The sequence below is a fragment of the Dermacentor silvarum genome, chromosome 3, assembly GCF_013339745.2.
Source record: "Dermacentor silvarum isolate Dsil-2018 chromosome 3, BIME_Dsil_1.4, whole genome shotgun sequence".
Lineage (NCBI taxonomy): Eukaryota > Metazoa > Arthropoda > Arachnida > Ixodida > Ixodidae > Dermacentor > Dermacentor silvarum.
In genome coordinates, this window is record NC_051156.1 from 224,020,968 (window position 1) to 224,309,325 (window position 288,358).

Sequence of the window (288,358 nt, forward strand, 5' to 3'; positions counted from 1 at the left end):
CCTTTCAACGTTCGTAAATTTAAACGGGTGCAAAACTCGCAGTCGCACGCTTCGATTCTCGGATACGCGCGGCTGCTTGGTCTACATTTTTTGCACACGTGCAGGGCTTGAAAATCGTTGTTTTGGTTATAGTGCGGTACCGCTTATAGTGCAGATAATCACGACTCCGGCGACTTACGTTATAAGCTGTCTACACTGTAGTTGTTTTTTTATGTGCATGTGGGTAATTACAGTTTGGTTGGTGACATGATAGGCATATGGCCCAGGGGTGAGTGTACCTAACATATTGATGATCCACCTTACGTAGCTAAGAAATTTAGACGCACACACAGTAACTTTTCAGTAGCATTGAGTTTGCTCTGTGTTGACATAAAACCTACATGTGCATCTGTGGAAAGCTTCTTTGTGATCAACCTTCTTCTTTATATTTGTAGGTGAGGTGACCATTACATGAGTAAATGGGCAAATCGCATGTGTGATGTTGTGATGTGTGTGTTTTAATAATGGTGTGTGCCAAAAATTTGGCTGAAAAAAATTATACAAATGTTATACAAGAAAGAAGTTAAAGGGTTACTGTGTCCCCAAGGCAGTGTGTAATTAGGTGTGCAGGTGGTATGCATTTGGAGGAGCTTTGGGAAGTGGACAACAGTCCTTTCTTGACAGGCCATGTTGAATCGACGAGATGCCCGAGGATGGTAATTTGGCGGCGACCGAAGTGGCATTTTGAAGAATTAAGCCGCACAAAACACCGACAGGATGGATGAAAGACGTGTGAGGAGAGTGGCAAATGTCGGGGAGAACACGATCACGTCGTCCAGGTACCACAGGCAGATAGGCCATTTAAAGCTGTGCAACAGCGTGTCCATCATTCGCTCGAGTGTGGCCGGGGCATTGCACAAGCCAAATGGCATAACTTTTAACTGATAGAGGCCGTCAGCTGTAACAAATGCTGTCTTTTCACGGTCCCTGTCATCCACAGTGATCTGCCAGTAACCAGAGCGCAGGTCGATGGATGAAAAATAGGTCGCACTGTGAGGGCAATCCAGAGCGTCATCAATTCGTGGAAAAGGATATACATCCTTCTTGGTGATCTTATTGAGATGCTGATAATCAACGCAAAATCGCCAACTGTTGTCTTTCTGTTTAACTAAGACAACAGGAGAAGCCCATGGACTCGCGGACGGCTCAATAATGCCTTTTGAAAGCATCTTGTCAACCTCTTGTTGAATAACTTGGCGCTCAGATGGTGACACGCGATAAGGTCGCCGGTGAATCGGAGGCGCATCGCCAGTATGTATGCGATGTTTGACGAGAGAGGTTTGACCTAAGGGACGGCTGTCAAAGTCGAAGATGTCGGAGTATGTGACGAGCAAATGACGGAGGTCGTCTACTTGGGAGGGCAGAAGGTCCGGGGCAATCATCTTTGTGATAGCGCTCTGTACCGATGGAGAAGTGGGCGTGTCGGCAGACAAAATTGCTGACGGTAGGATCAGGTGACAGTGATGAAATCTGGCACTCATCCGACGACACTGTACGACTGGACGATGTACGATACTGCAGCAAATGCGAGCATTGACAAACATGAAATGGACACTACTTATTAGCATGCACAAATGACATGTCAAAAGACCCTTCACTTTTGTTAGCTCGTCAATTCTCTGATCGATTATATAGGAAGGTTAATTGGCATCCTCTTTTAAAAATGGCTAACGATGTGACCTTACTTATCTTGGGTCATCCAATTTCTGTTTGTTCAGTTCGATGAAGCCGAGCTCCTTGTTTTGCCGGCCCACAAAAGAGGCCTTCGTGCATAGCGTTCAGCGCCAGCGTTGATAGGCTGGGTGATTTGTCCGGAGGTAGTGGGTATCTCGGTTGGCACGGGGAGTTTTGTGCAAGTACTTCACCACACCAAAACCCATTGCGGCTTGCCGTCAATTTCCGGAAATCCGAACTTCAAGAAACTATCTTTGTACCTTCGTAACTTGGAACTGGACACTGCGATGGCACGCAGCATGCGTCATGCCAGACATTAGCGTAACAATATCGTCCACACTACCAAGAGGAAGGGGTCTCGGTATGCGCCGAGTGCTGTATGGTTGGTCAGTATAGTGTTGTAGTAGCAGCAGCAGCCATGCAAGGCTTTCACCTTGCATGGTTCTGCAAAACATATGACATGCTGCACAATCTGCTATTGAACTCGACGGGAGCGCAATTTGTGGCACGGGCTTCGGGGACACCTATTTGAGAACCTCTGCACTAAAGGGATGGTATTGCCCATTACCTGAAGGCGCATTCTTTGACTCGTCTTCAACCCCTAGCTACTAGCTGGCAAGCAACCTCTGCAGTGCTCAATGAGAAATGACTGTGCTTGCATTTGGCTCCTTTTAATTCAACATATGGGGTTGCCATTTTTAATAAGTATCTGTCTTCCCTGTGGTTTATTGTTCTCATTTCTTGCTAGACTTGTAATTCACTCTCAGGAAAAATTACTTGTCTTGTGTCTGTCCTGTGTCATTGTATTCCTCAATCCAACTGTTTAGTACTGTGTGTGCGTGAATAGTTGAAACTTTTGCATAAAGAATCAAATATTCATACATATGAATATTTTTCTAATAGTTTATAAATATTTCAAAACGTCAACATTTTGTAACCAGACTATATATTAGGGCAAAAGTACATATTTCATCCCTGTAGGCATAGCATAAAACACGAGAGCTTGCGTACATATTGGAAGGATGCTAAATCACTCAGGGAGCCAGACTTTATCAGCTATACTGCGATCATCCGTACTCTCTGAAAACTCCTGTGCATGCGAACAAACTGCTTGTTTGTTCCCAATTCTCTGTTTGTGCTTTAATATACTACGCTTCATAATGTGCAATGTAATGACAAACTGGCTAATGTTATGAATACTAAGATGTGAACATCATTCTAGGTTATGGAAACAACTGTTCATTATTCGAAAAGTATTTGATTTGCTTCTGGTACTACAGTGTAACTCAGTTTATATGTTCCTTGCTGTTGCATTTCCTAGCTGCTACATAGTGTTTTCATGGTCTCGACCTACATGCCATTGACTCCCATGTATTATGTTCCCCTCTGATGCGTTGCCATTCTGTAATGTGGGGGGGGGGGGTCCGTTCTGTGTGAGGCTAAGGCTGAAGGCAAGATATGGATCTAGCCACACACAGTCGTTCCGACGTACTCCCCACCCGTAGCGCATGCAATCGCAGCTACGTAGGGTTCAGGCGAATAAATGGCAACAAGCGAGACAATTCAACAACATTGATTGCTGTGAGCAATAAGACAAACTTGCAGAGGGAAGTCCACTCTAATAAGGAATAGGCTTGCCTCGTTGCGTGTGGAAGTCACGCAAGCGAGGTCACTCACGGGTTGCAGCAGGTATATCCGTAGGGGCAGGTCAGGTGTAGCGAGGTCAGAGAGCCCCGGAGGTCTCTCGGTCGCGCTCTTTTATACCTTTTTACCTTTTCGCGAGGGGAATATCCTCTTTGTCCATCGGATACTTCCCCTCTTCCTGCGTGGGTATGCGCATCGCGAGAAGCGAGCGAGAACTGGGAGAGAGCAAAGTGCCTCTCTCTCGTGTCCACCTGAGTGCACACGGGAGAGAATGGCAGCGTACGCTCCCCACAAATGTTCCTGCAACTTATGTTGCGTTTGAATGTGGCGGTCATGTAAATTTAGCGGTGCAGCCAGCTGGTATGTTGCAGCCAGTGACCAGCACATGCAGCAAGCGTCCAAAGTTCTCAATAAGTGACTGAAGTTGCACAGGCCAGGTGCTGCACAAGCATATCGAGAGGAAATGTGCACAGAGCTGTTAGCAAAGCTGTCAAGAAGTGTGCATCGGTTAAAACCTACTGGGAACCATGCACACCGGGCCAGATCTGCCGAGCACAAAGGTACATTTATTTGGGGCCGGCATGGATCTTATATGCATAGCATAATTGTCGGTTCTCTTTAACCATCGGTTTTCTTTAGGTAGGCATTTCTACATTATCCATGCTTGAATAGGCAAGAAATCTGGAAATGTCTTTTATTTAGTACTGGCGGTACAGTATTTAGGCAAATGGATCATTTTGTAGTGGCACATGCTGTTTTAAGACCACACCTTGCAAACGTACACATAACACATGATCTTTATGCAGAGCGAGAGCTGAGCCCACCAAGGTCTCCCACCAGTGACCCGGAAAGTGACGAGCCGGAAGGAATGCGAGGCCTTCCACGAGTAGTGATCTTGACACCCAAGCGAGTCTACCCATCAATTTCACCTCCCTCATTGAGGGCAGATGCCCAGGAAGCACCGAGCCAAGAGCCAAAGCCAGAGCCTGAATGCAAACCCCCAGAGCAAGAGAAAGATGCCAACGAAGGCACACAGGAGAACGACACCACAACGGGTAGCCACAAACGGCGACTGCCCTTGGACGATGCTGAGACTGAGGAAGTAGCACAAAAGCGGCCCCACAACAACAGTGAAAGTGGGGCAACAGATGCAGCTGCTGATAATCTCAAAATGCGTGCATGCAAAACGAGACTTTGATTTTAGTAGCTGCTGTGTACTTCAAACCAGTCTGTGCGTGTGGATATACAATCACGTGTTTGTGTGTGTGTGGGAAGTGCCTCTCTCGTGGCCACTTCGTGTGTGCCCAGCAATTCGTCCACCTGCTAGAACACCTGTACGGTGGCTAGCAATGTGTCACATCTGACATTGTCGTTGTGGCACAAACTGTCGACTTCAGAGCTCTCCTGCTCTTTTCAAGTCTTCACATCAGTATTTATAGCCATTTTCATGACGCTAGTGTGTGTGCAGGGAGAAAAACTGAGAAATCTGGTGAACACTCCTTTGAGAAGATGCAAGGCTGAGACATGTGTCGCCGGAGTGCATTGCTTTGTGGCTGATCAGCTCATTTTGTCTTGCAGTGCAGGGATACAAGCCAAGTTCCACTGCCAAGGACCTCTCTCATTGGTTGGCTGAAGTGAGGAGTGGCAGTGACAATAGTGACATGTGATGCACCCTTGTATTGGTTTTTGTAGACCACCTGCCCCTGTGCTGCAAATACAGTATAGACCACGTGTAACGTAACCGCTTATGGTGCAGGGCCGGATATAGTACGGTCTTTTCAGACTCCCGTTAATTTTCCCATAGCACTCATGTATACGCATACCGCTTACAGTGCAGCCACGTGAGACGAAATACCGGTTATAATGCGGCTTCCGTGGGAAAATCTCGCCGACAAGGGCGGTAGCGAGCACGCTTCTCGACGAGGTGTGCCCACCGATGGGAGAGGAGATCAGCGAGGGCGATGCGGAGGAGGAGCATGAGTCCAAGGGCGATAAAATCATCGCTGCGCGCCGTATATGCGAGTGAAAGCGCGCGGGGGATGCGCACCTTCACGGAGAGCGAACACGAAGCGGAGAGATACGCGATTTCCATCGCGCGAAAGGCCGGGGGGGGGGGGGGGGGGGGGGGTATGGTAGGGAGGGGGGGGCGACACTGTGCTGCGGCACCAAATGCGTATCTTGCAACCGGGCGCAAGGGGAACTGGCGACGCAACCTCCCACGCGAAAGGAGCAAAGCGGAAAGGCAGCACAGGAGGGAGGGCGGCTTTTTCTCTGCCAACAAATGCGTTCGCGCCTGTGCCGGTTGTCGGTGTTGTCACGCGCACTGTATCTTGCAAGCGATCTCCACACGGCTCTGACCTTTGTATGCGCTGTGCTTACGCCGCTCAGTTTCTGTTGAAGCGATAGACCGCACGAACCTTCGCTCGCTGCGGCGGCCGCGTTTCCCCACGCCCGCGTTTTGACAGTGGTTGTTTGCAGTCATCGAGTCTATTCATGTTTGCTTGTGCGCGTTGACACCACGCTTGTTATTTCAGTTAGTAAGCGAATGTGTCACGTTTATGCAGCCGATAAAACTACTATCCCTACTCCTTATAGCTCTCTACTAATTTGCTATTGCAATTGATGCTTCGCCTTTCGGGGGAAACTGAGATATTTCTTTAAATTATTACTTTGTCTGCTTCATGCGAAGATCGTGCGTACTTGGCCATTAGCCTTTGAACGTTCGTAAATTTAAACGGATGCGAAACTCCCAGTCGCACGCTCCGATTCTCGGATACGCGCGGCTGCTTGGTCTACATGTTTCGCATATGTGCAGGGCTTGAAAATCGTTATTTTGATTATAGTGCGGTACCGCTTACAGTGCAGATATTCCCGACTCTGGCGACTTACGTTATAAGCGGTCTACACTGTATTACTTTGCAAGAGAACCCAGTGAGCCAGCCGCGTTTCCAACACCATAATTGTGGTTGTGCATTGCAGAATAGTATAGTTACTCTTGACATGCATTTTGCAGCACTTGTTCCTAAATTTGGGACACAAATTGTCCCCACGGACAATGCAGTGTTCCGTTGAGGCATTGTGTGGCACCTGTCTTGACCACTGCCCTTTTGGAAGTCACCGTTACCGTATCTTTGTGTATTTTTGTTTATGTTGAATTCAAGCATGCTGTGCACGCATACCATTTTTATCCTGCCATCGTTCCAGAATTTTTATCATTGAACATTTCTGTGAAACGAACATTGCAATCTTCTGTTCAGCTTGCCTATGACATAGGGAGTAGAAAACGTGACGTGGTGCACGTGTGTGTTGCCCGTTTTTAATGGTGACGTAAGGCAACTCATGATTATGTGCTGTCTTTTTTTGTACATTTACAGGTTTACAATTCACCAATTCAACTGTTTTTCTCATTCTATTCAATGAGTTTAGAAGAGATCACTGCCATTAACAGTAGTGCATTTGGATGAAGCAAAGTTGTACAACTTGTCCAGATTTGTCCCTTGCACCCGCTGTCCACATAATGTGAATAAGGGTGCCACAGGCTCTTCTGTAAGATAGGTTTTTTACCTCATTTTAATTTTTTACCTTCATATGTATTGTGGTATATTTATGTATGTGTCTTGTGGGGGCACCCTACTCTCTACCATGGCATATTAACTTCAAGGCATTGTATGCTATGGCAATGTCACTCAGGGTGTTCACACCAGTTTTGTCTTCCCGGTTAATGTAGCTCAGGGCATTCTCAATTACCGTATTCACTGGAATCTAACGCGCACTTTTTAGGGGCGAAGCTCCTTAGGGTGTGGGTCTGTCCCTCCTCTGTAGTATGTAGTAGTAGTAGGTAGCCACGTCTACTTTTATGAAAAAAAAAAAAAAAACATCCGAAAGTTGTGTCTGTAGCGCGGAATCGAACCAGGGACCCCTCGCTTCCGAACGCGCGGCGCTAACCACTACGCCACGAAGCGCACATGGACACACGCACCACGATGACAATAAATACCCAACATTAACGAAAGACTGCGCGTTTCTAACGCGTTTGTGCTAGCGCGTTGCGGCCCGTGTAAGAAGCTGGTGTAAGACGCTGTGGCCTCTCCGCCTTACCCCCGTATTCATAAACGCTCCTCGACTTGAACTTGACTTGCCACCGCCTTGGGCAGCGCGTTCGAAACGCGTTGAAGGCGGTGGCAAGTCAAGGTTCAAGTCGAGGAGCGTTTATGAATACGGGGGTTATACTCTCTCAGCAGTCATGTGATGGCGTCGGCAAACGCGGTGCACGTTCCGGCATGTGTAAACGGCTGCGTAAGACGCTGTGGCCTCTCCCCCTTACTAGAGAGTACTGCACGTTTCTAACGCGTTTGTGCTAGCGTCCCCTTAAGCGGGAGATGGTGCAATTATAATGAAGGGCGCTGTTATAAAATAGGAATGACGTCACATATGGCGCGTGTCATTGGTGGAAGTCAATCGTTCGATTTAGTGCGGCGAGACTGGGCGAATTACACGGAAGATTCACGGTTTACCGATGATTCCCTCCGGAGCTTCGCCCACTAATCATCATTCACCCCGTGGATATGCGGTGTTTTTTTTTCCAATAAAACAGGTCCAAAAATTGCGTGCCCGTTAGAATCGAGTACGACCCTAAATCTGCGTTACCATATAGCCATCGGCATTTCAAAATGGCCGCCTCATATGCCCTTCGAACCTTACTGCCGTAGCTTCTTACGTGCGCTGCAGTACACGTGCTTAAGCATTAGTTTACCATCTGTCTTCTCGTTTTCTGCGTTTGCTCTATCAGCATAAAGTGTTGAGTTCATCATGATGCTGCATTTAAAAGGAAAGTGATCACGTGCGCGGAGACGGACGGATAACGGTTGTTCGGAGAATACGAAACTTGCGTGCAAGACGGCCGCAAACAGGAGGAGAGGATTTTTGCCAGCAAAGCAAAGCGGAAGGGTTTCAGTGGATCGAAGCAGGATGTACTCTGCGACGATCCACTTCGGCGATACGATCTCCTTGGCCCTATCTTGAAAGCGATCTGCGACGGGGAGAGTCTGCCGCGCGCTGTGTTTCTGCTGCTTATAGCTCGCGTTGAAGTGAGAGGCGTACTAGCACGAAGGTCAATTCACTCTCCGTGCTTCGTCACTCCAGCGTTTTGATGGAGAGTTTCCACGGTCATCGAGCAAGATGTGTTCATGTTTGCTTGTGCGCACGTGACACCATGCTTGTTAATTTAGTTAGTAAGCGAATGTTTGCAAGTTTATACGGCCGATAAAGCTGCTATCCTTACTTCGCCTTTTGGGCGCAACTTTTTATAATCATCGCAACTTTAGTGCATCGGGAGTAAATATGTTTTTCTAAATGAGAGAAAATTTTATTACTGTATGAAAGCATGAGGTGCACGGTACTGTAAAGGATTTCTTTTTTCCGGTCACGGAAAATAGGCGCGTGTTACAATCGAGGGCGCGTTAGAATCGAGTAAATACGGTAGCACATTTTTGCGACGCGTGACTGAAGAAAGGTTAATTTTATCAGTTTGACCTTGGCAAGGGCACTCAAAACTGGTTTGACTTATACAAAGTTAGACTTAAAGGATACATAAAATAAAACGTTTTATATACTGGAACTGATTGTTATGTCTACCCCGTTCTTGCTTGGGGATGCTGTACAAGTGTGTCAAGATCTATATACACTGTGGATGATGATCTATGGATTTTATTGGCGCAAGGGTCAAAGAGCGCCAAGCAAATGATATACACACTGTGGAACCAATTCAAAATTTGTCTGCAAGAATGTTTTGCCAGGTGAAATGCAGTTCATACTTCTGTTGCTGCACACTTAAGTGTTGTTGCTTCAGGTGTTGCATAGGTAATATTATGCACTGCCTGATTGATCAGTGGCTAAAACACTTCTACTCGGCATCATGCCCATGTAGTAATGAAGTTTTTATGTCGGCATGGCCTAGAGATGGCTTGATTTAAGCGGGCAACAATCAAGCTGGCTTTCCACACTTTTGCTGCCAAACAGTGGTGTGAAAATGCACTTCCTGGAATAATTTGACTGTCAGTTGCTTGGCAATACTTTCATGCTTGTTTGAGCATGATCAGTGGGCTGGTGTAACCACTAATGCTAGCGCTCCAACTGCCGTTGATTTGATCTGGTTGGGATTATTCAATAATGATCATTTTAAAGTAAGCTATAAGTATAGCCACATTTCAGAACTCCAACGTCTAATAAATAAGTCAACTGATTTTGCTTGTGAGAAACAACTGCATGCGAAAATCTGTCCTTGAGATACCTGGCCTAATCAAACTTGCAAAAACTACATAGGTTAAGTGACTTGCACAGTAAGGAATTTTGTTCGAAACTGCAAAGTACAGAATGTTGGAGCCCTCACCCATGTTCGCTAGGCTTATAAGGTGTCAGTGTGATGTATTATGTTTAAATCTAAGGCTGTGCATTACATATTTACTTTTATGTGTCTAACTAGGACGACTATGTGTGTGCTTTGCAGGGCCTCAAGAAAAGCCGTCAGACATGAAATCTTTCGAGGGCTCTTGGGTAATTTATTATTTGGTGAGGTTTAAAGTCTCAGAACTATGCGCTGGCATAGTTCTGCAACAGTTCTCCATAGTGGAGGCATCCAGATTAATTTTGGCCACCTGTGTTAAAAAAAAAAAAAAAAAAACCTTTCCATACCCACTTTTCTACTAACCAATTTGTTGTGGACAGCTTTTATTAGTGGAATATCAGCAGTTCATTTGTTATTTCCAATTGTCTTTTACTCTCAGTGTCTCTCTTTTCATGTTTTTTGCAGATAGGCAAGGCCCCAAAAACTGTCTACAGCTGAACCCACTTATAACAATATTCAAGTGCCAAGAAAATCCCATTGTTATAACCGTGCTCCTCGAAAAAAGCAGAGGGGAGAAACGTCCAAACATTTTAATTGAACAGAAAGACGTACAGTTGAACCCGTTTATAGTATTACTGGTTTTAACAATGCTCGGATGTAACAATGAGTAGATGCTGCACCATGAACTTTAGTGTGTTCTGTGGTAAAATTAGCCCCTTGCTACAATGTTTCCATGCTGCATTATTGGCTATAACAATCAAGTCTGGCTACTGGGTGTCTGCGTCGAAAAGGAAAGGAACACCTGCCTTTGGGCTGCACACCCCTCACATAACGCCTTCGCTGCCCCTCTCTCTCCGACATTGGCGAGAGGAAAAGGAGAGAGGCATGCGAGGTGGGCAATCCGACAAGAACGTGCCTTGCAAAATGCGCTGCACAAAGACAAGTGCGGCAAAGCGGCTGGCATTTTTTCTTCCAGCATTTTGTTTTTTTTTTCCTTTCAGCACACACACTCAGTAGCCATATTTAATTGTTATAACCGAAAATTCAGCATGGGGGAGTAGTGCAGTAAGTGGTTTAGGACACATACAAAAGTTGACGGTGCATCGGCTTGCTCATTGTTATATTCGATACATTTTTGAAACTGGTACCATTATAAGTGGGTTCAACTGTATATGAACCTCGATATTTCTTGGAACAGAAGTCAAGCATGCTTTTGTTATGCTCCATGCGATGCGTTACTCCTTGCGTGGCAAGGCAAGAAAATCACTGAGGTACCGGCCGCAAAGCATTTTCGTTAAGTCGCGTCCATGCGAGAGAGGACGAAAGGGGCTTTACATCTTCCTCACAATCGTCAGTACTAAGTTGAAGCTCCTGACATGACTCGCTACAGTTTTCTAGATCTAAATGTTTACTTGAGGAGAGAAAATGTCCAAGAACACCATAGTTTCGGCATTGAAGAAGGCCACTGTTTTTGCTGCAGCTGCCTCCTCTTTGGGCCATCATTTTCAAAACTTGGGGGGAGCCAGACTTTTGTGCCGTTTCCATCAACTGCACCCTCAATAAATCGGTTTTCTGGGAAGCTGGTGTCGGCATTCACACCAAAACGATAAAACGACTGCCACTTGTCTCTGGCACTCGATAGAAGAAATGGAAATCCCTGGATGAGCGAGATTCATCGTTAGGATGGAAAGTGTACACAAGCATATGATTTCTTTCCACTTGCATTGGAAGAGTGGGCCATTGCGCGACCCTGCTCCAAAACGGCATTTCAGCAAAAAGTTTACCAAATGAAGTGTAAGAGACAACTTCATTCTGTTGATGCTGCATTGTTAATAAAACAAACTGGAACCCAAAGCACGCCATCATTATTATGGAGCAGCCATATTCATGGATATAACCAATGCCATTGGTCCTTTATTCACTGTTCTTATGCTTTTGTTGCATTTCTTTCCTGCAGCCAGCCGTTCCAGTGTAGCGTTTGTGTGCGATAATTTACTACTCGTACCAGCGTGGCACTCGGCTCATTAATTGAAAAAGAAGCTTGCATTAGGTTCATTTGCACATTTAGTATAGTTATTGTCAGTACCACTTTAGAAATACCTTTCAATATGCATACTAAACCACTGACATATAATTTGCTTATTAGTGGCAATCTTCCTTGCAATCCTGCACACCAGGAGAAAGCAAAAAAGTAAAATTAATTTGTGGACGTCTTCACTGTAGCTTTGGTTAATTCAGGCACATTCTAGAAGATGGCCTTGTTGACATGCCCTAACTCGGCAAATTTTTTTTTGCGAGCTTGAAGCACGCTGGAAGTGAAATGACTATTGCAAGTAGAAATGGCTTTACACTCCAATTTGAGCACAGGGAAGCCATTCTATTAAAAAGTTAATGAATTTAGTTTGGCAATTTTTATCCAAAATGCCTTGTGATGTGCATCAAGCCGGTTCTGCTATATTTGATGGCTGTTAACACTGTGCCAAACCAGCATTTTGCCTATTCCAAAAGGTCAAATGGCTGTTCCATCACCGAGTTCAGCACATCATGCAATCTGATTTTCACCAATTTTTTTTATTGAAACCAATATTGTATTGAAATTTATTATGTTTTTTTTTTTCGCAGATAAAGCTTTGAACTTCCTGCAAATGTGAAGATCTCCTTCATGCCATGTTGACAAAAAAAGCCCTTAAGTTGCATCATATTTTTGAACCTGCTCTGCTCGCTGTGATATGTATTGTGCTGTTGACAGGTAAAAAAAAAAAAAGAAAATGCTGGCCTAAGTGAAAACGGGTGACATTGTGATCCTAGTTTTGGAGCAGACAGAAAGAGTGAATTATATTTTTGGGTAAGCTGAAGCAAAGGTGTTTACAGCATCTTGCCAGTATGGAGTGGCTAAATTCTGTCAACTCTACTACAAGTGTGCTGCCAGTGATTGTACTATAGCTGTATATGGGGTCTCCGCATCAGATGCAGAAGAAATGTACTTGAATTTGTTCAGCATGAAAGTTGCCTTTCAGTGTGTGTGTCATCTGAATAAACAAACTGATGCAGGAGTGAAAAACTGAATGCATCCTTTTCCTCGCACATGCAGAGTTGGCATGCTGTGCTCGTTTAATACCGAGATGCAGCCAGGAGTGAGTGCTGTGCACCTCTGCAAATGTGTTTACCAAAATGTGCCGCAAGTTATACTCTTCACCCATTTCCTGTTGGAATAACATAATGCTGTGTGTAAAAGTTGCATTATGACTGTGTTAGTACCAAACCTTCCTAGTTGGCAGGTAAGCAGAACACATTTCAGTAAGTGTTTTTAACAATAGGGGTGTTATATAGTGAAATTTTTGAATCACATAGAATGCAAATATTCAAGAAAAATGATTTTTGAATATTCAATATTTTCTCATTTCTAAATATACAGACAGTGAAATGAAAAGCTTTGTGGAGTTTCTATGGTAAAAGATAAGGTTTATGTTATTTGATATATGCATGTACAATACTGTTTGCAACTGGACATTGAATCAACAGAGGATCTTATGAGAAACTGCTTTACGTTTCTCATTTACAAGCTCAACTGTAAATTATTGAGCACAGGTTATCTTCCCCATGCAGTTGCTTGAGGAATGGTGCCTCTATGCAATAACAGGTTATCCAGCAGTAGAATAATTTGTAACACACTTTAATTGGATCGATTTTTCCCTCAAGACTCTAAACAGTGTTATCCCTTAATTTTGAACAGAAAATGATATTCAACAATTTCGAATAGTGAATTCTCAAATCTAACACTGTCCTTGCTATTCAATTCATATCCAAAATTTTGATTAACACGCCCCTAGTTAAATATAGGAACAACAATATTGCCGCGGGTATGTGCCAGTGGGGACGAGGTTGAAGTAGCGTGGGTGTTTAGGTTAAGTGTGAAGATGAAGATATTGGTTAAAAAAAAAAAAAAAAACGTCTTCGTTTTCACGCTACTTCAACCTCATCCCCATTGGCACATACATGCCATGCCTGACTATTGCATCTTTACATGACGGTTCAGTCAAGAGTGAAACACTTAACCCCTTAATATATATATATATTTTTAATTTCCTAACCAAAAGTGCCTATTTTACTTATTGCTGGTTTCGAATCGTATTGTACTAAAAAGCAACTACCCGATGTTGAAAAAATATTTGCACCACATACTAAGTCATTATCAGGAACCAGATACCGGGCATCACTTCTCCGAAAATAGGCGTGAACTTGTTCTTGGACCAGTACCACTGCTGCCGGGGCTTGTGAACTATTTCCTGCAAGAGCAGGAGTGCAAGGAACACGCACATCTCTTTCTTTGTCACTTGTACCCATTTTTTGAGGCGGGAATGTTCACTGGGACTAGAGCATTTGAGCTTTTCAGCCGCTTTGAGATTTGTTTCATGGACCACTAGTGTAATCAGTTCGTCGACAAACTGCTGTATGTACTCCAGACGGTCATCTGGCGATATCAAATTGAAATTCTTGCCTGGAACGGCCAAAAATGGAAATCGAGGAGGCTTCGCGCATCAGGATTGTCGACATCAAGCTGCACCCACTGACGAGCACTCGCAATGTTCGCTTCAGAGATGTTATCACTAGAAGAACTGCTCAATTCAGCGTCATCGCCGTCTTCTTCACTTCTGGACACAATAGAAACATCGGTATCCGAATCATCTTCATTGGAAGAAGAAGATGAAAAGCTTCTTTTTCAGGTTGACGGGCCAGCTATGCATATGTCGCCGCCACCGAACGCCACGTAAAAAAAAAAAAAAGCGCTCCTGCCGCAGGAAAAACCGAAATCGTCAAGTAAGTGCTTCCATCTGGAGGGTGACACGCGATCTAAGCCGTAGACAAGCGCTTCTTGTCCTGAACACTCAAGAGGAGAACCTATTCTGGTAGGACGAGCTCTGATCGTCCAAAACAGTTTGGGGACGCTTTGGCTAGGACGAGTCGTACTCGTCCGAAACATCTAAGGGGTTAAGGGCATTTTTAAAAATTTGTTGGTGAGGCACAAGCACAGAAAAATATAACAGTACCCCACAAGAAGCCAAGCAGATAAAATGTGTGGTGAAGCTGTGAAGCCTACTAGAAAATTTCAAAGCATCAAACCTTGAAAACCACAATCAGTTCTTTTTTGTTTTTATTACATAGAAACTTCAGCACTGATCTTTTATCGAACGCTGGTGTGCCGAGAAAAAGGTCAGCACCAATAGTTTGTTTGCATACCTGAAGCCAACCTAATTAGTTTAGAGGGCACAGGAAAAGCAACAGGTAAACAGAACATTACAATGCTGTCTCTATTGTGATACAGCATTCTTAACCAATGTGCCGCGATGTCATGTTCTTTTCACACTCACTGCCAACTGGTTTCTGTCGATGCCTGCTTGATGTTCTATGCATTTTCATGTCCTGAAAATTTTTTATCTTCCAGGTTGGCAGACAACTTGCCAAGTATGATGACTATCATAAATTTGTAGTGCAAGAACAAAACTACATATAGAAAAAAGGCACGCAAATACTTTCTGTCCTAGTGTTACTGTTCTTCGTTTTTCTGAAATGTTGCACCAACAAGACCAGGTATCCATAAGTCATGAATGCTGCTGGAATCTCACCCAGCACATTCCACAACAATTTCTGAAGATGTGACCTAAGGAACTCCACAAAACTAGGAGTAAATTGAGGAAGTAACACCTCATTTCACAGCTCTACAGAATGTGCGCAACATTAAACCAAAGAAGCATTTCTGGATGTGTTCAGTTTTAATCAACAAATTATTCCTTGGGGACTAATTACAAAACCAGTGCTAGATTACTTAATGAATCAAAGTTCTGTGGTGTGTTCGGAATTACATACACATTTAGACAAGGTCTGATAATGGGAGTTATGCCTGTTATTGGTAAGCATGACCAAACCCGGACAGACTCTTGTCCATGAATTTCCTCTTGGCAAAGCACAGCCACCACTGCAAAGATAAAAGGACCGTTACCTTTAGGAAATAGTTAATCTTTATATAGTAAGTTGAAAAGAGCAAATAATATGTCACCCAGAATTGCAATACTATAACTTACAATCACACAAATTTTTGTGTCAGTTATCAAAAACTTGATTTCTCTCAAATGTGATCAAAAGATGAGCATGACAAAAGATGAAACACGAGTATATGAAGAAATATATGACAGATGATCCCTTCATGAGACCCCATATAAACATTGTGAAACCTTAACAAAAAATCTCTCATACATACAGCAGCTGCTGCATCCTCCAAAATCTTTACTTCAATGCACACTACTGTGAAGACATGAACACTTATGACAAATTATTCTATGCAAGCCATATCTTGATTATTTGATGCCATACAAATGTCTGCTTTTTCATCCCATTTTGGACTCCGAGAGAACCACTTTAACTTCAATAGTGCAGTGGCACTGGAGGCAAGAAAAAGTTAAAACTATGTTTACACGTTTGAATTAGGTGGGCTTGAAAGTGCCCCAAAAACAAAGGAGGCCAATTAAAATCCTCAGGTTTATTTCTGCATTATTCAGGTGTCAACTCTGAATTCACTAAACATTTCACAAACACATTCGCGCCAATTTCAGTGGAAAAATATTTATTTCACCCACCTTGCTTGGCTTCCCAGTCTCACTATCGAAAACCTTGTCGCATAGACGTTGCCCACATTCTTGTCGTAGCTGTGTAAGGTAAGCCCTCATTGTCTCTGAAATAAAATGTGGCAACATGAAGCACGAAGCATGCCATTCTTCTGTTTCAACTAGTACTACTGCACCCAAATGCAGAAATTAGCTGGACATGCAGAGTGAGTAAAGCTTATCGCAGCTCAAGCCAGAAGCCAGGATTCAAAATAAAGTGTGGTAAATCAGACTGCATGCACTACACAAGGACTCTGACCTGAGATGTTTGGATCTAAGACAGTAACACACACTTTGCTCTCGTTAGCAACAACTAAATTTATCTCATCATTTTCTATTGCCTGTCCCACTTGTTAGGCCCTGTCTCGGAGCAGTTTCCACTTGGAGCGATGCACCAACCATGTGCATGATTTTTTTCAAGTGCAAAGTCAGCAAACCATTCTTAAGCCTAAATATCTCTTTGCTATTATGGTCTGGAAACTTGCCAAAAGCAATAATGTGATGTAACAGAGGAGTAACACAACAGTTAGGCCCCGCTTTCCATTGAAGGAGGCTGTACTTACATAAAACGGCAAAAATACTAAATCTGACATCAACATTTCTTCATGTCAAAAGGTTCAAGACAGCAAGATGGCCCCTAAGAACGGAAGTCTCAGCCTGGATCCACTATTTTGGCAAGGGGATTTATCAAGGCAACTGTTACTTGGCTATGTGTATATAGAGTTTTTGTTTTTATTAGCTTGTTTTTCAACTGCGCAAAGCCCATCTCTGCTTGCTTCCCATTTTCTGGATAAACTAAACCCACCAGATTACGTGCAATAGGTTTTTCCCATCCATCTCAGCCCATACTCCTTAGAAGAACCTGCAGCGCTCCTCCCCACCTCACTAGTCCCTCCTTTTGAACATTTCCGATTCCCTTACCCTCACCTCGTTCTTTTGTATCTATCCTTGCCTACAGGGAAAATAGGGGAGCGGGTCTGCTATATAAACACTGCCAAGAAAAATGGTATTTGAAGACAAGTCCCCCTGTGAGAATGTTGCCTGAAGCTTCTCTTGTTTGGCTGTTGCTGCTTACATCAACATTTCTCGCAATAAAACAGAAAAAAACACACAGTCTGTCCTGCTCTGAGCAAGTTTGCTCACATGCAAAAAACTAAAGAGTGTATACAAAACGCACTACAAAAAATGCAGCTTTAGCAAGACAAGGCACTTACCTGCTTCAGATGGAGATGAAGGCTTTGCGTAGACTGGATTTAAAGGAAATCCTGCTTCTCCTGGAATGTCAAATTTGGAGATGGCCAGTGCCTTCATGTCCTGGACACCCTGGTTTTTGCTCGAGCACTGTTATGTGGGAAAACAGAAACAAAATTAAAAACGAGACTGGATGTTTTTGCAAGTTAAAAAATGGGTAATAAAGAATGTGGCAGCAGAAAACATAGGCAAAAACACTATGCACTGCGCTTCCTCAGAATCATCAGAAAGGCGGAGATGTGCAAGGGAACATAGCTATGACTGTGAGTAGTGATGCCCTGTCCACTTGGATCTGCCAGTGCCTTTCCATTCCAAACTGATTTTGTGTTTCAAATGACAATGTGCTGTCAATGTTCTGTAAAATACTGGGCGTCATTTGGAAACTGAGCTAACATCAACAGCTTAAAAGTCCTATCACATAAAATGTCTAACGAACATGTAACTTAAGCAAAAAATTGAAACTGCCCTATGCAGACATGTCATTTTTTTATTAATTGATAAATATCACTGTAAAAGCATCACTTTATATGTGGGTGGTCAACTGAATCTAAGGTGTTTTCTAAGTATGCAACACAAATTGTTACAGGCACTGGCCAGGATGACTGTGTTTCAATTCTTCAAAAACTTTTGACTTGGCGTTGCATCCAGTTATCACACAGGAGCTCATGCTATATGACATTAGCAATGTTTTGTGTTTGCTATTATGCACATCCCAGCAAAAACTTTGTTAATATATGAGGTTACTCATCTGAATCACATCTTGCAAGCTAAAGTTTATCCGAATGACCCGTTCTCAGACTTATCTTTTTCATGGGTTTTATTATTCCAGTATTTCAGCATGCCACCAACCTTCAATTGTTTGCTCCTGTTGATGACAATGGTTACTACTACGTTCACCAATGCTAAGTAGAATAGATTTCCTTGTTTTCGCCTCTACATTTGATGATACAAACTTGAAGAAACCAAATGTATATGATTTAGGTGTTTATTTCAATATTCACCCAAAAGTTAATAGGCATGCCAACCATATAAAATGCACTTTACTACTCTTGGTTTTGTATGTTATACCACATGTGATTTCAATGGCCCCCAGTGATTTGCTACAGTTTCAATCTTTGGTGATTAGCAAGTTCAAATACTACTTGGTATGTAAAACCTGAGCACAAAAACAAGACAGGACAAGAGAGACTGGAAAAGTGCTTGCTAATTCACAGGCCTTGTTCTGCAGGGGCACTATCAACAGGAACACTGCTCTACAGTTGCAGCAAGAATAATGTGTGCCACAAATGCTTATGAGGGTAATCATGAAATATTCACATGAATAACTAGCTGAAATTTTGGTTACAATTATAAATTGGTTCAATGTGTTGGTGCAGCTGCTATGTGGGTAAGTTCGTATAATTGATAGGTAAAAAAAATCAAGCTACAAAAAAAAAATCTGTGAGTCGGTGTGTATTTTTTCAGAACAAGCTCTGCCCTAGACTACGTACAAATGAAAAATTAAAATTGTAGAATTATTGGCGTCAATACAGCAATTGTAAACAAGTTCTAAATACAGTTAAACCTGCTTATAACGAACCTCCATAGAACATATTCCTGGATATAATGAAGTTTTTCTATTCCCCGCCATAGAAGCACACGTATTTGAGACCTCTACGTAACGAAGTGGCAGCGGGAGACCCCCTCGAAATAACAAATTTTCCCCGCCGACAACCTAGAGGTTTCGCCCCAAATTTTGTGATTTTTGTGCGAGCAGCAACCGGAAGCACCTTCTCGGCCGCGACAGAATGCGAAGCGGCCGCGCTCGAATTCACGGCGACGGCGAGGCGAGAGCGAGCGCACGTGTGCGTGCGTGTGAGCGTGCACGAGACAGGCCTGCATCCCTCGACCCGGCGATCTTGATGCCGTGGGCGTGACCTTTCCCCCTCTCTTCATTCAAACCTGATCCCGCCACTTGCTGCAGCTGGCCTAGCCCGCCAAGCCGGCACTCTCCTTTTCCAGTTGATGTTGCCAAAGAAAAAAAAAAAGTTTTTTCTATTTTTTTTCAATGCGCTGGCAGCGCGCGCCACTCTTTGGTTACTATTATCCTAAAACTACTATCCTTACTTCGTATAGCTGTCTGCTAATTTGCTGTCGCAATCGATGCTTCGCCTTTCGGGCGAAACTGGGACTTTTTTGTTCATCGCAACTTTAGTGTATTGGGAGTAAATCTTGAGCGCTAAAACTTTAGTGTATTGGGAGTAAATATTAAGCAATAATTGTATTTCTGTATGAAAGCATGAGGTGTGCAGTACTGTAAAGGATTTTTTCCCCCCTCTCTTCTGGTCGCGACAAATGGGTGCGCGTTACAATCGAGGGCGCGTTAGAATCGAGTAAATACAGTAAGCGTTTCTTTTTCGAATTTTCGTTCTGAACCTGCATATAACAAAATCTTCTTTATAACGAAGTTTTTGGGGAATTTGTCAATTTCGTTATGTCCAGGTTTAACTCTATTGGGCATTTTGCAATGAAGCTGTAAAAGTTCGCAGGCATGCTTAAAGCTTGTGATCTGACATTTTTTTACACAAATGCACACACATTCATACTGATTGTTGGAACCATGTCTGCTGGACCCTTTTATATTTTTGCCAAGGTATGTTTCAGATGAAAGAAGTTTAAAATAAGTGCTTTTGAATTTATCCACATTGCTTATTTATATGTGAGTGATTGTTTAGCTGTTGACATTTTCATGCCAACTGCTTGGGACTTCAAAGGTTTGCTGGAATATGTACTTTGATTTTACGCATTTGCTGCATTCTTTGTGGACCAGTTAAGAAGGCTTTAGAGTGTTTTTGGGCACAGCAATAACATCAATGTATGATACACTTAAAGTGTGCTTCCCACATTCTTTCTTTAAACAGATGCATTTCTTCAGCTTCAGTCTCCAAAAAGAATTCTCAAGTGCTAGAGCTATAAATACTGCTCGTAATCTTCCAGTCTCGTGGCACTACTTCCTGTCACTTTTAAACAGTGAAAGGCACAAGTGGTGCACCAACAATAAAAGCAGTTCACGCTTGCCTTTTGAAGTTTCTTCAAGCACTCAGAAATGTACAACGTCAAGTATATCAGCACACGATCAGCTTCACTCTGAAAATTAGGGGAAAAATATATATATTATTCATGATATGATTGATAAGACTAACATAATATGACTAAAAATCGAACAGAGATGTGAATGTTCCTAACTTCCCACCCAGACCAAATGTACACTAAAGGCCCTTTACTGTTCCATTTAAGGGGCCTACAACATATATTAAAAAGGAATAAATTTACTCAGTTGCTAGACAATACTGTCGTAAACATCTGAGCTAAGCATTATGCCTGAGCTAAGCAGGGTGTCAATCTTACTAGTAAGATTGCCTGAGATCTTGATATTTGTGACAGACTTAAAAACATGATGACCACTAGTCAAATTTCTTTGGATGAATGAACAATGCATCCGCTCTGAAAGAGGCTTGTGTTGGATGTGAACAAGCTCTATTTTTACCTTTATTCTGGGCTTATTATTGGCCATTGGGACCAATGGTTTGTGTTAAGAAACCATCAAACCTGATAAGAATGTATTACCCTAAAATCTATTATGTTCATTGCTTTTGCACCACCAGTACTCCAGCCACCTTTCACTATTTCCACTGCAGATTCATTAACATTTCCTAAATAACCCTTAAAGCCAAAGGCCACAGTCAGGGTAACTTCATCCTCATTGACTTATGGCAGATACTGCAACAGGCTAACAAAATACGCTAACAAATACTAGGGTTTCTGCACCATTTCCACATCCTATGCATGTATTGCTGGCAATGTCAAATTTTTGATGTCAGCACTATGCAGTTCCATCTGGAAGAGATTTTTATCAGTTATAGGGCAGTGGTGCTGTCTGGTGTTGGACACTGATACTCTATGGCCTTCAAGACTGGGTGGTGCGGCTGGTGCTAAAGCTCAGCGCGATGATGGGTGGAGCATGAAGCACATCATTCCATGTTGACACAGCAGTGTACTTTCAAGCACAGTTGGAACAACGAAAAGGAAGAAAAGGTCATGACAGCGTGGAAGGGGCTATTCGATTGCCAATAGTTCTACTCGTACAGGTCATATGTGACGAGACGACTTTTAATACATGGTAGACCGATTCCACACATTCCATAACAAGCATTGCAGGGTCTTTCAATCTCACTCAATGTTATAAAGACATGCCAGAACTTCTTCATACTTGATACACATATTCAACTGCCACACTGCACTTCCTACTACATAACGTTTTTCAGAAAGAGGAAATCACAATGCAGCTCATAAGCTACAATGGGCTAAATTAAATGTATTTAAATGTTTCTCTTCAATTCAATTGAAAGAGTAATTGCTAGCTGCGAAAAGAAGCATGAATCTATGAAATGAAATCTCCATATGCAGTTTGGAAGCAGAGATACTATAAGAGTTGTGGCAGATTCTTTACAGATGTCTGATAATAGAATTGTGCCTAGCGTAGAGCAATCTACGTACTCACCTTTATTTCATATGTTCGAAAGAAAACATTGGCTTTGAAATAATAGAGTGCTTCATCAATAATGTCTGTCTCATCAGCTGGAAAAAAAAAAAAAAAGAAAGAAAAAGGACATAACTTATGTAAGCATTTTTCTTTCGTGAGAAGTAACGAAAGAAAAACCTACAGAAACATTTACAGGTTAAATAAATAATTTATTTTGTATAGAAGACAGTACTGATAAGTTGTGAATAAATAAGCATTACTAGACAGTATGGTATAAGGTGGTTGAGGCCTGGCTCAGCTTTCAGTAACATCACAAAAGCATAAGTAATGGTCAATTCTTGCATGCATCATATGCTGTTGCTGCAAGTCTTTAAAGCTGAGGACAGTATTTTTCGTGAACCTTAGGGGCTTTTGCTTTCCACTTCCCCGTACTATACACAATGATGCTTTAGCAGAGCACCAAACTTATCAACAAAAAACACAGTATGGCAGATATACCTCCAGCTGCACATTAAGACTTTTAAACACTGGACATTACCTAACAATGACAATTGAGCTTGCACAACACTGCAGTCCCTCTGTGACTTTGCACACGAGGTGGGAACTGACAGTTATTAGCGATTTCCTCCTTTCCCTTTTCTTTACCCCACTCCCCTGCATAGGCCTTCGAGTCAGTCCTTTTCTATGTAAATATTTATCAATGAATACATAAAACATGCTTGGATGCAAGAGTCAGGACAGCACAAAAGACCAGCAGAAAATTACAACACCCCCCCCCCCAATTGGGAATAAACCACAAACTGAATCAGTACAGAAACTTATCTGAAACAGAAAAGCTTGAACCACTCTTATATCACGTTTCACCAACTAGCCCAACGCCACGCACTCTTAATGACAAACAGCTATGCAAAATCCAGGCCAAATTTGGCAAATTAGAGAAAAGCTGAACACATAACACAACTGTGCTGGGTGCAGGCAAGGGTTGCCTTAAAAGTTCCTGAAACAATTTTAGTTGTATGTAAAAGAATCGCTCAGAGTGTCAGACATAAAGAGTACTTTTCACGGAAAGCTGTTGCACAAAAATTTTATGATGGCACATTGAATTGAAAGAGTGGCAAGTGGTTAAAAATTACCCTGTCCCAAGCCGACGTGTTACTCAACCCATATTCCACATGGCCATTGCTATTCCCTACATCCTCAGGCAGAATTTTGTCCAGCGACAAGTGTTATCTATTTCAGGTTGCTTTGAGCTGCGTGTTCCCGCATCTTTTATCAGTGCATTATTTCTCATTACAGTTGTGATGGTGGCCTCAAAATAATGTTTACCGCAAAGTTTTCTACAGCATGCTCTCACACCAATGACCCGGCACACATTTGTGCCATTTACAAAGAGACTACTGATTGTTCACCACCATCCTTGAGCAATAATAAAGTGTACAATCCAGGTAAGCCACAGTGCAGCAGGTGCACATAATAGCCAACCTATGAACACTCCGCATTCATAAAAATCCTGCGGATACGACACCAGAATTTTGACCTGAGCACACACCTTTTGTGGGATACATACACACTTATATAAACAACGATTTACCTACAGACATAGCACACTAGCAGCACCAAACTTTGTTTAGCAGAGACTGACAGGCAACAGATTGTTTTTAGATGACAGTGACGTCTTCAGCGATTCTGATGCTGCCAAATTTTTCTACTATAGCAACTTGTCTGAATAACTTACTCGAACCAGGTACTCTTTTGGTGTCCTTTCACAATGGGACTTTTAAGGGTATGGTTGTACACCCACAAGTGACTTCTTTACGAACAGAATTTTTTCAAAATGTTTAAGCAGCATTGGTAAAGTAGTAAACTTTCTTTACAGAAAATTTCGGAGTTGGCAGGTATGGGTGCATGTGAATACCAAGCATGTTTTTTTTTTCTCCTGCCAAAAGAAGATACTGCTGCAACTAAATGTGTCGGAGCACAAGTTCATGCAAGTCCTCTGCATCCGACCAGCATCTGTTGCCACTGCACTGTAACCTTTCAAGCATTTTTTCACACTCTTAGCCCTCTATGCAGTTTACAGGTCTCCTGCTGAGCCTAGCTTTTTTTGTTGGAATTCCTTATACCACTCCTATCTTCGCACATGTGCACAAATGCATGCATATAGACAGTAGCTACAGCACACAATCTGCATTCCCAGGAACAAGTGTGTATTTGCTTTGAATAACCATTCACAATTATTTTTTTTTTACACATTGCCATTAAACTGAACATTAGTGCAATGACACAATCAAGGTATTCCCAATGATGCACCAATGAAAACTAATGAAACTATTTGCCTAAGTGATATCGCTCGCCCATTCTACATGGAATTGGCAAGAGCGGGAGAAAACATGAGGCATTGCTCTGAACAGTAAGGACTAAGGACGCAGGACATTTAAAATCTATTTATAAATTACATGGCTTACATAGGACATTTAATTGTGACCCTTGATGTTCACAAGGACCTCACCCACCAAATTATTTTGTTCATGCACAGACATCAATATCGTTTGATGGTCCCTTTAAAATTCCCCAGCAGTGAATGATGATTAGGATAGTACTTACTGCTCTTTGGAGCTGGGCCCCTGTACTGAGACTTGATAGGAAGAATGACCATATTGCCCACTGATCCTGCTGACCCATTTGTGAATTGGGAGTGGTACGCCTGCAATAGTAAGGGCGGTGGTGGTGATGAAATGACGCTGACAACAATATAAGCAAATAATCAGCAGCTTAACTATTCCTACAGCCGCACAAATGGCAGCTAAATGCACAACTATAAGTTCAAAGATCCAAGACGACGAATTAAGCGTTCAGATACATTTACGCCTAGATGTAATATGATGTGCGGAATGAGTGAGCTTGAGAACACACCAGTCAATCTCAGAAAAAGATGCTTCCATTGAAGTAGCACACTTCAGTTCTTTACCATGCAAAGGTCATACAGATGTAAAATGAACGCAAGACTACTTGTTGGCCTAGCCATGTGTAATCAACCATCAGCAGCGAATAAGAACATGCTTGACAATTGTCAAGCGAACCCTCCAAGGGTAGCTTCCTCGCTAAAGCGACTATTTCAAGCGCTCCTGAACAGAAATCGGACAGGCAGTGAGGCAAGTAGTACACACCGTGCAATTCTTCAGCCACCCTTCAATATCCATCTCTTCAAACGTCTAAGACAAAAATGCCGCCCGCGATGGAACTGCACTGACTGTAATACTTGCTTCCAAGTGCTCAGTCACGGCCAGAGTGTTTGCGACGGAGACGCGCAACGCTAGCACGCAGCCCCACGGAGAATGAGTAATCGCTTATTCAGTCAACCGCGCCCCAGCTTTGTCCTTCGCACGGGTCACTTGATCCGATGTTTATATCACGCCTCAGTGGCAAAGCCAACTTTGAAAACACTTCGCGAAGGCATCATCTTGCAGCACTTGTTAATACAGACGGCCGATGAGGGCTGGCAGTCCGGCAGCGCACAACGGTGACACGCCAAGATGCGCTTTCTAAACTGACGAATACGACGTGTCAGATAAGATAATATACTAGTTCTCCCTCAACAAATTGTAACGAACTACGGCGCGAAATATGTGCAGCACACAATATCAATCAAGGTAGAAAACGACTCCTACGTCTCCTACTTAACACTATGGATGTCAGCGATTTTTTTGCGTGGAAGAAGGCTCACTCAGCGCAGTACTTCAACGTAAAACAACTTTTTCACTCACCGGCATGAGGAGAGTTTTGAGCAAATAAGTGGAAAGCAACAAGATGCGTGCAGGCACAAAATATTACCGCTCCCACCCACGAACCGGCCCACTGACGGGAAGTGAATATCCGCTTGATAACAATTTCGGTTTGCTAGTCGGCTATAATTGGCTTGTATTGGTTCCATGCGCTAGTTCTGGCTTGCCTTTTTGTTTTTGTTGCGACGTACTGCCGCTAGGGACACAACGTACGAGCGTAGTGGCGCTAGTTAAAACCTGTTCACTGTCGTCTGCTTCCGCGATCGCTTCAGTCGCTCGTGCTGCTATTTCGGCAGGCACAAAGTGCTTGTATTGGTACAGTGTACACTGTAGTATTGGTGGTGAATGCATGAATTCACAAATATAAAAAGAATGTTTGGCGTTTGAATAGTGAGCCTAGAGTAGGAGGAGCGGTGCAAGAAAGGTAAACAACGAGTACAGGCCCCATAACTGTTCCTTTCTTTGCCTCCGTGGAAAAAAAAAACAAAAAAAAAAAACAAAGTTTTAAAAGATTCATAGGACAAAATAGCTTTTTTGGGTTGATTGTAGATAGCCTAATGTCAGAGATGACATTATGATTTACTGCTGTGTTCCGTAATGAAATAAGGCAGATGATCTGGCACAAGTTTTCACAAGTAATTTCTGCGCCCGATGTGTGCAAGAAGTACACTGAGTCTGTTTCAAGGAAAGGTGAGCACACTTTTTTGTATTGTTTGACGTCTAGATGAGTTGAAAGCTTGCAAAAGGCATCCCAGTGCTTTAGAACGTGCTGCACTGCAGGCCTCGCTTGTGTTATGGAACTCTTTCCAAACTGCAAAGCCAGCTTTTCTGTGTGGTACGGCGGCAGCATAACGGTGCTGCGAAAGATACGTACGCAGTGAAGCTGTATGCGTAATTCTCTTTTTGAACTCACGACGCCCTCTCAGGCAACTTTTAAGAGTTAAACTACGTGGTAATTGTTCTGTCCACGCGAACGTTACGGTGATTTCCAGTTTCTAAAAGCGCAGAAATTAACTTTACAAATCAAACAGTGAGACTGCTGTGAACTTCACGAACTCTATAAGCACTGTGACTTAATGTGCAAGAGGTGTGCGGTTTGCTACTGCGCGCAAAAAGGCAATATAGGAGCGGCTATTTCACGCTATTTTAGAGATCAGCGGACTACACGCACCGACACTTTACACGTTTGGGCAGTCAACTTTTGGAGCCAAGTGACAGATTAAAGCCTTATAATTGTGACATCATTATCACGGTGTTCGCAAAAATCATCAACTGTGCAAGCAGTTCGTCACAACACATTAACACGCCGCCCCAGTCAACCACAAAATTGACTGGAACGCCAATGCATTTCTCCACAAAGTTCGGGAATTATTATCTCGAAACTGGTGCCATCCTGAGAATTAATTCCAAGTGGATCCGCCTTGTGAACTCCACGGCTACAATTTGTAAATTGCAATATGGGCCATCAGATAATTAGTTAAAAACCTAATTAGTAAATTTTTGTTGATTAGTCGATTATGCATTTTAATTTTTTGTGCAAGTAATGTCCGCCTCTTCGAGTAAACCGGCTCATTAACTAGAATTGGGCTCTCTGCCACAGGCAACCTTAAATAAATTTTGACAGTGTTCGCTGAAACACCCTGTATATATAAACAGGTAAATTCACGAGGGACAACATAAAATAAACGCACTAGTAGAAAGACACAACCCTTGCGTTAGCGCTAAAACAATATAGTATATAGTGTCAAGAGTGGTAATAAATTGCTATCGCGAAAACGGAAACAGGGAAATGGTTTGAAGAGCGGTTTCTTGTATAATTTATTTTTCCTGACGCGGAAACAATGTTAGTGTTTGTGGAAAAGGAAAAAAATTGAACTTCATCTGTTTTCCTATTTTCTGTCCCAAGGTAGTATACTAAGCGCCAGCTTTTTGCACGTGTCACTTCAGCTTGGCACAGAATGCCTTGAATCATGCAATGCATAACGTTCGCATGTGGTCGAAGGCCCAACTTAGGCCCTTTAATGAGCGGGCCCGAGTCCGGCCCGGGTCCGCTGCCTCATGCCCAAGCCCGGCCCGGGCCCTCGGCTTCAAGCCCAGGCCCGGCCCGAGCCCGCCGAAAAACGCTTCGGGTCGACCCGAGCCCGTGCAGTGCTCTAACATTGCCTATGCTTATCATACACCTGTAAGTATCTAGTAGGGCTGCTTCCGAATACGTGAATATAATAAAATTTCTTGATAGCTGCCGAAGAACGAACAGAAAGACCTCTTTCACTATATAGATTATCGCTGTGATAACGTCGCTCCTTCAAAATGGAACGACAGTCGCTGGCCTGCAGTGGGCACTGAGACCGTACTAAAGCCCAGATGACATTTAGAGCCATCTGTGAAAATATGGGTCAAGGCTGAGTAGTAAGTACACTTTGTGATTATATTAAAGAGCAGTTTAGTGAGTCGCTAACTGCGTTTTCTTGTTCTTTCTTTCTGATTCCAGCGAAGTACGGTATAAGTTAGGGGTGCGGCATTGTTCAGGAAGAAATAATTCATGGCACAATCTGCGACACATGAGCAGGAATCGAGCTAAGAGTCTTCTGGCGGCGACTGCCCAAAGCTAAGCCATGTAACGATTTCTCATAGTATGCATTAAACACGCCTTAAAAAAAGTGCGAAGTCGCAAGAGGGACGCGCCGGAGATGAATCCGAAGAGTCTCGTGCGAATACAGCACGTCGAGAGGCAGGCAGCGAACTTCTGCTACATTCCCAAGAAGATAGCCTCTTGGGAAACCTAACCCACATAGTTTCGTGCTGCCTTAAATTTGCTCTTGCCCGTATACAGGAGACAACTTGAGGTGGATCGACAGGCAGTATATACTGTAGAGCGTAACATTCGATCAATGTAAGCGTTATGAAGGAGATAGAGAAAAATTCAGAGGCTCATCCACTACTGTGAAGACGGAAGCCAGCGAAGCTGTGACTATGGTGGATCTGCTGTAGTGAATATTACTATAGTGAATTTATATATTATCATTATTGATTATATTGAGTGTCTTCGGCATGTTCGTCCGTGGAGGCAGTTGTTGCTGTCTATATGGATAACACGGAAGGGTGCTCGCGATCTCGTTCGTGCATGCTTGCATTGACGGCAGGTGGCCGTCCCGTGCAGGGTAACGTTGGCATCGGGGTTCCAAGGGAAAGCGGCCAATAGGAGCCGCTACTCTACGCCGTGTGTTCCCGTGAACCACGATATATAGCAACTGTGACGTGTAATAGGCCGCGGCGCCAACTCCATGTTGCGTGCAATATAGAAGACGGTGCGGCCGCCTAGCCTTGTACGCGAGAGATTATACACGGATGATGGATAGCTCGTACACCGTGTCATTATTTATTATATTGAGCGTCTTCGGCATGTTCATCAAAGAGCAAGGACACCGGCGTCTTGTTTTCGCTCGGCGGATGGCCAAGTAGTGCGCTTGCTGCGCCAAGTCCACCCCATCGTCATAGACTATACATAGCGTATGAGCCACATGCGCTCATAGCCGCGGCACACTGCACGGCAGCGTCAGGATCCTGTGTGATCGCTCCAGCTCCTGCTCTCGGCGGCTCATACCGACATATCCAACGCGTGTATGAGCCATACGTGATTTCTTTCTTTCTTTCTCTCTTTCTTTATTTATTTGCTTCCTTCCTTCCTTCTTTTTTCTTCCTTTCTTGTCCCTGGCTCATACCAGGAGAGGGGGGGAGGAGGATGCGCATGCGCAGTGTGGGTGTGGACGCCGCACGGCGGATGGAGGGACGGACAGAGCCGCCGGCAAGAAATGCTTCGCATTTAAAAGCAGGTGTCTTCCTGCTTGTGTTGGGAGGCGCCCTCAGTCCAGGGCCCCCGCGGCTCTTGCTGTCTCCCGGGCCCGCCGCACCACTTGTTGCTGGTCACGAGGGTCCGAGCTAGTCAGCACAGCCTCCCTTTGGTCGTGTGTGGGGTTCGGTGTTTGCGGGGCTACCTGTATGTTGGGGCACGCCCATGTGGGTAGCCCATGCGGGGCTACCTGTATGGGGCACGCCCAAATGTCACCAACGCGTTCGGCGTCGGCAAGCGACAGCGTTCTTGGCATGCTACAAACGCAGGCAGGCTAACCAAGGTTGGCACAGTGCCAAGAACGCTGCTGCTTGCCAACGCCGAACGCGTTGGAGGCTAGCCGCTCGATATCAATCGGCCAGCTTGGTTGTGTCTTGAGGTTTGCGCGTCCTAGTGCAAGCTTTCGCCTTTTTCTCTCGCTCCTACTCCTGGAGGCACTCATCCTTGTGGCTGGAGGATCTCGGCCCAAACGCTACCCTGAGTCCCAACAGTGTACAGCGCTACCGAGAAGGAGTCCGCCTGCCTTGTATGGGAATATATTACACATAAAGTATCATGCGACCTTGCGCGCTCCGGTTCACAATTGAGATTGATCGTTGCCTTCTCAAATGGCTGTCAACAGCTGCCTCCAAAAATAGCCGCCTCCTGCCTTGGAGTCTCACATTGCCGGAATATTCGTTCGAAGTGGGTTACAAAGGAAAGGGGAGTCTCAACGGTAACGCATGGCTACTAGCTAAATTGATACAGCTCGGCTAAGCTAGAACCAGTTAGTGCTGCTTCAAGCTACAGTTTAGGGTTGGGCTCCATGGGGTTAGGTAACTTCTAGACGGCTAGCACATCATGTCTCAATGCAATATGCTTCTAGCCAATGTGAGAACGTTACGTTAGGGATAATCTTTCAATAATTTCGAAGTCATTACAGGGACGGATACAGAACAGCTTCAAGAAAGAGGTGGATTGTGGTAGGCTCATCAGAACGCACACTGCACGCGGGGGTGGAGGCTTCACTAACTGCCAGCATGTTCCCAGAGGGGAAAAAAAAAGGGGGGGGGGGGGGGCTGGGACACGATAACATGCATAAAAAAAGAAAGGTGGGATATTATTTTGAAATATCTTGGGTCTTTCAAGATCGTTTCAATACCAGCGCGGCTTCCGATTCGGCGGCGATACTCCTGAAGCAAGGCAGGAGCTAGCGGCACTAGAGTGCCTCGATGCGCGCGCCCCCGGCGCGCGGGCATCAAGGCACCCTAGGCGGCACGGAGTAGCGTGTCCGCGCCCCCAAGGAGCAGGCGCTCGAGACTCGCGTGCCCGGTAAGGCTTTGGTAGGTACACACAGGAGGAGAGGTGGGGAAAACAAGTTGGGTCGCGGACAAAAGTCTACAGTCGTCATTCTTGTATACCTAAAGAAAACGGTTTCTTGGCTAATTGCGCCTCTGTGAGCGCTGATGTTTGAAGATTATGGTACGTACCTACGAGAGAATATTGACCATGTTTTGAAGCAAGAAAACAAAGCCTTTCAAGTGTAATATCAAAATTAATAACAAAAAAGAAGAGAAATTAACCTACTGACGAAACAGAATTACACTCGATCAGTTCGAAGGTAAAAGCATGCCGCTTCGGTTAGTTCGACTCCCAGCGGCGCCCCCTCATTGGCGCAGCGGGACCTAAAAGCTTGAAACACAATTAAGAATTCAGCATACAGCGTTACTGCTTCACTAGGTGTGAATCTGTTTTATTTTTATTGCGATAGCAATTATATGGACACTCCAGGCGCATTTCTGCCATTGCCGTCAGCGTCGCCGTGATGTTACGTATAAAGTCCAAGGGCGATAACATTGTCGTTGTATGTGCGAGTGAAGGCGGGTGAGGACGATGGTGACTCGATCTCGCACACGCAAGGGAGGAGGGAGAGGAGGAAGCGCGCCGTCTTCCATCGCGCGCAAGGCTCCGGGGAGCGTGGGGGAAGGCGGGGCGTTGAACTCCCGCGGCTGCCGCCCGCGCCCCGCCGGCCCTGTCTTGAAAACACGGTTGCTTGAAAGCTATCTGTGGTGGGGACAGAGTGTATGCGCCGAGTGCTGATAGCTTCGTGTGTGCTGTGTTCTCGCCGCTTAGTTGACACAATGCCGAAGGTCAATTCACTTGCTGCTGTTGTCACGCTTTCTCCAGCGTTTTGATAGCGAGTGTGCGCGGTCATCGAGTGAGATGTGAACAGGTTTGCTTGTGCGCGCATGACACAATGCTTGTTAATTTACTTCTTTACCGGGGTTTTACGTGCCAAAACCAGTTCTGATTATGAGGCACGTCGTAGTAGAGGGCTCTGGATTAATTTTGACCATCTGGGGTTCTTTAACGTGCACAACAACGCAAGCACACGGGCGTTTTTGCATTTCGCCTCCATGGAGATGCGGCCGCCGCGGCAGGGATTCGATCCCGCGACCTCGTGCTCAGCAGCGCAACGCCTTATAGCTAACTGAGCCACCGCGGCGGGTGCTTGTTAATTTAGTTAGTAGGCGAATGTTTTCATGTTCATATGGCCGATAAAACTATATTGTCCTTCGCATAGCTATCTACTAAATTGCTATCGCAATCGATGCTTCGCCTTTCGGGCGAAACTGCATGACTTTTTAATGGCTAGCGAACCTATGTGCACATACCATGCAATGGAAAAGGGACCCTCACTGTCCTGATCCATTGATCTGCGGCGACTAAAGCGACATCTAACCCACCCCCCTTAGCTTCGATATAGCCGCATTATCAAACGGCGACATGCCTAGAGGCGCTGCCTCAACTCTGCCCGCGATCGAAATCGGAGGCGAGTCAAGCCTGAACATTGTTGTAACGGACGTGCAACGTGTTATTACCTTGAACTCTATTACGGCATCACTCGGGTGACAACAATCAGAAGTGTCTCCGTGTGCCATGCGGTGTGCTGCACGCACCAGTGCGTACACCCAAATAAAGGTAACTTCGAAGCTCTTTGCAGGAAACACGATTTGCTAGCCTTCGTGCTCCTAAAATTTTCGCGGTACGATATTCTAAGCATTGTTTACCTGGAACCCTGGCACCAAGCTTTATAAAATAAAGAACTGTAAAATAACTCGACTACAAGGGCTGTTAAGATGGATAAAACGACCTGATGACAGTGGTCGCGAATATGCCAAAATCAACCAGACGCACGCGCGTGTTGAAAAGAACATGCGCACTCTTAAGTCTCGAATGGTACCTGTGCAAGGGCACCTCGCCGACTCGAGAGAGCTGAAAAACGAACTACTCTTTGCAACAGCAACTTTATTTTCTGAAGTAATGCGGCGCGCGATGCGCGGCGTTGGCCAGACAGCTTGCCGGCGAGATTCGGATGCACGGGAGAACCCATGTGAACTATAGGGGCGGCCGGCACCCGTTAGAGAACGAGAAAGAACACACCTTCATTTTCTTAGTCGGCATGTTTACTGCTCTCATGATACGTTATCGGTCAACTATCAGCAGAATGTTAGTTACCAAGCATGATAGAACACACTTGAACATAAATTTAATGTTCGTGCACGAAGAAATGGTTGGCTTCGGCCATTCGCAATAGTTGACCGATTCGAATACGCACCTTTCGTTCATATCCCAGTTTGATCATGGATGCCGAGTTCGTAGCCACTGGAAACAAAATCGTCTGTATCTACACGCGACGAAGCTGATGGCGTGAAGTCCTTTCTGTTTATGCTGGCAATCCAAAAGCGGACGCTTGTCTGCAACCGCAGCGGTGGAGTTTACGAAGTCGCCACGGCTGGAGAAGCACTTCACGTTCGCTTTCGAAAGTTACTTTTGCAGGCGAATATACAGCACAGTGGTATCCTGTTGACCTTGAGTGATCTGCACATACCAGTGCGAGGAGGAGACCGGCGAGTCGCGCTGGTTCGAGGCTACGTTCCTCCTCGCCGATGAAATGGCCTATATGTTATGGTATAGTGCCTTCAGTATATACGTATATTCTAGGCACTGTAGTTCCGGCTATAGTCAAGGGCCCCCGCACTACAGTCAGTTCCTAAAGGAATATTTGAATTCGATCATTTTGCCTTTTGTTAATTCGACCTTTCGGATAATTCGACGCAATTTTGCGGTCCCGCAAGTGTCGGTGTAATGTTAGTTAACTGTATTATATCGTTGAAATACAAATAAACTGCTAACAGCAAAGGGGAATGGGACACAGAAACCTTCCAGTGGCAAGAACGTATCCGAGGCAGATGCTCATCTCTTGCCGCACATGTTTACGTCGAATGATCCGGAACAGAGAAACATTCCCATTTCGAGCGATATCGAAATTATTGTTTGCGCCACTTCCACTTTCCCGTTCTTTTTTACTTGCGGCTCGGGCTACTGTTCTCTCTCCTCAGGACCTAAATAAAGTTCTCACTCACTCACTCACTCACTCACTCACTCACTCACTCACTCACTCACTCACTCACTCACTCACTCACTCAATAACCTGGCGCAATCCAATCTGGGGTTGTGCGCAGCTTTAGGTGTAGAAAGAAGAAGAAGAAGAAGAAGAAGAAGAAGAAGAAGACCGCTCTTCCCTGTTCAAGCCATTTTCTCGGGGCCACTACAAGAGTAACAACGACAGCTCTTATCGTCGCAGGCCAACATGGCGCGGTACGAAGGATACACTACAAACCTGGACTTTACTGCAATAAAGGTAAATGAGCTTTTATGTTCATTTCTTTCCGGAACGGGATTGTTGCTTTAACATGGTCGGGAGTTGCTCTCACCGAATGTTTTTCGTTGCTTTGCATTTGCTTGCGACAGGAACAAAACAGTCGGACTGTATAATCTCCACCCTATTCTTATAGATCCTTCAGGCACGAGCAGCGGTTTAGCGCAGCTGTATGCCTACTGTTCGCACACACAAGTTAGAACTGTGCTCTACCTGTCCCGTTTTGACCTGCACGCACGTTCACATTGTTCGAGTCGCGTTGGCACAGGCTGCAGATAGACCTCGTACGGACCCTACTTGGGCCTTCCCGTCAGATGCTCTGCAAGTGCTTAGAGGTCTTGGAGTTGCTTGATCGTTCATTGAATGCGCTGGGCCTAATACCTGACTTATTTAGCTTTGCGCTTTGGCCTCGTCTAGGGTGCCTCGATGTCAACGCCGCATCTCGCCGTTCTGTATACGTAGAAGCGTATCGAGGCACCCTAGGCCACGTCGGTACCCAGGGCTAGATAAAGAAACGCAACCTTAGAGTTGTATCTCTCGCAGGCGCTCACTTGATGTTCACTCTCTCGCTTTTAACAGCGAAGCTGTTTAAGCCAGCCGTAATTTGTGGTTCGTATCAAGATACTGCCGCGCCGTAGCCATTGCAACCCGCAGGGCGGAGGAGGGTGGCGCAGCACATGCGCACGCAGTCTCCTCCTCGCCAGCTCCCTCCCTTCCCGACCCCCGCCTCCCTCCTCTCCGCGGCGCGCTGAGCCAGGAGAAAAAAAAAAAAAAAAAAGCCGATACATTGACTGCGATAGCAAATTAGTAGAGAGCTATACGAAGCGAGAATAGGTAGTTTAATAGGCCTTATAAAGTTGTAAACATTTGCTTACTAACTAAATAGACAAGCATGGTGTCACGCGCGCACCGTTAAACATTAGGGAGCCTACATGCAAGCGCTTGCATGTAGGCTCCCTAGTAAACATGAACACATCTCGCTCGATGACCGCGGGAACTCGCTGTGAAAATGTCGGAGTGAGAAAACGCGCAAGCAGCAGTGGGCTAATTGACCTTCGCGTTGTCTCTCGTCTGGCTTCAACGCGAACTAAACGTCGAAAGCACAGCGCATACGAAGCTACCGGCACTCGGCGGATGCACTTTGTCCCCATCGCAGATCGCTTTGAAGATGAGGCCAGCGCCGGGGCGCTGTGAGCAGCAGCCGACGGAGCAAAACGCACTCCACCCTCTCCCTCTCCGTCGCCTCGCCCCCGTGCCTCGCCAACCTCGCGCGCGAATGACCACCCCTCGGGCTGCACATCAAGTCACGCGAGGCTCTACCGTGCCCTCCTGAGCTTCGTTGACGACACCGGCCTCACTGACCGGGTCTAAACCTTGACCTGCCCTTTCGCGCGCCTCCGGCGCGTCGGATGCTGCTGCTGCTGCGATCTTTCTCTCCTCTATTCTAACTCTCAACCCCCATCCCCCCTGTGCAACGCGGTTAAAGTGTCCTCTATTGAGAGACAGTTATCGCGTTGCACTTAACCCAACTTTTCACCCCTTTCTACACAATCTCGAGACCGCGCGCTTCCGCCCTGCCTTCCTCCCTCGCGTGCGCTCCATTGAGCCGCGATTGCCGGCCCACCCTCGTACGCTTTCACTCGCACACACAGCGTACGGCGCGCGGCGATGATTTTAGACAGTAGACAGTTTTAGTTTAGCGTGGTTACCGGAATAGCGGGCGTACCGGAATAGCGGGATCGAAGTGCGCATGCGCAGAACGCTAACCGACCCATACCGTTTACCGTGCGCACGCTATTTCTCAGAGTTAACGTTACCGTGTTAGCGTAGTGTACGTAGTGTACGTAAAACATGGCGGCTGTCCCGGTCGCCCGCTTCGAACTGAATTTGGCGTTGTTTTTGTAGAATTCACTTCGTTCGTAGCAAATGACTGCGTAAACGGCTTTTGCTTAGTCTCATGCCGCTTCGCCGAGAGAGTGTTATGGCTAATCTTGCGAAATTTTCGAGATCGCTTCTCGTTTCAAACGCGCCTAAGCCTAACCAGAGAAATTTTTTTCTGAGATGCGAGCGCCATCTGTTGCTAAAGTCGGGAGATAAGCGCGACGACGGCATATGGCCTCTGAGACGTGAGAATTTCGGAGGCTATGGTAGACAGCTTGTACTGCTTGTCTGTTTCGTTGCAGATCGACGGACATGTGAAGTAAAAATACAACGCGCTCCTGGCTTCCATTGCGCTGCCTATCGCACTTTCCGGACGCACACACACATAGAATTAGGTGCCCTGTGTATGCGAAATTCAAAGCGTAATGGAATAGCGTCCCGCACGTAAACTACGCTATCACGCTATACTAAAACTCTCTTTCTGCAAAGTTCGTTTGCGGAACGGTAACGCTATTTCCCGTAACCCCGCTATTACGCTAACGCTAAACTAAAACTGTCTAGTTTTAGTTTAGCGTGGTTACCGGAATAGCGGGCGTACCGGAATAGCGGGATCGAAGTGCGCATGCGCAGAACGCTAACCGACCCATACCGTTTACCGTGCGCACGCTATTTCTCAGAGTTAACGTTACCGTATTAGCGTGTTTACGTAGTGTACGTAAAACATGGCGGCGGTCCCGGCCGCCCGCTTCGAACTGAATTTGGCGTTGTTTTTGTAGAATTCACTTCGTTCGTAGCAAATGACTGCGTAAACGGCTTTTGCTTAGTCTCATGTCGCTTCGCCGAGAGAGTGTTATGGCTAATCTTGAGGAATTTTCGAGATCGCTTCTCGTTTCGAACGCGCCTAAGCCTAACGAGAGAAATTTTTTTTCTGAGATCTGAGCGCCATCTGTCGCTAAAGTCGGGAGATAGGCGCGACGACTGCATATGGCCTCTGAGATTGGAGGATTTCGGAGGCTATGGTAGACAGCTTGTACTGCTTGTCTGTTTCGCTGCAGATCGGCGGACATGGCAAGTAAAAATACAACGCGCTCCTGGCTTCCATTGCGCTAGGGTGGCTAGAATGGGGAGGTGTGAAAAGCGCGGCGCTTTTCGCGTGCCGGAGAGGGTCCCTCGGTGCGCCGATGCCTCTAGGAGCGCTGATGGCAGTGCCGCGGGTAGCGAGCGGCACGGTCCGCTTTGTTTGGTTCAGGTGTGCTGTGATTCTCGTCGCTAACAGTCGCTGCATTACTAGTATGTCGTGAATCGCTGCTTGCGCTAGGTCCCTCTGAAATTCCTGAAGATGCCACCAAGAAAAAAGACCCAGAGATGGTGCTTTGTGCCTGGGTGCAACACCGGATATTATAAATCGTCAGCAGCAGAGAAGGTTTCACTTTTTCGAGCTCCCACGTGTAGGGAGCTGTTCGACAAATGGACCCGCGCTATTCCAAGAGCGGACAAACAGCTTGACGAGTACTCCCATGTATGAAAATAAAGTTGTTTTAGTAAAAAAAAAAAAAAAAAAAATGTGTGCTCAATTTCTGTTGCTGGGGGCAATTGTCAAGTCACAAGCTTCATGACAAATGCAAGTTTTTATGCTCTTAATGCGTGACTAGTCTACGTTAATGAGTGACTGTAGGCCGCTGAAACTGCTACGTTTGGAAACCGATAATTGAACGCCAAGCGATAATTTAAGCTGCCACTCGCAAAAGATTATGCGTTCGGAGCAGCGAAACGAGGCTCTTGTACCGACGTTTCTGCTCGTTAATGAAGGAATTTGGCATGCTAAAAGTAATAAGCCTTCCAGTAATCCCAACGTGTCGTAACAAGCCTGCAGTTCTGCCGTGAGTAACCGCAATATACAGTTGGCGTCGAGTGTCGCTCGTATGCCTTCTCGAGAATTGTTTTCAGAAGTGAGACTATATGCCGATGTTAAATGGCTTAGGTGCCATGTCCTTTACATTGGTTCAATATAAAAAGGTTTTCACCGAAAATGGGCGACCGCCACACAGCCTGAGAGACTTTTGCGGTGAGCAGCGCGCGCTCGTTCGTATGCCGCCAGCGCGAGGTTACCCGCGCCTGTGCGTGAAGCGCCCCAAGCGGCATCGGCGCGCTTTGGGAACCGGTTTCGGCGGCCGCTTTTCACACCTCCTACATTCTAGCCACCCTAATTGCGCTGCTTCTCGCACTTTCCGGACGCACACAAACATATCTTAGGTGCCCTATGTATGGGAAATTCGAAGCGTAATGGAATAGCGTCCCGCACGTAAACTACGCTATCACGCTATACTAAAACTCTCTTTCTGCAAAGTTCGTTTGCGGAACGGTAACGCTATTTCCCGTAACACCGCTATTACGCTAACGCTAAACTAAAACTGTCTTTTGTCGCCGTTGGGCTTTATACGGAAGCGCACGGCGACGACGACGGCAGAAATGCCCTTGGAGGGTCCATATAATTGCTATCGCAATAATAAGGCGAAAGCTTGCACTAGGCCGCGCAAAGCTCAAGACACAGCGAAGCTGGCCGCTTGATATTGAGCGGCTAGCCTCTAACGCGTTCGGCGTCGGCAAGCAACAGCGTTCTTGGCACTGTGCCAACCTTGGTTAGCAGGCCTGCGTTTGCGGCATGCCAGGAACGCTGTCGCTCGTATGCCCCGACGCGCCCAGCGCAAGTCACGCGAAATGTCGCCAACGCGTTGGGCGTCGACAAGCAACAGCGTTCTTGACACTGTGCCAACCTTGGTTAGCCTGCCTGCGCTTGTGGCATGCCAGGAACGCTGTCGCTCGTAGGCGCCGACGCGTCCAGCGCTAGTCACGCGAAATGTCGCGAAAGGGAAGGTAGCTCCAAAAATGATCGCTCGAGAATACCTTCCTACATGCTTAGTAAAGTTAAACCAAGATAAGACCTAGCAGTAGCAGCCAGTAAGACTTGAGGATCGAAAGTTTCGCTATGCCTAAGCCTTGCACGACCGACTGCAAACTTGCCATTATTTTATTGCGATAGCAATTATATGAACACTCCAAAGCGGATTTCTGCCGTCGGCGTTGCCGTCGCCGTGAGGTTCCGTATGACGTCAACGGCGATGAAATCGTCGCCGCGCTTCGGACGCTGTATGTGCGAGTGAAAGGGCGCGAGGGACGCGCGCTTTCACGGGGAGCGAACGCACGTCGGAAAGCAAACGCGCATTCTGCGCCGTGCTCCCTGAAGGGCTGCAGAATTAAGCGTCTCTTTCCTCCTTTATAATCACCATATATAGAGAGCAAACGCGACTTCTTCCGTCGCGCGAAAGATTGTGGGGGTACGGGAGGGAGGGAGGGAGGGAGGCGACGTTTACCTGCGGCACTAAATGCGTATATATATAAAAACGTTGCGAGGCGAGAAGGTGGGTAAGATTTCCGACGCTGCTGGACGAGTGTCCCATTCTGATCTCATCGAAAACCGCCGAACCGCCCCCAGAGGCACTGGCAACAGTCACCTACGCCGCGCGCGTTCGGTGCGAACGTGGGCAAAACGCCGATGGCGTCGACAACAGTTCTGCGCGTTGCTGGTGCTGCTGCATGTCCAAGTTTTTATACAGCTGATAAAACTACTATCCTTACCCCGTATAGCTCTCTACTAATTTGCTATCGCAATTAATGCTTCGCCTTTCGGGTGAAACTGCGACATTTATCAAAAAGCCTGTGAACTTGTCAAACTGTCGGCGGACAATTTTCTCTTTCTCTTTCACAGACCATCCTGTCTGTAATCCGTATAGATGAAATATTTCCTGTATAAGCTTGCTCTTATTGCGCGTCGAATCCGACGTGTGGCCCAGCAAGCACGTCTATATGGTGCGGTCACAGTGGCGTCACGCGTAGTTCTTTTCTCAAGGCGCAGTCGACGACGATGGTCGTGCCGACGACGATGCACGCGACCGTGACGGCTCACACCATGGTGAACGGCGACATGATGGGCTCGCGCGCCCGCGCCTTCGAGTGGAACGAGTCGTACCCGCTGCTGTGCCTGGCGCTCGTCGTGCTCGCCGTGCTCGCCATGCTGGTGTACATGCTCAGCTCTGCGCGTCAGCACCAGCCCTCGCGGCCGGACCGGTCCGCGCATCAAGTGTGTCGCACCGAGGAGTGCCTGCGCTACGCGCACCTCCTCAACGCCTCGACGGTGCACGACCCCTGCGACGATTTCTACCTGCACGTCTGCCACGGTGCCATGGTCGCCGCGCAGAAGCAAGCCGTCCGGCCGCCACCTGCCGCCAGGAACGCGCCGGTGAGTCTCGCGAGGCATGCGCACACGACGCCGCCTTTCAGTGACAGCAAGTTGGTTACAATCGCAGATGTGGTACATTGGCCACGTGATTTAACGGCAGGTGTCCAGAGGGCCGTGTAACATAAAATTATTCCATTGCGATTTTATTCCCAACTCCTGACGTCAAATTTACGTAACTACCGAGGCAAGCATCGCGTGGTGATCCGCAGTGTTTGGACATCCCAATCAAATGCTGTCCTCGTTTACAGGAGGTAACTATAGTTTCTTTGAAAGCAAATAGAATTGCCTACCTTGACAGATCATTCTTATCTTAACTGGCTGGCTAGAGGAGAGGAACACGCAGAAGTGGAGAGAGTTTTGGTGGATCCAAACAAAACTTGCTCTAGGTGTAATTGATCCGAGCGCAGTGAAAGTAGATAACCGGCCGAGGACGGTGGTGCCGGCGTCTGCGAATAGTCCTCTTGCTTAGCTTGCGTTAACTGGTCGAGAATTGCAGCGCATGCAACGAAAGGTTAGCAATACATTCTTCCTGGCAGCTCCGAGTAGCCAGCGCCAGAGCGATCAATGGGCAACCAACTTCTATTCCGTTTGGAACGGGGCAGTCTCGGGCTATATTCCGAAAAATAGAATTCAGGTTTGCTCGGCATATTATTGCATCTTTGATGGGCACACGTAACTTTTACATGGTGAGTTTTCGCAGTTTTGTGACGTCGCCTGACAGACAGGCGAAATGGGCGCAGCCCGAAAAATTTTGACCAGCAGTGGAGGGCTAATGAGAAAGAAAAGGAAAGGATGCTTTTGCTTTTGTTTGGCCTAATCATGCATAACCAGTGTGTACACGTCATGCCATATGGGAAGTATACGCAGTTTTTGTGACGTCGTGTGACAGAGAGGCGATGTGGGGGTGACCTAAATATTGTTTGACCAATCGTGGAGGGCTAGTGGAATAAATGGAATAGAAACATATTGGAATAGATTGACAGTATAGCGCCCCTACACCCTTTTGGGCTTATCTAGCTTGTCCGCAAACTATAAACTTTCCAAACATTACATGGAACACTGACCAACACTCGCTATCGCCTTTTCCCCAAACAATCTTTTTAGACGCATGCGCTGCCTTCTCGCTTTCGCAACGCGTTACCGATCCTACGCGATCCTCTGCCAATGTGGCAAATACCCTTGTCTTAATCCCGACCACATATCTTCAATCACACATTTACCTGGCATAAGCGGTCGTTGTCTTCTTCATTTCACTTTCAACTCAACAATTCCCAAAACCACTAAACAACGGAAGATTATACACGATTACAAAAAGGCCGACTTTGACGCAATTAACAGAGAATTAATCTAATTTCTAGACGACTTCCTCCCTGATTTTGACAACTGTTCATTACAAACTAACTGGGACTTTTTTGTGTCTAAAAGTAAACGAACTAACCAACAAACACATACCGACTCGCAAAATTGTTGTAAATCCACAAGCCCCCTGGTATGGTGCGCATATCAGGCGGCTTGCCAATCGAAAGAAACACTTTTTTCGCTTGGCTAAAAGCGCACCCACCGAATCGAGGTGGGCTACTTATAAATTAGCATTTGATGCTTACATAACTGCATTGAAGGTCGCTATAAACATAAATTTTTGGCTACCACTCTTCCATCAATGCTAACAAATAATGTTAAAAAATTTTGGAGAACTATCAGTCCACCATCTAGTGACCACATGGCCTTGCACGACTCTTCAGGTTCCCGTCTTCCACGCGACCATGGTCTCTTGGACGAAACCTTTGTCAAAAACTTTTTCACCAAGTGTAAAAGTGCTCTGCCTGCCACACGTAAATATGACAATATACAAATGCCTCCAATAATTGTTGAAACGTCTGGTGTCCTAAAACTAATAAATTCTCTCTTTATTAATTCTTCTCCCGGCTATGATTCAATTAACACAAAATTCTTAAAAAGTACTCATGCTGTTAGTTCACTTATTCTTACAAAGCTTTTTCAGCAGTAGGTGGGGGGGGGGGGGGGTCACCTCGGTGGTCAGACACCGAGGTGTCTGACCTCGCATTTGCCGCAGCACTTAAGAGACGCATTCTAAAAGCCTTGACGAAGCGAGAGAATGGAGGTCGGCAGGGATGGTGGCGTCAATATATGCGCACTGACGCCTTATTCCCAAATTTGGTTCAAGGCCCGCTGTGTTCCGACTTCAGGGAAGACGAGGCTAGCCAAGCAGCACTGTGAGGCTGCTTTCCTTAAAGCGAAGCTTTCAGTGCCGAGTTTCGACTCACCTTTTCGTACGTAACGCCGCACGTCAAGGACGCACGCTTCGATTAAGCGGCACCCTTTCTCGCGGGCAAGCCAGCGCGTTGAGACTCTTGGCGCGTTTCGATCCGCAATTGTACTAGCAGAAATCGACTCTTCAGAAACACGAGTGCAACACGACACTATGAATCTACCACTGAAAATTTAAACAAATACTGTATGTATGATGTACTGCATGTAAATGTGTATATGACCCATTTTATATTCGACTCATGGGCGCCGCCATCTTGGGCTGTTACACAAACAATTTCTTAGTTTTATGAGAAGTCACGTAACATGGTCATGAAACGCTGAACGCATTTATACAGCTGTTTTCATGCTTGCGAATCGACTGTAGTAACGTAAACTTCGTGGTTAAAGACTGAAAACAGAAGCGTTATCAGCCCAATATGGCGGCACCTAAACGCTTCCGTAAAATGGTGCATATAATATCCAGCCTGACTATAATTCACTACACGTAAAATAATATATTTTCCAAAAATGTTACTCTTTAATACTAATATTTATATCTCGAAAACCGCGCTTCATATATATATCACACTCGTATGGTTCATGAGCCAATCACACCAAGACTGCTTCGCTTTACGTAGATAGTTGAATTTGGCTTTCTTTTTCCACGTCGCTCTCAGTTTTTGTAAAAGAACTGGAATAAATTGATTGATATCTCATATATGCGATTTAGGGTATTATGCGAAATTTCATGACTTCGGTAAACAGAGGCGCGCTTATTATTTGCTCGACAAATGCGGCGACCAGAAGTTGTTGTCACCATTGTCTGTGAAAGTGATGGGACTTGGTTCAGTGGCCGTTCCAACGGCGCAGGACCGAGTGTCTCTGCTGCTGCCCCTGCTGGAGAAGACGATCTCCGAGAAGGCGCCCCGCGAGGGCGAGGCCCAGAGTGCCTTACAAAAGGCAGCCGCCTACTTCGTCTCATGCCACGAGTTCGCCGACAGCAACATCAGCGCCGCCGGTCTCGAACAGCTCAGGTGACCCTGCACTCGACTGGTCGGCATTTGGCGCCGGGGGTAATGCCCCAGTCAAACGGGGCGCTTGCGATCGCGCTCGAGTCCTATCGGGGATTGAATTTCTCGATCGCGTTTGGCTCCCTTGCGCAAGCGGCGAAAGAGAGCCAATCGCAATCGAGGAATTTGATCCCGATCGGGCTTGTTCGCGATCGAAAGTGACCCGTGTGACAAAGGTATAACTTTATGATTTATTCCGCTGAAGTGTGACGCACGCCGCACCTTTCCTCATAGAAACGGTTATTGCTGAGCTTGCTGTATAATAACGAGCTACACCTTGCTTGGCCGAACGCAACAAATTTTTTAGGCTCTCTCTTTATTTATTTAGTAATACTACGGATGTCCCAGCAGGAGAGGTTACATAAGGTGCAACACTAGGACATCTTCAAATGCAGAAACATTACTGCAGTTAATAACTAATTCAGGCAGACAATTCTATTGCTCCATTGTGAATGGAAAGAAGGATTTATGAAGTTGCTTCGTCTTAGCAAAGTATGGACACACAACATTAGTGTGGTTTAGACGTTCGACCTTTTCGACGGAAGAATCAAATACTTATCACGTGGTATACAAGTTTCGCCGTTGTAGAGCAAATACAAAAAAAAAAAATGTCGCAGTTTCGCCCGAAAGGCGAAGCATCAATTGCGATAGCAAATTGGTAGAGAGCTATTCGGAGTAGGGATAGTAGAGTAGTTTTATCGGCCGCATAAACTTGGACACATTCGCTTTCTAACTGAATTGACAAGCGTGGTGTCATCGCGCACAAGCAAACATGAATAGATCACACTGAATGACCGCAGACAACGACTGTCAAAACGCTGGCGCGGCCGCTGCAGCGGGCGAAGAATCGTGCGGTCTATCGCTTCAATGGAAACTGAGCGGCGAATGGACAGCGCATAAAGGTCAGAGCCGTGTGGAGACACGGCCGGGCTCGACTGGCGCGCTTGCTTGCTCGCTTCTTAAGAAGCGAGTGCGCGCGCCAGTCTAGCCCGGCCGTGGTGGAGATAAAGAGATGGTGCAGCCAGTGCAAGCGTATTTGTTGGCAGAGTAGAAGCTGCTCCCCCCGTCCCTCCCGCGCTGCCTCCCCGCTTTTTATTGCGATAGCAATTATATGGACACTTCAACGGGATTTCTGCCGTCGGCGTCGCTGTCATCGTCGCCGTCGTCGTCGCCGTTGCCGTCGCCGTCAAAATAAAAAGCCGTTGCCGTCAAAAAAAAAAAAAAAAGCGGTGCAACCCAGCTCACGATATCGCCGACGGTAATGCTTAAGTTTAAGCATTGAATCGATATAGCGACGCAACGTATTGCCACCGTCGAAATGAGTTATGTGGTATACGGCGTGTACTGCAGCGGGGCTCCTGTTTCACGCTTCCTTGAAACACTCGGCGCCATCTAGCGCTGCCGCCACGAACCCTGCGTCTTGCTGCCGAAATGCATGGCGCGCAGGTGCGTGCAAAGGCTGAGTCATGCGGCAACCGAACTCCTCTCTCCGTTTGTTTTTAGACACGCTGCGCCATCTTGTGGTACTGCCGAGAAGTCCGCACGTGACCTCAGACACGAGAAGTGTGGCGCACCGGTGCCTGCGAACGCCGAGAATTGTTTCCTCGCTTGCCGCACACCCAGTGGCACATACTCAGTGACCCAAGTTGGCAAGAGGTGACCCATGTCGCAGCTCGCTAAAGCGTTGGCGTGAAAGACGTTTGCTGGACAGCGGCACTTACCCAGTGCATTTGTGGCGCAGCCTGCTAAAGTGTCGGGTTGCTGTCCTTGAGGAACCCTTGTGACGTGGGCTCGATTCCGCTCAGCCTCGGGTAAATTGAAGGGATCGTTTTCGTAATTGTAGAGTGGCACACTCCCCGTGACACATGCCTAGCTTACCAAGTTGGCGTCAAATACGTTCATTGAAGAGCGGCACACACCTACTGGCCCAGTGACCCAAGTAATGTCAAAGCGGTTCATTGAAGACCAGCACAGACAGATTGGCGCATACCAAGTGCCCCAAGTCGGTGGGTGCCAAAAAGTTTAATTGAAGAGTGGTGCCCAGCCAGTTCTACAGTGACCCATGTCGGCGTGAAAGAGGTTCGTCGAAGAGCTGCACGTATGTACACATTGCCACATACTCAGTAGCCCAAGTTGGACCGACGGTTGGTTTCGGACCCTGTTCCCTCAGCACAGCTGCCCGATGCGCTACCCATTCGACCATGGACGACCCAGTGACCAGGCGGGAAAGCGGTTAGAGACATAGATAGACAGTTCGCCCCAGGAAAGCGCGGAGGTATACCCTAAGAATGCGAACGCAATAAAAGTGACAAGAAGAGCGTATTTGGCACACGGAGTACATTGCAGACGCGGAGTACGTTTCTTTCACTCGCAATCTTAGCAACAACAATAACAAAAAAAGAGTTTAGAAGCGGCAAAGAGAAATACGTATTTCAACTGAATAGCGGCAATGTCTTCGCAAATAAGAATGGGCCACAGGGCACCGTGTCCCACAGCACGCCGCAGTGGTCGGGACCCAACTTAACTGCAAGCGGTGATTCGCAGTATTGTTCTTTTGCCGGGTTTCAGGCAGTTATGCAGTTTCCGTTTGTGGGGATGCATGACCTTGGCCGGTATTTTGTAGCGATGCCTTATGACTTATTCTATACTAGTCTTATCATACACCGCTCACGGCCGGCTGATCCCGTTGATAAAGCGAGCGGACCGTCGCTCTGACCACTGACAAAGCCCGATAAGCGCGAAAAGGCATTAGCACCGGAAAGGCATCGCTACAAAATACCGGCCGTTGTCTGGTTCTGGTCATTCCCACATGACAGTCGGACATGGTTGGTCACAGTGGCTTCAACTATAGAGAGTAAATGGGACTGGGGCCCCTATAACGCTCTGCCGCTTCACGGCGAGGGTGAAATGGGCAAGTGAGGAACTGTGCCCTTTTGTTTCGGAATGCCAACGCGCGCGGTCTTACCCGCTGCTCTTTGGTAAGCTTTTTAGGACCATTGCGCTAAAGATTTCCGGTTAGGCCTCAAAGCACGGTACTGGCTTTCGCGATAAGCTTTCTTGGTGCTGAGACAAGTTACTTGAATTTCTCGGCGTAATGTCTGTGAGTAAGCATTTCCTGCGGCTTCTTCCAACCCAGCATTTTGTTTGCAGCAGTGATAAGTAAATGCTTTTCGGTGTGTCGTCACTGTCGTCTTTGGCTTCCGCGAGTGCATCACCAGGCATGGTCGGCTATGGGGCGACAGGTGCGGTTTGCCACTTCGGTCCACATCCCATCAGTGTGCGGGGCGCAGGTCCTTGCTGGATCGGGGCGGCTTCACGTGGCCTTACCGGGGCGACGTGGCTGACGCCGGCGCCCTGTTCGCGCAACTGCTGGCTGCCTCCAACCGTGTGGGCCTCCCCGCGCTCGTCAGCGTCGAGACTTCGCCGCTTCGCCTGGCCCCTTCCACGCTACTCGGGGAGCACAGACTTCGGCTCAAGTTCATGGGACGGTGGCGCTTCCGCGACTACTACCGCCTGCTCGCCAGCATGCTGGCCCGCCCCTCGGTGCGTCTCTGGTCCGACCGCAGAACTGGAGTCCCTCTACGTCTGAGATTACGGTGCTTTCAGCACGAATAGCAACATAAAATTTGCTCACGTGCAGTAGTTATAGCGTTATTTCTCCGCAGAGTGGCTTCTCAAACTGCCTGACCTTATACGTCACCTCTACACCCCAAATAAGACCGCAAGTGTTCTAATGGACACGCAATAACGCGCTGATGCGGACAGTATACACGAAGTCCCGACCGAACAAAGGAAGCAGCTGACTTGCGAAGGGGAGCAGCATGATGTCATGCTGCCTCCTATAGATCCTAGTTATTTTTTGTCCCCGGCATAGAGAAGTGAGGAGTCCGTCTTTCTTGAGACCACATGTATATAGCGCCAGATCGTTCGCCATTACTGCTCAATTTCTGTTTAAAGTTGGTAACACCACAATGAACACGGGAGTTTCAGAAAACTGCAGACGCCATGCCGGCGTTTCTGCTGGTCGCCTGCGCATCTTTGTTTTGCTTCTCGCCTCGCAAGGCAAATCACGGTGGCCAGCTCGTGGACCGTGGCCCAGCTCTTGTACCTACGTTGGCCCAGCACGCAATCATATAATAACGGTATAGGCATTATTATATTTCCCCAAGCCGCGCTCTGCACGCGCTGTTCTTATACGCGCAAGAAGTCAGAACGGGCTCGGCAGCAGCATGCAGCTGCCGCACTCGGACGTTTCAACGAAGGTACGCGTAAATGTGTACGTTGCAAGAAACGACCAAGTTTAAATGAGCACAGGGCGATTGGCAGATAGCACTTGAATAAGCTCGGATCGATAAAAAAAGAAAGAAAAAGAAAAGAAAAAAAAAAAGCTTTTGGGAAAGCTTCTGGGAACCAAATATTTTTGGGCGAGTCCACTGAGACTCAGAAGACACGCGATGGGCTTACCTTTGGAGCCACGGGAGAGTTAAAAAGAGAATTGAACGGCTTCATGGAGAGTTGGCTTGCGAAGGGTGGATGCGTGACGTCATGCTCCTTCCTAGTTTCCTTGCTTCTTCTATGCTTTCGCGGCCTTTCCTTTTATCACGTGACGCTCCTTCCTGGAGTTTTTCTTTCCGCCATGACTCACCTCACGTGCGTTATAGTTCCATTCAGCCCAGCCCCGTAGCCCAGCTATAGAGGCCCAGCCATGGAGCACGGAAATAGGGAGATAACGTTACGGGCACCCAGCCAGCCTCGGCAAACAATCTCTCCGTGAAGCCATTCACTTCGCTTTTTACCTCGCAGTATCTTCCCAACACGTGGTCTCTGAGACTCAGCGCATTGGTCAGGAATGTTTGGTTCCCCATAGTAGTTAATCGATTCGCGCTTGTTCGGCTGCCTTGCCGTAGCTCTGTCTGCACAGTGGGAACACTAAAACCTACCGCGTACTCTGACGTGTTGGATCGGTACATTTGGCCTCAATCATGTTGCACAATGCTTCCTCCTCGTTATTACCTTCCTCAATGAGCCCAGCTGCATGAGCGCTGTCCAATGTTGCAGAACACCTCTCCTGAAACCACTGAACTTACCCTTCCAAATTTTACTTCATTTATAGCGCTCCAAATGGAGCCTGCTCACCGGATCGCTGCTGCCGTGATTCCTTCACATGTATGACAGCGCTTCCATTTCCTCTCCAGAGTGGCTCCAGTCCCGAGTCATTCAGCGACTTCGAGGAGATGTACAGCGTGGCCGACCTGCACCTCGAGCCTTATCTCGAGACCGGATCGCCCGAAGGCCTGTTGGAGGAGGTGATCACGTGGAACAGCACGGCGGACGACGCCGAACGGCGCCTGTCGGAGTCCTGGAAGCGAGCGTTGGCCGCCTACCTGCTCAGCACCGAGCATCGGTTAGTTCACGCGCGTACAGATCTATCGCTTGGCGAGAACCGCTTCTACCATCTCGTCCTTGCTCGGCAAAGCACCACTTGCTCCAATTTCACGCCGTAAACAGCGCAGGCGTGCAACCCTCCTCAAACTTGTGTAAAATCTCTCCAGTCACGTTTGGCGAATGAGCTCCATGCTAGCTTTAAAATTCAGATTCCGGAGTATAATGTCATCTCTACTGAGCCTTCAACGTAACGGTGGTGTTCTACTCGAGTGGAAACGAACCTGGTATCGAGTGACGCATCAGCAAGAGGCATTTCCAGTGGCTGACAGGCGAAGATTTTACAGAAAGAGCAAGCAGTGGCTTAGCAACGGTCGACCGAGAAATGAGCGAAACGATGCGATCCGTTGTGTCCCCGTATATTTTTATTTATTTCTTTCTACATACTGCAGCCCTGTTAGGGCTATATGGCAGGAGTGGGGAATTGTACAGTCGTAGAGCGTACACAAAGTGCAAATATAAGTAGCACGAGAGCAAAAAACATTAACCACACAAAAGATAGATCAATAACATTCAAGTTTAAGCAAGAAATCGTGCAACGGAAGGGAACGAATGGCACCAGTCAGAGAGGTCCAATATTCAATGGTTAAAGGGAAAAAAAATCTATATTTAAACGCATCGGTTCGTGACCGGTATGGTGCAATATTAAGATGGTGATACCTCCCAGGTGAGGAAGGTTCCACAAATTTTATGTATGTGCTAAGGCAAGAAGTGTTCGATGAGTTTATTAGTGAGTGCAATAGCTTTAGGTATTCCATGTTGCGACGGATGCTGACCGTTGTCAGATTTAACTCTGAAAGTTTGGAAGACGGAGAAAAGTTGCTGTCATATCTACGGCAGATAAACCGGATAGCCTTTTTCTGGGCCATTTCCAACTTCATTGTGTCTGATTTCTTATGTGGATTCCATACCACACAGGCATATTGCAGAAGTGGCCGGATAATTCTGATTTGTAAGTGACTGCTTTAGTATTTAAAGGAGCTGCGCGCAAAGTACGCGGTGAAGTAGCCCAGCTTTTAAGTGCTTTGTTGCAAATATAATTTATATGATGAGACCATGACATATGTTATTAGTAAAAGAAATACCCAGGTATTTATATGTCGACACTCTTTCCAGTGCGCAACCGTTAAATGCACAAGGAAACGTGGACGGAAGTAAACGCCTACAAAATGACATTTGCACGGTTTTCTTGAAATTTATAGTCATTTCCCAGGTTTTACACCACTGGCAGAAATTGTCAAAAGAATCATTAAGAAGAATATGATCTTTAGGTGAGTTCATAGTTTGATAAAGCACGCAGTCGTCCGCGTATAAACGTATGTTGACAGGTATGAAGGTAAATGATTAATATCCAGCAACAAGAGTAATGGTCCCAGGACAGAACCCTGCGGCACACCTGAAGTTACGTCATACATATGCTCCATAAGGCTTCAAAAGGGAGCAGAGTTGCACAAATGTCCACAATTTTATTCCAAAGCTATGTGGCAAAGCCACTCCTCGCGTGCGCAGGAGCAAAGCTCGGCCCGGCGGCAGAAGCGAGCGATAGACGCTGTTGGATTTTTTTTATCATGTTATTCGTGTCATGCCATGCATTAGCTTGGGTCACTAACTATGGTGTCATGGTCATGAATGTCATGCATGTCATGTCATTCATGTTCATGATATATGCTCATGTCTGCGTGCCTATTAAAAACCACAGAAAGAAGAAGAATTGGTTATTTTGTTACCCACATTGCCTACATGACATTACAGTGGAGAAGGGGGGGGGGGGGATACAAAAATACAAAACATAGTAGCAGACGTAAGTAGCGCAAGCAACACACAATATGTCACAACGCAGAAATGTAGAATGGAATAAAGAAAAGAAGAAGAAAAATGAAGGTAATCGCAAGAGGCGCGAAGAGGCAACGTCAGAAATGCGGCATCAAGAATCACGGTAATCTTGGCTACTTCTTACCAAAAAAAAAAATACTCAGATGAAAAAACACCTGAACATATGAATCGCAAGTTCACGCATGCATGCCTACAGAGCCCCCAAAAGAAAGATGAAAACGTAGTCGCATATTTCAGTGTGATGGAGAACAGCTGTTACAAGTGCCCATCAACATAAAGGGCTGTGGAACACTACTAGCCATCACAGCGTATTTTGCGTCAATACGTTGCCTGCATTTTCAAAGAAAAGAAAAATGTGCCAGGGCGTTCAATGGCTACAATCGTTGAAGGCGTTCGATTTCACTGACAAATTGCGTTCGGAAAGAAAGCGCTACTGAAGGCGGCAGTCTTACATTTTATTCCCTTACCTTATTACAATGATCAACACGTGTGGGGTACAGAAATATAGTGGGGTACAGAAAAATAAGATTCAGAAGAAATGCTGATTACTTTGTAATATATTCCATGCAATAGCTCTAAATGAAAGCGCTGTTCTGCGGTTCTCTAGTATCTGCTAACCCAACATTGCCCTCGAGTTACTGGCACGTGTCTTTATAGGAAACACGCCTGAAGCGTAACGTCCTGCCATGGACTGCACTTTCTCGAGCTTATCTTTGTCTACGGCGGTAGGAGGGTCCCGAATGGCACAAGCGTAATCCAGGATCGATCTTGCGTTCAATTGAAGATTATCTTGAAAAACGAGCGCATGTTTCGACGTAGAAAACCTAGGAATTCACACTCTTTAGCAACAGCTAGTATAGTCGACGTGTCGATGCCATGATAAAGAGGAAGTATAATAGACGCCCAGATACTTGTATTTCGAAACTTCTATGGGAACACCATTTAAACTTAAGTAGGAGAGCTCGGTGACTTTTTGTTTCTTAGATAACCTAGCACATACGTTTTCAAGTTTGTTAATTTAGTGTCATCCTTCATTTTTTACACCATGTTTGTATCATGTTCAGATCATTTTGAATTTCGCAATAGTCATTACCAGTATTTATTTTATTATATAGTATACAATCATCGGCAAAGATACTTATTTGCGAGGCTACATTTACCTTGATAATAATATTAATATAAAATAAAAAAAGTTGAGAACCCAATACCGATCCCTGCGGCACTCCTGATGTTACCTTCGAAATATTTGATTGAGCTCCGTCTACACCATACTGGCGTCTTGCGCGCAAGTGGGCGATTCATGTACATATCTGAGGATAGATGTTATAAACTGATAATTTCTGCACTAAAATTGTGAGTCCGTACACAGTCAACTAAACATCGTTTATCCAGAGCAAGAGCCAAATCATGCGTGAACTCTGTCAACTGCGTCACACAGGATAGTCCCTTCGGAAATCCATGCTGAAAAGGGTTCAATAACGAATGAGTCTCTACTTGCTGGATTATCGATGAATATAAGATATGCTCTAAGATCTCACAGCATACACTAATTAAGGAAACAGGGAGGCAATTAGTAACAAGCCTTAAAAGATCCGATTTATGAATGGGGACAACGGATACCATCTACCAGTCCTCAGGTACAAAGCCTTCATTCAATTATTTTTTCGAAAATTGCTTTTAAGTAGAGTGACACGAGATCAAAACAAGATTTCAGGATTGCACTAGGCAAACTACCAAACCGGCCGCCTTTGAAGTCTTTAAGCCGCGTAAGAGCACTTCTATGCCACGTACTGTAATTACAATATCATCCATGGGTGTTTTGGGACTTCTTTCTAGCTCCTCAACTTCATCAGGAATAATTGGCGGAGAAAATACCAAATAAATATACGAATTGAAACACCCGGCTTTCTATTTGGCATCATTATAATAATGTCGCAGGATGCAAGAGCAGGACTCGAAATATTATCTTTCTTGTTTCTTTTTACGTATTTCCAGAATTGCGTAGGGCTTCCTTTTATTTTTATTTTAATTTTTTTACTTTTATTTTTTATTTATTGTTTAAAGTTTTTCCACAGTTATGTAAATTCACCACGTTGTTAATTCTTCTCAAGATTACATTTCATTTTAAGCCCCCTCGAATACTCGACAATATCATGCTCCAAATATTGTTCCCTATGGTTCTCGTTCAGACTTGTTTTTGTATAGTTTTTCTCCTCACACAATTCAGCCGCTGGAATGCTTTGCCCGGAAATGTACGCGAGTGCCCTTTAGATGAATTTCTCACTGCTATTTCACAGTTGTAATGTATATGTATAATTCATTGTTCTTTTCCTACTCCTGCTATAGCCAAAGTTTGGCTGCAGTATGAATAAATAAATAAATAAATAAATAAATAAATAAATAAATAAATAAATAAATAAATAAATAAATAAATAAATAAATAAATAAATGAATGAATGAATGAATGAATGAATGAATGAATGAATGAATGAATGAATGAATGAATAAAATTATGGACTCCAGGGACTTAGGTAGGCTGATTTTGTGCACTCTGTAGCCGCACTTACATCGTTTATTATCGTCTCAAGCACTCTCTACGATTTATTTCTGTTTTACACAATTTATAAGAGCGGTGAGTTATTTGCCTCTTTCGAGTAAGTCTCGAAGTCACTTGTGAACCACGCCTTGCTTTTATTTCTTCGAGTAGTTAGCGTCCAGGAGGGAACAAAGTGGTCTCTCAGTTCAAGGAATTTCTTTTTCAAAATGCACCATAGATCCGCCATCGGGTACGATTCTGCAGGTCTCAGAAACAAAAAAAAGTAACACTTTAACGCAAGACTAATTTCAGGTAAATTAGCTTTAGAGTAGTTATAAACGCGTCGGTGGTTTGTGCTGTAAGTTCTTTCGTGCGTTAATTATATTCATTTCGGAGCGGACGGCACAAGGATCGCTTACTGGTATGACCGCCGTCGAGAGAACAGAGGTTGGTGTGTTTATCAGAAAAAGGTCGATAATGTGGTCTCCTCTTGTAGGCATCACCACTATCTGGGTCAGATATACATAATACACAAAATTGACCATGATTGTATATAATTCACGCGTTTCCCTGTAAGATAAAGGCCATTGATCACAAGTATATTGGTTCATAGTGAAATCACCACCTACGGTGATAAAGTCAGACGTTATCCCTTCAGCGGTGGCCACAAGATCCGGTAAAAACATCAGCTGAACTAACGTAATGGCGGTAAAAAGAACAAACGGACAGTGATTTGTCATTTTTCAAATTAAGCTTGCACCATGCAGCTTCGCACGAACCTACAAGCAATTCTAACCTACCAAAAAGAATGTTCTTGTCAAGTAAGACAAATACGCCTCCCCCTGACAGTTAGGGTCACCTCGATAGCGCGTAAAGTGCGCTGGAAATTTCACTATCAGTTATATCATCCAGCCATCATTCAGTGCCGATAACTACGGAAGGCTTGACCGTGTGAACAAGATTGTAACATGCGTCAACTTTGTTTTTATGCCATAATTCATGTCATGACATGGCATGTAATTATGTCATGCATGACGTGCATGTATTCGATGTTATTAATGCCATGCATGCCATGCAATTTATATCATGTCATGCTACCACGTCATTCATGACATAACATCGCATGATGCATGTCATGCAATGCATATGTAATGAGCAGCAGTCGAACAAAGAATGTCGGTGAAGCCAACGTTTCGACAACGGGACTTGTGTTCGTCAGAGTCCCCTTGTCGAAACGTTGGCTTCAGCGACAGTTCTTGTTCAACTACTGCTCATCACTTCAAGTCTGCGTCTTTCTCTAAACTTCTTCCTATAGTTTGGATGTCATGCATATATCATTCCTATCATGTCTTTTCTGTCATATCATTCCTGTCATTCATGTCATGTCATGCATGTTAGGAAACTGGCGGATTGCGGTGTTGATGGCATTGAAAGAAACGAAAAGTCAACGTCACGTCCGTAAAGTTGGCTTCTTCGCAGCGCGGTGGACCATTTGACGTCCTTTTAAGATCACCCGATGGCGCTTGGCGAGTAGGGGCGTGAGCTACGCTTCGAAAAGAAAAGCGCAACTCTGCTCCCTTTGGGAACACATACGAGGACACTAGTGATGATGATGTTGATCATTTATCCCTTTCAGACGCCACTTTATCCTGTTCATTGAAGACTTACTTTCACCACATTTCGTGCATTTTCAGAATCATAGAAAGTGCACAGCTGCAGAAAAGATTAAGAATTTGCAATTCCTTAGGGAATTTTGTTAAGTTTATGAATGTGGACTCCACGCGATAATTCATTACAGGAAGATCAAATACGAGAACATGAACTATTTCGTGTATTGAAAAGCTTGACAAGCACTTATCCGGCGCTTGAAAATTATGCCTAACGAATGTCATTGTGAAAAACAATGAAACAAGTGAACCCGCTACAACATACTGACACCAAGCAAAAACACCCAACCGTCTACCTTCCCACTCATTTTACTTAAACTTGTCGCACGTGTTATCTAGAATTGCAGCACTGTTCCAATACTGCTGACCGGTTGATGCTTCCGTCCACTATAAAGCCAAGCGCTTCTGGAAGGTGTACATTACCTACGGGTCTCACTGGGTGAATCCCTTCGCATTCCATTAGGATGTGTTGAATGGACTCTGGGTTTTTGCTGCAACATACACATGCCTAATCTTGTTGCGAATATTTGCTCCGGTATGGTTTGGTCCTTAGGCACCCAGCTCGAGCCTCAAATAGCAAGGCACTGTCCTTTGTGTTATCGTAAAAATTTTCCCTTCTAATTTCTTTCTTCCCAGTCTTGTAAATAAATCTCCGTGGTCTTTTTTGTTTCCAATCTTTGCATCCAATTCGCTGTCTCTGTTTCTCTCGCTTTCTTTCTGATGACTCCTGGTTGTCTATTTACACTTTCAATTACCCTGTACTTGGTTGCCGACTTTCTTAGCCTCTTCTTCCGTTCTGTGTCCACGTTTTTCAGGTACAGATACTTGCGCACTTTAGCCACCCATTTATTTTCATCCATCTTCCTCAGTATCTCTTCAAAACTAATATTTCTCTGAGCCTCTCTTACTTAAAAGAGGCCCAACCCATGTCACCCTGCGCTGCCTCATTTGTGGTTTTACCGTGGGCTCCCAAAGCAAACCAGCCTACCGATTTTTGGCGCTTCGCACCCTCTACCGGAGGTCACGGCTTGCTTCTGGGCATGCACTGCCACATAGCTGCCGATACTCGCACTTTTTGCTCTGCAGTGCTTTTCACCGCTCATTGGAAGTTGTAAGCGCCGTCAGCTTTATACCGCAAGAATTTTCTTAAAATGTATGTATACTTTTTCAATAGGTTATATAGAAGCAAGTGAAATGCTGTACGAGGAGACACGGGGGCGCTCTTCGTCGCTAAAGGAGAGCTGAACGGCTCTCATTTAGCGGAGGAGCAGTACAAGAGCCAATGGTTATTCGACCTGGTAGCACGTACACAGTCCCTCCATATTCACCGCATGACGACCGAATCATTTAGGGTCACAACAGAATACAAAGAAATATTACAAAAACAAGTAACGAGGTTATTAAAAACACATACTTCGGTTCTTCCAGTTGAAGAACCATTCGTTATTGATAGGCCACAGAAGGTAATAAAATTTTTCAAGAAAATTTCGCCGGTAACGTGTTCGTCACTTGATGTGAAGGAAATGTTTTGTAATTTCTGCAATTTGCAGCGATCATAGCGGTACAAGACAGCATCGACGCATTTGGCAATACAAAGTTCATCAACCAATGTCTGTCTCGAATGTACAAGCTTCTGGACTTGCTACGAACCCACGTTCGGTCGTTATATGTGGAATATGAAAGGACTGTGCACGTGCAGGGGAAATTTGTTCATGGCGAAAGGGTACCGTGTGTTAAGACAGAAAATAAAAGTAATGGGCGCAGTAGCATGTTTTCGGTATGTGGATGATTTTCTGCTCCGTTTCTCCGTTGGGAACAACAAACAATTTAATATTGGTTATGTTTTGTACACTTTTCGGGAAGTATTCAAGGACTAGATTTTACGTTTGAGCAATAAAAAATGATGGTTATGAAACTCCTTGACAGAAATGTACACGAATCTCCGCCATATGAGCTGGGCGTATGTGACAAAGGACGAAAGAGGGCTGATTCGTTATTGAAGTGGCCACTTAAAACTTTTGAAAAAGAGTGTTGCGCAGTCGTGTTTATTTCAATGTATTAAGAAATCATGTGATCCCATGATGTCAGAAAGCTTGCACATGCAGGTGGCAAGGTTTAAAGGAAGCGGGTTTCCGGATTAACTCGTTGCTATGAATACATTTATTTAACCGCTCTTATGTAAATGTGTAAATGGTTCTCGTTTGCTGTATCCCCTCTGCTATCCTATCTCCTCGTCTTTCGACCATGGCCGCGTCTGCATGCCAGGCCATAAGTACGACGATGAGACGGCGTCAAGGGGCAACGAGAAGAGGACGGCGTTGTGTTTTCCTTTCAGAAAAAGCGCTATTATATGGGCTGCACCCCGGGACCCACATATATTCTACTACGTCGCGGCAGTATATGCCTCATCATTATAGAAAAGTCACTATACCATCAGCCGGTGCGCACTCGATGCTTTTCAGCTGCTCTGAAGTTGAGGAAATCGCGCGTCCCTTTTCCCCAGCGACACCTCGTCGACGGGCCATGCCGAAGCAGGTGTGGACGTTGGTGGTGCGGCCGCCGGGCTACCTGTCCGCCCTGACGTCCCTCGTCGAGGCTGTTGGCGCGCAGAGGGCGCAGCTGTACGCAGGCTGGATGCTGGTGCAGCACGTGGCGCCGCTGCTCAGCGGCCAGCTGGCCGACCTGCTCTTCAGCGGCTGGGAGATGGGCGACGAGCTCGTGCACAGGCTCTGCCTCGAGCACCTCGACATCACCATGGGCTGGGCCATCTTGGCACACGACGCGCACACGCTCGCCGCGCCCGCCGTGCGCCAAGGACGTACGGCAGTTGGCAGAGCACGTGACGAATGTCACCGAGGAGCTGCTTGGACGACAGGTATACATGCGAAGCGCACATTCGACTTGTGGTCCATTCGACTGGTTAAAAGTGAGCGCTCGGATCACAAAATTGACTGGCTCAGTCAGAGCGCCGTGCTCCAGCTCAGGATGTTCGACGGCGCTGGGAGTGTGACCCAGATACGACAAAAGCTCGATCACGAGGCTACTTAGGCGGGAGTAGCTCAACGCTCGGCATGGGCAGGCTCCAGTCTCGATAGCTAGAGTTCCGCATCCCTGTACAGTGTAAACCGAACGCATTATGAACTAGTCGAACGTACAGTCACGTTTGCTGCATGCTGTGTAGAACGCACGAGCAGTTAGCTTAATTCGGTTACACGGTCGACAACTGGCCGCGGCTACTGAGTTTTATATAGCCCATGTTTACCCTGCCTAGATGCATGCGTGGCGGCACACACGTGCAAGACTGCGAATGTTGCTTTTCGTGGGCGGCGATGCTTGATCAGCGCCTTCGTTATGCCGGAGCGCGAGGGTGTGGCCCGAGCGCTCTGCACAACAGTGAATGGGACTGTACCATTATTACCCGCTATAACACAGCTATGCCAGGCAATCTTATTGGTAGCATTGTAATCAGCAACATGATGTCCCAGGCACTCGGTGACACCATTTGCTGTTACGAACGAAAGAAATGGCATAATAATAGCTTTTGATTCATTGTTTGTATATAAAAGAAAGTCACAATTTCGTCCAAAAGGCGAATCATTGATAACGATACCAAATTATTAGACACATATACAAATTAAGGATAGTAGTTTTATCGTCCATGTAAATGGCTGGGAATATTCGCTTACTAACTAAATTAGCAAGCAAAGTGTCACGTGCGCACAAGCAAACATACATTATGAGATTTTACGCGCCAAAACGACCATCCGGAGTCCCCCACTACGCACGCCGTAGTAGGGGACTCCGGATTAATTTGGACCACCTGGGATTCTTTAACGTGCACCTATAAATCTATAAGCACACGGGTGTTTTCTGCATTCCGCCACTATCGAAAATGCGGCCGCCCTGGCCGGAATTAGATCCCGTGACCTCGTGCTCAGCAGCCTAACACCATAACCACTGAGCACCCACGGTGGGTCCACGGGCAAACATCAACACATCTCACTCGGTGACCGCGGACAATCGATGTCATGGCGCTCGCGTGAATGTGATGAAGAGCGGCAGCAGCAGCGTGTGAATTTCCCTTTGTCTGCCTCTGCCTTCAACGCGAACTAGGCGCGCGATAACACAGTGCACACCATTGCTTTACTTTGCACCCACCGCAGACTACCTTCAAGATAGGGCGCGCGTGGCCGCGCTCAGCTGTGCCATGCTCCACTGCGGCCGGAGTAGAAGAGGCGATAACGCGCTAACCTGCTCCTGTCTCACTAAACAGAAAGCATGAAAACTCGAAGTAGGCAATTATGGAGCCTTGAATCGCAGGAAGCTTCACAAATTCGTCAGCACGGATGACAGCTCTTGACGGGCTGGCACGGCGGCTCCAAAAGGAATTCTCAGTTAGTGGGTACCTAGCCTGGCCATTCAAAAAACTTGGAGGACGCTTTAGCTTCGCCTTTAAGAGTGGAAAGCGATAGCATTCAAAGACCCCGACCGCTTCTCGCGCTGCCTGGCAACCTACACCTCATGTACCATAATGTTTACCGGGGAAACGCTGGCGGGGAACGCTATATATGCACGAATGCGAGCTTTCTGTTCTTCTTTCCCCGATCAACTTCAGAAACATTTTCAGAGCTAATTGCGGAGGCCACGCTCCGCTGTGCTGAGTACGGTGAACGCCACCTAGTCAAGCACGTTGGTAGTGCTTCTTGATGCCAGCGTCCCTTCGAATGCTGGCATCGAGGCGTCGTAGTGCTGAGACCACCAAAGCGTTCACTGTCGGTGCGCGTTAGTGTCATAATGCAGTACTTCTCTTTTCTGCTCGTAGGCGGCGGCACCGCGCCGAGCAAGAGCGCGGGTACACGGAGGAGTGTTAGATATATAAGGCGCGTCTGTGTAGCTCTCTGCAAATGCGTTTGTGGCGCAATGGGTTAAACGCTCGGCGATCTATCGTCGCGGACCGAGAGGTCGTGGGTTCGATTTCCAAATTTTCCATGTTTGTGGAACTTTTTCTTCTGGTTTCTTTCTTTGTATTATGTTCGTGTACATTGTAAGCTGACGTATTTCCGTGACGGAAATACGTCAGTGAAGTCTTGGTGGACCCCGGCATAAAACACTTTCGTGTTAAAAACTTGGAGGACGCTTAAGCTTCGCCTTTAAGAGTGGAAAGCGATAGCATTCAAAGACTCCCGACCGCTTCTCGCGCTGCCTGGCAACTTCACCTCATGTAACCGTAATGTTTACCGGGAAACGCTGGCGGTGAACGCTATATATGCACGAAGGCGAGCTTTCTGGTTCTTTCTTTCCCCCGCACGGCGGGCGCCGCCGCTGCCGCGGATGCGCGTAGGCGAGCGCCATCTGGATGGTGTTGCAAGGAAGCGAGCGGCGCGCGCCGCTCTGTGATTGGTAGAAACGCGGCCCCTTTTGTGGGCCGATCCCGGAGATTGTGCACAGCCGTGCCAAAAACACTCAGACCTCAAACGGCAGCTGGAAAAGGGGTTTGTGTTTGAGTTTCTGCGTAACACAATGATGTTTTCTCGTGTATTCAAATTATTTTCTCGTATATTCAAATTACAATCCGACGCTATCATGTCTGTAGGTTGTGTATAAGTCGTACTTTAGGAATTTCTTGACGCATTCTACTTTGAGTAATTCAATTAGTTCAGTAACGCCTATGCACCCCGCGGAGAGCCTGCGTATGGGATGCGTGGTTCGGGATGCTTTTTCTCAGGCGGACAACGCCGCCGACGCCAACACCGGATTTTCTGCGACACGGAGCCCTTAATGCTATCGCGTTAATGTGGCAAGCGTCCAGGAGCAGGACAGACGAAATGAGCAACCATCGCCCTGTGCGTGCATTTGCGCTTTGTTCCGGTTGTGAGCATCGCTTCTCGTGCAACACTTTTGACCATCCTAGTGCAACGCTAATACGCAAGAAATAAAGGAACACGCCACGCGCACTCCAGCTTCCAGGACAGTTGGAAGTCAGCGCCTGCGTACGTGATTTATGCACATGTCTTGGCTATTCGCGCTGCCCAAATTAAGTTTTCGGGAACAACGTACGAACTAGCCCATGCACGAAATCTATTGGTCAACCCAGGCGCTCTGTATTTGCGGAAAGGTATAATCTTGGAATGTCGGTGCATGCAGGAGGGTTCCCTGAGCGACGTCGTGTCGGAGCAACTGTTCGGCCTGGCGGACCTGCTGCCCACCGAGGAGGCCCTGAACGCGGCCTACGCCCCGTACGCCGACATGCGCCCGGACGCCTTCCTCGACAACTGGCTGCTCGCGATCGACGGCCGACGGCGACAACAGCGGGCCGCACTGGCGGCCGCCACGGGCGCCTCGCACCTGGCGCGGCTCGTCGAGGCGCCCTACTTCGACCTGGGACTCGAGTGGCTGTCGCACGTCGGAGGCAGCAACGACAGCTCTTCCGGCTGGCGGAGGGGGCTCGTGGTGCGGGTACACCACATCGTGTTTCCCATGTACAGCGTCAACGTCACCGACGCCCTCAGGTGGTGTATATACTTATCGCGAAACTGAACTATACCAGCAGTCGATAACATAAGCAGCACACAGAACCATGTACCATCTATACAAGGAAGCAAGCACTCTAGTGGACCGAGTGATTTCACCATCAGCGTCCGGTTAGCGGCTCGCTTTGACTTGATCGCAGTAGGAATGGTCGATTATTTTTTAATCGTATAACAATTAAGCATTGATCATTTTAGTATTTAATCGAATAATGGCTTTCGGTGCAGGTTTCTTCATTGATTAATTGGTGAATCAATTTTGGCTGGACACTTTACAAAGGTTGAAACACAGTTTTCTACTTTTGTACGACCTTATTTTAATGTTTTAGAGGTGGAACCAAGTTATAAATACAAGTGTATAAAGCTTGATAGAGAGTAATCTTTAATTTGTTAAAGACTAAATAGAGTTGGCCCTAGTGAACTTTGAAAATATAAACAATATATGTAATAAAATGACACTTGGAACAACATTAAACAAGATAAATGGCACTGTAGTGAATCCCTGTACAGTAAAGTTAAACAAGACCTGCCGTGGTGGCTCAGCGGCTATGGTGTTTCGCTGCTCGCGGGATCAAATCCTCCTGGCAGCGGTGGCTGCATTTCGATGGGGGCGAAATGCAAAAACGCCCGTGTCCCGTGCATTGGGGACGCATTAAAGAACCCCTGGTGGTCAAAATTAATCCGGAGCCCCAACTATACGGCGTGCCTCATAATCAAATCGTAGTTCTGGCACGTAATACCCCAGAATTCAATTCAATTCAACTATTAGAGTTAGAGAATCAGTGCCAAGGGAAGGGAAGCGCGGTAGAGGGCGGCATAACATTAGATGATGTGATGAAATTAGTGAATTAGCAGGCGCAAATTGAAATCGGCTATAGCGCAATACAGGGGCAATTGATCGCAGGGAGAAGCCTTCGTCCTGCAGTAGACATAGAAATAGGCTGAAGATGATGCTGAAGATGGAGATGATTGATGAGGATGATGATGCTGATACTTATTTATTTGTTACAAACCGGGAATATAACATCGCACAGAGAACAAGAACTCTCTGATTGAATTCAAACTCATTCGCATGCATCTGACACCCAATTGAAACTACGCTTTCGGGGTGGCATAATGTCTAGTACGCCTCATAGTGGAACCCTAAATTCTTTATGATCATTAACAAACGTTTCACACTTTCCTTGTCATGTATGTTTTATGTACACTTATATATTATGACACAAATGACATCTAGCTGACATACAGAGAAGTAAACTTGTGAAGGAGCATTAAACTTATATTAAATATTTATTTGCAGCTGTGGTCCGTCTTTCTGTTGATAGCTTCGGTTTTCATGCACTAGACAAACGCAAGATGTCCAACAGTTGGCGAAAGATCAGCAACAGGACGAAACGACAGCCACAGATGAGGGTCCAAGCTCAACTTCACATATGGCATTTTATTCGGCGATGTGACAGCGTATACGCTTGCAGGTAGTTTAGGAGGTATAATATTATTGCGATAGCAATTATATGGACACTTCAACCGGATTTCTGCCGTCGCCGTCGCCGTGAGGTTCCCTATAGATAAAATCTTCGCCGCGCGCCGTATGCCCGAGCGGAAGCGTGCGGGGACGCGCGCTATCACGGAGAGCGAACGCACTCGATCATCTCCCACGCGCAAGCAAGGAAGCAGGAAGCCAGCGCCGGAGTGAGCGGGGGGCGGGGGGGGGGGGGGGGCGCACTTCTACTCTGCCAACAACCGCGCTCGTCGCTCGTCCGCACCGTCTCTTATCTCCACACGGCTCTGACCTTTATGCGCCGTGCATTCGACGCTCAATTTCCGTTGAAGCGATAGACCGCACGTATACTTCGCTCGCGGCGGCGTATGCTTGCTGCCAGCGTTTTGACAGTCGTTGTCTGCAGTCATTCAGTGTGATCTATTCGTGTTTGTTTGTGCGCGCTCACACCACGCTTGTTCATTCAGTTAGTAATAGTCGGGCGACATTTTCCAACGCACGCTACACATGCAATGCTGCCCGGATCGGCAGTGCAGCGCTACAGGGGTGTCTCTTCGCACGCGCTGCCCACGGGAAGCGCTTCTCATCAACACCACCGTTTCACACGCGCCTTCTCGTGGTCATCGAGTCTCTCTTCATGTCGGTCTACTTACGCCGCAGCACAGCTGCTTACTTAATCAGCTCATGTTTACTACAATTCATATTGCTACCAAAGCCGCTCACCTTACTTCGTATGACATTGCTGTGTTGCTATCGCATTCATTGCTTCGCCCTTAGGGCGAAACTGTGACATTTTTTTACAGCGAAGTTGCTAAGGGCTCACTCTTCGATGGTCGCGTCCGGCAATAGAAAAGAACGCTCATTGGCCGTATGCTGTATGTGCGAGGGAAAGCGCGCGAGGGCGAGGGACGCGCGCTTTCCCTCGAACTTTCACATAGAAATAGGCGTCATTTTCCTTAATAAACCACCACTACTACTTCTCCCACTGCGGCGCATGCGCGCAGCCCTGCCGGCCTCTGCCGCCTGTGTCGCCGACTCTCTCTGGGCTCTCGTCCGCCTCTCCCAACGGCGTTTAGCCGTTGGGAGAGGCGGGCACCTGCTCAAGGGCATAGCATGCAAGAGGATGTGTACAATTTCCTTATCGGCAAGGACAATGTCTCTTCAGTGTCTGATATCATGAAGCACTGGGCCTCTTCGATTATCAGTCCGTGACAGTCCCGGACTGCTTGGGACTGCTGTGCCGCATTCGATTTTGCTCGGACAGCTACCGAAGCTCCGCCCACTAGTCCGAGTGTTGTCAGAAGCGCGTTCGTTTTTTCACGGACCGGCTGTTGCGGACTGCCCGCGGACTGATGGAGCTGTCAGCAGATGTTTGCTCGGACAAGCGCAAGTAGCTAGCAGACGACGGCTGTCTTAAAAAGATGCGTGCGGTGTTTGAAGCCATGTTGTGAAAGATTCCGTGTGCTTCTGCGTACTTTGCGCGTTCCAGACGGCAACTACTGTGCATTGAGTTATCGCTTCATTTACATCGGTGCTTTGTGTGCCATCATGCAAGTTTTTTACGAGCGGTCTAATTGCTGTAGCAATTAGATGGCTCGTCATCGTGTTTTTTTAAAGTAAGAAGCACAGCGATCAGGCGCACCTGCTTGCTTTTCTTAATGTGTTTCACGAAATCTGTCATGCTGATTTCAATATACGTACTCAGTAAGCAGGTAAATTTTGCTTTTCAGGTAAGTGAAACTACCGTACCTACAAGGAATCATATATTGCATGCGGCTATTTCACGCCGGTAGCTTGGGTGGTATATACAATAGGAGCTTCGCGGATTGCTGTTGACATATATGTTGATCCCTTCTGCTACCAAGTTCGAGGGTTTTATTTTTGACGTGCAGGATTAGTGATGGTGTACACGCGCTCTCTCACGCGTCGGGCATTTAATTAGCAGACGGTCTCGCGAGCTTTGAGTATGTAGGCGGGTGCTTTCTGCATGAACAGCGACGTGGCACGACCATAATATCGGAGTCTCTCCACAGCAATTTTAGGGCCACCACGATTTTGTTTACGTCCGTGTGGGAATTCAACTTCAATTTCTCAGGCAATGAGCTGGCTAGCGCGACGTAATAAACTGCGCTTTGCGAAAACGTTCTACGCGCTCAGGCTAAGATTACACTGTGCTAGCTTATGGTTGTGTAGGCGACGTACGCCTCTGAGACTGCACCATTTCGGAGGCCACGCTAATAAACACGCTGGGTAGGGGGCTATCTACGAGTAGCAAAGAGCAGACGACGGCAGCCAGGAGAGTGACTTCCGGTCGCGGTGCTTCGACCGAAATCTCGGACAGTATCCCCGACAGCTGGATCACGTGACTGGGACGCGCTCTCCTGTCAGGGCTAGTCAGACCGGAAGCCGCGGACGGTTTGCGGACAGTCCGGGATTGCATAATCGAAGAGGCCCACTGCCGTACGTTCGAGGCATTGAACATGCGGCGAATAACACCAAAGTTTGGCCTGTTGGCCAATGTTACCACTGTGGCCAGTATCGATATGAGCTCTTCATTTAACCTGGCGACGACCATAAGACAGATCGTCCGCGAAGAGCTGCACAAGCACAACGAGACGGCACGTCGCCTGTCTGATGTCTCTGATATGCCTCCTTTTCGCAAGCCCCGACTACATTGACTGTTATATATATATATATATATATATATATATATATATATATATATTGTATGATTTCGTCAGCAAAATAGTGCCGTGGTTGAGACGCCATACTTTTGTTGTAAAGCATGCGCGCCTCTTCGTCGTCAACCTCTCTGACTATTGTGTAAATGCGCGCTCCATCGCGCTGTTCAGCCGTCACACATACATATCTACAGACCATTTCGCTGTTTACAAACAGAGACCTGCATGGTGAGCTTTCGGTTTTCCTCACAGATATAGCAGCGGGCCAGAGACCATGGCGATGCCTCAGTAGTGCGACAATACAGAAGCCCGTAGATTTTAGAGCGTAGCCCATTCCTGCGGCGAGCGTCGGCGTAACCGAGTGAACGAGCGCAGCGGGGGATGAAAGACGCGAGGAGGAAAGTGGAGGAGGAGGGCACGGCGGAACCATGAGGCGGAAAGCGGAGGAGGAGGGTATGGCGAAAGCTTGAGAAGAAAAGCGTAGTGCGGCGACGGTGGCTACGAGATGGCGCCAGCGTAGCGCGCGTCGTCTGGGACGTCTGTCTACGGCGGCTGCTGCGAGTCGCGCCCACGCGTCAACCCACGCGCTCTCTCTCTCGCGACCTCCAGATTAGCGAGGCAGTCGCGCTACACTTCGCTCCGTTTGCAAGGTGCCGCATGAGACAGATTGTCCGCGCCAGTGAATATGTCGCGAAATGAAAACACGTATAGAGCGTCGCTCAAATTTCGCATTAGGGAGTATCGTAAGCGTCGGCAAACTTTTCTAAAGCATATTCAACAGTTTTTCTCTGCAGCTAATTACAAATTCACGAATCAATTTCGCCGTATATTATACAAAAATGATAAAGACCTGCAGTGCTTGAGGCATGATACGGTTTTCTTTTATTTGAAAACGCAGCAAGGGCCGTGTCGTATACGTAGAACCAACTTGAACACACTTTCTTTTTCGGCACAGTAACCGGACAGGACACGGTACAGTAAGTTTTTTGGAGTTGCAGGCGGCCAAGGCGCGTGCGAAACTGTCTGTAGACGACCGACGACTCTCTCCCGCGCAGATACGGCACCCTCGGCGCCCAGTTTGCCTGGACCCTGCTCTATCGCGTCTCGGCCGACGAGCTGGCCAGTGCCGTGCCGTCAGAAGCCGGTTGCCGCAGCAGTTGGGCTAGCAAGGGCTGGCTGCACCGGATACGCCTGGTGCACGAGCTGCAGCTTCGAGCTCTCGCCGACGCTCGAGGTTCGCGACTCGAGCAACGGCTCGTGGGCCTCGAGCACCTCTCCGAGCAGGCGCTGCTGTTCGCCGTCGGCTGCCTGCTGCTGTGCGACGGAGACCCCTCGGAGCAGCTGGTGGCGCTCTGCAACGAGCCGCTCGCCGGAGACGCGCGCTTCGTCGAGGCGTTCGATTGCCCGCAGGGAAGCGCCATGGCGCGACCGCCCCAGCACCCGTGCTCGGACAGCCACGCCTGAGAACGACGACATATGTGACTGGCCGCTGTATGCGTTCTGCGCACATCTTTCGATGAGCGCATACCTTATTCTACCCGGCTGCAACGTAATAGTATCCTATTTCTGCACCTGAAGAGGATGGTTAGCATTGGGGGGTATAAATATGTCGTTTCTTCTTTTTCTTTTTTTTGCTAATGATATACTTTACATGGACAGCACGAACTGGGATGCTGTAGTAAGCAGTGAGCTCTTGCTGATGATGCAAGTAAGAACATGGACATAGCCGCGCGCGCGTGGGAGGACATTTGCTATGAATGCCGACACTGTGTATCGTGTATAGAGAGTACGACTGGATCGAGCTGTCGTCCCAGTTATTTGAGCCAGAGGGAGTGATATATTTCAATATACTCAGGATTCATGGAGTTTGCATTTGTTTTATTTTGGAGGAAGATAGCAATGCGGCGGCACAAAATTGAAAGAAAAATGATTACACACACACACACACACACACACACACACACACACACACACACACACACACACACACACACACACACACACACACACGCACACGCACACGCACACGCGCACGCACGCACGCACGCACGCACGCGCACACGCACGCACGCACACACACATTGTTACGCTGCGCGGCGGAGCCGAAGAGGAGATGGAAGAAGTGCGCGCGGTGTAGAGCAATGCCTGACTGCGTGCGATCTCGTCTCTACGCCCCTTCGATCATCTTGTAAATAAACCCATCTCACCCGTAACAACTTTGGTGAACGGTGCTGGGTAATTACTCTGGACAATCTTCTTCTCCGCACCCCTCGACGAAGCCGGCGCTTGGTCGGACTACCACCTGAAGACACGGACATGAACGAACCGCAAGCAGCTGGCGGCAGCCATCACACAAGCATGCAAGATGATAGTGAGCGCCCCAGGCAAGTCATCTATGGATCCCTCAGAAAGAACCGCGCAGCGTAGCAGTATATATATATAGCTTTGCATCTGCAAGCAACGCAGGGCCCGTGTGAGACTTGCCATGAGGCCTGCGGGTTAATTTTGTCCAGCTTTAATTTTTTTTTCTTTTGACGTCTTTTATATGTTTCCCAAACGTTTTCTATAAAGTGTCTTACGCACTAAAATTAAATGTTTTCCAGTTCAGATGCCAGATTTCTAAGCTGGAAAATGTAAAAGCACAAGACTGGTGAAAACATCTTCTATTTCCGAGACCAACTCGTTCAAACGCACAGTTCTCATGAAATGAATCAGCTTCGGGGCTTTGAGAATATGTTGTGCCTTGTGCCGTGTACTGGGAGGTTTTGCAATGGGGGCGACACGGGGACGTATCGTTGAGCTTACCTTAAGTTTTTCATTACCTCGTGAAGTAGGTTTGCCGGGTTCGTTGCTTCGTAATGTGTGCCGGAGGTCAAAAGGTCAGGGCCCGTATTCACGAACCCTTTCGTTCGTCTCTGCCATTGGCTGGTCGTCGGAGTGCCATGGGATGGACTGATAAGTACGCACAATAGTGTTCCATGTGTTCAGAGCCTGTCTCTCTCATAACGACTGTGTGCATGCAGCAGGCAAAGATGCACGAGTCAGAGCTGAGCGCCGTAGACGTCATGTGCTTGAGCAAGGAAACTGACTCCTGCAATTGGGTGTGCATTTGGGCGAGTTCATACACTTCCAGCAACGCGTTTATAACGGAAGCGTATATAGCGAAAGGAACCTCTTGTACGCATGTCCTTTTTGCTACAGTCCCGTCCCTCATATAGGACCGTTGGCCCAAGTTTGAGCGTGATTCCCCCAATATTGTGAAACTAGCTTTCGTGGGAAAGTTATGACGCTCGAAAAAAAAAAAAAGATTTGATCAAACTTTATTGACAGGTCCATGGCACAGGCAGCACATAAATAAATAAACCTTGCAGCATATCGTGATCATTTACACCAACAAGGATGAAACACATTTCTCCGACTTGACGCGCGCTACACAAAACGTCGGCAAGAAGTTCTGTGCCGATGGGTGAAACGCTAAGTTAATTGTCCCTTTAACAAATCAGGAATGCGAATGACGCCGTTCTTCACAGAAATAACAGGCAATGGAAATATGTATACTTGAAGACTGGCACATTGTTAGAGACGAGAACAAGCAACAACAATGAATTTTCTTTGTTTTCGATGACTTATTGACGATAGGATGTTTCTGCAAACTGCTATACGCTGACCCTTCTAATAGTGGTGGAAGAAGAACATAAATCGTGACGCAAAAGGTTGTTACCTTTTGTTGTCATCGTTGCCTCGCTCACATCAGTGTTAAATATCAAAGATGCCTCGTTCTATAAAAGTCATACTTTGAGGACTTCGCACGAGGGATCAGGGAGGGTTTTCCGAGGAAGATAAGCCGCATTCTTGAGCGTGCGCGTTCACCCATACTCTCACCAATACTCTAGTATACACGACGCCATCAATGTAGTCACAGAAAATCGATCGCTTACGTCGTGATGTTCCTGTCCCTATGAAAACTCCAAGTTGAGCAGATAACTACTCGACGACATGAGAATGCTGGCGGGGACGTGCGTCCGCGCGCAAGTTTATTTCGTCATCACTGCTAGGGTTGAAGCTCTAAGAACTGCTTAGTCAATATTAAATGCTTCGCAATTCGCACTGCCCTAGATTCTGAAGGGGGTGCGTCGAAATCAAGTGCCTTGATTAGAGCTAGCTTTTCTGATACTCCACTCTTGCAACACCTGAACTGAGGGTGGCGGAAGCTATTCTCGTCTGGAAGCTGGCTGGACCCCGGGTCTGTGTTCTGCTTGCTACTCGAATCAATTTGTTGTCAACATTACTTTGATTTTCATCTTTGCAGAAGTGCGAAGAAATTCGGAAGCCACGGTGCTCTCAATATACAAACTCGGAGCATGCGGCAATTTGTTTTTTCAGCGCGTATCAAGGTCAGGCTTAGCCCGAAATAAATAACGGTGAAGACTGGGCGCTCGACCAGCTTGATGGCGGCCCGCGTGACAACGTGACAATCGAGCACGATGTAAAACGACGCTGCTGTGGGCACATTTATGCGGCCCACGTATTGCACCGCGGCCGTGGTCACGTGTCGTTCCGACTTGCCGCAAGTTCAAATACGCGCAATGATTTCACGCTGTACGCGTTAGAGGTGGCGGGGTTATCGTATGTAACAGTCAAAGCAAAGAGAGCGGGGGAGCGGTGCGGAATTTCAGGGCTCCGTAAAAACAAGAAAGTCTGGCGACTTAGCAGTAAATGCGAGAGAAATGCGTTAGCATTACGTCGCACCTCTTTGAGGTTCCGGATCCGTGATTTTAAAGCGCGTTCACCACATTGCAAAGGCCTGTTCACTCGACACTCGTGCTGCCTCTAGGAGCGAAGTATATGTCCTCCCATCCTCTCTCTACCACGTGACCGGCTTCCCACACTTCACACACATATACACTTGCTTTTTCCACTTTGACACTCCTTATGCTAACGCAGAAGACTCCTGTAGGCAGTTGCTTTCAAGTACACCGTCACATGCACTCGACATGGCGTCGCCGAGGGCAATTGTCGCACCACGTGCGAGCTTGCTGTCTACGGGGCCCGCAAGAGAAGCGCGCCGATTGCGAGTACGACACCAAGGACTTGGCTCCCGGCGGCGCTAACGAGTCGCGATCGGCTCGAGCCGTTGGCTGCAGGGATGGTGGTGTTGGCGGCAGTGGTGGTGTTGTTGGGGGCAGGGGTGGTGTTGTTGCCGGCAGGGGTGTTGTTGTTGGCGTCTGGTGTGCCCGTAGAACTTGGCGCAACGGTGGTCGGCAGTGTCGTCATGGCACTGCTGACACCCGTGACCGTCACCTTGGTGGTAACATCTGACTGGTTGCCTTTAGGAGTGGTCGTGGGTTTGGCAACAGAGACCACTTGATTGATTGAATTTAGGCTTTTGTCGGCAATGGGAATGCTTACATTGCTATTTTGCCCAACAGTTGCACAAGTGTGGTTCTGGCAGTTCCCGTAAGGTTCCCTTTTGTCTTGCGGCGTCTTGTCCTCAGTACCGTCTTTCTGTAAATGCAGAAGATAGTTACATTTGTAAGTTGCACTGTCTGTATCGGGCATGCAGTGAATGAGCTAGGTAGGGACAGCTACTTCGTCCGCCTATTTAGTTTAGTTTAGAGTCATAATTTACAATTATCCGTAACTTTGTCATGTGCGACTGATAAATACGTTCATCAATTGAACTCATAAGATCGGCACAGCCTTTGGATTGGGTCGCATTCGATTTTATTAGTGGTCTACACGTGGCAATCTTGTCATGTTCCGCTTGGCTCTTAGTAAAAAGAAATGTTACTTGTCAAGTTACGAGACCATGTTTACTCATTTGTAAGTTTCGGTGACTTGCCCGGACTTGTTTACGATGCTACTTTTGATTAAAAAAAAACAATGTAATCGACAACCCCCTTGTAGTGTCATCGCTGCATTGAATCGGCACCGTTGTAAATTTAATAATTGAAAAACAAAAATAATGAACAATCTATAACAGATGCAATGGCGCAGAATAATTGAGAACGTAAGGACGAAAATAATGTGTTCTCGAGAAATTACGCAACAAAGCTAATTTTCTTCTCCGTCTACGAATCTAACTTCAAATAGAAGACTGCAGTGCCAACCTGGCATTGCGAACTTTTCAGTGCACTCCTCAACTACAGTGCGTCTGAATTAGGAATAATTTCAGTTTTTTTTTTCCGGCGAGCCTATGGTGTGTATGCTTTGCCCACGTATGTACACCAAAGCGCCAACGTCCAACTGAGTTAGTCAAGTTTTTTCAACTTCCAAATCAGGTTTTATATATGTCTATGTGGGACTATATATAAGGGACCAATTTGATGGAAGAACCGCGTAACTGCACCAAAACAGCCTCAGCGTCCTCAGATAAGAAAAGCATGCATACACCAAGTTGCGTGTTCGCATGAACATCTTTCGTTGATTTAATTAAATTATGGGATTTAATTTCTAACGCCACAATTAGGTTATGGGAAATATCGTCCACCCGGGGTTCTGTCAGCATCAATCAACCTATTTATGTTCACAGCTAGACGAAAGCCTGTTCCAGTGATGTCCAGTTACTGCAGTCTCTCATCAGCTGACCCAACCTCAAACCTGCCAATTTCTCAATTTAATCGCACCACGTAGTTCTCTGCCGTCCTCGACTGCGCTTCCCTTCTCTTGGCACCCATTCGGTGACTATAATAGCCCACCGGTTACCTGACTCACACATTACACATGACCTGCTCAGCTACATTTTCCCCTTTTAATCTCCACTACAATATCGACTACTCGCGCTTGATCTCTAATCCACACCGCCGTCTTCTTGTCCCTTAAAGTTACGTCTAACATTTTTCATTCCATCGCTCGTTGTGCGGTTCCTAAGTTTATTCCAAGCTTCTCTGGTATCCTCGTAGTTTCTGCCCCACATGTTGGTACCGGTAGAATGCAATGATTGTACACTTTCTTTTTTTTTTTCCAAGGTTGCGGTAAGCTGCCGGTCATGATTTGGCAATGTTTGCCGTATGCGCTCCAACCCATTTATATTCTTCGATAAATTTCCAGGCTATTACACATTACTTTTGCCTTCTTCATATTAATCTTCAATCCTACTCTTACACTTTATCGGTTAAGGTCCCCAATCATTTGTTGCAATTCATCTCCAGCGTTGCTGAAGAGGACACGGTCATCTGCAGACTACAGGTTGCCGAGATGTTAGCCGTTGATCCACACTCCTAATTGCTCCCGGTCTAACAGCTTGAATACTTCTGAGCATGCCGTTTCGAACTCAATATCCCCTCCAACTTTGATTAAATCAACTGTTATTCCATCTTCTCCTGCCGCTTTCCTCCAGGACATGTCTTGCAAGGCCTTTCTAACTTCATCGCTAATTATGAATGGAACTTCTGTATTCCTGTTCGCTACTGCCAATCAAGGTTATGTGGCTACTTAGAGTACTGTACAGTTCAGTATGGAATTCCTCTGCTGCATCTACTATATAACCGAAATTGTTGATGACATTACCATGCTTACCTTTCATTGCATACGTCTTGCTATTTCCTATGTCAAGGTTCCTTCTTATTGATTTCATGCTGCGACTTTCTTGCTGCTTCCTCAATCTTTTCAATGTTAAAATTTCGCATATCACTTATTTTCTTTTCGTTTATCAGCTTTTACAGTTCAGCCAATTATTCATGATCTCTTCAGTTCGACGCTTTCGTTCTGTGTCAATTTTTATGAAGTCTTTTGTTACTTGGGCGAGCTTACCTATATGTGTTGGCGTCTTACCACCAACTTCACTAGCGGCCTCAGAAATTAGTCCATACGATCTAACTCATTATCTCTATACATATTAGCTTCATTTTCCTGTTCTGAAGCCGCATCTTCGTTCGCGAGCACTACCCTGAACTCATCTGGGGCCGAATTCACGAATCATTTCGTTCGTAAGAGCTCTTTGCCATTGGTCGGCCGCTTTCGCTAATATGTCCAGCACCAGGACGGTTTAAAATTTTGTCTTACGAAAAGTTCTGGCGTAAAAACGCTGTGTAACTACAGGCCCTGCTTGTCTCCTGACTGCTTTAGTTGGCCTGTTTCCTCTGGACTAATTTTGCTTTTTATCTCTTCAAACGGAGAGTAATCAATAACCTATGATCACTGTCGTGTACCATACCTAACACTTCTACGCTGTTATTTAACGTGCACCTAATGTGCATTCTGCCGCCATCGAAATGCGGCCGCCGTGGCCGGGAATCGAACCCGCGATCTCATGCTCAGCAGCAGGAGATTGTACTCGCAACTTCGTTTCTTTTTAATAAACAAGCGAGTGGCTGTACAGTGCCTGTTACCACGACCAACTCTGTCGGCGGTGTGTGTGTATGGCTGCCCTCCGCCCCTTAATATTGTTACGTAGGAAGACGCACACGATAAGTTATATACAAGTATATTTACAAGCAAATACGCCGCACTTCGCCAAGAGGCAACAGCCCGCGCTAGCCTCTAATCGTCGTCGTCTTCCCACTGCTCGCCTCTTCGTCATCGCAAATACTGTTCCCTAGCAATATAAACAAATTTTCTCGATTATCTGATCTTGTGACTGTTATCCTGGTTTCACTCATACCGTTGCTGAGGCCGAGTCCAAAAACCTTGTCGTTCGTAAGAACGATTCATGACTTGCCGGTCGCATCCGCTTATACGTCCACAATCACGATTCACCCGCGTCTGTCCCTGCTCTTGTGAATGCGATTCTGCAGTCCCGTGAACAACGCACTTGTATATGCTAGAACGCTTCTCAAAGACAGACTCTGGTCTATCGAGATAGCGAAGATATTATTAATAAAGGCGACAGGCCAATGAGAAATAGTTCTTACGAACTGCGAGCGTGTGGGCTTATGGATCAGGGCCCATATTCGCAAAAAGCTATTACGCTAAAATTCTTCGTAAGTGAAACTTCCAGCCAACCCTAACGCTGAACATAGTATTAGAAAATGCGACCAGCGAATGGTAAAGAGCACCTATACGAATAAAAAGCTTTGTGAATTAGGCCCCAGGGTCGGTATTCGCAAAACTGGGGCCGATTTTACGTAGCTTTTCGTATCTTTAACAGGGGCGATAAATATAATCACGTATCACCGTATATGAGGTGATGGCGCGCGCAGGAAACGAGACTCGAGCCCACATTTTGCCTCAGCAGGGTTGGGGCACGACGGTGTGCTCCCTTCACTCTGCGGGGGCTGTGGAGCAGTGTTCTATGATGAAAAGGAAAGCGACGTGTACTCACGACAGCAATCAGGCACTTGGTTCCGTCTGCGGCAGGGCTCTGCTTCACACTCATGGTGCCATTGCATATCAACATGCAGTTGTCGTCCGCCTAGTGTTGTTGAAAAAGAATAAATAGGGAAGTGAGCAGAAAAGACTGCTAGGGGGTCGCTATACAACGTCAGTGTGCTGCCGCCACGCAATATTGCTGGAATGTACAAAGTAACGAGCTTCGTGCTGCGGTCGGGTGGATGACTATTTCTCGTCTTTCACGAACCACTTTGCGAGATTCCGCAGAACTGATCTGCCATTTTCAGTGTCCATCTGCTTCGAGTTGTCGATTCATTCGTTCTCGTGCTACGGTCTGCTAGCCTCCTGGTTAGCTCAAATGGTAGAGCGACCGCCCTGGGAAGGCGTTGGTACTGGGTTCAAACGCCGGACCAGTACAAACTTTTTTTAACAGTGAATCACGTTTTCTGAGAAACCCGTGTGGTTAGATCCTTTGTAGCTTCCCATTTACCCGTTTTATATGGTGGTTTAGCCTTTATACTCATCAGCTTGGGGTTGTCAGCTCTGCGTGAAGAGGTAAGCAAGTAGTCTTGCGTATTGTCAAGTTTATGCTATCCCGGTACCTGTCAGGCGGTCAGAACTAAGAGTATTTATGCGCCCTAGATGTTTTGTTTACAAGAAAAGTGCTGCCTATTTGATTTATCGTAATCATCTACCTGCGCTTGAGGTCGTTTGCCGGGGGCTTATGCATTAAAGCAAGAGATTATTGAACAAAAAACAAGCTGTCCAACACAGAAACACTTACCCGAAAAGCAAATAACAAGACACAAAGGTATCCGGCACCCCGGCGGGCCGCAAGATACTCGATGAGATGGACCTCTACCCTGTCGACCACTGCCCCGACGCCGTGCGGATTCCCAGCGACATCAGATCTCAACTACACATCGCGCCGATTCCCCGCAATATGCACCCCGCACACAACGTCGGCAGACGTCGGGCCAGGGGTAGAGATCTACTCGAACATGTCCCTAACAACCACATTGAGGCAAGCTTCGTGGATGCCGCGGCATATGTCCAACAAGAGGCGTTCGCCGTCTCCATCGTCGACTCTAATTCCAGGATCACTTGCTGCGCTACAGTACGCATTTCGAAGCCATTAGTAGCCGAACAGGTTGCAATCGCGCTGGCTGTGCTCGATGGTCGCAGAGAGGTAATATATAGCGATTCTAAGGCGGCCTACCAAACCGGGATGGTCTCCCCTCAGGCCCTTCGCATTCTCCGAAGCTTGAAAAGTATTTCTCCGCATTCTCTCATTTGGTTTCCCGCTCACTTGGGGTCGACTGAGGGCTCTCCCTCTAACCCCAACGAGAGCGCGCACGAGGCCGCAAGCATTATTATCTGTCAAGACGGGTATTCCCCCTCCCGCACCCTGCCTTATGCAGGGCGCGGGCGGTGACCCTTCGACTTTTCCAAGCTCGTGCGTATCCTAAACTTGCGGTTCTTCACGCTATATACCCTGAAAGGTATCCCAGTGCGGACTGCCCTGCCTGTGGACTAACGGCAACATTTAACCATGTGTTGTGGGAGTGTGAAGCCATCGGCTCCGCCTTCAGCGAGGATAGGTGGGCTGCGCTTTCGGGCAGCCCCGAACTCAACGACCAAACCCTGGCCGTCCAGAGTGCCCGCAATCGGGCCGTCAAGCTCGGCTTGCCGGTCCCTACGTGGGACTAGCCGGGTGGCGCGGGGTGTCCCCTGCGTCTTCTCTGGACCTCAATAAAGTTATTTCACTCACTCACTCACTCACTCACAAAGGTATCAGTCTTAATTATGGTGAAAATAGAAAGCGGAGGTGAGTCGGCTGTTTGATAGGGCTCGGTTCAGTTTTTCGTCGCTGTCATTCTGGCTACCGCTTCAACCTTTTAGGGTTAGTTGAGTTTTACAATGAATTCTGCCCAATTTCTAACCGAAAAGCGCGACTGAACTGCCGAAGAGCGTAACTCTCACGTCCTATAAGTAGACGCCCATAAGTGACGACTGCTTACGCTTTACTGTCGGGCGAGCTCAAATATGGGTTCAATAGTTGCCACTATGGCCAACGTTGTACGGTCAACGAAGGGAGATTTTCTCTCTGTTGGCGTCAATACTTTGCTGAAGTAGGCCAGCATGCTACAGCTTTCGTCTTTCAGATTTTCCTCAGTAAGCGCTCCTGCTGTCCCTTCTGGTCCATTATCAGTGATGTCACGAGTCTATCCTGTCACTAAATCATGCTACAGTGCGCATGTGAGACATTTCTTTTTTTGTATTATCCAAGACCTTCTGGGGCTGTTTTTTTTTTCAGCAGAATTCTGCATCAGCATGCGTGAGCTTCCTTGGTGGATCCACCATCTGGGCCAAATGAGGATTGAATCGGCTGCAGTATTTTACCGTGCCGAGGAGGCTTTTGACCTCGGTTGAGTTTCTCGGCGGTGTCATTCTGGCTACCGCTTCAACCTTTTCGGGGCCTGCACTGACTCCTGCAGATGAAAACACGTGCCCAAAGAATTTCAGTTTGTTGGTGCCCAGGAAACACGTTTCCGTTCATAGTCAGCCCTGCGTCTTCCAGGTGCTTCAACACAAGCCGCAGTCTTCGGTCGTGTTCTGTCATGGCGCGCCCATAGATGAAGATGCCATCACTGACATTAATTATTCTCTCCTCATTTGGAAGAACTTTTCTTACAGCGTCTTGGAAAGTCTCGGTGGCAGGGTTGTTGACACCAAACAGCAGCCTCTTGTACCTCGTCAAACCGCAATGTGTAGAGAATGCTGTTATCACCCTAGATTCTTCATTTAGCTCGAGCTCCTAGTAGCCCACCTTCAGATCCAACTTTGAAAAGCAGGCAGCATCATTCAGAATGCTGATAACATCCTCTCCCGTGGGCATGATGTGCGTTTCTGTAGCAATGGCCATGGTGGCCTCTCGCTTGTCAACACACACTCTGACCGCGTTACGGTCATGAAGTTTGTGAGCCATGACGATCGCCGGCAGCCAAGGTGTCGGTCCGGTTACTTTTCTAGCCCCTCCAGGCGTGTGAGCTCGGTCTCCAGCGCTTTTCATATTTGGAAATAAATGCGATGGTGCTGTGGAGCTACTGGCGGGACATCCTGTCAGATCTTCAGCTTAACTTGAAAGTTCTTCAGCTGACCTACCCTGCCAAGCAGCTTTAGAAACTCTCTTTGCGTCGACACTAGTGTGTCATGTAACAAGCCGAAGGATTGTGATGAGCTTTAGATCTAATGTGGTGTTGTAACTCAGGAGTGATCGGTGTGCCCTTTTTACGACTTACAGGGTGTTTCTGCTAAGTCAGGCCAAACATTAAGTTACCACGTGTGAGTTACGACAATGCAAAAAACTTAGTATCGTTAGCTGTCTTCTTGACCAACTAAAAGTACTTTTTACTATGAGCTGAAGTAATTAATTAACAATAATTAATTAGCCAACTTTTAAAGCCTTGATATAAACGCAATATCTTCAGTGTACAACTCAACTTGTAGAGCCTATTGAGAAATGACCAAATAATTTCTTTCCGTGCTGATAGCTGCTGCGGTTAAAATTTTTTCTGGGCTACAAAGAAAGTGCGCGATATCTGAAAAAAAAAAAGTAGCACGTGACTACGCGCTTGTGCGCGGTAACATTAGTGCCTTCAAAAATTCCGCCAACGATTCTACCAACACACAGCCGAAACGCATGAATAGGCTGCAAGAAAACATTATAGACGATGGCCACACCTATCATCTCCGATACTTCGCCATCTGCCGCCAAAATCTCCTCGCTGTTTACGATGTCAACATCAAGAACACTGCCCGAGCTTCAAGAATGGCCATGCCTTATTTAACGCATATCCTATCGCTTCGACCGACAAGATATCTCGGCAAGAGTGGAAGCCGAGACCATTGTATTCGATCCATCTCAGTTTGCTCAAAGCCTGTTCGTGGCTTCTGTCTTCGCACGAAGTCTGCACGAAGTCTGTAGACTTCGTGCGAAGCTTCAAATGTGCGCGAAACTGTGCTTTATTTCCTTTCTCTCTCTCTTTTCATCCCTATACCACATTTCCCCAGTGCAGGGTAGCAAACCGGACGTGCGTCTTGTTAACCTCCCTGCCTTTCTTCTATTTCTCTCTCTCTCTCTCTCTCTCTCTGTCTGCGTGCAGCATCGATCATTTTCGTTCGTGGCATGTTTGAGGACAATAATGTCGCTGCGCGTTAGCGCCTATTTACGGGCAACATTTTCAAATCTTGCGTGCTTTTTTTTTTTTTTTTTGACAGTGCGGGAAAAGTAATACCACAGCAGCTACCGGCCATCACGGAAAAAAATATTTGGACATTTCTCGTTAGGCTCTACAACTTCTACATTGAAGATTTTGCGTTTAGATTATTATTTGAGGTTGCCTAATAATTATCACTAATTAATTAACTAAGCTCATGGTAAATAATACTTTGAGTTGCTCAAGAGGGCAGCCAACAATACTAAGTTGCATTCTCGTAACTCATACGTATATATATATATATATATATATATATATATATATATATATATATTTAAAGTTTGGCCCGATTTAGCTGAAACACCCTGTATATCATGACGCTTTGGTGGTCTGGCCTTGGGCACACAACGTTGCACAGAACTTTCCCGTGAATGGGATTTCTTGGGTGACTCATAGCTTACCTGCCTTGTGGTCGTGTGCTCTAGCAGCACCTGTTTCTCCACGTGGTTTCCCCGATGGCGTTGACACCTGCTCCTCAGTCAACACAAAACTTAGGTGTTGTGTCGTTGATTGAAACTGTTACCTCTGGCAACTCCTGACTGTGGCCGTGCACGTGGAGAACGCAATTCTCCGTGCTTGTGTCCTGCTTGCCCGCGTGTGGAACTACTTACAGTGGCGTCAATGGGGTATCTTTGTCTGCAGAACTTGGCGAAATGGTGTCTCTCTTGAAACTTGGGGTATGTGGCTCACCGTGAAGGGCAGCTCGTTTTCCCTCCTTTGTGAGGCCACGCTCTTCCGCAGCTGCTTCAGCTTGCTTGCGCTCTGGATGATTGCTCGACGGCCGGCGCTGCTACGCTATCGCTGCTACCTCGGGATTTTCTGCACAGGTTCGACCTGCTCGCGGCGTTCCATGCTAGCTGCTTGAACTTCTGCAATCTCAATGCTACGGTGTATTTTTATGAGTTTCTCTAGTGTGACATCTTGCTACGGTAGTGAGCTACCGGGCAGCTTAGCGGAATTAGTGCCTTCTATGATCTGTGAGGTGATTTCTGGTTCTTCGCTCTCGAACTCGCATTTCGCAGCCAACTTTTTGAATGTAACTTGATATTGGCCCACGGTTCTGAGCTTTGCTTTGCTTGGCGAAAGATGTGCCTTTCGTGGACCGCGTTCCCGTTTGGAGAGAAATGTGCGTTCAGCTTGGCGACTGCGGTTTCATAGTCCGCCTCTCGGTCCAGAAGCGTCAGCAAAAAATGTCATGCACCGCATCCTCTGCCTACCGGCATGGCGCGTTTGTGGACCAAATTTGATATCTTTACAGCTAGTATAAAGTTCAAAAAACGGGCATGCCATTTGGTCCACCGCTGGGCCACCGACGTACGGTCCGAGCACGGGTCAAAGAACGGGAAGGCAGGCAGCTTGGCTTCCATGTCGCGCGGCTTTTGTCTTGATCTACGTCCACCAGTTTCAACTTGTTCTCTTTTTCGGGTGAGCTCTTCAATCCTCATCGCCCGTTTGCAGTGTCGGCTACCAGTGCGGGAGTTGCGTCTGTTACATAGGACAAGGACTGAATTGGACGGACGGTTGTTGCAACGAGCCGACCGCCTTGTTCTTCGCTGCCCACCGTGTGTATCAGTCCAGCCGTAGTGCTCTGCCACGGTGCACGTATATGGGGTCGTTGCCTTTTGACAGTGCCATCGGGCGCTATAGCGTAAAACTATTCCAATCTGTTTCTGTTCCATTATCGCCATACACGATTAGTCAAATATTTTTCCGGTCACCTCCACTTAGCCTGTCTGTCACGCGACGTCAAGAGAACCGCGAACTCCCCATCTGGTATCAAGTGTGTGCACTAATTATGCATGATTAGGCCAGCTGTATCGAACAAAAGAAAAAGAAAAGGTTATTTACGTTTCTACGCCTCTTTCGCCATCAGCCCTACTCTATTGGTCTAAAAATTTTCGGGCTGCGCCCACTTCGCCTATCTGTCACGCGACGTCACAAAACCGCGATTACTCACCGCGTCAAAGTGACGTGTGCGTACTAAAGATGCATTAATATGCCGAACAAAGCTGAATTTCTTTCGGACTTTTTTTCGGAGCTGAATTCCTTTCGGAGAAGGTAGTGAAAATTAGGATCCGACAAGCTCAGCACAATATATATGTGTTGCGCGTTCATAAAATTAGTTTTGTTTGCATTGTATAACAGTGCCATCGATTAAGAGCTTGCCACTTGTGCGTGTCCTAAATACGTAAACGAGATAATCCTTCTTCATGTACGCAGCTAGGCCTACGTGCCATTTCTGTGTGTCTCTTCAACTTTATGAACTAATAGTCAGAAAGTGAGGGGTCGTGTCAAAAAACTGGCGGTATGCCTGCATTATTCTTTCATACATGCATAATAATGTGTCCTGATAGAATCTATTCGTTTTACATGGTTCATGTGTATGCGTCGAACACAGCAGTATACTAGCCAGAGCGCACGTTTCTTTTTCGGGCTCGATTTTATTCTCTCGGGCGCAGGGTCATCCATAGCACAGCCAAAGCACTAACTTGAAAGAATGTAAGTTCTTTCTACATCGCGCTTGTCTATGTCGTTTATTTTTGTGCACTAAAATGTAAATACAAGGTGTTAAGCTTGTTTTGTTGTTATTTTTTTCTCGCTTTCAAGTGACCCGAATCAGTATCGAGTGTGTGATCGTACATGCTTGCTGTTTTGTTGTGTTTAATCTTTTTTCTCGGTGCAAAGTCACCCCAACTACAGCTGAAGTCTTAAGATTGGTTTGTTAATGCGTTTATCTCCCGGCTTCACAATGATTGCCGCGCAGAACTTATATGGGGCGGACGTGCTTGCTGTTGTGCGTGTATATGTGGGTGCCGTCCGAACCACACTCGGTCCCTGAGGCAGTGGGTGTGAGTGTCTGTGAGCCCCCCCGAAGCCCGGTCGGCCCACGATAGCTTAAAAGGGAGGCCCCTGCCGAGCAGTTCATCCTCCCGACACAACTGTCACCGGCCCCGGAAGCAGCACCGTCTTCGAGTATCCGGTATCGCTCTTCGTGCGGCGTCATGGTGACTGAACTGTCGCTGCTCAACCGTTAACCGTATGCTTGTTTCGTTCTGAATTCCCTTTGGCTAATTGTAACAAGACACACTGTAAGTTCCACATTCTCAAGGCTAATTTTTCAATTATAAAACACGTTAGTTTGCTTGGCCTTTTTATGTTTTCGAAATTGTCATCTATCTGTGTTCTACTGATTGTAAACATTGCACGTAGAATTGTCAAAACGGGTTTTAACTGACTGGTAAACTGAATTTGTTTCTGTTCACGTGACTTCTATCCACTCACTGCGTTTGCTACCGACTACGCCGAGCATCAAATCCTCTGTCATTTCTCGGTGGTGACCTTATGTCCACACCGAGCTCGTTTCAAGATCATATGATCAAAATTTGCTTTCCACGTGATAACACCGTTACGTATTCTGAGAGCTTTGTTTATAAAACATGCAATAACTGGAATCATTTGTTTGCCTCATTATTAACGCTACAGACATTGATAGTTTCCACAGATCACTCGTCAGCAATCTGAATCGCAGTGCCGTTTTTTGTACTCACATTTGTCCCCGATTTGAAGTATTCTTTTGTTTTGTTTGTTTTGTATGTGCATTGAATTATCCCAGTTGCGATGAAATTAATTGAAATTATTGTTTACTTGCTCGTTGTGTTCTCCTGTGCTATTTTGCATTTATTTTTTTGCTTGTTTTATTTTTTGTTATTTTATCTTTTGCTCCAACCCTTCTCTGATGCATTATACACCCTTATGGTAAAATAAATAAATAAATAAATAAATAAATAAATAAATAAATAAATAAATAAATAAATAAATAAATAAATAAATAAATAAATAAATAAATAAATAAATAAATAAATAAATAAATAAATAAATAAATAAATAAATAAATAAATAAATAAATAAATAAATAAATAAATAAGGTATAAATCCTGGGGATGGCAATCAAACCTGTGCTGTCAAAGACGGTGAAATGCCTATTTAGCGCGAAGGCCACATCAGTGTAGACCGTACAGATTTCATCCGAACTATCACGTCAGCGCTCGTTGTCTGTACGGCGCTTCGAGCGCAATGATGTTGTGACAGTGGGAACTTACCAGAAGGCCTGTATTCTTATTGTCTTGGCAGTCCGATGCGTCATTTTTGGCATCGCCATTTGCGCCATCGCCATTTGGGCCATCGCCATTTGCGCCATCGCTTTTGGAAGCTGCGAATACAAAGAGAGAACAGAAGGACGCTTTTAACCGCCCCCGTGCTGTATAAGCAGACGTGTTAAATCACACCTCCTTCACTCCCTTCTAACACCCCTCCCCCTCTGTCATTTTAGCCCCAAAATCACTTATCCGTCGCAAGAAATGCGCCTTAATCCCCCCCCCCCCCCCCCCGTCCCCCCATTTGTCATAAGGCATAATAAATGATACGTGTTATACGTGTGATGTTATGCGGCCTATTTATTTATTTATTTATTTATTTATTTATTTATTTATTTATTTATTTATTTATTTATTTATTTATTTATTTATTTATTATTTATTTATTTATTTATTTATTTATTTATTTATTTATTTATTTATTTATTTATTTATTTATTTATTTATTTATTTATGCATTCATTTTTCTTATCTACAGCGCCTTTAGGGTATTATTATTATTATAGGGAGATACAGCAGTGTAACACATTCCTGTAGACATATAAAGCAATGCAGACAAATACGTACAAACACTTAACTATATTCTGCTTAGCGATGACTGAGTAAAACAAGGAAATCACCTGAAATATAGAAAATGCCGATCAACCATACAAAACAAGCATTCGAAAGATCATCGATTAGAGCAGGAAGTTCTAGAGGACAACGAAAAAAAAAAATGCTCATTAGGCGTAAAAACAACACAGTGCGTCAGGCTGTCACAGTCGTGTATGGTGCGCGGACTGAAGGCATATTCGCTCTCGTTTAACGGGTGATCTGTGCGGGGAGGCACTCTACACGGTTCTTTGATACTTTGCTTTTGAAATTACATTTTGCGAGTGATACACCTCATGAAATAATGAAAGGCGTAAATACTTTTTTTTCTCGGATAGCGTGGGAGGACCAACCTAACTTTCTTTGTATTTCGGACGTCTTCTTCGCAAAATTAAGATCATTTTCGAGCTGCTCTTAGCTACGTGCGCCCCAGCTTCTCGACATTAGAATTAGTGAAGGGGCCTCAGGCAATCCATGCATATTGCGGATTCGAGGAGTATTTTGTGGTATCTGTCGTGTACAGCTCTTGAGCTCATGGACGATAAGTACTATAAGCCAGTACCACAATTTTTGTATGTGTAGGCGTCTCTACGCTTTCATTTATATACAAGGCAACCTGTCCGAATGAAAAAAAAAAAAAACAACAACTAATGGTGTCGAGAGTGTGACGCGGATGGATGGATATGAATGGATGGATGAATGGATGGATGGATGGATGGATGGATGGATGGATGGATGGTTACCTGAACACCCTGTTGCACCCCATCTACTTTTTTCCATATTCCTCAGTCGTTCTTCAAAAGCAATTTTACTATGAGCCTCCCTTACTTCAAAATATGTCCAGCCCATATCACCCTGTACAGCTTCATTAGTAGTCTTCCCGTGAGCGCCCAATGTGAGGCGTCCCACTGACCTTTGGTTGCCATCGAGTCCCGATTGTATCCCTGACTTCAAGCAAACAAGCGCATTTCCAAATGTAAGCCCTAGAAGCATTACTCCTTTCCACATACCCCGGAGCACATCGTACCTATATTATCCCCAAAGCACTCTGGGCTTCATTTGGCCGCGTTTCGCTTGCCTTTTGCTATTTTTGTTTTTTCCTGTGTCTCCATATATCTATCGCCTTCGTTTATCCATACACCCAGGTATTTTTATTCTTTTACCCGAGGTATTCCCTGGCCCTGTATCAACACTGTCTGTTCACTGTTTTAATTGAATACCATAAAACCCGATTTTTAACACTAAGTTTTAAGCCTAAATTCTGGCATTCTTCTCCACAGATATCAGCCAGACGTTGCATATCACTTTGCTTGTTCGCAAGCAACACAATGTCGTCCACACACAAAAAAAAAAAAAAAAAAAAAAAAAAACCTGGAAGCTGCTGCTCAACTATTGTGCCGGCTTGTTTGCATGAGAGGTTAAACCCGATATTGATTCCTTCTAGCACCCTTTCTATCCTTACCATGTACATCGTAAACAGCAGCGGCGGTAGAGGGCAACCCTGTCTCAGTTCCTTGATATCAACTTTCTCCTCACTCCTCATCCCTTCCCATTCAACGCAAACGCCATTTTTTATGTAAATCTCCCTCAAAAGCTGTACACAGTCGTTGCCTATACCTTCCCCTTCCAGAATATCCCACAAAATGTTGCGATCCACGTTGTCATACGCTCCAGTAATGTCTAAAAAAGCCACATATAGCGGTTTTTTTTTTTCCTCTGGATATTTCAATACACTGAGTAAGGATCAAAATAAGTCGTCATCCAGAGGCCTACCGATTCTGAAAGCATTCTGATGTTTTTCCAATATGAAATTATTGTCTGCCCACGCTTGCAGCTTCAATTTAATCGCCTGCATTGCTAACCTGTATATTACCGATGTAATGGTCAACGGTCGATATGAGTGAGTTATACCTTTTCCCCCTTTACCTTTATAAATTAAATTCATTCTACTTCGTTGCCAACTGTCTGGTATTCGCCTATGTTGCAATCATTTTTCTACTGCTTTCAACAGAGCTTCCTTACTCTTTGGTCTATAGCTGACCTAATCAGCCTGACGGGAACCTCGTCTAAGCCTGTGGCTGTGCGTTTAGGAATTTTCTCTTCAGCTTACTTCATCTTCAGCTTTCCGAGTTCACCTGCGCCGCCTGCCGGATGCTGCTGTTCATGATTTACTACTTACAACAGCAAACAGGGCAAGTTTCAATGTTTCCATTTCTAGCATCGCAAGAGAATAAAAAAATAAATAACCAAAGAAAACAAAAAAGAAAAAACAAATCACACAACAGTACAAACAGAAAAAAAGAAACAAACAAATAAAAAAATTGAAATTTAACAATAATGACTGACAGCGTTGTATCATCTATTTCTGTCCATTTTTCTTTATTTTTTCTTTTTTTTCGTTTTTGCTTTTACGCTGGGAAGTACAGGTAAAGTGCCTCAGAGCAAAGCACAGCTGTTATTTCAGCAACGCATGTACAATGCGAGGCTCCGGGTTTATCTCGACAGCCGTGGTTGCACGGGAATCTTAGTGTATCGGTGTTTGTGCCGCGGCCCAAAACCGAACCCGTGTCCTCGTTCTCAGCAGCAGAATGCCATAACAAATTAGCTTCTGCTGCGGGTAGTGGAAGCTGCTAGTTTTCTTTAAGCAGTGTTGAGATGGGGATGCATATGCGAGACGCGAGCGTTTGGCTGTCTAGTCCCTTTGCTCAGCTCTGTCTTACTGACTACTCCAACTCTAAAGGCTCATTCGCACTAGGCCGACACGACAGCGATTTTGGTCTGCCGACTGTTGGCGACAGCAGTTTACCGGACGGAAAACGCTGTGGCCAAGGGTTTAAAGGAAGGAAAATGCTGTCGCCAACAGTCGGCAGATCAAAATCGGTGTCGTGTCGGCCAAGTGCGAATGAGCCTTGAGCGAAGTGAGTCGCAGAAGTTGTCCAGTTAAGTGAAACGAAGCAAGCTGCTTATGCCTCGTCGGGCGCAGCGCAGTGGCCGAGTAGTTGCTGATAGATCTGGTAAACGGCTGGCTCAGGCGCACATCAGTACGCACCATCCTAGCCGTGTAGACACGTGGACAGTTTACCAACATGTCCTAGTGTCTGTAGTTTGTCTTGTCTTATAGGTAAAGCATCATTTTACGTGGATCCTTGGTTCCTTTATTCTGCATCCCCGTCACTTGTATAAACAAATCGATTCACTGTATGTATAGTACTAAGGAACTCCCTGCCATGGCTCATTGGCTGTGGCGTGACGCTGCTCAGCACGAGATCGGGGGTTCGATCCCCTGTCGCGGCTTTTTGTGGAGGTGGATGTGCAAAAACGCTCGTGTACCGGGCTTGGGTGCACGTTAAAGCACCCCAGGTGGTCAGATATAATATCGCTTGCTTATACATCTTGTAATACATGCGCATATTAAACAGTTGTTATATTACTCTAAGGTCATCGATAGTGCGTAGACGTCGTCGTTTCAGCTGCATTTAATCGCTCAGGCTGGCATCTTTTGTCATCATCAGCTAAGCAAGGAATGCACTCGATTCCCTTTTACAATAAGCGAAGGCTAGTTACGCGGCACGGATAATTTTAAGACAGCATGCACGCTTCGCTTCACTCGCGTGAATTAAGTCACGACTCAATGGCTAGAATGCATTAGTCGCGGTTAGAACTCTCCGTGGCCCAAAGCATCCACCGAAAGGAACATACCGAGGAAGAGCAAGGTGCACACGATGAGCATCATCGCCGAGGTCATGGTTGGCTTCCGGAGCTGTGTCTCCTGCTTGATCCACCTGGAAAACAGAGGCGCACTGTCCTGCAAAGTGTCGGCGCAGTTTGTTCAAGGGTGCGCCACAGCCGAGCAGCTTAATATCAGTGCGACGAGTGAGAGTAACGTGCTGTTACGTGACACTGTTGGCCCCTGGGTTGCAGCTTCGACAGCCACGCTGTTCAGAGCGCAGGAAAGGACGTGTGTGTTTTCGCCGCTTGCAAATGCGGGTGACTGGAGCGTAGCGGTGTGCGTGTGTGTGTGTCTGTGTGCCACGGAGGTGTGTTGTAGACACGCGTAACAGACACGCGTATGCTCGGTTCCTGGATGGGAGTTACATTAGAGAGCGGCAGCGTCGAGTGGCTTCCGGTACTCTCACCGATTCTCGAAACGACACGCGAGTCCCACCGGGGTGTGTGACGAGCCCGGTCCTTTAGCGATGCCTCGTAAACTGCATAACACGTAGTATACACACCCTGATGAGCAAACCTTGCCTATAATACCCGAGTACAGCGCGGCAAAGCGGGGGACTCAGGCTCATTAAGTGAAATTAGCCCGGAACGAGGCCACGAGATATTAAAGTGACAGCGACAACATGGGATGTCCTTGGACCAGGTGCCTGCCCGTATTGTTTGACTTCCGCGCTGACAGGTACCATCGAACACCTCCTGTGTAGGTCATGCATGACCTACACCAGATCCGCGACCGCTACCTTTACACAGTGGGTATTCATCCCATGATACCACCAAATTGTGATGATTGGCTTCGTAGACCGCACCGTCCAGTTGTATACTGACATATACTGCCGACACCGGCCTGCATTTGTACATATGATCATTAGGCCAATGGACAAATTTCTGAAACAGAATTAAAAGGACTTGGGCCACTTTTGTTAGGTTTGTTAGGTAAAGGCAACGCACCTCCATCGGGGATCGAACCGGCAACTTGCAATGCCACATGTGGCCTAAGTATGCCCTCGTGTTATACTTTCTAGTGTGTGCATGTGGATATTTACAGCGTAGTCTTCGGATGTGTTATACATCGGCGGATATGGAACACCCAAGCATCCGCGGAACACTTTTCTTTTGCATTTTACTGGTTCGCACCCAATCAAACTTTATTTTGTCTGGGTCCAGCAGTTGGACTAACGTCAACAACCTTCAACAGCATGGTATTCCTTCAACTAAACCGCTTTTCTGTGGGGTTAATGCGCAGGCCACCATGAAGCCTCAGACGACTCTGATATTATTGCATTTATTTGACGATATTGGAAATGCTGGCAATTTTCGTCTCCGACTTTTCCACAACTTTTGATTGTCAGGCGATTATACAGAAATGGCGTAAAGAAATGAGCAAGCACACGCACATACACTCAATGACGAGCATTTATAACATCAACGTCACTGAATTATAGTGGGCGCGAAGAGACGATGTGCGCATAAGTGTTCAGGCAAACGAAACAAAATGTTGTCGCAGTTTCACCTGAAAGGCGAAGCATCAATTGCGATAGCAAATTTGTAGAGAGCTATACGGAGTAATGATGTTAGCTTTATCAGCTGTATAAACTTGGACATGCAGCAGCACCGGCAACACGCAGAACTGTTGTCGACGCCGTCGGCGTTTTGCCCGCGTTCGCTCAAAATGCGTGCGGCGTTGGTGACTGTTGCCGGAGCCTCTGATATAAATAGGCACTTGGTGCCGCAGCTAAACGTCGCCTCCCCCCCCCCCTCCCCCACGGCCTCTCGCGCGTCGGAAGAAGGCGCGTTTGCTCTACATATATGGTGATTGTAAAGGAGGAAAGAGACGCCTACTTCTGCAGCCCTTAAGGGAACACGGCGCAGAACGCGCGTTTGTTCTCCGCCGTGCGTTCACTCCCCGTGAAAGCGCGCGCCCCTCGCGCCCTTTCACTCGCACATACAGCGTTCGGTGCGCGGCGACGATTTCATCTCCATTGACGTCATACGGAACCTCACGGCGACGGCGACGCCGACGGCAGAAATCTGCTTTTTAGTGTCCATATAATTGCTATCGCAATAAAACAAATGCAAGGACACTTGTGAAAACAGCGCAAAACAACAAATGACGAAGAAGAGGAGTAGACGGACGTAACGCTGTTTCTATGAAACACATTTTTGCTCTCTGATCCCGTTTGCTCTCTGATCCACGCCACTCTCTTTCTGTCTCTTAACGTTAGGCCTAACATTTTTCGTTCCATCGCTCTTTATGCGGTCCTGAATTTGTTCTCGGAACTCCTTTGTTACCCTCCAAGTTTCTGCCCCATATGTTAGCATCGGTAGAATGCAATGATTGTACACTTATCAACGACAGTGGTAAGCTCCCAGTCACTACGGCAATGCCTGCCGTATGCACTCCAACCAATTTTTATTATTCTGTAAATTTCTTTCTCATGATCAGGGTCCCCTATCGGTAATTGACCTAGATAAACGTACTCCTTTACAGACTCTAGAGGCTGACTGGCGATCCTGAATTCTTGTTCCCTTGCCAGGCTATCGAACAATATCCTTGTCTTCTGCATATTAATCTTCAACCCCACTCTTACACTTTCTCGATTAAAGTCCTCAATAATTTGTTGTAATTCGTCTCCATTGTTGCTGAATAGAACAATGTCATCTGAAAACTGAAGGTTGCTTAGATATTCGCCGTTGATCCTCACTCCTAAGCCTTCCCAGTCTAAGAGCTTGAATACTTCTAAGCATGCAGTGAATAGCATTGGAGAGATTGTGTCTCCTTACCTGACTCGTTTCTTGATAGGTAAATTTCTACTTCTTTTTTGTGGAGAACCAAGGTTGCTGTGTTATCCTTGTAGATATTTTCCAAGATATTCCCGTATGCCTCCTGTACTCCTTGATTCCGCAATGCCTCTATGATTGCTGGTATGTCTACTGAATCAAATGCTTTGTCATAATCTGTGAAAGCCATATAGAGAGGCTGATTGTACTCCGCAGATTTATCTGTTACCTGATTGATGACATGGATATGATCCATCGTAGAATATCCCTTCCTGAAGCCAGCCTGTTCTCTTGGCTGGCTGAAGTCAAGTGTTGCCCTGATTCTATTGCAAGTTATCTTGGTGAATATTTTATGCAATACTGAAAGCAAGCTAATGGGTCTATAATTATTCAATTCTTTAACGTCTCCCTTCTTATGGATTAGTATAATGTTGGCGTTCTCTTCCAGCTTTCTGGTACACTTGAAGTCGTGAGGCATTGCGTATAAAGGACCACAAGCTATTCAAGCATGATATCTCCTCCATCTTTAATTAAAACGACTGTTATTTCATCTTCTCCAGCAGCTTTCCCCCTGGTCATGTCTTTGAAGGCCCTTCTAACTTCATCGCTGGTTATAGAAGGAGCCTCTGTATCCTGTTCATCACTACTTCGAATGAAAGTAGCTTGGCTGCTCTGGGAACTGCACAGGTCAGTATAGAATTCTGCCACTGTGCTTACTATGTCATCGAAATTGCTGATGATATTACCCGGCTTATATTTCACTGCATACATTTTGCCTTGTCCTACGCCAAGTTTTCTTCTCACTGATTTCATACTGCGTCCATATTTTACTGCTTACTCAATATTTTCCACGTTATAATTTCGGATATCCCTTACTTTCTTCTTGTTTATCAGTTTCGACTGTTCCGCGAATTCTATCTGATCTCTCGAATTTGAGACTTTCATGTTTTGGCGTTTCTTTATTAGGTCCTTTGTTACTTGGAAGAGCTTACCTACTGGTTGCCTTGGTGCCTTACCTCCCACTTCAATTGCTGCTTCTGAGACCAGCCTAGTTACGGTTTCATGCATTTCCTCTATGTCGTTTCATCTTCCTGTTCTAAAGCTGCATATTTGTTTGCGAGCACCACCCCGAATTGGTCTGTTTTTACCCTTACTGCGTCTAGGTTGGCCTGTTTCTTCTCGACTAATTTTACTCTATCTCTCTTGAAATTGAGAGAAATCCTAGACCTCACTAGCCCATGGTCACTGCACTTTACCCTACCTAACACTTCAAAATTCTGCGCTATGCTGGGATCGGCAGAGAGTATGAAATCTATTTCATTCCTTGTTTTTCCATTAGGGCTTTTCCAGGTCTACTTCCTGTTGCTGCGCTTCTTGAAGAAGGTATTCATTATTCGGAGCCTATTCCTTTCCGCGAATTCTACCAACATCTCTCCTCTAGTGTTCCGAGAATCGATGCCGTAGTTGCTAATTGCTTGCTCACCAGCCAGCTTTTTTCCCCCACTTTTGCATTGACTATTATTATAGTATTGTTTTTCTATATACATACATATATGTAAGTAACTCAGCAAGGAAATGGGCGAATAATTGATGAATATAGAAAGTAGAAAAAAATCAAATAGGTGTCAATATTGAGATACAATGTCACTGTCCATTAGGAAACTACAAAACCGTAACTGTACTTGCTTCTATTACGCATTTACAGGTTGTTCCTTAGCCCAGTCAAGCACTCACAGTTCACTAAGCAGCTACGCATCGAGGCGTCTGAACGCACTTTACCGAATGCCACGAGAAATGTTATCACAGTTATACGAATTCGCTTAGATCCAATATGGACAGTAGGATTCGTGAAACGATTGGAAGGACCCAGGACGCTTGTGTCTGTAGAAGCAGCCATTGTGGCGGTTAGGCTATAACCAGGGTCTTTCAATACTTTCTATACAGGGTCATTGAAGGAAAAGTATTGAAATACCCTAGTATAACGCACGAATTGGAAAAAAAAGCACATGGCTTTTTCTTGGGCTGCTGTGAGAGTTGATGTGAAGGTGGAAGTTGTAGGTGTTAGTTAGTCATATCGAGGCTGTGAGAACACAGCCAGGAATGGAATAACGATTATTAAAGGTGACACTAGATATTGGAAACAAAATGTGTATTTTTTTTTCGTTTTATTCGCATCGTTAAACCACATACACTCGCTAAATTTTGCACATGCGACTGAATTCTTGCACTCGTAAACCGCAACAGGGCTTCCATGACCGAGTCGCTAGCTCGCATAGACAAAGCATTTCTGGTCTGATTGGAGAAGTCGCAGATAAATACTGTCGAATTTGTTACGGACCAAATATCTCGTCTCACAGTGAAGTGGAGAAGTGTTGCGCTATCTTTGGGAACAGGTTGAAGTGCCTTATAGTAGATCCCACGGACCACTGTTTTGTATAAACCTTGCCACACGTAACCTGAATTGAGGCATTTTAATTCGCGTACATGAAAGTAAGGATCTGGTCTCATGGTTCTCTGTTTAGTCCAACCCACGGTGTAATATAACCTAGTGGCGTCACTTGCCTACACGTGCAGTCGGGTACAGGCAAACAGTCACCGCCCCCGCGCGCGTACGCGTATTGCAGATGAGTAACAAGCAGTGCTGCTTGTTTGATGGTGTGTTGAGTGGCAGGTGTTGCACTTACTTGGAACAGAAAGCTTGTGTTTTGTAAGCATCAATTAAATTAAATTGAGGGGTTTTACGTGTCAAAGCCACAATCTGGTTGCGAGGCACGCCGTAGTGAGAGACTCGTGTGCTTAGATTTAGTTTCACATTAACGAACCCCAGATGGTCGAAATTAATCAGCTGATTAATTTTGACCACCTGGGATTCCTTAATGTTCACCTAAATCTATGCACACGATCATTTTTGCATTTAGCCCCCCATACCGAAACATGACCGCCGCTGCCGGGATGGAAACTGCAATCTCGTGATCCGCAGCGCAAGGCCATAACCATTGAGCTACCACGGCAGGTTGCACTGTAAAATAATTTACACCCCTAAAAGTAAAAAAGGGTGTAAATGTGGCTATAACTCACACCCTTAGGGTGTGATTTATATAAGTAACCCCCTAAGGGTGTCAGTTAATTATAGTGTAAGGAAGAAGAAGTGCCGGTTAGTCAGGTGCATCTCCGGTGTATGAACTACGACGAAGAAGTGCCGGTCGGTCAGGCGCATCACCAGCGCTTTTACGCACGGGGCTTGTCCTGACTGCTCGCAGGGTTCTGACTGCCGCACCGAGTTCGACCTCTCAATCCTGTCAATAAACACCTTGACATTTGGTGGAGAGTGCTGGGTACGACTCCATCAACGCTGGAACTTCGCAGCCGAACCCTTCAATCATCTCGGCCCATGCCGGACGATCCAGCCCAGTCTTCTCGAACCATGCCTGACGATCCAGCCCAAGAAGGTGCAGTCACGGCACCAACTGTCATCTGTCCTGGCGTGCAGCGTCAGCGGGATCCTGCGATTTTTGCGGGTACCGGTGATCAGGACGTCGAGGACTGGCTCGCCTCGTACGACAGAGTCAGCAGGCACAACCACTGGGACGATAGGGATAAGCTCAACAACGTAATTTTCTACTTGAGCCACGTTGCGCACTTGTGGTATCGGAACCACGAATCCGACATCTCGACATGGTCGGCGTTCAAGACCAACTTCACGGAAATCTTTGGTCGCCCTGCCGTACGTAAACTTCAGGCCGAACAACGCCTGCGCGGACGCGCCCAGCAACCAGGTGAGAATTTCACCAGCTATATCGAAGACGTCGTTAATCTGTGCAACAGAGTTGACGCAACGATGCCAGACGCCGATAAGATCCGGCATATCCTCAAGGGAATTGAGGACGACGCCTTCCACATGTTGGTCGCCCGGAACCCGACCACAGTGTCTGTCGTCATTGCGCTGTGTCAAAGTTACGACGAACTTCGAAGGCAGCGAGTTGTCACACGACACCCGCCCTCAGAATTTGCCCCTGTCTCAGGTCTGACGCTAGGTGTTGACGAGTCGCCTCTAATGCACCAGATAAAGGAGTTCGTGCGCGAAGAAGTTGCTCGGCAGCTTTCCCTGGTGCCCTTTACGAACGCGCAACCACACTCCCCACTGACACGGGGGTTACAGACCGTCATCAAGGAGCAAGTCGCTGAGTGCCTGCCAGCTGCTACTCCTCCGCCTACAGTCGCGGCGCCCTTGACATACGCTGACGTCGCTGCAAGGCCGCCCTTCGCTCCACGTCCACCTCGCCAAGCTGTTGCGCGACCGCCCCCGATTCCCTTCTCGCCGCCTGCACCACAGCTACCACGCCAGCCAAATCCTTGGCGCACAGCCGACAACCGCCCGATTTGCTACCATTGTGGTATTCCGGGACACGTTGCCCGCTTTTGTCGACGCCTTATGCAGCCTACTTATGATTACCGCCGACCCATGAACAGTTACGCCCCTCGACAGCTACAATCCCCTGTGCCACCAGATGAAACCCCTGTTCCCTACACTACTCGTCGTTCGCCATCCCCACGCCGCCGTTCCATCTCACCGATGAGACGCCGGCCAAGCCCTCTGCCTCAGGGAAACTAAGTGTCGCAGTTCCCGAGGCGAGAACTGCGTCCCCTTCGCTTTACCCAAGGCCTCGAAATCACCCCTGCAACGTAATTGAGGTATACGTCGACGGGATTCCAACATTCGCACTGGTCGATACGGGCGCAGCAATCTCGGTGTTAAGCGCAGGACTTTGCCGACGGATGGGAAAAGTAACGACGTCGCTTTCCGGACTGTATTTGAGTACTGCGAGCGCACAGCCTGTAGAACCTTTGGGAGCCTGCACTGCTCGTGTTGTCATCGCGGAATCTCTTCATGTCATTGAGTTCGTTGTCCTGCCGTCCTGCTCCCACGATGTCATTCTAGGCTGGGATTTCCTATCGTCTAACAATGCCATCATTGACTGCGCCCGCGCCGAGGTGGAGTTGTTCCCTTCCGCTGCAGCCATGGACCACGATCCTGTGACGCCGCCAAAAATGATTGTGGCCGAAGTTACCGATATCCCTCCTCAGTCCGCCGCCGTCGTCTCTGTGTCTTGCGTATCTGCACGTGACGCAACCGTCTTATTCACGCCATGTGACTTGTTCGCCCGTCGCCGTTCCCTTCCGCTGCCCTTTGCCGTCATCGCCATCAGTGCTGGCCGTGGTGTGATGTGTGTGTGCAATGTGTCTTTCCTGCCGGTTACTTTGCATCACGGAGAGTGCCTCGGTTATGCTGAAATTGTGGATTCTTCGATGCTCTTCGATGCTCCCGACACCGCGCATTTGACACCCCTCGCCGCGCTCGACAGTGCGACTCGACCGCCGTTGGAGTGCTTCGAACCGTCAATCTCCGGTGATTTGACAACCACAGAACGCGCGCAACTTGTCAGCCTGCTACGCGAATTTGCCGCCTCCTTCGACTGCCATCAACCTTCTCTCGGCCGCACCACCACAGTGTCGCACAGCATCGACACCGGTTCGCACGCCCCACTCCGGCAGCGTCCTTACCGTGTCTCAGCTTCTGAACGCCGCGTCATCGACGAACAAGTGAGCGATATGCTTCGGCGTGGCGTGATTCAGCCGTCCCATAGCCCGTGGGCATCACCTATTGTCCTCGTAAAAAAGAAAGATGGTTCTATTCGATTCTGCGTTGATTACAGACGTCTTAACAAAATTACGCGCAAAGACGTATATCCCCTACCGCGCATAGACGATGCTCTTGACTGTTTGCAAGGTGCCGAGTTCTTTTCCTCTTTGGACTTGCGGTCTGGATATTGGCAAGTCCCCATGGCAGAGTCTGACCGCTCCAAAACCGCCTTCGTTACACCGGACGGATTATACGAATTTAATGTCATGCCATTCGGCCTATGTAATGCGCCCGCTACGTTCGAGCGTATGATGGACAGTATCTTGCGCGGTCTCAAGTGGCACACGTGTTTGTGCTACCTAGATGATGTCGTTGTCTTCTCACCTGATTTCTCGACTCACCTCCAAAGACTCCGAGAGGTATTAAGCTGTCTGACTAAGGCTCGCCTGCAACTTAACATGAAAAAATGCTTCTTTGCTGCTCGTAAGCTTACCATCTTAGGCCACGTGGTATCCAAAGAAGGCGTGCTTCCGGATCCTGCAAAACTCCGTGCAGTTGCCGAGTTCCCCAAGCCCACTAATCTGAAGACACTACGCAGTTTCGTCGGCCTCTGCTCCTATTTTCGCCGTTTTGTGAAGAACTTCGCCATGATCATCGCCCCTTTGACTCAACTGCTGGCTGGAGACAACGCCCTATCCGCCTGGTCGAAAGCATGCGATGACGCGTTCACGACCCTTCGCCATCTGCTCACCTCTCCTCCTATTCTGCGGCATTTTGACCCCGGTGCCCCAACTGAAGTCCATACCGATGCTAGTGGAGTCGGCCTTGGGGCGGTTCTTGCCCAACGCAAAAGTGGTCTTGTGGAATACGTCGTTGCTTATGCTAGCCGCACGCTGACAAAGTCGGAGCTAAACTACTCTGTTACAGAAAAGGAGTGTTTAGCAATACTGTGGGCCCTTACGAAATTTCGACCTTATTTATACGGCCGCCAATTTGATGTAGTAACGGACCACCATGCGCTGTGCTGGCTCTCCTCATTGAAAGACCCCTCTGGCCGCCTCGCACGCTGGGCACTCCGTTTGCAAGAGTACGACATCCGGGTTGTGTACCGCTCTGGACGCAAGCACACCGATGCCGACGCTCTCTCCCGCTCGCCACTATCACCTGACCCTGATCCTGACCGTCTTTGCCCACTCAACTTTGTCCTCTCAGCACTTGCCATCGATGACATGCGCTCTGAGCAGAGCAAGGACCCGTGGATTTCTTCGCTTTTGGAGTTTCTATCTGATCCTACCACTGTTACGGCGTCTAGGACTCTACGGCGGCAGGCGCATCACTTTGTTATTCGCGACCAACTCCTATACCGTCGCAATTATCTCCCCGAGGGTCGGCAATGGCTCCTAGTAATACCGCGTCATCTTCGGGCTGATTTATGCGCATCGTTTCACGCTGATCCCCAATGTGCACACGGTGGCGTGTTAAAGACCTACACCCGCCTTAGGCTCCGGTATTACTGGCCTGGCATGTACAAGTTCGTTCGGAAGTACGTCCGCTGCTGCCTCGACTGCCAGCGCCGAAAGTCGGCCCCTACTTCCATGGCCGCACCCTTGCAGCCGCTTCCTTGCCCATCCCGTCCTTTTGATCGGGTCGGAATCGACCATTACGGCCCGCTTCCTTGTACTGGTGCTGGCAACCGCTGGATTATCGTTGCAGTGGATCACCTCACACGCTATGCAGAAACCGCTCCACTTCCATCTGCAACTGCCCAAGATGTTGCATCCTTCATACTGCGGCGTTTTGTTCTTCGTCACGGAGCCCCTCGGGAACTTCTCAGTGATCGAGGCCGCGCATTTCTATCTGAAGTCGTGACGTCGCTTCTGAAGGAGTGTCACATCATCCACAGGACCACTAGCGCATACCATCCACAGACGAACGGGCTGACGGAGCGTTTCAACCGTACTCTTGGCGACATGCTCGCCATGTACGTCGCGTCCGACCATTCCAACTGGGACGCTGTGCTTTCGTTCGTCACGTTCGCCTATAATACTGCCACTCAAGCTACCACTGGTTTTTCTCCGTTTTTCTTACTGTACGGCCGTGAACCTTCCTGCACCATCGATACCATGCTCCCCTACCAGCCTGATTCATCGGAATGTGTTCCTGTGTCTCAAGCTGCGCAGCATGCTGAAGAATGCAGACAACTCGCCCGTTGTCTTGCCACCGCAGATCAGACACAACAGAAGCTCCGTCGTGGTGGCTCTGTTCCACCAAGCTTCCCTTCCGATTCGTTGATTTGGCTGTGGGTTCCACCTGTAGCTCCCGGCCTTTCTTCTAAGCTGCTCCCAAGATATCACGGACCTTACCGTGTAATTGCACAAACTTCCCCCGTGAATTATGTCGTCGAGCCTGTGTCACCGTCCTCTGATCAGCGCCGTCGCGGTCGCGAAACGGTTCACGTAGATCGGCTCAAGCCCTTCTACGATCCCTCTATGTTACCGTATGCTTAGATCGCCAGGATGGCGTCTTTTTCTCCGGGGGACAAATGTAAGGAAGAAGAAGTGCCGGTTAGTCAGGTGCATCTCCGGTGTATGAACTACGACGAAGAAGTGCCGGTCGGTCAGGCGCATCACCAGCGCTTTTACGCACGGGGCTTGTCCTGACTGCTCGCAGGGTTCTGACTGCCGCACCGAGTTCGACCTCTCAATCCTGTCAATAAACACCTTGACAATAGACACATTTACACCCTTTTTCACTTTTAGGGGTGTAAATTATTTTACAGTGACATGTAAGCAGCAGTGTTTAGTGCAGACAAAAATAGGAGCCTAATCTACATTTTTTTTATTCGAAAGTTTGCTGCTGCTGTAAACCTCTACTGCTGTAAAGTGCGTACCTCTATTTACCGCCCCCAACAAAGAGCAGCATGCAAAAAAAAAAAAGAAAAAAAAAAGAAACGCCTACGTTTCCGGGATGGAATAAAATAGATGTTATGAGACGACTGCATGCAGCTTCACTTTCAATCTAACGAAACTCGAAAGAGCAGAAATTGTGCAACTGTGCGTACTCATCGTGCGTTTGTCGTTGTTCGTGATGCTGATGCGGCTAGAAAAATATGTAAGCTCCGCTTCGTCACCCCAGCATGACGTACAATAGAATGATGAAAAGGTGCCCTCTTGCGCCCGAACGCTGTTCGAGAATAGCTAACTCAGCTTTTTTTGGCGCCAAGAAAACAGAAACTGAAAGCCGAGAAAGCAGCCTTGATTCGCCCTCGAACAGGACGCGTTATCATAAATACGCCAGTTTTGTGCTTCTAAGCATAGAAAGATAGGCTTTCGAGAGGGATTTCTTTTGCTGCCGTAGTTGTTATATATTTGTATTTTGGGACAAGACTGGAATAAGAAAAGTGAAAAACGAAGCAACCTTGGTTGGTCCGAAACAAGGGCCAAATTCACAAAGCTTTTCTCTCGTGAGTGTTTTTTTTTTTGCCGTTATCTGGCCGCATTCACTCATAGTATTACCACGAGACAGAAAGCAGCAGCATTAGGCTAGCACCGACGAAGACGAGGTGGAGGTTGCCGCTCGCCATGTTGGCTGCTGTTACGCCTGCGTAACTTGCCATATCCATAAATATACGTAAAATATACGTTTTTGTGCAACCTCTTTTCATGGACGCCTGCCTGCTCTCGACTCATGTTCCACAATACACAAGGTCACCACTGCTGATTGCCCCCAGACAAACGGGCTCACCGGACGACTGAACCGAACCATAACCGACATGCTTTTCATGTACGTTTCCGCCGACCACCACGATTGGGAGGGTGCCCTTTGTTAGATTTTCTTATAATTCACCACGCAATTATACTGCGAGCTGTTCACCGTTTTATTTTATTTTTGGCCGTGAAGCGAGGCTACCCATCGGCACCTTACTACCTGCAACTCCGCAACAACCATCGGAAGACGCACAAGGTGCGATCGCAAGGACAACCGCTGCGCGTCATATATCCCCCTCAACCGATTTACGATGCCGCAGGTGTCACAGAAGTTCTGTTACGACTGCCGTCATAAGTATGCCTATTGCTCTCTTGAATCCCTAGTGCTGCTCTGGTCATTGTGTTTGTTCATTGGGAGGTGTTGTTCGTTGTTACATTGTTACATTGTTACATTGTTACATTGTTACATTGTTGACAATGAACAATGTAACGCATGCTACTTTTGCTCGTATTAAAATGTTCAACATCTGGCATGAGTAACCCAGGCTCTCAATAGAGAGCAGAAAAATGTAGCAGTATTGCCTGAAGTGCGAAGCAGTGTAAGTGCTAAATGAGCGCGATACAGTAAAATTCCGATAACCTATCAGGACCAAAAAGAAAACAAGGAAAGGAAAAAATCAGTGGACCAGCAAAATCTCCGGCTTCGAACTCACTGCGACGGCAGCAGAGGTTATTCCAGTGGTTTACCACCATCGATCTGATCATGATGATAACCCTAACTTTAGTTCAGAATAGTAAATTTAACTATTTCGCATAACCTAAAAAGGATTCGGTTGTAAAATACTTATATAAAGGATTCGGTTGCAAAAAATACTTTACAACCCCTTACAGGTTTTTTCGGCTGTGCGCCAAACACATGGGACAAAGAAAAAAAAAAGGAAAGAAAATCGTGGTGTGATAAAAGGCACACAAATCCCTTCGTACCTTGCGTCACCGAGGGGGTGCATAAAATTGCAATTAGGTGGGGGAAAGTTTATATCGGGCAGACGGGCCGCTGTCTCAATGCCAGATTAAGAGAGCATCGTTGAAGGCTCTGAGCAACGGCGCGAGCCTGCCGGCACATCGCTGGGATCGTGGCTGCTCAGCACTTTTTGAGCCGACAAGCAGGACAAAGGGCAAACTTGATAGAGAAATCGGGGCGCATGTGCAGATTTTTGCACCTGTGTACCGTCTGTGCATCTGATGGACTAAGGATTACTGTTTCTGAATAGAGGCTCATGCATGTTTCAGTGTGCCCCCTCCTCATTCCTCCTTTCCTTTTATCGCTCGTGCCAACCATTATTCCAGTGGTGTCATCTAGCTACGATATAAACAAATTTATCGCGCATTAAGTCTCGATACCTTTCTATCCCTCCCTCCCCTCGCCCTGTTCTTTGTCGATCATTTTTGTTTCGTTAATAAGAGGGAAACGCTCTCAGCGCGTGCGCAGCAAAGCTCGTGGTGAAATGAATGAATGAATGAATGAATGAATGAATGAATGAATGAATGAATGAATGAATGAATGAATGAATGAATGAATTATTACGCCAGTGTCCCGTGTATTGGGGGCACGTTAAACATCCTCTAGTGGTCAACATTATACCGGAGTCCCCCGCTACAGTCTGCCTCATAATCAACTCCTGGTTTTGGTATGTAAAACCCCAGAATTAATGATTAATTAATTAATTAATTCATTCAGCCAACAGACAATGAAGCCGAGGAAAGCATCGCGCAAATTAGCTGTGGTTGAAATGGAAATGTACGAAATTATCTATATGCATATTAAAATTAGGCTGTTGCATAATTGCACGATATTTTTGCATTATTTGTATTATTGTCCTCGTGCCACCGTCAGACCGTACATTTGTTTCAGGACAGTCTATTTCTGTTATTCATGTCAAGTATTTTCATTCACTTAATACTTTTCTTACGCGCATGTACGTCGATGTTGTCCTGTTTCACGTCGACTTTGGTTGACACACCTTTCTTTCTCGATTTTTTTTTTTTTTTTTTTGACCAAGAGACCACGCGGACTATCTTTCCGGAGGCAGCGCCGTCTACGGTGCAATGTGGTTAATTTTCGACTGTACTGGCGCGAATTACGCCCGTACCGTTAATTGTGCCTACTCTGCGACTAATTGTGGCTTCTTGTCTCCTTGAGACCTACACGCCTTATGGGACTCGCTACGCGACGCTCTGGTGGCGCGAAATAGCCATTTTTTCCACCAAGATGCCAAATAGATACCCAGATCCCGCGTACGCCAAACGCGTGTTAAGTCGTCAAAGCAAACCTTGTCTTCAAAAATTGCTAATTGAAGCAAACGAGAAGAGAGTCAAGTAACCGGACACGTTGTAATATTACCGAAGGGTTGCACTATGCCGATGAGGTGGTTTCGTAGGATGCGAACATTCATAGCAAGGAGATGCATCATTACTCCCGATGCTGGTTACGTGCGCATACTGGTGCGCATGCTCAGTGATTCAAATGCGATTATCAATCCGATTCGCGGTTGACGTTTCACAATGCATCAATCACAAAGGCTCTCGCTTTCATCATATACCGCAAGGCATCAGCTCGGTGTCCCCAGCGTCCACAAGTGCATGGCTCAAAAAGCGCCCACTGACACGCGGACCGATTATCGCGTCTGAATCGCTGAGCACAGTACGTACGAAAGTCTACCTCATCTCCTGTGCCCCAAAGCTTAACGGTACAGCCTACATCAATTCTCGGCTGCTGGCCGCGATTTCAGCGATCAAAGAAATAAATCGGGCTTACCTGCTACACGTATCCTGCGTGCCTTGACTACGCGTGTACTCGACGGACGTGTGGGGAGTGATGGGCTTCTGACAAAGCGATGTAACCTTTTTATGGCGTCTCGCCTCTATCTAGGCACGCACACGAGATTTGCGTGCCCCCTTCCGCACGCCCTCGCTCTTTCCTCAGCACGTCGACGTGGAAGTTTACGTCGCGAAACGCTCGCGTCACCCGTGCTTCGCACTGCAATTTCGTGCAGCACAGCAGATACACGTAAGCGTATATAGCTTTATGCTCCGAGGGGATTCCGGAGGCTAACCCTTGCCCCGCGTATGTCAACCTGGGACGGCAACGATGATGGCTCAGCATTCGTGGTGAACAGCGCTTACGAGGAATATGCGCGATGTGCGTTGTCTTACGCATGGTTTGCTCGCGGAGGGACGAAAGAACTGGTCTATTTTAAACGCTGCTGCGGCGAGCAACTAGAGTGGTGAATAATGCCGATAAACGCCACATTTTACAGCAAAGCTGCACATGGCTAGTTTCCAGCGGATCTATGTCCGTAGAACATATATCCCGAGGATAGTGCAATACCGGGCCGACCCGCGGCGGAGGTGAAGCAGGCTCTATCTCCGCCAACTTGCAAAAATAAGTATCAGATATTATGCTGATAAGTACAGATACTACACTTTGACCCGCTCCGGCCATGCCTACGTTCGCACCATGGGGGAGAAGGATATTAGGATTTGTTTAATCTACCTGCTTGTGGCTTCAGACGTTCTTGGGGTGTCATTCATTATGACTCATATTCCTACTTTTCCGAGTAATCATGCTTTTCCAAACGCACGAAGGCAACGAGTTTCTGCGCTCACGCCTAATCCTTGCGGCATTGCTGCATTTACAACATAATGTTTTGTTGAATAGGATCAATTTGTAAAGTCACAAAGCCGCCCGAAGCCAAAAGGACGAAGTTTAGGCCAATCCATCTGCTGCCCGGAGACACTAGTATCAGGGTTTACTCAGGCAATTTTTGCAGGAAACTCTGTGGCCTAACCTGCGAGTCACATAACAAAATTTAAATAATTTAATTATATTCTAGGATTTTAAGTGCCGAAACCACTATCCCATGATGAGGCACGCCGTGGTGGGGGACTCCCGGATTAATTTTGACCACGTGGGTCTCTTCAACGTAGCGAAGTACAGTACAGGCGAGTTTGCGCAAGTACACGGGCGTTTTTGCATTTCGTCCCCATCAAAATGCAGTCGCCGTCGCCGGGATTTGGTCCCGCGACCCCTCGCTTGGGAGCGCAATGCCGTAGCCACTAAGCCAGCTCGGCGGGTGCATAATGAGGCGAGTTTGCGCGTGAGGTGCGTGACGCCGCGCTCGCGTTTCTTCTGTGGACAGGCGCGTGATGAAAACTCGGGGCCGCATTCACGAAACTTTTCTTTCGTAAATACTGTTTGCCATTGGTCGGCCGCCTTTACAGTTGCCGCTTCCAACAAAGCGATCAAAAAAAATAAATTATGGGGTTTTACGTGCCAAAACCACGATCTGATTATGAGGCACGCCGTAGTGGGGGACTCCGGAAATTTGGACCACCTGGGGTTCTAACGTGCACCTAAATCTAAGTTAAGTACACGGGTGTTTTCGCATTTCGCCCCCATCGAAATGCGGCCGCCGTGGCCGGGATCCAGCAAAGCGATGCCCAGGCTCTTACGAACAGTTCTAGCATAAGGGACTTTTAAGTCGCGCGACTGAAAAATCGAGCAGCGAGCGACTGACCCAAAATGGTCGCTTTGCGAGCAACTTGCGGGTCGCACGACCGCGGTCAGTTTCCGGTGGGATTGAGGCTCATGAGCTTTTTAAGGCGAATTAGTATTCTTGGAGAGCTCAGCCCACTTTTCTGTGACGACTACCTGGCGACGACCAGGCAGTTTTCGTGAACCGATTCCCAAAATACTGCAGTCTAAAGAGGTAGGCCAATCCCCAAGGGCCCTGCAAGAGTATGTGCCGCTCTTTAGAGAACCTCTTTGACGCCAACTTCCCGTGTGGAACAACTGTGTACCACTGGATATGGACCGCTGGGTATGTGCTACACTTAAAGCGAAGATGAAGAAGAAGGAGGAATCAGCAGCAGCAGCAGCAGTAGTCGTCGTCGTGGTGGTGGTGGTAGCGGTGATAGTAGTAGTGGTGGTAGCCTTGTCGAACAGCTCATACTTACCCGATGCTTTAACCATTAGGCCACAATCGATCGTATACTTCTATCGTGCCAGCGCTGACTAGCTCTTTGGGATGATCGCCACGTGGTGATTGTGATGATGATGATTATGGCACATACTCATAACGGAGGATTTGCCAAAAAGAACAAGAAGATTGGTTTTTACGCCAAATAGGCGCGAATGAAATGGACAAATGTATAGCATAGATTCAAAAAAATGTGCTTTGGATCTGCATAGTTATTTAATGAACCTCTTTGACGCCGCAACAACGACAAACAGCACCATGCGCGCACTTCGCATGAGATTGCAGTAAGTATAGAGCACTGCACGGGCTCGGGCCTACCCGAAAGCCCGGGCCCGGCCCGGCCCGTGGGCCGGGTCGGGCCGGGTAGGGCAGTTTTTTCACGGGCTCGGGCCGGGCTCGGGCACGGAATGTGCTTTTTGACCCGGGCCCGGGCCGGGCTCGGACTTTCTGGTGGTGTGCACGTAACGTGCAGCGAGTTATCCTTGCGCGTATCAACTCTGAAAAAGCTGTTGCGCCGGCCCAGCTGGAAGCTAGCAGTGCTACTCCTGTGTACTTCCCTTTTCTTCTTCCGTCGTATTTTGCGCTGTTTGAACAGAATGTGAAAGTCCAGAAAGACCAAAGTCACCTCAACCCAAAGGAAGCCATTGTATTCCTTACCTATATCAATGTAATTAATGCTTTCAGCACGGTGTAAGCGCGTTCGCGACTTGCTGATTCTTCAAAAGCGAATTGGTAAAACGATGACTGGTTAGATGAGATAATTCGTCACGCAGCTGAAGTATGGCACTGAGTCCATCCATGATTACACGCATGTTCTCAACCGGTCGCCTAGCCGCAGCACATTACGCTGCACCATGGAGGAACGAGAAGCTTTCTTTCTCCATTGACTCCATCCATGCGCTGCGCTCACGACCGCTCGTGGCTGCGCTTTGGCTAGAGTGTACTAATACGGTTGAGTGGGACGAGCGGCTCTGGTGGCGCATGCTCTGGAGTGAGGCGCCCGACGTGGAAAATACTGTGATAGAAGTGGATTGGGCCGCATCAAGGTCGTGCCGTTGGTAACTGCTGGCGATACTGCGCGGCCGGGTCATTCGTACTACTTTGCGCGCTGGTATTTGCGTTCAGACCGCCCAAATGGTGTTCATAATTTCAGATGACATGTATTTATGCCTTAAGAATAAATTCCTTTCATTCTTTTCTTTATTTTATTTTTTTAATGCCGCTGGGTGGTCTTTTTCGGTCTCGGGCCGGGTTCGGGCCGGTTTCGAGCCGGGCCGGGCCGGGCTCGGGCCTAATGTAATGGGGTGGCGGGCCGGGCCGGGCCGGGCCGGGCGGGTAACGTAGATTATTTCCGGGCCCGGGTCGGGCCTGGGTCGTGCCATAAAACCTTTAGTCGGGCTCGGGCGGGCAGCCCACCGTAAAAACGGGCCCGGGCCGGGCCCGGGCTGAAAAAAAAGTGAGACAAAGAAACCAAGTTTCCCAAATATCAGCTAATGACACTTTAGTTAGTGATCGGAAGGGCATTTTTCAGCATTTAATGCTTATTTTAACAGTGTGTGTTGCCCCAATGGCGCATGTGCGAGTAACGCTAGTGTCTGCTGTTCATATGATGCCAGTTTTATTTGTCAGCCTGGTAAATTTTCTTTATTACTTAATATGAAAACAAGAACTTCGTGCGGTCCTCATGGTATTCCCAATGGGTTCCTTCGCCGATATGGTTGCAAAGTCTCTTGTCATTATATTTTGTGTTTTTTTGTTGTCCGGAATGTGGCCAAATGATTGGAGGACGGCCCGAGTGGTGCCTCTCTTTAAGAAGGTAAATCGGTTATTAATACAAAATTATTGTCCGATTTCGCTAACTTCTTCGTGGTGTGTATACATTAACATATTATCGCAACAACATGCATAAATTCACTTTATATTGACTACCTTCCATCACAGGTTTAGAAAAGAGTACTCGACCATTACACAACTAATAACTAAGATTCACTCTTTTGCATCACTTATCCATATCAGTTGTCAGATAGACGTAATAGTCTTAGATTTCTGCAAGGCTTTTGATGAGGTACCTCATGATAAACAAATCCCAAAGATCAGGTCAGTTGGTGTTCCGGAGTTCTTTTTTTTTTTTTTGCCCGCTGCATTGCAGCTTATTTGCCTGACCGCGTACAGTTCGTTGATATGGACATGCATTACTCGGACTGCTGTTCAGTCAAATCAGGGGTGCCTCAAGGGAATGTATCGGGACCTTAACTCCTTCTTCTGTATATCAATGACATTGTTAACGTAATCTGTCCTGGAGTTCAAACTGGACTGTTTCACTGACGATTGTGCATTGTGCATAGAAGTTCATTCCGCAAATGACCAAGACGATACAAGTGTTAGGGTCAACAATGTAGCCAAATGGTACGATCACTGGAGTATGAAACTTAACACAGAGAAATGTGTGTCCCTTCCAATTACTAAAAAAAAAAAAGACAGCCCTTTGCATATGCCTATATGCTCGGTTCCCTACCGCTTCAACAAGTTACTAACTACAAATATTTAGGAGTGACACTGACCAACAACTTGTATCAGAACGTTCATACATCTAACAATTGTTCATCATCCTTCCGAAAACTGTTTTGTTAAGGCATAAGCTTAAAAAAATGTCACAGTTTTGCCCTAAGGGCGAAGCAATGCAATGAATGCGATAGCAACACAGCAATGTCATACGAAGTAAGGTGAGCGGCTTTGGTAGCAATATGAATTGTAGTAAACATGAGCTGATTTAGTAAGCAGGTGTGCTGCGGCGTAACTAGACCGACATGAAGAGAGACTCGATGACCACGAGAAGGCGCGTGTGAAACGGTGGTGTAGATGAGAAGCGCTTCCCGTGGGCAGCGCGTGCGAAGGGACACACCTTTAGCGCTGCACTGCCGATCCGGGCAGCATTGCATGTGCAGCGTGCGTTGGAAATTGTGGCTCGACTATTACTAACTGAATGAACAAGCGTGGTGTGAGCGCGCACAAACAAACATGAATAGATCACACTGAATGACTGCAGACAACGACTGTCAAAACGCTGGCAGCAAGCGCATACACTGCAGCGGGTGAAGGTACGTGCGGTCTATCGCTTCAACAGAAACTGAGCGGCGAATGCATAGTGCATAAAGGTCAGAGCCGTGTGGAGATAAGAGACGGTGCGGGCGAGCGACGAGCGCTGTTGTTGGCAGAGTAGAAGTGCGCCCCCCCCCCCCTCCACTCTCTCCGGCGCTGGCTTCCCGATTACTTGCTTGCGCGTGGGAGAGATAAGAGACGGTACGGGCGAGCGACGAGCGCGGTTGTTGGCAGAGTAGAAGTGCCCCCCCCCCCCCCCCGCTCCCTCCGGCGCTGGCTTCCCGCTTCCTTGCTTGCGCGTGGGAGATTGAGTGCGTTCACTCTCCGTGATAGCGCGCGTCCCCGCACGCTTCCGCTCGGGCATACGGCGCGCGGCGAAGATTTTATCTATATGGAACCTCACGGCGACGGCGACGGCAGAAATCCGGTCGCAATAAAAAGCCCCCACTAATGTTAAATTGCACGCATACCACGCCCTAATCAGACCTAAACTAGTACATGCATGTATCGTTTGGAACTCTTACACTAATGGAAACATTAAAAATGAGAAAGCATAAAAGTGCTGTGAGGCTTATATTTAATAATTTTTTTTGTAGCCGAGTCTTTCAGTGAAATAATACAGTGCAATCAAATACAGCCACTCGAAGTACGAAGGAAAGAATTGAGGTTACGGTTCCTTCGTATTAATGAACTAGCAATTCAACCCTCCCTATTTATTTCACTCCTAACAACCAGTCACCACCGTGATAGGGCACTTACACCTCATTTTTCACGAACAGACACATTGAAGTTTTTTTTCCACGTACAATACTTCACTGGAATTCCTTATCGCTCATATTTTCTTAAATTTACGTTTCATTGTTTATTCACTTAATTTGTATTACCTGTTCAATTATAATGCCTGCATTACTTGGAACTTGAGTCCGCAGTATGTATTAAATAAATAAATAAAAAACACACTTCAAAACGTTGTCCACATATGACTCAGGACATTGACTCCATTTCGTGCAAATTTGAACTCGCATGGTGTCACATTTCGTTTCGATCACAACACGGAGGAAACGTGTGTACAACGCTTGTGTAACGTCTTTATTAACCAACGGGGACTCAATAAAATTTGCACTAACATCAGACATAACGTGCAACCGCCTTGCTGTTTTTACTTAATATGAAGTTGGTGCAATTCTTAGTGGTTCTCCAAGAGGGCAAACACTCTACGCGTTTCTTTATATCGCGCCTGTAACAAAATTATGCAGTCATTATCTACAAAGCTCCTAATAGATCCAGAAATGCTAAATTTTGCTATAAACTCCCCCCCCCCCCCCCCCCCGTCCCCCATTTCTTAAAACCAATTATGACCTCGGTGTCACGTACTCTGTTCTGGGGCGCTAGGAAACATGACACAGTACAACCCTATAATTCCTTATCGCTCTTAATTGTCTACGGAATTTTTCATAAAAGCCATCATCCACCCACATGCACTTACTTTTGCATGCACATCAGCCAAAACATGCCTATTTTCACCAAACTTGATTTTGGGAGTAATTATATTTATTCCACGATGGCGGCGTAAATACTTCGTGGTTCGTAAAACACAGTTCTAACTGTCTGGGGTGTTTGCATAAGTAATGTACAAACGTGAGCAGCCTTGTCTAGAACGCGGGAACAGAGGCTTCCGGGGCTCTCCGGAGCCAGCCAGCGACGTCTAAGGCTAGCTGCTGGTTCCGACGTCTACCGGTAGGTGCTGGGCACGCTTGGACCCAGCAACTACCGGTAGACGTCACCGGCTGGCTCCGGAGAGCCCGGAATCCGCCGTTCCCGCGTTCTAGACAAGGCTGCTCACGTCTGTACTGCAAATGCTGTAATTAACCGACATACTTTGAACTTTACCTACACATCACCCATAACATGCCTCCTACAATTCCCACACATTTAAAAATAAGATGCGCCTTTATATTCAAATTATTTTCGAAGCTCATTAATAAACCAGAAGCGTTACACTTTCGAACCTTATTACCCCTAGCACGCCCCAAATTTTCTCCGAGTGTGAACTAGTATCACCTACGGATCTCACAGGAAACTAGAAAACATTGAGAATAATGGTCGTATGACGGTTTACAGCACTCGTTGAGAAAATTTTAACAAGTCCTAAAATAGCTTACGCTCTTGAAACTTTGCCCGCACATTACCCGAGAGATGCCCACTATTTCTTTAAATGTTAAGTCTGTGGGACATTCAGTTCTTTCAGGTCATTGGGTAAATTTAGTACGCTGTTCGTAAAATACGCTTCTAACGCTCGTTTGTATATATATAAGCTATTTTTACAAAGGCTGTGTTAGCCAACACAATTTAAAATTTGATCGTACACTATCCAACCCCCCCCCCCCCCCCCTCCCTTCCTTCTGTCTCTATTCAAATTCAATCTCAATGCCGTCCTTATTTCTCCCAGAACAAAGGCCAAATAAAGTATATAGGTGCTTCGGATGTACTATAACGCCCACTAACCAGGTGGACAATGAGCGTTTTGCAATTATTTTTCGTTGCAAATCACCTATTAAATTGCCCCCATTCCCTTCAAATATGAGAATACTGCCTTCTTTGATTGAGCGTTCTAAAACAGACAGAAAAGTGCGTGTTATTAATTTTTATTTAGGACTTCATTGGCCAACATACCTCACTATTTGCCCGCACATTACCTATAACATGCACAACACAACCACTGTAGGCTCTATCTGTACTTGCAAAGGTAGCGATGCATCACACATCGCGACAGAACAGTTACTTGTATACAAATGGACATAGGACAGAGCGGAAATATACGAGAACCGCGTTACAGAGAACGTCATGAAACTTTCAACGGTGTTTATGGAAAGTAAAATCGTTCCAACCACGCCAAACCCAAACACACTGACGATTAACAGGATGACTTCGTGTAGCGCACAAGTAAACAAAGGGCAGGCAATGAGCAACGCAGACGAGCGTGACTGTTCGTCCCTTCTCCTTTGTTTAATTAGGCGCTACACTAATTCGATAGAGCACTATCTAGCCCAAACACGTGCGTTGCTGGATTACCACACGTACTCCGCAGTAAGCATGCATCTGGCGCGGACTGAGCCATGCGCCTATTATCGACGTTTTGACATCATCGGACGCATGGGTTCGTGGCCCTTACGACAGCCACCGCTTTCCAAAACACCGCCCATTCATCCATACCGTTGTTCTATTCTCCATCTCAGCTTCTCGCCGCTCCACTCTTCTTTTCATCTTCAGTTAAATGTCGTACCACAAGAACACCGATCACTGCTTACGACCGTTGACCCTGAAGTGAAATGGCCTCACCTTTCATGCGACCTCATCTCTTGCGGATGGCCTGCAGCAATCGGGCAATGACAATGCTGGCAGCACGCTTGTATTCGTACGAGGCGCGTATATAGGCATATACTTCGTGTTCTGAATCTCGCAGCATAGCGCAGTCGCTGAGTCGCTGCCACATGGTCACGGCCATTGCTGCGGTGTGTTCCTTTCTCTAACTTGTGTAAAACTGCTGGCGTTAGCAACCACTGCTTCGAACTATACCTCTCAAATGGGGAAGATATATATATATATATATATATATATATATATATATATATATATTGTTAGTTTGTCCCCTTTGTCACTGTCGCGGTCGTCATTCTTTTACGAGTTTCTTTCATTTGGCTATCATCCACGTGATCCTTCCTACGGTACTTGATGTCGAGATGCTCCTCAGCACCATGATGATGATGATTTGATGACATTCCCTTCGAAACGGGGCGGTGACTATTATTCATCGATCTAGCCTGCTTGATTTAATCAGGTATGCTATTCATGTTTTATCTAGCATTTTTGTATACATCTCATTAAACTTTTTTTCTTCTTTTTTTTTCCCTCAACGTGTACCTTGTAACGCTACCTATGACTGTAAGAGATCAGGTCCTATCAATCTCTTACCTGCTTTTTTTCCACCAATACTCTAAACGTCGCTTGCTTATCTCGACTGCTGACCGTTTGATACTTCCGTCCACTTTAAAGCCGAGCGCTTTTGGAAGGTGTACGTTACCTATACGGTTATCACTGGTTGAATCTTCGCATTCCATTAGGATGTGCTGAGTGGTCTCCGGGTCTCTGCTGCAGCATACACATGCCTCATATAGTTCCGAATATTTGCTCCGGTATGTTTTGGTCTTTAGGTAACCGGCTCGAGCCTCAAATAGCAAGGCACTGCCCTTTGTGTTATCGTACAGATCTTCCCTTCCAATTTATTTCTTCCCATTCTTGTCAATCTCCATTGCCTTTTTTGTTTCCTTTCCTTGCATTGAATTCACTGTCTCTATTTCCCTCACTTTCTTTCTGATGAGTCGTGGTTGTCTATTTACAGTTTCAATTATCCTGTATACTTGGTTGCCAACTTTCTTGACCTCTTCCTCCATTCTGTGTCCATGCTTTTCAGGTACAGATATTTGTGCACTTTAGCCGCCCATTTATATTCATCCACGTTCCTGAGTCTTTCTTCAAAACTAATTTTGCTCCGTGCTCCTCTGACTTCAAAATGCTTCTCTGACCACTTCCCCCATACATCAGCGCTGTCTACCGACGATAGACTGAGGTTCTCAGTCGTCGCCACGCTCAGTGCGCCCACAACCACTGGCTGCTTGGCGGGCGATGAGATGTGACAGACGTGTCAATCTGCAGTGTGCAGGACGGCTCTGTGGCATGCTCCTATCGCGGGTCTGCGACTGCTCCTTTTTCCTAATTTCCCCTAAGACACACGCGTGCTCGTAGCCATCTCCTTAACCACCGTCACTGTTCTTATGGGCTACTGATATGCGCTTCCTTTTTTTTTTCTTTCTCATTCATCACTGCGTAGTGCTCCACCCGTTTCCCTCTTCGCTATAAGGATAGCTACTCGTCTCTTGACGTGCATCGAAAGCTCCGCCGGCAGAAGCTGCTGCTCCCAGCACGCGCTGCACGCTGTTGGGGTCATGGTCCATTCATTTCTCCGCCACTGTGAGATTCTGGAGTTGACTGGTTCAGATCCAGTGCCGGACAGCAACGGCAGTATTTTTGCACACACAAGTACCTATATGACCGGAATTTCACCGTTCTGAGGCGGCACCAAGAGAGTTTACGCTGCCTGTGATTATTTCTCGCTTAAAATCTGTCTGAACTCGTCCCGAAAACGCACAAGTTCACGTGCGTCTTTGTACTCGCGTTTCATACAGCAGCATGCATAATTAATTTTTTCCGAGCGTAACTAAGCGGGAACCTAAACAAGATGCTCTATCATGGCTGAACAGTTTCCTCTGGAATTTCGCATACAAGGAGCAACCTCTGAAACGAAATGATTGATTGCGTCGCCGTGTTCTACATATTTATTTCGTCTTGTACCCGCCGCGGTAGCACAGTGGCTATGGTGATGAAATGCAGTGCTCGAAGGCGTGCGTTCGATCCCGGCTGTGGCGGCCGCATTTCGATGGAGGCGAAATTCCCCCCAAAACGATCGTATACTTATATTTAGGTGCACTTTAAATAACCCCAGGTGGTTAAAATCAATCCCGAGTCTCGCACTACGGCGTGCGCCTCATAATCAGATCGTGGTTTTGGTACGTAAAACCATATAATTCAATTTAATGTCTCGCCCGCTTCACGCCAGAAGCGTAGCCATTTCAAATCCGTTTGCATGATTCATGGTGCAAGTTGCCAATACCATGCACTTGCACTATGTACCATGCAATCGGGTCCCTTCATCTCACTTCGGTAACGAAGTTGGGGTATTATATCTGCGGTATTTCTTGAAGACTCTTTCTCGATATCGAGGTGTGAAGGCCAAGCCTGTAGTATAACACACAGGCAGCTCACCATGTAACTGGCTTGAATCGGCGTGCATTTAGGCAGTCTACGCCAGCATACGCTCTCCCTCATTCGCGGTAGCTCTCGTCTTCAGACGATTGAAACGCTCATTGACGTTCAAAAACGCGGGAAGATGTCATAATCAACGCTTCTATAAGTTTTCTTGACACACCTGACACATAAAATTCTCGGCGATCAGCCCTGTTCATGTGCGGTCTAGCCGAATCTTACAGTTTCAGTTTGATTTCTGATTTCCAAGCCGCTAGGCGGAACCTGGTAACCTGGTTTAGCAATTTTTCACGACAACCCGCCATGGATTCGCCGTAAGAAAACGCTGCACCAACGACAAAGAGCTCAATGGACCGAGTTACGTAGCACTGGCAAAGGAAGCGTCAGGTGGAAGGCCTTCGAGACAAAGCACTGTGACCGCGCTTGCCCCACAGACTGGCGCAGACTGGCGCCATCGCCATAACCACGTGTTACTTGTACATCTCCTTTGCGGTTACTTTTACCGTTCCTCTAGTACTCACAAGCCCCAGCTCAAATTATGAAATAACCATATTTTTTTAAGGGCAAAGGAGAGTGGGAAGCTTAACGGTGTCTTGCCGGAACAAAGAAGTGGCCCCGTGCTCTTGTCGCAGCGAAGTGGTCGCTTCACTGTTGGCCTGCTTGCTTCATCTATCGCCCGAAAGAGAAGGCGCATTTGGTGTTAAACAGTAGTACTGTAACTTAGTTACTAGTGCTTAAACTGTTAAACGAATCGTTTGCAACGAGCAGCTCACCGTATTCAAAATGGCTGCACCCCCAAACACCACGGCGCTCCCTAATTGAAGGTTGGCCGAGCTCTCGCGTTCTGAGGGTTCTCCTCGCCCTGTCCGGAGCGCCTAGCAGACGACCGGCGGGCGCCCGAAAAGCTCCCTCCACGAAGTGGAATCGATCGCGGCCAACATGCCGGCGCCGCAAAGCGGACGACGACAGCGGTCGCTCGCAAAGCCACGATTCTCAGCCGAACCACATCCAAGTGAGTCTGTCTCGCGACGTTGAGACAATTTATGCCATTTGTCTAGAAAAAGGGTACGACGGCGGTCGTTCGCATAGGGCCCAGCTAGCGAACGCACGGCTTCTTCGCAGAGGCTTAAAAATAGTGTGGCACATCGCCAGCGTTGTGTGCATATCAGTGTTCGCAGGATGTGCGTGCGGCGGCGATGTCGACCCTGAGTCGCTGATTCATTCAGCCAATTTTTGTGTACGCGACAGCTGCTTGGTTCGAAGCGTGGTCTTGTGTTCCGGCTTGTTTTCCGCGGTGTTCGAAAGCCGTTCTCTCGTCCTTTCGCTGTGTCGTCGTTCCTTGAAGAATGAATGCGCGAAGGCGGCCGGGTTACGTCTGAACTCGTGACGCTTCGCGTGTTGTACGTCGATTTGGACGAGACCGGAGTGGCTTGCGTAAGTGCACCTCCCGTGGCTGCGACGCGGCGTACCTCTTTGTTTTATCGGCGGCTGTTTCGGTAACTGCTGCGCTGGGAGAAGCGTGACATGCTACATGTCACTTGGAGAACCACGGGCTGAGCTCTTCGAGCCGTTATGTGACTCATGGTTCGCTGACAAAGCACACATGGTGCGTCAGCGTAGAAAACTCGCCTGAGTTAACCTCACCCTTCGCTGGTTTTCATAAGACTCGCCCATATTTGTCGGCATTTTTTTTTTTTTTCACAGCCTGCCGTGGAAGGTTTTGAGAAGAAGAGGGCGCACAGATTCCTGCAACAGGGAGTTGAGGAACGCACTTGTACGCGCGACCTACGTTTGCAAGCACTCGTCATTTTGGAGTCCACCACCACTGTATTCGTTGCTTTCGGAACTTCAGTGCCCTAAAAGCATATCCTCGAGCCGCAGTGGGAAGTTCTAGCAAGTCGAGTAAAAAGAAGCTGCTGATGATCAATTTACAAAACGTGTCTTCAGTGGCGGTATTATCTCTCCTTTTAATGCCTTAACGGCATTTATCGCGTTACTGAATGCTTGCATGCGTGTAGGATACCTCGCATTGTTCGTCGCAGCATCACACTTTCTATTGAAAAACTTGAGTTTGCTGAAGATTGACTGCGGTGTAGGAAAAGTATATGTGACAACATTCGATCAACTCTCAGCGGCAGCTGTTTCGTTTTTTTCTTTTCTTTTCTTCGTGAATCCTAATGGTTATGCGGAACACACTTTGTTAGCGTTCCTACATAGCTGGGGAAGGTTAGGAAAATGGTGTAAATGATGTGCACGTACTTATGCTGTAACCTTAATTACTTGGCGGAAACTAGGTTCCAAGACGTACTTATATAATACGCAATGTTACTGCCACGTTTGCGCATATCAAGAGCTCAGTAATTCCATTATGAAACCCGAACGAGACATTGGTCCTCGGAGCCGTGATTTTAGGGACGCCAGTAAACAGTTAGAAGCTGTCTGCCTGCGAACTCCGCGTGTGCGCCAGTACTGAGAGAACTGCGCAGACGCTGCATTGCCACATAGTCGATTGTGAGCAATTTCATCCCTTTACTGGCACTTTCGCACCACCGTCTCGAGACCAATGATTGATGCAGCACACTTGTAATGATCGAAAGCAACAAAGGCACAGATTTTTCCTGGCGTTTTCTTCTTTGGCGAACTTAATTATTATTTTCAAGCTATAGCTAGGTGCGACGTAGGCATGGTACTCGTTTCTTACGTGTTGGATTTCGTAAAGAGTATGCCAACGATAAACTTGCGCATGTTTCACTTCTGTCCCGTTGCTGCGTGATGCCCGCAGTTCTCTCTCCAAAGGGGGGTTACAGCAGAGCTCTGGACTCCACCGACACTTTTCGGAGCATAAATTTGATATCTCTCTGCCTGTTTTAGCAGTACAATGCAACACGAACTGATCCAAAACAGAAACAGTTCCGTATTTAGACAGATATGGGGAAATCTTATTTCCCGGTGATCCGAGTGTGCCCTCGAAATTATATGTGCAACCTTCACAGCATCCAAGCACCGTAGTGCACATGATCATTTCAGGCTATGTACTTGGGCCACGAGAAATGTCGCCGTTTTCGTTTCCTCGCTTTCTGCGATCTCTTTGAAAGGGGAGTCACGGTCCACAAACTTTTGGCGTTCGGTGCGCACACAGAGAGATTGTACAGGCGCGTCGAACGTATGGGTGTTCGCCGGCGCGTGCCGTGTGTTTTCGTCGTGTCAGCAATCGTTCGTTGCCCCGGTAACTCTGTCGCGACGCAGAAGAAGGGCGAACCGGGAAGAGAGGCAGGCAATAAAAGGTCGAAGGGGAGAAGGCCTCGCGCCTCGGAGTCGCGGGCGGGAGAGAGGAGTCCGCGACAGATCTCCCGCGGCCTCAATAAAACGCCCCGCGCATTGGAATACGCCGGCCCAGATCGCACTCGCGTCTGGCAGTGACAGCGGTTCTCGGGATATCCTGCTGTGCGGTGGCGTTGACTGCGCACGGAGGATCAAGCTAAGGCTTTGCACTGGACTGCGCAGTTATTAAAAAAGGGCCGAGCGGCCGCCCATCGTGTGGGCGGGAGCTGCGGGCGCCTCGTGCCTCCTCCGTTGTGCGGTGCACCCGCGAGAATTACTCATCACTGCGCCGTTGTTAAGCGTACAACACGGCACGCACGCGAGGGAACAGGACGGGTGTGGCGCTGTCCAGATTGCACCGTGAAATTTCGTGTGGGGCGCCCCGCTGCAATAAGTGACGCCTCCTCCTTCTCCTGTGCACAACGACTTTGACATAGCCATACTTTCGTATGCCGCAGCCTTTTTTTCAATTAGTATAGAGCTAGCGTAGCTCAGTCGGTTCAGCATCGCACGAGTACTGTGGAAGATGTGGGATGGGGTTCCCAGCGGATGCGAGTTGGCTTTGCGTCCACTTTAATTTCCATTTTACTTGCTGTTTCCTCATTTCCATTAAAAGAACAGTTAATCTATATTTTGCTTGTTGTCTATTGGCTCCATTATTTGTAATCAAGGAAAAAAAAAAAAAAAAAAACGTCGAGCTCATGTATGTTTGTAACTTTGCGTTATCCTTAGCGTATAGGTTTGTTGTAAGCATGGGCTTTATTTTCTTTCTCTCTCCTTTTTGTTTTATTATGAACAATTTTGCCTTTGTTCTGTCTTTCCTTTTTTTTTCTCGGGTTTAGAGCGTCGATTTTAGGTATAATTTTCCGATTGCATGATTTTTAGTAGCCAGAATTCCTATTCTACGCTGTTAAAAAAAAAAGAAAACAGGAAATCACTGTGATCATATATAGACGGCGTCTCTTACAGCCTCTGCGTTACTTAGAGAAGTTGTATCTCGTTGTTCAAAATCTGTACACTTCTTTGGCGACCGACGTGCACGTCAGACTGGCCACCGCCGCATGACCGCATTCGGCAAACAAAGTTCGATGGAGCACTTTAAAAGTTTTCTGTTTCGCCTGGCTATGTTATTTTCTTTCTTTCTTTTTTTCCTTTTTCGTTGTAGATACAGATTTTTAGACACAGTGTCGCTGCGGATACAGTCGTGCAATGCCTATCGCCCCCTTAACTTTGTGATGGGAGATACATTGTATGTTTCTTACTTCTGATTCCGACCCTATCACGGTGTCATACATCTAATGCCCACCCTGTGACACGTAATGACACCATTCGCTGAACATTTTCTTGATATATATATATATATATATATATATATATATATATATATATATAAAGGCAGACGACTACTGACAATCATTTCGAGAAGCATCAGGAGGATGATGCACCGCGTAAAGACGGGATACGGCAAGAGAGACAGAACAACACAGCAAGAGTTCCAGAACAACGCGCTGTACAGCATAAGTTACAGGACAGCGCGTTGTCCCGTCGCTCCCGCTGTGTCAAGTCTTCGCGCTCTTCACCTATCCGTACATTTGTTCATTCTTTCCGCTGTTTCTTTGCGAGAAACATGCGGACGTGCGTTTGATATTGACTGTTGTGCCATGAGCATAATAATATCTACGTAATAAAAACGTTCGCGAACATTTATTTGCGAGGCCAGGCAGGGCTGTTGATTGGCGTAAGTACAACGCCTACTTGTATCAGCAAGCGGCGCAATTGTTCGCCCAATTTTCACAAACAGATGAGTAATTAGTTTAATTTTCTTTTATTCTGGGATTTACGCCAGACATTCCTTTCCTTCTTTCATTTTGGCGCAACAACCACTAGAATGAACGCAGTAAGGATGCTGAATTGTTCTGAAACGTTGTCGCGGCTTGCATGGACATCGCCGGGATAGTTGAGCCTGTGCGGCATTTGCATTACGCACGTGAATGTAGAAAGGAAATATGCGTGCCTGCCTGAAAGACGAAACCCGCGGCCCACGCGAAGGGGCCGTGACGTCGGTGCGTCCGTTATTCTGCAGCAACGTGACGAGTCGCGGCGTCTGCTTTCACAGAACTGCACGCATTTAGCAACACGAAACTCCGGAGTCATAACACTGTACTATATAGCGCACGTGCGTCACCGGCGTTTGCCTCTGCGTCGGAAAAGCGTGCGCAAATTGTGCGACGTCGTATACGGACAGCTCAGCGAGCTCTCGTCACTGCAATCAGAGCGCTGCGCGGAGAGCAACGAGCTCACAGATGCGGCCGTCGCATCCAAAAGTTCGGCGGCCACTCGGCTTGTCACCTTGTCGCGTGCATAAGAAAGCTCGTTTGTTCGTGCCGTTGACGCCTGTCGCGCGGGCATATACGACAGCTGCTTCGACCTTTGCTACTGCTTCGCTGACTCTTCGACTGAACCACGAGTTTAACTCGTCGCTCGCTGCTTAACTGTTTCCAACAACATGGCTATAAAAATTGTTATATGCTATTTTCGAAAACTTCAGTTACATCCTTTCGATAGTGGTGCATGCTTTGCGGTGATCTGGGATGGTATTTTGTAGCGATGCCTTTCCGATGCTAATGCTTTTTCGCGCTTTTCGCGCTTGGTCAGTGGCCAGAGCGACGGTCCGCTCACGTTATCAACGGGATCAGCCGGCCGTGAGCGGTGGATGATAAGACTAGTATAGAATAACGCATAACGCATCGCTACAAAATACCGGCCCTGGGGCCGGGGCCGAATTCACAAAAACGTTCTCACGCTAAAACTATTCGTATAAGCAGGTGTCAGCCAATCGTGGTGTTGGACATACCATTAGTGAAGGCGGTTGGCCAATGGCAAGCAGCACTTACGAACAAAAGGTTTTGTGAATTCGACCCCTGTTTCTTTTCGCTTGTGTATCTGAGGTGCTTCTGTCGACAGTGAAATAGGTCCCAAAGTGTTATCTGCCATCAGGGCCACTGATTCGTTCTCTCTTAAATAAAAAAAAAATGTTGAATTTCAGAATAGAAGTACGTGAACGTATATAGTGGTGAGCACTGTTAGCGTGAACACCTCATTAGCATTCACGAGCGTATAGCAGTTGATGTTTAGCACAAAATAAAGAGAAATATTATTTATTTCATCGGCATCATCATTAGGCGTCGCATTCGGCACAGTTCCCCCCTGAAGTTGAAGGTATGTTGAAGTTATAACAACTTGAATACTAATGAGCTGTTCCCCCTAACACTGCTCACCGCTGTAGAAGGAATGCGCCCGATTAACATACTTGAATACCTTTCTGTAATGTCTGTGTATACCATTCGAATATAGACAAGGTAGGCACTATAGATAAATTTCATGTGACGTCACGGAGCCATCCCTCCCCGCGCTGATACGCAAAGATGGCGACTACAATGACGTCAGCACAACGTTTTATCACGCACACACCGATTTACTTTTTGACGGCGATTGTTTTTCACCGGTTTATCACTGTTATCGCTCTGACGTTTGATGCAAGACGCGCCTGTCGTTGCTGTCATGCTGTCATGTTTCTTGCTTACGCCGCTTCTCGACCTGCTGGTACCCAAATATGGCGTTCGTGATGACGTCCGTGCAACTTGTCTATATTGTTTGCAACCAGTGAATGTCATGGTATTGTCACGTCGTCGTGACGTGGAAGCACGCAGAATCCAAACTGTTAAAGATCAAACTCTTTATTGGGCGATCCTGTGCCCAGCAAAGAAAATAACTCACTTTACAACAACAGCGGTGAGCACAATCGTCGGTCGTCGAAAAAGAAAAAAAAAAAAAAAAAAAAAAAAAACTGATCAGCGACGAAACGGGCGAAACACGTCGGCTTTTCTACATGAGTCTTCGAAGGTTCCAGAGTAATCCCTGGTGCCCTCGTGTCTTCCAAAAAGTACTAGACAGTTCGCGTCGCTCATACAATCAGATTACATAAGCGTCGGTGACAACGGAAAACGGATAGAAGCATGCAAACTTCCGATACATGCAGGCGCGTCCTGCGCCGAGCGATAACGTTTAACATTTGTTATCCGGTGGAAAGCGGCCGCCTGTGAAAGATGAACAAGTACACGTGTCAATATTTTGATGGAAAGTTTGTGGGGTATACTTATCCGCCAATTCCTTCTGCTTCAAAAATAACACTTTGCTTCCGACCGAACGTAAGGTAACTTGTGAAACGGAGAAGTCAACGGCTGAGCGAAACGTGAGTTGCAGGCGTGCAAGGCGTCGAAGTATTGCTAAGATTGCGAGGGAAGGTGTGAAGTGGGAGACTTTGTGTAACGGCTTTATTGGGTTTGAATCCAGGTGCATACTTGGGTCACCCTTTTTGAAACAGCGCAGACAAGGCGAGTCGAGAGAAGAGGGAAAGCTTTCAGAGTGGCGGCTTCTGTAGTCAGTTCATTCAACTTGTTACGTCTTTGCTTTAAACCTAGTTTGCTAAATTAAATTTTGTGAAGAGTCCACAAGGTTTGGTTACCGACCCAGTTGATACTTCCGAAAAGGGTCAAAATTATTGTATTCAATGGAGAGCAAGATGATTTAATGAGTAGACATAAGCGTTAGCCTGGCTGGTGGTCTGGCGGGCTACTCCAAGTGTTAGGTGAGAAATGAGATATACACAGTGAGCGCAAAAATACACAACCGCCACATGCACCAACGGATGCGCAAGAACACACTAAAGCTGTTCACAAGGTAGCATCATGCGCTTATTCAACGAGACTGCCGCGAAGAGAAAGCTTTACGTCGGGAGCTCCCATGCAAATGCATGAAAACAGAGAAATATTTTTGGTATTCTCAAAGTCATGGGATGTGGCTTACGTATGGGCGAGGCCAGGCATAACTTAGCTTGGCGGTGTTTTTCGTGACTCATGTTAGAGCGAGCGTGCTATTTCTTTATTGCTTTGTTTCTTTTACGCGCTTAACTCTCCTGGACTTGTCCAATCATTATTCTGCAGACTGTCTTGCACTTGGTTTGACGGGGTTCTTCAAATGCTGGTGTCCAGTCGCGGGAACTGCTGAACTAGATGTTTTGTTTCAATTGACTGTCAGCTCACGCTTACTAAAAACACCCCTATCGCTGTGCTGCCTTCATTTCACCTCGTATATCATTCTTCGATCATTGGGACAATTTATAGCTTGTGCGGAAGCCAGAGACAAAAATGTTGCCAATAATTATGCCAACAAACTCACGCCGTGCTGCACTCCCAAAGTTTGACTGCAGCTGGGATATTACTCGATCTGTATGGAGTCGTGCTTCGTCATGTCGTGTTCCTCGAATGCACTTATAAACTGCGAGGCGAGAACGACATAGAAATCGGTATGCGGCTGCGAAGCAGCAGTGATGTTTTTAAGTATCGAAACCTTGCGTACTCAGTCGAATATGTGGAAGCGATGGCGTAGCGTTCGTTTCATATTTTGATCGGCAGTAGCTAGATGGCAGACATGGGCGTAAAGGTACCCCGCTTTAATTTTTGGGCGTAAAGATCCATGGGCGTAAAGATCCTCAGCCCAAATTTTTTTAAATTGGCCTGTGGCAGATAGCACAATCTAAATTACTCGATAAGGCGGCCATTACTTCTACAAGAAATCAAATTACCTAATTAAATAATTAATATAATTACCCTAACGAACTTTTTATTTCATTATTTTACGGCACATATTTAAATCTACGAATTATAGCCGGTGAGTTCGCAAGGCGTATCACCACTTGGAACTAATTCCCAGGACTGTACCAGTTTCGTGATATTAATTTTCAATGTGCCCGACGAAATGCATTGGCATTCCAGTTACTGCTTTTAAGAAAACCCTGTTTTGTGCATTGAAGCACAAAAGTAACTGGAACACCAGCGCATTTTGTCGTACACCTTGAAAGTTAATATCTTGAAACTGGTGCAGTCCAGAGAATTCGTTTCAAGTGGATACGCCTTGCGAACTCACTGGCTATAATTCGTAGATTAATATATGTGCCGTAAAATAATTAAATAAAGACTTAGGGTAATTATGTTAATTATTTAATTATGTATTTTGATTTCTCGTTGAAGTAATGGGCGCCTCATCGAGTAATTATATCAAGGGTTAGCATTGTGCTATCTGCCACAAGCAAGTTCTCAAAATTTTGGACCTCCAAAAAAGAAAAAAAAAGAACACCCTGTACATTAACAGGCCGGCAGATCGCATGAATTCAAGACTGCATAGAAAGTGCATTTCTTGCGCCATGACCCACAGAGCTATATTTCGCGCTCGCTCGTTTCCGAGGGTTCAGTAGCGCGATGCTCCACTCCTTTGGAATCACCGTTGCCGACAGCGCCGAGCTGTGAAAACAAGCATCACATCCTATTCTACGCGATTTCATGCTTCCGCATTCACACAGAAAATATAGGATAGCGCCATAGGTCATGACGCAGCGATATCGACGCGCAGTCCGCCAGCACTTTTTCTGCACGACTAAACGGCCATTCACGGAGGCCGTATATCTTTCGCACTTGTGTACCCAACTGTGTCTCATGTTTCGAAAATTTCGTTCGACTTCAGGTGTACGAAATATCGTTTGCAAGCCTGAGTAAACCTGTGGACTTTATAAGTTAAGTTCACTGTGGTACTTAAATAAAAAAAATTAAGCCAGTTCTACGCTTGTGAAATCTGATGAAACAGCGGCGCTCTGCAAGCGTGGGTGTATAGCGTATAGTGGGTATGACGCTCGCCTTCGGACCGTCAGTACCCGGTTTCAAATCGCGCCTCGTCAAGAAAGTTTATATTATTTTTCTTTCTCTCTCCCTCTCGCTCTCATTTTCTCTTTCTCTCGCCCATAGCAAGTTGTGTTACAACCGTCGGTACAATGCAACCATATGGTTCCCATAAATGCATGTTCTGCAAGCGTCGTGACCACTGCACACCTACATTCTTTCTTTGTGAAGACTGCCCGGGACTGGAATGACCTTTCCGCTGACGCCGTGCACCACTCCAATCCACATCATTTCAAGGTTGCCATTGAGTCCACATTTCACTGAAGTGCTCACCCATTCCTCATGTAATACGCAACACCGGGGCCTTTGAGGTAATAATACTACTACTAATAATAAATGAATGAATAAAGTTTGGCTACCTAGTGGTAAGCGGATATGGCTAAGACCTATGTCATATCGGACAATAGTCATTCTAAAGCGCTGATATTCCTGTCGCGCGTAGATGAGCGGGCGTTCAAGCGAGCGCTCGTTCTCATTGCTCCACGGAGTAAGATAAGACAGGAGCGCCGACTCCGCTCGTCTGGAAGGGACACATTCTGCAACGCCGGCTCCTGCTTCACGGCGTGTTCGCCAGACGGCGCTACGAATAATGAAAAACTCTGCAGCGGAGAGGCGGGCCCAACAAACCGAAGGAGCAAAGGCGCGGGGACTCTCTCGCGGCGCCTGCTTGCCTATCCGTTTTGTCGTCTGCTCCGCCCACGCCCTGACACCTGTAGCGCACATAGCTCTTGCAGTTCACGGAGTGACGTTATCAGGAGAAACAAGCCATGTATCACTTTATTTAATTTATTTTATACAGGCCAAATGCAGGGAATTTGTCAGGTGGCCTACATGGAACATTACAAGGCACAGGAACAGAAAATAAACAAATTACGGAAACTAAGACGGAAAGAAAAGCTATAGCAAATGGTAAGGCGATATAATGGCAGTTCGGGTGGTCTCAAGCAATGACAGACGACAGCGAAAAGAAGTTTTTATGGAAAAGCTGACGTTTATCACTCTTTTTTATCTGAGCACGCATCAAGTGCTAAGATGCTTCGCTTGCTTTAGTTTCTCGCGGTGCTTTTCGTGTCGCCCGGTTCTCTTGCGAGCAGAATAGCCACATTCTTAATAACTGGGAATTACTGCCAGTGTTTACTGCTCATTATTTCACAAGAGAAGCTCTGATTATGTGTCTGCATAACTGGGGGAATCATCTCGAAGGCAAGGCTGAGAATTTACAGGGTAGCCAGCCGGTATTTACACTGGCTAACCTCCTTGTCTTTCTTTCCCTTTCTCTCTTTCAACATTACCGCATGTCTCTGGACAAGGAAAGGCACCTGCACTGTGTGTAGTTGTAGACCAACTTAAATTGAGCTCCTCTCGTCGTTCCACATTGGCGTCTTCTGGTTCCTCCTGGCATTCAGCATCAGTGAGCTACGCCAGGCTTCCCTAAACAAATTGAAGGAACGGCTCCGCTTCGAAGTCGAGGCACTTTCTTTACATCTAGTAGGACATCGCCTTTGTCTTTGCTGAAGTAACTATCAAGAATAAGCTGCTGCTCGAAGTGTCGCGAACATATTTTGTCCATTGCTTTAAGCGCTCGCTTACCTTCAGGAATTTTTTGATGCCACTGGTGCAGTAGTTGAAGATCAGATTGCGCCGGGAAGAGCGAAAACTTCTTGCGTCCTTTGCCATACCCAGATTTACAGCTATCTCTACTTCGGGCTCTTAAGCAGAAGCTGTGAACCGAAAGTTCGTAATCGGGCAACTCAACGCTTGTAATTCTCTTATTGGCCATTTGATTTTCGAAAGAGAGAAGAGCGTTGAAGGGTGACGTAGCGGCGAGAGGAAAGATTTGAGAGATTTAGATTAGCGGACGCAGGTCGCTTGGGTCCCAGTGGTCCCAGCAAAACCCAAACAGACTTCGGGTTCGTGAGTATGGAAGCCGCTTGCGTCCCTTAATCCACTTCGCTCTAATAACGCGACCTTAACCGTATTTATTACAAGGACATTCAACAGACGCAGGTTACAGCGTCCGATTACGAAGAACTTTGTCGACATTGTCAGACTGTTCTGGCGGCAGCGGCAGCCGTATGAATAAGCTGGCCCGGTGTTATAAAGAAAGTGACGTTCCGCAAGAACTGTTTGGGAGCAAATACGAGCCAATCAGTATGTTGCACATCTTGTTAGCCAATACGACCAGCCAATAATAGACAGAACTTGAAAATTAAAAGCTTTTTGAATTCTGCCCCTAATAAATTAAGAGCTACTAAAATGCAGGAACAAAGTGCAGATGGCGCTCCAAGTCGCGCTGCGAAGTGGCACAAAAAAAAAGAAGAGACAAAAAAAGTGCCCAGAATTGATTTAATCTGCGATGAAGTTGCGTGTGGAAGTCGAAATGAAATTTTTGAAGTTGATTTGATTCGAGGAAGTTGCTTGTCTCAGGCATCCTCCTGTGATCCCTCCGTCAGGTTTTATTAAGTGACTTTACACATGGTCCCACTCATCGGCCTCCATAATTAGCGTAAACCCTCATGCAGGATTCACGAATCACTAGCTAGACTGCTCTGAATTTTCCGTCTGCCAATGAAAAAATAATGATGCAGAAAATGTATTTCTTTATTCTTTTTTTTCTTTCTTACGCTAAGGTTGGTAAGACCAGTTATTGCACCAGCTAATCAAACAAATTAGCACAGTCCCCAGCTTTAATGGGCATTAAAGCGGCGGACGCCTACTGTGATTTCGAGCACGCATCCGTCACTGCGTTGCACCCGTTCCGCTCAATGGGGAGCGTCACTTCGTGCTGAGCTCCGATTTCGATTAAACTAACTGAAACTAAAAAGAAAAGAAAGGGAAAAACCTACTGAGTGACCTTACAGGAAAGCAAACTTAAGGCCTTCTTGTTGATCTTAAGGCCGTCTTGATCTTCCTGATAGCCTTGTTTCATTCACTAACCCTGAAACATTCCGCGAGAATTTGCACTCTCACTTCTTGTAAAAGTTGTGTTCACTATTGTACAGAATTTTTGTAGTCATTAATAACGTTCCCTTATTCCTGTTTATGCTTTATGCAATCTTGTTGTACTTCCTCCCCCATCACTCAATGTTCCGATTGGAACCTGTGGTGTATTTATAAATAAATAAATAAATAAATAAATAAATAAATAAATAAATAAATAAATAAATAAATAAATAAATAAATAAATAAATAAATAAATAAATAAATAAATAAATAAATAAATAAATAAATAAATAATCTACAGAGGTTATCGCATGTCTATTTTTCTCTCTTTTGTCGGGAAAAATTGAGTTGACAGTACTTTATCGCGATAAGGGAACAAAACGTACGTCACAATGTAATCATAACTGTTTCAGTGACATTGTTTTCAAGCATTGCCACATTCGGTAATTTATTCTTAGAAAGATGTAGTGCCTAGATGAAAATTTTGCTCCTTTGATTGGCGGAAGATTTCGTCAAAATTCGTTCCTCGATGTCAGCGTTCCTGTTTTGCCCGTGTATCCTAGCAAAAAAAAAAAAAAAAAAGGAAACATCGGCGTTTGTGCCGAGGTTGTTTCCTAAGCACCCTGACATGCCCCGACACGGTTCTCTCGGAGAGCAGAGCGAGTCTGAACTCGCCACGCCCTTGTTCTCGGCTGTCATTGTTGTGCGGCTTAATTGCGAAGCTAAATACTCGCGATTATTTCTCGCTTTCGCCGGAACAACGTTTTTTTACTCGTGTCAAAGTCGACCTCGTTATCGCTTACTTGATGAGAACCCTGGCAGAGGGGCGGGCCCATCGTTTCCCGAGTTGTGTTTACTTCCTTGCCTATAGTATACGTATGGGCCTTCGTCGTCAAACACGTTGTGGCTTGCGTGGTTCATGTTAAAAACTCTATACAACAAAGGAAGTACGGCCCTGCTGATAATAGGGAAGTATGCCTTCGATGCTGTAGAACGTCTTTTGTTGGGCGTCTGCAAGTGCGTTGTCGCGTTTGAGCTTATGTGTGGTTGAAGAGGAAAATTGCTTCGATATATATATATATATATATATATATATATATATATATATATATATATATATATATATATATATATATATATATATATATGGCGCTGGCGAACACTTTTAGGGTTGTTTATAGCAGACAGACATAATAACCCTGAAAGTGGATGGGAAAACGGTGGCGCGGTGGCTCAGTTGCTAGAAACATCGCACGCGTATCGCAACCTGCGGTCGATTGTTTTTGCGTATACTTTCAATATTTCCATTTATTTATAATTTGTTTAATTCAATTAGGAACTACAAATAAATTACCCTATGCTGTCCTTCGTGTCATTGTTTGTTGACCTGTTATGATTTGACTACAATATATATATTCTGAAAGTATGTTTATTGTACATATTGGACAGCGCTCGTCCTGTGTTCTTTCTTGTCCGTGTTTTTGGCGCTGTTTTAAATATGTATGATCAGTACCAACTAGCTCGCACCCAAACCCTTCTATGTTTATTGTGCAGAAGTAGTATTAGTTCTGGCCACAAGATGGACGGCGCATTGACGATCTAAACTTTCGGTCGCCACAAGGAAACGAATACGTACGGCCGCTGAAACGCAACTAGTTTTGTCTCACCGAAACTGTAGAATATGTGTTGAGCACACATGGTGGTCTAAAGAAAGCTATTACATCCTTCTCATTAAAACACTTGATTAAATGAATCCTTGTTAAAAACACTGATAAGTATTTCTTTAAAATTCTCTCTGTTGTGGTTAGTGTGCTTTAAATAAATTAAAATTGGAGGACGCTTACGCTTCGCCTTTAAGAGTAGAACGCGATAGCGTTATCGGGACCCGTTCACATAGCATCGTTCGCATACGGCAAGTAGGCTTCATTCACTGCAACACTGAACGTGGGAAAGCCAGCTTACAAATACCAAGCTTACACCGATCCCCTAAAGTCGGCTTCACATTTAAACTGAAATGCATTGCTGGAAAGCCGTTTTTCCAGGGGCAATATAAGTGGTCTTAGATTAAAAGGTGAAGGTCCTAGCATCTTTTCTTATTTTATTAATTGTTTGCTATCACCCCGACGCGCGCAGGTCTGGTAGAAATGCTGGAAAAGAGGTTTGAGTTTCCTCGTAGCAGAATTAGGTTTTCTTGTACATTCAAATTACAATCCGACGCCGATTGGTAAACAATCCGACGGCGAATCCGACGCCGAATGGTAAAGTCGTACTTTACCATTTTTCTGACGGATTTCACTGTGAGAAATTAAATTTTTGTTTACCAAAACCTTGCACCACGTGGAGGGCCTGCGCGGTCGATGTGGTTGGATGATTTTCTCCGCCACCCGCGATCACACGCTGGTTGCCGACGCCGGATTTTCTGCGACACGGGGCCCTAAACGCTATTGCGTTAAAATGTAAACGTATCTTTGTCATTGAAAAAAAGTTAATTTCAGATTGCTTATAATTTATAAAGCATCTTTCTTCAACTACCAACCTTTATTTCCTGAGAAACCCGTGTGTGCTTCCTCTGTAGCTTCGGTTGCGACCAAATATTCCGCTTCATGATTCCGCAGAACTGATTTGCGCTTTTTTTTTTATCTGTCGCTCTCTTCCTCCTCATAGCTTAATTACTAATTTCCCGTCTGTTTGGCTCGTTGGAAGTAAAGTGATGCATTTAGTGTTGCAGTAATGGCTCTGACTGCCGAATAACTTGGTTTAATGGCGTTACTCGGGCATGCAAAAAGAGAGAAAGAAAGAAATGATTGAAGCATATTTGGTTTTGTGTTTTTCTTTGGTATAAACATAGCTGATAGTCGGCCCTACATGCATAACTTCGACACGCTCGACGCTCTATTCTGCCGTATTCCTTTCGGACGTGAACATGTCTGCCAAACCATTTATGCAAACCTAGCAACGGCCTTCTTCTGCATCACCGACTGTATGAAAACATTATTTGGACGACATCTCGCCTGGTCGGGAAGCAGATTCCTGTGAAAAACCATGCAATAACCAAAACGCCGACTAATACGGTGTTAACTATCTAATTTAGCTGAGTTATTTATTATGTCATTTATTTACTTATACTAATTGTATTGAGTGCTTTATCAATGTACTTTTATGTGGCATCCCGCATTTCTTTTCTGCTTTACAGTGTTAAAACAGTGTTAAAATTGTAGCCTTATGTTATTGCCATTGCTTCGTTACTGTTGATAAAGTTGCACAGCAGTTATTAATGTACACGTGTCTGCGGCGTTTGTCGTATGTTTATCGTATGTGTTGACATGCTCTGTCTTATTTATGCCTTAACTGCGTTTTTTTTATTATTGCTTCTTTTGCATTGCGTGTGTATGTCTTGCTGCCCTGTCTGGCTGTCATGTGCTGTCACGGAATTGAGGGTTTTGAAGCCGTCTATTTGCGGCTTTTTCCTCACCCTCCGCCATTGTTCAATGGGAAACAAAGCTTCCTTCCTTCAAAGGGGGTAACCGTTCCGACTTCCGCACGGAAGCCTTGTTCACTGACTAGTGGGTGCCTTAGAGCAAGGTTAATTTAAAAAAAATTAAATTATCGGGTTTTACGTGCCAAAACCACAATCTGATTATGAGGCACGCCGTAGTGGGGGACTCCGGAAATTTAGACCACCTGGGGTTCTTTAACGTGCACCTAAATCTAAGTACACAGGTGTTTTCGCATATCGCCCCCATCGAAATGCGGCCGCCGTGGCCGGGATTCGATCCCGCGATCACGCTCAGTGGCTATGGTGTTGGGCTCAACAGCCCAACACCATAGCCACTGAGCAACCACGGCGGTTTTAGAACATGGTTGCTGCCTGTAATGAAAGCTTTCAGCGCAAACAAGACGAAGGTAGAAGGACACGCATGAAACAAGGCTAGCGCTGACTTACAACTGACTATCCCGTGTGGAAGCCGAAACGCCTACCACCTTTGACGGCACCATTTTGATCGGCGTTCTGTTTATTGTGTTTCTCGCGTGAATGAGCTATATTGTGCACAGCGTGCATTTTGATTGTCGACAAGCACGCAGACGCAGACAGACGCGTGCATCTGCGTAGTTTGCGCAAACACCACGCACGCCGCAAGAGCAATTTCCGGCTTCGTTCGGGAAGAGCGTAAAAGCCGCAGCGAGAGGCCCGTTGCCATCGCAACTGCACGCACTCGATGCGGCGAAATCGACACGAGAACACTTACGGGGTTGTTCATTCTCTGTTGGTTTATTCTGCGGCCTCTAATCTAACTGAGATTGTTGATTCGCGTTCGCGAAAAAAGATATTCGATTGGCAGGGGACCTTGTTGCACCACCTCCTTCTTTTTACTTTAGGTGGCGTCAGTGTGGATAGTAACAAGCACGTAGTTGTCTCGGAAAGAGAGAGAGAATTGGCATTTATTGCTTCCAAAGAAGGCAGAATGACCAGCGCAACGTCAGCGAGAAGACTCAAAAGCCAGCGGAAAGTTGGACGTATAGGCAATTTGTTCGGAAATCTGAGGTCAGCAAAGATAAAGGGTGTTCGTTTGCGACAAGCTAAATGTTATTGAACCAAAGCAAACGCCATTACGTCATCCACTTTACGATTGGCTGGCGGCCGTATCTTGAATTCTTTGTGCTGCCTTGTCCGCAGGTATTTGTTTGTACTGACCGAGTTTTTTTTTTCTCTCTCATTTTTGAAACCTTAGAAATGTTATTATTACTTAACGTTTCCGTTTGGTTACGTTATCTTTCCACCTCCCTTCCCCATTTTTTATTTAATAAATGATAAACCATTGCGGATCACTGACGGCTTCCAGGGACCAGTGCCCATATTCAGAGAAAGGTTGTTACGCTATAATTGTTCGCAAGATAAAATTCCAGCCAACCCTGATGTTTAACATATTGTAATGGGGGACGGCCGGCCAATGACACTTATAAGCGAAAAGTTTTGTGAATTCGGCTGGAGATTTCTTAATTTTATGTCACCGTCATTACAACGTGATAATATGCACTGAGTATTCTTTGATGGGAATATAGTTTCTGTAGAGTGAATGAGATTATACTTAAACATTGTTGGCGTCGATAATCGGTGGCACTGGGTGTGTCGTATGTGGCACCTTTATAGACTGCGTGACAACGCCCACGCAGGTATATTGTTCATTCTTTCCTTTCTGGCCTTTTCACTCGCCTTTCGTACCTCGATCCTTTCCTCATCTCCAGCACCAGTGCAGCCAACCGGAGATATCCACTGGTTAATCTTCCTGTCTTTCATTTGCTTTTATCTCTTTGTACAATAGCTTCTGGCGATGTTCTTCAAGACGAACGGGGTGAAACTCAGCGGTAATTCCGTCCCGCGAGCTACGGTTGTAGCTTCCCGCATAGCTTTTCCCATTTCTCGCGGGACGTTCACATTCCAGTAAGGATGGCCATCCACATCGGCTGCAAAACTGTCTCAGCGAAATAATACAGAACAAGTCAATACGAAAAGAAAACAGCAAAAAAAAAAAAAAAGAGAGAACATATTTGGGAACTCTCACGGGTTCCGAAACCGAGGTACGGATACGCTGAGAGCTATATGACGCGACTCGAATTCACTTGTTCTTCTTTTTCTTCCCTCATTTTTTTCTTTTTCATTTGTGCTTTTCTTTCAGCTGGGAAGCGTTTTCTCCCGCGCTCTCAAAATGGCCCGCTCTGTGTGAAGCCTATATGCTTTATAGCAGACAGCCAGAACTGCTTCTAAGAGTTGAACTCGAAGCTTTACTTAGAAGGGCCTCTTGCGCCGTGTAGGCGTGCCCAGTTACTGTTCCGTCTTTTATTTTTCTTCCACACGCCACCAGGGGCGCTCTGTCTAGTGGCGTCAGCCCCCTTTTCCAGCTGCCGTTTAATGTTTGTCTGAGTGGCCGTGGCCGCTAGGGGCGGTAGTGTTTTTGGACAGCGTTTACCACAATGTCGATTACGGTCGCAGCACACACTGTGCGACAGATGCAACGGGCAGAGCGCCCACGCATCAAGGACAGATACATTGTGTGCACACGTACGTCACGCGCGAACGCACGCGTGCGGAAGTGCACCACACATCGCCATTCTTCTGGGCCCTCCGCCAAGCGCAAGTGCCTTATTGAACTAATTGAATTTTTCAAAAGTAAATTGCTTCAGAAAATTCGTAAAGCACGACTTACATACAAGCTGCAGACAAGATAGCTTCGTATTGCTAAATCGAATATACGAGAAAACATAACTCTGTCACCAGCCGTTCGGCTCATGACGTCAGTCTGGAGCGCGCGCCCATTGATGGAGGCTCGTGTGCAATCCGCCTTTGAGGGACAAATGCCGCGGCCTTCTAATGTTGTACCCAGTGTGTGCCACTGGCAACGTGCCGCTCTAGAATTACCGAAAAGGTCTTTTCAATTTCTCTGATACTGGGCGGAATCGAGCCCACGTCACAACGGTTCCTCAAGGACATCCACCCGACGTTTTAGCAGGCTGCGCCACAGAGCTGCGCCATGAATGCACTGGGCATGTGCCGTTCTTCAGTGTACCTCTCGCCAACCTCGCTCACTGAGTATGTGCCACTCGGGTGTGCGGCAAGCGAGGGAACAATTCTCAGCGCTCGTAGGCACCGGTGCGCCACGCTGCTTGTCTCGGAGGCAACGCGTGCACTTCTAGGCAGAGCCACTACATGCTGAAGCATGTGCGAGAGAGGGGCTCTGTTGCTGCATGACGCGTTTCTCAGCGTTCGCACGCCACGGCGCGCCATGCATTTCGGAGGCCACGTGCAAGCTTCGCGGTGGCGCCGGTAGATGACGCCGAGTGTTCTTAGGGATTACGCGGGAAGTGTGCGAGTGTTCTTAGGGATGTCGCGTGTTCTTAGAGAATGAAGCGGAATGCAGGAATAATGAAACACAGAGCACTGTGGGGCCACAATAAGTAGGGGGTGGTGTAGTGGAATCTGGAAAAGAGTAATGGTGCCAGCGCTAACGTTCGCAAATGCGATTATGTGCTTAAAGTCTGATATCTTGTCGGGATTGGAAGTGAACCAAAGATCCGTAGGCCGGTTGGCTTTGGGAGCCCACGGTAAAACCACAAATGAGGCAGTGGAAGGTGACACGGGTCGGGACTCTTTTGAAGTCAGAGAAGCACAGAGCAAAATTAGTTTTCAAAAAAGACTCAGAAACATGGAAGAAAGTAAATGGGCAGCTAAAGTGCACAAGTATCTGTATCTGAAAAGCGTGGACACGGAATGGAGGAAGAAGTCAGGAAAGTTGGCAACCAAGTACAGGATAATTCAAACTGTAAATAGATAACCAGCATCCATCAGAAAGAAAGTTAGTGAAACAGTGAATTGGATGCAAAGAATGGAAACAAAATGGACAATGTATATTTGCAAAAATGAGAAGAAAGAAATTAGAAGGGAAAATCTGTACGATAACACAAAGGGCAGTGCCTTGCTATTTGAGGCTCGAGCCGGTTTCCTAAGGACCAAAACATACCGGAACAAATATTCGGAACTAGATGAGGTATGAAGTGTACTTTTTGTATTTGTTTTCTGGTACCTTCGCTATCCATCCGATATTCCTTTTCAGTTATACTCTTTTTAGTACTTTTTTCGTATTCGGAATTCCAGGTGTATCAATTTTTCAAATGTCTTCTAATTTTGTGCTACTTTGGTTTTATCCGAACTTTCATTTTACCACACTAAGTCGTGTCTGCATATTTTGTCGCGTTTGTTGCGTTTCTGTCATAAAGTGTTATGACAGTATGTTCGTCTGTCCCCCCCTATGTAATACCCATTTCTGGAGGGCCTTTAGGGGTATTTTGAATGAATGAATGAATAAATAAATAAATAAATAAATAAATAAATAAATAAATAAATAAATAATAAATAAATAAATAAATAAATAAATAAATAAATAAATAAATAAATAAATAAATAAATAAATAAATAAATAAATAAATAAATAAATAAATGTGTATGCTGCAGTAAAGATCCGAAGACCACTCAGCACATCCTAATAGAATGCGAAGGGATTCACCCAGTGAGAACAGTAGGTAACGTACACCTTCTAGAAGCGCTCCAACTGGTCAGCTGTCGAGATAAGGAAGTGACGTTTAGTGTATTGGTGAAAAAAAAAGCAGGTAAGAGATTTATACGACCTGATTCGATCTCTTAGTCGTGGGTGTACAAAGTAAACATTGAGGGGAAAAATAATATGGAGATGTATATAAAAACGCCAGATAAAAAACATGTATAGCATACCTGATTAAATCACGCAGGCGAGATGACTATTTGCCACCGCCCCATTTCAAAGGGGAGGCCATTAAATCATCATCGTCAACATGGAAGCGCGAAAGAGGAGTCCTGCTGCAGTACACGCCTCATACATAACGGTGGCAGTACGGTGTGTCGCTGTATTGATTCTATGCTAAACGTATTACCGTCGACAGTCATCGTGAGAGGAATTCTGACGAATTTCTTTTTATTGCGATAGCAATTATATGGACACTCCAAAGCGGATTTCTGCCGTCGCCGTCGCCGTGAGGTTCCGTATGACGTCAACGGTGATGAAATCGTCGCCGCGCTCCGGACGCTGTATGTGCGAGTGAAAGGGCGCGAGGGACGCGCGCTTTCACCGGGAGCGAACGCACGTCGGAGAGCAAACGCGCGTTCTGCGTCGTGCTCCCTGAAGGGCTGCAGAATCAAGCGTCTCTTTCCTGCTTTCCATATATAGAGAGCAAACGCGACTTTTTCCGTCGCGCGAAAGGCTGTGGGGGGACGGGAGGGAGGGAGGGGAGGCGACGTTTAGCTGCGGCACCAAATGCGTATTTAATAAAAACGCCGCGCGCGTTCGGTGCGAAGGCGGGCAAAGCGCCGACGGCGTCGACAACAGTTCTGCACGCTGCTGGTGCTGCTGCATGTCCGAGTTTATACAGCTGATAAAACTACTATCCCTACTCCGTTTAGCTCTCTACTAATTTGCTATCGCAATTGATGCTTCGCCTTTCGGGTGAAACTGCGACACTTTTTTTCTAGCTCTTTTTATCTCGCTCTCATTCTACTGCTGCCGATCGTTGTTCGGATGTGAGGCCTGCCGATCGGCTGAGTGAAAACGCGTCGGCGACGCGAAAGGTACAAAAAGGCTACGAACCCTCGACCTTTGGTGGGAGACGAAACACGACCGTTTGTGGGAGTCGAACCCATGACCTTTGGTGTTCATGAAGGCAAAGTTAATTCAGACACACGTAATTAAAATAGAGTTGAGGCACTCGAACCCACGATCATTGATAGGAGTCGAACGTACGACCTTTGGTCGCAGTCGAAGCCTAGACCGTTGGTGGGAGTGGAACCCACCACCTTTGGTGGTAATTAAGGCGAAGTTAATTCAGGCACAGTTAATTAAGGTAGGGTTGAGGCACTGGAATTCCCGACCTTTTGTGGTAGTCGAACCCACGACCTTAGGCGTTAATGAAGGCGAAGTTAATTAAGGTACAGTTGATTAAGATATATTTAAGGCACTCGAACCCACGACCTTGGGTGGGAGTCGAACCCTCGACTTTTAAATTAAGTGCGATGACTGAGCGTAGTACACTAAGCGAATTAAGGGGATGACTAAGCGAACTAAGAAGATGAGTAAGCAGATTGAGAGGGATGACTAAGCGACGTAGACTAAGCGAATTAAGGGGGATGTGTACGTCATATGTCCGTGCTTAATGCATTATAACACTTGGGCCTTCGCCTTCAAGTCGTCTTAGGGATAACATAAGATATCCCTGTGAATTTTTATTATTAATAGAGCAAAACCTCTACTACGCCATAGATCGCAAAGTTATTCATCGCGTCGCAATGACCTTGAGTGCAAGTGTGGCAGGTGTAACGTCACGCTACGTGATCCGCTGCGGAGAGGCGTCGCAGCTGCGCTCGCTCGGAGCACGTGACTACGTGACTAGGCGAGGGTTTAACGGCTGCTTCGCCGGCGCTTGGTCTCAGTCTCGACTCTCGCCATGGATGGCGCGCCAGCTGGCCGCCTGTGCGTGCGCTTCAGCGCAAGCGAGAGGCTGAATCCAATCATCCAGTAGATATAGCTATACGGCAGGCGGCAGGCTGCGAAATTTCAAGCAAATGCGAAGTTGGCTTTGCTTTTGCTTTTACGGAGCAAAGGGAGGCGCAGATTAGTACGTTATAGAGAAGCATACCAAGTGCGGAAGCGTGTATTAATGAAACACTGTGTGCATAGTTTTAGCAAAACAAAGACAAACAGTCCTTTCGCTCGTGATAACTAGGTTTACAAGAGTTAAACCTCGGCCAATTTTTTTATTATTAGCTCAAGGTGGTGTGTAAGTTTGGACATTTCCTACCAAAACGATCGCGGACTTCGCACCAATGCACGTGAATTTTTCTCAAATGTAACTTCGTCTTCTTTTGCTATTTTTGTTATTTCCGAAACTCGGATCTGCAGTGAAATTTTTCTTCAGATTTTTTTCCACCACATTACAACGTCTTCCGCAGTGACCGGGACTGCAGTGGAGTTAAACAAAAAGGTGGTGGCGTACTTATTGCTGTTGACAGTTCACTGGGATGTGTAAGGCGCAACGACATAGAAAGGGTACAGGAGTCGATTTGGCTTGAAGTCAGCCTAGCACGCTGTGAAAAATTGTTAATCGGAACTTCCTATGTACCGCCGAGTATTTCCCCTGCCTTCTTTGATGAGGTCATCTATTTAAAGTGTCTTATCCTCCCATAGCAAGCACAGAGTAATCTTTCTTGGTGATTTTAATACACCTGGAAATGGTTGGAACACGCTTAGATATTCTCATTGCAATCATTACATAGGGAACAAATGCAACCTGTTGTTGGACTTTCTGTCCTTCTGTTCACTTCAGCAACATAACTTGATCGCCAATTCCTGTGGTAACGTCTTGGGGCCCATTCACACTTGCGACTAGGCGAGGTCGCGCGACCAAGTTAGTCGCAAAGCGACCAGTCGCAAGTAGTCGCAAATGGTCGTTTTTCTCGAAATGCGACCATTTCGGGCCAGTCGCTCACTGCTCGATTTTTCAGTCGCGCGACCGCAGTCGCAGAACAGCTGAACCAATCAGATGCGAAGGAACAGGACGTCCGTATACACTGACGCTTATTTTACGCGGCGATGACATTTCAAGCAGATGTGAACGGCATATCGCGAGACACTTCGGTTGAGCGACTCGTCGGGCGCATTTGTAAGTGTGAACATCGTTCGTCTTTAGTAGTTTTCTGAATGCCAGTCGCAATCGGTCGCGCGACCTCGCCTAGTCGCAAGTGTGAATGGGCCCTTAGACCTTTGTCTCTCGAATGCTGAAGTTAGATGTCTCTCGTTGTGACATTTCCCTTGTACGTCCCGATAAGTTTCACCCATCACTAAAAATAACTATCCGTGTGTCACTCCTGAGGCAGAGCTCCCCCAGTGGCATTAATGAATCCTCTTGATCTGCTTTCAAGCGGGGTGATTATGTTGGTTTATATGATTTCTTGTCCACCACCGATTGGTCACTGGTCACAGACAAAACTAATGGTGACGACAAGTAGATCAGTTTACGAAGATTATTTTTAGTAGTATGCGCAAATACATTCCTTGATCAGTACAGTCCTAAATGCTCTAAGTATCCCCACTGGTTCTCATCTGAACTTATAATTGCCTTAATGTATAAAGATCGCGCGCACCGTAAATCCAGAAGTCCTAGCTGTGCCTAATGAATGGAGAGAAGAATTCCGCTTTCTTTTTTGGGACTCTGCGAATACCTCTATAAGCGGGATTACGACTCATATATCGCATTCTTGGAGAAGAGCGCCTCCGACCAGCTGGCGCAATTTCGAAATTATACCCGCAAGCGCTCTGGTAAACGTGGAGAGTGTTTTGGCCTGCAGGACTCTAAAGGAGCAGAAGTCCAAGCAGTTGCAAATTGTCTTGCTGCCCATTTCTCATCCTTATATAAAGCTTAAAGTTTGAACGCTAGTGTCACGGAGCAGCACACGATGGTTCCTACATCTCGTGGTGTGTTGTATGATTGATGAAAAATTCATCAGCGAATGCCTTAAGCGCTTGAAGCCTTCCCTATCCTATTTTAAAAGCTTACGGCAGTATATTTGCTCCAGTATGGACATGTGTATTTAATAACTCTTTGAATACTTGCACTTTCTCTCACATATGGAAAACTGCTCGTGTTTTTCCTGTATTTAAGTCTGGCTGTAAAACCGGTGTCTCGAATTATCGCCCGATTTCTCTTCTCTGCGCCAAGTCTAAGATTTTTGAGCTTGCTCTTCACAACATATTGTCTTTTACCGCGAAGAACTCATTGATCCCTAATCAGCATGGATTCCTCACCGGCCGCTCTACTATCACAAATCTCGCAAGTTTCGTGACAAAGGTCTCCGTGCCGGTACTCAAAAGGGGGTAAGTTGACACCATTTATTGTGACCTCAGAAAAGCTTTTGATGTGGTCAGCCACTCACTGCTTCTGATCAAGCTTACACATTTTGGTGTTGAGTCGTCAATTGTAAATCTCTTGCGAAGTTATCTTATTGATAGATCATGTTATGTTAACGTCAGTGGCCAAGCGTCTTCTCCTTACGTGGCAACTAGCGGCGTCCCTCAGGGATCAGTATTGGGATCACTTCTTTTTAAAATTTTTATTAATGACATTCGGCATTCTTCATTCCTTCTATATATGCCGATGCCATAAAGATTTTAAAGACAATTCACACTCTTGATGAGTCACCCACTACTCACCTGTATACGCAGTCGCTGTAGCAGCTGGCTGCAAGAGACACGGCAACTTGCGAACGTCTGGACCTTTCGGACGAGTCTCGCCGCAGAATGCTGAGAATGCGCGGAGATTGCGCGCTCCTTTCTTTTATAGCAGGTCTTATCTCGGCACCGAGGAGCTCAAGACTTGCGCGGAGGAGAATACACATGGCAGAAGTTTTACGCACAGTTCGGGTGCAAGGGTGCGGCCACGCTCTCGTCAAACATCCGGGACAAGAAAACAAAGCGGCCTTCTCGATTTCGTCCTCACAATCACTGCACGAATGACGCCACACTACCGTGGGTTCAGAACTAAGCCGCTGCAAACGCCTCGTGTTTCGACGACGATGAAGCTTCGAGGACAGTGCAGATACGCAGCTAGATAGACGTGTGAGCAGCGTACGCTGTTTACCAATGACGCATGTTACGGTTGTCGTGATACCGTTGACACTTATTATAGTTAACAGGTTAACGAAACGAAATGAAACGTTAACTTTACCGGTGGCTCTGACGTACGTGCGACCACACTGTCAAAGCGAGCCACCGTAGAATACATTACCATTTGCGGGGTGTCCTAGACCACCGCATAACCGTCTCTGAGATACAAGTCGCAGAGAAATTAATTGACTAATTAATTAGTTTGGGAAAAATTGGGAAGGCATGTTGCCAACTATTGTGTCGCCAGCTTCTACGTTGATTTGCCTCTGAGTACCCTATATACCGCAAATACTCACGCATTTCAGGAAAGTTCGGCGTGAAACGACAATTGGTTTGTTAACAACATTCCCGGGTTGCTATTGTGAAGCTGTGTGTCCTTCTGAAATGTTTTAGTAAATGGCCACACGACGCATCGTCGTATATTCCTTGAACGGTATCTGTCTATCTGACTTTCGTTTCGCAGCCATAGCAGCTGCCGTGCGAAGATTGAATTAGCGTATTTTACCGCGTTTTACTTCGTTACGTTGCTAATTAGTAAGTTCATGCACACTCCCACGCACACCGCCGCCGGTATTTTTGACAAAAATGACCTTATTATTACTAATGTTTCAGCGTCATTCATAAGCTCACGACAACGCACTTTGTCCTCGATCACACGATATATATACAGGGTGTCCCACGTAACTTTAGCCAAACTTTAAAAATATGCAAATTCCTCCTAGCTCAACAGAACCAAGGTAATGCTGTTTGCGGTCGCTTAGAGATACTCAGATTATTTTTTGCATTCCGCCTAATTAGCTAATTAGTCAAAATTAATTAATAAACTTCTTAATTATTATAATTATATGAAAAGTGTCAATGAGAAAATTGTAGAGCACTATGAAAAACTCCCGATACAGCTTTCTGTTGCTCAATGCGTGCAACATAAAAGTGTTTTTCTGAGCGTGGAAGAAGCCCGCGAATGCACGCAAAATTGCCGCGCAACTGGCCGTTCGAGGCACTTTGTGTGCCTCGTACTAGATTCCTAGAAACCTGTCTCGTACTAGATTCCTTTTCTTTCTTTTCATTGATTCCTTTTTTTAATGTCCTTATTAGAATGAAAGCTTGCCATGGAGCATAAAGTTTTATGTGTATGCAGTGAAGCTGGTGTTGAGTCCATAACTTAAGTAGTGTCTTGGGGTGTATGTCATCTTGCAACATGTGGTAGTGCAGAGAAATACGACGCGCAGAAAAAGACCGGCATGTTCCGGTTGTGATGTCACGCTATGGTGCCACATTGAATGGCGGGCGCCTGCTTTACGCGTGTCTTCCCGTACGTGGATCTTGCTTCATCTTGGACAGTTAAATCAAAACACATGCTCAATGGTTTTCGCTCTATCCACAGACCCATAGCTATTTAATAACTGGAGATATCTGCACCGAGTTCAACAACATTTGTGCCGAGGTTTATTTAGCAATATTATGTTTCATAAACATTTAAACGTGAAGAAAAGAAAACAAACAATTATAAACAGCTAATGTCACAGCCCAAGTCGCAGTACAGGAGACGTGCGAGAGTTCCTTTCTTCGCGGACGCCCCTCGTTTGCCTTGTCTTCGTATTTTGGCTGGCGGATCTCTCTCCACTGTACGCGCATCGTTTGCTCGTTCGACGCGCACGTTCTCACGAGCGAGTCGTCACGCGTGTGAATGCGCGTGTATATGGCAGGCGGGCATCGCTGCTGGCGAAAGCTGCCGCACCCTAATTACGACGCTCATCAACGCATGGCCGGCGGGCCCGCTCGCTGTGAAGGATCTCGCCGCGGGCGCGCGGCTGACGGCCGATGGGAACGCGCGCATACCAGGGCAAGTTTGTTAACGAGAAAATAAGTCCGGATAGGAAGGCGGTGAATGTGTGATTATTATTATTATTATTATTATTATTATTATTATTATTATTATTATTATTATTATTATTATTATTATTATATTATTATTATTATATTATTATTATTATTATATTATTATTATTATATATTATTATTATTATTATTATTATTAGTTGTTGTTGTTGTTGTTGTTGTTGTTGTTGTTGTTGTTGTTGTTGTTGTTGTTGTTGTTGATGATCCCTAATCAGCATGGATTGCTCACCGGCCGCTCCACTATCACAAACCTCACAAGTTGCATGACCCATGATCCCCTCGCCGGTACTCCAAAGAGGGCAAGTTGACACCATTTATTGTGACCTGAGCAAAGCTTTTGATGTGGTCAGCCACTCACTGCTGATCAAGCTTACACACTTTGGTGTTGTATTGTCAATTGTGAATCTCTTGCGGAGATATCTTATTGATATATCATGTTATGTTAACGTCAATGGCCAAACGTCTTCTTACGTGGTAACTAGCGGCGCCCCTCAGGGATGAGTATTGGGACCACTCCTTTTTAAAATTTTTATTAATGACGTTCTTTCTGCCATTCGGCATTCTTCATTCCTTCTATATATGCCGATGACATAAAGATTTTTAAGACAATTCACACTCTTGATGACTGTCGCATCCTGCAGTCTGACCTGCTTTCTTTTTCTAAATGGTGCACAGATAACAACCTAACCTTGAATGCTATTAAGGCCAAAGTCTTGACTTTCACCCGCAAAACAGCAAGCATTTCTTTTTTGTTATTCTGTAGATTCTGTACCATTGTGTAGGGTCCGTGAGTTGAATGATCTCGGTGTACTTTTTGATACAACCTTACACTTTTCAGCTCACACTAAACGCGTTGCAATGCGGGGTATGCGCACTCTTGGCTCTCTTTGCAGACTATCGAGAGAATTCAATTCTCCTACACCGCTTCTGCAAGTTGTACACAACAATCTGTTTTGCTCAACTCGAATACACATCGGTCGTCTGGAACGGCATCTCTAGATCCGACAGTGACATTATAGATCGGGTCGAGAAAAAGTTTCTGAGCATATATCATCACCGCTTTGCTAACACGGGCGCTGGACCTTGCTCTAGCACTGTTGGGCTATTGTCATTGCCCTTACTTCGCTGCCGACGTAGCTGTGCTGACCTTCTGTTTCTTTACAAACTTCTGCACGGTATCCTCATGTGCCCGGAACTCCTCAGTTGTATCATGTTTCGTATTCCGCGCAAGATCACCAGAGAACACAGACCTTTCCATGTTGCTGCCTGTCACCACCAACACTCAACCGTCCACCGAATACAGTCTTTATAACGCCCACTTTCATGACTTCGATATTTTTCACAACTCGCTGTCAGTATTTTGTTCTGAGCTTTGCGTTGTTGTGTCTTAGTTTCAGATATTGTTCAACTTCCCTTCTCCTCTTTTTTCCCATGTATGCATTTTGCGCCTTGTTGTATGTACACTTTTTCTTTTAAGGATTGTTATTTTTTATTCATTGTTTTTTTTTTTACTGATATTCACCTGCTGTATTTCTTTTTCTATGTATACGTGCGCCAGCACTTAGACCTCACGGTTGTTCCTAGTCACGATAAATAAATGATTGGTTGATTGACTGAGTGATTGATTGATTATTATTATTTATTGGCGTCCGCTTTGAAACGGGGCGGCAACAAATAGTGACTTAACCTGCTTGAGCTAATCGATTAATCTGTAGATATTGTTACGCGAACGAAGGATTAAGTACTGGAGACTATTTACAAGTATATTTACAAAAGATAGCTGCAGCGCTGGCCAGATCAGCCGATAGCTCGAGAGCCCAGAGCAGTTCGTCTTCTTCGTCTAGGCGCCCGCGCGCATCGTCCAGAAGAAACACGCAATATACATGTAGCATAATCCCCGGCAGGAGAAGCACCGTCTCGGTGCGTCTAAATATCAGTGGGAACAGGAGGGTAGTACGGTTTTAGGCGTGCTACATGCACAACGTCAGTGGAAGGCGGGGCAGACGAGGCACTGGTACTGACTGGGGCGATTTCATACGTAACTGGAGTCACGGCACGAAGCACTCGATATGGGCCTGTGTACCGAGACAGGAGTTTTTCAGACAGGCCAACCTGACGAGTCGGTGACCATAGGAGTACCAGGGATCCAGGCGAAGAGTGAACGTCTCTGTGATGTCGATCGTACAAAACGCCGTTGGTTAATTCTCTCGGGAGGTCAGGAGGCGAGCGCGTGCATCGTCCAGAAGAAACACGCAATATGCATGTAGCAATATTTATCAGTCTAGCATTTTGTCTTTGTCTCATCAATCTTCCTTTAAACCTCTGTATTTACCTTGTATAGTTCCTTATGCCTGTAACGAATCCGGTCCTCTCAATAACTTTCCTGCTTTTTTCCCACCAGTATTCTAAACGTACGGTGCTTATCTAGATTGCTGACTGGTTAAGGCTTCCATCCGCTATAAACCCCGGCGCTTCTGGAAGGTGGACGTTTCTTTGTTCATTATGTTGGACTAACAGTTACGTGCGAAGTCGTAGCACACATATGTACAGACAGTAGGCTTCAGACATTTGTGCGCAAAGCTTTGATTATATAACCAAATACATAGGTGCTCACCGGTGCAACATGTGCTCCCTAAAACTAGGCCTATAAGTACTCGTGAAGTTGCCCTTAGAGTAACTTCACGAGTAGAGTAACATCACCTTGGTCGTTGTTGCTTGTTGGATATGTGGTGCATTCTTACCCCGGAGTCCTTGGTAAAAATTACGTATATATGTATACACCATCATACAAAGCCTTAATATATAGCGAAAGAACTCAGTTCTCATACTTTCTTTCATGTATATTTATTATTTTACTTTCTTATGCTTTTACAATACCATCGACTTCATATGACAATGTAAGCGGTACTTATAAGTCCAATAGGCCCCATTGTATTGTTGGTAATTATATTTCAGTTGTGTTAGTAACTGCACTACCGAGGTAGTATTTAGTTAGTACTAAATTATCGCTTTTTTTTAGCTTCAGCAGGTAGTGCAAAGTACTAACCATCATTTTACTATCTGCACTTACTAAGATGGTAGTGCTTTTTGGGACTAGTAATGTGTTAGTATTTACTTGGTGGAAATGACGACCTTTTTTTAAATAGTGTATTGCACCCTTCCCATACAAAATTGTCAATAACAGGCGGCTGCTCCAAATCTCGTCGATGCGTTTCGGTCAAGGCGTACACGCTAATCGCTTCATCATTCAGCTGCGTTTGAATTTCCAGCCACTTTTCCTGCTTGCGACCACGCTGCATGTTAATGTAGCCAATTTTACATTCTCTATTCTTATCCTCTGCGCGTAGTTTCTTAACTCCTCGTCGTCTGCCCTTTACTGGTGTTTCGCTACGTTCAATACTTAATCCTGCTTGCCTGGGGCCCGCCTAAAAAAACTACAGCTCACTTGCGCGGACAGTGCCACGCAGTGAAAGGCGCTCGCACAAGCCAGTCGTTTCGAGAGTCTTTGTACATGAAATCGGAGACAGTGGGACAATAGGTGGTCTACGTTGCCCTTAATTGCCACATGGAGCACTGTCAGCCGGTAAAACTTCGCATCATTCCCGTAGCAATCTGGATTATCAGGTGAAGAGACTAGATGCAGCCTACTTCCGGTAATGTTTTTTGCAGGGAAGAAAAACGAAGGGCAATTAAAAAAATACACGGAGCGCTGGCTGGAGGCTGGGCGATTAAGAATGATAAGGTGTTCGCTTGGCTGCATTCAGCTAACGAGAAGCGATGGTCATACTTGACATAGTTTAGTGTAATGCTTCATGCGCACAAACAATTTGCTTTTCATTCCCCCTGACACGCACTGATACACCTGCAGCGCATTTACCATCAGCGCCCACCCGCCCATGTGTGGTACGTTCGATTCGCTTCGCGAACTGCTTCGAGCCTTTTCAGCCAGCTCTGCTGAGCTGCCGTGCGAGACGTGCATTGTGTCTACCGCGAGTGCCAGGAAAGCTGTGAACTCTTTCTGCGCAAAACCCACGCTGTTTGAATGGCAATGAGACGATGCCGTTATGTTGTATAGTGCTGAAACGAATGGCGAGCTTCAGCACCTTGGGTGTATAAATTTAAGCAGCGCGAAGAGGACGAGAATCGAGAACAAACACAGCAGGACGAGCGCTGTATGCTGTACCTTATGCTGTAGTATGCCACATTGAAGGGCAAGCATATCGAATTGGTCTTCGGAGTTAAGGTCCCTAGCATCGGCTCAGTGAGCACCGCAGAGAGTTATCGCTATATGACACGATTTGCTTCTATAGCGTACGTTTGGTAGCAGTTATCAGTCATTGTCTCTATACCGCTCACAGCACTCGCGTGTATTGCCTTCGATTCGTGAAAGAATTGTGAAAGGCCGTCATGTTTACGACTCTGCCCGTATACATGGTTCTATTTTCAGAGTTTACGATGAGGGAACGTGTGAGCAATCGTGGCCGACGAGGGCTTATCATTTATCGGGACGCTTCTGTCCTTGCATCTGACGTTTACATTGATAGAGAGGCCCCGGAGAAGCGTTTTTGCCACCAGCCGGCGCCGATGACAGGCGCTGCAGGTTGCCGCCTCTTGACGCGTTGCGTGCATGCAGTGTTGTAGCTCTATCAGTTTATATGGCTCTCTTTCAACAAAGACCTTTTCCCGCCTGTATTCCCGCTTCTAACGATGGTGCAACGAGGAATTGCTGAATTGCAAGTGGAAAGCCGGAACTGCCGTCGACGAGCCATGAGTCGTGCCTGTTGTCATCCTGTCCCAGCTGTTCGGTACATGTGTCGGTATTACGGAAACAAGCAAGGCGCAGGATCCGCTGCTGAGTGCATCGCATCTGTGCAACATGCTGGGAGTTACGCCTAGCGACAGGCATTATAAAAAGAAGTACTAGCTGTGTTACGGGCCGGGGTTTTGGGAACCTTCAACAACGTCTGTCTGCTTGGAGCTCGAACCAGGTTGACCATCGGAGAGGGTCCGGCAGGGAAGACGAGGCGACGTAAAAACAAGTAACAGAAGTTTAATACATGGTTACGAGTGAGCGGTGTGCTCCAAAGAAAACATACAAGAAACATTCAGCGTGTATGCATCTGCATACTAGGACGAATCAAAAGTGTGTTCTCCACGTGGCTGCTGGGTGACTTTCCCGGGCACTATCCCCCTCTCGCCTCCCCCAGTGCAGGTCATGGGGCAAACCAGACGAAGTAGAGACGGTGGGTGACCGTAGCGGGATGAGCGTCCTCAGCGGGGAAGGAAGGGTTGCAGGGCGGCACGACAGGTTTCGTCTGTGACCCTCGCGACTGACACGTCTATTCATGTTGACGAGCGAGATCGTTAGGCACGCCGATTACCATGCGTTTGCACGTGGTCCGAGCATCGCCGCTCAAAGGGAATCGTAACAGCTGTCAGCCACGAAACTGGATAGTGCGCCGTCTTCAACTAGTCCAAAAAAAGATAAGCCGCGCTGTTCGTACGCAATTTCTTAGCCTAAAAGTTTTTACGCAGCAGATCATTTAACTTACGGCACCTTACGGCGTTGTATGAGAGCGAGGAGGAAGGAAAGCTCGGATTAAATCATGAGAAATGAAAGAAGCAGAAGGGTCCCTATCAAAACGCCGAAATTGAAGAGGCCGAATTATGAAAAGGCCGAACGTCAGAACGCTGAAAAATTGAAATGCCGAAAAATTGAAATGCCTAATAAACGAAATGCCGAAAAATCAAAATGCCGAAAAGACATAACGCTGATAACCACGTGAAAAAGAAATGACGGGCTTTGTGACTACCACTTGTTCGTTTTCTTGTCAGTTTCGGTTTCAAGGAGCCTGCCAAGGGGAACTAATTGTTCACGTAACTTTCACATGAACTCCGCTATTCAAAATTTGTTCGTTGAGATAGGTAGCATCGAGGACGGGCCCAAAAGTACTCATTTACTGTAGCCACCTATTGTTGATAGAAGGCGGAGCAGCTGGCCATTGCGCTGGCGCTCCTTCGGTCGGACAGGGAAGATATTTATACGGACTCGAGATCAGCCCTTCGAGCTTTCTCGACTGGGGCAGCTTGTGAGGAGGTTTGGTAGGGCACTTGAGGGTAAGGTGTTTACTCTTCACGTCATTACATGGTTCCCGGCGCACGAAGGCGCCGAAGTAGGGGGGCTAGCCAACGTTAATGAGTTGGCCCATGCCCGGGCGCGAGGTCTTGCCGGCCGCGCCGGGCACTGGGAGGCCGGTGTACCGGGTGGGACCGGCGGCGGGCTTGGTCCGACCTTTTTGGAGGCAGACCCCCCCGTTTCAGGGACATTCTCTCCACCTTCAACGAGATCACTAGCCACTATCAGATGAGTCGCAGGGCTTTCCCCTTGCCATATCGAAATCTCACGAGGCCTCAAGCCGTGACCCTCAGGCTAATACAAACGAACTCGTATCCCACACTCTCCGTCATCAGTATAGGTACACGGAGGTCTCCCCTCTGTGTCCCGACTGCGGCGGAGTTATCGATTTTAAACACATGCTCTGGGAGTGCCCCTCTTTACAGCACCACACGGACCACTTATTGATGGCGGAAGCATTTTATTCATTGGTCAAGAGCCATGAATGGATTGATCAACTCTGGGCTGTCCAGAAGGCCCACGGTGCGGCGGTGAGGCTTGGCCTTCCCGTCCCAACGTGGGAGCAGCCCGCAGTCTTAGCCCTATAAAAACGGGGTGAAGATTCTTCCGGACCTCAATAAATTTTACTCACTACCTACCTACCTATTGTTGATAATTAGAAAGTTAATTACCATAACTTCGCTGTAAGTAACGCATGTAAGTGGGGAAATTGCTCTGTATCTAGAGGCCGCCAATCCGTACACTCGAATGCTAAACATAATATGACCAAGATATATATTTTTCTAATTTTAAAAATTTGGTGCAGCTAAAAAAAAAGCACCCTGTAGATAGGTGATGCCGGCATTTTGATGTTTCGATGTTGTGAGTTCTCGGCATTTAAAATTTTCGGTGTTTCATATATTATTTTAGGCTTTTTCAATTTTAGGTGTTTTAAATTTCGGCATTCCGATAATTCGTCATGTTGATTTTCGGCGTTTTGACTGCCACCCCGGTCAACCGATAGCATGATCGCACATCATGCACCTGTAGTTGAGGCCATTTTCTTAGGGCAAATCACTACACACCCCTATTCGACAGCTCCCGTTTCAGGACGTCTACTACAGCGCTGACAAAAGCAACCGCGCTCGCCCGTTCAGCGCACCGCCGTCAAAGGAGTGGCAGTGGAAGTGTGACGCATTCTTCTCACAATTCTGCGGGTCAAATAAAGTTGCTTCTCTCGCTCGGGCTATTGCGAGCATACAGAAACACAGCCTATCAGACATTAAGCAGAAGTTGCGTGAGTGTTACTGCCTTCCACAGACAATAATGCACTAATACTGCTCAATGCGCTTTGAGATGACAAATCAGAGCGCGCCAGAAAGGTATACATTTTATTGTCTACTATTATGTTGGGAATGTGGAATACAAGTTTAAAATTTTGAATACCACGGTTAGATGCCAAAAGCTCCGTCTCAATTTACAATGAAAAAATAACTATCTGCATCCTCTCCTAATGTTTGCTATTGTAAGAACTGCATTTCATTTCCTAGAAACACACCTCAAGGTTACTTTCGGCAGGCCGAGACGACACAGAGGTCTAGATCAATTTAGTGTCGAATTTCTCGGAATCAAATGACAATAATATGAGTAAACCACTTCTTTAAACTTACACATGCACCGTGCTTCATACCCAGAATGAATATTTTGCGTAATCAATTCCGAGTGAGTTTGAAAAAAGAAAAGTTGAAGGCAATGTGCAATGTATTGTACAAAGGGTCTTGGGAGAAACACAAGTGTGATCATCTTTTTTATTTTTAAGTGCAATAATACGCGTACTAAGTTACCACTCGTAACCTAGCAAAAGCAAGTGCAACTATCGCGTGAGAGTTATGCATTTAGTGCACTTCTTCTAATCTATTTTTGTTGAAGGCAAGCCAACAGAAATGTATTAATTCTATCGCTGTATAACCAACGTAATTAGCTAAAAATGTATGATCAGGAACTTCACATAACATGTGCATTTCATTATTTTTATTGCGATAGCAATTATATGGACACTTCAACCGGATTTCTGCCGTCGCCGTCGCCGTCAGGTTCCCTATAGATAAAATCTTCGCCGCGCGCCGTATGCCCGAGCGGAAGCGTGCGGGGACGCGCGCTATCACGGAGAGCGAACGCACTCAATCTCCCACGCGCAAGCAAGGAAGCGGGAAGCCAGCGCCGGAGGGAGCTGGGGGGGGGGGGGGGGGGGCGCACTTCTACTCTGCCAGCAACCGCGCTCGTCGCTCGCTCGCACCGTCGCTTATCTCCACACGGCTCTGACCTTTATGCGCCGTGCATTCGCCGCTCAGTTTCCGTTGAAGCGATAGACCGCACGTACCTTCGCCCGCTGCTTGCTGCCATCGTTTTGACAGTCGTTGTCTGCAGTCATTCAGTGTGATCTATTCATGTTTGTTTGTGCGCGCTCACACCACGCTTGTTCATTCAGTTAGTAATAGTCGGGCCACATTTTCCAACGCACGCTACACATGCAATGCTGCCCGGATCGGCAGTGCAGCGCTACAAGTGTGTCCCTTCGCACGCGCTGCCCACGGGAAGCGCTTCTCATCAACACCACCGTTTCACAGGCGCCTTCTCGTGGTCATCGAGTCTCTCTTCATGTCGGTCTACTTACGCCGCAGCACACCTGCTTACTTAATCAGCTCATGTTTACTACAATTCATATTGCTACCAAAGCCGCTCACCTTACTTCGTATTGCATTGCTGTGTTGCTATCTCATTCATTGCTTCGCCCTTAGGGCGAAACTGTGACATTTTTTTAAACGAACAACCATCTGTAATGCGCACTGCATGTGGCAGCTACAAATAAATAAATAAATAAATAAATAAATAAATAAATAAATAAATAAATAAATAAATAAATAAATAAATAAATAAATAAATAAATAAATAAATAAATAAATAAATAAATAAATAAATAAATAAATAAATAAATGCCGCAACACGAATTTCCTCTCGGCATAACTGAAACATGTGATTCAGCCGCCGAATCGAAGAGTTATGCACTTGTGTTACACGACATATATACAGCCTTAGCCTAACAGTGTGAGCCTGCATTCCTCGGCGCGCCTTCACGCTGGGCGAGCAGTCGTGTCACGACGTTTCCGACCACCCGGGCTGAAGGATCGAGCTCGTGATTCGGGCGAGCCGGTTAATCGTGTTGAATAAGTTTTGACTGAACGCAAGCAAAGACACGACTCGTACGAAGCGTCGGTGTGGCCTGTCTTGTGTCCTTCTATTCCAGCGCTGAAAGTTATTGAACGTGGTAGGAGAGAAGTGGAAGCAAGACACCTCGGCCTTCCGGGAACACCGGTCGCTCAATGCAGGCACGCGGAAGTCAGCCTCGTAAAAAGCTTACGCGAAACCGGCCGAATAAGTGAGCAAAAGGGAGAGACGCGCGTGCACTCTGAAGCGGCAGCCTTTTCACGGAGAAAATTGAACACATATCGAGCGCCCGAGACGATCGCAGCTGGGTTGGCGTCACGCGCGGCCACCGCTGGCTGTTTAATACGGCCGACAAAAAAACGACCGTTTGCCTTAAAAAGAGGTTGAGCGCGCCTGCGTGTGGCTGGCGCGGAAAGATGCGCGCGGCCGCCGCCCTTTATCACAGCGCACAGGCACGAAGCCCGTATTTTTGTTCCGTTTCGTTTCCTACATAAGTTAGCCCGCAGTAGGCATGGAGCACATGTGGCTCTGGGAGCACCGCGCACGGCTAAGTATAAACAACGGGCTGGCACTATAGACTATTCAGATCTGCATACGCTCGTAGTGAGTAGAAATTAAAAAAAAAGAAAGATCGTCTAAGCCATTTGTCATGTGCAAGCGTGGAATGCTCAATGTTTCATCATGAGAACGCGTATCGTGCGTGACGATTTCCACCCATCGGGGTGTAATGCGTTTTGCCTACTGAGCACGAGATAGGGGGTTCGATTGCCGACAGCAGTGGTCCACGGAGAATACGAAGTGCTTCACATGTCTTGCGATACAATAGTAGTTACCTCTTGTGTACGCCTACTTCTTACGTCCATGCTTCAGAACTCATAAAGAGCGCTATATGTGTATTTGCGGAAAATTGTGTGTCAGTCTGTCGGTTATGTTGGCGGCATTGGAGCATTTGCCCTGCATCTTGTTTTCAAGGTCTTTCCGGCTAGCGCCTTTCCGCTTACACTTCTCGAGCTTGATATACTTACAGGCGTGAGTGAATGTATAACGAGGCAGTGAAAAAAAAAAAAAGAAAAACACGGACGAAGAAAGGTATGAACACCGGACTTTTATCTACTGACCTGCGTTGTTATACTAATCAGTTTTAAATATATGATTGCGCATCCATCCTTTGGATATGGTTGGCGAGGTTGGATGGCCATGTGTCGCAGCCAGAACATGCGGGCCGTGCGCATCAGCGGCAGTGAATGTGTCTCCGATAAAGCAAAACTTGCGCCAGTGTCCTGATAGCAAAGGCACAGGTTAAAACGCTAAACATAGCTCGCATATTATTGATGGCGAATGACGTATAATGAAACGTGTATTCAACGAGAATGTAACTTTCGCTATCGGAGCAGTGGCGTAGGAATTTGTTTCGAAACGTGGTAGGAAGTGGTCGCCGGTAACAGCACGCCAACTTGACTTTGAAAACCTTCCTCCCACTTCACTGCATAGACGTATATAGTGTCACGTCGTGGAAGAGCAACCGCGCATCGATGAACCCGACTTAAAACCTTCGTCACTGCCCCTGCTCTCTGGCGAAATCCGAAAGAGGGTCGTAGACCTCACAATGGTAGTCTCAGCATCCCACCAGTCCAATTCAACCCCAGTGCATGGTCCGCTTTTCTTTTCTTCTTTTTATTAAATGTATTTAAGGAGAGGTTGGTGCCTATATGTGGTGCCGGCTACTCCTCTTCTCTTACGTGATAGTTGTCGGAAAGTTGTCTAAAATCACAAAACTGTACTAATAACCACATGTACGAACATTCAAGTACTAAGTCTTAACTGTGTCATGATGTTTAATTAAAGATAGGAAGCAGCAGATACACAGCAGCCAAGCAGCAGCGAACAGCCCGAGCTCTGTTGCAAATCACCGCACGGGTCGTCGTCTCCGAGCTGCTATCCAAAACACAAGGCGCGTCTGCTTCATTACATTGGCCCCGGGTGAGAAACGGAGCCATCCTGGCGACCTCCTCAGGGGAGCCATCCTCAGGGAGCGGACAAGATGAGAGGGTCGTAATATGGCTCCAGGCGGATAACATGCACCGTCTCGCGACCCCGACAACGAAGGTCCGGTGACGGTGTGACGGGCTCAACAATATAGTTCACAAGTGAGGAGACGTCGATGATCTGGTACTGGCCGTGGTACCGCGCAAGTAGTTTGGAAGAAAGGCTGGGAGTGTGAGGCGGTATCCATAGGCCAAACAAGGGAACCGGCAGGGAAGGTGGGCGTGGCCTGGTCAGTGTCACGTCTGGTCTTCTGACGCCCCTGGTCCTCACTGGTCTGCGAACGAGCCAGCTGGCGGCAATCTTCAGCATATCGGGCGACTTCTGAAATTGTAGTGCATTCGGAGGCCTCAGGTCGGTAGGGCAGGATAGTATCCAGTGGACACGAAGGCTCACGTCCGTACAGCATAAAAAAGGTGAAAAACCGGTGGTCGCATGCGTCGCGGTGTTATAGGCGAACGTAACGAACGGGAGTACGGTGTCCCAATCGGTGTGGTCGGACGAGACGTACATCCTCAATATGTCGCTGAGTGTTCGGTTGAACCTCTCCGTGAGACCGTTCGTTTGTGGGTGATACGCGGTCGACTTCCGGTGAATGATCTTGCACTCGCGAAGAAGGGATTGTATTGCTTCGGACAAGAAGACACGACCCCTACCGCTGAGTAGTTCTCGAGGCGCACCGTGGCGAAGGACGAAGTTACGAAGAATGAACATCGCAACGTCGCGCGTGGTCGCGGCGGGAAGGGGCGCGGTCTCGGCGTAGCGCGTCAGATGATCGACGCCAACGATAACCCAGCGGTTTCCACATCCGCTGTATGGGAGCGGGCCATAGAGGTCGATGCCTACGCGGTCGAACGGTCGAGCATCGAGCAGGACACGGTAGCGGCTGTAGTAGGCCAGGAGGGTGCTGTGGAGGGGTCTCGCTTTGTTGGCAGGCGGTGCATGATCGTACATACTGCTGGACAAACCGATACATTCCACTCCAGTAATATCGTTGACGCAGCCTCGTGAAGGTTTTTAGGACGCCGGCGTGGGCGCTTTGAGGGTCGGTATGGAAGTACGCGCACATATCGGAGCGCATGTAACGAGGTATAGCCAGAAGCCATTTCCGACCGTCTGGCATATATTTGCGGCGGTAGATGGTGTTGTCTCGCACGGCAAAGCGGGCTGCTTGACGGAGTAGCGTCCGCGTTGAAGGAACGACCGATGGAGCGGCAAGGTAGTCGAGCAGCAGGGCAAGTGATGGGTCCTTGCGTTGCTTGGAGGGCATGTCGATAGCGGTCAGTAGTGACGGGTCTGAGGTCGGAGAAGGAACGGAAAGAGAAGCCACATCAGGTGTCTTCGGCGAGCGGGAGAGCGCGTCAGCGTCGGAATGCTTTCGACCGGAGCGGTATACGACACAAATGTCGTATTCCTGCAGGCGAAGCGCCCAACGGCCGAGGCGGCCCGACGGGTCTTTCAATGAGGAGAGCCAACAAATTGTGTAGTGGTCAGTGATGATGGTGAAAGGACGGCCGTAGAGATAAGGACGAAACTTGCCCAATGCCCAAATGATGGCTAAGCATTCCTTCTCTGTAACGGTGTAATTCATCTCAGCTTTCTTAAGGGTACGGCTGGCATAAACCACGACGTATCCTTCATTCGTGGCTTTCCGTCGGGCCAAGACCGCACCAAGGCCGACACCACTGGCGTCGGTGTAAACCTCTGCCGGCGCAGTTGGGTCGTAATGGCGAAGAATCGGCGGTGAAGTCAGCAATCCGCGTAACTTGTCAAAGGCTTCATCGCATGATGATGACCACGCGGAAATGCCTTTACTTGCGGTAAGCAGCTTCGTCAAGGGTGCGATGATAAAGGCGAAGTTCCGGACGAAGCGTCGTAAATAAGAGCACAGGCCTATGAAACTTCGCAGGACTTTGATAGATGTGGGCTTCGTAAGCTCGGCGATTGCGCGAAGTTTGTCGAGATCGGGAAGGATGCCGTCTTTTGAGACAACGTGACCCAAGACAGTTAATTTTCTGGCAGCGAAACGACACTTCTTGAGGTTGAGCTGTAGGCCAGCTGAAGTGAGACAGGTCAGGATGTCATGCAGGCGGGCGAGATGTGTCGGAAAGTCCTGTGAGAAAACAACTATGTCATCCAGGTAACACAAACAAGTCTTCCACTTGTGTCCGCGAAGGATGGTATCAATCATGTGCTCAATCAGATAAATAAATGTTCGCGCAACAGAAGAGTTCACATAACATAAATACTCACAAAACCGAAGTGTTCACACGCAACACATGAGTTCACAAAGCATAAACGTTCACAAAACCAATATGTTCACACAGAAGATGTTGGGAACTTGCGAATTAGGTCCCTCTTAAATGCCGCGCTCTAAATACAACAGTCTTGTATGCAGACACAAATGCTACATGAACGCAAAGACACAATAAACATGTAATCAAGAGTACCTGTTAATAATAACAATGCCAGCAATAACTGATATCTGTCTTAGTATTTTTTTATATTTTTGATTCCTCCAAAAATTGTACTAAGGCGCGCGCAGCAATGTTTTGTAGTTTTTCTGTCGGCCATGGACCCAAAATTTTTCCTATGGATAGTGGTCGTCTATCCAAGCCATGCAGTTTTTCTGAAAGCTTCTTACGGGGAGCATCATGTTTTTTTACAGTGTAGAGAAGGTGTTCTATGTCTTCTTCAGCCTCTTCACATGAGCATGTAGCACTATTAGTTTTTCTTATTCTATACAGGAAGCTTTTAGTATAGGCAGTGCCTAGCCAAAGCCTATGTACTCCTGTCGAAGGTGGCCTCTTAATTGTTTCCAAACGAGGGCCTTCGCGGTGGGTATCACGGGTTAGACAATCGAAGCTTTCGCTTCCGGGTTGTAGCCCAAACGATGTTTCTCATTTTTTGTTTCGATTTTCCTTCGAGGGTTGAACTGGCCGGTGCAGCGAGACGGACGAGCTGAGAAGGAGAGAAGCCGGAAGATTGAAAACTCACCGCACCTGTCCGCGGGTTTCTCTCGAACACGCAGCCGGTGCACTCGATCATCTCCTTGAGTAAACGGCGGCGCTTTATGTGCCAGTCGCATTCACGTCAAGCAGCGCGCTCAGTCCGGCTCTTCCTGTAACAATGGCGCCTGTTTGGAAGCGAGCGATACAGGTTCAGAAACACAAAATAACACATGTTTATGTCGGGACTGATTCACTTAATGAGGCAGTCATTCGTTCAAAGGAGCAGATGCAATTGTTTGCAATGTCGAGTAACGCTCATGAGGCTCCAAAAAGGTTTTGTTTTGTTCGTTGCGTCTCTTCGGACCTCATCGCTCATGCTTATTGGACCGCTAGGGCAGCCACCTGCGATACTTCGCAACATCAGGTTAGCTAGTGCATGAGTGCGAAAAATGTTCAGAACTGGCTCAGTGTGTGGATGATGAAAAAGTTTAAACCAGCGGAGACAGTCGTGATCCATAGCCAGCGTTGGGGTGACTTTGCTACAACTCGGTGTTTGAGAACCACGACGAGGAATTTCGCCAATTAGTCTTTCTGGTGCACTGTATAGCTGACCACGGTGTGCAGAGCCGGCTCTCACGACGTGCATACAGCGGAGTCCAGATACGGAGAATAGCGGCCTCAAGATGTACCGAGCACAATGGCTAAGCGGCAGCAGTGTATACGGCCGGGGAACGTGAACCGGCTCTTCAGAGTGTTCGTACGTGCGCGATGCAACTGCGTGGGCGATAATTTAACCGAGCAACACTGGGAGGTGTGTCTGCGTTCTTGGGTGGCCCATGACAACAAGAAAGTGTCCACGAAACTTAGTGAGCCCGCGTGGTTTGACGACCAAGCAAAATAATCACTTCTATTCATTATTTAACAGTATTTAGGCTTCAGAACATACCAACGCATTGATCGCACATTTGATACGCTCATACATCGACTACGCTTGAAGGAGGCTTACACGCCTTACTTCTTATATGGAATCAATAAGAGGTCGTCCGCTGTTTGCACACACTTGTAACACACACTTGATGTGTCTGTGGAATGTCTGCTCATCAAGTGTCCGCAATACGAGCGCCAGCGATAGACCAAGAATGTGCTATAACAAATATGTTTGAACAACAACATACAAAGATGCCTCTTCACAGCCTTTCGTGATTTTCTGATAGTGACTTTATGCAGTCTTCTTGAAAGACAAATCCGTTGTGAGTATTCTCAGTATCTGACTTCGTGCGCGTTTGTTGGGTTCCCTTCGTGATACATTTGGATGACAATTTTTCTCTTTCGTGTATGAACTTGCACTAATATATTATGTGCTTTATTCTGCTCTGTGTGCAAGGCTCTTTTTTTTAATGAAATCGCTTTGCCGATAGACACTGTTGTGGTAACGTTTACTCTGGCAGGATGTTCACATGCCGCTGATACAACACGCTATGACTATACATATTGTATAGGAGGCAATGCACCAGTTATACGACGCTCAATTTCTGCTATATTTTTTCCACATTCATTAGTCACTGGAGTTTATTTGTGATGACTGTCATAGCCGACACTTCCGTGGATTATTTTCACGCGGTCTCATAATTAAACCAACAAACAACGATACTGACAGTGTGTTTATAAAACACAACGGGATGTTTGGGATTATGACTGAAATAAAACTAGGTACCCTAACGTACAATCGTAAACATATAACAAGTCTTTGCATCTTCCACCCCGAAACACCTCTCCTGCTGTTTTTTTTTTTTTTTTTTTTTTTTTTTTTTTTTTCATGGTTCCGTGGCGCATCGGCCTTCCATCGGCACCTGTCGTTAAACTGCCTTCTTATTCTTGGACCTCAGTGTTGGTGTCTGCGTTGGAACTAATCTTTCAAAAGTGCGGACTAGTCCCGTTGCTGACCAAGCTGCAGCGGCGCGAACTTTCGCGTCCCATTTGCTGCACAGCAGCAATAGTTTTGCGCCAGCGAAACCATGCGAATAAATAAAACGCTTCTGCGCGCTGGCTCATCGGGCTGCGACGGCTGATGATTGACTGCGTATTCAACCTCCCTATTGAAAATTGAGTGCAACAACATTTTGTGGCAAATCAGTTCTGCGGTATCCCGCAAAGTGGAGTAAAATTAACAAAAGGGATAAATTGGCATCAATCAGTTTTGCAGCAGGAAGCTACGAAGGAAATCCAAGCGGTTCCGGTTCTCGGAAAGGAAACTTCGCAGCTGAAGAAAAATTCGTCCTGGTCTGGGATGTTCCCGGCCCATTTTACTTTTCTTAAAATTTTGTGTGCTCTCATGCTCCTTCATTGCACATCATGGAATGCTAATTTGGAAGCGCATAAAAACACGCACACGAGAAGAAACGAATACGAAGACAAGCGCTAAACGTGTGCCTTGTCTTCGTCTTCGTTAGCGCTTGTCTTCGTCTGTCCGTGTTTTTATGCGCTTCCAGATTACCATTCCGTGATGACAGACCAACAAGCCCACATCGCCACTCTCGTCGATTTCATTGTACACTCCCAATACAGCTGGCAATGCACATCAGAGTAGAATATGTATGTATATATATATATATATATATATATATATATATATATATATATATATATATATAGTGGCATTAATCCTCCACCTTTCTCTTCGTTACCGCCGTTCGTTGACCAGTGTGCCTGTATATTCACGAACTTTTGAGCACCGCGTCCAAAGTGAAGGGGAAAAAAAAAAAGTAAAGGACATGACGGTTTAGCTGCCCGTTGCGAACAATTTCCAGCTTTTTCTTTATATATATATATATATATATATATATATATATATATATATATATATATAGCTGCTTCTTGTCCAAACACTTGCGGTGGTCGTACTCAACTCTTTGAGTATAAGGCAATCAGATTGTACCGGTCGGGTTCACGGGTGCCAGTACTTTATTGAAAACGCCAGACTTTTGTTGTAGTTGACGTGTTCGGAAGGCGCGTTATATTGAGTTTGCGCGCCAGCAAAGTTGGTATCCGGAGAACCAGGATGGCAGTGTATCAGAAACCGCTGTGGTCTCTTGCAGGCGCAGTGTCGAATCGAAACTTCTTTCGCTCCGGTTTCTGTTCCAGTTTAGCGAAAACTGTTCAGTTCCGAGGCGATAACATTAACTGTTCAAACCTGTCTGAATCGGCTCATAAATATAACGTAAGAATATTGAAAGGAAAACAGCGCATTGATTTGTGCAAAATTTCTGTGATGTTCCTGAGCTGTACGGAAAGGCTGAAAAAAAAAAATAGAGAAAGGGGGGGGGGGGGGGGGGGGGGGAGTACGCGTGCTGTTTTTCATGCCGCGTGTAGTTGTGAAAAAAAAATCACATTGTGGAAGCACACCTAAAAACAATACGCCATTTCTGTAGCACGTATTCCAATTTTAATACCAGTGCGATCAAAAGCGACCACCTTGCTAGGAAGCATTTACACCGTCCTTTTTAAATCCCCTTTTCGTTTATCAGCTTGGCTAACGTTAGGTAGAATTTACACATGACTTTCCCGCCTCCGTATGTCTGACATGACAACGCACTTGTGCGGGCCGAATATTTGTCGATGCTTTTGTTTTCTACGGCATTTTTCACCTGAATTGCGAAGAATCGGTATGCGAAGTGCTGTCGAATATACGAGTGAAGGCTGCAAGCATTTATCTTAGTATATACGTTTTAAAAAGAACCGAAGAAAAATAAACTACCGGTGTTTAAAACAAACAGGCAACGAACGATATTCGAAAGCATCGCGCCAAAACCGCACCCCGAACAGCCATCGGTGAAAAAGTCATTTTGAGGAGGCAGGCGATGCAGCGGGGGGGTCACAGGAGCCAGACTTTGTCGGAGGCCTCGGAGCCGTGCTCCTCCTCCTCCTCCTCGGCGTTCATTGCAAAGTGAAACCACGTCGTCCGAGGTGGAACCGCTTTTCCCAATCCCTCGGCTTTCCCACCCGGCAGCGCCGCGTTCCGCGCGCCGAGCATTCGCTGCACGCATCGAAAAGGGCGACAGCTGTGCGCAGAGCGCGCGCCTCGTGTTCAGTCCGCGGCGGCCGCAGTCTTGCTTCGCTCCCTCGGCTCTGCCTCGCTGCTTGCCGCATCGCAGCCACCCATCCACCCACCTTCTGTGTTGCGATAACGCCGGAGATCCCCGCACTAACGATGGGAGCCCCCGATGGCGTAGGCAGCCGGACGCGCTACAAAGGGCTGTAGCGGTCGCGCGCGTCAACCGTTGTTGTAACAGATATCATCTCCCGGCGGACTGGATCGAGCTGCAGCTGCTTCGTCGATGCCCGGACGGCGTGCCAGCCGTCTCCGATAGCTCTGCGGCGAGCACTCCTCTCCGTCGCCACCGTCATCAAGCTTCTCCGGCCACGGTGAGCCCCGGGGCCAGCTTCCTTTCAACCGAGCGTCTTTCTTTCTTTCTTACTCAGCCACGAGGTAGAGGGGCGAGAAACTATCTTCTCTGTGCTGCTTTGACTCCTCGCTGTTGCGACCTCCTTGACTCTGCCCCCGCCTTGTTCTACTGCTACTTCTTTACTTACCGCTAAGATCCCGCGCGCACTCGAATATGGCTCATTGTTCATACCTATACATTGTACTTTTGCGAAGTAACAATTATTCCGCGAAACTTCATTTTCTTTAATTTATTTCGTCCACTTATTTATGCTTAAAGTGTGGTGGAATCGATACAATGCGCGGAGCTTTTGTTACTCTTCTAGTACTTTTTTTTTTTCTTTACAAGCTACAGCGTCCATAGTTACATCACCGCGGACCTTTCTCAGTGGCTGTGTTTGCCTAAGACAGGCTCCAATTCCTAATTTCAGCCGACATCATCATCATCATCATCATTATCATCACCATCAGCCTATTCTACGACCACGGCAAGACGAAGGCCTCTCCCAGCGATCTCCAATTACCACTGTCTTGCGCTGGCTGATTCCAACTTGCACCTGCAAATTTCCTTACTTCATCACCCCACCTAATTTTCTGACGTCCTCGATTGCGTTTCCCTTCCCTTGGCACCCATTCCGTAACTCTAATGATCCACCGGTTATCTTCCCTACGCATTACGTGACCTGCCTAGCTCCATATTTTCTCCTAATGTCAACTAGAATAACGGCTGTCCCCGCTCTATCTCTCATCCACATCGCCCTCTTCATGTCTGTTAACGTTACTCCCTACATTTTATTGCGATCGCAATTATATGGACACTCCAAAGCAGATTTATGCCGTCGGCGTCGCCGTCGTCGTCGCCGTCGCCGTGAGGTTCCGTATGACGTCAAAGGCGATGAAATCGTCGCCGCGCGCCGAACGCTGTATGTGCGAGTGAAAGGGAGCGAGGGACGCGCGCTTTCACGGGGAGTGAACGCACGGCGGAGAACAAACGCGCGTTCTGCGCCGTGCTCCCTTAAGGGCTGCAGAATTAAGCGTCTCTTTCCTCCTTTACAATCACCATATATAAAGAGCAAACGCGACTTCTTCAGACACGTGAAAGGCCGTGGCGGGGAGGGGGGGGGGGAGGGAAGGGAGGCGACGTTTACCTGCGGCACAAAGTGCCTATTTATATAAAAACGTTGTGAGGCGAGAAGGTGGTAAAGACTTCCGACGCTGCTCGACGAGTGTCTCGTTCTGATGTGGTCGAAAACCTCCGAGCCGCCCCCAGAGGCTCCGGTAATAGTCACCAACGCCGCGCGCGTTTTGTGCGAACGCGGGCAAAACGCCGACGGCGTCGACAACAGTTCTGTGTGTTGCCGGTGCTGCTGCATGTCCAAGTTTGTACAGCTGATAAAACTACTATCCTTACTCCGTATAGCTCTCTACAAATTTGCTATCGCAATTGATGCTTCGCCTTTCGCGTGAAACTGCGACAACTTTTTTTCGTTTCATCGCTCTTTGCGCGGTCCGTAACTTGTTCTCAAGCTTCTTTGTTAACCTCCAAGTTCCTGCCACATATGTTAGCACCGGTAGAATGCAATGATTGTACACTTTTCTTTTCAACGACAGTGGTAAGCTCCCAGTCAGGATCTGGTAATGCCTGCCGTGCAATCCAACCCATTTTTATACCTCTCCAAAATTTCCTTCTTATGATCAAGGTCCCCTGTGAAACATTGACTTACATAAATGCACTCCTGCACAGACTGTAGAGGCTGACTGGCGATCATAAATTCTTGTTCCCTTCTCAGGCTGTTAAACATTACGTTTGTCTTCTGTATATTAATCTTCAACCCTACTCTGACACTTTCTCGGTTAAGGTCCTCAATAATTTGTTGTAATTTGCTCTCAGTATGTCCTCCATCTTTGATTAAATCGACTGTTATTCCATCTTCTCCGGCCTCATTTCCCCGGGACATGTCTTACAAGGCCCTTCTAACTTAGCTAGTTATAGAAGGAGCTTATGTATCCTGTTCCTCACAACTTCCAATTAACGTTGCGTGGCTGCTCTGGGTACTGTGCAGGTTAGTATAGCATTGTTCTGCTCTGTTGCCACGGCATCGAAATTGCTGATGACATTACCCTGCCTATTTTCCACTACATACATTTTGCCCTGTCCTATGCCAAGTTTTATTCTGATTTCGTGCTGCGGCCATTTTTTGCTGTTTCCTCACTTTTACGGCGAAGCTGTGTACTTCTACCTTCCGATGCATTTGTCGTTGTCCGTGGGCAGAAGTAACCTCTTTCGTGGGCCCATCCTGGAGATAATGCAATCTTAGGCTAAAATTGAAGCCAGAATTTGCATATCCTTTTTAATCACACATACAGTGCTTACCACATACGTCGTTTTTTAAAGAAAAGCATAAAACACGTCTCGTGGCAATATGATGGCTGATTAGGTGGTCGTTAACAATGGGAAGCACAGAATGATTGATAACGACATCCGCTTGTAACACGGGGGCGTGACGTCATTGTCCATATAATATATAATTTATCACTGCGATGCCCGCCTGTTACAAAGGGCGGGGCCAATAAATCCAATCCAATCCATGGCGCTGGCCGCAGGAAAAAAAAAAACAGAACCAGAAAGCTCGCCTTCGCGCATAGCGTTCACCGCAAGCGTTTCCAGGTAAATATGATATACGAAGCAGGGAGTGACGTAACATATGTAAAAGAAGAACCTGCCTAGCAACTGATTTAATTTGTGTTGTGATAGCGCTGTGGAAAGGCCACGCATAGTTAGGATTCCCGAAGAGTAGCGTGAACACGATGAGTGGCGACGGGACCAGCAATGTCAATATGAACAACGCCATCGTGCTCAGGCTAAGCAGGACGCAGTGGTTCCTGCCCAAAGCAAGCCGTGCACAGTTAGGACGCCTGAAAAGCAGCGTGAATACGATGAGCTACGAATGGAACAGCAACGTCAATATGCACAACGAACCCAGTTCAAGGCTACGTCACATTGGTCTATCGGATCAGGTGGTACAACAGCTTCGCTGGCCAACCACCTTATTGGAGGAGGAGAAGGAATAAACTTTATTTTAGTACAGCAGATTTGTGAGACCTAGGCCTCTCTACCTAGATGACGGCCTCGAGCCCTTGGGCTCTGGCGGCATCTTCGGCCTGCTGGATTGCCTTAAGTTGGTCTTCCGGTGCAGAGCTGAGCAGCGCGGTCTCCTAGTGCTCTCTGGCCTTGTGTGTTTTATTCCGTGTGAGTGTCCCAGTACAAGCCCAAACCATGTGCTGTAAGTCCGCCCTTTCTTGACAGAATCTGCATCTATCGGTGTAAAGTTCTGGATAGTAACGGTGGTAGGCCACCGGGTTCGGATATGTTTCTGTTTGTAACAAACGCCGTGCCGTCGCTTGCCGTCTGCTAAGCGAGGAGTGTGCCGGGGGGAAACGGGCCCTTCCCAATATTTAGTGTTTGGTGATCTCGGTAAAGCTGGTCATCCGGTCTCTCTGCGTTCTCAGTATTTGCGTGTCACCTCCGTCAGTTCTCGAGCCAGGTCGTGCACTATTTCGTTCCCGGGAAGGGAGGAGTGTGCGGCTGCCCATACATTGTAAAAATCTCGATCTTCACGAAAGTTGACTAAAATTCCTAGCGCTTCCGGCGAGATTCTTCCTTTGGAATAGTTCTTGACGGCGGTCTTGGAGTCGCTGACTATGATGTTGGCGTCCGTGGAGGCTATTGCTGCAGTGCTAAGGCAGTCTCCTCCGCCACCTCCGCCTTTCCTGTTTTTTCAGTGCCACTAACTCTGGAGTCACCCTCTAGACTAGTAGCAATTATCGACATACCCAGTCTATTTGTGTACTCCGCCGCGTCCACATAGACCACGTCCTCTGGCAGTACTGAATATTTTGTGGAGAGCTCTCGCTCTTGTGATTCTTCTATCTTCCTGAAACTCCGGGTGTATGTTTCTGGGGATTCGGGGTATTGAGAGATGTTCCCTTATTTTTCTAGGGATGTCTCTCCGCAGTCCATTTTTTTCGGAAGTTATAATTTTGAATATCGCTAAATTTATTCTTGTTTATCAGCTTTGACAGTTCAGCGAATTCTATCTGATCTCTTGAATTATACACTCTCATGCTTTGTCGTTTCTTTATAAGGTCATTTGTTACTTGGGAGAGCTTACCTACTGGCTGCCTTGGTGCCTTACTTCCCACTTCTATTACTGCTTCTGAAATCAGCCTAATTACGATTTCACTCATTACATCTATGTTATTCTCATCTTTCTGTTACACGGCTGCATATTTGTTTGGGAATGTCATCCTGAATTCGTCTGCTTTTACCCTTATTGCGTATTAGGTTGGTCTGTTTATTCTTCACTAATGTTGCTCTTTCTCTTTTCAAATTGAAAGCAATCCTTGACTTCACTAACCTTTGATCACTGCTCTTTACCCTACCTAACACTTCTACAACCTGCAGTATGCTGAGATCGGCGGACAGTATGAAATCTATATCATTTCTTTTTTTTCTCCATTTACGATTTTACTGGACCACTTCTTGTTCCTGCGCTTCCTGAAGAAGCTATCCATTATTCGGAGTATTTTCTTTCCCACGAATTGTACCAACATCTCTCCTCTACTATTCCTAGAATTGATGCCGTTGTTGCTAATTGCTTGTTCCCCAGCCGGCGTTTTCCTCACTTTTGCATTGAAGTCGTCCATGATTACAGTATACTGAGTTTGTACCTTTCTCATTGCTAATTCAACATCTTCATAAAACTGTTCTTTTTCTTTATAATCATGGCTGGAGCTTGGAGGTAGGCTTGTACTACCGTTAGCCTATATCTCCTGTTTAGCTTTATTGCGACGACTTATACCTTCTCATTAATGCTGCAGAATTTATCAAGCCTGCCCGCTATCTCCTTATGAATTAGAAATCCTGCCCCGTACTCTCTTACCTGGACGAACTCTGTAGCAGAGGACGTGGACGTTAGTCAGCACTGTATAAGCCTCGCCAGTTCTTCTAACATCACTAAGGCCAATAATATCCCAGGAAATGCCTGATAATTCCTCAAAGAGCCCTGCTAGGCTAGTCTCACTCGAAAGGGTTCGCGTGTTGAACGTTGCCAGGTTCAGTTTCCAGAGCCGGCCTGTCCGGATCCAGAGATTTTTAGCACCCTTTGCCGCGTCGCAGGTCTGACCACCGTCTTGGTCAGGTGCTCCGTAGCCACTGGGGACTCGAGGCCACGGGTTAATTGCAAGAGTCATGAGGGAGGTAGCGGCCAACTACTGCACCAGGGAGGCCAATTCCTTTCTGGTGAGGGAGTGTCCTTGTTTAAGCGTAGTGGGCCTTGCTAATTTGGTTGCACCTGGAATAATGTAGCCCCACTGTCTCTCGGCATTTTTTTTTTTTCGACCGGTGTCTGGCGCGACTCCAAGCCTGAGAAATGTAGTGGACTGGACGATGATTCGAACTTACGACTTTCAGTTTAAAGACTCAGTGTTCTACCTCTGCTTCACGCCACCACCACGCAATAATACTTGACCGGAAATAGTGAAGCTGTTTGGTTGTCTCCTTTATAGAAACGTGAATATGAAATCAAGGTGCACGATTATCGCGTTCATAAGCCGTACCATATTGTTACGCAGTGTTGAAGGAACAAGCTGACGTTGAATTCCCGTCCCAACATTTTCGGCATTGAGAACATGGCATAGTTTTCATCTCGCTCGGCGCTTTTTCCCATGAGTTTCCCAGACCTGTCAGTGAGCGATCACATTGAGAACTCATGAGAACTCACATTGAGAAATCAGTATCCGTTGGCAGCCTGCACGTATTCCTGTATCTTTTTGCGTGTGCGTGCGTGCGCGCTCGAGCATCGGAGTGGAGCGTAGCATTTAAAAGGACAACGCTATAAAACATCCTTTACACTGAAAACAGGTAATTTAGTGTACGCTCAATGTGGGAGCAAGCCCACAGCCAATGCTCTGCGTTGGGATAGCCATGGCTGCGAGTGTAGCAGGGACTTCTGGGATGGTTTTGTATATGTGGTGTAGTTGTGTCGCAGTGAGGAGAATATATATTTGTGCTCTCCGGATATGTGGACGTCTGCTCTGTTGAACAAGTAGCTCAACAGTCCTTCCTTCTGCAGAAAATGTCCAATGTGGAAAAGAGCAAGGTTGGCACTTCTTGAAGGTTTTGTAGGCGACTGAGTCAGTCTTTGCGGCAGCACTTTCAAATAGCCCTCCACTGGCCAAGGCGTAGGAGGTTCCGGTTAAATTTCACCTTGGGAGAGCTCGCAAGCTCCATTGTTCCCTCCAATCCCTTGGTGGACAGGCAGCCCATTCGACTGTGACATCGATGTCGGGGTATTCATGGAGATTTGTTTGTATACATTGGGGAGAATGTGATAAGAGAGTGCAATAATTTGGAATTCCCTGCATGCTACCTGGCTGCCGGATCGAATCCGATGTTGGATATTGGGGGAACGGGTGTGTAGGCTAGGTGATCGCTTCTGCTGTAGTGGTGATCGTTGCTTGCTCTGCATCTGGAACCTGGATGAAAGCCTCAGTGGTTGATATGGTGCGCCATAACCGCAGCATTATCGTAGCCGTTTTGAAAGGTTGCAACTGTGTAATAGTAAATGGTAGCGTCATTAGAAATAGACAAGCTCTTTTAGAGGACGTTTATGTGCTCTCGGAAGGCCTTGCACGATTGTTCATGGCGAGTAAGAAAAATCCGCAAGCAAGTGCGCGCGTGCTTCTATCCTTCTTCATGATATCTTTGTAGTCTGCAGCCTCCGTTGCCTCTCTGTAATCTGCAGCTCACTCGCAGTAAGAACATGGTTTTACGGCTGTCATGAAAGCCAGCGCTAATCAGCCAAGCGCCCAATTGCGCTTACGGCTGAGCTCTGTGGGCCCACACGTCACTTAGCCTGAATTATGAAGTACGCAAATCTGGGAGAAAATAAATAAATAAATAAATAAATAAATAAATAAATAAATAAATAAATAATAAATAAATAAATAAATAAATAAATAAATAAATAAATAAATAAATAAATAAATAAATAAATAAATAAATAAATAAATAAATAGAAGGCACTTAGCGAGTGCATGTGGATAATTTGCACTGACGACAGGTGCTCTTCCGGCTTGTGAAAGGGCATCCGAAGGAATATTGTGTGTTGCTGGTAATGACCGCGCTCGTCACAAAATATTCCGACTGAATAGTGACGAATTATGAAGCGTAGCTAAGAAAGCGACGCCACTGTATTTTATTTGCCGCTTCACTTTTCGGGCACACTTTAGCGCACACCTGCGCTTAATAAGCGAATTCTCAGTGTCAGGGAACGGATCCGCGCTAGCCCGGCAGTGTGCTTTCACTATATGTGGAAATGCCGATCGCGTTTGGAGCACATGAGCACACGTGCCATTGTCTAGTAGGCAGCCCAAAGCTCGTGGATTTATTAACTGTTCTATAAACATTCTCACAGCTGAAATTGACTACCATCACCACGGCAGTTTTTTTTTTCTTCAAACTGCTGCAAGGATACCACGCGTGCATTTTGGACCATACACAGCCTGTTAGGCTTTTTTGCTTGGCGGCATCCTTGTGAGCGTGGTAACGCCCGCTCTCGTCAGGATTCCTCGCGTATTCGCATGTGCACGTCGTAAGAACAGCATTTCTCATGTTTAATTTTTTTTTATCCTATGACTGCTAGCCGCTCTAGCCGAGTTTCTGCAGCCGCTTGGAGACAGAATGCAATAAAAATGGTAATTCTCCGCTGCGGCAGTACTGCGTCATCCACAAGCTGTTCGCTTTACTTTGTTCGGAGCATATATACAATAGCGCGCCGTGCGAACGCAGCTGATTTTTCTGGCCACTATTGTTGCAGGCGTTAGTTTCTGTTCTATTGAAGGCATACGGCGGAACGATGTGAATGAGGGTACACTATAGTTCTACATTTTAGAATCGAAGAAGTCAAAATTCAAGCACCTGCTCGATTTAGATTTCTCGAAGCAGATTTATATGACTAGACACCAATGCACTCTAGAAACGCGGCATTAAAAAGAAAAAAAAAGAAAGAAAGAAAGAAGAAAAAAAGCCATGCGCTGTTTGCTAAGTATTTAGCAAAAAATAAGTATTTATAACTAATATTATGCGGTGAGTAATCAGGTCACATGAGTTGAGTACTGGCCCGTGCACATGTGCGTGCATGCGTGGCAATAGCTAAGGAAAGTTTTTGTGAATAATTTATTCGCGGGGCGATATGGATTTGCTCAAACACTGTCTTTCGGCTGAGTGAAATAAAAGATACAGCTTCTGTGTGAGTGTTGTTCGTGGTGCAGAAAAAAACGATGTTAATTTTTATGCGGTTCGCTTTAACTAATACGTCATAAGTGATGCGAAACACAGTGAGATCAAAAATGCAGAAGTCGGACCAAGCAAGCTTAAGACAACCTTTCGACATGCCGGTAAAGGAGGAGTCGATGAAATGTAACCTAGCTTCCATTTTAAGGAACCTGTGGGTTCGTATGAGCACTGCGTGTACGCAAGCCCCCTTGATTGTTTCCAGTTCCGCGCATCGCCTAACCACGTGGTGCAGTTCGACAATATTACGTTCATCCTCTCCATCCGACGCGGGGGCAGTACAGCTGTGCTTACGTCAACCACATTATGCATGTGTGCTGAGCATGGCGAAAAGAAAGTTGGAACTAAAAGAGAAGTAAGTTAATTATGCTGAATAACTGCAAAGGATTCCGTGGAAAAAGGTAATAGTTTTGCGATTGCGGATGTCGATTTGCTGTAAAATTTCCGCGACGCAGTCACTGAAAACGGCATGCATTTCAACCAGAAAAGCGCACCGTTACTTTTATTATTGTCTGAGAAACGCTGAGAAATTCAATCCTAAATATCGGCGAATATTAGTGATACAGGTTGCCGAATTTAATCGCGTTTTGAAAATGTACGCCATACTCAGAGACTGCAGAGTTTTTGAAAATTGCAGCGGCACCGCTTTTTTTATACACGCACCGTACTATCTATCTATCTATCTATCTATCTATCTATCTATCTATCTATCTATCTATCTATCTATCTATCTATCTATCTATCTATCTATCTATCTATCTATCTATCTATCTATCTATCTATCTATCTATCTATCTATCTATCTATCTATCTATCTATCTATCTATCTATCTATCTATCTATCTATCTATCTATCTATCTATCTATCTATCTATCTATCTATCTGTATTTTTGCAAAATTCCTACACACATTGTGGTACAGTTCAGAGTGACGTACACATAAATTTTGTCCGTTTTAGATGTATCAGTGGGCGCAGTGTACATAATTATAATATCGTTTTGCACTGTCGAGTAAAAGAATTGTAAACGTCATGCTTCCGTTTAATTCAACCAATTTTTTGCAACAAAATGATTGCAAGAATGCGGAATCTGCCGCTTACAGTCGGTGGATTAACATTTTCTTTTAAGTGCAACAAACCTCATCAAATTCAGTGCAGTTGAAGCCGAGAAAAAGATTTATCCTTTCCCGTGTATTTGGTTAGGAGCTCCCGAGGTGAAGTTTCTTCTTTAAGATCACCTTGAGGTCATATAGTTCAACACTGACGGGCGCACCTACGGAATGTTTGCATAAGCCATAATAGGTACCAATTTGAAATGTTCTCACACAACTTCTAGGCTTTTCTTGTTGCCGCCATAGTAGCAGCGTCGCGCTTTTCGCTGCACGTTCCGCATTCGTCGGGCGCAGATTCCGTTTTAGAGTTCCTGATTTCGCGCCACCGCAGTCAACATCGTATACGTTAGTAATATGCAGGTATGAGCGGGGCACTCGAGCAATAAAAAATCAGAGGACACCTGCGCACTTCTTATGAGTTATGAGTGCGAAAGCCTTAACGTTCAGTTGAACGCCGCAGAGCAGTCCTTCTAGTTATGAACTCCTCGCGGGCGAGCGAGCGCGTTCAGATACCTGACGCGTTTTGATTTATCAGGCTTCCGAGAGCGATGCCCTCTCCCCTCACGCAACGCCTGGGCCGGTATTTTGTAGCGATGCTTTATGACTTATTCTGTACTAGTCTTAACATGCACCGCTCACGGCCGGCTGATCCCGTTGATAACGCGAGCGGACCGTCGCTCTGACCACTGACAAAGCGATAAAGGGCGAAAAGGCATCATTACCGGAAAGGCATCGCTACAAAATACCGGCCCTAGCGCGCCACTACGGCAGCACCCTTTCGCCCGCTCTGTTCCGCCGAGGCGGGCTCGTGCCGTGGCGTCGCAGCCAATCTGGATCATATGCTTTAGCAGTGTCCTGTGGCTTTCACAGACTGCGACAAGGAAAGAGACTGGTGGCGGCGAGTCCTTCACAGTGGAGTTCTTTTAGATCAAGTACAGGCCGTCCAGTAGGCCCACGCCACGGCGGTAAGGTTAAACCTTACTGTCCTAAATCTTTCGTTTCTTTTCCGTAATTTTTTACTTGCCCAACACCATTTTCTGTCCCGACGTGGCAGCCGCCTGCGTCAACCTAAGGGATGATCTTCAGGACCTGAATAAAGTTCATCATACCATACCGTTTCGCTGCTACAGAGCCGGCTTTTTCGCTCACATGAGCCATTTTCGAGCCTTTCGCATCTAAACATAAAAAAAAATGAATAGGCACCGTTGGATCAAAGGAAACCACTCTATCAGAAGCCGCTGGTGACATAAAAGAAAGAAGTGGTAAAGAAAGTCGGCAGCTGCGATGACGCCGATGTGCAAAAAGTGCCGCATCACTCGAGAGCATATATGGATAGACGACGAGCAACTAGCCTATCGCGCGACGAGTCGATCACGCCTGTGCTTGACATGAAACTAGTTCCTTGCCGAATATAGCAAGGAACCATTGCAGTTTGCCGTAAAATTTTATTAAATTCTAGGGTGTTACGTGCCGAAACCACCATCTGATTATGAGGCATGCCACAGTGGGGGACTCCGGGTTAAATTTGACCACCTCAGGTTCTTTAACGTGCACCCTGTGCACGATACACGGGCCTTTTTGCATTTCGCCCTCCATCAAAATGCGGCCTCCGTGGCCGGGATTTGATCTCGTGCAGCGCAACGCTATAGCTTCTAAGTCACCACGGCGATTTGCACAACAGCGGCATGTCTGTTCATCGTAAAAGGAAAATATATTGTCCTTGCTTGATTCATGTTTTGCCCGGAACATTAAAAAATGAGAAAAAAAAAACGATGCCGCTTTCAGAATTTCTTCATTGTCACTGATTCTACGAAATAAGAAATCCAGTGCTGCAACTTCAGCGCGAAAATGTTAGTACAAAATTGTCTACTTATTTGCATGTAGCAGCCTGCAACCTTCTGCTAGGCCGGTCTCTCTTACAGCGAAGATGTTCTAGGTGCCAGGAGATCGTGTCCGCGTGTAGAAAAGCCACGTGACCTAGCGGTAGAGAAGAGGGAAAAAAAAGCTCAACCCTGTGAGAATGCTGTGAAAGGGTGCCGATTAAACGGAGAACAGGGTGGGGGGTTACGCAAGTCGCGCCGTCCAATACTCGTGTTAGAGGGGGAGAGCGTGAGGCGCTCCAAGTAGTGGCGGTGTACGAAAAAAGTAGGTCAACGGAGGAGTGGAGTGTGAGAGGAGTTCGCGTTAGCGTTGGTTGTATATACGGAGCTTTGCCCAAGGACTCTTGTCTGAGAACGTCGCAGAAAAAATTGGAGGACGCTTGAGCTTCGCCTTTAAGAGTGGAACGCGATAGCATTCAAAGATCCCTGAATGCTTGTCAGGCTTCCCGTCAACTGCACCTTTCTTTTATTACGATAGCAATTATATGGACACTCCAAAGCATATTTCTGCCATCGTCGTCGCCGTCGCCGTGAGGTTCCGTATGACGTCAACGGCGATGAAATCGTCGCCGCGTTTCGGAGGCTGTATGTGTGAGTGAAAGGGCGCGAGGGACGCGCGCTTTCACGGGGAGCGAACGCACGTTGGAGAGCAAACGCGCGTTCTGTGCCAAGCTCCTTGGAGGGCTGCAGCATTAGGCGTCTCTTTCCTCCTTTCCATATATAGAGAGCAATAGCAACTATTTCCGTCGCGCGAAAGGCTGTGGGGGGACGGGAGGGAGGGAGGGAGGGGAGGCGACGTTTAGCTGCGGCACCAAATACGTATTTATATAAAAACGCCTCGCGCGTTCGGTGCGAACGCGGGCAAAACGCCGACGGCGTCGACAGCAGTTCTGCGCGTTGCTGGTTCTGCTGCATGTCCAAGCTTATACAGCTGATAAAACTACTATCCTTACTCCGGTATAGCTCTCTACTAATTTGCTATCGCAATTGGTGCTTCGCCTTTCAGGTGAAACTGCGACAAATTTTTTCTCCACCTTCACCCCTGCGTGCCTCTGCCGTTTTACGCTGCCGTGGAGGCGAGCGCCATCTGGATGGGGTTGTCGCAAGTAACCTACCCGTACGCGCCGCTGTTGGTATGGTAGAAATGCTGGAAAGGGGGTTTGTGTTTGAGTTTCCTCGTAACAGAATTATGTTATCTCCTACATTCAAATTACAATCCGATGCTATCATGTCTTCATTACGATGTCTGATAGACTGTAATGTCGTGCATTACGATTTTTCTGACGCATTTTACATTGAGAAATTCAATATTTTCTCTAACGCCTCTGCGCCACGCGGAGGACCTGTGTGGTCGAGGTGGTTCGAATGGGTTTCTCCGCCATGGACGCCGGCGCTTACGCGACACCGGATTTTCTGCGACACGGGGCCCTTAACGTTATCGCGTTAAAAAAAGATTTAGGAACGCGTTAGGAACGCCGTTGCCCGTGGACGCCGATGTGTCCCATCCCCCGCAAAGCGCTAAGAACGCCGTCGCCCGTGATCGCCGACGCGTCCCATCCCCCGCAACGGACTAGGAACGCCGTCGCCTATGGACGCCGATGCGTCCCATCCCCCGCAAAGCGCTAGGAACGCCGTCGCCCGTGGACGCCGACGTGTCCCATCCCCCGCAAAGCGCTGGAAACGCCATTGCCCGTGGTCGCCGACGCGTCCCATCCCCGCAACGCGCTAGGAACGCCGTCGCCCGTGGACGCCGATGCGTCCCATCTCCCGCAAAGCGCTAGGAACGCCGTCGCCGGTGGACGCCGACGTGTCCCATCCCACGCAAAGCGCTAGCAACACCGTTGCCCGTAGTCGCCGACGTGTCCCATTAAACCTCCTTGGTCCCATCCCTCGCAACGCGCTAGCAACGCCGTTGCCCGTGGTCGCCGACGCGTCCCATCCCCCGCAACGCGCTAGGAGCGCCGTCGCCCGTGGACGCCGAGCCAGTTCTTTCAGAGCCTAGCATTGTATAGCCATCGTCCAAGTGTTAAAAATACCCCATTATGCTACTCGGAGCCGGCACCGACGACTCTTTCCCGAGTACGTAGCGAAGGGGTCGGTTTACCAAGATAGCAAATCCCCAATATATCTAAACCCCAGCATAGCAAATCCTACCAGAGCGCCAGCTTCGCTGTACTTACCTTTTCACAGGGTGGAAGCGCTCTGACTTTTATTTTTTATTTTTTATGTATTCATGGTCTCCGAGGCTTTTGCGAGCTCTTCTGCAGCGGCTATGCAGGTGCGTTCGTTATTTGCTTTCAATGGCAACGGAAATGCACGCGCTGTGGTTGAACCGTTTGTGGCGCAGAGTAAGAACTCCGGTTCGGGATGCAAGGTCTCACGATTTTATTCCTGTCGTATCATCCGCAGTTCACAACGGGCTATCCTGGTGACAAAGAAGGCGGAGCGCTGCTCGGACCACTGACAAAGCGTAAGATTGAATGAAATTGTAATTAGTTTTATAGATCAAGCGACGTATTCACATAGCTTTTTTTGTTCCGGGCGCGTACACGCTAATATTATGATCAGCATCAGGAACTGACTGGAATTTTTTCTTACAATCAACTCTAGCGTAAGAGAGTTTTATGAATATGGGCCCTGGTTCTTTTCATTTTTTTTTTTTACTTTTGCACTCGCGTTTAGAGCAAGTGTACTTAATCGCTTAATCTCCTCGACCCGAGTCAGTCAGCATCTGTCAGCGCTGCCCGCGCAGCGACTAAGCCGTGCTAGAACATGCTAACATGCTAGAAGAAAAGACTATCTCGGCCGTTCGTTCTGTCCGCAACTTCCGGTATAAGAGATGGCTGCCACCTACACGCTCTGCGAACTTCGCTCGCCAACACGCTCGCGGAATACCGTGGCCGGGCAAAAGAGCAGCGCGCGCTTAGCGTTCCGTTCCCCGCTCGTGACATTTTATAAGCTCTCAAATGTTGAGACAATACTTCAAAGGTCGCACTGAGACGCGCTGCTTGCCCTGTAAGTGCGCCGGCGGTTGCGACGAGTCACACGATCGAAAAGAGCACGATCCAAAACTTTGAAAACGGCCATTTTAGCTGCACACGAGCTGCACTTGAGCTGCACACGTCCTGCCAGGAAAGAAGCGTGTCAAACTCGCGCATGCAGTCTCTCACTGAAACTAGCAATGCGAAAACAGACTACAGGAGGAACTACAGAGAAAGATCACAAATGCCGGGTAATGTTCTTTGCCGAAATATAGTGAACACCGGCGCGTGTTCGCTCGCGTCAACCCCGACGAATCTACACGACTTCCACGTGCACTGGTTCCGCTCAGGAACGATTTTTTTTTTCATTACTCGCCCATTTGGGGTGCGTACGTACGCTTAAACGTCGGATCCTAAACGTCCTCTTCCGGATGACATTTTGCCGTAGATAATGCGAACGTGTTATCCCAGCAAAGGGCGAGCCAGGTGAGACGTTGTAGCTTTTTCAATTTTAATTGCGCTCAGGAACGTTTCTGACGGAAGCGGCTTTTAGTCAGACGTGCGGCGCCGACCAAATAAAATGGCATCGCTGGCGCCATGAAGGTTTTTGTTACTTTGCTTCCTGCATGCTCTCTGGAGTAATGTTTTGCATACAGATGTCGCCCGACAGTATAAACGCACTCGGCGGTTACCGACGCACGTGCCATTTTAATAAACTTTGATCCTAATGGGATGACGATTTAAAAAGAAAAGTAGTGCTACGTACATTGTATAGGGCCCATGGAGAAATTAATGTAGGCGAGAGATAAAGAGGACGTAAACGGAGAAGAGAGAACGGAGCTGACACGTTTCTTATTTGCCTGAAGCGCCAGGTGCGTAAAAATCGCTTTGCGAACTAGTTGCTGAAAGATAGTTAAATTTGTTTTAGGGGCGAAGCTCCTTAGGGTGTGGGTCTGTCCCTCCTTTGTAGTATGTAGTAAGAGTAGTAGTAGTAGTACTCGTCGTCGTAGTAGGTAGCCACGTCTACTTATGAAAAAAAAAATTCCGAAAGTTGTGTCTGTAGCGCGGAATCAAACCAGGGACCCCTCGCTTCCGAACGCGCGGCGCTAACCACTACGCCACGAAGCGCACGTGGAGACACCCACCACGATGACAATAAATACCCAACATTAACGAAAGACTGCGCGTTTCTAACGCGTCTGTGCTAGCGCGTTACGGCCCGTGTAAGAAGCTGGTGTAAGACGCTGTGGCCTCTCCGCCTTACTCCCGTATTCATAAACGCTGATGGCGTCGGCAAACGCGGTGCACGTTCCGGCATGTGTAAACGGCTGCGTAAGACGCTGTGGCCTCTCTCCCTTACTAGAGAGTACTGCACGTTTCTAACGCGTTTGTGCTAGCGTCCCATTAAGCGGGAGATGGTGCAATTATAATGAAGGGCGCTGTTATAAAATAGGAATGACGTCACATATGGCGCGTGTCATTGGTGGAAGTCAATCGTTCGATTTAGTGCGGCGAGACTGGGCGAATTACACGGAAGATTCACGGTTTACCGATGATTCCCTCCGGAGCTTCGCCCACTTATCATCATTCACCCCGTGGATACGCGGTGTTTTTTTTTAACCCCCTTTTTTTTAAATACGTGATATTTAGGAGATGATGGCGCCTTTAGGCGACACCTGCTACTCCTTTTGTCATAGAACAAGTATATACTAAATATGACATAACAAGCCGTGACACTTGACAAAAGCAAGGTAACAACGAAAAAGTCAGGCAGCTAGTCAGGTGACGTAAATGCACGGAAGCAGTTCACCACACAAAGCACACGAAAAACAAATTTGAACATAAAATCATCTCACATGGATATAGAAGAGACAACGCATTAGAAGGCAAAGTCAGCTCACTACGCTAAGCGAACTCGGAATGAGGCTGTTTCTTTAACACCAGGCTCGAACAACTCGGAAGCGTAAAATAATATAGAAGCTATTTTCATTAGTTCAATTGATACCAATGAACCGCATTGTAATTTTGAAAATGCCTTATAATCTTACTTTTCTAGTTCGCTAACTTTAGCAGGCCACCTGGTAGCAAACCGGACGTGCGTCTGGTTTACCTCCCTCCCTTTCCTTTTTTCTATTTCTCTCTCTCTCTCTCTCTGGTCATCTTAAAGCTCGTACCAGAAAATACGAAATTAATTTTCTCGCGATTCAAACTAACTTGGAGAGACTGCTAAACGAGCAAAATGTGCTACGATGATTATGAGGGTCGCTAGTACGGCATCACCTTTGAATCGAGGAGGCTATACAGGCACCCACCTACCGCGTGAAATAAAAACGATGTTTGTATCTGCCTAATACAATCAATGAACCATTTTTACCTGTCTTTATTTTGTTTTGAAATGCTACGTGACGACCCCGCCCCATTTTCCCCCTGTCGTTTTCCACCAAGACTTCGATCGTTTTCCTGTTGATCTCCGCCGCTGACCAGTTAACGCTCCCGCCAGAGGAGAACCTCACCGGGTGCGCGCTTTTGCTTCCCGCTGCTTATCATCCTCGTCCCTAATTCTTTCATCGAAACAGATTTTGCTCTGCGCTTCTCTCACTTCAAAAGAAGCCCAACCCTTGTCACCCTGTGCTGCCTCAGCTGTTGAATTTACGTTTGTTGTTTACGAACGCCGCCAAAGAGAGCGTTTGGAAGAATGTTAGCCGATCACATGGCCTTGGAGAGCTACGACGCCGGTGCTCTAGTGTGCCTCGATGCGCGCGCCTTCGGCCTCCCGCGTACATGAAGCGTACACACACACAGCATGCACCCGTCTTCAAGCACAAGTCTTCAAGAGCCACAGCCTGCGAAATCTCTGCTGTGTGTTGCATTGTCTTGGGAGTGTTTCGTAATTCATGCATCTAACGCGCAGGAGAAATTTACGTCACCGATAACCCGAACCGCCACTTGGTCGATAAATTTTCCCGCTTGCAGTTGTACAAAGGGATAACAGTTGCTGGGTAGTGCACAATGGAACGGAATCGGATAATAATGTTGAGCATCGGCTCTGTAAACGTTCGGTCTGTCGTATGAGTCGGGTTGGTATAGATCATGCGAACGGGTCGGTGCATGGCATTGGAGCTGCTTAGCGAAGTCATTGATTCGGGGCTGCGGGTCCTGTACTCGGAGACTGCGATATATGTATGTATATATATATATATATATATATATATATATATATATATATATATATATATATATATAGAGAGAGAGAGAGAGAGAGAGAGTGAGAGAGAGATATTGTACATAGCGTTATTGGTAAAAAAAGTTGGGTTCACCCAGCACCTCCACCAAATGTTACGAAGCACTTGGGGAAGTCAGCGTTTGCGACTAGCACGATGAAGTAGCGAGAGGTAGCACAGCCGATCGAGCACGACACAAGGCTTATCTCTCTCGTCGTTCTCTCTCACAGACACATCCCCACTGCTCCTTATTTCACAGTACAGAAGGTAATGTCTTCCTTGGCGAGCTATACCACGACTTTTCCGTATCGGGTGTATCTGCTTTTAATCTCTGTTTCTAACCTCCTTCGTGGGCCGATCCCGAGGATAATGCATTCTAGAGATGGGACAAAACTGATGATGATGGCTGATGAACAATGTAATCTATTCTTCCTTTTTCTGAGATCCGCGCTAATGGTGACTATTATGATGACGATAATGATGATAACGGTTATGATGGCTATTATGATGATGGTTGTGATGATAACTGCTCACCCCTAACTCGCTTAGGAATTAGGCATTGTCTTTCGTCGCCTTCAATTATAGGTTGTATCGACTTCCAACTTTTTATTTTATGCTAACGTGGATGAGTTATTGAGTATTTTGCTCGGATAGATATAATTAATTATCTAGACGGACGTTCTCACATTTACAAGGTACAGAAATGTCGAGCCTCGCTTCGACCCTCGTTCTAAAAGGCCTTTCATTACTGCCAGATGTTTAGCGCGGAAGTTCCGATCGGAGACTTGCCTCCTAATGGCAGCTTAATGACGATGATCTCGTAAACGACGCTGCTGATGGTGTGCTGAAATGCGGAGCGCTAGCGTGTCTCGCGGATCATTAGCTCATCGTGTACATTTATAAATGATAGATTGATACTCCCAGTGGGATGCACTGCAGGTGTTTGAAACGTGTCAAGCCGCACTCTGGTGACGCGGAGATTGATTCTGCTTCCTTGTCAACTTGCGGGAAGAAACGTGTCTGCCGCGGTTTTCAACAGATACCCTGAAAACAAGCAATTTCCAGATCGCACTGAGATGACTTTATATTGAGGATAACACTCGCATCAGTGAAGTGTTCAGCGTAGTCTACAATTAGACCTTTGAGAACTTAACTCGTGTCGGGCTTTCTCACTCGCCAAGTTGCTGGATATTTCATCACCGGAAGGTCCTTGGCGGTCTACCGTGTGCGGTGAACGCTTTTTACAGAACTGCTATATACATAATATGTGTGGGCTGATTTGGTACTACGCCGCGTTAGCTGTCGCATCGCATTGTGTTATTGTACGCAGCTGCTGCCTAGCTACGAGAAACCTAACCAGCTAAGCAAGGCACTCTATAGCTTTCTCGTGAACACGCACTAACGTGCATATATCTTGCCATTGTACTGCCAATTTGCCTGCTTCCAGGGACATTTTTCGGTGCCATTCTAAGTTTTAAGGAATGTGCGTAGTGTGCGCGCTGCGAATGCCTTCTTTGCTCTATTCATAAATTTTACACTGCGACGCTCTGCCTTTCTTTGACTCTCGAGATGAAAGTAAAATTGCTTTATGCTGTGTGGAAAGGCTGCAGGGCAGGTAACCATTTTTAATAATTTTTTAAAGCTACATAGGTGAAAAGCAGTACCTGTTTCGCTGGTATCGCTTGTTTAATCATCGGTACGGAATGCTTGGCCGGTAATTTCCTTCTTTTTCTTCTTTTTTCTCTCTTTTTTTAGAAGGTCCAAAGTTTTCAGAAATTGGCTGTGGCAGATAGCACGATTCTAACCTTTGATCTAAATTACTCGATTAGGCGGCCATTACGAGAAATCACAATGCCTAATTAAATAATTACCCTAACTTTTTATTTAAATATTTTACGACACATATTTAAATCTACAAATTATAGCCGGGGAGTTGCAAGGCGTATCCACTTGGAACTGTGTCGTGCTGGTGGAAAGAGCCTAGCAGACGAAACTTGTGCTTTCTGTGAACTTGGTGCACATGAAATACTCTTGCTGATCTCGTCGCTTTTTTCTGTTAGAAGGCGCTGACCAGCCGGCCAGTCGACGCTCACGCGGTACCGTTAAACATTCGGTAGACGGTACATGATACCAACATTTTATTGCGGTAGCAATTATATGGACACTCCAGGCGGATTTATGCCGTCGGCGACGCCTTCGCCGTGAGGTTCCATATAATGTCCAAGGGCGATAAAATCGTCGCCGTATGGTGTATGTGCGAGTGAAAGCGTGCGAGGGTGACCGGCGATCGCCGCTCACGGGTTCGATAGCGGATTCTACTCCGGGCGGCCCGAGCGGCCGCACGCGCCCGCCTGCAAGGCTCCTGGGGGAGGGTAGGGAGGAGGGGTGGGGCGTTGTACGCCGCGCCCGCCCGCTCTATCTTGAAAGCCATCTGCGGAGGGGACAGAGTCCGGCCTACGCTGGGTTTTCGCGGCTTAGTTGGCATTGACGCGAGCAGCGGCACGAAGGTCAATTCGCACGCTGCTGCTACAGCGCTTGCTCACACCAGCGTTTTGACAGCTAGCTTCCGCGGTCATCCAGTGAGATGTGTTTATGTTTGCTTGTGCGCGCGACACCATGATTGTTAATTTAGTTGGTATGCCTATTGGCGAATTCCATTGGGAGAACAGGAGCACTCAAAAGCACGCTGAAAGTGCTCGTTCCAGAGGCGACGTGTTTCAGTGGTCGAACAGGAGTGGGAGCGCCGTCATCCAGTGGTAGAACAAGAGCAGTTTCGCGGCGCCGAGAGCAGCTGGGAGCAGTCCGGACTGCTCTCGCTTGAAAAGCGGAGTACGGAGGAAGTCACGTGGCTTAAACCGTGATATCCTCATTTCTTTTTATTTTGCTTCAGCCGGCGCGCGCGGCGGCAATGGCGGCAGCCTAGCGTGGTTTGTGTTTTGACACCGCTGATTTTGACGTCGGTGATACGAGCGAGATTCGCAGCGATTTAGCGACAGATCCTGGCATTTATAGTCCGCCTTGCTTCTCGTTGGATGCGCGGGGGACAGCGGCAGCAAAGCGTCGTCGCCTTGCTGAAGTGCTTGAGACGCTCGACGGTGACAGCAGCGAAAGCTGCTGGAGCTCAACTTCAGATTCAAGTTGCAGTTTCAGATGATCTTCGCAGGCGGACGCTTTGTGGGATGCGTCGGCGCTGCACAAAAGTATGTAGTACGTGGCCGCAAACGGTGACATGATTACGCCCGACAGATTACAAGACGATCACGCGTGTTTTGCCGCTCTCCTGCAGAGAATGGGACGTCGATTGCTTTAGTCACATGGTGCATTTCTCCTCACACGTCCCCCTCCCACCTGCTCTCCGAATGCACGCCGTATTCCAGTGGCGGGTCGAGTGTGCCTGCTCTCACTGCGCTGTCGCCCGCCTCCGCACTGCGCGGCGCCCTGCTCCTGTTCTCCCAATGGAATTCGCCATATGTTTACAAGTTTATACTGCCTATAAAACTACTATCCTTACTTCGTATAGCTGTCCACTAATTTGCTATCGCAATCGCCTGTCGGGCGATTGCGACTTTTTTCCTTCCGTGAACGCTCTATTGCGGAATCTGCTTAAGCGATACGCAGTCTTTCATCATGAAGATGGATATATAATATACCGGTGTCACACGGTGTATTTTCGATCACGATCTAGCCTGATACGGATCGAAATTCTTGACCGCGATTGGCTCTCTCCCGCGACTTTCGCAAAGCAGCCAATCGCTACCGAAAATTTCGATCTCGTATGGGCACAATCGCGATGGAAAGTGGGCCGTGTGACACCCGTATTAGAAGGACTTGGCTCTATTTTGAGAAGGGTAAACGGATCAAGAGCTCGTCCTGCCTCCTGCCTGCGTCTTCCGTGGCGCTTTACAACGTTGATCTAGGACGCCAACTGCCCCAATATTTTCTGGGGAATGCGCAGAAGCAATTGTTCTCGGCACGCCGATTGCCTCGGCCGGTCTGATCACACGTGCTGGGGCAGAGCTCTTCGATCGGCCGCAGAGTTGCGGGCGGCCGCGCTGACGTGCGTTGCCGTCACGCGCCGTGTGACGACGCGAATTGTCGCGGCCACTGCGCGAGTGGACAAAGGTGAGACTGCGACACGGCCGACCGAGCGAGCGAGGAGGAGAACCGATACAGAGGCTGGAGTATATATATATACTATAACAGAGCGGACCACATGCGCGCCATCGCCTTCGCGCACCTGTGCCTCGCTGTCGTTAAGCAGGGGACAAGGTGCGTGAGAAGCGGCACTTGCGCTCTCTGTATATTTCAGCGGCTCACGAGTGATCTGTCGCACGTTGAAGAACCGGGACAAATTAGCGGGCACAGAGAAACAACCCTGGTAAGTCTTTGGCAACGATAACTATACATTCACCCTATATTCTGGTCTCCTCTGCCGAGGTCATTATGCTCTTTTGTTTGATTTGTTTTTATTATTACAACTATACTTTGGTAGCGTTGCTATGGAGGTTATATTCGCTTATGAAATCTGGAACTAACAATAAGGACACATAATGTGCTCAAATTACCTGTCTATACGTCCGCAACCCCGAAATTAACTATCAAAATTCTTAAACTTACTCCGGTTGGTGCGTCTGAAGCTGCCCAGATGTCTACTGTTTAGTAGACAGATTTAGTAGTATCTGGATGTACTTTGCAGATGACATTGCCCTGTTCAGCAACGCTGGGGATGAATTGTAACAAATGATTCAGGACCTTAACCGAGAAATTGTAAGAGTAGGGTTGAAGATTATTATGCAGAAGACAAAAGGTAATATTCAATAGCCTGGCAACATGACAAGAATTCAGGATCGCCATTCAACCTCTAGCGTCTGTGCAGGAGTAAGCTTATCTAGGTCAGTCACGGGACCCTGATCATGAAAAGGAAATTTACTGAAGAATAACAGTGGGTTGCATGGCATACGGCAGGCGTTACCAAATCCTGACTGGGAGCTTCGCACTGTCGTTGAAAAGAAAAGTGTACAATCATTGCATTCTAACGATGTTAACATATGGAGCGGAAACTAGGAGGTTAACAAAGAGACCCGAGAACAAGTCAAGGACTACGCAAAGAGCGATGGAATGAAAAATGTTAAGCGGAATGTTAACAGACAAGAAGAGAGCGGTGTGGATCAGAGAGCAAACGAGGATATCCGGTATTCTAGTTGACTTTAAGAGAAAAAAAGCCGGCAGATCCCACGCCCTGTGGGAATCGATGTTATGCGAAGCAGTGTGCGGGGAGCCTACAAAGTTAACGAGTCAACCAATGAGAGCATCAAGACATAGGCGGCTGTTTCATGACCTACATGAGACGCATGCCATGACCTATCATTTATATACAAACCCATTTCAGTGGTTTTTGAGTGTTCATAATTTTTCGTGAGTCATTGTCATTTTTGCTGAGTCATGCTCATGACTATGAACTCTGTCATCATCCTTTAGTGTTTCCTTCACTTAGTACCCATGTCCGAACCCATTTCAGTGGTTTTTGAGTGTTAATCGTTTTTCGCTGAGTCATTGTCATTTTTGCTGAGTCATGCTCATGACTATGACTTCTGCCATCATCCTTCAGCGTTTTCTTCACTTAGTACCCACGTCCGAACCCATTTCTGTGGTTTTTGAGTGTTAAGCGTTTTTCGCTGAGTCATTGCCATTTTAGGCGGCTGTTTCATGACCTACATGACACGCATGTCATGACATTCATGTCATGCCCTATCATTTATGTTCGTCATGCACTCTTATCATACTATGCCAATTTTGGTACCTACCAAGTTAATGAAACGACTGTGAAAGCATCAAGACGTAGGCAGGTGTTCCATGACCTACATGACACACATTCATGATATTCATGTCATGACCTATCATTTATGTTCGTCATAGACTCTTGTCATACTATGCGAATTTTGGTACGAATCGACCATGAGAACACCAAGACGCAGGCGGCTAGATAGGTAGATAGATACTGTCAAAGTGAAAAATGTTCGCGACGAAATGCTTCGCATTTAAAATGGAGCTGGGCGGGCCATGTAATGCGTCGAGCAGATAAGCGGTGGACCATTAAGAGTTAAGGAATGGGTTCCAGGGGAAGGGAAGCTCAGTCGAGGACGGCAGAAAATTAGGTGGGGTGATGAAATGGAAATTTGCAGGTGCAAGTTGGAATCAGCTAGCGCAAGACAAGTAATTGGAGATTGCTGGTAGAGGCCTTTGTCCTGCAGTGGACATAAAAATAGGTTGCTGCTGCTGATGATGTAACGCCACTGTTTGCTGGTAATTAATATATACATTTATTCCAGCACATGCAATCAGACAATGGCCGTTTAGTTGAGCTGAACCTCGTAAACTCACCGACATTTCGCCGTAACTCGCCGATGTCGCAAAGAACCGCAATCACCATTCGCTAGAGGCCATCAAGCTTTAGCTGAAAGTAGAAGGAAGCAAACTCAGGGAAACTTTGCGCGGAAAATGCACAAACACATGGCTTAGTTAATGCATCTCTCTTTTATTTCATCAGTCAACATTTCTTTGTCACGCACTTAATCTTCCTCTTCTTCGTCAGCCTCTTCACACTCATCTTCACATGTTGATTCTTCATCCCCGTCTTCTCCACGTGGACCAATGCTATCTTCTTCGCCATACCATTCTTCTCGTCCTGTGCTAAGGCACAACTGGCGGGAAACCGCCACGCGCATGGAGCCAAACCAGCACGCACATGCAGCCGAAATTGATGTTCTACGTGTTGTTGGATGCCGTGCCGAGCACGAGCGCAAATCGAGGGGCGCCAACCAGCCAGCTGCGGAAGACGACGACGCTCGAACCTATGCTGATGATGATAGTTTCTGATCCACGCCGGGCACGGCAGGAGCTCAACCCTAAACAGCTCCGCTATTAAAGAAAAAAGTCAAAACCACAAATACGCTATGCGAAGGCGAGTGACCATCATCAGTGCTGATAAAGTTGCATCGCCGCGTACACGCCCCGGCGTGGCAGTAATATTGCAACGTCTACACGTGTAGGTCGAGTTAAATCTATCTTTGACAGGACGTCAGCCGCCGGCGCAACTTATGGCCATCGGCACTCGCCCCGTTCGCGCAGGCGTTCCGCTGTCTCCGCCGTGAGTTTTCGTCACGAGTGAACGGAATCACTGGCGCGGCGCGTAACGAGGCCGTCCCATCGCAGAGCTCGCCGAGTCCGGAGCAGTTCGCGCGCATTGATTGAGCGGAAGGTTATTGTTCTTCGCCCAAGCGCCAGCTGCGTGTCCGCGTCGGATGGACGAGAGGCGGTCGTAAACGGCTAGGACGTTAATTCTCCGTCATCGCGCCGCGCTCTGCCGAGCGCTGTCGGCGCAAATTGCATTTGGCGGCGGAGAAAAGGGGATGCCTTCATTCGGCCGCTTTGTTCTGTTCCGGACGGTTGCCTCGGCACGAACCCCGCCACTCCTGCATTGACAGCGGTGAGCGGCTTCTCACGCGCTCCTAATCGCATTCGTCAACTTTCTCTCTGCAGATGAAAGAGATTTTGAACGCTGGCGAGTGTCAACATAAATTATAACGGCTTTAATAGACTGAACCGCATATTTTCGCTTCCGCGTTGCTTGCGCGTTTGGAACGTATACAGGGATATTTTGACAGAGGATGTGTTAATTAAGGAACCGTACAGCGTTCAGCGATACGATGTGTGAAATGATGCAACACCGCACGTCCATGTGATGCCGTGTATGACGTGTTCTGCTTTGCTTTTACGGTTCCCGTTTCAAGTTGTGCTGATGGCACTAAGCAGATTAGTGTCAGCTTGCATGGTCAGTTCCCTGTAAGGTTAACCGACCGCTTGCGGGTCTGTGCATATATATATATATATATATATATATATATATATATATATATATATATATATATATATATATATATCGAAGACACGCGTGCAGAATGCCTTTCAATCGGGACCAGAGCGCTCAGGTTTCATGTTGCGTATACCAAATATACAGCGGCACTTGAGCGTGTAATCCCCAGTATGAGACTCAGCGCGCTACAACACCGTCATGGCACACGAGCTGAAGACGCATGATTATAGCAGTATAAGCATATGTCACTGTCGTGCGTGTTTCTCCTTGTTCGCTCGGCAGCACACCACCGCAGTCTGCGACAGGACATGCAGTTATGCACTATGCGAATACCCTACAGGATACGGCTTGTATTCACAAAAAAACGCTTACGCTTAGAATTGTGCTTAAAAGCGAATTCCCTCCAAGCACAAAGCTTTTCGTTCGGAAGCGCTGCTTGCAACTGGCCGGCCGCCTTCGCTTATAATATGTCCAACATCCTGGCATCTGATCTCGAAAAACTTTTAGTGTAACAACTTTTTTGGTAATACAGACCCTCGTCATTGGTTTCAAACCAAGAATCCCGTGGTTGTGATGCGGCACTCTACCACTATACTTCGTAACCGCATTGCATTGCCGAAAGAGAAAAGTTGCCTTATAACTCTACTCTCCTGGTCCACAACATTGTCTTTAAGAATCGCGAGGTAAGCGCAAAATATGAAATTTCTTCTTTTGTGATTGAACCGAAATCTGAAAAGTACTTTTAAACGAACAAAACATGTTACGCTTGTGCTTTATGACGCCGCGCTTCGATGCGCGCGCCTTCGATCCTCCCGCGTTCATGAAGCGTAAACGCACTCCGTATGTGCACCCGTTCAAGTCGAAGGCTTCGCGCGAAGAGCCAGTACTAAGTCGCTACTATATGTTGCGTTGTCTTCGGAGGCGTTGAGTTTTCTGGAAGCTCGTATGTTTGGAGGTGTTTGTCGTTGGGGGGGGGGGGGGGGGGGGGGGGTTCTTGACTGACGCATCTAACGCACCGGAGAATTTCACCACGCCACCGATAACCGAAACCGCCACTCGGTGGTTGATGAATGAGATCGCTTTTACCAGAGGCACATATATATGTGGGCAACAGCTACAATTACAAGAGTTCCTATTACATATATGTTTCAGAGACAATAGTTACTGTACAGTGAACAGTGGCGTTGAATCGAATGAAAATCCTGTGCATTGGTTCTGTGAACGTGGTCGGTCGTATGAGTGGTGCTGGTATGTAGGTCATGCGAAAAGGTGCATGGCATTGGAGCTGCTCAGCGAAGTTACTAGCTAACTTGGGAGTGGGGTGTATGTGACTTTCTTGTACTTCACTGTGGTCAAAACGAAGCCTATATATTCAGCTAAATCACGGACGCAGCGTCGACGTGTAGCTGTCGTGACCACGGTGTGATCGCGACTGTATATGGTGGTGGGCAGCAGGCCCGTGAAGGGGGGGGGGGGGGGGGGGGGTCACTTGCTGAAGGCCTTGGCTATTTGAGGAAAACACCTATTTTTCAGTAATTATTTTCGGTAGAAATTGCAGTATGTAAATTATGTGCCTTTTTAAATATTATTTTATTAATAGTTTTATCATTTTAGTTTTGAGATCAACCTTCCTAACAGTAAATTATTTTGATACGGACGATTCGTCTCAATAGACTTCAATAATAAAAAACATAACAGCGTTACCCCGCGGGGGCATAGGCCCCTCCATTGTCCTTACGATGTGCTAAATAATTCTCGGTCCGGTCCATAATTTTTTTCGCAACGCATCCTCAATGTATTCATAAAGAGCATCCGTTTAAATAAATATATATCAATCTTCCATTCTAGATGGGAATTTTCAGTTCTTGTTTGATAAAATTGCTTGCGGCCTATTTGGCAAATAAACTTTATAGCGAATCACCGGAATAATCTCAAAATTTCCCCTCTATACACCATTTTTTTTTTTTTTTGTCTGGCTGGGGTAACTTCAATGCCCCTATACGTTCGCGTCGAATCTGTCCTTAAACTTGAATTTCTAGCAATATTTCCCAATGCACTAAACATGATAAGAACGCCAACAGCTTTTGAAGTGTTCAATCCTTAAGAAACAAAATTGTAGATTGCAACTGCCTACGTCAAATCTTCCTTTCTTTCTTTCTTTCTTTCTTTCTATTCGTTTACCTTTCTTTCGTTCTTTTTCTTTCTTTCTTACTTCTTTCTTTCTTTCTTTCTTTCTTTCTTCTTTCTTCTTTCTTTCTTTCTTTCTTTCTTTCTTTCTTTCTTTCTTTCTTTCTTTCTTTCTTTCTTTCTTTCTTTCTTTCTTTCTTTCTTGCACACGTGATACATATTTCGGAGCTAGTGTGTACTGCAGCCGTTTCTAGGCAACAACAGGCAAACATCGATATACGTATGTATGCTCATATCAACATCTCGATCCTCGTTTTAACGCTCTCGAGGTGTTATCACTTCAACGGGAATGGTTAAGATGAAGAGCATGTCTATCCTAATCTCTTACTGTGTACTGTAGAAACGATCTTATTAGGTATAAGGGCTCGAAACATTTGAGCGGATATCGTTGCATTAAAAAGAAATATACAAATTCTGGTGACCTCTTCGAGCGATATGTAATTTTTTTTTATTTAGAACTTAAAACTAAAAAATAATTAATATGACAAAAGCTGCAAAGAGCTTAAGAACAAGTGGATCAAGTTTAGAACTCGATTACTTCGCAACGAAACTAGCCGTCGCAATTCAGAAAAGTGACTTGGATGGAGTGTCATATAGTGGGCACAATTGGTATGTTACATGTCACTCAAGAAAAAAATTTGGAGTACGCTTAAGCTTCGCCTTTAAGAGTGGAACGCGATAGCGTTATTGGATGCCGTTGACGCCGGCTCCGACACCGTATTTTCTGCGACATGGGGCCCGATCAAAATTTAGAAAGCCTCGGTTTTCAACATTCCCCTCAATGTTGCCTAGAACCAAAGTACAGCGAAACACCATCAGAATTGGAGGACGCTTAAGCTTCGCCTTTAAGAGTGGAACGCGATAGCATACAAAGATCCCTGGCTGCTTATCAGGACTTTTTTCTCGTATATTCTAATTACAATCCGACGCTATCACGTCTGTGGGTTGTGGTTAAGTCGTACTTTACGATTTATCGGACGGATTTTACTTTGAAAAATCCAATTTTTGTTCACTAACGCCTTGCTCCACGCGAAGGGCCCGCCCTGTCGGGGTGGTTCGGGATGATGTGGTTCGGCATGATTATTTCCGCCTAACGCCGATGCTTACGCCGACGCCGATACCGACGCGACGCCGGATTTCTGCGACACGGGGCCCTTAACGCTTGCGCGTTAAAACACCGCTTCGTCGGAAACAGCGCTTTTGCGAAACTCATAAGCTGAAGAAGCAGTATTGCGTAAATTGCAATTCGACTTGACTCGCAATTTAGCGTGTCAGTTTTGTTACGTTTAAACGTTTCAGGTACAATCTACAGAACTGCAATATCTGATTTTGTTGCAGCGTTAAAGTTGGTCTTTATAGCCATAAATACCATCGCCCCGTTGTAAATAGCGCTTTTGCCGAACTCACTACTTTCCCGTCGCGGGATAGCATTAATGAGCCACTGCTGTCACCGTACTGACTGACGTAAACAAAGAGAGCAAAGAAGACGATCACTGCGGATGAAAGAATAGTGGCCAATGTGGGTACGAGCCATAGCATGAGGCCATCATCATAATCATAAATCCCCCTGGTGGGTACGAGCCAGGTTTTGAGGCAACAAAAACAACTTGTTCGAAAGCACTCACCATCGACATCAACAAGAAGCCATTTTTTGGGGGCAACAACAACACGAGTGGTGTTGAGTCGTACAACTTTTCGTGAGATCAACAACAACGACGACGTGCTGTGAGGTATCAAGCACAGAACGCGTGAGTTCACAACTTAATGCGCTGCTTTAGTTCGATAGACTCCGGAGTGCAAACTAGCGTTCGCGGTATACCATCAGCGCTACGAGACGGAGAAAATATCCACGTTGTCCTTGCGATGCATTAGTTGTCTATTTCCCGGAGCAGTGGTAACCGAAGAGGCTAACTACTGAGACTGCTGTTGCCGCGTTCTGACTGCGCACAACATGCACCCAAAACCGCTGCACTGCTATGGCTTCGTGTGGTCATTTTGCAGCCAAGCTGTTGACCGGAGTTCCGCAGTGGTGTTCGTGCAGTGTCGTCGTCGTGGTTTGTTGTAAGTGTCAAAAAAAAAAAAAAAAAAAACATCTATCGTTGGAGCCCGGAATTGGCTCTGAAACGTAATTGTCAAGATTTATAAAAGTTGTCTTGCGTATACGTATGCCACTCGAATAGGCAATTTCTTGTCGCGGTTTATCTTAGCCAGTAATCAGTAATTTTTGTTCCCCAGATTGCGGGTAGTAAGAGAACAGACCCCTAGTATATTTCCGAAGGGTTTGAAAACTCCCCTATACAGCTTCTCTGCCCTTGGCGTATGAGTTCCTCGGATTCAACTGCGGATATTTTTTAGAACGTTGTTTCGCATCCATGCTGCGATTCTTAAGCAGATGTTTATAACATAAAGCTGTTTCATAAACAGAAACGTGTTCATGAAACCTCTGGGAAGTTGTACGTGTGGCCAACTTTCTTGTTCGACCTCACAGCGCCGGATCGCATTACAAAAACAATTTGCTGTTTGTTTGTCTTTTCTGTCTTTTTTTTTTTTTGCCTGCCTCTTCTTCTTCTTTGTTTCATTCTTTCGTATGTTCAGATCTGCGAGTTATTGACGATGAACGTCGTTCTCCCCGATGATTGCGTGGACATTTGTCAATACGATTTGGCAAGTTTTTGGACAGCACAAAACTGTTTCTGCGGATTCGCAGTATTAAGCGCCCGACATCACTCTCCGTCGCTGCACGGCGTGCACGTTTCCAGGCGGCAGCGTGGTGGTTCGCGCGACCGGCCACAGTGGCCTTGGTCCGATCCTCAGTAGTGAGCTAAGTTATAGTTTTCTTCACCGTATGATGACCATAAGCTCCGCATTGAACTTTACTGGCATTCCCTTGCATTCTCACAGAATTCAGGATGGCTTGATTGCGGGTCCCCCCTCTGAAACCGCGCAACATGGGCGATAAAACATTTCAAACTCAAACGTCCGTGCACAAAAGCTTGAAATGATTCCGGAGCCTCTTTCAAACTTCAAGCTATGGGACGTCTTGGGACGTCAAACTCCACTAGTAAATGGAATTCGGTCATTTTAGAGAATAAACTTAGTTTTTGCATAACGCTGTTCCGCGGGCTTTTGATTGCTGGTCGCTTTTACTGAAAGAAAGACATGTAAGCCAAAGGCTCGAGGACTTTATTGTAAGTACGGCGTTATTGTGATCCTAAATCGGCATTTCGATCGAGAGCGAGCCAATGATAACTGATACTTAGTTAATAATGAGCCTTTGGAAATCCCGAACAAGATTTGTCCACTTAAAGAATTTATTAGAACGCTTTTCATCGGCGGTTTAGGGGAGTACAAGTGGCCGCCCATTTGAGATGCATCACTTCGCCTTATCCATTAGAGTCTCGGTCACAATCACAGAAGCTGCACAAGGCAGTGTACATCATGTCTATGCGTAAGAGCCGAGAGGAACACTATGCCGAGCGTGTGACGTCAGCTTGTCTGCGCCTGCTTGCAAAAATCGCAACCAGTAAATAATGACATACATATGAGGATTAAAATTACTATGAGCTTTGTAGTTGTAATAAAGAAAAAGCAAAGTAAAATTGGAAGAGACGAATTTCCACGCCATTTACATGACGCATGAGGTGCGCCATACCAATTCAGCTATACGGCGACCACTGTCCATCTGTCTACTCTCTTCAGTATTATTACATACGTGTATGTTTAGCCTGGCCCCGTGGGTGTTAGCCAGCGCCACTCGTGATCATTGCGGTGGACGCGGAACAACCATTAAACTGCAGGTGCGCGTCACGTAATACGTGACATTGAGAGTAGCTTGCATACTTTGGAAGCGCGAACTGAAGCGATCACATGGTCAAAAAAAAAAAAAAGAAAGAAATGAAATACACGGGACAAGCGCTGGACATGTACTAACTTTCATTACTCAGTTACATTATATGCGCAAGCATTGAGCATAGGCGACGTTGAATACGCGCATGGTTAAACAATGGTGAAAATATAATATACCGGTGTAGTCAATGGAACATGATAAAATATATTTCTGAATCATACGCTACTGACAGCATGCGCTCACACAATTGTTGTGGTTATTGTGGACAGGTGTAGGTTTCGTAGAGTTTGGTTTGGTTTGGTTTGCGACCTCAAGAACTGGAAGTTTCTTGAGGTCGCAAACACACTGCTGCCAAGGCGCGTGCGAAACTGTCTATATAGCTACTATTGATTTGTAGTTGCATTTTTTTTCACAATCTAACGTAATTTAACCCAACCTAATACTAGAGTAAGCTCTGTGCTAGCGAAATTTGCATTACCATGCTGTCGATGTCACCGTCTTTCTTGTTTCTTCTCTTTCCTAAAGCAAAATCGGAACCGTAGCTTAAATGATGCCTCACGGATGCGCGGAAGCGTACTTGTATATTGTGAAATATTCGTCTTGCTTTACTTTCTTACCCGACACGTTTGTCTTCCCTTTTATTTTTCTCAGAAACCTCAAGCACTCGGAAGTCAATGTAATTACACGCGCTGCGAGGGACACGCATATGGCTGCATATAAAGGAACTAGTATAAAGGTGCTCCCCTATATGATGCTCTCCCTGTTTTTAACTTTTGCGTGTCATCACGTGGTGTTCTTAAAATCGAAATTGGAGGTGGTCCAGTTCTCTGCAGCTGTTGTCGCAGGCTACCCATCGCCCAACACCGTTTTCAGGGAGGAGGAGAAGGAGAAAAACATTTATTTGACGGAATAAATGTGGTTTGTGGTGTGGGGCCCACTTGGTTCATGGGACCCATTCAAGCGGAGGTGGCTGCCCTCAGTCCAGGGCGCCACAGGCAGTTGCCGCTCTGCGCGCCCTGTCGATCAAACCGAGTTGATCGTCAAGGCTGTCGCTGGCCAACTGCTCCTCCCACCGCTCCACACTCGCTTGGGGGGCAGTCCGGGGATGGCCCGGCATGTCCAGGTGGTGTGTAAAAGCGTTGGCTTCTCGGAGCACCATGGGCAACGCGCGGGGTATGCCGTTCGGTGCATTTTATTAAGAATGTGTAACTTGCTCTTAGCCACAGCGCCTGCTGTGTTCTTACCATAATAACTCCTTACCGCTTCCCATTTGTGTTAAACTGTGGGATTGATTGCTTGATTGCTTGATTGTTGATTGATTCAGATGGCCTTTGGCGATGAGGCGTCCTGAGCAGCGTCGGGCCAGGCTCCTCCTCCCACCAGCCGGCGGCGGCCCATGCCGACCTCTTCGTCGTGTTCGCTGGCCCTGCCGCTGCTGCAGACGGCCGACGAAGAGCACGATGGCTACTCCGCCACCGCCGTGGACGGCAAGCCGTACGCCAACGGGGCAGCCGGCGATGACGAAGATGAAGACGGCTCCTCCGGCCACTCGTGGGAGCTGTACAAAGGCCTGGCCTTCTCCTCGCTGTCCAGCTTCTTCTTCTCCATCTGCACCGTCATCGTCAAGAGACTCAAGTGCGTGCCACCCTGCTCCGTATTGTGAGCCGTATATATATCTAATTGAAAACACGCACTACTGGTACGTGCCGTTGCACCAAGCTGACCGCGCACTCGTTCAACGCCAACAAATATGTCTGCTCTGCCATTTCTGTTTGGAAACTAATCTTGAAGCACAAACTGCACGAAACTCGACGTAGAAAACTCAAGATAGCGGCATTTCTTGTTCCTCCTGACGGGAACAGACGCGTAGCAATGTAGCCGCGTTTAACAGAAGTAGAAAGACGCCTCCATTTCGGGTTGTTAGGGGAACGGTGTGGTGGCTATGCAAACACACTCGTGACCATATAGGCATAGGCAAAATAAATAGAACTCACTCATAGAATATATAGTTTGCTTAGGGCTCACTCGAACTCACCGAAATTATACTCCGGGTTCACTCGGTCTCACGGGTCGGTCCGATTCTGAGTGAGTTTGCCGACCTATAAAATTTGAGGAACTAATCATTCATCAAAGAAGAATGTGTAAGCGAGTTATCTCACCCTTCGTCGGAAGTCTGCCTGCTGGCTGTTATTACTGATGACGTTTCACCGCGCTTCCGTAGGTGCCGCCATGTATAAGTATAAATTTGCTAAAAGGGTCTTGAAAAAAATGTAAATTCTGATTTGCGCATGCGTGCGACTCGTGCGTGTGCGTTTTTGGCAGCTCAAGATAAAACTCGGTCCTTTCTTTGGCACTGTACGGTATGGAGGCTGTCTCATAAATAAAAGAGGACGCTGCTAAAACTGTGAATAAAGAAAGCGTCACTTTGAGTATAATGCTACTTTTCAACTACGATTCATAAGAGCACCCGCTGAAGGTCGGGCTCGCTGCTTGCGTTATGAATTTTCCGACATCGTTCGAGGCGCTGAAAATTTCGCAAGTCCCGGTCGGTTCGCAGAATCAACAGCAGCTCTGTCTATGGCACCAATGCCATAATTGCACATGTGCAGTTCCACCAGTGACACTGCTCTGGCATCGTTATTTGCTGCCAATCGCGCTGAAGCGAGCACCGAACATGGATGAAAGAAAAAGAGTGCGCGTCACGTGATCATCATGAAGCCTACTTATAAAAAAATGTAAAGGAAAGGCGCATGGGAATAGGCCCTGACCACGTGATGCGCAAGCGGTAATTTCTAGCTATTGAGAGCGCGGACAGTACGGGAGAGAGAAGACCGACCGGAGAGCGCGTGATGAGGGCGGGGAAGGTCGATCGTAATAAGGGCGCCATTAAGAGCTACCGCGTGCGAAGTAATGTCTCGAAAAGGTCCAGGAACCGTGGAGGGCCTACTCCCCAAGAGTCAGCGCGCAGATGGGCCCCGGAGAGAAGGAGCGGCGGTGCCAGAAATGGCTGGCTTACCGAGCTAGCTGCGTATTGTCATGCTCTGTGCTGGCTTTTTTTTTTATTTTATTCCTCCAAGGCACTAAAGTGTCCGAGTGAAAGCTATATCGCTAAACCGATGTTCAATCGAACTACGATTCACGAGAGCACCTCTGAAAGCCCGGCTCACCTTGTTGTTCTCGAAGGAATTGCGCTTGACATTTGGAAAGTACGGCCGCTCCGCAGAAGCAACAGGAGTACCACTCATTATAGAATTTGCCGCAAGCGTATATAGATGCACAGCACAACCAGCAAACGACCAGTGTCATGCATGATGTCAGTCGCGCTGGATGCCAGCCAGCACCGCTTCCGTACGACAGCACGAACGTCGACGCTCAGTCCAGACAGAACATGGAGAGGTCGAGCAAGCGTTGAGCTGACCGAGCGATACGAAACTAGAGAAGCTCGGCCGACGTCGATCTAGCTCGCTTCTCGCAACACCGCTGTCCACAGCACCGTGGCGCCTAGCTTTGTCTGATCTTGGCAGCAAGGACGAAAGGGAAAGCTTTGCATGTGGCCAGATGTATCGCGCTTCGCAGCGAGCCTTCCCCCCACTTCCCTTCCAAACCTGCCTCCAGCATGCTGTGAGTGCACGAATAGTTAGGAAAACGAGAAGCAGAGGAGATACGCGGAGGCGGGGTCGAAGCGTGGCGCCAGGACAGTCTAGACTTAGCGGGGTCAACTTGCGTGGCCGGTGCTGCGACGCGCGTAAAACTGGTGAAAACTGGTGCGCGCGCGTTCGGGGGAGTTGCAGGTGCGACGCGGAACCGAACGACAACGCGAAAGGCGCCCGCGTATTCCCCTGCTCGATGTTTTTATGCACACGTGCGATGCAAGATTCGCGCCGCATCGCGTTGCCGCCATCGTCGCGACATTAGCGATGTTCCTCTCTCTCTCTCTCTTTATTAGGTCGGCAAAACAAACGGAACTCACTCAGACAAAGTATATTTTTTTGCTTAGGGCTCACTCGGGCTCAGACTCGCCGGAGTTCTTACTCAGCCAGGCCCACTCAGGCTCGCGGGTAGGTCCGAGTCTGGGTGAATCTGCGTGAGTCGGCTCAAGAGCGAGTTTGTGGACCTGTGCTCTTGTGACATGGGTGTAGCCCCAACACTTGGCTGTATAGTCCGCAGGGATGAACCATGCAGTATGCAGTAGAGATGCAACTATTTTATTGTCAACTAGTAAAAGTCTGGGTAGTAGCCTTTCAGTAGTGATAGTAGTCTATACTGCTAGATTGTTCTTGTGTTTTGCGCATGTATGAAGTCGCGTATAAATGTGTGACACATTTTGCAACGAGGTTTCGCTCATGTGCTCAGAAATCGAAGCACTGAAAAGCAGCCACTTTACGTATCGCGAGCAGCATTTGCTTCGATATCACGAGCTGCCAATATGGGCTGGAAATATGTCTCGTTCGCTCCTGCGATTATTGCGCAGCTGATCTTGCTTTGATTAAGCTCGGGAAGAAATCTGTAGGCGCAGCGTGAACTTGTTAATTAAAGCGTGCTTCCGATCCTAAAAAATAAAATCATGTATAATCCGCACTCATATAGGTAGTCCGCACCCCACAAAATTTCAACTTTAGAACTTGTATAGTCCGATGAGTATACAGTCCAGAAACGTACAGTATTTCTTTCTTTCCTTTTTGTTTATGCAGGGGCTTTCTTTTTATTATTGCGAATTAAGATAACTGCTTAAGACCGCGCACTGATGCAACAATTTAACGTACAGCAGGAGATACGTGTTGCCAATTAGCGTTCCCATGGATAGCGTGCATATAGTGCCAGCGTGTTTTCGCGGTGGCGCAGTTACATCTCGGCGGCCGAGCTGGCCGTGGTGCGCTTCCTCGGCATCCTGGTGTTCACGGCGCCGCTGGTGGTGCTGAGCCGCGAGTCGCCGCTCGGGCCCCGAGGCGTGCGCCGGCTGCTGGTGCTGCGCGGCCTGCTGGGCGCCACCAGCCTGTTCCTGCGCTTCTACGCCATCCACTACATGCCCATCGCCGATGCGTCCGTCATCATATTCAGCGTGCCGGTGTTCGTGTCGGCACTGGCCAAGCTCTTCCTCAAGGAACCGTGCGGGTTCTTCCACGTGGCCGCCGTGCTGGTCACTCTCGCGGGCCTCGCGCTCATCACCAAGGTGCCGCTGCTGTTCGGAGGCGGCGCCGAACAGGGCCCCGTGCAGGCACGCGGTGTGCTCGCCGCACTCTCGTCGACCGTGTTCGGAGCCAGCGTCTACATCGTGGTGCGCAAGGTCAAGGGCGTCCACCACTCGGTGATCATGTTCAACTTCGGCTGGGTCGCCATCCTGGAGACGGCCACCATCTCGCTGCTGACCGTCGGCCAGTTGGAGCTGCCCCGCTGCGGCATCGACCGCTGGCTCCTCGTGGTGCTCGGGGCGTTCAGCTTCGGCGGCCAGGTGCTGCTCACGCGGGCCCTGCAGCTCGAGCAGGCGGGCCCCGTGTCCGTGGTCCGGTCGGCGGCCGACATCGTGTTCGTGTTCGTCTGGCAGGTGGCATTCTTCGGCGAGGTGCCCGACCGGTACACCATGTCTGGTGCCGTGCTCGTCACCGCCTGTGTGCTCCTCACGGGCCTGCGCAAGTGGGCGCTCACGCTGCCCGAGAGCTCGGCCACCAGGGCCAGGCTCGCCTGGCTCATCTCTTGACCACCATCCAGCGCGGCTGTTGGCGCTTTGCCTCGCAATAATGGCTGAAGGGCACGCACGCTAAAGAACACCTCGTGGTGGGGCCGCGAATATCGAAAGCTTATTCCGTATCGTCACCGTGAAAACCAATGGCGTTGTGTGTCATGAGGCAGATGTATGAAGATAAGCTATTTGCAACCCTTTCAAACCGCTTGCAGTCGGCAGTGGTGCACTTAGACCACACAGAAGTTTCCAAAAGAATGCGCAAACACGAGTGACTACAAAATATCAGCGTCACCCACGAGCAGCGAAAGCACAACACGTGATCGCTGCCTGTCGATCTCCAACAAATGCAGATTGCGCGCACTACCATGCATGCATGACAGCGAACACAAGCGTGTTGGCCCTGTCCTGAAACTGCGCGTACGAATTAGATTTCAACGCACGCATACGCTGCTTAGGAAGTGCATCGTTCTGTTTGCTGCATACTCGCGGTTATTGAGAGAAACTGTTTGTGCCACGTAGAGTGTTTCCTATAGGTGATGAAGATGTGCATGTTTTCACCTCACTATGTGCACTCAAGGTGTAGGTGCGCTTGCACATGACGGGGGCTGCACAATTAAAGGCTACGTTTTGTTGTTTCTAAAAGCCCTCCTGAAAAGAACGACGCTCCTCGGTGCTTGACAAAAAAGTTGGACAATTAAAGCTACTCTGCTGTTGCACAGCTAATCAACATGTGCTAGCGACGTTGTGATCTAGCGCGCCGGATTCGTGAGTGCGCGAAAGGCAGCGTAGCAAGCACCATAAGCAAGCACCAGGTAAATACACAGAAGTGTTTCTTTTTCTGGCTATTTGCCAACGCATTTTCATGTCAACATCAGGGATGAATGTATAGGTGGGCATTTGCCACCTTCAGTTGCCACCGTGTTTCTAGGACTCTCGTGATGCATGAAAGACGGAGTTTCTCGAAGCTCCCTGGATCACACCACGAACAGCTAAGTACGAATGTTCGTGCATTGGGACAACGTTAGGTGCGAGTGCGATGAAGTGGCTATAGGACAGGACTGTTACGTCTGTCGACAGTGTAGGGGTATATATTTGCGTAACTTGTTGCACGGCCTGCGCGACATTGACGTTGAAGAGACGGACCTTAGTACGATGTTCCTCACGCTTGTGGACCTACGCGCTTTCGCCTCCTGTAGTCAGCGCCCGACATATCGTGCTTGTACGTTCCGTACAGATCTAGCTGTGATACTAATTTTGAGAATATATATATATGCTCGTGTCTGCGAATGAGAACAAAATAAAGAACTATTGATGCTTGTTAGAAATATTGTGGTTTATTTGTTGTACCAAGCATTCTGCCTCCGTGAAGAAGCCTCCACGTAAGAAACAGCAGTACATCATCATTTATACATCTTGTAAACAAACGGCCAGGAATCCGACACAAAATGACACTGTCAAGTGTCTCGTCTACCAGCTTATCATACGGAGATATCAATGCGCTATCTTTCAATGCGCTATCTTTCGGTGTTTCCTTTCTGCCCAGCAAGATAGCGGCTGTAGCAAATTTCCAATTGGCGAAATACCTCAAAAATAGGAATCGGTATAGAACACGAAAGTGAAACGTGTCTTCACAGAAGTAGTGTAATGTTTATTGCACATTGATATATAATGTCTATTGGTGTTTTGTGGCTAAAGCGCCCTTAGGCGTTGATGCACCCACGCTGACGCCTGGTGGCACGTCTCCTCCATCACGACTACCAACGTCGATGACCATGAGCAACCGTCGTGCATATGGAAGCTGCACTACGCTGCACACGCTAGCACAACGCGAAAGACGAAGCACGTAACTGACACACTAATACAACGCGCAAGACAAAGCACGTAACTGAATCGTCACCGAGTCAAATCAGCGCGTACAGCGCGTCGTAATTGCAGCCTCCGCGATCAACTTCAGAAACATTTTCAGAGCTAATTGCGGAGGCCACGCTCGCTCCGCTGTGCTGAGTACGGTGAACGCCACCTAGGTGGCGTTGGTAGTGCTTCTTGATGCCAGCGTCCCTTCGAATGCTGGCATCGAGGCGTCGTAGTGCTGAGACCACCGAAAAACTTCGGATGAAAATTGCGACCGCGAGAATACTTTACTTCCCTACTTCCGCATGAAAAATTACTAATCTACCTCCAATTAAACATTTTTCCTTCCCTACCCAGCGCAACAAGTGCCTACAAACATTTATATTAAGCCGTCCAGCGGGACGTGGCTAATGCGTATACGAAAAAACTTTTTCCACAAGGAATACGGAGCCATTAAAGTGCTAGCGCCAACCATCGGATATAGTAATTTAATTAAGCCCGCTGACAAATTCGGTTCGCTTGTCATAATGAACGAAAAAGATCATATTGCAGAAGCTGAAGGGCAGTTGTCAGATCAATTTTTCTACAAGCGTATAGGTTTTGATCCCAGAAACGATAACAAAGTGCGCATTAGTTAAAAAAAACTCTTGAAAGTTTAGTGAAAGAAAATTACATTAGCGATACTGTTATTAAATCTCTTGTTCCCCTTAGCCTTGTCACAGTTCATTTCTACGTTCTAAACTTCGCTCCGCTTTGATTCCAGCTATAAGCGGAAAATTTTGCGAATACTTTTTAGCGCACCTCTACCTGAAACCATGTTTCAGTATGCAGTTTTAATCAACTCACGTTACTAGCGCGGTCCGGTGCCAGAAGCAAATCAAATCGAATATTTTTCGAACACTTCGCAAATATGTACAGCCTTCTCACCATAATGTATAGCCTTCACATCCTGGTATATTCACATTTCAAATTTTCACTGCGCATTATAAAACAAGCTTGATGCACAAAGGGAGCTCTTCAAAGCTCTTCAACGGGGAATAGGTTTGAGCATGTTGGTTATTCATCGTAATACAAATAACAGCGCAGTGAGGACAAGGGACAACTCGAGACCTGACAAGCGCTTGTCCTGTCTCGACTCGTCCCTCGTCCTTACTGCGCCATGTTATTTGTATTATGGTCTTCGGAGCACATGCGGTCAAGCATTATCCGATAACGTTTAAAAAATCACAGGCCTGCGCGGAACACGCAGCACAGTCACAGCGTAAGGTGGTGGAGCGGCGCAAGAGTAGCTCCAATTTCGGCACCACGCACAACAGGGTCTTCGCGGCCAAGTCTCTTCGCCTCGTTTTGACAAGAACGATCTGAACTGTCAGCCCAGCGTCGACGGCGAGCTGCGGCTCTCTGCACAGCAGTCTGCTGAGCCCATGGAGGAAGGAAACCCCAGGAGAGGCCCTGACCAGCACGAACGTATTGGAGAAGGTGTGGCGGAAGTCACGTGCTGTTTTTCGCAAAGGAGCACTGGGATGGGTACCCCAAATGTCAACGTTGCCATGACAACCGCGCTCCTGAAGCTTCGCTGCTGCTCTCGGTCTCTGAAAAGTGAGATAAGATTTTTCCGCCGGTGTCTTTCCCGCAGCACCTTTTGTTCGCGAGAAAAGCTGACTTTGGGGTTTGGTGTGTAAGCTTGAAAGTTGTGTTTTGGGTCTGTGAGTGTGAGTGTCGGCCAGCAATAGATACACTCAAGCAATCACGGCGCGCGTCTTCGTCGTCTTCTTCAACGTGCCACGGAAAAACACAGGAGCGCTTCTGCTTCACTAAACCTGCTACAGAAGTGTCGTAAGCTTTGTTTTGACGCGCGTCGGCAGCACACGCTTCCGGCCGCTCGTAACAATGCAAGTTCAAAGTTCGCGCCCATCTGCTCCGGCGAGCTGCAGGACCCCTGATTGGAGGCTGCCTTGGAGGCAACCAACATGGCTGCACTTCCGGCTTCAAAAAAGTGACGTCAGGGCCTCTCCTGCTTTGTTTCCTTCATCCATGACTATTACACTATTATCACATCTACCAATCATTCTATCATTTTTATACTCCGCAATCCCAAAGCAGGCTTCTTTGCACGCATACCAGCAATGTGGAAAAGTAAGCTTTCAAGGGGCATGACGAGAACGGTTTTCTATTTATTTATTTATTTATTTATTTATTTATTTATTTATTTATTTATTTATTTATTTATTTATTTATTTATTTACAATACTGCTACTTTCATTTGAGGGCGTGGCAGTTGGGCGATACAGTATACATGTATATCAGTACGCATCTAGGCAGAACAGTTAATAGAAAAAAAAAAGGAAAATAAAAAGAAAACAATTGCCCAATGATGGCAATATAAGAAGGAAGCTGAGTTTAGGAACAAAAATGCATGTTTTCACATGACAGTTAATTAACATGATACTAGCAGTGAAGAACACGTAAGGAACCAGTTATGCATGAAAGAGGAGTGAACCGAAAGATAACACTTAACGCGTCAAGAAATTTTAAAGTTGCGTGAAGAGATGCACTTAAAACATATACACTTTGAGAGCGAGAAGAAACGAATTGAAAAAAAAAGAAATCTGTGCAAGCATCTTTTCTTTTCTATCTTTTCTTTCTTTTTGCGTCTTTCATTATTTCCTTATCGATTCTAAAGCTACCAATCATCTACATTTACATTATTATAACGAATAAATGTGTTAACCAATTAGGCATTTATTTTGCAGGTAAAGGGTGCGACACTTTCCGCGTTACGGACAGATCTTGCTGGAGTACTCGTCAAAGAATGCTTACGCATTAAAGAGTCTTAGCAGATATGTGTTAGTCCGAGAAACTCATACATCAAGGACAGCGAAGACGTTTTTGCAGTGTTCGAAATCTACCCAAGGATTAGCAAACGCTTCGCTATATCCGGTGCAAGTCCTTCGCTCTACACGACCCTATTCATATGCTTTAATAAATCTATAGCTTTGTACAGAGACTTGCGTGTTCCCTTTAATATCGCAAAAAGTCGCAGTTTCGCCCGAAAGGTGACAGCGGTGGCAAAGTATTAGACAACTACACGAAGTAAGATTACTTCCTAGTTTTATCGGCCGTGAAGTTGCAGTGCACATTTGCGTACTGACTAAATTATCAAGCAAGGGGTCACGCGCGCACAGGCAAACATGAGCATATCTCACTCGATAACCGCTATCACAACGACGGCGTAATGAAGAGCGCTAACAGAGGGAGAGAGAACGCTTGTGCTGCTTATCGCTTCAAAACGTCTCTGAAACTTGAAATTAATGCAACCGCCAGCACGATGCGGGCGGGAAGACAGCGCACATGCAGCCACCAGACATCTCGAATTGCCCAAACTTTGTAGCAGCCTCAAGTTGCCGCCAATATTTGTTGCGGGCGGTGCATTCGCTCAGCCGCGCGGTCAGCCATGCGCAGCGGAGCGCTTTAACACGCGACCTCCAAGCGACCCATTCTCAGCTCAACCTTTTCCCTCGCACCCACAGCATACGGCGCGCGTCTCGAGATAGGATCTTATTCAGACTTGTATGCGTTACAGAAATAAAGGTGACTGATTTCAATTACAATTACTTCATTCAAAATTTTATTTGGTTACAGCGACCAATTACTTTTCCACAAAAGTAACTTAATAATTACTAACATGTAATCGATTTCCTCCCAGCACTTTTAACCATTGCTGAAATACAGTAAATAGAACAAGTTTGTCCACTGTAGCACATCACAAGTTCTTTTTTATCTTCATAAACAACGTAATTTCAAAATTTTCGTCGGCCATCTACTGTCGCGTGTTCTTGTGAAGGCACCAGCAGTGACACTAGAAACTCGCTAGATGTGCGCGCTGGAGAGAAGAGCGATGTTGTAATGAACGGATACTTTGGCCACAAGAAAGTGGTTGCCGCGATTCTCGCGTCTGGGTGCTGCACAAAGCGCGGCGCTTATTTGTTACTGCAGGGCTAGAGGAACACGCTCCTGACAGGGCCAGTTGAGAAGTCGTCCAGAGGTGATTCCCTGGCATCACCGTCCCAACTGGCCATCGCTCTCGAGCCATAGAAGCGCCGTTTCAATTTGTCGGCCAACATCTGGTGCACCTCGCGGCGCCATTAACTCGTTAGCCGTTTAGACTTAAACGACGAATTGTAATTGACGCCAGCAAAAGTTCCCGCTCTTCGAAAAGGTGGACAAATTTGTGATATAATTTAAATTAAAGCTGCACATTATTCAGTACTACTATATGGCCTTATTCATGTATTACGATTGCAAAAATCAAGAAGGTGGCTGACAGATGGAGTAGCACACTGTGGTATAAACGCTATTAACAGAGATGGAGTGCCTCAGAAAAGCTAGCCAACGTTTATATAGGAGGACCTATCTTCGTCAAATGCGGCGTTGTCATCCTCGGCAGGGTATAGCTGCATGGGCAAAGGATAACAAAGGGCACTTACTCTGTTCCGTCACCATCAGCTGGCATGGAAATCCAAGATCAAGAAGGGGGCTGACAGATGGAATAGCACACTGTGATACTCGGTACTCATCGCAGATCGATTTCAAGATAGGGCTCGTTCGTCCGCACTCAGCCGCGTCATACGCAAGCGCCGCCAGAGTAGAACGCCCCCGGTGCCTTGCGCGAGACGGCGTGCTTCCTCCCCGCCTTCCTCCCTTGCGCGCGAGATCAAGCCACCATCCTCAGCTCACCCTCGCACGCTTTCACTTGCACCTACAGCATACGGCGCGCGGCCACGGTGTTATCGCACTTGGACTTTACACGGAACGTAACGGCGACGCTGACGACTACGGTGGAAATGCGCCTGGAGAGTCCATATAATTGTTATCGCAATAAAAAGCCGAGAAGCGGGACTTCCTAGAGAGGCATCTGCGAGCCTGCCACATTCAGCTTGGTGATACAGCACGGTGATTGTAAGATAGGTAGTCCATGTGCATGTTCAAATGCGAAAGCATTATGTCCCATTACGGGAAAATCCGTCGTCGTCGGCGTCACCACCCAGCGATGGAACCAAAAATGGCCGACGGCGCAGAGTAAAAAGAAAATTCCCAGGTGTCCTTAGCTACAGCCTAAGAGAAGGCGAAAGCCTTGTAAAGCCTACTGCAATTCCCCTTAATCCTCATTAATCCACCCTAATCCATCTTAATCCACCACAATCCTTCGTCTTCTTTCTGGTGTATTACGTGCCAAAACCAGTTCTGATTATGAGGCACGCCGTAGTGGAGGGCACCGGATTATTTTGACCACCTGGGGTTCTTTAACGTGCACTATACAACGCAAGCACACGGGCGTTTATGCATTTCGCCTCCATCGAAATGCGGCCGCCGCGGCCCCACCCTCCTTAATACGAAGCGTAGTACTAAAGCGAGGTCAGCTACACAGCTATATTAGCGACACATAATACGATATCATCTTGCTAACAGAAACGTGGCTGAGCTCGGACATAGACTACAATGAAGTTTTTCCGTCTAACACAAACTTCACATTATACCGTAACGATAAACAAGGCCGAAGTGGAGGGGCATTCTTATCGCTGTTAGGAAGACATTATCGTCTTACCTAATATGTCACGACGCCAACCTTGAACTTTCATGGATATGTGTCTATAACAATACGGTAAAAACCGTTCTAGGAATTTGTTACAGACCACCTGATAAACAGCTGCAGCTTTCACTGACCTGCTGTGCCAATCTTTAGCAAACATAAAACACAAGCTGCCGAATGTACCGCCTTTTATTTTCGGAGATTTTAATTACCCCCAGATTAACTGGAGTACGCTGTCTGTACCAGCAGGGACATTTTATACTGAGGCTAAACAATTTCTTGAAGTAACAGAAGACTTCAACATTCAGCAGGTGATAGCATGTCCCACCAGAGGCGTTAACACACGCGACTTACTTCTTACAAGTCACCCGGACGACATTTCCGCCATTACCGCGATACCTGGCTTCAGCGATCATTGTCTCCTGCACGTTGTTATTCGTCTACCACTGAGTAAGAAATCATCTACCCAAAAACTAATAGACTACCGGAGAGCTAACTATGAGGCTATAAACAGTGGACTAGAGTCTTTTTGTCAGACTTTGCAGACCACTTTTTTGTCATGCTCACTCAACACAAACTGGGAGCTATTCGTAAATGCAATGTTAGACCTAAAGGATAAGTACATACTAACTATTGTCGCGTAATCAGATTATAACAGCCCTTGGTTCACTTAACGTGTAAAATATATTCTCAAACGCAAGAAACGTCTCTACAGGCAAGCAATAACACTGCAGCGTGGGAAAGGTATCGCGCGTACGTAAAGCTGTGTATTAAGGAGGCCAGTCAAGCCAAAGAAAGATAAATTTAACAATCACGATCTACTTTCCATTCTCCAATCAAATCCAAATAAATTTTGGCGCATGCTTTCCACGAAAGACAGATCTAACACCATCGAACTCGTTGACCTCGACGGTGAACCTATTTCTAATGATGAATACGCAACCGCCCTAAATAACTATACTTTTCTTCTGTATTTACTGCTTCCATTGACGTCCCTGACCTGCCCAGACTTACTGCTACAGTGCATACTATGCCAGACCTACAAATTTACGCGGATGGCATATTTTACCTAATCAATAAGCTTAAACCATTACCTTCCATATGGCTGTGATAGTATGAGTAATAAACTTCTAAAAAACACCTCTCAAATATCCGCACAAATATTTTGCTTAATATTTAATCAATCACTAGAAACTGGGGCCGTTACGAGTAATTGGAAGAAAGCTAATATACTGCCTATATTTAAAACATTTGACCACTCGAACCTTGCCACTTACCAACCAATCTCCTTTACAAGTATCCCCTCAAAATTACTATAACCCATCATTGCCTCAAGCCCAATGAAACACTTGGAAGCAATTAATATTTTCTACCCATTTTAGCATGGTTTCCGAACGCACTTATCGTGTGATTCCGAACTCGCCGAATTCACCCACGACAGTCTGGTTATCATGTGCAGGAACCTGCAGATTGACGCCATTTTCTTAGATTATTCAAAAACTTTTGACAAGGTGCTTCACAAGCTCGTACTGGAAAAACGATCTTGGCTTGGAAAGTTGGAATCTGCAGTAGGTTACTCAGATGAATTGAACAATTCCTATCCGGGCGCACACAATACACTTCCACAAACAATCACCGCTTAGATCTTACCGATGTGACTTCGGGCGTCCCTCAGGGTACCTGTCTGTCCCCTTTATTATTTATAATCTATGTGAACGACTTGCCTGCTAGCATACATTCTAAACTACGACTTTCCGCAGACGACTGCGTAGTTTACAACAATTTAAACTCATTTGACGTTGTTCTGTGTCTGCAGCGTGATCTCGATGCCATCTCATCACGACGCAAAAAATGGCACATGCCTCTTAACTTATCGAAATGCAAATCGATGTATTTTACCCGAAAGCCCAGTCCCTTCCAGTCCACTTATCGCATTAGCTCTGTCAACATCGACCGCATTTCGATGGAGGCGAAATGCAAAAAAATGTGGTTGATCCCTCTTATATAGGAATCGGTATAGAACACGAAAGTGAAACGTGTCTTCACAGAAGTAGTGTAATGTTTATTGCACATTGATATATAATGTCTATTGCTGTTTTGTGGCTAAAGCGCCCTTAGGCGTTGATGCACCCACGCTGACGCCTGGTGGCACGTCTCCTCCATCACGACTACCAACGTCGATGACCATGAGCAACCGTCGTGCATATGGAAGCTGCACTACGCTGCACACGCTAGCACAACGCGAAAGACGAAGCACGTAACTGACACACTAATACAACGCGCAAGACAAAGCACGTAACTGAATCGTCACCGAGTCAAATCAGCGCGTACAGCGCGTCGTAATTGCAGCCTCCGCGATCAACTTCAGAAACATTTTCAGAGCTAATTGCGGAGGCCACGCTCCGCTGTGCTGAGTACGGTGAACGCCACCTAGGTGGCGTTGGTAGTGCTTCTTGATGCCAGCGTCCCTTCGAATGCTGGCATCGAGGCGTCGTAGTGCTGAGACCACCGAAGCGTTCACTGTCGGTGCGCGTTAAGGCCGGAATACATGAAGCGAATAACCGGCGTCCGAGCGAAGAACTTCGTCGGGCGGCGAACGTCCGACGGCCGGCGTCAAGAAATTTGCCGTCCGCAGCCGATCTGCCTGTCCAAACATTTTCGTCGGGTGAACGCCGCCGCCGGAAGCGTCTAGCGCGCAGCGGTGGACGACAGCCAATCAGGAGGCACTAGTTCCGGTCGCAATGCATGCTGGTGTTTCGCGCGCGCGCGCCTTTTCGCGTCGTCTGCAATCGCGTTGGTGTTGCCGTGTCTGCATGTCTCTGCACCGATTGAGTAGTTCCTAGTATGATCTCTCAGGAATCGCGTTGTATTTGTACATCCCATATCCGCTGATCTGCGAGGAAACAGACAAGCAGTGCAAGCTCTCTACAACAACCTTCAACAGAAATCTTCTGATCTCAGAGGCCACATGCTGTCGTCATGCCTATCTCCCGACTTCCCCGATAGATGGCGCTGGCATCGGATATTTCTTTCGCTAGGCTTAGACGCGTTCGAAACGAGAAGCGATCTCGAAAACTACTCAAGGTTATCCATAATACTCTGTCGTCGAAGCGGCCTGAGACTAAGCGAAAGCCGTTTACGCAGTCATTTGCTTCCAACTAAGTGAATTCTACAAGGACAACGCCAAATTCAGTTCGAAGCGGGCGGCCGGGACCGCCGCCAACACGGCGGCCAACGCGCGGCGGCGTTCGCCGCATGTATTGCAACACAGCAAACATCCTGCGTCGTGTCGCCGCGTCGTTACTTGACGCGTGAAGTTCGTCGAGAAAGTTCGCTCCATGTATCCCGGGCTTTAGTGTCATAATGCAGTACTTCTCTTTTCTGCTCGTAGGCGGCGGCACCGCCCCGAGCAAGAGCGCGGGTACACGGAGGAGTGTTAGATATATAAGGCGCGTCTGTGTAGCTCTCTGCAAATGCGTTTGTGGCGCAATGGGTTAAACGCTCGGCGATCTATCGTCGCGGACTGAGAGGTCGTGGGTTCGATTCCTAAATTTTGCATGTTTGTGGAACTTTTTCTTCTGGTTTCTTTCTTTGTATTATGTTCTATGACGTATTTCCGTGACGGAAATACGTCAGTGAAGTCTTGGTGGACCCCGGAATAAAACACTTTCGTGTTAAAACACATGTATGCTTGCGTTGTAGTGCATGTTAAAGAACCCCAGGTGTTCAAAATTAATCCGGAGTTCTCCACTACGGCGTGCCTCATAATCAGAATCTCGTTCTGGCACGTAAAACCCCCGAAACAAAGGAAAGAAAATATGCACCATTTTCAAGATCAGTAGAGTTCCGGGTAGACAATAAAGATTTCTCAAAGATTTGCCGGTGTGCGACTCACGTCGGCCATGTCTACGTTCGCACCAGGCGCGGATCCAGGGGGGATGTCCGGATGTCCAGCCCCCCCCCCCCCCCCTCAGATTTCTGTATCGCCCCCTCGCTGATAGGCGGATGGCCCTGTCAAAAAAAAAAATATGGCCGCCTGAATTCTTCAAAATTATTTTCGTGAGTACCAGTGGTATCAGCCATGTATAAGTAAAGGTAGCTCGCTCACAAGCTTAGTTGTACTCCGTTGGGGTTTGGTGTCGCGAAGTTGCCGTAGTTAATTTTTCTTATGAACGCCTTGGACCTCCTGGCGCCGGCCGTGCCTTACTCGTCCCGTCGGTGGCGTCGAATGAACGAGGGGACGTCCCTTTTGCCAAGCACGCCGATGTCCGCTCGAGCGCCTTCGCGCCTGATTAACTTAGTTTCCCCTTGGGGTGTCAACGGTTGCCTCATTGGCTGTCATCGGTTCTGCGACCAACCTGCTTAATGAAAGAGATCTCTTGCTGAGGTATTCATATATAGATAATAACAAGTAACAGCTAAGCTAAGAACTACGCATAGGCAACTTTTTTTAACTGTAGCACTCATTGTGATCACAGTTACACGTTGACAATATCCAGTACGAGCACAGTACCGCTCGTACGCTACAAGTTTTTCATTGTAACTTCGCAGTTTTATTGTCGTACATTAAGCATAGGAGGCTCAAGCCCACCGGATCCGCTTATCTGAGTGGGCGTTCTCGCGGAGCGGGGCGAAGCCTCGAGCCGCGGCTGCGAAGTGGGGGGAGCGTGATGTCAGCGGCCAACGCCAGCGCGCGGGCCTAGGATGGCGTCGTGTGGTTAGAGAAACGGGAGCAGATGCGCGCCTTGTGTAAAAGGATGACGTCGCGTGGGAAACAAAACATGACGCTGGCTCGCGCTCACGGCTACTACGCCACATCGTTCTTCTTGTAGGTGGCGTCGTGAGTCTTCATACGCGGTGATTCGCATATCGTAAACAACCAGCGTAGTGGTTGCCGCGTTGAAACGAAGGTGTCTCAGCCGAACACGAATAATCTTCTTAAGGAAATCAAGGTGTCCCAACAGAACCCCAAAGACGGACCCGTGCTTACGCATTTATAACGAACCTGCGACAGACCATCGCAAATTTTATTTTAAGAAACAATACAGGCTGATATACCGGGTGTTCAAAATTAAGCTTTATGGTTTTCTTAAAATTAGGCACTGGGAGGCACGTGAAGACCACCTGCGCAAATAAGTTGCGTGACCAGGGGGACACAAAGTGAGATAATTATCGCTGTCAGCAACCGAATTAACTAAAATTGAATAATTGACTTTTTATTGACTGCAGTAAGTGTGTATGTTTGTACTCAAAAGTTAGAGGCAGTCGTGTTTCTGCACAGTTTCACTTGGAAGAATTCTTCTAGCATGTCTATGCTCCGATATATCCAACTCCAAATTTTAATTGTCGTTCGCATGATTACGCATGCAAGAGAGTCAGGATCAGCGCAAAGCTCCTCCCTGATGTGACGCGGCTGTTGGGTGCAGCGTTTAGTCTGACAACGCGGTGGAGGCATTGGCAAAGATAATAACTGCCCCCATTCCCCTCACGGCTGGCGAAATAAAAAAAAAAAATCGAAGAACCCGTAACCGCTGTCGTAACATGCGACCACGCAGCCTGTAAAGATGGCGGCAGCTGCCATGCCGAGATAATGGCGCGAGCGGAGAAGCCGGAGGGCAGTGCGCGTGCGTTATGGTGACTAGACGACCGGGCATGGTCCTTGTTTGGGCTACGCAAATAAAGTGACTGCTGATTTCCAAGTATTGTAAGTTTTATTGAAATCAAAAGCAACAACTGCACTATCAACAGCAGAAACCTTTTTAGCTATGCTAACGAATATTTCATACTGCCGCTTTAACTTTGGTGTTGTCATGCACAAATCTCATGACAACACTTCACCCATCAAGATGTCAATGCCCTAAATATGTTCAAAATGCCTCCCTTCCACAGCAACGCAAAGCATAAACCGCTCTCGTGTCGAGCCGATAACTCTGCGCAGTGCAATTGAAATTTAGAGTCGGGTATCTCGGAGCACGAACACGCTAGAATAATGCTTCCGACTGATACTGTGTAGAAACACGACTGCCTCTAAGTTTTCAATACAAACATACCCACTTACTGCAGTCGACAAAATAATTGTTCAATTTTAGTTAATTGGGCTGCTCACAGCGATAATTATCATCTCACTTGCCTGGCCACATAACTTATTTGCACAGGTGGTCTTCGCGTGCCTCCCAGTGCCTAATTTTAAGAAAACCATAAAGCTTAGTTTTGAACAACCTGCATTATCAGGCACAGCCGCCAAGCACATGGCTGTATTGGGTAACGTCCTTTTCCTATAAGCTCGGAGGAACCGCTACCTGGCTTCGCTATAGGGCTTCTTCCTCTTTCTGGGGTTTTACGTGCCAAAACCAGTTCTGATTATGAGACACGCCGTAGTGGAAGACTTCGGATTAACTTTGACCACCTGGGCTTCTTTAACGTGCTCTACAACGCAAGCACACGGGCGTTTTTGCATTTCGCCTACATCGAAATGCGGCCGCCGCGGCCGGTATGCGATCGCGCGATCTCGTGCTCAGCAGCGCAATGCCTGAACTGACTGAGCCACCACGGCGGGCTACAGGTGTTGCTCTAGCCGTATAAAACGCGGGTTTATCGTGAGCAGAAACGGTGAATTTCGGTAAATGATAAAGGCTACTATCATCATCATCATCATCATTGGCAGAAGTTGACCCCCCCCCCCCTCAGAAAAAACCTGGATCCGCCCCTGGTTCGCACTGCCCTCTCTTTGTCGGCATTCCAAGCGCTTGTAAGCCGACATGCACGGACCGTACTACAGAGTCAAAGGCGCTCGTACAAACCAGACGCTCTCAGAAAGCAGAAAAGTGCCTTCACTGCTTTCTGAGACGATTCTTCTCCCTTCCCCCAGCGTAGGGTAGCCCACCGGACTCTTGACTGGTTAACATCCCTACCTTCCTTATATCCCCCCCCTCTCTCTCTCTCTCTCCAAGCGCTTGTGTGTGTGTGTTTTGTATATATAGTTTCCTTTCCTTCAGCTCCTTTGGTGGCGGTGCCGTCGAAACGTCACGCGTGTCTAGTTTGCACTGGCTCCTCGGGGCGGCGGTCCCGTCGTCCAAGCGAATGGCTCATGATTTTTATTTATTTATTTATTTATTTATTTATTTATTTATTTATTTATTTATTTATTTACTTACTTACTTATTTATTTATTTCCAATACCTCAAAAGACCCTAATTAAGGGGTATTTACATGACGGGTGCGGGCTTCGAGTGACTTAATGATATCACATAGCAAAGACTTGAAAATAAACTGAAGAACGGCTGATTGGGCGAGCTAGAGGTTTTCCATGTCACTTTAAAAACGGCGCAACAAACACAGGACACAGAAAAGAAAGTGGACAAACACAGCGCAGTGTGTGTCCATTCTCATTTCTGTGTCCTGTGTCGGTAGCGCTGTTTTTAAATAACTTTAAAACAGTTGGGTTGGAGAGGGGGGTGGGGGGGGGGGGCACTGTTTCAGGGGCCAGCCATTCCAAAGTGCAGATGTTCCGTCGGGAGTAGCATGCACTGCACATTGATGGGCGACGCAGATTGACGTAGGATACAAAAGTGAGTTTTCTCGGCCACCTTCTAGAAACGAATGTTCCCCTTCGGTCATTTTTCATGATAACGCTCACGCTGGCGCTGCCGGCTGCTGATCTAATGCCCTAAGCATTATTCAGTTTCACTTTCGTAACATGCTTACATAACAGCATATCAAGACCGCGGTGCAAACTCGATAAATCACTGAACATCTGAATGTTGTCACTTGGTCGAGGGAGCACTTCGCTTTTGTATTGGGCTGCAAACCATATTACAATGCCCAGCGTTTCCTACAAATGTATAAGAAGATTTAGTAATTAAGGCTGATTCTGCTCTTTCACTGGCTCATATGAGCCAGTGAGAGAGGTAGCAGGCTCATGTGAGCCAGTGAGAGAGGTAGGAGAATGAGTGTTAATTACTAAATCTTATAAATTTGTAGCAAACGCTGGGCATTGTAATATGGTTTGCAGCCCAATACAAAAGCGCAGTTACAACATTCAGAGGTTCAGTCATTTATCGATTTTGCACCGCGGTCTTGATATGCCGTTATGTAAGCATGTTACGAAAGTGAAACTGAATAATGCTTAGGGCATTAGATCAGCAGCCGGCAGCGCCAGCGTGAGCGTTATCATGAAAAATGGCCGAAGAGGAACATTCGTTTCTAGACGGTGGCCGAGAAAACTCACTTTTGTGCAAAAATGATCCACCAGCGCCAACCTATTGCTGGAAAGACATCACGAAGGAGTTCAGGGAAGCCACCAGGGAGCTTGAACTGGGTGAGCTCGTCCACGACGAAATGTTCACCCTCTTCGAAGCCATGTCTGCGATTGAGATGATGGATCCGAAAATGGACGCTGGAATGATGTGTAACTTTGGCAACAAGAAAGTGATGAATTTTGACCAGGCTCTGAGTGCGGGTGTGCTTAAGATAGCCGATTTGAGCCCGGCAGAACACATCGGCATAATCGACTCGACACTTGCCTGTCTTGTAACGTGGCTGGAAGGCCACTCTTTGGCACAGACCGTGTTCACTAACCTCTACTTGCACAAGCCACACCAGGTCGAGGACAAGGTGATGAAGGCTTTTTCCATCTGTGTCCTCAAGATGGTCGACATGATTAAGAACTTCGTCACCAAGGCCGCTGTGTTCGAGGAAGAAGACTTCCAGCCAGTTGTGTATGGTTTCAAATTGGCCTGGGACGTCACCGAAGTCCGGGCCGCAGGAATGATGAAGGAAGTCGAGGACGAACTCTCAAAGAAAGTAAAGGCAACCAGGGCAAAGCCAGGAGAAGAGATGGATTCGGCGCAACTGGCCTGCCATGAAGAGGCCGTGGCAGTTTACTCAAGAATCAAGTTCTGCCGTTTCTTCCAGCAGGCACTGATCGTTTTTAACAAAAAGGGAAGCGACGGCGTCGAAGAAGTGGAGCGCCTTCTTCAGCAGTGCCTTGAGGTTCTGCCCGTTCTGCGGCGGACCATCGCACAAGGTGTGCAGCCCGACCCCAATGCGGAAGGAACCAACCGCGCCGACTACCCAACGGTGATGGGATTCGAGCCGTTGGTTAACCAGAGGCTACTTCCGCCTACTTTCCCCCGTTACACAAAAATAAAGCCACGCGAAGACACTATGGACTACCTGGAGGCCTTGATCGGTCGGCTGCGACATGTGTGCCGCATCGTGGACTGCTCCTCGTTTCACTCGGCCATCGACTTCCTTGGCGAGTTTAGCAAGACCTGGCCTTGTGTCCTGTCGAGGTACGGTTGTCGCGGTTATTCATTCTCGCTGTTTACATTGCTGGCAGCGTTTCCAGCAAAAGTTATTCGTCACCAGTAGCATGGGGACATTACACACATTCATCATGTTTCACTTCAAAGCCTTTTGTGTTGATCATCTGGAGTATGCTTGTGTTCTTGCTTGCACACCGCTTATTGTTTTACTCAAATATCAGTCTTAATAATGTGCATCGGTGGTATTCGTAATCTGGTATTTTGCATCTGAATGCAGGTCCGTGGTACAGCTATTGTACTTGCCCTGCCCGGGCAAGGTTCTTGGCAATTTGACCATGGTGGATGTTCTCAAGGACTCAGTCCGTACTTTCATCCGGCCACCCGTGCTGTCGCAGCGAGGCAATAATGCCCTTGGCAACCATCCGCATGCCCGTGAGCTTGTTGATGCTTTCCTCAACCACTGTGTGCGGCCCTTCACCTCAATGGTGCACATAAGTGGCCACAACAGGGCACGCCAGCGAGACAAATTGACACACCTTCTGGAGGAACTTGCTGTGCTGCAGGATGAAGCCGATCGCCTCGACACAGTGCTGCACAGCATCTCGCTCAAAATGGAGTCATCCCTGCCTCACCAACCTCAACAGCAGCTGGCTTGCTTCACCACTTGGGTGTTGCACCATGTTCTTCGCACCATGATTCGCTATCTTCTCTCAGGCTTTGAGCTTGAACTATACTCTGCACATGAATATGGTTACATCTACTGGTATTTGTACGAGTTCCTCTATGGCTGGATGATCTCGGCACTTTCGCGTGCTGATGCATTCCTGATGGAACAGGAGGCACGTGCTGAACAGCAACGCACTGGACGCCCTGTGAAGAAAGGTAAACGCCGCAAGAAACCTTGCCCCCACAGCCGTGAAATCTTCATAAGCCAGGCATATCAGAATTTATGTGGTGGCTATTACAAGACCCTGGCAGGCTTCACACTGGATGGCAAGTTGCGGAGGCCATGCCCAGAGTTTGACAAGGAAAAGGTATGCATAGTTCTTGCAACGAACATTGTGGAGAGCTACACCAAAAAAAAGAGTGTGAATACCATTATGTCTGTTTGCATGCTTCCTTTGCCAGTTGCCTCTGCTAGCAGATACTTGTGTGGCCGTTGCATGCTTGTACCAAGTGCACAAGGCATTTGAGATCATGGCTTCGAATCACCATAGGCACTAACATTCTTGTTCCATCTGCCTAGGTGTTCAACTTTGTTCACGCCACCCCTCGGTCACCTAGCTATCACATTTATTCTGGGGTAGTGGCTTTCAGTGTGACGCTGGAGGTGAAGTTGTACGTTCCCCTAGGCATCTTACACGTCGACCACAGCGACTGGAGGATTGCTACCTCTCTTAAATGTCGCGAAACCTTTGTTTCCAGGGTGAGACAAGAGTTAGTAGCCAATTATCATCTGTGACAAAAACCAATAGGTGCTGCAAGCGGTCAGATGCTATTTAGGTAGTTGAGTTTTTTCATGATGAGTGAGAACCCTGAAAATATGATTATGGCCATATCCAAGAAACTTCAGGTGGCAGAGTCAACAGTCAAGTTTCCTGTGCTTGATTTCATTCGGCTCATAGGTAGTGGATTTGCTTGCTCACACAGGCACCAGCGCAACTGTACAATATCTGGTTTGGAACTTCTGCAGCCATTTCACCCTCAATGTAGTGTCCTTGTTCCGAATATCTAAACCTGTTTGCCACTATGTATGGTAAGCATCACTGAGAGGAAGACTGATGAACAGCTACAGAATGATAAAAACTCATTGAGGGCTCTTATTGTGGAAGCACTGCCCAACATCAACACATACTACATGATTCAAGTATATAGCCATTCAGCTGAATTCAGTCAATAATTGAGACTGAAGATTGTTTTATTTAGCAATCTTATTAAAATCAGCAAATGAAACACTAAAATAGTTTGAACAAATATATTGAATATTGTCTGAAATATTGTTGCTATTCCTGAAGTCATCATTGTGTCTTCAACTACCTCGCACACCCGGTAGTTAAAGTCTTTATAGTGCTGAAGGGTACCTGTCATAGCGAAACAGCATAAGCAACGAACATATTTTAATTTCTGTATTCCAGTGCACTGTCAGTGGTCAGCCCAGTGCTTGTTTGAGTATAACAACATGCCTGCTGAAATAAGAAACCAATGTTACTCTAAAGGAAAAATGTGAAAAAGGCCGAGGCAGGCAGTGACACTTAGGAAGTTCAGAAACTGCAACAGGTCAAATTCTTGGACCAATATAGCTGGCATCAAAATATTAAAATCCATGGTTTGCCACTAAGTGCAAACAGTAACTTACTTGATAAACCAAATAAACTGGCCAAACAGCTGAACCTTGCTAAACTGACAGCAGAAATTGATGGCTTTTGGTTCTTTTTTTTTTTTTTTTTCATGTCAACATTAGTGAAAGGGGAAAATTGTCATCCACCTAGAAGTAACAAAGAAAACATGGCATGCATCCTCATACACAGCCTAAGAGGAGCCCCAAGTCCATCTAGAACTTTCACCAATGAAAGCTTTCAGAGTGGCTAAAATTACAGCCCTTTAATATTTGTATGTGGGAAGGTTCGTTTTAGAATGAGTTGTACTGCATTATCATGTGGTAAATCTTTTCATCCATTGAAATTGGGCAGCACTGGCAGTTTATTGGTTATTACATTGTGGCTGACATGGAAAACACCCGTGTACTTAGATTTAGGTGCACGTTAAAGAACCCCAGGTGGTCCAAATTTCCGGAGTCCCCCACTACGGCGTGCCTCATAATCAGAACTGGTTTTGGCACGTAAAACCCCATAATTTAATTTAATTTGAAACTCTTTTGTCACAAGCATGCGTGCTGTTGCACGAATCGCCACTCCTCCTTGCTTAAGAAAAAGGGCCTAAATGAAATTAATCCTTGAAAAGACCTTATCTTTGGCAAAGTCTTTCTATTGCTGTACCACATAGGGCTGGGTGATTGAATAACTTTTCATTTAATCGACGTATGCTTTAATTGCAAATAATTGGTTGAGGTACCATGAGAATTGTTACCGGATGTCCCTGCTTCACTTCCTCAATAGTTGGGAAGGGAACGACAGATTGCGCTGCGATGTCCTGACTAAAATGGTGCCCGTAGGTCTCTCAAGATGACAGTCACCCAGGTGCACTGTACTTCAAGCTCGCGAAGGAAAAATCCAGTCTGTTGCAGCGCTGCTTGTGTGTAGGCATTGAATAGAGGGCCAGCTAATAAACTTCTTTAGACCAAATTTCTTTCTTCCTTATAAGTTTAGGTACATAAACTAGAAGTGTTTATTTCATTTAGCTCACATATACATAGACATGCAAATTTGAATAATCAATTAAAAGGTTCCATTTATTCTGGTAAATTTTTAAAAATTTATAACCAGCCTTGGTACCAAAGTTTGGCCACATGAGAAATTGTGAAGGGAGCTTGGCCCTCAGTTGTTCTTTTCCCGAAGGGCTATAACCTAGAACCATGCCTTAGTGATCTATAGCAAAAATGTGTTTGTAGTGGGAAAAAAAGGCACCAGTCCTGGTTTAACTGTTGTTCCTTGCTTGGCAGAAAACTTGCATACAGTAAAAATCTAAACTTGTTGAACTTGTCGTGGTAAAATTTAGCAGTCTCAGAAGTGTCACATCCCAGAAGCTTAAAAAGAAAACACCAAATAACCATGAGGCTCAATCAAAGTCAATTTGACACTGCGTATGGTAAGAGTTTTCTGGGTAATCTTGCATGTAATCTCGCTTCCATCGCAAGTTATTTGTTTTTTCCAGGTTCGCTATGAACATCGTTTTGCACCCTTCAATAGCATCCTGACTCCGCCTCCTGTACAGTATGCTCAGTACAAGGAGATGACTGATCCATACAAGTATCAACCACCTCCAACGCCAGAGGACATGTACTTGGCAGCGTGCAAGTGCTTCCAGAATGCGCGTATGTTGCTCGACAATGTGCCTGACCTCAACAGTGAACTGACTAGTGTAATGAAAGTGGCCAAGACAAACTTTGTTGTTGTGAAACTCCTGCTGAGTGGCCACAAGAAGGATTCTACAATCTTGCCGGAATTTGACTTCAGCCAGCACAAGAATTTTCCCATCATCAGAATTTGAATGACAACATTGTGCACATTTCATTTTTGACACCAATGTACTTCACTGCTCCAAGTGTGGCTGCACCTCATGGGAACTGCTCAGGTCATTTGTGATTTCAGCAACACTTGTTGGTTGTACTGGTAGCATCACTTTTACAGCAGAAAAATGGCACCTCGTGTTCACAACATGAGCACACTTTATGAGGATCATAAACATTGTGATTTGTGCTCTTTAAGCAATACTTGTGACATTTGCAAAAGACTTGGTTTGTTACAAATGAGGTAATCAAAGTTTGGAACTTTCTACGCTACAAAGAGATGAATCTGAGAGTTCCATGTGTATACCAACATTGCTGAATACTTCCAGTCATATAGCACATTACGAACGCATATGTCTGCAGTTAAGTAAAACATCCTGGTACTCTCAGGTTAGTCACAACTTTTATTGCTTGCATTAAACAAACGCCTGAAACCTCGTAATCGTAGAAAAATACTGGCAAGCTTCAGAGTACCTTAAATAATTTATGTTTGAGTTTTATTTCCCAAGTGGGTGTGTGTCGCAACGTCATGACAAAGAAGGTCGTCACGTGAGAACAGAACATCGCAACATTTTGGCATTTGCTTCTGCTTGCTGGGTCGTCTTTTCTGTTGCTACTTGTTGCACGGCCCAGTGTCACAGCACAGAAAACGCCCAAGCAAGTAAGAGCGAGTGTCAAAACGTCACAATGTGCTCCCCCCATGACAACCTTCTTCATTATGACATCACGACATGTGCACTTCCTGAAAAATTAAATTTTGATTTCCCTCATAGTTACATAGCAGCCTGGGAGAGGGGATGCAGAGCAAAAAGCTGCTTGATGCAGCTTGAAGCAATGAAACCAGCTTGTGGTGCATAGAAAAGCCATTTTAGTAAATCATTTAGAGTGCTCAGAAGCTTGCCAGCATGTTTTCTGCGGTATGCCTGGGGGCTTCAAATAATGCGAAAAATTAATATTTTAAAATGTCATGCAGAGCATTGGCAGACCTGAACCTAACACACTACATAATATGCGCATGCTGTCTTGTGTCAGTTTACTACTGCCTTGTGGTAGCATTGGTGTTGACTTCCTGCTAATGTGTGTTACAGAATGTTAGCTATGCTGTAGGTCCAAAGTAGTTTTCTCAGAGTGCCAAGTTCACACTAATTTGGCACACGTAAAACCGTGAGCCATGTCATCAACTGAAATTATAATGAACTGCCAGAAGTCTGTGCAAACAGTGCGTTTCTAAGTACAGTGGCACACATTGTTATTCAAACATAACATTTTTTTGAAGGTCCATCACTCTGCTGTACTAGTTGTAAATATTGTTTTCATCTGCAGAACAGTATAGGTCCTGGCATTGTGTCATACTTAAACAAATGTCATTGTTACAATAACAGAGACAAAGGGGTTAGATGAAAACGTTTTATTTAAAATAAAGCTTCTTTCCAATTGTGCTTCAGGTCTTTGGATTTCACATACAAAACACACATTTTAATACACTGGGGAGCAAAAATAGAGAGCTCTATAAAACAAAAGTCAATGGTAAGGCTGGGCAATTGACAATCCAATTGGTTCTGTTTGTAATTTTTCTCTATGCTTTGCTTTTTCTCATTCATTGGATGTGTGGAAATTGCAATTAACATTTAAGTTCCTATTCAGGACAACGGACTGCTCCCAGATCCTCATGCATTATTTTCACCAATTTATTTTGAGTGATGGTGGCATTTGAAACACTGCCTCTAAATTGTAAACCTACTGAACTGCAGTGCTGCCAACTTTTTTCAACTGTGTCACTAAATTGAGGCAAGTCGTAAAAGTGTCACTAAATTTATCACTAAAATTGACAAGTGAATTCTATACGAGGTTTGTTTAATACAGACAGACAGATGCTCTGAAATTTTTATTTCTCAAAATTATTCTTTGGCACTTTCATTCAGTAAGTGAAATTAATGCGTCCCACTGTTTTCAACAAGCTTAGATAACATGAGTAAAGTAATCTTTTGCCACCCGTGTACTTAGATTTAGGTGCACGTTAAAGAACCCCAGATGGTCGAAATTACTCCCGAGTCCCCCACTACGGCGTGCCTCGTAATCAGATCGTGGTTTTGGCACGTAAAACCCCATAATTTTAATTTTTAACCTTCTTAAATATCGCCTCCAATGTCTTAGCTACGCCTTGTTTTGTGTCTAAGCAATGTCCTTTTTTTAGTTCCCAATGTCCCCAAAGCATCGCAATGATCAACTTACCCGTCCTACAGTTCAGATGTGGCACTCAGACTTCTTTGTGCCTCACGGTAAATAAGGACATTGGTTTGACATGGCACAATGTGCATTTAAGACATTGGAGGCAATATTTAAGAAAGTGGCAAAGGGTGGCTTCACTCATGTTGTTTGGTAGAAACAGTGGTATACGTCCATTTCACTTACTGGGCAACATACAGAAATAAAAGTGCCGATGAATAGTTTACAGAAATAGATAGCTCAGAGCATCAGTCTCGGATGTTATTGAACAGCCCCTGTATAATGTAGGTGTTTTTAGAAAACTATACTATATCGTATCATTCTATGCAATTAATCTTGCAAAAACGTCATCTTGGTTTTTAAGATAAGTGGTCAAATGTCAATGGCTACAGGTCACTCGACTCTCCTTGTGAAAACAGAATGCAAGCGAGGAATCCAATGCACTGACACCTTTCACAGGGGCCAGATGTTCCTAAATAATATTTTATATAAACCTTAGAATAATCTTGATTTTTTTATCTTGACTTGATCTTTATTCAAGCTAGCTCTTGAATTGTTATGTGGGGATCTTCCGATACTGCGGTATTGGAAGATTTCTGTGACAGTGTCCCCATCAGTGACTGAATGAAGTCAACCGGGAATCGGTGCCATTTTAACCAAGTTTCGTCCAGATCGGAACTGCTAATGCCAGTACTTAATGACTTCATAAGATGATGAATTTGTCCCATATAACATCATCATATGTTGAAAAAAAATTTGTTAAGGTGCGTTGCATTTGAGAAAGAGAAACTTGATAACTACCCTTTACGCCATTGGCTCTATTCTGCCATCCTATTCAGTCTTCAGACTTGTAAAACTAAAATATATACAGTAAAACCTCATTAATAAGTAGTTAACAGGGAACGTGAATCGGGTACTCTCTAAGTAATGTACTAATTAACCGACGATGGCAGATGAGCGGCTATAGACTTTGCGGCAAAAAGAAGTGTTAAATCTCACTCACACACACAGACAAGTTTTATTTGCAAGCAGCCAGCAAAAAATCTATGATTATCATTTGCGGTGATGACGGCATCCACAAACTCGGCAAGGCTGCGAGCCAGTTTCTCCATCAGGCCCCGCTTCTCTGTGAAACGCCCTCGTGACGGTCAACGCACGCACCGCGTCGGATACAAAAGGGCCACCATCTACATCGTTATCCATGACAACGAGGATGCACTAGAAACTACGGGAGCAGGAAACACATCCATGTTTTGACATCGCTATCGGTGACGACTGCAGTCCGGGAAAGGCTCATGTGCCCCACTTTCGCTATCTATGGTCTGCGTGCACGGCATTTCGACCATTTCATGCTTGTAAGCGCTGAAAAATGAAGTAAATACTACGCACTAACTGTTGGGCATGTGTTAAGCGACTATGGCTTAAGCTATTAGGTTCAATGGCGACAGGGTAGGGGATTTATTGCGACTATATGTAAAGCAGAATTAAGTGTCTTAGCACGGTTTTACTATTAGGAAAGAGCTTAATGTTTCTTTCTGACCGATAGAGATGCATATCTAGCGCTGTGTGAAATTTCTTTTATGCATGCCCAAGTGAAGTGGTTCAGGGGAAATCTTTATTGAACGACCCTCGTATTACTCCTGTACATGCAATCTCGGAGCTCATAGCATCGCTCAGAAGGCTACCTGCCCTTGAACCTGTCAAAACTGTGGCACTTTCTCGTCATACTCTAGTGCAAGAATGAACACAGTGGGTATTGGTAGGATTTTTTTTAAATGTCACGATGGAGCAGTGCCTTAGGCAAAAGCAGAGGTAGGGAATTATCATTGATAGGCTGGTGGTACCATCTGGCCTCCAAAATAGGCGGTCAGTTGCACCACACATCTCGAGGTCATGCCTACACAATAGCCTTGTGCAACGATGGGTGCAGCATGGTAGGTATGGTGCCGCAAAGCTATGAGTGCTGTAGGAATGACGAAAAGAAGGATGCGAGGGCATGACAGATGAAGCATTTTGTGTTGTCAATCTTTCATAATAGACGGCGCATTCAAAAGAAAAAGGAAACGCCCTTCAATACCAGACACATTAACAGGGTGTTGTGGCTCAGTTAGGCAAAATATTGCCCTTAGCCGCATCCCCCGAGACTGCTGTATATATCCATACCGTGCACCTCCAAAATGCTAAATAAAAAAAAAGAAATAAAAAGAAATAGAAATAATAAAAAGATGTTCCAAGGCCCCATTATTCTGGATAATATTTTGCCTGATATACTTTCGTTATGCGGACATTACAGCATCCTTTGCCAGCGAGTTATATGCTTAGGCCACTAGGAATAGGGTGCTGTTCCCGTGTGTCCTGGACATTTTTCCGGGGCGAGCTTGGAATACAAATAAAACACAAATGCTATGGCACTAAGAGCTTTGTGCTGCATAATAATGAAATCAAACCACAGTATTATGTCTGCCTAGACCAACATAAAATATTAGAAGAGTTTTTAGAATAGGGTACCCAAACATTGGAAGGGGGGGACGCAGACTGTTTTAATCAGCTACTTGAACTTAAATTGCACCATTCGCATTTTATTTTGACAATAAGGTCTATTGTTTGATCATGTAACTGCAGCCAGCATGAACGCACCAATGCACACACGAAAGTATAAACAAACACTGAAAGTTGTAAAAGTCATGAAAAAGATTATATAATGCAATAACACAGCTACAGAACAGATACAGCAGAAAAGCATATAAAAGGTGACCTTTGGTTGATCTATTGGCACGCTGACAAATAATGAACACTGTCATCCTGAAGCAGGTACAGCCACAAGCACTCATGCCCATTGCTTCCCAGCAATGGGCATGAGTGCTAAAATAAAATGAATTACAATGTTGGCTTGTTTTTCCTTGCTTATATCCCCCTGACTTTTTTTTCTTTTTTAGCGTATAAATGACATGACATAGTAGAATAGTGCAGATCAATAATATCTAGCATTTTATTTACTGAAAACTACAATACTTTTTGGTGTAAATTTTTTGTAGCATGAAGCTGATTACCATATTAACACAATTTACATTTTCTTTTTGTTACAGCTGCTGTCTTAAGGTTTTCCAAACATTGCGCGAATAACTGCAATATTATAAATAGGTGTGCCCGAACCATGTGTAATGACAATGTAACACTATGTATGGTTTACTAGGCCTCTACAAATGTTCCAAGATTTGGATTAAATGAGTAAACATACTGACCAAATCAATTCCACTAGTGCACAAGCATTCCACTAGTGCAACTGCATATCAGTGAGTCCTATCATATGATAAAGAAATGTCGCCCTTTACCCATGTGTACCAATGTGTACTAGTAATGGTACGAGTGCAGAGCTAAGATATCTGAGTTCACTGTCAAGTTGAAATTCCTTTACACACCATGACAATATATATGAAAAATGTACATGTGAAGGCTTCCTGGTTGTTATGTCAAAATGTTTGCAGACATGAAAGCTTTAAAGAAATTGTCTCCTCCGAGACCTTCAACTTTTTTAAGGTCCTCAAAGGTCTCGAACTGGCCACGCAGGGTTCTGTGCAAGTACAGCATCTGTAACAAAAGATAGGGAAATCATGCCATTTCTTTAAACACGAGATACGGCACATGACGAAAAAATTACAGGAAATGAACAATTTTAAGCAGTTGAAAGTTCACTCAAGCTTGGCAAAAGCGGTTCATTGACTGAAAAGCTAATAGCCAGTTAGAGCTATTTTCGGCACTGACCGTGTAATGAATGTATGTGTAGACATCATGTGCTGCCTGCAGGATTGCCCCACTGATGCCTGCTAAATACGCTAATATGCAAAAAAAGCTGTTTTTCAAACCGTAGTGTTAAGACTGCCAGAAATATCTTCTGTGGCAATCGCTGTAGGTCTCCTGTTGGCCCATATCAAATTGATAACAAAAAGCAAATTTAATGTTGAACAAAAGTCAAGCATTTAACGGAATAGCATGAAAAGGCACAATGTTGAGCCATAGCTAGGATGTCAACTGTGTACAGTGAAACCTAAAGTCAACACCATGGTATGCCAATCCACAGAGCGTTATTGCACAAAGTGACAGGAGAAATGCAATATCCATGTGAAACTGGAACACTGAAAATTGAGGGGTAAATGCAATGGAATTGGTCAGCCCAAATATGAAGGGTACCACACAGCCTGCAAAGGACTGTCAAAAATGAGATGCAGGGTCTGCTTACTCGTGCCTTCTTGGGACCAACTTTTGCCAGTAACTGGAGATTCCTCTCGGAAGCTGAGTTGAGCAGCTTCAGCACAGTCTTGTTGTGTGTAAGTTGTGCACTTTTGGGAGTCGCCATGGGTCCTAGTGCCGAGGGCTTCTTACCTGCAGCACACAAGTGAAATTCATCTGCTTAAAGGATTGGACTGGAGGTGAATGCAGCAGGAAATAACATGCCACAGTCATCATGGTTAAGTACTAACGTATTTGCACAAATGCAAGGGGTGGACCTTTGACAACCCACCCACACATACAAGCACACAAGTTATCGCGATTATAATGTGACCCATAAATGAGGGTTTAAAATCGAACATTTCAGCAGAACATCACATGCACTCTCGTCGGACTGCCCAAGCATGCACAGAGCCCGTGCGGGCGTGCATCGTGAAAGGTATTTTAACAAGACAGTAGCATGAGGGGCCAGGTGTGTGCAACCAGGTCATTTGCGAAACCGAACAATAATAAGAAACATGAGCCAAGTAAGCTTTCAGAAATTTCTGAAGACTACTATTGTGTAGTACAGCACTTAAGTTGTGTGATATGCATTGGCATTCATTTTGCTCTCGCTTCTTAGCAGACACATGCCCCTCTAACAAACACGTTTGCATCTTTACAAAGACATTGAAAGGCTGGCTTTCCTGCACACTACAGTCATCTGTTGGTAGAACTCCCTGCATAATGAAGAGTGAAAGGGAGAAAAATTCTTGAATTTCTACTGGTAAGGGCAAGCTATACTCCAGCACAATGAATGTGCATGCGCCAGACTTTCTATACTCCAGAAACACAATGTAGCCGGAGTAACAGACGTGCACCAATGTTGCCGATGCATGGATAGCTTCTTTTCTACTTTTCGCCGACTACACCGGGCCGTTTCAGCCAAGTGTCTTGGCATTCCTTACGTGGAGCATGAGGAATGCCAGAGTGCTACACTAGCAGCACCGCAGTGCACGCTGTCTGTGCAGTTGCAGATGGTCGTAGTGTAGAGCGTCCAATTTTCATCAAGCTCGCCATTGCTGACGCAACGTAGCTAACTTTGGTTGGCAAAGTTCGGTGAGCTGAAAACTCCGGAGTATAACTGAGCTATTGAATGACTAAGTGGATAAGTATAATCTGTTAGTTCACAGCTTGCATGAATCATTACATTGTTCATGGGGATTTTTAAAAAGTCCTGCTCCCAAATTAGTGGCAGTATTAAGAGCAGCTTATACTACAGTATAGACCACTTATAACGTAACCGCTTATAGTGCAGGACCGGATATAATATGGTCTTTTCAGACTCCCGTTAATTTTCCCATAGCACTCTATGTAATATGCATATCACTTATAGTGCAGTTACGGGATACGAAATACCGGTTACAGTGCGGCTGCCTGGAAGTTCGGCAGTCAACCTAGACAGCAAACGCTCCCCTCAAGCCACAAATACAGTATTTACTGGAATCTAATGCGCACTTTTTTTCTGATAAAACAGGTCCAAAAATTGCGTGCGCGTTAGGATCGAGTACTACCCTAAATCTGCGTTACCATATAGCCGTCTGCATTTCAAACTGGCCGCCTCGCACGCGCGTCGAACCTAGCTACTCTCGAGCCTAGATACCGTATCTTCCTCCATGTGCTGCAGTACACGTGCTTAGGCAATAGTCTACCGTCTGTCTTCACGCCTGTGTCCCAATGCACGGGACACAGGCGTATTTGCATTTCGCCCCCATCAAAATGCAGCTGCCGTGGCTGGGATTTCATCCTGCGACCTCATGCTTAACAGCACAACACCATAGCCGTCGAGCCACTGTGGCAGGTGGTTGCTGCTGCACCCCTTCTGAATGGCACACAATGTCTTAACCCTTTGAAGGTTTTTGCCGTATGTGTACGGCGGCGGTTTTCTGTCCCGCAAGGTCTTTGCCGTACGGGTACGATTTCGATCCTCCGTTTGAAATTTCGCGCCATAATGACGATGCATGCTCACCGGGAGGTGCTGCCACCTTTTAGGACTTACAAGAAGCGTTTGACATTTGTGCTACCTTCTTGCGCAGATAAACAGAACTGATTTCTAGTTTCAGCGCGTGCGTCGCGCAGGCTGCGGCAACACCCCTTTCGCGGTTTCGGTTTTGCCGCGTGATCGCAACGGAGGCGCGCGAAACGTGATTTTTCTTTTTGTCGGCACTCCCTTGAAGGGGCGGCGGAAGTTGATTTCTACCTTTATTTGCGCTGCTCTTAGCTTGTTTATCACCGTCGCTCACGAGGTATTCTCGCTCTCTGCGGCAACGCGCTTTCGGTTCCGCCGCGTGATCGCAACGGAGGCGCGCGAAACGTGAGTTTTCTCTGTCGGCACTCTCTTGCAGATGCGGTGGAAGCTTTCTACCTTGATTGGCGCTGCTCTTTGATTGGCGCTACCTTGATTGGCGCGATAAGGCGCTGTGCGTAGAACCGTGTTTCAAGGAATACCACGCTCTGAAATATTATTGAACATTTGGAGTTCTGAGTGATGCCGACATCAAAATACTGTTTCTAATTTTTTTTTTTTCACTATTTATTCCCAACTTAACACATTTTTTACATTCAATATCCGCAATAAAGTAATTTGACCATCTGGGAAAGTTTTTTTTCAAAATAATTCAACCTTCAAAGGGTTAATTGAGGTACATATTTTGAAAGAAGGAGGGAGCTCACGACATGTGGTGCAGGTACCCTTGCTTGCCGCTTTCTGACCAGGTGTTATGTTGTCTGCAGGTCTCTGGTTGAATATGGTTGTCCTGCGCCGTGTCCGAGAGGCAATGGAAGACTGCGGTGTCTTTGGTGCCACAAAGACAGACTTTCTACTCAATGGCTTCATGGAATCAGTGACCACCGGAGACACCTGGTTGTGAACATCTGACAGAAAGACGTAAAAAAAATAAAGCCAACATTGCCAGAGCAGCTTATTTAAGTGTGAACTGAAGAAATTTTGCCTACAAGCATTCTAAGGGGGAAATATGTCAATTGGTATCCCCAACAAGACAGAATGAGTGCAATGCAAGCGGTACATAGTTACAAATCCACCGGATATATCACAAGGTGCATGATGCATAGCACCATGAAGGTGAGGCAATAAATACTGGAGAGGTATTCTAGTGGACTGTCCTAGTGGACTGTCCATTTCGGCCGCAGCTGATTGGCTGCAGCTGCATGAGTGAGGAGGAGGCAGGTGCCCCCAGCCAGTCTCCTTCTTGCTCGTGCAGCTTCAGCCAATCAGCAACAGCCGAAATGGACAGTCCACTAGGTGGACTCTCACAGAATACACCCCCTGATGCCATAACAGTGCAGGCAAAAGAGATGTCATATGACATGAGTGAATAAGCTTCTGGTAGTGCTTCTGAAATAATGCTATCCTGCAAACCACCAGACATAAAAGATCATCTGATGGCATCTGTCACTGCCAAATAATAAAGCACATTACCCTAGGGCCTAAGCAGTAACTAGAAGCCACGGGGGGAGGGGGGGGGGGGGGCAAGAAAAAGAAAAAATAAGATTGATGCCAACACTGACTGCATCTCATAATAATCTTATAATATTAGAGAGCAGCATCTCAAGATGCAGTTGAAGATTCCACACATATATCATCAGTTCCATCTTGATGTTGTGCGGGAGCCTTGACTGTTTTCAATTACAGTCGAACCAACTTATAACAATATTCAAGTGTCACAAAAATTCTGTTGTTATAACAGAGTTGCATGAAAAAAAAAAAGCAAAATGGGAGGATGGCAGAACTGTTGTGAGAAAGCTATAATGGCGAGGAGGCCAGTGCCCTTCCCCACCACCTTCCTTCATCCCGCCACCTCTGGTTCCTGCACGCTACGATCGCATGTAACAAGCCGCGGCTGTTGGCGTTCAAAAATGGCACTGCTATAATAACTGCAAAGAGGGGTCACAGGCGGCAAGTGACGTGCGAGCACCGCCGAGGCATCGCTTTGGTGGCCTCAAAAGGGGCCTTTTAAACATGCGAGAAAGTTACCGCAGGCAGCCCCCCAGCTTGAGAAGTCTAGAAGAAACGCTGGGGCGAGATCGCCACAAGCATCTCGCCACATATTACTTCTCACTGGCTTGCACAAGAAAACCCTATGTTCGTCAGCTTTGCTTGCTCTATGCGAAGCTTGCCAACATCCTTCTCCAAGGCATCCAGGTGCTCCATGTAGTGCAGCGGAAGGTCCCTTGCGAGAACAAAGCCCCAGAGGGACTGAATCATCTGCAGGGCCTCCTGCGAGGACAACGTTGACGCAGCCTGCCCTACTGCATCATCGCTGCTGTCGTCGCCATCCCTGTCACCGTCGCTATCTGACACAAGTACGTTCATGACGATCGCCTCATCGGTTAGAAGTTCTGACGTTTCTAATGCGTTGTCCGCATGTAGAAACTCTTATAGTCCTGAAGCATCCTCGTCGACTGCGGACCAAAATTCTGACATCACTTCGTCAGTGGGAGCTTCGCAGGCTGCATACAAGTCACGGCTGGCTTGGACAAATTACGCTTTCCTAAAGCAGTTCTACACCGTAGAAGTGCTTACTTCGGACAATGCACTAAAGATAAACTGCATGGCCATCAATAGATTGATCTTCAAGCCGGGTTGCTCCCTGCTTGCCCGCGTGGCCATGTCCGTCAACAAGATGAACTTTTTCAGGATGTGGGGACGATACATGACCTTAAGATTGGCGATCACGCCGGCGTCCATGGGCTGCAAGCATGCCAACGTGTTCGGCGGCATGAAAAAATCTTCCACGCTTGAGAGCTTAGGCATGGAGTGGTGGGCACTACAATTATCTAGGATGAGCGCCACCTTCCTCTTAGATTGCTCGATACGTTGACCGTACTCAAAGAGACACTCACGAAAAAGTTCTCGTGTCATCCATGCCTTGCGGTTGTGACAGTAGCGTACCGATATCCTGGCAGCTCTGCGGAAGCAGTGGGGTTTTTTTTATTTCCCAAAGACAAGTGAGGGGGCACTTGTCGCTCCCGTCCATGTTGGCACAAAAACACAGTGAGGTGCAGCCCGCTGTTTTTGCTTACCTTACTTGCGTCTCCTTTGAGTGCATGCGTCTTGGACAGCAACATCTGCAAGAACAGTCCTGTTTCGTCGCCATTATATACGTCAGTGTCAATGTAGTTGTCGAGGATGCGGAGCAGCGCTTCCTCCACACACTTCTGCTTCGCCTCCACGTCAAGCGAAGCTCCCTCGTAGGTGACGGTTTTGCAAACAATGCCGTACCTCTCTTTGAAGCACTGTACCCGGCTGCCACCTGGCTGGAAGTTCACATTGTTGATGAGAAGGGCAAACTACTTCGCCTTTGTGACCAGAATTGGCCCGATGATGGGCAAGTTCATGGCACAGGCACCGAGAAACCATTTGTAGAGGGTTTTTTTCCACCTCCTTATAGGCACCTTGTCGAACACATTTGCGCCTGTTGTCTACAAAGCAGTCTTCTTTGTCGAACTTCTCCGCCGAGCGGATGACTGTCGACATTGTCGGTTGCAACAGTCCAAACTTCTTCACCAAGTCACACCCTTTTTTACCGTCTTTGTAGTCCTTCATGATACTGCACTTCGTTTCCAAATTTATAGCAGTGCGCTTTCTTTTCCCCAGCAACTTCGTGCATTAATGATGATCAGCGGGCGGATCAGCCATCTTCCGTTTCGACGGTGAGTCAGATGAGGCGAAGAAACCACATGGCCAAGAACAACTTCGACGCAACCAATAAAGAGGTGCACAAGCGGCTTAATCCATTGTCAGAACTGCACAGAATGAGAGGTCAGAAAGCAATCTCGGAGCAGCGCTTTCAGCACAGTTGGCGCAGTATATTCGTGTTTTGGAGGGTGGCGTGGCATAGAGCTATGGGCGTAGCCCATTCGTGTTCGGAGAGGTGGAAGAGCAACAGGAGAGAGGCGCGCGAGGCTGGTGATGCGGAGAAGGCTGGAAAACAGGTTCTCTTGTATGAGCGCGTGGCAGCCGTTGGGGCGGTGGGCGAGGGTGCAACAGCTCGAATTTCTTTTTTTCTTTTCAAGGATTTCGTATTCCACTATTTTTCGGCACCCAGCACAGACAACCAGCACCCAGACTTCATCGTTATAACCGATAATGCAGTATGGGGGCCTTGTAGAGCAGGTTATTTCACCAAAGAAAACACTCAAAAGTGGACGGTGCAACTTCTAATTGTTATACCGATATATTTTTAAAACGGGTACCGTTATAAGTGTGTTCACGGCTGTACTTCCCATAGAAAGGCCAAGCTCGTACAGCTAAACCTCAATATAACGAAATTCTCGATATAACAAAGTATTTACCTTTTGATAACTTCTTGTCTATACTAGAACACCATGTATTTAGAACCTCAATATAACAAAGTGTGTTTATACATGATTGGTGCCGCGAAGGATACTGAGGCAATAAATGGAAACTATCGCGGACGGAGATGGTCAAATGGTTGAATTACAAGCCGCTGCATGCGAACGCGCCTCTCAAATCGCATGCCACGCAACCAAGAGCGACTGTTGAAGTGGGGCAGCGTCACGTTCCATATAAAGAACAAGTGCGACATCCTATCGCACCCCGAGCGCGCACTGTATGCTTTGGGTGCGAGGGAAAGTGTACTAGAGTGAGCCAAGAAGGATGGTGGCTTGATGCCACAGTCCTTACGCGCGACCAAGGGAAAAGTGGGAGGGGAGCGACCTCACGGTGTGCACGAGGGGAGGATGGGGTAGGTTGTAGCGAGCGTGGCTGAGCGCATATGCAGCCTGCGCATTATGTTTTAGAGGTCATCTGCCGCGTGTGCAAAGAGTGGGCATGCCAAGATGGCATATGGCATCATGTGCACTTCTTCCTGCAAATTTAGTACTGGAGGTTGCGTAATGTTGAGTTTCAGAGACGTGACGAAGCATTCACTCCAGGTGCTTTTCATGATAGTGTCCTCCCACTAAGGGCAACACCATCAGCTGCGGAGGTGGAGTGGATGCTAAAGCGTGGCTGGCTTCACTTTGTACAGCCGGTGCGAAGCTGTAGTCGATATGGCATAAAACTTTATCTGTCCATCGCCGACTCTCAAATTCAACAAAATTCATTTTTTTATCATTCATAATTGCTTTTTCCGATTGCCCAATGATCTAGAAAATTTTGTGGCCTTTTCCGGGTAAGAAAAGGTTATCAGTGACTGTACTTATTAGCATAAATGATAGAATTGCAATATAACGAAATTTCGATATAACAAAGCAAATTGCCGATTTTAGTAACTTCACTGTATCGAGGTTTAACTGTATATCATCATCATCAGCCTATATTTATGCCCACTGCAGGACGAAGGCATCTCCCTGTGATCTACAATTACACCTGTCTTGCGCTAGCTGATTCCAACTTGCGCCTACAAATTTCTTGACTTCTTCACCCCACCTAGTTTTCTCCTGTCCTCGACTGCGCTTCCCAGCTCTTGGTATCGACTCTGTAACTCTACTCTAATGGTCCACCGGTTATCCATCCTAAGCATTACATGGCCTGCTCAGCTCCATTTTTTCCTCTTAATGTAAGCTAGAATATCAGCTATCCCCGTTTGCTCTCTGATCCACGGCACTATCTTTCTGTCTCTTAACGTTAGGCCTCACATTTTTCGTTCCATCGCTCTTTATGCGGTCCTGAATTTGTTCTCGAACTCCTTTGTTAGCCTCCAAGTTTCTGCCACATACGTTAGCACCAGTAGAATGCAATGATTGCACACTTTCCTTTTCAACGACAGTGGTAAGCTCCCAGTCAGGATTTGGCAATGCCTGCCGTATGCATTCCAACCCAATTTTATTCTTCTGTACATTTCTTTTTCATGATCAGGGTCCCCTGTGAGTAATTGACCTAGATAAACTTACTCCTTTACAGACTCTAGAGGCTGACTGTATATATGCATAACTATAGTGTAACTCTTACATTGAGAACAGAAACTTGGCTATAAGACCGCATTCCATGCTGGTTGGTTCCTTATGAAAAAATACCTACGGATACCATGCGCTGTGAGAATCGGTTTAAGCGAAGTTTTCATTGATGTTTGTGTATAACGCTGGTCCTTCTTGGTTTCCATTTGCAAGTACAGACTACTTGGCCCAGTTGGACACATTTTCACTGGGAACCACCTTGCAGGCTCCCAGTGAAAGTCTTGAACATAAACTTTGTGAGCTTGATTACACATATGCCATGCATTATGACAATGGTGGAAGGACCACGATGGCATAAAAATCACTATATGACTGACAACGAAACGACGACAATGGAATGAAGACAATGGCATGACCATGACAGAATGATGACCATGGGATGACGATGCTGGAGTGATGGATGATGGTATGATGACAACATGATACCATCACGATGTCGTCAGTGACGATGACGGTGTAACGAAGGAAATGACAAAGCTGGAATGACGACAATGACATGACAGTGGTATGACAATGCTTGAATGATGATGACTGTAAACGATGACAGCATGATGGAAATGATATGATGAAGGTGGAATCACGATGACGTACTGACGACGATGAAATGATGACAACTGCGTGACGACAAGGCATAATGACAATGGGATGACGACAGTGGAATCATTCCAACAAAATGTCGATATTAGAATTACCACAACGGCATGACGGCAACTCGTTGACGATGATGAAATGACGATGGACTGACGACAACAGCTCAAAGATGGTGACGTGATGAAGACAAAATGACAATGCAATGAGAGCACCCGAGTGAAGGCCGCAAAAAGGCGACGATAAAATGACAACGATGGAATGATGACAATGGCATGAATGCAATAAAATGATGACGACAGCATGGCAGTGATGGCATGTTGGTGTTGCTCATGCCCACGTCTCACGTGCTGATGTCCACACTTGCATCCATTACCTGCCGCTATCTCGACATGCCGGCCAATCATCTAAGACTGTAGCCAGCAGACAGTAGGATGACAATTGTGTGACAACGATGGCGTAATGACATCATATTTCGTATGACCCATGCATTCAGCAAGAGCTATTCGGCAAGACAGCAACCAGCAACAGCAGCAGCAGTGGGAAAGTTGCAGGAAGAGACAAAGAAAGTTTCGCTTTAAGTAAGTCAACAGCAGGACAAAGTTAATGAGAATGCTCAAAGAAGTAACACATGCAATGAGCACTGTCCTATACCCTACTAAGCTCCACACTACTCCTTATTGTTAGGTGCTTCTTGTAGGATCCTGATTTGCTTCATGCACTTTGCTTCTTTTCTGTAAAGAATGTCTCTTGCCAAAAGTGTGAAGCAGTGACAGTGATAGCCAGCACACTACTACACAGAGTAATACTGTTTCAAGCAGGACAATTGCAGGGCAGCAGCTCACGAAAGACTTTTATGCAGCTTTGGATAACATATATATTTCTTTTTCCTATTTCTGTCGTGCATTCCACATCGTTGTCTTGCACATCGTAGTGTATTCCATAATCACTGCCTCAAAGGCCCACAACCACACGCTCTACAGTGTGCAGAAAGTGTGCACACTGTAAAGCATCTGGTTTTAGGCCGTTCTTCGATAGAACTAAGATACGTAATTGTCAAGCACAAAGACAAACAATAAGCTCGTGAACTTGCCTTTCACATACAAAATACATACATACAAATAAACTTCAGTTGTTAGACAGCACTCATTCTGTGTAGTACTTCCTTTTTATGTTGCCTTAGTTTTCCGCACTGATCCAAAGAATGCAATGAAACGGAGCCTTATAAAGTATGGCTGCTGGATGGGATGCGACAAAGTCCACAGTGAAAGGCTATTTAACCCCTTCCATGCCACCTTATTATCCAAAATTCTGACCAAAAACGGCCAAACTATTTTAAAGACCTCCAGTTGCCAACGTGTTTTCCTTCCTCCGCCAGAATAAACCCGTTCCTGCTTGTGCTGCCCCATGGATTGTGTGCTGCCATCTACCAGAAGCACAACAAAGCACTGAGGCAAAACCAACTTGTCCATGGCATTGCTAGAAAATCAAAAGTACCACAAACGAGCTGACCTTGCCCTTAGCTACTTTTGCCAGAGACACTTGCATGAACCCAGCTTATCCATGGCATGGAAGGGGCTAAGCACAGTTCAGTTCACAGCATTTTTGTTTTGTCAGGGTCTTGTGTCAGCTTGGTTTTCAGATTTCTATCTCCTCTCTAACACTGGTGTCCATGACTTTGCCAGAAAGGTGAAGCCAGACCTGTCACAAGGATGACAACACCATTATTGCTGCATTTGCAGGCAAGCAAATTGAAGGGGAAGAGGTTGATGCTTTAGTCATGATTTCATTCAGTGGCTTCAAGCCATCATTTGCATAGAATACTAAATACTGGGCACATTCAAAACAGGTCATCTACCAGGCCTTCCTCACTTGATGCTTGCCTTTACCATGTTTTTACAGCTGTGCCAGCTTTGTTGTGGTGTTCACGAAACCTGGCACTCACCAGGTATGTCTACCATCACAGGGTAAAGAGGGGAACTTTGGAGCATGGAGCCATTTTCATTCTGAGCTTGAGAACTTTTCAGATGATTTGGCTGTTGGAGTTCAGGTGATGATTTCCAAGAGCTTCTTCGGACTTTGGAGCCAGACCCAGAAAGTTTCCTTTTTTTCACAGTCAAAGGTGTGTTTGTTGCATCTGGTCAGGAAAGGAAATGACAGAAACAATGAAGTTGGATAAACAAGTGGGTTGCTTTAAGTTTATAAATCACTAATTGTGAGCCATGCAAGGACACATGAAACACACAATGAAATGATGACACACATGAAATGTGCTGAAACAAGGCAAACATAGTGCCTGGTGCTGCATGTGTCCCGTTGTACATGTACAGAGGGGTCCACTGTTAAAGGGAACTCGGGAGCGCGTGGCGTCTGCTCGGCGCCACCATCGGCCAGTGGCTGCAACAAGTTTCGCACAGGCACAGTGAACGCTGTGGGTGGTGCACTTTTGTTGTCTGCTACCGTCTGCTGCCGCACTTCGGATAGTAGAGAAGCACGCCGATCACATCTTTTTAATGGTGGCCAGTGAGTGCATGGCCCCACACTGATAGGTATCCATTGCAAAGCTGAAGGAAAATTAGACGAGGTAAAATATTAACACACAGGTATTTTTGCCGTTTCAGCTTACAAGACAAACATGATCATTTTTTACGGATGTCTCTTTGTGGCACAGCTATATATTAGAGAATACTTCTCCGTGTGTAGTGCCCGTATCGTTTGTACTACTGCACATTCCAGTCGCTGCATGTGCGTAGGCTGAACAAAGAATCCACAAGCGCCTTTAACGAGCATATTAATTTATAAAGAGCTATCACACGAGTTATGGTTGAATCATAGAAATCGACATGCACAGTAAACATTTTTTGAGGCGGGTAAACCTTTATGAAACGAGAAGGCAAACAAAAGACATGCCATGGTCATTGCTGCTGATGTTAAGGGCATTTATCTGATTATACATCAATCCATTCACTTTCCTTCCAACTGGAAAGAAAGTGGCTGCGTTCAAACACGAATTACGCGAGCTGCTTGCTTCGCGACGATCCGAAGCACGGGAGCTGACCGTAGCAAGAGTACCGCCCACAGCGCTCACTGGGCCTGCGCGACACTCGTTGCGGCCGCCTACCGGCAATGGCGCCGAGCAGACGCCACGCGCTCCTGTGTCCCCTTTAACAGTACATCACAATGTGCTCTATAAACCATTTGTGTAAGCTCCATTTTGGCATTATTTGATACCTTTGTGTAATAATCGTGCTATTTCTTTTAACGCTACTAGTGCCTCCGTTCACGAATTCATGGCACAGCGTGACAACACAATCAACACTGGCAATCATTCACCCCATTCGACACGTGTATCATCATAGGAAAACACGAGGGGTAGTGGCTGTCTACCGTCATCACATCCTCCAACATCAGTCTTGTTTACCAACGTTCGCAGCATTCTTAATAAGTACAGCCCCTTATCATCCGCAATAGACTCGTGCGACGCCCAAATCGTTGCCTTAACCAAAACATGGTTGCCACCTCATGTGAGTGACAAACTTTTTCACTGTGCGCAGAACTACACTGTATATCGTTGCGATCGTGCTGCACACAGAGGAGGCGGTGTTCTCCTGGCAATACCAAATGACATACCTTCATCTGCCATCAGCGTCATTGGGGTCCTAGAAACAGTCTGGGCTTCCATTACCCTTGGTCATCAAGCCATAATAATAGGTGTGTTCTACCACCCACCTTCTACATCATCTTTATTTGCAAATGAATTCCATGACACTATTTGTCATGTACGCAATCGATTTCCTTCATCGCCCATAGTAGTCCCTGGCGACTTCAACTTTCCGAACATTATGTGGAACACTGACCAACCCTCGCTATCGCCTTTTTTCCCAACAAGCTAAGGAATATTTAGATGCATGCGCTATTTTCTCGCTTTCGCAACTCGTTACCGATCCTACGCGATCCTCTGCCAGTGTAGCAAATACCCTTGACTTAATTCTAACGTCCCATCCCGACCACATATTTTCAATCACAGATTTACCTGGCATAAGTGATCACTGTCTTCTTCATTTCACTTTCAACTCATCAATTCCCAAAACCACTAAACAACGGAAGATTATACACGATTACAAAAATGCTGACTTTGACGCAATTAACAGAGAATTAACCTCATTTCTAGACGAATTCCTCCCTGACTTTGACAACCGTTCAGCTAAAACTAACTGGGACCTTTCCGTGTCTAAAGTAAACGAACTAACCAACAAACACATACCGACTCGCAAAATTGTTGTAAATCCACAAGCCCCCTGGTATGGTGCACATATCAGGCGGCTTGCCAATCGAAAGAAACACTTTTTTCGCTTGGCTAAAAGCGCACCCAGCGAATCGAGGTGGGCTACTTATAAATTAGCATTTGATGCTTACATAACTGCATTGAAGGTTGCTAAGCATAAATTTTTGTCTACCACTCTTCCATCAATGCTAACAAATAATGTTAAAAAATTTTGGAGAACTATCAGTCCACCATCTAGTGACCACATCGCCTTGGATGACTCTTCAGGTTCCCGTCTTCCACGTGACCAGTGTGCTGGTCTCTTAAATGAAACCTTTGTGAAAAACTTTCCACCAAGTGTAAAAGTGTTCTGCCTGCCACATGTGAATATGACTATATACAAATGCCTCCAATTATTGTTGAAACGTCTAATGTCCTAAAGCTGATAAATTCTCTCGTTATTAATTCTTCTCCCAGCTATGATTCAATTAACACAAAATTCTTAAAAAGTACTAATGTTGTTAGTTCACTTATTCTTACAAAGCTTTTGCAGCAGTCCCTAGATACATCAACACTACCTAAAGAATGGACGGTCGGGAAAGTGGTTCCTCTACATAAGTCAGGTAACAAACATTCACCCAAATAATTACCGTCCCATTTCGTTGACTAGTACGTGTTGTAAACTACTTGAATATATCATTTTTTCTAACCTTGTTAATTTCCTCGAGTATAATTCATTCTTCACCCCAGCTCAGCACGGCTTTCGCAAAACATTTTCATGTGAAACAAAACTTGTTTCATTCAGTCACGAGCTACATCAAATTTTGGATCGTTCTTCTTTGCCGATTGTATTTAGATTTCTCTAAAGCGTTTAACAAGGTTTGCCACAGACTTCTCTTGTACAATTTAAATGAACTAAATCTACATCCTAACCTGCTCAAGTGGATTAAGTTTTTCTAACAAATCGCACTCAGTTTGTTACAGCTAATGGTTTTAATTCTTCTTTCAGTGATGTACATTCTGGGGTTCCCCAAGGTTCAGTTCTGGGCCCTCTCCTTTTTCTCATCTATATTAACGACCTTCCTGCTACACTATCCTCTAACGTAAACTTGTTCGCTGACGAATGTGTCATTTTTCACGAAATAACCAATGAAAACGACGTTAACAAGTTGCAACTCGATCTTAATGCAATATCCAAATGTAGTGACTCGTGGTTAATGGAACTAAATACTAACAAATGTAAAGAGCTACGTGTTTCCTGTGTTTTTCGCCTACAAGCCACTTACCAATTAAACAACGTTCCTTTAGAAACCATCAACTCTTACAAGTACTTAGGTGTCCATATAACTACAAATCTGTCATGGGCAATTCGCACCGAATACGTTATTAACAACGCTAACCGCATGTTAGGCTACTTGCGCCGTAACTTCTCTAGCTCACCATCTAACCTAAAACATTTACTCTATAAAACTTTAATACGTCCTAAATTAGAATATGCTACTTCTGTATGGGATCCCTGCCAGGATAAGCTGAAAACGCGCTTAGAACTTGTCTAAAATTATTCAGTTAGATTTATCTTTTGTAATTATAATAGAACTGCGAGCATTTCTTCCATGAAATCTAATCTTAGTCTTCCCTTGTTGTTTGTTCGACGTAGAATGGCACGTCTAGCACTCTTTCATAGGCTTTATCATCGTCGTACACTGCACACGTAATTCTTTACAAGACCTCATTATGTATCACACCGTATTGATCATTGTCATAAAGTTGGGACCCATCTATGTAACACAAAGCATTTTTCCCAAACTGATTTCCCTCGAACATGTATAGATTGGAACCACCTTCCCGCTGATATTGTAATTATTACTGATAACAGCCTTTTTCGTGAAACTTTAGCTAACATTGTATAACCAGGAATTTATTTTTGTGACACTGCAGCATTGTGTTTTGTTCATATTAATCACCATGTTTTGTTTACTTCCGATGTACCACATTTGCTTTTGTACCCCCTCTATAATGCCTCTGGCCCTGAGGGTGTTATAAATAAATAAATAATTGCAACACTAATGGTGCTTTTAAACTGCACAGAAATGCAGTGAACAACAAGACTTTCAGATTCACCTGCATTGGACTATTATACATTATTTCTAAGGTTTAAATTATTATGAGTCAGTTGGAAGTATTAAAAGGGCCCTTAACCTCTTTTTGTCAATGTGGAGAAAGGCACTTGAAGTTATAATAGGCTATTTCAGAAATACTTTGCCACAAAAAGTACTTCAATGCGTTCAGCAGAAGCAGAATCATTGGCAATCAAACATGCCCTTTGCCGTGCTTCCGCTCTTTTTTCAATGCCATGCATTACGAAGGCTATGGGGGAGCGGGGCATGCCCACAACGCTCCGCCTACTGAACTTCACCGTGGCGTGCAGTTCAAATTTGATTTTGGATATTAACATACATGCCACTACTTCCAATTTTGGTGCCTACAACATGCCAACCGTAAGCCAAATGCGGTTGTCCTCAGTGAGCCGCAGTGCGCGTTGCCAGTGGACTCGATGCGGCACCCAGCAGCGGCCGTGGTATCTAACGCTACGTAGCAGAGCACAGCTACATGCAACTGTAGTACATATGTGCAGCGTTCGCTTTGTGCATGGCAGGGCTTGAGTGCGTGCTCGCGCTCATATGCTCCAGTCTGACCATGCTACGTGGTGCAGATCGGCTTTGTCCTTCACTAGCTAGACCGACGAATAGTAGCCACATCCAACTTGCCCATTTTTGAAGCACTATTAATAAGTCTGTCAAGGTGTGTAACCAGGAGCAGCCAGGAGTGAGCGTGCACTGCCAAGCATGCAGGTAATCTGACTTTAGGTTTCGCGTGGTTTGAGGCTAGTCGATCGTCTAAACTAGCCGAAATCAGTGAAACCTAATGGCTACGACACCGATAAGCAGGGTGGCTAAAGTTTAATTTCTACATGGGTGGCTGCAGCCTAGCGTGAGCAGATGATATTCGGCTTCCTCTGGAAGTATGATATTATCGAAATTCGAAAGCATATATTCGCTTACTTCTGCCTGTTTCTTAAACTTCATCAATAAATATACACAGTAATGGTAGGAAGAAGCACACTGATCCAAGCACCCTTCTTGATCGATGTCAGCTATCGGGCAATAGGAGCTGCATACGGGAATCTGCTATATTATGAAATAAAGCGTCCAGAGAATGAGGAGCAGGCTTTTATTGAAAAGAGAGCGTTTGAGAGAAAGGTGACTTCATGCTCCGCTTGCGAGCTCCATGTGCCGCGCACAAGTGCAAAACTTGACTGCGTATGCTATCCGTGGAGTATGTTTTTTCACCAAGCCTGAGGGGTGGTTCAGGACCTCTTTAAGGCAACCATGTAGTTGAACTAATTGGCATCCTACTACCAGAAATGAAGGGTCCAAATATCTTGTAATGGCTATCAGGACAAAAGCGCAGCAGAACACACACGCTGGTTGTACGTCCTATTTTGCACATGCTGAGAGGCTGTTGCTATAGATCCGGTAATTTTTGCCACAAACATTACACAATATAACTACAATCAGATATCCCGGTAAAAAAGAAGCACCAAGTCCAATTGTGGGACACAAGTGAACTTTATTATGTTTCCATAAACTTGTTTTGCCCAACTGGTTCCAAATGGACATCATCGTATATTCAACTGGTGTTAAAGCAGCTCCAACTGCACCTCTCTGTGACTCCTATTGGCTCATGCTTAGAGCTTAAAAATCAGTGCCTAGGTGAATACTGATCAACTCACTATTCAGGGGTTTCCAGAGGCACCTAATTGGAATCTATGAATACCAAATGAGCATAAGGTCGTTATACATCACTAATGTGGCCAATTTGAAAGGTTTGGTTAAGCCCCACTGTGACTTAAAATTTACCACACGGGTTGCTTAGCGAGGAAGGAATTGTACCAATGTGTTAAGGTGGTGCTCACATACAGCTAGCACTCTGGAAATGAAGGTTTCAAATACATATGGTTCCAACACACGAGCTCACAAAGTTTTACTAAGCTTTTGCCTTTAGAAAGCTATTCTAGTGCTGACACAAGTTAATTCGAAACTTCAAAGCCATACACAGAGACACACACTAGCAAGAAATCTGATTTCTTTCTATGAATGGAGAGATGCGCTGCTGTAATTCATGATGGTAATTGCAGGATGCATTTGTTCAATTGCGGGCTGCCTGTTTAGGCTACAAAAAACACAAATTTCTTGTGGTTAATACTTTTCCCAGATAATAATCTGCTGCAGAAGCAATACCATAATGAACTGCTACTGTTGTTTTCTCTGCATTTCAGGTACAAAGATCATCACATGCTCTGCATTTTTGGTGTATCAGTACAGCACATGATGCAGAATTGCTGCATGCAATTGCTACAGTGGCACAGCACATTGTATCCATGGGCAGACCGAAAGCACCCAAACATATCAGGGCCCTGCAACACATTCTATACAATGTGTGTAAATCTTTCTGAACAAGAAGTTTCGGAATTCGCCTCACATTATTAGAGTTATATATGTATTCAAATGTTGCCGCTGCCATGACCTCACAGCTTCCCTGTTATTTTTGTGGTTTCTACTGCCCCACTTGAAGCTGTGCACCCCTCCCACACAACAAAATGCCCACCACGCTTCTTGCATTTTCTGCCAAGGATTTGCATTGGCATGACTTCAAACCACACAGATTTCATAGTATCAGAGCATTCATATTGTGGTGCCACTGCCTTATCAGTAATGAGATTTCTCGGCTTTTCTTCTTGCCGAAGGCACTATTTAGTTGGAAAATTTAAAGAAATCGGCCCAGTAGCCTATGTTTCCTCTTGCAGAAGAGCATGGATGAGTATGGTAGGAGTATTAAACACAGGGGACCCTGATCATGAGAAAGAAATTTACAGAAAAATAAAATTGGTTTGGAGTGCATACGGCAAGCATTACCAAAGACTGACTGGAAGCTTACCACTGTCGTTGAAAAGAAAAGTGTACAATCATTGCATGCTACTGATGCTAACATATGGGGCAAAAACTTGGAGGTTAACAAAGAAGCTTGAGAACAAGTTGAGGCCTGCACAAAGAGCGATGGAACAAAAAATGTTAGGCCTAACGTTAAGAGACAGGAAGGGAGCGGTGTGGATCAGAGAGCAAACGAGGATAGCCGATATTCTAGTTGACATTAAGAGGAAAAAATGGAGCTGGGCAGGCCATGTAATGCATAGGATGGATAACCAGTGGACCATTAAGTTACAGAATGGATACCAAGAGAAGGGAAGCACAGCCGAGGACGGCAGAAAACTAGGTGGGGTGATAAAGTTAGGAAATTTACAGGCGCAATTGGCATCAGCTAGCGCAAGACAGGGGTAATTGGAGATCGAATGCATGCCTTCGTCCTGCAGTGGACATAAATATAGGCTGATGATGATGATGATTAAACAATTGAAGAACAGGGTAAGCAATCTTGAAAGTGAAATAGCAAGCTCCTAGCTTCATGCATAGGAATAATATTTGGCCCAGAATCTCACGACACAGTCTACAGGCTAGACAAGCTTTTTATCACATTCAAGACATGCTGCAGTGGCCCTTTAAGAAGCCTTGATCCGGCACGAAAGAGAGTCTACCAACTCCTCCAACTCCTGTCAGGAAATGGCAGAGCTGGTGACATGCTCAAGGCGGCTGTCACTGGTGGGCAAATGCCCTCAGAATGGCTGCCTCTGCAGACAGCCTGCATAGACAGCGTGTTCAAGCAGGGCCGCCACACATGCCAGGCACTTCTGACACCCCAAATGTTGCCCCCCACAGTTTGCATGCAGAATGATTGGCTGAGACAGGTGCTGGTTGACCATATTCGCAAACAACACAATAATTTCACTATATTATAAAAGTACTTTAAAAGCCACATATCTGGACACTTGCCCTTTAAAAGAAAAAAAGTGAGATAGCAGCTAAAGTTTTCAACTGAATTTACAAGTCAGCTGTTTCCTAAGCATGCTGTCTCAATTGATTAAAGATGTCATAATTTTGTACCTTGCAGAGGTGTGTGGCCCATTGTCCTTCGCTTCCGCTCCTGCAGAGTGGTGTCCAGTGTGTTCAAAAGTGTCTGCTGCTCCTCAGTCAGTGTGCACTCCACAGCAGTGGTTGATGTGTGGTCCAAGAACGACTGAGCCATGAAGCTTTCCATCCTTTTTCCAATGTCCTTGCGCAATGACGGCTCAAGCCGTTCACACAGTCTCTCCACGAGTGGCCTGAGGCATGTAAAAGGATGCAGCAGTTGCAGCACTTAGTATTCTCCAAGACATTTGCAGGTACCTAGCAGACAAAACTGGATTAGTTTCGTCTGCAAGGTGCAATATGAACCTAGCATGTAATAAAATAAGTAAACGAAAAACGAGAGCTGCTACACCCGCCTGTGTGCAGCAAGAGAAAAAGATGCAACGAGAAAGAGATGCACAAAGCCACATCGACAGCCACCATGGATGAGGCGAATGTGCACGGCCCGCAAGCAGGTGCAGCAGCTCCAAACATGATTTCTTATCCAGAATTTCAGATTCTTTTTCTTTTGGCACAGACAAATATAGCCAGATTTATTTGTTATAACCAATAATGCCACATAGGAACATTGTAGTAAGTGGTTCATGTTTAATAAGAAAACACACACAAAAGTTCACAGTGCTGTAGCTGCTCATTGTTTTATCCGTTATAATGGTTAAGACAGATGTTTTTATAGGTTGGTTCGACTGTACTTACTGACATCCTGGCATACATACATCCTTGCTGCCTATCTGCTATCCTCCATATACTACAGTTATCTGAATACAATGGGCTTTTGTTAATTCAATCCTGGCAGGACTGACGAAATTGGTCGAATTATTCGGCGGGTCTAATTAAAAAAGAGGCAGAAAAATTGCCAACACACTACCAACACATTTTGGCAGTATTTGTACTTAATCAAACACACCCCCGAATCGAACACACACCTACTCTTTAGCGGTCCAATATAGAACACCACAGTAAAAATGACAGAGCTTATAAATACTAAAGTAGAAATCGAACATGCACCCTATTTTTTTAGCAAGAAAGACAAAGCATGCCTCCGATTCTAGCATTAAGAAAATTATGGAACCTGTGAAATTTTTTTTTCACAGAATAGAAATTTATTTACTTAATGCCCATCGTCATCACTCTCAAACAGCACTTAACTGCTGCCTAAGAAGAGCCACAACATGTCCTCCGTACGATTCACAGCACGTTTGATATTCAGCAAAAAATCAGTATTGATCAAATAACTCTTCAACAATTGCAAACGAGATGGTAGCTCACACCTAGACTAACCACTTTGCAAGTTCGTCTTGCGATGCATACACAATGCTCTGGAACACCAAGAACACGTGACGTGACTTCTTGCCGTTAGCTTATAGGGACACTAAAGGTAAATATTAAGTCAAGCTAAAGCTATAAATTAGTGCTCAAAAATCTCTATGGCGTCAACATTATCGCGAACAGAGCCTTAGTAATCAAGAAATTAAGATAAATGCAGGACACGATTAGAGACTCCCCCAGCACAATCAAGTACTTGTCCGATTACAAAGGCACTCCTCAATTATATTCTGTCACTAGTACTCATTATATAACGAGTGCCACTTGTAATAAAAACATCGTTGTATTGCATTATAAGACGAAAGAAAATGCTACTTGTCCAGTTCTATTTCATCTTCAGAAAAAAGAACTCATTGACAACGACGCGGGCGGTCGAAAGGTTTCGCTTTCGCTCTACTCTGCGCCGCCCACGCTTTTGCGTTCCAGTAGTGTCGTTATCGCGTAGTGCTGCACTGGTTTTGCTGGCTCGCATAACCCGCACAAACTGAAAGCACAAACTGCAAGTAGCAGAGAATTCCACTTCCATGTGAAGTTACGGGATGCCCAAACGGTCCACGCCGCTTGACCAAAAGCAGCTGTAGCGACGAATTCCCCGCTCTGTCTTGGCTTGGTATCTCCGTGACCACGTGTTTGCATTTTGTGTGAAAAACCACACCGCTGTCTGTCAGGCGCTGTTTTATTCACCGACGGTAGCAAAGGGCGGAGATGGTGTATGCAACATTACCACTCCCCGGTTGGGTAGCGGGAGATTTGAATTATGATTAAGATACTCGGACCTTTCAGATGTAATTTTCTCGTAAACTAAGTCGTTTCTTGGCACAAAACAAGCGTTTTGAGGTTTCTGGAATGGTATTTAAACAGTCACCGTCAACTTTGTATTTGCCTTTAGTGTCCCTTTAACATGTAAAATAACTTATCGTTTGAATGTGCTTTTGTAATCAGACTATAAGCAACGTGCAGTCGTTGATAGTCATGCTATGCAATAACTCGCACACAGTCGCCATCCATGGTCACCATCTAGTGATCGCAATGGTGATGACACTGGCTAGGCTGACTCTGACGGTAGGCTGTTGTGAATACAGTTCTGCTTTCCAATAATATTGCACCACCCAAGGAATTTGCAAGTGAATTTTCTTGGAAAAAAAAAAGGCACACAATAGAATAGAGTAAATACTGTAATAATTCATTAATAGCTATTGTTTTTGATTTAAAATGTTGCTGGGGCAGGCTGGAAATGGCCGTTTTCAATGGGAGATGTGTACTTGATGCATTCACTGTACCCTAAGCACTTCCAAGATGGACGTGGCCACTATTGGAGTCGCCACTGTGGTGACCAGTGGGGTCGGATGTGTGCATTACGACCAGTGAAGTTCAAATTATTCAACAGAAGCTAATTTCAAGAATGAAATAACGAAACCTTGGTCTCATAAATGTATGGGCGTCAGCCGGGACCTTGTGTCGGGATCAAATTAACCGAAAAAAGGAATTAGCCAGCAGTGAATCACCAGAAGTCTACTGTAATACTTTGTGATTCCCTCATCTTAAAATATGCCCATCCCAGGCTTCCCTGTGTTGGTTCACTTGTAGTGTATCCCCGAGCTCCTAATGCTAATCGATGTAAAGCTGTTTGGTGCGCTTCCAGCCTTGACTGTACTTCTGACTTTAAGCATAGCACTGCATTTTCAGTGCAGAGATACAATGCAGCAGCGTCACTCTAATGCTGCTCACTGCAGGTACCTTAGGTGGAGGCCCCCCACCTCATCACCACTCTGCCAATAACCTTAGAGCACTCTCTTCCATGCTCAGCAGTTGCTCTGGTCCTAATACTTCTGCTCACGAGTGTGCATGCAAACTGCTTCGCAAGTGAACCCGTGCCACATGGCTTGTCAGTGGGAAGTGTGGTGACAAGAATTAAAATTAATTAAATTAGATTATGGGGTTTTACGTGCCAAAACCACGATCTGATTATGAGGCACGCCGTAGTGAGGGACTCCGGTAATTTGGACCACCTGGGGTTCTTTAATGTGCACCTAAATCTAAGTACACGGGTGTTTTCGCATTTCGCCCCCATCGAAATGCGGCTGCCATGGCCGAGATTCAATCCCGCGACCTCGTGCTCAGCAGCCCCACACCATAGCCACTGAGCAACCACAGCGGGTGTGGTGACAAGAAGACCACTTACGTCAAGGGCAGTGTTGGACATTGGCGCACAGGTGACAAGCTCTCTGCTGTTGTGAAGGAGGCGTTGGCAGAGGAAGAAATGTGGGTGTCCTCCTCAGTGGGCGCAGCTAGCAGTGTGCTTTCTAGCTGGACAGCTGAGACTTTAGGTCGTCGTTTCACAGAACTGCCAACTGCCTTGGGGCACAGAGGAGTACGTAGAGGTGTCTGGTGTGTTGCCTGCCAATGGGATGGTGTGTAGGGGGGCGGGAAGTCCAAGTGCCGGCGGTGCAGGATGTTCTCTGCGTACACAGAAGAATGAAATGAGAGCTTGAGGCAAAAGCTAATAAAAGTGTCACTACCTGTCAAAAGTGGGGCTACATCCAAGCCACTAACTGGAATACCATTAGTTTCTTATGGGCAGCCTCACAGGTACCAGGTGAACTTACAGCTGAGCTGGCTATACAGGGTGTTTCAAGCTCGCTATACAGGGTGTTTCAGCGAACACTTTCAAAATTTATTTAAGGTTGTCTGTGGCAGATAGCCCAATTCTAGTTAATGAGCTGGTCTACTCGAAGAGGCAGACATTACTTGCACAAAAAATTGAAATGCAAAATCGACTAATTGACAAAAATACACTAATTAAGTTTTTAACTAATTACCTGATGGCCCATATTGCAATTTACAAATTGTAGCCGTGGAGTTCGCAAGGCAGATCCACTTGGAACGAATTCTCGGGATGACACCAGTTTCGAGATATTAATTGCCGAACTTTGCGGAGAAATGCATTGGTGTTCCAGTTAATTTTGTGCTTCAATGCATAAAGCGATATTTTGTTAAGAACCTAACTGAAACGCCACTGCATTTCTCCGCAAAGTTCGGGAATTATTATCTCGAAACTGGTGTCATCCCGAGAATTCGTTCCAAGTGCCTTGCGAACTCCACGGCTACAATTTGTAAATTGCAATATGGGCCATCAGGTAATTAGTTAAAAACTTAATTAGTGAATTTTTGTCAATTAGTCAAGTTTGCATTTCAATTTTTTGTGCAAGTAATGTCCGTCTCTTCGAGTAGACCAGCTCATGAACTAGAATTGTGCTATCTGCCCCAGGCAACCTTTAAGAATTATTGAAAGTGTTCGCTGAAACACACTGTATATGTACATATTAGATCTATCAGCTGTTTTACACTGTAGGATGAACTATTGATAAACTATCGAACACTTTGAAAATGCCATTACATATGGAAGGTTTGGCTTGTCTTGAGCATGGCTTCGCCTCAAATATGGCTGTGCAAATGAACCCTTTTTAGAATTAAGCGTTCAAACAATTCTTGGATCTTGTATTAGAGTTTGCTTACAATAACACCACCACTAAACATTAAAACACAAAACTGTCACTGAAACAATCACATGAGCGCAGACCTTGCTTTCCTCAAAACATTATCAATCTCCTGGTGCTGTTGTTCATGTTCAATGTAACTGTTTCTAAATTGCAAGTGCTTATGGTTCACAAATTGTTATACAATTTACAAAAGAACACAAATATGTTATACAAAAGAAGCGTGCTTGCACCTTTACTCGTCATTATCAGCCTATATTTATGTCCACTGCAGGACGAAGGCCTCTCCCTGCAATCTCCAATTAACCCTGTCTTGCGCTAGCCGATTCCAACTTGCGCCTGCAAATTTCCCAACTTCATCACTCCAGCTAGTTTACTGTCGCGCGCGACTGTGCTTCCCTTCTCTTGGTATCCACTCTGTTAACTCTAATAGTCTACCAATTATCCATCCTACACATTACATGGCCTGCCCAGCTTCATTTTTTTTTCTCTTAATTTCAATTAGAATATCGGCTATCCCCATTTGCTCTCTGATCCACACCACTCTCTTCCTGTCTCTTAATGTTAGGCCTAAAATTTTTCGTTCCATTGCGCCTTGTATGGTCCTTAACTTGCTCTCGAACTTCTTTGTTAGCCTCCAAGTTATTGCCCCATATGTTAACACCGGTAGAAAGCAATGATTGTACACTTTTCTTTTCAACGACACTTGTAAGCTCCCAGTCAGGATTTGGCAATGCCTGCCTTATGCCCTTTACTAAGGAACCAAAAAAAAAAGCATGCATTTCCACAACAGTTATTGTTGTTCCTGCTTCCATATTGTAGTAGTGTAGCACGATTGGTAAAGGCAAGCAATAAATTTTGAACTACATTTCCAAGGATTAAAGAGAAGAGGTTTTATGGTAATGTCAAATATATGATTCATTCATTTTGAGGTTTAACAGATAATCATGATTTTCAAGGAAAATCAGCATAGCAAAATCAACAGAAAAAAGACATTGCACTTGAGCTGCATATGTACAGTATAGACCACTTATAACTTAACCGCTTATAGTGCAGGACCGGATATAGTACGGTCTTTTCAGACTCCCGTTAATTTTCCCATAGGACTCCATGTATACGCATACCGCTTACAGTGCAGCCGCGCGAGACGAAATACCGGTTATAATGCGGCTTCCGCGGGAAAATCTCGCCGAAAAGGGCGGCAGCGAGCACGCTTCTCAGCAAGATGCGTGCTGCCGGCCGGCGTATGCATTATTCAATACAATCAAATCCTCGTTAATTCGGACTTATTTGGCCGCACATCAGTTAATCCGGACTACTGTTGCAGCTCGGTGAGCGAGGAGCGCCGCAAATGTGTGACGCAAAAGAGCAAGAACAGCGCTACCGTCCAACCGAAACGAAGCGGCGGAGTCCGCATCGCCACAGCCATCAGTTGAAATCGTACGTGAAAATGACAGCAACGCCAGAACGCTTCGAGCCTATTTGTGTCTTTAAAGCCTGAATTATTGCGTTTACCGCCGTGTACAACACCGCGTTGGCCGCGGGCTTTCGTAACTGCGTAGTCGTCATCCACGATCGCGTCGATGGCGGCCGCGGTTTTCTCCTTTCTCCGCAGTGGTTGCGGCAAACAGTAGTTTCGTTTTTACTCGGTACGCGCGTCGGCCGCGTGCCTAGAAAACTGCGTAGTCGCCATCGATGATCGCACAGATAGCGACCGCAGTTTCGATTGCAGTTGTTGCCGCGAATGGTAGTTAATTCGTCCAGACTCGGTGCGTGCGTCGGGCGCGTGCCTTCAGCACCACAATGTGCTGTTCATAATCGTGTCGATAGCGGTCACGGTTTTTTCCGCAGCGGTTGCGGCAAACAGTTGTTTCGTTTTGACTCGGTGCAAAGCTGTCGAGCTTGAAGAGCACCAGCTACGTCGCGATTATGTTTTCGCCAGCTCACTAGCGAAAACGTAATCGCGATGTGCGCGCGATAGTACAAAGCGTGTCTACATGCTTGGTCTACATGTTTTGCATACGTGCAGTCCTTGAAAATCGTTGTTTTGGTTATATTGCGGTACCGCTTATAGTGCAGATATTCGCGACTCTGGCGACCTACATTATAAGCGGTCTACACTGTAGTAAGCTTTTGTCCAGATGACATTGGTTAACCCTTTGCGGTCATGCGTCGGGCCCACGCCACCATGCGAAAATATCGGCTCCGGTCACGTCGGGAAGCGCCCGAGGCGCGTTTGCTCGCATTCTCCATTTATTTGGGTAGGTTGCACCATCTCTCGACCATGTTTTCAATTACAAATTACAGTTTTTTGGTTATGTACAGTTGAGGGCAGCACTCTTTGCAAGGGACTTGAAGAGATTTTTGCGCGAAAATTGTAGCGCGTACTGCTGACCGGATGGCGACATTTTCTGCGCGGGCATTTTATGGACGGGACTCGTGCAGCCACACTTCATATATAAGAATGTGAATGGCAACAGCGAGGACTGTGCTGTGTGCAGTGATAAAAAGACGAAAGGAGGCAGGAAGGAGACTGTCTTCTACTGCAAGACATGCAGTGCAAATCCTGAACTCCACCCTGGCCAGTGCTTTGAGTGATACGATACTATGCTTAAGTACCACTGACAGCCAAGGGTATCGAGAAATGTTTATCAAATAAATCCCCTAACATGTGTTTGTGTACTAGAGCATTTTTTCTGCACAGCGCCCAAAACGCGCAGAATGGCTTCTGACCGGAATGACCGGAAACTGGGTATAGGCTTATGACCACAAATGGTTAATTTGACTACCTTTTAATTAGGCTATGTACAAAGTCCCTAAATGCCCCTATGTATGCCATTTCAACACATACTCTTGGTTTGAACTTCGAATAGTTTGAACCAACTTTCTGCAGTCTGCTAGGGTCAAACCAACAAAAGTTGTTTGTACAGTCGATCTCGGATACAGTCGAATCTCGATAAATTGAACTCGAAGGGGCCCGAAAATTTGTTCGAATTAAAAGAAGGACTTATTTTTGAAGTATTCGTGCTCCATAGCACGACGTACGAATGGTGCGAGTCGTGAAATATCATGGCGCGCAAGCACATAGCAAGCGAGGGCTGCGAAACCGCCCACATCGGCCAACGCTCGCATCCTGATAGCGGCAGAAAACGAAACTTCAGGGAGCGGGCGGCGCCGGCACAGCGACGGGCACGCACGGGGACCGTCGAAGGTGAGGGAGGAGGGCGAAAGGGCAGCGAATTTGGCCTCAGCAACCCCGTCGCTTTGGTGGCTCCCCTCGCGCTCCCTCGTAGCTCCCTCAGCTTCGACTGTCTCCGTGCGCGCTTTAGCCCGCTCCCTGAAGTTTTGTTTTCTGCCGTGGAAGCGAGCGTTGGCCGGCATGGGCAGTTTCATTGGCTGGACTGGGCCTCCGCCATTGCTTCTCTCTGCGCCGCAGCCACAACGTTGGCTGAGACGTCGGCACGTACACACGTGTTCCAGCGCGACGCAGAAACGGCGACCTTGCCATTTGAGAGAGTGAAATTTCCGCCGCGGTTCTTTTTTTTCTCTCTCTTTCTCCGTGCAGTGTTGAGGGGTCTAGCCTAAGCTTTTGCTCTATGGCGGTAACGGAGCAATGCCGGTCGGAGGTGCCGCCACGTGATTTGGCGTGCTGCTGAGAGCATTGTTGGTGTGCGGTATGTTCAAATCAACCATCGAAAATGCTTTCGCGTTCGAATTACCGGGCGTTTTCGCCCACAGGAATACACATAACTTTGACGGGAACACAGCATCAGTTCGAATAAACCGGAAGTTCGAATTAACGAGATTCGACAGTATATCGAATGCGAAGGGGATTGTGAAATATAGTTTAATATGTACATCAATAATTTGAAATATCAAATATGCCTACCTGAAGCTTATCTAAGACCTCCGCACGTCTGGGACAGTTTCCCGAGATCATGAAAAGTGGGAACTTACCCATTCCCTTCTGCAAGGACGTGTCGAACGGACAAAAGGCAACATTTCTTGCGCACGAATGTTGCAAGTCACTTGCATTGCAGAATTGTCTGATATACTGATCATAACGCTAACACTAAAAGCCTGCATTGCCTGGGTGTGAGACCACCGTGCGCCTCTTACATGTCAAAGTGCTTCTTGCAAGTTTTTATTCAACATGAGGTACAAATGGACACACTGCGCAAGCAAACTAGCCAGTATGGATACGCGACATGACACCGTCAGTGAGCTTGTTCTGCAAATCATCTGTGAAAGTGTGCAGCCGCGTGTCCATTACAATACCAACAATATGCAGTTTAACCGGCCAGTCGTCATACATGGGCAACAAGCCAGGTGGACTGTTGTCCAGTTTTGGAACAGACTTCCTGTTCGAACCAATCGTCATCGCTCCTCGACTGCCCTAAATAGTCTGAGTATCTCTTGCATGCTGCTCAGCGCTCCGATGCATCATGGCCGGTATGTCCCTTCGTTCTCGGCCCTTTCCCTCCGGCGCCTACATTGGTGACTGCCGATACTACACTTATGCTGTAAGTTTTGAAAGCGACTTTCAGCTTGCAGAACTTCCGAGTCCATTCCCACTCAAGTATAACCGTGCAAGCACAAATGAAAGGCGTTCAGCATGACTTCATGAATTGCACAGCAACGAGTCTTGCGCATGCTGCTGCAACAGTCTTTTCACAAAGTGTGGATGTGGCGTGCGGTGGTTTTGTTAAATCCAAACTGTAACGTAAATAACCATACAAGTGGAGATTGGGGTCTGATTCACTTTGGCTGCTCGCAGTATATGAAAATGCCATTTGCGGAAAGCCCTTGTCTGCAAGAAGACAAACCCGGCAGTGCAACATCTCCAGTTTGACATCCCAGGCCCTGTGCCACTCAGTGAAAAGACAGAGTGTCATCCACACTTTCTTGTGGGATGCGAATAGCGCCGGGAGGCCTTTTACGTTCTTGAAGCAGAGTGGCGATCTGCTCTTGCCGATAACGAATGGCCACAGCTTGCACGAGCCCATCCATTTGCACAGTAAACAAAACTGAGCACCCTACTTGTTCTTCCTCCATGGCATGTACTGCCCTTCAGATTCAGTCTCTTGTTTAATAGTATCTGCCAAAACAATCCTCTTTCAAATTTGTCGGCATTAAATATTTCTGGCGACGCAAGTGATCGCACCTCCGTTAGGATGAGCGCACTTGCAGGGGCATGGCACAGCGTTCGATACATCAAATGTGGCGGTGAACGGGAGTTAGATGGACATGCAGCACATCGCTACACTTTTGCATGTGAATTTTAAGGAGATTTTACAAATGTTTGACATAGATAATACCGACAGATTTCCCGGACGCCCGATTTTTTGGACATGCCCGATAATTCGGACACCTTCACGGCACGGCCACATACCCCATAGATTCAATGTATAAAAACGTCTGAAATTTCGAATGCAAAAGACCTTCGCTATCCAATTATCCGGACTTTTTGCCATGACCGCAGGTCCGAAACGACATTAATCGAAGCCACTAACATGTGAGCGGACCGCCATTTTGATTATCTCGCCTCCTCGAACCAGCACACTCGCACGCAGATCCGCTGGCAGCCGTAGCCACCACGGCGGCAACGCTAGGCCGAGCTACTTCGGCGTTTGCTACCAAGCTTCTTCCTGTTTGGTGCCGTGTTTCTCACTGAAATAATTTGCTGCTGTTAGCAATGGTGCCAACTCCGCCTTTGTAATCCTCGCCAATGTCTTGGAAACTCGGAAAGGGCGCATTGCATAATGCCGGTTCCCGAAAGTCAGATTCACCTCAATACAGCCATGTTACGCAGTGAAGAATAAGCGAAGTATTGCGGTGAAGCCCATCTGGAGAGGGTAGGGGCAAATGTCACGATACACGGTGTGTATTCCTTAATTATACACGCGCGCACCCGCCGCCTCATAGCACAGTATGAACCACGATATGCATAATAAGTGTACTGGCAGGCCTTCATTGTTATTTTGGACGCGCCTGTGGTAATTTGAACCCTTGGGGACAGAAAAAGGCATGCATTCATTTTTTCGAACGTTTTCACGGCCCCTAGGGAGTCCAAAAAATCGGACATTGACTGTATATGAATAAATAGGTCATGGATGTTCCGAAGTGCTGGATGTACCTTTGTTGGTCTTGTTGATTACAGGCTTCGTTTTTATCTGCCGAGCCCTGTCAGCATAGCGAAGGGTGTTGATCGTTTCCGGGATGTTGCAGATAGCTGGACTAATGCAGGCAATCATCACTGTGAAGCTACCACCATTCAGCGAATCTGCAATAAAGGTAGAGCAATGACGTTCAGGCTTAAAGGGTCCCTGAACAATTTTTGTCATACCTAATACTACTGCCTAGGTTTAGAGAGTGCCTCCTCTCATGGAAATACTTTCTCGCAAGAACTTTATGTCAGGGTGCTACACAAAGAAACTGCGAGTCTTAAACATTACTCTCCTCTCAAGCTGCAGCACTCCCTCTCAAATCGTAATCTGTGCAGCCATGACTACGTCCAACCACCTTGGGCACAAACTCGTTCGGTGACAGGAGTGTTACCTACTTCCACTCTATTTGAATTGCACGTGTTTCTCGTTCTGATGCAGTTTTTCTTGTTACTGTGATGATTAAGTTTACATGCATCACTTCTGTCTTCTACTGCGTGTAGCCATTGTACTAGTTTACTCCCTGCAGCAGGATAGCACGAGTGCTTGGCTGGCAATATTCATGTTTCTGCCGCCAGAAAAAAAAAAAGGCATAGCTGCACCAATGTTTGTGCAAGATGACCCTATGTGTTCCACTGGCAGCTGTCACCACTTTCACACCCCTGTCCTTACACTGCGCAGCCTCACAAGTCTGCCACAGTGCCCAGCTTTTTGAGGCATACACAAGAATGCATGTGCTGCATGTGAGTGCTGCAGCAGACAATACGCATGGTCAGGTAGCAGTGCTTCATTGGTTTAAAGAAAAGTCTGTGCTTATTACATTTGTGCTTCCATTTCTTACAGGCACGCAAGTGGCCGTATACTTATATTATTAAATGTAAGCTTGATCGAGCAGCATGCTTGAAGTATTCTCGATGTCACAGGGAAAGCCATCAGGGTCGGTATTTTGTAGCGATGCGTTATGCTTTATTCTATACTAGTCTTATCATCCACCGCTCACGGCTGACTGATCCCATTGATAATGTGAGCGGACCGTCGCTCTGATCACTGACCAAGCGCGAAAAGCTTGAAAAGCCATTAGCACTGGAAAGGCATCGCTACAAAATACCGGCCCTGACTGTTCATCCGAGTGACATCACTCACCCATTTTATGTAGAATGGGCAGAGGTGGGTGAAAACACAGGAAGCAGTGCCACTGCGATCTGTGATGGTGCAGATATTTAATAATACCTAATAATAAATTGCAAGGTTCACGCAGAGCACTTAAATTTGGTCCTTGGTGACTACTAGGACCAACCCTGCTGACTTGATGTCATTTGTAAAGAACCACCAAAATCGTTTCAGGGTCCCTTCAAGGCAGGGCCAACTAAAAGTGACAATATAAAATAGTACTTTAAGAAGATTTGGACAGCACAAAAGAATGTAGGAGCACAACACTAAGACTACAGTGTAGTATAGTGCTCAACATGCTCACTCCTTGATTACAAACAAGATGTTACGAGTTAACTGGGTGTGTGCTAACAGTGCTCCACTGTACCTGTGTCATGTGGAACAACAAATAACATGCCACTTGTTTGAGACCAGAGGGAAAGTGAATGAGATAATAAGTTACACGCAGCTCACAATGCCACTGTTTACAATTTAAAACAAACAGCCTGTGATATAATAGCTGGCATCAACATTGTAGTCGTTAGATGAAAGAGTGTTCGGTACAGCTAATACTAATCCAACTTTGTTTTTGTCTTCAGTGTTCTTGCTTCTCACACCAATGACTTAAGCCTGGTGCTTGGTGATACACTCAGAGAGACACAATTTGATATGTCCTAGCAATGATGCCATTGACACTGAAGTTTAAAGATAAATGGGTGTTTAAAATCAATGAGTGGCGTTCAGTTGCACCTTCTTCCACAAATAAGAAGCCATTTTTCACTAAATAAACCAGAATGGCTGTGTACAAGTTAGTGGCTGCCTGTGCATTTACTGTGGGTTGTAGGAGGCCATTTCCCAGGGTAACTGTCCCACTCAAGGCAAACTAACTATTTCATGACAGAGGGGAAGCCACCAACATTCAGAATTCTCAAGTTGTTTTCCTCCAAAGGACTGACCAAGACATATACTGCCTACCCTTGTGATCTGACAATAGCCAATGTATTCAGAATGGTAGGGCTGAGAGCCAATTCACATGCAGATTTCTTCTCAGATGTGACATTTGCAGGGGTCAAGTACAGCAAGAACGCTAGCATTGCCTTCACAATTCAGTGGTGCAAATTTATTTCATTTTTCCATCGCTGTTTTGCCCGGGCTAAAATTAATTTGTGGCAAAACTGAGAAAGCATTATGCAATTCAATGCACTTCCATAAGCTGGAAAAAAAAAAAAAAAGTGGTGGTCTTGACACTTAATGAGAAGATTATTTGTGATGATACACTTGCTTATAACCCAAAAGATAAATTATCACTTCAAACAAGTTGGTTCGTTGTTTTTCAGTGGTGTGCTAACATTTTATGCAGATCTTTACGTGGTATTCTGAAAATGCTGTCAACAGCTGATGCTCACCTCTCAGGAGTCGCGTCAGCGAAGAGTCCCTGTAAGAAATAAATTGCGACTTCCCATTGTGCGAGCAAAGAGAGTTGATCACATTGCCAAGAGCCAGAAGGCCAAGGTTGATGGAGACACCTGGAAAGAGAGACAGTCATCTTGTGAAAAATTTTAACCGTTATGCAAGCCGACTAATAAACTGACCAGTTTGTTTGGTTACTACTGTCAGACCAAGCAACTATCGTTAAGGTGCAATAGAATGTGAATCATTTAAAAATGTGTTGAGACATAGTCCTGCCACTGCAATGAAAATGTAGCTGCATCTGAGCTCTAGATTGAAAAGCACATGCACCATTCCCCACCAATATGCTATGCACCAAGTCCACACTGTACTGGCAGTGCCTAAACTCTTTCAGTAATATTAACCATATGCATACATGCCAACCTAACATAAGAAGAGAGAGAGAAAGAAAATCGTGTCATGAAAATTTTGTAGGCACTACACCAGTAGGGGAAAAAGAAGCACACTTCCTCTTGAGTTTACCCTGAATGCACATCTTATGTGGTATACATATGCACTTTAGATACAGTGCTGAAGCAGGAGCAAAGTTTGAACAGCTCAAACTGGCAAGCAACAAGTTTTTTAAATCAGAGCGACTTTTTTTAGTGACTTTGCTGACGCTGATTTTGCCTGTTTCAGGAACTTGACTGAATAAACTTGACCCAAGTAGGCATCCCTCTGGTGTCTTTTCACAATCAGAAGACTTATGGTCGGAAAACAACAAGTGAAGTTTTTCACAAATACAGTGTAGAACCAGTAGCGCACCCAGGATCTCTGCCAGGGGGGGGTTGACAGTTGGCCAATACCATCTAAACAGCGCTAATTTCACTTTCTTCGGGGGAAATTGTCAAAAAATGCGCTTTTTGCGAGTGTGCAGACGATTGCGCGTCTTACATCTTAGTTGCAGTACTCCAATGCGTAAGGAAAGAAAAGGGGTTAAACAAAAGAGGGGGTTAAGTCGGCCTCAGGGGGGGGTTACAACCCCCGAATCACCCCCCGTCGGTGCGCCACTGTGTAGAACGTAAGTCGCCGGAGTAGCGAATATCTGCACTATCAGCGGTATCGCACTATTACCAAAACAACTATTTTATTGCGATAATGGACACTCCAGGCGCATTTCTGCCGTCGCTGTCACCGTGCTTCTAGGTTCTCAACAGCCCCGCAGGCCAATTTGGCGCCGTATTCTGAAACATTCCCCTTCGGCAATAGTTCACCTTGGCGATAGTCGCGTTCAATATGTATTCGCTTACTAAATAAATTAACAAGCACGGTGTCACGCACGCACAAGCAAACATGAACACATCTCGCTCGTTGACCGCGGAAACGAACCGTCAAAACGCTCGAGTGACGAAGCACGGCGAGCGAACTGACCTTCGTGCTATCATGCCTCTCGCTTCAATGCGACCTATAAGCGGCGAAAACACGGCGCGCGCCGGACTTTCCCCGTCGCAGATTGCTTTCAAGATAGGGCCAAGGCGATCGTATCGCCGAAGTGGATCATCGCAGATCACGTCCTGCTTCGGTCCACTGAAACCGTTCCGCATTGCTTTGCTGTCGAAAATCCTCTCCTTCTGTTTGCGCCAGTCCCGAACGCAAGTTTCGGATTCTCCGAACGCCTGTGATGCAGCCCGATTTCCGTCCGTCTCCGCACACATGATCACTTTCCTTTTAAATGCGGCGTCATGATGGAACTCGGTACTTCATGCTGATAGAGCAGACGCAGACAATGTGAAGACACACGGTAGACTATTGCCTAAGCACGTGTACTGCAGCACATGAAGGAAGCTACGGTAGCTAGGCTCGACGCGCGTTCGAGGCGGCCATTTTGAAATGCCGACGGCTATATGGTAACGCAGATTTAGGGTCGTACTTGATTCTAACGGGCACGCAATTTTTGGAACTGTTTTATCAGAAAAAAGTGCGCGTTAGATTTGAGTAAATACGGTATTTCTGGCTTGAGAGGAGCATTTGCCGTCTAGGTTGACTGCCGAACTTCCAGGCAACCGCACTGTAACGGTATTTCGTGTCCCGCAACTGCACTATAAGCGATATGCATATACATAGAGTGCTGTGAGAAAATTAACGGGAGTCTGAGAAGACCGTATTATATCCGATCCTGCACTATAATCGGTTACGTTATAAGTGGTCTATACTGTAGAATTTATTTGTTCTAAAATTTGAAAGATTCATAAAATCTTGGAACAAGCCCCAATTCGTAAACATTATATAAATAATTTGAGAGAGTTAGCAGGTATGCTTATATGTGTCAAATAGACTTAATAAAGAGAGAAAAGAAATACACACAAGTAGGTGAATGACAACACTACTTGTCGCAGGCAGGAGATGAGCCAGCAGTTTCTATATCAAGTAAGCAGACAGTCCCTCCCTTACTAGCAAAAAAGTAAAGACTAGCAAAAACAATACCTGGTGGCCTTTGCTTTTTTGCAACAGGATGTACATGTAACATAGCCTTGGCAGTTTTACGCTTCCTTTGGCTTCAGTGTCCGTTAGCTCGTATGGTAGTTACGTCTCCGCTTGTATACAATTTAGAGGCCAAGCTCTCTCATCATTCAAATGTCACAATTCGCATGGAAGCTTCTTGTCAACAACAGCATTCTGTGGTGCTATTTCTAGTGTGCTGCATCAGAAGCCTGTCATACTGATTGCATTCCACCTTGGCATGTTGATCAGAAATGTGGGAGGAGAGCACAACAAATTGCTTACAGTACCATGAGATGAGCCCCTCCTCTGAAGGGTCTCATCTCATGGGACCCTTCAGGACCCTTCATGGGACATCTGCTAATCACTTTATAGTACATGGCTCACTGAGGACACATACAGTCTTGTCTTAAAGTTTCACAGCTACTGTGAGCGAGACTGAAGCTGCTACGGGGATGCATGCCGGCGCTCCAGTAAAACTCTTGTTGCTCAGTAGGTTTAGAGGTTGTACCTCCATCGCCCTCTGGAGCCTCAGGATTCCTAAAGAAACCCCAGCACAAGACTCGAATGGTGGCCTTGAAAGTTTTAAAAAAGACTGTCATATGCATACTTTCAACAACAAAGAGAAAGTCACATGCTTAAGTTCTGCTCTCCTGTTGGCACCTTCTTTCCTCCGGTCTCCAATGCTGTGCGTCCTCTTGACAGCCTCAGAGCCAGCCAAATCAACAAGCTGCAGCTTTGATGTGTACATTGCCCTGCACAAAAGAAGAACAATGCAGATAAGTCTTACCCTCCTAAGAGCAACGAAATTCATAGGCTACATAAGTAGCCTGAGAATGTTTAAAGTGGAGCTCATTGGTTATAAGTGTATAACATTGGGGAGCAGGATTTAAACTTCTGAATGTTTCTTGCTTACAATGTCACAATTGCCATTTTGACCTAAAGAATGGCATAACAAGTGCAGCCATTTCCTTACAAGGCCTCTAACAGACACTTCTTGAAAACAGTGAGCGTAGTTTCATAGAATTCAGCTGATCCCTGCATAAGGACCAACAGGTTATATGAGGCAGGTATGAGGTGAGCATGCGCACTGTGAACTAAGCACCTACTGCAACGCTGGGCACGTGTTGCAACTCTGCGACACACGGCAAGCAACAGCTGATGTGGGAAATTTGATCAGTCTTAGTCACCTATCAGGTAGTTGGCCTATTAAAATCATTTCACTTCTTTATTTCCTAACAGTTTGTTTCAGAGAACACATAATTAAGCCTAAGTTAACAGTGTCATGAGTACACTGTTAGTAACCCCTCGAAACGTGTTGCTATCCAGTAAGTGAGCCTTATAAGGTCATTCAAAAGTATACCTTTTCATAGGAGCCTGTCATAAGCACAGGGCTCAAATCGACGCTGAAAGGAAAGAAGTTGAAGCAAATCAGATTGCCACAACCACAACAAATAAATAGAAAAAGAAAAAAAAAGAAGATAAACAAATCAGGAGTTTTGCTGTGAACTTCAGTAAGGCACAAGCTATCTCCTTGGGGTGGTGCGGTGTCAGAGACAAGCTGGGGAGAGGACCCAGTGGCATCAACTCGTTCTGGACATTCTCTCCATGTTTCATGGTGCAGTCCACTGCAGGCTCCTTGCTGAGGCTCCCTCTGACAAAAGCTTCTTGTGCTTTGAGGGCAAGCTCATTCTCAATGTGCCTGAACTTAAGTGAATCGATCCCACACCACGGCAGCTTAAGTAGGGCATTTGGTTTCTACTTACAATGAAGATGTTTTGGGCATTGCTAAATATTAGTGCTCTCCCCAGTGTAACGCTTGCATAATAAGAGGTTAGGTTAGTCATCAGATGCCTTGTGTTGTGTGTGTCCTTGCTCAGTGCTTCCCAAGGATCACTAGATCTAGGAAGCATACCAGGCTCTATGCCTGCTCCTTCGAGGCAGTGTCAAGCTTTAAATGTTCTTTTTTCATTCCTTCAAAACATTGGCTTAAATGAAAAACTCTAGCCTATTTACATCAATACCATCACCTTTGTCGCACATGTACATACCATGATGATATACAGTCAAACCTCAATATAACGAACCCCGATTTAACGAAATTTGCAATGTAATAAACTATTTGCATTTTCTGATCTTAGTTCCACTGAAAACAGTGCTTTTTTTATTGTTTTTTTTTTTCATTTTACCAAAGTATTTTCGTGACACAGTTTCGATTTAACGGTTTAAGGCTTTGGCCATTTCAAGCCTGTATGGCTGGTAAAGCTAGCAAAAAACTAAATATGTCGGCCGAGGCAATAGCTATTTGCAAGTGTCCATCCGCATGAATAGTTTGAGTGGCAAAAATGCTATCAAAATGTAGGGATGCAGTATGCAGGAAACACCGCTGCGCCATTTGTCAAGTTGGTAAACAACTTGCTGAGGCTGCAGGGTGTGCGGCAGCTCAGAGAAGTTGGAGAAACACAAGAGCTGTCGATTCCTTCAGCACAGGAGGGGAGAACGCGCTTACGGTAATGTGATCAAGCACTCGCTAGGGGGGGAGGGGGGGGGGGGTCCTATCTGCCTTCTCCCCCTAGTGCATGCGTCTCCTCCTCTATCCTAATCTTGGCTGTCCATATGTGCGCTGTATCTTCTAGGTAATCTTCAGCAAGTGCAAAGGTAGAGCGAAGATGGTTGGTGCCTTGATGCGCGTCTAGTGTTGGTGGTCGCCTACTAATCTCAAGTTTCCGAGACACGATACGAAGCGTTTGCTCACGTTGCGACAGCGAGTGCTCATGGTCAGCGAATGAGATCTGTTCATGTTTGCCTGAGCATGCGTGCCACCGATAAACCACAGGATCGAATACAAACCTTACTTTACGTAATTGACTTTTTGCTATCACGTGAAATGCGGAGCATTTATGGCGAAAGTGTGACACTTTTGAATATCTCAGGACAAATATCCGCACCTTCTTACACATATGATTTCAATTTTTGGGGGCCATCATGACTGTGGGCACAATCGTGGTCAACTATGGCAGTTTGCGCTGTACGCCATAAAAGTATACAGTCGAACGCCTTTACAATAAAATGACCTGTACAACGAAGGAATGATTTATGTCCCGGACGAATTTTTATCTTTTACGTGCGAACGCCTCTACAACGAAGACCACTACAACGAATATGCCATTACAACATTCAGGCATCTCTGACAGTCAAACTGCTGCTTTACAATGAACGCCACATGGCGATGCTGCCACTGCCCTCTGCAGATGCCACTGAGCTGCGACCTGCATCAGCACTAACGGCAGCTACAGCGACGCACTTGGAGAACGTGCCGATGTCAGCGAGTGTAAAGTCCTGCTACACTGCTCCAGGAACCGCTCAACTCGTATGGCGCTTGTAACACAGCAGTGGACGCAATGGGAAAATTCAGCAATGGCTGACGAATACGTCACCGTTGATGATGTGATCATGTAATTGAAACTAACGACCGACGACGTGTTCAATGTCATCTAGGGTGGATAACACGCGAATGTAAATGAAGGCAACAGTGATGAAGCACCCATAAAGAAATTAAATAATTTTGACGGCAAAGGAGGCAACAGTAGCATACGACGATCCGCTAGCTTTACCTTGCGCAAGTGCCACGTTTTGCCCTGAAGTATTCCCTGAACCTTGGTGCAATAAGGTCGTTTGCAGTCACACATTCCACCAGACGAAGCGTGCACAAAAAAACTAAAAAAAAAAATAGTGGCTTATTTTGCCAAGTCTCTCTTTAACTAATGTTAATTAAAGCTTTTCTCTTGTTGAACGTGCTTACAATGCTCTATTGTGAGCGATGCCGTTCACAAACTTTACAACAAAGTGACCTGTATAACAAAGGATTTTGGAGGTCCCAAGGACTTTTTTATAAAAGCATTTGACTGTAATGCCTTTGTCATGTTACCTCTGTCTTTTTCTATGTCCTGTGTGTTAAGAACTGTGAGAGCCATAGGGACAGAAGAAATAAAGTAGATACACTTTTGACGCATCCTTCAAAAGATACTTTTCACTTGTTGGTTCGTACCCACAGCTTGTTGCAAGCATTCATTCCATTGCTCTCCTTTTTCTTTTCAACTTTTTTTGGGAAAGGGGCAAGAAAATGCAATTCCCTTTCCTAAAGCAAGACTTTGATCTATGTGCAATGAACCACTTTTCTGGCAGTTTTTACGCTTTGTGTACATAATGCATACACTTTTGAAGTTCTTTTTTTCCTTTGACAATGCCATATGATAACTGTGGGAGTTCTAGTTCTCATTCTACAGTTATATATTTACATCTGTGTAAAGTAGTGTGCCGATAAATACACCTTCTTTAAATACACTGCCCGTGTCTTGCTTGCATTGTTTAACTAGCCGATGGCTTCTTCCTCGTCAACTCAAGTGCACGCCTCCTCCCACTGGTGCTTCAGTGTTGAACCAGGTAGTTAAAGAAACGAAGGCTGCTGTTGCTGACTCACCCCTCAACCTGTCCCTGCAGGTGGATGCTGAAGATGGCATGCGAGCGGCTCGAGCAGCTGTTGAGCAGAGTGGCACCTGTGCTTCTGTTGCGGCAGCCTTGTGCCAAGCATCGCAGGGCCTCCTCAGGGCTCTCCACGACCTGGTGAACCAGACCTTTCAGCTGCATTCATTCAAAAGAACATCATTTTATGTCCACAGTGGGACAAAGGCCTCTCCCAGCCCAATCACCCCTGTCTTGAGTCAGCCTGCATTTTGCCTCCATCGAAATGCGGCCGCCATAAACGAGATTTTGATCCCGTGCCAATGGGCGTAGCAGCGCAACCCCAAAGCCACTACACAACAGTGTAGAACCTCAAGAATCATTTTGCTCTGCGAGACTCTGAACATGTTAATAAATTGAATTTTCTGACACAAATGCAACCATTACAATATCACAACTTTTCCTTTCAGTCTTTGCCAATGCACTATACTATCATGGTCACCATTAGCACTATTCCACTAAGACTACACTACATTACAAAATAACTTCTTCTTGGGCGAGTTGGTGTTTACTGTTGGTGTTTGCGTAGTTGGTGTTTGCGTATGTTTGTGTATATATAGCAAGCCTTGCTTTGGAATAAACAGTTGTGAGTGTAGCGCCCGTCTGTCCTTTCCTCTCATCTTTCTCTGTTGTCTTTTATTTCGAGTTTTGCGCTACTAAGTATCATGTTCACTACATTACAAATTCTCAGTTTAAGTCGCAGAAATGAACACCACATGACAGACATCTTATCAGTACTATACATTAATGTTCTGTTGCGAGTTGTTACTTTCGGTACTTACATTTCAATCTGCAAAATTTGCATTGCCCAAGCAACCACGGATATTCGTGGGACATCCACCACAAGTCCGAATGTCCATCCATCTAAATATCCATCACAGACCTACAATCCATAGGACGTACATATCCCGTTCGGATGTCCGGGGGACATCTGTTTTGAACATGCCCTGGCTGTACATAAATGGGCATGCCAAGGACATAAGTTAGGACACATATAGAAAAAATATGTCGTTATACAGAAAAAATGGAGTAGGAAATTCTTAAGGTTCGTAATTCATTGTACATTTTGATGTTTCTGCATTCTTTTGAACACATAATCTTGGCTATTAAGTTGCAAGGATGTGTCAGCTACTCATTTTGCCTTGCAAAAAAAGTCAGTGACTTTAGTTATACGCTAAAGAGGATGAAGGTGAAAGCCTGTACGCTCACGAGACATTCATTTAATTACTTGACATTCTCATTCAAATGCGTTGTTACTTTCTATTCCTTGTTTTCTTCCACCAAAGGTCATGGGTTCAAGTGCCTTAATTCTATCTTAATTAACTGTGCCTTAATTAATACCTAAGGTCATGGGTTCGATTCTCACGAATTCCCACGAATGGTCGTGCATTCGACCATCAAATTTGGTCTCGCCAAAGGTCGAGGGTTCGAGTGCCTTAATTAAATTCGCCTTAACACCAATGGTCGTGGGTTCGGCCATCAATGATGGCACCATCAATTTTGGTGCCATTGAATTTTGGTCCCATCAACGATCGTGGGTTCGAGAGCCTCAACTATATCTTAATTAACTCCGTCTTAATTAACACCAAAGGTAATTGATTCGACTCCCCTCGATTTTCATGCCATTCAATTTTGCTGCTATAATGCCAGACGGTCAATGAGCCACTTAAGGCTTTTATGCCTTAAGACAGCAGTTATGCATATTTTATTAATCAGGCAAACCCACTGTAGCATGGAGCGTAAGAGATCGCGAAGGTTATGCTTTCACTGGCTGCATGAACGATTACAGAAGCAGAAAAAACATTATAAATGCCATGTAGTGATATACAATCTCTAAGGCTATGCTTTTCCTATACTTTGGCTATTGGAATTCAGCGGAAGCGATTTCGGGAGTTGGACACATGTCTAGACGTTTGGTTTTACATATAATAAATATGTTTCAATAAAACTATTTTTATTTGCATTAAAGTGTCAGAAAGCCTTGGCAAGGCATTCTGTTTGACGACAGTGTCCTGCAGCGATCCAATCCAATCCAAGTTAAAGCTATTGTTTTAATGGCGGCAAAGCGCCAGTGCAGTATCGGTTCGTTTGCCATCTTCATAGCCTGCCCCAAGTCACCTGCCCAGCTACTGAGGTGTGACAGCTACATCAATCTCTATTTGAGCCATGGGAGTATCGAACATGTTTTGTTCACAGGTGGCAACAAGCCCTAAAGTGAGGGGAAAGCCGTACACGCGACAGAAAGCGTCACTGCAAAAAGGCCAGATTTACAGACCTTGGATTTCACGCCAGCAGCTAGCAGTCAGTGGGTGGAAAAATCGCAAGTCCAGATTGGTGCAGTGGTGCATGTGCGCAGCACACATGCGTTAACATGTGTTGTCGTCCTATCCGTGTGACATTTGTGTGCCTTGTGATGTTTTCCGCTGTACAGAGGCAACATCAGTAGTTAATGCCAATAATTGTAGCACGACGCCAACCCTGACCTCGGGCTCAGCAGCAATATGCTGTATAGCCACTCACTAGTGCAGCGGGTATTAAATATCCTTATAGCATTAAACTGAATGTATGTTTAAAGAGGCAAAATCGTTCACTATTATGCGGTCGCTAAGTGCATGTACTGTACTGGCTATACTGTTTTAAAAATTCATTTGTGGTGTAAATTTCCGCATCAAATTATGGATATGTGTAATGGATGTCTTGATATATTGTTGTTGTAGCCAAAGCACTAAAATTTCGCAGTTTCAAGTGTCATGTACTTAATTTTTTTCTTACTAAACTTCTGAATGAAAAAAAAAGAGAAGTCCTTGTAGGCATAACACAACAATTAAAATTAAACAATAAATAAATTCCTTGAACTAATAGAAATGGCAGTGCTTTCTGTGTTAAAACTTTCCATACCATTGAGTTTGCAGGTGCGTCACATTTTATGTTTTTCATATCTTTGAAAATGCGCTCTATTTCTGACATGTTGTACATAATTGTGTTTGAATGATATCTTACATTATTCTGTGTAGACTGTTGTTTATGTCTGTATTAAGTAATCTTAATTAATCAATGCAAAATGAGACAAAGGAGGGCAAAGAAGGTGGGATGAAGGCAAGTGTTTGTCTTCGTCCCACCTTTTTCTTGCCGTCCTTTGTATAGCCCGTTCTCATACCTTACTGTATTAGGTAAGCCTTAATACTTACACTTCTACTACGCATTGCACTTTCTTTGGTTTCCGCCACACGTTTATTCTTGCTTGTGAGTTTTTTTTAATTCTAAAGCATGTGCCTATAATGAATGCTCGTAAGGTTTGGCAGGTCAAAAAGACAAATAAGTATAATAATCACATGAGACCTCATTTTCTACAATGTCTTTTCTACAATGTACAACAATGTCTTTTCTACATTTGTTAGACTGTTTGACATGCTGAAAGGAGTTTCTAGTTTTGTTTTTTGTGTTCACACTGTTCTAACTTCAGTCATGATATCTAGATCTGCAAAATTTTCTTTTTATCAGCGTGTATATTTGTCGCTATGAACAGTATTCATGTGTGCTTTGTGGACCCCATATAACATTGTGATGTGTGTAGCGTGCGACACAGTGCGGTGGATGGAGGAAGAAAAGAAGAAGATGACAGTGTGCACGCGCGGAGGCGAATTCCATGCTGGATGGAAGACGATTACGTCGAAGAGCGCAAGACAAAATAAAAGGAAAAAAGAATCCAATCAGAAGAAAACACGGACCTTCCAGCGGCCAATAAGGAAAGGACAAACCGGCCAGAGTGGTAGAAGAGTGAGGCGCACTGGCAGAGAGAGAGGGGGAGTTCCAGGAAGCGACGCCAGGAGAAGGTCGGCCACTGAAACGGGAGCTGAAGACGGGCCGTCGGGTTCCGGACCCGAGCCTCCAGGACTTCACCCGACCGGGGCCTCCTGCCAACCTGTTCTCAGGCGTCGCCACTCCACCCGATCACAGACTGTTGCCCGAGGTCAGCGAACTCCTACGCCCGTAGGCAGAGCGCGAGCAGTCGGGCTACGGGCCCGGATTTGTGCCCAGCTGCCTGGCCAGAACGCCTCCAACTGTACGTGCCGCCAAGTCGCCTACGTTCCCCCTTCAAACCGGAGATACCACGCTGTGGTCGCCCGTTCATGCGCTGACCACATCGACCCTTTGGCGAGACCATCGACGCTTCTCTCATCGCCTCGTCTCCACTCCTCCACGTCGAACTGTTTCACGCACTCACGTTCGCGACCTGTACGAACTCGCGTGTTATAGATACCTTTCTATCTCTGAGTGTGTTTGTTGCTGTGATTGTTCGTTGAGTGTTTATTTTATTGGCTTCTTTTCACTCTAGTTACATTAAAAGCTTTGTGTGCGTTTTACAACGAACGACTTTGTCCTCCATAGGGTTGTCGGAGGCTCCGCCTCAGGGAACCGTACGAAACGATAAAGAACCTGCACCACAAACATAAGGTGGCAGTAAAAGATTTATTGCGTTTTGAAGCTGGTGTGGGCCCATTGTTCTGGTTTATTTGCAGCAGTGCGGCGACAGTGAAACGCATTGAAACACGTGACCGGTTGTTATATAACATTGGTTGGGTTCTTGAATGCATTTCCCTATCACTGCTACAAGGTGTGTGTATGTGCACACACAAATACACACACATATATACACGACACGACACACATACTGTCCAAAATTCGACCACCACAGGATCCCATTTTGGATGTCCGATGGATGTACAAATTTGTTTTTTTGGATATCCATTGGGTGTCCAATGGAAGTCTGTTGGGAATTTGCGGACATCCATCAAATGTCCGTTATATCAGAAATGGATATCCATAGGACGTCCAGCGGATATACGTGGTTGCTTGAGTGCCTTCCCACAGGTGCCTAAGAAAGTCTTATAGTGGTACGTATATATAAGGCAGCATACAGCCACCATACAATGCCATCAGTGATTTGTCAGCTAACACCACTAGTGGCAGAATCTTTCTCTATGGCATATAAAGCAGACAACATTTCAGTGAAGTAATGTAGAGTGCATGACATGATCAGAGTAACCTGCTGCTCTTTTAAAATTTCCTAACTTAATGAACAAAAGGCTGCCACTTGGACAATCGACTGCATGTTTGCCCAATCAAGGCGTATGGAAGGGGCACGAAATGTAGCGTTAATGAGAAGATTCAGACCACAAACAATCGAACCCTGCCATACCAGGAGCTGTGTAAACAGAGCACAAGAAATTATATTTGTTTATTGCTTCTTGTGCATTAATTTGTGCTCTATTCACTTTCATACACGCTGCAACCTTGCGGTCAGAAAGGGTGAACAAAAAAGCTTAAATATCAATAGTATCTCTGATTTGTTATAATGCCATCATGATTATGCTGCCTGCTATCAGAATCAGACTTAATACTATACTACAGACTCTTAATAGCTACACAGAGCAAGAGTACAACAAATGTTACTTCAAGTTACCGCTGCAGACAAAAAGACAGTACAAACTCTAAATAAATCAGCTAGCTGCTGTGTGTTCTATAAACGCTACTCCAGCATACGCTGATAGAGAAGCATGCAGCAGGAAAAGACACGAGGAAAGTAAAGAAAGATAATAGAGGAGAGAGAAGCTGCAGGGAAAACAGAAAGGCTCACATGAAATGCAATGATTTATGAAATTGAAAGTGTAATGCCAGCAGTAACCGCACTGCTGCTTGCAGAAGCTGAATGGGTGGAAAAGCTTCTAGTGTAAAGACACAGTTTTCTTCCCTTCCGAAGACAAGTCAAAACTGCAGCTGAGAAAGGCCTAAGCGTACCATTGTCAACCAGTAATGGTTATCCAAATGTTTTACGATGTGAGTGTACTCAGAAAAGTAAAGTATGTAGCAATTATACAAAACAAAAGAATAAAAAGGCTGTCAGCTCACCACAATGACTTTGCCCACTTCACGAATGGGGATGGCCTCTCTGTCCTTTGGTGTTGCCAGCAAATCGAAGACACACTCATTGTAGATTTCCAGGAAGGAGACCTTTGCAGTCCAGCAACCTTCCTGCTGCCTTGTAAGACAGGCAAACAAGTCTCGCAGAGCCCGTGGGATGATGCCCTCATTGGCTGGTGGCACCTGGCTCTGATCGTAATCAGTGCCCATGGTATATGTCTTTCCAGAACCGGTCTGGCCATACATCAGGACACAACAGTTGTAGCCTGCAAACCAAAGAAAGACATTATAAGGTTATTAATATAATGTTTACTCTTTTCTTAATTTCTCACTAAATACTTTTTTCTTAGTTGGCATTCTCTTTTTTAATCATAATATTAGGTTTGTAACATAAAAACAATCATAGAGAGAAAAAAAGAGCTCGCTGACAACTGCCACCAGGAGCGGCACAACAACTGCCGGCTCTAGAAGAGAAAGGGTGCATAGAAAAAAGAATGGAGCCCATGTTTTGAGCGGAGCTATGAAACTGAGTTGGTTCTATTAACGTTAGCTTATACAGCACAGTATATTGACCCACAAGATACCGCCAGTAAGTGCATCTCTGTTCTACGTATTCAAGCAATAAATGACAATACCCTGCATACAGATTATCAGCTAATTGATGTTTCAAAAACAGACCAGCTGATAGAAGAGTGTTATTTCATGGCTTCATTTTAGAGTTATGAGAGCTATGATGCTGCAACCAATAAGGCGTTAAATACTAAAAACATCGGGAAAGTGCACCAAATATAGCAAAATAGGCCCTTGCATTATTTAAAACAAATCAACCCACCACTGTGATTTAACTAATGTCCCCGCAGCAATGTGTACAACATTAAGGCTTAGTAATCTGTGCAAGGTATTAAGGCGGCGGTCCGACTCCGGCGGCATGAGCACCCCGTTTTCAGTACTTTTGGAGCAACCGTGGCGGCTCTTCTACTTAGTATATAAAGTTGTCGTATATACCATAACAAAGCTTAATTCTTGTAGATTCCAACTATATAAAATATAAAGAAATTGAATAATGTGATTTAGAAATAAATGTTCAAGAACAAGCATGAGATACATGGTTCTTGCGAACTGCGTCTCAGTTGTGACCATATTTAGAAGAAACTACCGCACTTACTGCATTGCGGCTTGCTCTGTAGCTTTAGGACACATTTATCTAGTTCCTAGACGTAGCAAAATAATTTTGAATTTTTACTTTTTGGATAATTTGCTTTTGAAAATTGCCAAATTTTGCAATCTTCTCTTGTAAACAGCCCGGCAACTACATGCTCAAGGAAGCTAAATTTTGGATAAAATAGAGTTCAAGGAATTTTCATTTAGGACGCAAAATTTCATTCACGTACCTTTATTAGTTTTAAACCGCAGCTTCGTAGCTTTACTACCTTCCCGCAAAAATGGGCAAAAGTAGAACGAGAATTATAAATATTGCTTAATTTCGGCCGCATTATTAGGAAAACTAATAAACGTGGCGGTGGAGGAGTATCTGTTTTGGTAGATGATTCTCAATCATGTGAACTGTTAGCCGAGTATTCTTGCATGACAGAAAACTGAAATGCTGTGTGTCCAAACACCAGGTGTAGAGAGAGAGAGAAGTTTAATGATGGGAAATGCAGAGAGGTCGGCCTGAGGTGAGTTCCTCTAGCCAGCTACTCGGTTTATTGGAACCTTTTTTTCATTTTTTTAGAGTGCATGCTCAAATTTGCGTCAGAAAACAAATATAAAGTGGTCTTAGGAGGAGACTTCAACATTGATATGAGTTTCGACGGTGCTAGGAAAACGGCATTTCAAAGGATTTTTGTGTCAAGCGGATGTATAAATGCAGTTGAAACCTTCACGAGAGTAACAGAAACTATGAAAACTACTCTTGATCTTTTTATAACGAACTATAATCCATTCTTAGTAACTAGTGGAGTCTTGAACTGTCCTCTTAGTGACCACATGCCAATAGTCATGTTTATCCACACAAGAGCAAACGAGACCGAAAAAGATAACACTGAAAAAACATTTCAGACAATAAACGAGCACACATTAAGGAGGTTTTCCGACAAAACGAGGCTGAGCCAGCATACAACATTTTCTTAAAGAAATTCTCAGCTGTTCATGCGCAACATTTCATACACAAGAAAAGAAACCACAAAGCTTATCGGAAACCTTGGATCACCAAAGAGCTTCTAAAAAAAATAAAGAAAAGAAATAAGCTTTATGCCAGGTTTACTATAAAATCTCGGAACGGCAAGGATCTAAAATGCTTCAAACTTTTTAGAAATACGTTAAATAAAGAGCTAAGAAATACAAGAAATCGCTATTATCTACGTACATTTTCTTCATGCGAGGGACATACAGAGTAGATGTGGAACAAGTTAATTAAATGAGCTAATGGGACGCAAACAAAACACTCAACCTATAAAGAAAGTTTCTGTAAACAGATGCCTTTTAACCGGAGATCATTTAGTTAATGCATTTAATGATTACTTTACCGACGCTGATTCCTATTCATCACAAAGCCCACCATATACATTTCAGCTCCCTGCAACTACGGACACAATCTTTTTTCAAGCGATAACCCCTACCGAGCTTTGTGCAGTTTTTCTCAAACTGAAAAATTCATGTAGCTGCGATGCTGATGGCCTCCAAATAAGACCTATCAAACATGTCATTTCTGACATTGCACCTGTGTTAGCTTATATCTATAACTTATGCATAACATCAGGTACTTTTCCTGAAAAAATGAAAATCGCAAAAGTAATTGCGTTATATAAGAAAGGTGACAAGCTCAATATAAAAATTACCGCCCGATATCTATTCTCCCGCAATTTTCTAAAGGTCTTGAAAAAACCATACTCAACCAATTAACATCTTTCAGCAAGAAACATAACTAATCACAGACACTCAATACGGTTTTCAACAACGTAAATCAACAGAACTAGCACTAGTAGCACAGAAAGAATATATACTGCAAAACCTCGAAAATAAGTTACTTGTAATTGGTCTATTCATAGACTTCACAAAAGCGTTCGACTGCATAAATCATGACCTCCTAATACTTAAGCTTGAAAGATATGGCATCAGGGGCCTTCCTCTTCAGTTACTGACATCCTACCTTAGAAATCAGCAGCAATATGCGCCTATAAACACTAGCATATCATGTGCACGAAAAATACAAACAGGTGTCCCTCAGGGAAGTATCCTTATTCCATTTCTATTTAATATCTACATAAACGACATAGTTCTTATCCACTGAGAGGCAAAATTCATAAACTACGCAGATGATACAAGTGTTTTTTTATCAAACAACTCTTATACAGGCCTCATTGGTGCAGCGAACAATCTCTTAACCCATCTCTCATAATGGAGCCCGGGCAACTTTTTAAAAGTAAACTCCAATAAAGCACAAGCAGTCATCTTTAAAACAAGAGGTACGTGTACTCCATTGACCCACAAGATATTTTACAACTTTGAGAATATAGAGGTTGTTGACGCGGTAAAAGTACTTGGCGTATACTTTACCGGCACATTGCAATGGGACGCTCACGCAGATTTTATACTCCAGAAACTGAGCCGCATAACAGATATACTACATCGAAATCGGTACCTTTTACCAATGTCAGCTAAATTGATCATTTATAATGCACTGTTAGCCTCGCATGTAAATTATTGCCATCATGTATGGGGCACAGCATCGGCTTCCAATCTCTCTAAAATACTACTGATGCAAAAAAAAGTAATACGCGCTATTGCAAATGTGCCGTACAACTCACACACAGAAGGTCTTTTCACCAAGTACAACATAACAAAAAGTCATCATCTCTACAAACAAACTCTCCTACGCACCTACTACTTTCAGGTAAAAGATAGAAGTAACTTAATGACGAATATAGCAAACTTAAAAGAGAATACACCCACATATGACACGCGCAGCCATGAAAAATAGCTCATACCTTTTTCGAGCACAAATTATGGCCATCAACTGGTCGCAAACACCTTGCCACGGCTACTAAATTCTTATCTAGAAGCCGGCATTGACATCCATGCCTTGACACCATCGGAGCTCATCTGTCTTGCGAAAACTATGATTTAAATCACCATAGTACAGTGAAACCCCGTGTACTCACAGTGAAAGAAATGTGATTATTCCCTTTAATCGATGTAACCCACTGTTATTTGTTTTTCATTTCTGAAAGTGTTCTTTGCCACCGGTCAGTAAAGGGGGCCAGGGACCTCTCAAGCTGCCAATAAGCAGCTTTTACCTTGGCCCCCTCCATTTGCTTGTAAATGGGCCCAAATAAAATGAAATGAATGAAATCTAACAGATATGAGGAAGACATAGTGTGCATATTGCAAATAAGTTCTCAACAAGATGGCACTGGCCACCTAGGGAGTCCACTGTTGTCACAGTAAATGAGCTCAGCAAAAAAGGAATTCCTGAAGTCTGCCGGCTTTTTTGTTCACCTGTTATGTCTCCAATGCAATTTAAGACCTCTAAATGTGAACAGGGCCTTCAGTTAACACAAAGTTCCTTGTTTTCCTAAGCAATGTAATTCCGACATGTTGTGGCTGTTGGTGCCTATGGTGGCTTAAAGATGCATTTATAGAATACTAGAAAATTACAGTATGGCTTCCACAGAAAGTTTCTCATTTATATTCTATGCACTCGCAAGTATAATATGTATCAATAAAAAATGCTCAACAACACACTTGTTTCACGGTGTTTTTACTAGCTATGCGAATTTGTACCCGAGCTTCTCCAGCATACTGCTGATGCAAGCATGAAAACTTGCCGTGTGTATATAAACCCTGCATTTATTCGATTATGGTTCTCTTTTGCATGACATTTTAGTTAATTGTAAATAAATCAACTCTCGGATAACTTGCATACGGTCATGTTATTCTGAGGAGTTTGGATTATTGCAAGCTGGCTGTCTTTCCACCGTGTTTGAGCAGCAACAAAGTAAGACATGTGTGCAATATTTTTGCTTGTGTGCTCTCTGTATTTCCTTTAGTACTGCTGTTTCAATTTATGATTTACTATCAGGCATAAATGTCAGCTTATACATGTAATTCTTTTTAATCTAGTTTCATACAAATACAAGCACAGGAACTTTACTTGACCACAGTATACAGAGCGAAACATGTTCATTCGATAAAGCACCCATAGTTCTCATGCACATGATGGCCAGATGCTATGTCAACGTCAAATATGAAATAAAAAAGGAGAGACTGCAAAACATGACATTCATGGCATCAAATGACTTACCAGTGGTGACCTTGCCGATCAAGTCTGCAACACAGTGAGTATAAAGTTCCTCCTGCGTAGTGCCAGCGTCGAATGTGTAGTCGAAGCTGAAACCATATTCACTGGCCACGATGAGCTGCGCATTTTCAGGCACCACCTCAATGGGGCTCCTCAAGTCGAGGCTCTGTTCTTCCGGGAACAGTGGTCGCACCCTGACAGCAACTTTGACTGCCTCGTCCGCTATTCCTTCTGTTGCTGTTAAAGGTGGGTAGGAAAGTTTTCATCACTTCTTGTGCGACCCCTATATCCAGCTTATAAGAAAATTAGATGGCATCGACAGTAGAATAAATACCAGAAATACGAGGACACCTAAGAAACTCTTATGAGTTGTGAATGCTAAAGCATTAATGTCCAATTGAGCGCCACTGACCGGTCCCTTGAGTTATGAACTCCTCGCGGGCAAGCAAGCGCCTTAAGACGTTTGGCGCGTTGACACGCTTGGCGTGTTTTGATTTGGCCTTGCCGAGGCCCAATTAGAATGCAGGCGAGAGCTTGAGTGGACAAGGAACACGCGGATAACACAGGCGTCCGAGAGCGACAGTGATTTGGCGTCACGGTGATGCCCTCTCCCCTCACGCAACATCAGGAACGCTACTGAGGCAGCAGGTGTTCCCTTTTGCCTGCTGTGCTCCATCAAGGCGCACCCGTGCCGTGGCGTCGCAACCAATAGGAACTCCATCGAGGCGTGCTCGTGACGTCGCAGCGAATGGGAATTTAGTTGCCGTTTTGCTGCTACAGACACCAGACGCCGGCTTTTTCGCTCAATGAGCCATCTGAAGCTTTCACATCAAAAAAATAAATAAATACGCATGTCCTTTACAAGGTTTTTCAGCTAAGGCCATAAGTATGTTCCCACCTACGACATCAGAGATGGAGAGATTAATTTTTCGTAACACATTATTTGTGACTGTAGACATAAGACATGCATCTTTAAGGTAATTACAATGTACCTAATTAGCGAAAACACTAATCAACATTAGGATTAACAATTATACTAAAAGGCATATTGTGACTGTAAAATTGAAATCAGCAAGTACACTAATTAAGTGCAATTACCTGGTAAAAATCCTGGGATAAGATGACAGAATGAAGCTTTTGTCACAAATGCACAGTAGAGTACATGTAAAATTCTCAGTGATAGGAATGCGATACTCAAACCACATGGCGGCCAACCATTTTTGTGTAACTGGTGAACGCTGGGTGATCGCTGATGGGACTGAATGCAGTGACAATGCATCACAAATTCACGCGCTTTCATTTCATACAAAAATGCATAAGATCGTGGTCCCCAGCACCTACCAGTGGTGCAAAAAGTTCCAGCAGCCACGTGCTCCGAGTATCATGTATATGATACTCGGAGAACACTGGACATGTATATGCCCCTGTGGCACGGTATGACCACAGGTTCTTGATTCCCATTGTGCCTGCATGTCAGTCTGATACACCTAATATGGTGCCGGCACTAATAGGCCTCTATAAATAATACAGGCTATTGGCCTAATCCTGTTAGGTTTGTCCTGGAAGTCGAATACATACTAATACAGCCTAAGTGTCATTTGAATAGGCCATTACATGATAAAGGGAAACAGACTTGATCAATTTCTATCGAGTTACAAGGGTCAAATTAGGAAATTACAGGATACACATTATCCTGAAACTCTTCTCCCCTAGCAAAAATTCCAATAAGATATCTAGTATTCTATAAAATTTATTGACCATTATTAGCCTATTAGCCTAAAACAGGGGTCTCAAACATGTGACCACCAGAGCTCTTGGATGTGGCCCGCCTAGCCCTACAGGGCTAGAGTGCAGGGCTTGAAATTAGCCCTTGAAGAACAGCAATGGTTGTCCCAGAAAACGGCTCAGACAAGTGACGACACAGCTAGAGCAAGTTTTGATGCTTCGCAGCTCATAGCTACCCCTTCTGAACCTTTTATGGAGGGTGTCTTCATAAGAAATGCCTGTTAGAAGTATGAGATGCTGTTTGTTGTAGCATGAAGATAACTTTGGAGAAGATCAGCGTTTTGCAAATACTGTCGCTGAACGTGTTGAACAACTTGTGCCCCGAAGAAGTCTCAATAAATTGTGCCGCAAGTTTGCCACATTTTCAATCGCTGTAGACGAGCGCATATACATTACCATCAATGCTCAGTGTGCCATTTTCATCAGAGGCATTGACGAATGTCTTAACGTTACAGAGGAGCTGTTTGACCAGGCGTTGATGAAAGGAACCACCACTGATGCCACCACTTTCTCAGTGCTTGAAAAAGGGGTCAAGTGGGCAGCATTGTCGTGGGAGAAGCTTGTCTTCCTCGCAATTGACAGCACCCTATCAATGGTTGGACGTGATAAGTCTCGTCGGGTGCGTGCGGGCGAAGCTTGCTGCACAGAGTAAATTCTATTGCGAACCATTGCATTCTGCACCAAGAGGCACTATGGTGCAAATCAGTACAAATTAGATACGTCATGAACACTTTGGTTAGCTCAGTTAACTTTAACAGTTAATTCTAACAGTTTGTGTCTTTGTTAGAGACAGACGAAACTGGACATAATGGCATTGCGTACCACATTGAAGTGTGGTGATTGAGTCAGGCAAAACGACTTGAAATATTTTTTCTTTTTTTTTTTGTTGTTGTTGCTGACTAGGATTGTCTGAAATTGGTGCCCTTGCATGTCTGTTCGACATTACTGGGCACCTGAATGGCTTCATAATGCTAAGCTTCACAGGAGGAACAAAGTCATCACTTCCAAGGTTCGATGACATCCTTGCATTCGAGGCGAAGCTGCAGCTTTGGGAGTGTCAGGTAAGGCGGGAAACGCTCGACCATTTTCGTCACCAGAAAATTTAGATCAGGGTTATTGGGATGCTTTTGTGTGCTGCTCAATGATCTCCAAAAAGAATTTGAAGACCTATTCCAGAACATGGCTGGCCTCTCTAAGGAGTTCCAAGCTTTCTCGCTGCTATTCTCAGTACAAGTAGAAGGGGCAGTTTCCGAACTAGCTGAGCTTGAACTGATTGAGCTGCAGGCCAGCATGATGCTCAATCAGAAGTTTGAAGACGTCTGTAACCGAATTTCATATGTTCCTTGATGAACGCACTCCCTACATTGTGTAAGAAAGCTGTGAGAATATCCGTCATGTTCGGGAGCACGTATTTGTGTGGGCAGCTTTTTTCTTCAATGAATGTGCACAAGTTGTCACTACATGCTAGAACGACCAACGCACATCTATGGTTCGTCATAAGGACCAGGACAGCCGAAGATTTAGCGGTGCACGTTCAAGCCTTGGTCGCAGTGTAGCGTTGCCATGCATCAAGCTAAAATTTGTAGAGGCAGCAGAGTGCCAATCAGTGAAAATAAAACACTTTTTTTTTTTTTTTACAGGGCTTTCTGCCATGTTTCTGGGCTTGCTGTGTACTGTGGCTATATTTGCAATATCAACCGCATGCCTATGGGAATTTTCTATGATATTTATGGGAAGATCAACTCCAACTGTCTATGGGAATTTTCGTCAAGATTATGTTGTCAGAGCATCATTGTGGAACAAAAAAGCTTCAAGCAATGGGTTGTAAGAGGGAGAAAAAGAAGGCAGAATGGGTGAACAATGATGCAAACGAGCAGTGATAACCTATGTGCACAGAATGGGGCATTAGCTTAAGCATGTTGGCAACTGGTTAAAACAGATGTGTTGTCTTCTAGAGAGAGAAAAAAAAAAGTGTGGGGGGAGGGGGTATCTAGGAATTTTTCTAGAGTTAAGAAGAGTTAAGTTAAGAAGAGTTAAGTTAAGAAGAGATCGGTCGCGGCGGGCGCGACCGATCCCGGTCGCGCCCGCCGCGACCGGGATCGAACCCAGGACTTGGAGCTCAGCAGCGCAATGCCATAGCAACTGGGCTGCCATGGCGGGTGGCTTCGTTAAAAGTGGACGGGATGGGTCGACGCATCTTATGACGCATTGCAGATCCTGTGACTGTAAACCAGTGTTCGATGAAAAAATAATCATAAGAGAAAGGTACAGCTCACGCGCGGGAGCTCGTGGAATCTCATCACATAAAGCGGGGCAAGAAATGCGTGTGCCAAACTCACACTGCAGTGAGTTTGCCTACCCACCTAATAAGAGCTATTATTTTTGGTTTCTGCAGTTCATCGTAATGCTTTCCGGTAGATTGCTCGTTGGCGTCACCTATTCTAGCACGGGCGCAATGCGTCGGACATATTTTCTCGCACTTGCGGCGCTTGTGCTGTATCAGTCATGCCGAATTATAAGCTTTCCTGCACATTTAGCAGCATTTTCGTGATAGAGTGTTCCGTGCGCCTTTCCCTTCTAATTTGTTACGTACATTATGATAAATATACAGCGCTCTGCCAGGCATGTACGATTTCTGGTTCATTGTTTGTTCTCCTGGCAGAACAAAAATACCTTCAGTTGCGAGCGAAGCGCTTGTCCCATTTTATTTACGTGTTCTACGTTTCTATCGCCGCACTTCAGAAAACTTCAATAGCACGAATCGCTACCTTACTAGAAAACTTTGCAACTTAAACGAGCCAACGACATGTAGTATGCGCCCCATGCAAACTCCTGTGCTCTCCAAAACTTAACTGTTGCTTCCATAGAATAAAGACCAACTTTGCTTTCTAACCGTTGTAGGATGTGGGCGTATGGGAGTACAAATGCAGCGCATGACAACAATTGAAACGGACACCGACCACGAATGTTTAAAAAATATATATAATAAGACGTTCCGGCTCCCGCACGGGAGCCTTGTTCACAATCCAGGAAACGTCTTATTATACATTTTTTAAACTTTCGTGGTCGGTGTCCGTTGTCATGCATATTCCCGACCAGACGGGTTTCCGTCCAACTCTTGACTTCAAATGCAGCGCATCTTCCCAAGAGAGGCACCTTTCCGGATGGCTGCTCATTAAAATACGGCAGCTAATCAGGTTAGCACAGTCGCAAAACTTACCTTTCGGTGCTTTTACAGTTTGTTTTTCTGTGTTCTGAAGTGACTGTGAATGTGCGTCCACCTCGGCCATTTTCAAAATAAACGCCGCATTTCAGTCCAGCGAATCAGAGACGAGTCGGACCGTCGCGACACAACGGGCAATAAGAATTACAGCCTCTGAGATCGGGTGCAGCGCGCTTTTAATTAACTTTCTTAGCCTCTTTTTCAAATTACGCTAAGAAGCCATTTCTAGTTATAAACACATAGTTATTTAAAAAAGTAGTTTATAAACATTGCGGCCATAACGTACATCTGACTTCTTATTTTTATATTGGCGCATGCAGTTTTTAAAAGCGCAGCTTTCGAGATTGTCACCAAGGCGTGCAGATAACGCTATCGTTCTTTTCGCTGTAGGTTCATAACATTATTGGTTCAGTTCATACCTGAAAGAATAGAGCCTCAGGCTTGAAACCAGGGGCCTGCGTCCCGAAGGATAAAAATAGGCGGAAAGAGCGGGAAAAGAACCTCCATAGAGCCTCCCCTGGACGACACGAGCGCAGCTAGTATGCGAGCTCCATTTCGAGCCACGTTTTGTGCTCAACTCGAACGCAGTTCCTGATCACTGTGAATTGTTTTTCTTTGTATGGTCTAGTTAGGTCAGTTAGCGAAGGAAACTGCGAGGAATGTACACTGGCCTCCTTACTGGAAGTTGACTCTCTCGAAGCATCAGGTGACAGAAATGAGTGCCGTCAAACTGCTGCTAGCGCTACTGCCACAGAGGCCACACAAACGTGGTACCCCAGAATTGCACGGGCCTGCGGGTTTCAAACGATGCATAACAAGCACGTGGACAGAAGCGACTCGAGGCTCACTTACCACATTGCGGGCTATGTTGGTATTGTCAATTCCAGCACAAAATGCCAAGAATGCACAAAGCTGCTCACTATGACGCCACCAGGCGAAAGTTTTCAACTTGCCCGGCTAACAAACTTCTGGACCGAGGAGGCCTCCTTTATCCCTCCAGTCAGCTGTACGGCTTTGTGAAAATTCTAGAGGATCTTTTCACAGAATGCTTCTCTCAGAGTGAGGTACACTCTGACAGCGTTATGGATATGCTGGAAGTTGCTAAGAGTAAGCTTTCCTTCGAAGTTGGCTGCAATGTGCACGCTCTTAGCCTCACAGCTAAAATAATTAGTTTTTACATTGTCACACGTCTGCATTTTTATGTGAAAGGAATTAACTGTGACAAGGCAGGAAAGCGGCAGAGGGCCAAGCAGCTGAAGTTGAGCCGTTGCACATGAGTTGAAGTGCATGAAACAATGGCTTGCTGTACTTCTTACAAATAAAAGCTTTGTGTCAGCAACAGCCCTGTTAACTTCACTTTGCTTACCCTTATATAACCGTACATAAGCATAGGCCGGAGCCTTTGTCAAATGAACTAGTTTTCACTATTTTTTTCAGGCCTCCCTCCATTTCTTTATGGAAAAAAAAACAAACCTGATTTGATTTAACAAATGTGTGCCGGCGTAATGATGGTTAACAATAAACGCAGAAGGCTACTGGGAAGCATGGAACAACTAAAGTGGAACAATGAAATATTTAAGCCATATATACATATTCATTTTGGCTAAGCAAAGGCACAAACCTGGTTAGCATGCCTGATTTTTTTTTTTTTTTTTGAGCCCAGCTGGGAAGTATGCACGCACTGTTTTCTGTCTGACAAAATTTTACATTAGGTCGACACGGCATGAAACCGTTTTCAAAATTTTTTTACGATTGCCCGATAATTCGGAAAATTCGAAGGCCCCTTATGCATAAGCAACATCCGTCAGCGACGACCTCTTTGCACAAAAGGTCTGAGTTAGGATAGGCAGCAAATTGCCCAAAAGTTGCCGTCTTCCTTTTCCACAAGGTACTATTATGGCAAATATCATGTGGCCTAAACAAATATAGTGCTTGCTAAAGATATGTAAAGACTGTCAAGTATGCCAAAATTAAAAACAAATAAGAGTGTGAACTGCTTCGAACTGAAACCGACAAAAACGCAAGGAAAATCAAAGCTTCTGCAAGCAAAGCTTCCATTGAAGTTGCCAGTGGCGCCACCTCTTGGATGCGACGCTGACTGCGTCAAAGGAGCGGCTGAGTAAGCCCACTGCCCCCTTCTAGTACACTGTAACCGTGTCTCCCGGCAGCTTCCTCGGCCTGCTGGATAGCCCACAGTTGCTGGTCCAGGCCTGAACTGAGCAGCGCAGTCCCCCAACGCGCCCGAAGGCCCTCATTGGAGGCCGCGACCCCAGTATTGCTGATTAATGCTGGACATGCCCATAGGATGTGATCTAGTGTGGCTCTGGTGTTACAATACTGGCATAGATTGGTTGTATATAATTCGGGGTACACCACCGCGGAGGTGTCCGTTCGAGTGGCTGCTTCTTCGAACCCGGCTCGGAACGTGAGACCTCGAACCACGTTGTGCGCCACCTCGTTTGGACTGAACTCCGGCTGATCAAGAGGTGTGTGGGCTGGGATCCAGAGGATTTGTACGCATTTGTCTGCCTCATAAGTTTTGCCTGTATTAAGGATCCGCAATGCCTCAGGGGAGATTCTGCCGTTGGTGTGCAGATAACGCTATCGTTATTTTCGCTGTAGGTTCATAACATTATTGGTTCAGTTCATACCTGAAAGAATAGAGCCTCAGGCTTGAAACCAGGGGCCTGCGTTTATTATTAACCATCATTACGCCGGCACACATTTGTTAAATCAAATCAGGTTTGTTTTTTCCATAAAGAAATGGAGGGAGGCCTGAACAAAAAGTGAAAACTAGTTCACTTGACAAAGGCTCCGGCCTATGCTTATGTACAGTTGTATAAGGGTAAGCAAAATGAAGTTAACAGAGCTTTTGCTGACACAAAGCTTTTATTTGCAAGAAGTACAGCAAGTCATTGTTTCATGCACTTCAACTCATGTGCAATGGCTCAACTTCAGCTGCTTGGCCCTCTGCCGCTTTCCTGCCTTGTCACAGTTAATTCCTTTCACAGAAGAATGCAGACGTGTGACAATGTAAAAACTAATTATTTTAGCTGTGAGGCTAAGAGCGTGCACATTGCAGCCAACTTCGAGGGAAAGCTTACTCTTAACAACTTCCAGCATATCCATAACGCTGTCAGAGTGTAGCTTACTCTGAGAGAAGCATTCTGTGAAAAGATCCTCTAGAATTTTCACAAAGCCGTACAGCTGACTGGAGGGATAAAGGAGGCCTCCTCGGTCACAGAAGTTTGTTAGCCGGGCAAGTTGAAAACTTTCGCCTGGTGGCGTCATAGTGAGCAGCTTTATGCATTCTTGGCATTTTGTGCTGGAATTGACAATACAGTTCCGCGCAACATAGCCCGCAATGTGGTAAGTGAGCCTCGAGTCGCTTCTGGCCACGTGCTGGTTATGGTCGTTTGAAACCCGCAGGCCCGTACAATGCTGGGGTACCACGTTTGTGTGGCCTCTGTGGCAGTAGCGCTAGCAGCAGTTTGACTGCACTCATTTCTGTCACCTGATACTTCGAGAGAGTCAACTTCCAGTAAGGAGGCCAGTGTACCTTCCTCGCAGTTTTCTTCGCTAACTGACCTAACTAGACCATAAAAAGAAAAACAATTCACAGTGATTAGGGGCGCGATCTTGTACGCGTTCCAAAATGGAACGGAGGCGTTCCATTCCATCGAGCCGCACACGATTGGTCAATTTGAACGTCGCGGTTGAAATTGACCAATAGTGTGCGGTTCGATGGAACGGAACGCCTCCGTTCCGTTTTGGAACGCGTACAAGATCGCACCCCAGGAACTGCATGCGTTGGAGTTGAGCACAAAACGCGGCTCGAAATGGAGCTCGCATACTGCGCTCGTGTCGTCCAGTGGAGGTTCTATGGAGGTTCTTTTCCCACTCTTTCCGCGTATTTTTATCCTTCGGGACGCCAAACAAGGACAACTTCGGCCCATCCTTCACATAAATATGGCCTGTTTGGCACCCAGGCGCGTAACAGTTTGTTGATGCCGCGGCATGGCTCAGTTACTGCAAGGCATACCAATCTCGTGCAGGCTATGTGCGAAAAAAACACTGAAGGAAAAAAAAAAAGCCCACGCGACGACGTCCACAGAAAAAATGTCACAGTTTCGCCCTAAGGGCGAAGCAATGAATGCGATAGCAACACAGCAATGTCATACGAAGTAAGGTGAGCGGCTTTGGTAGCAATGTGAATTGTAGTAAACATGAGCTGATTAAGTAAGCAGGTGCGCTGCGCCGTAAGTAGACCGACATGAAGAGAGACTCGATGACCACGAGAAGGCGCTTGTGAAACGGTGGTGTTGATGAGAAGCGCTTCCCGTGGGCAGCGCGTGCGAAGGGACACACCTGTAGCGCTGCACTGCCGATCCGGGCAGCATTGCATGTGTAGCGTGCGTTGGACAATGTGGCCCGACTATTACTAACTGAATGAACCAGCGTGGTGTGAGCGCGCACAAACAAACACGAATAGATCACACTGAATGACTGCAGACAACGACTGTCAAAACGCTGGCAGCAAGCATACGCCGCCGCGGGCGAAGGTACGTGCGGTCTATCGCTTCAACGGAAACTGAGCGGCGAATGCACGGCGCATAAAGGTCAGAGCCGTGTGGAGATAAGAGACGGTGCGGACGAGCGACGAGCGCAGTTGTTGGCAGAGTCCCCCCCACCCGCTCCCTCCGGCGCTGGCTTCCTGCTTCCTTGCTTGCGCGTGGGAGATGAGTGCGTTCACTCTCCGTGATAGCGCGCGTCCCCGCACGCTTCCGCGCCGCCGCATCGCATAGCCTCCTCCAGAGAGTAAGCCCACTGCCCCCTTCTAGTACACTGTACCCGTGGCCAGGCGCGGATCCAGGGGGGATGTCCGGATGTCCTGACCCCCCCCAGATTTCTACATCGCCCCTTCGCTGACAGGGGGATGACCCTGTCGCAAAAATATGGCCACCAGCATTCTTCAAAAGTATTTTTCGCGAGTACCAGTGGTAGCAGCCATGTAGAAGTAAAGCTAGCTCGCTCACAAGCTTAGTTGTATTCCGTAGGGGTGTGGTGTCCCGAAGTTGCCGTAGTTATTTTTTCTCATGAACACCTTGGACCTCCTGGGACTGGCCGTGCCCTACTCGTCCCGTCGGTGGCGTCGAATGAACGAGGGGACGTCCCTTTTGCCAAGCACGCCGATGTGCGCGCGAGCGCCTTCGCGCCTGATTAACCTAGTTCCCCCTCGGGGTGTCATCGGTTGCCTCATTACTGTTGCCTAACATCGGTTCCGCGACCAACCTGCTTAATGAAAGAGGTCTCTCGCTGAAGTTTTCACATATAAATAATAACAGCTAAACTAAGAACTACGCATAGACAACTTTTTTTAACTGTAGTTAAACTTTTTAGGGGCGAAGCTCCTTAGGGTGTGGGTCTGTCCCTCCTCTGTAGTATGTAGTAGTAGTAGTCGTAGTAGGTAGCCACGTCTACTTTTATGAAAGAAAAAATTTCCGAAAGTTGTGTCCATAGCGCGGAATCGAACCAGGGACCCCTCGCTTCCGAACGCGCGGCGCTAACCACTACGGCACGAAGCGCACATGGACACACGCACCACGATGACAATAAATACCCAACATTAACGAAAGACTGCGCGTTTCTAACGCGTTTGTGCTAGCGCGTTACGGCCCGTGCAAGAAGCTGGTGTAAGACGCTGTGGCCTCTCCGCCTTACCACCGTATTCATAAACGCTGATGGCGTCGGCAAACGCGGTGCACGTTCCGGCATGTGTAAACGGCTGCGTAAGACGCTGTGGCCTCTCCCACTTACTAGAGAGTACTGCACGTTTCTAACGCGTTTGTGCTAGCGTCCCCTTAAGCGGGAGATGGTGCAATTATAACGAAGGGCGCTGTTATAAAATAGGAATGACGTCACATATGGCGCGTGTCATTGGTGGAAGTCAATCGTTCGATTTAGTGTGGCGAGACTGGGCGAATTACACGGAAGATTCACGGTTTACCGATGATTCCCTCCGGAGCTTCGCCCACTCATCATCATTCACCCCGTGGATATGTGGTGTTTTTATTGCAATAGCAATTATATGGACACTCAAAAGCAGATTTCTGCCGTCGGCGTCGCCGTCGCCGTCGCCGTGAGGTTCCGTATGACGTCATTTGGAGATGAAATCGTCGCCGCGCGCCGCCGAACGCTGTATGTGCGAGTGAAAAGGCGCGAGGGGCGCGTCTTTCACGGGGAGTGAACGCACGGCGGAGAACAAACGTGCGTTCTGCGCCGTGCTCCCTTAAAGGCTGCAGAAGTAGGCGTCTCTTTCCTCCTTTACAATCACCATATATGTAGAGCAAACGCGCCTTCTTCCGACGCGCGAGAGGCCATGGGGGAGGGGGAGGGAAGGGAGGCGACGTTTAGCTGCGGCACCAAGTGCCTATTTATATCACAGGCTCCGGCAACAGTCACCAACGCCGCATGCATTTTGAGCGAACGCGGGCAAAACGCCGATGGCGTCGACAACAGTTCTGCGTGTTGCCGATGCTGCTGCATGTCCAAGTTTATACAGCTGATAAAGCTAATATCGTTACTCCGTATAGCTCTCTACAAGTTTGCTATCGCAATTGATGCTTCGCCTTTCAGGTGAAACTGCGACAACTTTTTTTTAACTGATCACAGTTACACGTTGACAATATCCAGCACGAGCACAGTCCCGTTCGTACGCTACAAGTTTTTCATTGAAACTTCGCAGTTTTATTGTCGTACATTAAGCATAGGAGGCTCAAACCCGCCTGATCCGTTTGGCTGAGTGGGCGTTCTCGCCGAGCGGGGCGAAGCCTCGAGCCGCGTCTGCGAAGGGGGGGAGCGTGACGTCAGCGACCAACGC

At 46.1% G+C, this 288,358-nt stretch overlaps 9 protein-coding genes and 1 pseudogene across 19 annotated transcripts in view; 6 read left to right on the plus strand and 4 right to left on the minus strand.

The window, feature by feature from the left end:
• Nucleotides 1–5,459, plus strand: part of LOC119446772 (protein phosphatase 1D) — a 15,159-nt gene extending 9,700 nt beyond the window's left edge. Inside the window, exon 6 of the mRNA XM_037711313.2 lies at nucleotides 4,164–5,459. Coding sequence (XP_037567241.1) covers nucleotides 4,164–4,555 — 392 coding nt within the window. The 3' untranslated portion in view covers nucleotides 4,556–5,459. The remainder of the gene's footprint in view (nucleotides 1–4,163) is intronic.
• Nucleotides 5,460–15,452: 9,993 nt separating this feature from the next.
• On the minus strand, nucleotides 15,453–26,035 carry LOC119446774 (actin-related protein 2/3 complex subunit 3-B). 2 transcript variants are annotated; one of them, XM_037711317.2, is made up of 7 exons: nucleotides 25,897–26,035; nucleotides 24,737–24,836; nucleotides 22,151–22,227; nucleotides 20,668–20,736; nucleotides 17,574–17,700; nucleotides 16,333–16,427; nucleotides 15,453–15,674 (listed from the first exon to the last, which is right to left on the minus strand). In XM_037711317.2, exons 1-7 carry the CDS (start codon nucleotides 25,900–25,902, stop codon nucleotides 15,603–15,605), a joined length of 546 nt encoding a protein of 181 aa, XP_037567245.1. In that variant the 5' UTR covers nucleotides 25,903–26,035; the 3' UTR covers nucleotides 15,453–15,602. The 2 variants fall into 2 exon arrangements, with proteins under 2 accessions (XP_037567245.1, XP_037567244.1); XM_037711316.2 differs by lacking the exon at nucleotides 25,897–26,035 and adding an exon at nucleotides 25,300–25,512.
• An 8,283-nt stretch (nucleotides 26,036–34,318) lies between these two features.
• Nucleotides 34,319–43,953, plus strand: LOC125944438 (uncharacterized). The gene is made up of 3 exons (XM_049664936.1): nucleotides 34,319–34,448; nucleotides 40,255–40,644; nucleotides 43,786–43,953. Exons 1-3 carry the CDS (start codon nucleotides 34,398–34,400, stop codon nucleotides 43,951–43,953), a joined length of 609 nt encoding a protein of 202 aa, XP_049520893.1. The 5' UTR covers nucleotides 34,319–34,397.
• Nucleotides 43,954–46,826: 2,873 nt separating this feature from the next.
• On the plus strand, nucleotides 46,827–47,616 carry LOC125944587 (uncharacterized). The gene is made up of 2 exons (XM_049665086.1): nucleotides 46,827–46,963; nucleotides 47,276–47,616. Exons 1-2 carry the CDS (start codon nucleotides 46,929–46,931, stop codon nucleotides 47,598–47,600), a joined length of 360 nt encoding a protein of 119 aa, XP_049521043.1. The 5' UTR covers nucleotides 46,827–46,928; the 3' UTR covers nucleotides 47,601–47,616.
• A 1,533-nt stretch (nucleotides 47,617–49,149) lies between these two features.
• LOC119445237 (uncharacterized) lies at nucleotides 49,150–67,986 on the plus strand. Its single transcript, XM_049664937.1, has 3 exons — nucleotides 49,150–49,389; nucleotides 61,608–61,972; nucleotides 67,228–67,986. Exons 1-3 carry the CDS (start codon nucleotides 49,150–49,152, stop codon nucleotides 67,634–67,636), a joined length of 1,014 nt encoding a protein of 337 aa, XP_049520894.1. The 3' UTR covers nucleotides 67,637–67,986.
• Nucleotides 67,987–69,479: 1,493 nt separating this feature from the next.
• Nucleotides 69,480–140,870, minus strand: LOC119446775 (uncharacterized). Of its 3 annotated transcripts, none has more exons than XM_049664378.1 (5): nucleotides 140,181–140,870; nucleotides 88,167–88,249; nucleotides 83,823–83,932; nucleotides 75,435–75,524; nucleotides 69,480–71,677 (listed from the first exon to the last, which is right to left on the minus strand). In XM_049664378.1, exons 1-5 carry the CDS (start codon nucleotides 140,363–140,365, stop codon nucleotides 71,213–71,215), a joined length of 933 nt encoding a protein of 310 aa, XP_049520335.1. In that variant the 5' UTR covers nucleotides 140,366–140,870; the 3' UTR covers nucleotides 69,480–71,212. The 3 variants fall into 3 exon arrangements, with proteins under 3 accessions (XP_049520335.1, XP_049520336.1, XP_037567247.1); XM_049664379.1 differs by lacking the exon at nucleotides 140,181–140,870 and adding an exon at nucleotides 103,138–103,298; XM_037711319.2 differs by lacking the exon at nucleotides 140,181–140,870 and adding an exon at nucleotides 103,138–103,298 and having other exon boundaries at nucleotides 88,167–88,272.
• Nucleotides 103,674–103,854, minus strand: LOC119446927 (U2 spliceosomal RNA; annotated as a pseudogene).
• LOC119446776 (solute carrier family 35 member G1) lies at nucleotides 115,199–199,785 on the plus strand. Of its 8 annotated transcripts, none has more exons than XM_049664377.1 (4): nucleotides 115,215–115,352; nucleotides 175,064–175,142; nucleotides 194,088–194,398; nucleotides 197,606–199,785. In XM_049664377.1, the coding sequence occupies exons 3-4, from the start codon at nucleotides 194,160–194,162 to the stop codon at nucleotides 198,456–198,458; spliced, it is 1,092 nt and encodes a 363-aa protein (XP_049520334.1). In that variant the 5' UTR covers nucleotides 115,215–115,352; nucleotides 175,064–175,142; nucleotides 194,088–194,159; the 3' UTR covers nucleotides 198,459–199,785. The 8 variants fall into 8 exon arrangements, with proteins under 8 accessions (XP_037567248.1, XP_049520334.1, XP_037567250.1 ...); XM_037711322.2 differs by having other exon boundaries at nucleotides 175,064–175,124; XM_049664375.1 differs by lacking the exon at nucleotides 115,215–115,352 and adding an exon at nucleotides 160,940–161,288.
• Nucleotides 199,786–214,037: 14,252 nt separating this feature from the next.
• On the plus strand, nucleotides 214,038–220,776 carry LOC119446777 (N-alpha-acetyltransferase 35, NatC auxiliary subunit). Its single transcript, XM_037711326.2, has 3 exons — nucleotides 214,038–215,177; nucleotides 215,428–216,184; nucleotides 218,982–220,776. Exons 1-3 carry the CDS (start codon nucleotides 214,063–214,065, stop codon nucleotides 219,315–219,317), a joined length of 2,208 nt encoding a protein of 735 aa, XP_037567254.1. The 5' UTR covers nucleotides 214,038–214,062; the 3' UTR covers nucleotides 219,318–220,776.
• A 4,180-nt stretch (nucleotides 220,777–224,956) lies between these two features.
• LOC119446780 (kinesin-like protein Nod) lies at nucleotides 224,957–281,584 on the minus strand. The gene is made up of 13 exons (XM_037711327.2): nucleotides 281,476–281,584; nucleotides 276,474–276,707; nucleotides 271,160–271,437; nucleotides 265,209–265,369; nucleotides 261,392–261,483; nucleotides 258,247–258,366; nucleotides 255,664–255,810; nucleotides 248,213–248,489; nucleotides 244,681–244,898; nucleotides 236,303–236,494; nucleotides 228,502–228,702; nucleotides 225,800–225,942; nucleotides 224,957–225,150 (listed from the first exon to the last, which is right to left on the minus strand). Exons 1-13 carry the CDS (start codon nucleotides 281,543–281,545, stop codon nucleotides 225,028–225,030), a joined length of 2,256 nt encoding a protein of 751 aa, XP_037567255.1. The 5' UTR covers nucleotides 281,546–281,584; the 3' UTR covers nucleotides 224,957–225,027.
• Between the last annotated feature and the right edge of the window lie 6,774 nt (nucleotides 281,585–288,358).

Bases quoted from the DNA above. Each gene is read 5' to 3' on its own strand.
- LOC125944438 (XM_049664936.1), top strand. From the start codon at position 34,398: ATGGCGCGGTACGAAGGATACACTACAAACCTGGACTTTACTGCAATA. The intron at 34,449-40,254 runs GTAAATGAGCTT...TCTTTTCTCAAG, and splicing joins TGGACTTTACTGCAATAAAG to GCGCAGTCGACGACGATGGT. The intron at 40,645-43,785 runs GTGAGTCTCGCG...CCAACGGCGCAG, and splicing joins CTGCCGCCAGGAACGCGCCG to GACCGAGTGTCTCTGCTGCT.
- LOC119446775 (XM_049664378.1), bottom strand. From the start codon at position 140,365: ATGTGTATTCTCCTCCGCGCAAGTCTTGAGCTCCTCGGTGCCGAGATA. The intron at 88,250-140,180 runs GTGAGTAGTGGG...TCTGTTTTCCAG, and splicing joins TACAGCGACTGCGTATACAG to GTGGATCAAGCAGGAGACAC. The intron at 75,525-83,822 runs GTAAGTTCCCAC...CAACAACACTAG, and splicing joins ATAAGAATACAGGCCTTCTG to GCGGACGACAACTGCATGTT.
- LOC119446776 (XM_037711320.2), top strand. From the start codon at position 194,160: ATGCCGACCTCTTCGTCGTGTTCGCTGGCCCTGCCGCTGCTGCAGACG. The intron at 194,399-197,605 runs GTGCGTGCCACC...GCGGTGGCGCAG, and splicing joins GTCATCGTCAAGAGACTCAA to TTACATCTCGGCGGCCGAGC.
- LOC119445237 (XM_049664937.1), top strand. From the start codon at position 49,150: ATGTATGACAGCGCTTCCATTTCCTCTCCAGAGTGGCTCCAGTCCCGA. The intron at 49,390-61,607 runs GTTAGTTCACGC...CGGTGCATGCAG, and splicing joins CTGCTCAGCACCGAGCATCG to GAGGGTTCCCTGAGCGACGT. The intron at 61,973-67,227 runs GTGGTGTATATA...TCTCCCGCGCAG, and splicing joins AACGTCACCGACGCCCTCAG to ATACGGCACCCTCGGCGCCC.
- LOC119446774 (XM_037711316.2), bottom strand. From the start codon at position 25,332: ATGGATATTGAAGGGTGGCTGAAGAATTGCACG. The intron at 24,837-25,299 runs GTGTGTACTACT...TTACTATTGCAG, and splicing joins GGTGGCTGAAGAATTGCACG to GCGTACCACTCCCAATTCAC. The intron at 16,428-17,573 runs GTAAGTGCCTTG...ATTTTATTTCAG, and splicing joins TTCATCTCCATCTGAAGCAG to AGACAATGAGGGCTTACCTT.
- LOC119446777 (XM_037711326.2), top strand. From the start codon at position 214,063: ATGGCCGAAGAGGAACATTCGTTTCTAGACGGTGGCCGAGAAAACTCA. The intron at 215,178-215,427 runs GTACGGTTGTCG...ATCTGAATGCAG, and splicing joins TGGCCTTGTGTCCTGTCGAG to GTCCGTGGTACAGCTATTGT. The intron at 216,185-218,981 runs GTATGCATAGTT...TGTTTTTTCCAG, and splicing joins CAGAGTTTGACAAGGAAAAG to GTTCGCTATGAACATCGTTT.
- LOC125944587 (XM_049665086.1), top strand. From the start codon at position 46,929: ATGCCAACGCGCGCGGTCTTACCCGCTGCTCTTTG. The intron at 46,964-47,275 runs GTAAGCTTTTTA...TGCGGGGCGCAG, and splicing joins GTCTTACCCGCTGCTCTTTG to GTCCTTGCTGGATCGGGGCG.
- LOC119446780 (XM_037711327.2), bottom strand. From the start codon at position 281,545: ATGGCCGAGGTGGACGCACATTCACAGTCACTTCAGAACACAGAAAAA. The intron at 228,703-236,302 runs GTGAGTGCCAGG...TCTTTCTGTCAG, and splicing joins TGTGATGGTAGACATACCTG to ATGTTCACAACCAGGTGTCT. The intron at 225,151-225,799 runs GTAAGCAGACCC...CTTTTGTTACAG, and splicing joins TTGGTCCCAAGAAGGCACGA to ATGCTGTACTTGCACAGAAC.